General features: G+C 50.6%; 4 protein-coding genes across 8 annotated transcripts in view; 2 read left to right on the top strand and 2 right to left on the bottom strand.

Annotated features, from left to right (window-relative positions):
* Positions 1-43,707, bottom strand: part of LOC127586687 (ephrin type-B receptor 3-like) — a 64,714-nt gene extending 21,007 nt beyond the window's left edge. The window contains exons 1-7 of one of the 3 annotated variants that reach the window (XM_052044820.1): positions 43,511-43,696; positions 21,859-21,923; positions 19,477-20,149; positions 12,275-12,430; positions 8,623-8,955; positions 7,964-8,091; positions 6,932-7,094 (exon numbers count right to left, since the gene is read on the bottom strand). In XM_052044820.1, the coding sequence (XP_051900780.1) occupies positions 6,932-7,094; positions 7,964-8,091; positions 8,623-8,955; positions 12,275-12,430; positions 19,477-20,149; positions 21,859-21,923; positions 43,511-43,562 (1,570 nt within the window). In that variant the 5' untranslated portion in view covers positions 43,563-43,696. Of the gene's footprint in view, positions 1-6,931; positions 7,095-7,963; positions 8,092-8,622; positions 8,956-12,274; positions 12,431-19,476; positions 20,150-21,858; positions 21,924-43,510 lie in introns of all 3 variants that reach the window. The other 2 variants (XM_052044819.1, XM_052044821.1) reach the window with 2 other exon arrangements.
* A 55,213-nt stretch (positions 43,708-98,920) lies between these two features.
* On the top strand, positions 98,921-139,818 carry LOC127586692 (solute carrier family 2, facilitated glucose transporter member 4-like). The gene is made up of 11 exons (XM_052044833.1): positions 98,921-99,043; positions 114,272-114,367; positions 118,394-118,569; positions 121,417-121,541; positions 121,621-121,736; positions 123,077-123,239; positions 124,552-124,739; positions 128,873-128,977; positions 132,706-132,807; positions 135,362-135,565; positions 139,612-139,818. Exons 1-11 carry the CDS (start codon positions 99,005-99,007, stop codon positions 139,816-139,818), a joined length of 1,521 nt encoding a protein of 506 aa, XP_051900793.1. The 5' UTR covers positions 98,921-99,004.
* A 7,748-nt stretch (positions 139,819-147,566) lies between these two features.
* Positions 147,567-175,203, bottom strand: LOC127586693 (Y-box-binding protein 2-A-like). 3 transcript variants are annotated; one of them, XM_052044834.1, is made up of 11 exons: positions 174,967-175,203; positions 167,457-167,520; positions 162,505-162,538; positions 160,632-160,721; positions 158,797-158,916; positions 154,779-154,970; positions 153,800-153,912; positions 152,379-152,550; positions 151,096-151,365; positions 149,089-149,185; positions 147,567-147,970 (listed from the first exon to the last, which is right to left on the bottom strand). In XM_052044834.1, the coding sequence occupies exons 1-10, from the start codon at positions 175,025-175,027 to the stop codon at positions 149,099-149,101; spliced, it is 1,203 nt and encodes a 400-aa protein (XP_051900794.1). In that variant the 5' UTR covers positions 175,028-175,203; the 3' UTR covers positions 147,567-147,970; positions 149,089-149,098. The 3 variants fall into 3 exon arrangements, with proteins under 3 accessions (XP_051900794.1, XP_051900795.1, XP_051900796.1); XM_052044835.1 differs by having other exon boundaries at positions 151,096-151,362; XM_052044836.1 differs by lacking the exon at positions 154,779-154,970 and having other exon boundaries at positions 147,568-147,970; positions 153,800-153,908; positions 158,793-158,916.
* A 17,284-nt stretch (positions 175,204-192,487) lies between these two features.
* LOC127586675 (eukaryotic translation initiation factor 5A-1-like) lies at positions 192,488-209,792 on the top strand. Its single transcript, XM_052044797.1, has 6 exons — positions 192,488-192,600; positions 202,301-202,495; positions 203,365-203,469; positions 206,884-207,015; positions 208,211-208,283; positions 209,126-209,792. The coding sequence occupies exons 1-5, from the start codon at positions 192,598-192,600 to the stop codon at positions 208,271-208,273; spliced, it is 498 nt and encodes a 165-aa protein (XP_051900757.1). The 5' UTR covers positions 192,488-192,597; the 3' UTR covers positions 208,274-208,283; positions 209,126-209,792.
* Positions 209,793-212,121: the final 2,329 nt, after the last annotated feature.

Below are 212,121 nucleotides of genomic sequence, written 5' to 3'. Positions count from 1 at the left end.
CCACCACCCATCTCCAAACAAGACTTCCAACTCCAGAACGGCCACAGTCAGCCACCAGGTTGGATGGATGGCCCTGTTCAACCCAAATCAATTGAGTCCCAACCAGCTCACCCGTAAAAAGGAGTCGAGGGCACCGTTCTCCATGAACTCTGTGATGATCATGACCGGGCAACTGTTGGTGACCACGCCCTCCAGGTGGATGATGTTGGGGTGATCAAACTGTCCCATGATGCTTGCTTCACTCAGGAAGTCCCGCCTCTGCTTGTCCGTGTAGCCTCCTTTCAACGTCTTGATGGCCACGTAGATTTCTCTTTTGCCTGGGACTTTCAGACGCCCCCGGCACACCTCCCCGAACTCGCCTGCAATGACAACATTGGTGAAACTCCAGTGGGCACCTGCCACCGTGACCTACGCTCCACACCGCAAAAGGCCATTTGGCCTGTCACATCCATGCTAGCTCTTTGCACGAGCTCCCCAATTCCTCTCACTCCACTTCTCTCTCTCTGTAACTCTCTCCCCATCTGCCAATATTCACCCAATTAAGAAACAGAGACAGCCCCCTCGAACTTGCCTCAGCATTCCTAAAACAAGACGACTGACTGTATCTTGGGCTCAGCTCCACCGTCCTGCCATCTTCCACTCCCCTACTGTCTAATAGAACAGTACAGCACAATACAGGCCCTTCGGCCCACAATGTTGTGCCGACCTTTAAACCTCGCCTAAGACTATCTAACCCCTTCCTCCCACATACCCCTCTATTTTAAATTCCTCCATGTGCTCATCTAGCAATCTCTTGAATTTGACCAACGTACCTGCCTCCACCACCGCCCCAGGCAGCGCGTTCCATGCCCCAACCACTCTGGGTAAAAAAAACCTTCTTCTGATATCTCCCTTGAACTTCCCACCCATTAATTTAAAGCCATGCCCTCTTGTATTGAGTATTGGTGCCCTGGCTAATTCTCTGCTTCTGGTCAGTATATGTTAGAAGGGCGTGACTAAGCGAGAGACGATGCAGAAAAGATCACAAGGATGTTGCCTGGATTGGAGAGATCAGGAGATTGGGTAGGCTGGGTCTGTTTTCCTTGGAGCAATGGAGGCTGAGAGGTGACATAAGAGAGGTTTATAAAACTATGCCGGGCATATAAGGTAGGTAGTCCTTTTCCAAGCGTAGGCGAGTCTAAAACTAGAGGGCCTAGGTTTATGAGCACAACGGAAAGATTTAATAGGAACCTGAGGGGCAACTTCAGAGGGTGGTCTGTATCTCTGTATCTGGAGCTGAGAGAGGAAGTGGTTGAGGCAGGTACAATAAGAACGCTTAAGAGACATTTGGACAGGTACACGGATGGATATGGAGGGACATGGGCCAAATGCAGGCAAATGGGGCCAGCACAGATGAGAATCTTGGTCGGCATGGACGAGTTGGGCCGAAGGGCCTGTTTCTGTGCTGTATTACTCTATACGACCTGTCCGAATGCCTTTTAAGCACTGTGCTCAATCTGAGGGGCAAATCTTTCCACACAGAGGGTGGCAGTTGTAAGGAACATGTCGCCAGAGGATGTGACAGAGGCATATAATCACGGTGAGAGGAATCGATGGACAGTATTGGTTCGGCGAATGTAAAAACTTGTACTGACTGCATTGCTCTTTTTATGATATAGTATGTTTAGAAAGACAAAATGAACCTCGTCTTGGTTCATCCTGCATAACAGAGCACTCTCTGATGGGCAGGCACGGTAGTGTAGCGGTCAGCGTAACGCTATTACAGCGCCAGCGACCTGGGTTCAATTCCGGCCGCTGTCTGTAAGGAGTTTGTACGTTCTCCCCGTGTCTGCGTGGGTCTCCTCCGGGTGCTCCGGTTTCCTCCCACACTCCAAAGACGTACGGGTTAGGAAGTCGTGGGTGTGCTACGTTGGCGCTGGAAGCGTGGCAACACTTGTGGGCTGCCCCCCAGAACACTCTACGCAAAAAAATGCATGTTGCTGTGTGACTAATAAAAATATCTTATCTTATCTACGGGCTGTTCCCAGGGACACACACACACACACACCGAGACAGCCATCGACTGCCGCTGGAAGATCATCGGCTCGGTGAAAGACCCACATTGGTCTGCCTGGAAGTTGTTGGTCTTTCTGTGTAAGGTGTTGTCCGTCAGGAAATGCTGCCGACCAGGGTGCAGGAGGACATGCTGAGGGGCGCACTGAAGCTCGGCGGGGATGTACCACAGTCTACGGTATTGGTATATTTCTGTCACTTGTACCGAGGTACAGTGAAAAACTTATCTTGCAAACCGATCGTACAGGTCAGTTCATTACACAGTGCAGTTACATTGAGTTAGTACAGAGTGCATTGAGGTAGTACAGGTAAAAACAATAACAGTACAGAGTAAAGTGTCACAGCTACAGAGAAAGTGCAGTGCAATAAGGTGCAAGGTCACAACAGGTAGATCGTGAAGTCAGAGTCTATCTCATTGTATAAGGGAACCGTTCAATAGTCTTATCACAGTGGGGTAGAAGCTGTCCTTAAGTCTGGTGGTACGTGCCCTCAGGCTCCTGTATCTTCTACCTGATGGGAGAGGGGAGAAGAGAGAATGACCAGGGTGCAGCTCCCACTGGACGCTGAGGGGGTGGGTCTTGTCTCTCAAACACCTCATGGATGCGTTGAGGCAGTGACCCATTGTGGAGATAGATGTGTACCGATTATTTATAGAATATATTTTGAAAAATGTAAAATAATAGACAAATGGGTGACGATCCCAATGCACAAACACACACGTAGGCAACAGAGGCTCCCCAAAGACCAATGCTGACCAAGCCACTGGCAGAGTGGATCTTCACTTACCGGCACCAATAACTTCTTCGATTTTCACATAGGACACATCAATCTCCTTGGCAAATTCGCGGACGGCCTCGTTGGGATCCTCGTAGGTGAAGGGGTCGATGTAGACTTTGATGCCTGGAACACCTGCGGAGTAATGAGGAAGAGGTTACCGGGAGACAGGTCGCCGAGCAACACGTCGTTGGTTCTCGGTTCGATTGGTCCCCAATTCCAGCCAATGAGACGAGGCCCTCGTTCGTTGGCTTCCGCTGAGGATGGGAACCCTCGACAACCTACCTTTGGCCCCACTGGCTCACAATGTGGCCAATGATTGCGAGGGGTCTCGCCTCATCTTCCAGACTGAGGGTTTCAGTCTAGACGGGCTCTTCAAGTGGCTGTCTAGACAAGACCCCAGTCCAAGAGCTCTGATCCAAGGACGTCCCCAACACAAAGGCTTTGTTCTAGAACTCCCGTCCCAAATAAGGCCTCGTTTTAGAACTCCCAGCCCAAGCCCCCAACCCAAGAGGACTCGATCTAGAACCCTCCAACCCAAAGATTCTGATCTTCCAGCCCAAGAGCCTTGATTTCAAGCCCCCAACTTAAGTGCCTTGATTTCAAGCCCCCAACTTAAGTGCCTTGATCTAAAATTCCCCAATCCATGGCTTTGAGCTAGAATCCCAACCCAGAGCCCTAATCTAGAACCCCAACCCAGGGCCTCAGTCTAGATTCCCCAACTCAACTGGACCTCGATCTAGAGCTGCCAACCCAAGGGCCTTGATCTAGACCCACCAACCCAATGGGCATCGATCTAGAACCACCAACACAATTACTTCGATCCACAACCCCCAACGCAAGGGCCCAGATCTAGAACCCACAAACCAAGGGCCTCGACCTAGAGCCCCCAACCCAAGTGGCCTTGATCTAGATCCCCGAACATGGACTTCGATCTACGACCCCCAACACAGGGACCCCAATAGAAGGATCTTGATCTAGAACCCCACAACCAGGGGCTTCGATCTAGAACCTCCAGCCCAAGAGGCCTTGATCTTGAGCCCCCAAGATCAAGAACACCAGTCTAGACACACCTCCTGCCAAAGGACTCAGTCTGGGCAGCCTTGCCCAGCTTTCCCACCCCTCACACCCAATGCCGCTCCACTGGGAATGGGTATCAATGGCCAGGCGAATCACGGGAGGTAAACTGTGCCCAATTAAAGAATGGGCCATGATCTCATTGCACGGTGGAATAGAATCCTCACCCCCAGTCAGTTTCCTCCCGCTCCTCTCTCAAGCTCAGAGATCTCAGACGGAGGACCTACCAGCTGTCGGGGGCATCTTCTCGGAATAGTCCGGATCCCGCTTGCGCTGCTTCCTGTCGGGAGAGAGGAGACAATGAGGACTCGGTGCCTTAAGGGAGGTGTGGGGAGGGAAGAATTCCGGAGCTTGGGATACAGACCACTGAAGGAGGTGACTGGGATACCCGCCAGATGATACCAGTGGAGATAGGGGCGATCGTTGGTTAATTGTCGCCAGCGGCATCTTAACCCTGACCCAAAACTAGGGGAATCTTCACATTGCATAGGGCTGCCACCTCATGGCTCCAGAGACCTGGGTTTGATCCCAACCTCCGGCGCTGTGTGTGTGTGTGTGTGTGTGTGTGTGTGTGTGTGTGTGTGTGTGTGTGTGTGGTGTGTACGCGTGCGGAGATTGCACGTTCCCCCTATGACTGCGTGGGTTTCCCCCGGGTGCTCCGGTTCCCTCTCACATCCCAACGACGTGCAGGGTCAGTGGGTTAAATCGGGCCGCTGTAAATTGTGCAGGTTGGTGGCGGGCATAGGTTAGAGGGGAAACGAGCAGGAAGAATGGGATTGGTCTGTGAGCCAGCATAGATTCCATGGGCCAAATGGCCTCCTTCTACGCCATAGGAAAACATGGAAATCCCAGTTTGGACTTTATACACTTCCATTCCCAGCCCCCTTAGGTCTGTTCTCCCTGGGTTAAGAGGGGACACAATTGAGGTATATACAATTCTAGAGGGTATAGACAGAGTAGATGGCGGGAAACTTTCTGCCACATCAGAGGTAGATAAAACTAGATGGATCTAGGAAAAGGGGCAAGAGATTTAGAGGGGACCTCAGGGGAACTTTTCCGTCCTGGAGTGCGGTGAGTACCCGGAACACACTTCCAGAGAGAGTGATGGAAGCAGAGTCACTGACGGCATTTAAGAAGTGTCCGGACAGGCACTTGAATCGCCCAGGGATAGAAGGCTATGGGCTAGGTGGTGGAAGATGGGATTAATTATGGATGGGTGCCCATGGGTCAGAATGGAATTGGTGGGCCGAATGGTCTGTGTCCCTGCTGTGCAACTCGAGGGCCCACTTCTCACCTCTGCTCCGATCACTTGCTCCCGATCCCTCCGTCCTGTCGGACATGGATTAATTGCTGGTTTTTGCCAAAGCCACCCCACATGTTGAACACTCGCAAATTATAATCTGGCCCCGCCCTCTCAGCAATTCCAGTTTCAGCTGCTGTTCCCAGGTCGGAGGGAGGGCCCCATTCTAAGGGATCCCACGTGCCCAGCCGTACCTGAAACAGACCACTGCCACCACGGCCAACACCAGGAGGACGAAGATGAACCGCTGCGAACTGGTGATGAGGAAGAGTTCTTCCCGGCGGCTCGGGTTATCTGCAAACAAGACGAGAGGCTCAGTGCCAGCGGATTCCCAGACGGGATGGATGGTCGATGTTTCCGAGGGGTGGTGGTGGGGGAAGTAGATGTGGTGATGGAGTGAAAGGCAGGCACGGTAGTGTAGCAGTTAGCATAACGCTTTACAGCGCCAGCGACCCGGGATCAATTCTGGCCGCTGTCTGTAAGGAGTTTGTACATTCTCCCCGTGTCTGCGTGGGTTTCCTCCAGGTTGCTCCGGTTTCCTCCCACATTCCAAAAGACGTATGGGTTAGTAAATTGTGGGCATGCTATGTTGGCGCCAGAAGCGTGGTGACACTTGTGGCTGCCCCCCAGAACATTCTACGCAAAAAGATGTATTTCACTGTGTGTTTCAATGTACATGTGACTAATAAAGATATCTTATCTTAAAGAAGCAAATTCAAGACCGAAACTGGACAAACCTCTGTCAGGGGTACACATGGAACCTTGAGATCCCACATCAGCAACCAAACTGACTGAAAATACTCTAACTAAATACTCTAACACTCCCAGCATTAACATCTCAGATGACCTGCCCTGAGCCCAGCACATAGTTACAACCATGAAGAAGGCATACCAGCACCTCTACTCTCTTAGGAAGTTAAAGAGATTCCGCACGTCGCCAAATAAACTTCTATAGATGCACTGCTGGAAGTATCCTGACTGGTTGCATCACGGCCTGGTACGGCAATTCCAACACACGAGGCTGCAGAGAGTAGTGGACACAGCAGCCGGTCCATCACGGGCACAGCCCTCTCCACCGTCAGTGGTATCTACAGGAGGCGCTGCCTGAAGAAGGCAACATCCATCATCAAGGATCCCCCACCATCCGGGCCGTGCCACCTTCTCACAGCTCCCGTCGGGCAGGAGGTACAGAAGCCTGGAGTCCCACACCACCAGGTTCAGGAACAGCTACTTTCCTACAACCATCAGGTTCTTGAACCGACCTGCACAACCCTAACCCTACCTCAGCAACGGAACACTACGGACCACCTCTTGCACTGCCGTGGACTTGACTCTGTTTTTTTGGCACTAATGTCCTGTTTTGCACAGTCTCTCTCTTCATTGTCTTGTATAATTTACGTACGATTTATGCTCTGTGTGTTGTCTGTACCTACGTGCCTGTGATGCTGCTGCAAGCAAGATTTTCACTGTACCTGTACCTCACTGTACATGTGCACATGACAATAAACTCGACAACTTGATTTCTCCCCCCTACCTAACATCTCTGGTGTATTCACAACTGACCAAAGCAATGAAGAAACACACAAAATGTTCTCAACAGTCACTGCGGTTTTGCTTCATTTAAAGATAAATACTTAATTCCAGGAGGCTCCCAGGAAATTCCACAGTGATACCAAAGAGGGGAGAGCTGAGGCCTACACTGGACTAAATCCTGGGACTTTCCTGTACCTGTGCCCAGGGTCCAGAAGTCGTTCTTTCTGCTGAACCTTCCATAACCGGCTTCCGTCCTGGCCCGAACCTGGACCACGTAGACAACCCCGCTCCTCAGCCCGTCTATCGCCAGGGAGTTTGTGGAGCTGTTGACGTGAGAGGCACTGGATTCATTCTTCTCCTGCGGAAGGACAGGGAGCAACGGGGTCAGATTCCCCAGCCGGGATGGCAAACGGCCCTTCGACGTCCTTATCGCCCTCTCTCCATTACCTCCAATGGTGTCCACCGAACATGGAGGCTCTGGTGCATTGTGGGAGAAGACGGCGGCCATTTTGTGCAAGGCAACAGGCCGAACACGGCGGTCAAACGCGTCCATGGGTGACGTCAGTCAGACGACCCAGGATACCATGGAGACATCCCACAAAACAACAACCCTGGGACCGAGTGCAGGAGGGGCTCCGCTTAATGTTTGAACAGCCCCCCAGCCCCGACAGTGCAGCACTCCTTCAGTACCGGAAGTGGGGGCGTCCGACTGGACCACATGTTCCACCTCCGGAGGCCACGGCCTGATCCCAAAAACCCTTGCTGTTCTTGGGAACGCTCTCCCTCCTGGATCCACCTTCCCTCCATTCCCGACCCCCACCTCCCTTAGGCTCTCTCTCATTTTTTCTTTCCCTCCCTCTTCCTCTCATCCCTTGTCCCTTCCCTTATTTCTCTTCCTCTCCACCTTCTTAATCTCCCTTCGTTCCTCTCTGCCTAACCATTATTTTCCTCTCCCTCCCTCCCCTTCCCCCCTCCTCTCACTCACTCTACCCATTTCCACTCCCTCCCTCCCATCCCCCAACCTCCCCCTCCCTCTCCTCTCCACCTCCCTATCCCCATCCCTCCTCTTCCCCTCCCTCTGTTCCCCTCCCACCCCTCAACCACTAACACCCGGAGCCACCTCTGCCCTCACCTCACTCCCTGTCCAGCAGGAAGCAAGGGGCGAGTAGGCGGGGGGGGGGGGAGTGAGGATGTTGAGGGAGGACAGACGAGAGGACAATCCCATACCTTCTCGTAGTACTTGACCTCGTAGTCGAGGACGCGGCCGTGGAGTTCGGAGGGGATGGGCCAGCGGAGGGCGATGCTGGTCTTGGTCCTGGTGGTCTGCTGGATCTCACTGATGGCCAGTGGGTGGTCTGTGGGGGTGGGGAGAAACCGTATCCCAGCATCACAGCCCAGTCCAGGAGCCCAGGTCCCACCCCCACACAAGACCACAGGGAAGTGGAGCATCCGTGCACAGCAAGATCCCACAGGTGAACACAACGAATGGCCCATTGGGAGGGGGGAGAGGAGGGGGGAGATGAGGGGGGATGAGGAGGGGCGATGAGGAGGGGAGATGAGGAGGGGGGATGAGGAGGGGGGATGAGGAGGGCAGAAGAGGAGGGCAGATGAGGAGGGGGGAAGAGGAGGGGGGAAGAGGAGGGGAACGGAAAGAGAAGGGGACCGGGGGGGAACGGAGAGAGAAGGGGAGCAGGGGGGAACCACGCAAGGTCCCATTAATAATGAACACCCCCACCCGCAGCCCATACCAAGCCCCGCCCTTAGACCTACAATGCCCCGCCCCATGTGTACCAGGCCCCGCCCCATGTGTACCAGGCCCCGCCCCAGCTGGTATAAAGCCCCACCCTGTGTGCACCAGACCCCGCCCCCAGCCCCGGCACACTCACCGTCCTGACTGGTGGTGACGTTGATGGCAGTGGAGCGCGGTTGGAAGCCACTCCTGCTGGACACCCCGTTGTGTGCCTGCACCTCAAAGACGTAGCCAGTGTGGGGCTGGAGCCGGCTGATGATGACCCACCGCTGCTTGAGGCCGTGCTGCCGGGGGGAGAACCGGACGTCCTCGGCGCAGGGGGCAGGGGGCCCCCGCTCCTGGAGCCGGCGGCAGGCCACCGTGTAGGTCAGGTCGTCCCTCCCCCCGGCATCCAGCGGTTCGCTCCACTCCAACGTCACCGTGGTGTCGTTGACCGTTGCCCTCACGTCCCGCGGCTTGGTGGGTATGGCTGGGTGACGGGAAAACGGTTCGGTAACCAACAGCAAACCTCACCCCCAACACAGAGTGTCCCAGGAAGGGACATCCTGTCAGCCAAAGTGGCATGCTCCCCCCCTCCCATCCAAGCCGGCTGTCCGCCCCTCTTCCGAGGATACGTCCACGTCTGAGCGCCCCAGGAGAGGGAGCACGTGGTCCCCAAAGAGCAGACATGGCAGGGAAAACAAGCTCAGCCTATCCGATCCCTCCTCCGAGCCCAAACGCTCCAATCCAGGCAACCTCCTGGTGAGGTCCCGCTGCCCGGTCCCCAGCGCAGTTACGCCCTTCCCATCATGTGGTGACAGGAACTGCACACAATTGGTGCACCACAGCTGTGGCCTAACTAATATCTTATAATCAGAATTGGATTTACATGACGTGAAATTTGTTGTTTTGCGGCAGCAGTACAGTGTGAAGACATGAAATTATTATAAATTACAAAAGATAAATAGTGCAAAAAAAATGAATAGCGAGGTAGTATTCAGGGACCATTCAGAAATCTGATGGCGGAGGGGAAGAAGCTGTTCCTGAATCGTTGAGTGATCTGTGATTCTACCAACAACAGTGGGGTCATCGGCAAATTTGTAGATGGCGTTTGAGCTGTGCTTAGCCACACAGTTATGAGTGTAGAGAGAGTAGAGCAGTGGGCACGTGTGGATTGTCCACGACGTCTGTTTTATGCCATGGAAAACGAGGACAATCATTCCGTGCCTTCTTCACCACCTCAGCCATCTGTGCTGCCCCCGTCAGGGATCTGCGGACTTCCACCCCGAGGTTCCTGTGTTCATCAACACTCCCCAAGGCCCTACCATTTACTGTGTCTGCCCTTATCTTTGCTTGACTTCCCAAAATGCATCACCTTGCCACGATTAAATTCCATTTGCCAACTTTCTCTATTCTGCTGTAGCCTTAAACAACCATCCTCGTGATCCACAACACCAAAAATTCAGCAACCCTGAAAAGAGGAACTAAAAACTATAGGGCGTGGGTTTAAGGTGAGAGGACCCACTATTCAATACTATCCATGGCTGATCTGCCCCAGGCCTCATCTCCTCTCCTGCACCAGTTCCCCTCAATTCCCCGATCGTTCAAAAATTTATCCCCCTCCTGTTTGAATCCACGCCCCCCCCCAGTGATCCAGACTCCAGAGTAGAGAATTCTAGAGATTTCCCACCCTCTGTCCCTACACATCTCAGTGCTAAAATGACTGCTCCCAAATCCTGTAACTCTAGGACAATACAGCACAGAACAGGCTCTTTGGCCCACAATGTTGTGCCAACATAGCTAATCCCTTCTATCCGCAGAAATCCCATATCCCTCCATCTTCCTCTCATTCATGTGCCCATCCAAGCCCCTCTTAAAAGCCCCCAATGAATTTGCCTCTACTACCCTATCAGGCAACGCATTCCAGGCATCCACCACTCTCCGAGTAAAAAACTTACCTGATATCTGTTCTGAACCTACCCCGTCTCACCTTAAATGCACGCCCTCTGGTATTGGATCATTCAATAATGGGGAAAAGGAATTGCTTGTCCACCCTATCTATGCCCCTCGGAATTTTATACACTTCCAACAGATCATCCCTCAGCCTCCGCCACTCCAGAGAAAAGAGCCCAAGTTTGTCCAGCCTCTCCTGATAGCACATGCCCTCTAATCCAGGGAGCATCCTAGTAAACCTCCTCTGCACCCTCTCTAAAGCCTCGACATCCTTTCTGTAGTGAGGTGACCACAACTGCACGCAATGGTCTAAATGCAGCTAAACCAGAGTTCTATAGAGATGCATCATAACTTCTTGACTTAATACCTCGGTTAATGAAAGAAGCATTCCATAAACCTTCTTTACCACCCTAGCGACCTGTGTAGCCACTTTCAGTGAGCCATGGATTTGCACCCCAAGGTCCCTCTGCTCTCTGTTCCCTCATTCAAGACTCTCCCACTGGTGGAAACATCTCCCCTGTCACATCCCCTCAGGATTCGAGATGTTTTAAGGCTTCCAGGCAGTGACCCTCTAGAACCCCCAGGATTACCCATAACTCTCCTCTAATCCTTCCCCCAAGGAACTCCGCTCCTGGTCCTGAGTTATCAACCTCTCTGGTATAGGAAACGGATGTTTCTCCTGCACCCTTTCCAGAACCCCTTGTAATTTTACACACCTCAGTTAGAATCGCTTCTCAGCCTACTCTGTTCCAAAGAAAACAACTGCAACATATCCACTCTTGTCTGGTAACTATAGTTGTCCAATCACAGAAACAAAGGGTCAGGATCGAACCGGGGTCGCTGGAGGTTTGAGGCAGCAGCTTTATCTACTGTACCACTGCGCTCTTCAAAGCTTTGACTGACAGAGAGTCTCTTATTTCTTCATTGCTTCCTTATCAAAGTGGGCAAAGAAGTGGCAGATAGAATACAGCACAGGGAAGTGTGGGGTCATGCACTTTGGTAGGAAGGATAAAGGTGTAGACTATTTTCCAAATGGAGAGAGAATTCAGAAATCAGAGAAGTAAAGGGACTTGAGACTCCTAGTTCAGGATTCCCTCAAGGTTAACTTGCAAGTTGAGTTGGTCGAAAAGGCAGCAGATGCAATGTTGGCACTTGTTTTGAGAGAACTGAAATATAAAAGCAAGGATGTAATGCTGAGGCTTTATAAGGCATTGGTCAGGTCACATCTAGAATATCGTGAGCAATTTTGGGCCCCATATCTAAGGAAAGATGTGCTGGCCCTGGAGAGGGTCACAAGAATGATCCCGGAAATGAAAGGGTTAATGAGGTGCGTTTGATGTCTCTGGTCCTGGACTTGGTGTTCAGAAAGATGAGGGGGGATTCTCATTGAAACCTGCCGGATACTGAAAGGCCTGGATAGAGTGGACGTGGAGAGGATGTTTCCATCAGTGGGAGAGTCCAGGATCCAAGGGCACAGCCTCAAAATAAAGGGACATCCCTTTAGAGAGGAAGAGGAATCTTTTCAGCCAGAGGGCAGTGAATCTGTGGAATTCAAGGGCTGTGGAGGCCAAGTCATTGGGGCAGAGATTGACAAGTTCTTGATTGGTAAGAGGGTTAAAGGGAGAAGGTGGGAGAATGGGGTTGAGAGAAAAAAGTCAGTTGCAATTGAATGGTGGGGCAGACGATGGGTTGATGGACTCGATGGGATATATGGACATCCATTCCAAGACCCCTCCATTCTTAATACACCACCATTTATCGAGTGCTCCTCTGCCTCGTAAGCCCTCCCGAAACAAGTTGTGGGAAACCCCAGCTCGGTCTCGAACCCATGGCTCCGAGGATCAAGGTACACTTACTGGTGCAAGGCATCTCGGGCTGGTCGTTGTTGGCTCGGTAGTGCCCCCGCAGGCAAGTGCAGGAGGTGGCGCCCTGGGAGGTGGCCTGGCTATTCCGGGGGCAGGGGATGCAAGGACCCTCGCCTTGGCTGGCTTTGAACTTGCCTGCAGGACAAGCTGGAAGGGGTGGGGGGGGGGGGGGGGTGGTGGAGAGAAAAAAAAAGTAGTTAAATCTTTCGTGTTCCAGAAAGTTCTATTTCGCCGCCTCAATAAGAGGACGACAACTTGCAAGCATCCAGCGCAGTTAATACAGCTACGATATCCCAAGATGTTTCAGTAAAATGTTATCAGACCATAAGATAAAGGAGCAGGATTAGGCTGTTTTTCGCCATTCAATCATGGTTGACTTCCTTCTCAACCCCATTCTCCTGCCTTCTCCTCGTAACCCTTAACCCCCCCTCACCAATCAAGAACCTATCAATCTCTGCCTTAAATACACCCAATGACTTGGCCTCCACAGCCCTTGGTGGCAACCGATTCCACAGATTCACTGCCCTCTGGCTGAAGAAATTCCTCCTCATCTCAGTTCTAAATGGACGTCCCTTTATTCTGAGGCTGTGCCCTCAGATCCTGGACTCTCCCACTGATGGAAACATCCTCTCCACGTCCACTCTATCCAGGCCTTTCAGTATCCGGGAGGTTTCAATGAGATTCCCCCCTCATCCTTCTGAACTCCATCGAGTACAGGCCCAGAGACATCAAACGTTCCTCATACATTAACCCTTTCATTCCCACAAATATTCTTGTGAACCTCCTCTGGACCCTCTCCAGGGCCAGCACATCCTTTCTCAGATATGGGGTCCCAAACTACTCACAATATGATCAGGCAACAATTGTCACTGAAGCCAAGGAAATTGCATTGGAACCTTTCAGTGCTTTGCTTTTCCCTCCTGCATCAGTGTCCAATGATCCTGGGAATGAAAGGGTTAACATATGAGGAGCATTTGACGTCTCTGGGCCTGTACTCAATGGAGTTCAGAAGGATGAGGGGGGAGATCTCATTGAAAACCCACCGAAAACTTGAAAGGCCTAGATAGAGCAGTCGTGGAGAGGATGTTTCCATCAGTAGGAGAATCTAGGATCCGAGGGCACAGCCTCAGAATAAAGGGATATCCCTTCAGAACTGACATGAGGAGGAATTTCTTCAGCCAGAGGGTTGTTAATCTGTGGAATTCGTTGCCTCGGGAGGGCTGTGGAGGCCAAGTCATTGGGTATAGTTAAGGCAGAGATCGATAGGTTCTTGATTGGTAAGGGGGCTAAGGGGAGAATGGGGTTGAAAAAAAAAATCGGCCATTATCGAATGGTGGACCAGATTTGATGGGCTGAATGGTCTAATTCTGCTCCTATACCTTATGATCTTCAGCGAACTGCCGAGGCCTGTCCACAAGGTGAACCCAATCCCTGGGCAACAACTAGGCCTCAGGAGCCAGAGACAAAAGCCTTGCCCAAGGCTCCTGACACCCCCCATTCTCTGACGCCACTGATGATCGGACGGCTAGAGACAGCTGAAATCCATCTAAAATAAATTATAATAAATACCCTTTAAAAGTGTTATAAATTAATCAAAAACATTTTGATTAAAATAATAAAAATGATTAATTTTCTGTGCAAACTTCAGACAGACAGCACCAGAGGTCAGTATCGAACTCAAGTCGCAGGAGCTGTGCAGTCCCTCAGTTTCAACCCTTTCCAGAGTTTAGTTATGCTTGACGAGGACACCTCTTGCCCTTCTGCTCAATTACTCCACATGGATACAGCCCCATATCCCGGGATAATGTGTGCATGTGGATAGTAGGATCCCCATACTCTTCCCACACCCACCCCCGACCCCCCCACCACCGCATCCCCCCCCCCCACCCCTCGTTCTCCCACCCACAGGTCGGGGGATCCCAAGCATCGACAAATGAGCAGGTCCTAGCTTTACAATCTCAGCCAAACGTCAGCTCCTCTGACACTGCAACATTCCTTTGGTGCTGCGGTGGGAGAGGCTGCCGGACTCTGTCAAATGCCCCCCCACCCCCCCCCCCAACCTCTCCTCTCTCTCCCCATCTCTCCTTTCCTCTCCACTCCTTCTCCCCTTCTCACCGCCTCTTCTTCCCCCTCCTCCCTCTCCCCCTCCCTCTCTCCGCCCTCCCCTCCCCACCTTCCCTCCCTTCTCTCCCCACCTTCCCTCTTTCCCCTCCTCCCTCTCCTCTCCCCCAACCCTCCCTCCTCCTCCTCCCCCCCTCCCTCCCTCCTCTCCTCTCCCCCCCCCCGACTCCTCTCTCCCCCCATCTCTCTCTCTCTCTCCCACCTTCATTCTGAGCACTAAAACTATCACCCAACACCCATGACTTCCCGCCACAGACAGCCTTGGACTGAACGCCTTGTCCGCTACACACAGCGCAGAAACACTTTTTCCGTCCCCCCTCCCTTCCAGAACTGAAACCCACGTCACTCCTGACTGCCTCGGGCCTTTTGATCTTTACTTCCAGCTGAAGGAACGCAAACTTCCTTGCAGTGGGAGGGAAAACAAAACTACACACAAGCGTTAGGCCTGCAGAGGCTTCAGTGGAAACCCTCAGCTCCTTGGCACTCCCCACTCCCTCACCACCCCTCCCCCCCACCCCCCCCCCGCCCCGTCGTCTGAGATATTTCTCTTTCATTCTCCAGGCCTCAGTTTGAGCTGGGAGTGAGGAAAACCAACACATAATCAAGAGAAAAGTAGGAATTCAGCCTCAATCATTCCCCAGGCCGATGGGAGGTCTTTGTCTGCCCCTCCCCACCCGCTCTTGCTCCCTCCACAGGGATCCGTCGGAACAGAAGTCTGCAAGACGAATAAATCTCCTTTTTTTTATTGTTTGGCAGTCTGAAGCTCTCTGCGTGAGGCAATTAGACCCAGATCCCCTCGCTCGCTCTCCCCCAACGAGCAGCACTAATTGCTTTGGGCAATGGCCTCGGACTTTTAGTGAGGGAGGGAAGGGGGGGGAATGGGTAAATCAATGAGGACAAATTAGATGTGCATTGCGCCACAGTCACCCAGCAGTGAAAGCTAACGGCAGGAGAAGAAAAATATCTAGAGAATTCAGAAGGAGGTTCCCCATTTTGAATTTTCTTCAGCTGGCACAGTGGGTACAGCCACTGTCTGATGGGTTTGATCCTGACCTCCGATGCTGTGTGTGTGTGTGTGTGTGTGTGTGTGTGTGTGTGTGTGTGTTCAATCCTGACCTCCAGCACTCTGTGTGTGTGTGTGTGTGTGTGTGTGTGTGTGTGTGTGTGTGTGTGTGTGTGTGTGTGTGTGTGTGTGTGTGTGTGTATATACAGTTCTCCTGTGGGTTCCCCCGGATGTTCTTCCTTCAACATTCCAATGACGCCCGGGTCAGTGGGTTAATCAGCTGCCGTAAATTGCCCCCTTAGTGTGTGGGTGGCAGGTAGAATCTGGGAGGAGTTGATGGGAAAGTGGAGGGAATGAAATGGGGGGGGGGGGTGGGGGTGGGGGCAGGCACGGTAGTGTAGCGGTTAGCATGATGCTATTACAGCACCAGCGACCCGGGTTCAATACCCGCCGCTGTCTGTAAGGAGTTTGTACGTTCTCCCCGTGTCTGCGTGGGTTTCCTCCCACATTCCAAAGACGGACGGGTTAGGAAGTTTTGGGCGTGCTATGTTGGCACCAGAAGTGTGGCGACACTTGCGGGCTGCCCCCAGAAGACTCTACGCAAAGATGCATTTCACTGTGTGTTTCGATGTACATGTGACTAATAAAGAAGTCTTATTTTATTAATGTAGGATCAGTGCGGGCGTGTAATCGACAGTCAGCAGAGATTCAGTGGGCCAAAGGGCCCGTTTCTGCCTGGTATCTATCTATGACTATTGTGTACGAAGGGTCTTTGGTTTGCGATTGGTGGCTCAGTGCCAGTGAATGTTCCTGCAGTGTCAGTAACTCCAATGGACATCAGGTCAAGAGATGGGCCAGAGGTGAAGGGTCATGGTGGCTCAAGGAAGATCACCTTGGGCCGAGCAAATTCACCGCAACAATGACCCTCTCCCCTCCAACGTCCCCCAAAGCAGATTACGGATTAAAACAAGGAGGTGATGGTGTCGGTGAGAATCCCTTCACAATCGGTGGCCATGTTGGGTTGACACCAGTCCCCAAGTGCATGGACAGGAGTGGGATCGCCACATTCTCTCTCACCCGAGGGGAGGATGGCTGGAAAAGGAAGAGTCACAGGGGACACCCCCTGCCCATTTTCTGTGAGAGAACTAACCCAAAGGGAAATGGCGAGGCCTAACTATAACATGGGCCTGCAGGGAGAGGTCTCAAACAGCGTTGCCACGGCATCCCCACCTACAACAACGGCTTGCATGTTCTACAGAGTACGTAAACAGACCCTTCGGCCCACGGAGTCCGTGCCGACCATCAATCACCCATTTACGCCGATCCCGTTTTATTCTCCCTACATTCCCACCAACACCCCCAACCCACACCCACTCCGCACTGTGAGGGACAATTAACCCACCGAACCCGCACGTTGTTGGGACGTAGGAGGGAACCGGAGCACCCGGGGGAAACCCATGTGGTCACAGGGAGAACGTGCAAACTCCCCACACACACACACACACAGCGCCGGAGGTCGGGATCGAACCTGGGGCTCTGGAACTGTGAGGCAGCGGCTCTACAAGCTTTATGTATAAGAACTATTTCCACCTGACATCCTTTTACTATTCCCTCTCTCTAGATCATCCAATCTGCTGAACATGTGTTAAGATAACAGAACCACCTCACTAACTAACCACACAACCATGCTACCTTACCCCACCTAACACACTCAGAGAAAGTCTCCACGTTTCACCAAAGTTTTGTTGGTACCCAGAATGTTATTTCCCTCTCTCAGCTCTGAAGATTTTTAAATTTTAAAGTTTATTTACAGCGTGGTAACAGGCCCTTCCGGCCCAACGAGTCCACGCCACCCATTTAAACCCAAATTAACCTACCCGTACATCTTTGCAATGTGGGAGGAAACTGGAGCACCCGGAGGAAACCCACGCAGACACGGGAGAACACGCAAACTCCTTACAGACAGCGACGGGAATCAAACCCCGATCGCTGGCGCCGTAGTGTCACGCTAACCACTACGCTACCGTGCCTCATCTGAAATGTTAAGTGTTTCTCTCTCCACAAATGCTGCCTGACCTGTTGAGTGTTTCCAGCATTCTCTGTTTTTATTTCCTATTGGTTCCACTTAACACCTTGAGACAACTTTAACCAAAGCAAGACACAAGAGACTGCAGATGCTGGGATTTGGAGCCAAAATCAATCTGCCGGAGGAACTCAGCAGGTTGAGCTGCCTGACCTGCTGTGTGCTTCCAGCATTTTGCAATTTTTGATTTCCATTTGCTCCTCTCTGCCCTTCTGTTAATAATACAACATGCTTTTGTTTTTGAAAGATGTCTTTGTCCTGATTGTGCATCACTTGTCAGATTTCTCTCTCTGACTTCCTGCACACATCCCATTTCACTCCCCACCATTGAAAGCATCTACAGGAGGCGCTGTCTCACGAAGGCAACATCCACCAAAGATCCCCACCATCCGGGCCATGCCATCTTCTCGCAGCTCCCATCGGGCAGGAGGTACAGAAGCCTGAAGTCCCACACCACCAGGTTCAGGAACAGCTACTTCCCTTCAACCATTCAGTTCTTAAACCAACCGGCACAACCCTAATCACCATAGCAACACTGTGACCACTTTTCACTACAATGGACTTTGTTTTTGTTCTAATCGTGTTATTTCTTGTATAACTTATGTTTTTCTTGTGAATGTTGTGCCTCTGACGCTCTGTGCCTGTGATGCTGCTGCAAGTAAGTTTTTCATTTCCCCTGTGCACACACGGACTCGTGCATCTGACAATAAACTTGACTTGGACGAGGCTTTTCACACCTTCCCACCAAGATCTGCTACCGGTAGGATCCAGTTACAAACTTGACGGGAAATTCCCTTCTCCACACCTCACCAACTCTCTCCCCTTCCCTCAGTCCCTCATCAAGCCCGTGTCTCGATAGCCATGGAAGACAGAAGGGAGGATTGTCTGCCCATCCTAACGCCTCAGGGTCTGTTCTCTCTCTCCCTCTCTCTCTGTACAGCACTGACTCAGGCTGGGAGTGGCTGCTATCAGCCTCTCGTCTGTTGCCAACCTGGCTAGTCAGTGTCTGCCAACCCAGACAGCGAGAGATGACACCATGCATGCCTTCAGACACGCTGCAAGCCTAATCCTGCTCTCCCTCTGACTCCTTTCATCGTTTTCCCAGAAGTCAGGCGGAGGGTGATGATCATCAGCAGGTGAGGGGAACGGGGCTGAGCTCGTCGAGGCGGCAGGTCGTCAGGGCGACGGATTCAGACTCATGGCCGCCACTCCCGTTCAGCCCTACGCTGGCTCCCAATCCCACTCTTCCCCATCCCATGGACAGCAAATCCCCCCCCCCCCCATCCCATCTCTGGGATCACTGCACTCCGGCACTGGGGGCCAGGACTCGGTCCCCAGGCTTCAGACTGGAAATGCCCTTCTCCACACCTCTCCCTCACCTTCCAACTCCCTCCCCTTCCCTCAGTCCCTCATCAAGTCCCTCAACTCCCTCCCCACATTCCTTCAATCCCTCAAATCAATCCAACTACATCCCCACTTCCTGCATTCCCTCATCACCCCTCAAAGCCCCTCCATACCTTCCCTCCCTACCTTCCCTCCCTCAAACCAGTTCCCTCCCCAACCCGCAAACTAAACCCGACAACTACCTCCCTCAGTCCCTCATCGCATCCCCAGAACTCCCTCCACCTTCCCTCAGTCCCTCGAACCAATCCCTCCAATCTCTCCCCTTCCCTCAGTCCCTCAAACCAATTCCCTCCCCAACTTCCTCCGACTAATCCCTCTCTCAGTCCCTCATCACCCCCTCAACTCCTCCATATCTTCCTTCCCTCAAACCAACTCCCTCCCCAACCTGCACACTCCCATGAAACCTGCTTTTCTCCACGGATGCTGCCTGGCCTGCTGAGTTCCTCCAGCATCACTGTGTTTTTCTCTCCGACCAATCCCTCCAACACCCTACCCGTTCCCCCTCCCGCCACACCCCACCCTCAGCCCCCTCCCCAGCACCAGGAGGTGGGTGGGGTAGGGGTGGGAGCGGGTTGCCCTCACCTCTACAAGCCGTGTCCTTCTCCACAGGCTGGTATCCGGGGGCGCAGGTGCAGGCCCCGACAGCCACGATCCACTCCCCGTCGCCGTTGCAGTGGTACTTGAGCGGGATGGAGACCTCCACCGCGTTGGGGACGCAGGTGCCTGGCGCGATGACCAGCGAGGTGTGCTCGGCGCCTGTCACCGTCTCGGCGAAGGAGGCGAACCGGACGACAGTGGCCCGGCACTTCTTGTAGAAGACGCGGACGGAGAGCAGGGCCATGCAGGCCCCCTGGTCCTGGAAGGCCAGGTAGAAGCCCTTGGCCGTCAGTGGGCCCAGGCTCACTGTCTTGGTGTTGGCGCGGCCACTCTGCTTGTTGGGGAAGGTCGACTCTGCTGCCACCGTGTCAACCTTCACGTAGGGGTTCTCCATCCACGCCGGCCAGCTCTGGGTGGCCGAGTCCGTGTCCGACTCATAGTAGTAGAGGTTGAAGGTCTCCTTGCAGGAGCCGGGGACATTGGGGATGGCGGCGCAGTCCCTCATGGTGAACTTCAGCTCCACGTAGACGCGCTGGGCACTGCGCCGGGGGATGTAGGTGGTGCGCAGCCAGTTGTTCTGGCCCGGCTGGAAGACGTGGCAGATCTCGTAGGTGCGCACGGTGTTCATCTCGTCGTCGCTGCCGCTCACCTCCTCCCACTGCGAGGGAAGCGAGAGGGTGAGAGATAGGACCCAGCGATCCCCCAACCGCGCGCCCCCCCCCCCCCACCCCCAACACACCCTCCACCCGGTCCACATCGTCAATCATAACACCAACACAGGGCAATGAGGAGGGGAGATAGGACCCAGCAACTCCCCCAGATCCCCCACCCCACACCAACGTCCGGTCCATATCCTCAATCACAACACCAACACAGGACAAGCAGGGCAATGGGGAGGGGAGAAAGGACCCAGCGACCACCCCCCAGATCTCCCACTGCAAGGGAAGCAGGAGGGTGAGAGATAGGACCCAGCGACCACCACCCCTCCCCACAACCAACATCTGGTCCATATCCTCAATCATAACACCAATGCAGGTTAATGAGAGGGGAGATAGGACCCAGCGATACAACCCCCCCCCCCCCCCCCCCCAACATCCGGTCCACATCGTCAATCATAACACCAACGCAGGGCAGCAAGCAGGGCGGTGAGGAAGGGAGATATGACCCAGAGAGTCCCCACTGAATCTGCACCATTCCCCATTGAAAGGCGAGCAGGTGGTGTGGTGGTGGTGGGGGGGGGGGGGGGGGGGTGGTTGGTGGTGGAGTCAGGACCCAGATTCCCTGCCCAACATCTGCACCGTACCCCCAACTGCCCAAAATTCCTACGTAACCACCTGCATGACATCCCGATCCCCGCTTACCCCTCATCCCAACACCTGTTCAACACCACACCTGCTGCCCAGCCTTAACACCCAGCCAACATCTGCACGGCAAAACAGCCCCTGCCCAACATCTGCACGGCAAAACAGCCCCCGCCCAACAGCTGCACCACCACACAGCCCGCAGAAACCACAAGCCCCTTTCCACATCTGCACAGCATCCGACCCCTGCCTAGCCTCGCCCAACATCTGCAGCACACCCCTACCCACAACCAATTACAACCCTTGCCCAACATCGGCATGGCACGGCAACCTTGGCTCAGCCCTAACCCCCACCCAATCCAACGTGTGTTCAATACAACTCCTGCCCAACCCTGAATCACAGCCAACATCTGGACGGCAGCACAATCCCGACTGAAGTGGAGCCCGACTTCCCAACATCTACACTGCCAACCCTCCCCCAACATCTGTACATCAACACAACCCCTGGCCAACCCTCACATCCCCCAGCAAACTGCTACCCTGACCCCCTCACCCACAACCCGTGTAACGCTCTTACCCCAACCCCCACACAGGGCAGAGGGGGAGGGAGGTGAACCAATCCCCTCTTTCTCCCCCACCCTTCCCAAATACCTGCACAGCACTGCAATCCTATCTAACCAGAACCCCAGCCCCCATATATCCCCACACAGATCTCCGTGACCACATCCTCTCTGGTCTCTCCAGAGTCACGCAGGACAGAAACAGGGGCCCTTCAGCCCATTGAATCCGTGCGGACCATCAACCAACCCATTTACACTGATCCCGTTTCAATCCCCCCCCACACGAGGGGAGCAATTTACAGTAGCCGATTAACCCACCGACTCCGCACGTCGTTGGGATGTGGGGGGGAACCCACAAGGTCACAGGGAGAACGTGCAAACTCCATACACACAGACAGACACATATGTACACACACACACACACACACGCGCGCGCAGATCCAAGCTCCAAGCCATAGGGGAAGCCTAGGAAGAGGTTGAGGGGTGAAGGGCTCATTGACTCTTACCCCAGATTCTGGATACACCGTCCACTTCAGGTCTGCTGTCTCCAGTCTTGTGTTCATCAACATTTCTGTGGCAACCGGGGGAATAAAAAAAAACAAGATTTTCAGCACCGTTTCGGTTGGCTCTCCCGACACAGACATCGGCGGCAATGCCTGCATTTATTGCCGATCCCCAGCTGCCCCGGGACCAGGCAGACTGCCACGTCTGTGGGGGCGGAGTCACAGAGAGACCGGACGTCTGCTCTGGGCCCCGAAGGCATTAGCGGGACAGAGGCTTTTCACAACCGTCCCATTTCCTCCTGGTTCCCGGCACCGAGACCTCGCTTATTGCGAGTCTGTCCAGATGCTGGAATCCTAAGTGGTGGAGGGAAGTGGCCCGTCACCGCCTCCCCGTGGTTGGTCAAGGTTGGGCGTGTCTGTGATTCAACTGCCTGTGTGTTGGATTTGACCTCACTGGTGGGGGGGGGGGGGGGGGGGTGGGTGGTGGTGGAAGAAAGGGTGAAGGGAAGGAGGGAGAGGGGAGTGGGGGGAGTGAGGAGAGCGGGGAGTGGAGGGAGGGGGGAGAGGGGAAGGGGAGAGGGGAAAGTGAGAGGAAGTGAAGGAAAAGGGGTGGGGGGTGGGGAGTGGGGGTGAGGGAGCAGGAAGTGGGGGGCAGGGGGAGGTCTGTATGACAGGTACCTCAGACAGAACCACGAGGCAGCTTACACGCACTACACCCACTGCCTTTCCTAGGCCGAGTTTCATAGATGCAACATCCTCAGGGCACGGAGGAACATTCCTTCCTCTCCACGCCTCCCGAGCGAGGATTTTAAACCCAACACATTCCAGCAGTGAAGCCCGAGCTGGATGACCCAGGGGATCAGAGCAACCTGCCTGTCCCTCCCATCAGACGGAGTGCATGCTTGCGAGGTGAGACGGTCTCCTGTTACCCACATGGTACATGTTGGAACACGGGTTAGCACAGGCCAGGTGCTGCCCGGCAGGGAGATTTGGGAGATTTCTGCAGGAACTATGAACCTTTGGATTGAATCAGTCCGGTCCCACAGAGAAACAGGCCCTTCAGCCCACCGAGTACGTGCCGACCATCAGCTACCCATTTTACACTGATCCCATCTTATTCTCCACACAGTCTCATCAACTCCCCCCAGATTCTACCCCTCCCCCACACACTAGGGGGGCAATTTACAGCGGCCGATTAGCCCACCGACCCCACACGTCGTTGGGATGTGGGAGGGAACCGAAGCACCCAGGGGAAACCCACGCGGTCACAGGGAGAATGTGCAAACTCCACACACACACACACACACACACAGCGCCAGAACCCAGGTCTCTGGAGCTGGAAGGCAGCAGCTCTACCACCCTAAAGTTGAAGGGAAGCAAGTTCACTTTGATCCCAAGGAACTGTGAAAGACTTGCAAAGTTTCCGGTCGGTAAATTGGTTTACCTTTGTCACATGTACCAAGGTACAGTGCAAAACTTTGTTTTGCATGCCATCCATACAGATCATTTCACCACATCGGTACATCAAGGTAGTACAAGGGAAAACAATAACAGTGTAGCAGTTAGTGTAACGCTATTACAGCGCCAGTGAACTGGGTTCAATTCTAGCCGCTGTCTGTAAGGAGTTTGTACATTCTCCCTGTGTGTCTGCGTGGGTTTCCTCCGGGTGCTCCGGTTTCCTCCCACATTCCAAAGACGTACGGGTTAGGAAGTTGTGGGCATGCTATGTTGGCGCTGGAAGCGCAGTGACACTTGCGGGCTGCCCCCAGAACACCTGACGCAAAAGATGCATTTCACTGTGTGTTTCGATGTACATGTGACTGATAAAGATGTCTTTTATCTTTATCATCTTTAATAAAGTGTTACAGTTACAGAGAAAGTGCAGTGCGAGTAGACAGTAAGGTGCAAGGACCACGACAAGGTAGATTGCAAGGTCAAGAGTCCAGCTTATCGTACTAGGGAACCATTCAATAGTCTTATAACAGCAGGATAGAAGCCATCCTTGAGCCTGGTGGTACGTGCTTTCAGGCTTTTGTATCTTCTGCCCGATGGGGGGTTGGTGGGGGGGGAAGATAGAGAAGAGGGATTAATGGTTGGGGTTTTGATGTCGGAAGAAGGGAACAAGGAGAGACCACGCCAGGTCTCGACCCGAAACGCCGACTGCCTGTTTCCCTGCACAGATGCTGCCTAACCCGCTGAGTTCCTCCAGCATTTTGTGCATTGCCGTGGGAGGAAAATTCGGCGGGAGCGTTTGCTTGTCCAAACTGGAGCACAAAATCTGAGGCAATTACAGTTCAATGGGATGGTGGGCAAGTATATGTTTCTTCGCTGCATGATCATGCTTCTAAGACACTCTGAGGAAGGCGGACAGTAATGAACAAGTGGGAGAACTCCTTTGAGACCATTAAAACTTAGCAACATTCCAGTAAATCGTTACACACTGCCAGGGAGACTATTGTGTCCACATCTTGGCAGCGGAGCACAGGAAGGATGTCAAGGAAAAGGGTGTGGAGGAAACTCGCTGGATCCGTTTAAATGCTGGAGTTTATAAGGAGCAGTTGGGATTGTTCTGCTTGGATCAGAGGTCAAGAGCACCAGGGTTCCGCAAGAGGCCAACATCTCAGGAGCATCAGGGCCAAGAGTACGCAATCTCGCCCCTCAATCCAGTATAGTCATAGCCAGATACAGCATGGGCCCACCAAATACGCGCCGACCATTAACCCAGCCAACTACATCTTATTCTCTACATCTTCTCCCCACGTTCCCCATCAACACCCGTCAGATTCTACCCCTCACCCACACACCAGGGGGGCAACTTACAGCAGCTGATTAACCCACCAACCCCACATGTAGTTGGGATGTGGGAGGGAACCAGAGCACCCGGGGGGGGGGGGGTGCGGAGACACACGCGGTCACAGGGAGAGCGTGCAAACTCCACACACACACAGTGTCGGAGGTCGGGATCGAACCCGGGTCTCCGAGGCAGCGGCTCTACCACTGTGCCACTCTATGGCTGATCTGCTCCAGGCCTCATCTCCTCTTCTGTGCCATTGCCCTCAATTCCCCGACCTTTCAAAAATCTATCCACCTCCCCTATACGTACTTCTAACAACGTGGGCGACTCACCGGCGTGGCGGGTAGAGATGCTGCCTCGCAGCGCCAGAGACCCGGGTTCAATCCCGACCTCCTCTTTAAATCCCCCCAGTGATCCAGCCTCCACAACCCTCACGGGCAGAGAACTCCAGAGATTCCCCATCTCTGTGAGGAGAAGTCCCGACACACCTCAGTGTTAAATGACCGACCCCTTAATCCTGTAACTCCGTCCCCTCGTCCGAGACTCTCCCACCGGTGGAAACATCTCCACACTGACCCTGTCACGTCCCCTCAGGACCCGAGATGTTTCAATAAGATCACCCCTTTTTTTTGTAACGTTTACTAAAAGCACTACAAAAGGACATCCAGTGTCAAAATACTACAACTAATACAGAAAATTGAAGAAAAACTAAGCAAACTACATAACTACAGCAAAATAACGCTAACATCCTCTGAACGCACATGCAACACTTCAGATAAGAATCACATTCACACCGTCCACGACACACATGACCCCGAGGGGCCCACCGAGTGCAGAACTCAACCAGGGTGCCCGCGGATACCGCATGCTCCCTCTCCAAGGACACCCGCAATAAGATCGCCCCTCATTTTTCTAAACTCCAAAGAACTACAGGCCCAACTTCCTTACTCACTGCTGATAGACAACTGTGGGTTCATTCTCACTGACAGATAGATTGACCTTACAAAACCATGAGGGGCATAAATAAGGCAGAGAGTCAGTATCTTATTTTTCAGCCCCCAAGGAGTCTAGAACTAGAGGGCACAGGTTTAAAGTGAGAGGGGAGAAATTTCATGGAGATCTGAGGGGCAATTTTTCCCCACACAGAGGGTGGGGATCTGGAACGAGCTGCCAGAGGACATGGTGGAGACAGATACAATTACGTTTAAAGGCGTTTGGACTGGTACTTGGATGGGAAAGGTGCGGAGGGATACGGGCCAAACGCAGGCAAACAGGATCAGTGTAGATAAGCATCAGAATCAATATGGACGAGGTGGGCAGAAAGGTTTAGTGCTGTATGATTGAATGATTCATAAACCCGCTTATCCTGGGAATTAGCCCAGGGAATCCATTTTAGACTGACTCCAATTCCAGTACATCCTTTCCTTAAAGAAAGGGAACCAAATTAACGCAGAGTACTGCAGGCGTGGACACAACCGTCCCTGGTATAACTGCAACAATACCTCCTCGCTTCAGGTCTCCAAACCTCTTGCAACATGCTGGTTTTTGTTTTAAACGTTTATTCGCTAAAAGCACTACAAAAGGACATCCAGTGTCAAAACTACAATAACTAATACAAGAAAGTAGAAAAAAACGATGCAAGCAGATGCAAACTAGATAACTACAGCAAAGAACTAACAACTGCAAAACACACCCGCAATACTTCCGACGGGAATCGCATTCACACTGTCCACAACACACACGGCCCCGAGGGGCCTACCGATTGCGGAACTCAGCCAGGGTGCCCGCGGATACCGCGCACTCCCTCTCCAAGGACACCCGCACGCAGACGTGTGGCCGGAAGATGGGGCAGGCAGAAGGACCGGCCGGAACCCTCGGCCGCCTGGACCCATGGATGGCCGGTTTGGCCAAGCCTGCAACGTGGCGTTTCCCTTCCAAAGCAAGAAATGTTTTCAGGAGGAGCTGAAAGTTGGAGTGGGGTGGAGTAGGATAAAAGGAGGGAGAGGTGACTCAGTTGATAGAGTGAGATCGGTGGGGGTGTGGGGGTCAGGGGGGAGACAAAGCAGAGAAACAGGAGAGCCGCTGGGCGTTCCAGGTGAACACTGGACTCTGTCCTCTGTGTTCTGCAGAATACTCTGTGGGAAGTAACCGCCAACATCCAAGCGGTTTGCAATCTGCTGGTCAGTCTTTCACTGTGGAGTCATTCTCCTGATCCTGACCTTTGCTGACACGTCTCAGCTAACAGCCCAGGTTAAACTTGCCCCTGGGGCTGGCTAAGGTGGCTATCCGTGGGTCCTGGAAGCAAGGACCAGAAGGAGCTGCCTGGGCGGACTGCCTAGAGGTGTTCCAGGGTTATGTCCGTGCCCGGGTAACTGTGGAGAGGGAATTTGCGGTGTCCAGGGGTATCACGGAGGTGCTCTGGGACCATTGGGCACCGCAGGGGATAAGTGCCATCCTTGGTAGGGATGGGGATATTTTAATTTAATTTAGTTTGTGTTAGTGACTGTGTTTAGTCACTGTTATTGTCTCTGTGTTTGTTGTAGTTTTGTAGTATTGTAGATTGTATTTTGTAATAAAGTATTTTAAAAAAATAGCCCAGGTTATCACACTCCTTCCTTCCAGCTCTGATGATGCCGTTATCTTGCACCTTAGACCTTCACTCATTTTCCCTGCACACCAAGGCCATTCAGACCACAGCAGTCGTGCTAGCTCACTGAGGGAACTTTCCACACTTACTCCCCCGCAAGCCTGCAAATTTTCCTGCTCACGTCAGCAGTGGTTATGTTCCTGGACTATCAGGCAGGGATCTGGACCGTACAACATGGCTTCGAATCCCAACGCGACTAGTGGGAAATTTAAATTCAAGTAATTAAATGAATTGGGAATTATAACGCTTCCCGATGGCAGCAATCAAAAAACTATGGGAATGTCATAAACACCAATCCGGTTCACTTACATCATTCAGGGAAGGAAATACAGCGTCCTTACTTAATCTGGTCTATATGTGACTCCCTGCCCATCAGTATAGTTGACTCCTAAGTGCAGGGGTAATTAGGGATAGGCAATAGGTGCTGGCATTGTCAGCAAGATTCACAGCCCATGAAAAGAAATGTTTGAACCAATCTTCCTTAACAATTTGTGACCTACTTATTGTGTAAGTTAATAAATGATGTCTCCTCCCTCTGGTTTAATTTCACTAGTTTTAAACATAGAGAAGTACTGTTACAGGCCTATGCTATGATTCTATTGGAAGGTGGGGCAGGCTTGAGGGGCTGAGAGGTTTACCCTTGCTCTTAGAGTTACAGAGTCATACAGCAAGGGAACAGGCCCTTCAGCCCAACTCATCCATGCCAACCAAGATCCCCACCTAAGCTAGTCCCATTCGCCTGCATGTTACAGTGAAGGGCATGGGGTGTATCAGTGTTACAGTGAGGGGCGTGGGGTGTATCAGTGTCACAGTGAGGGGCGTGGGGTGTATCAGTGTCACGGTGTATCAGTGTCACAGTGAGGGGTGAGGGGTGTGTCGGTGTTACAGTGAGGGGCGAGGGGTGTGTCGGTGTTACAGTGAGGGGCGCAGGGCGTGTCGGTGTTACAGTGAGGGGTGTGTCGGTGTTACAGTGAGGAGTGCAGGGCATGGTGTTACGTGAGGGGCGCGGGGTGTGTCAGTGTTACAGTGAGGGGTGTGTCGGTGTTACACCGAGGGGCGCGGAGCACATCAGCGTTACACCAAGGGGCACATCAGTGTTACACCAAGGGGCACGGGATGTGTCAGTGTTACACCGAGGGGCGCGTCGGTGTTACAGTGAGGGGCGCGTCAGCGTTACACCGAGCGGCGCGGGGCGTGTCAGCGTTACACCAAGGGGCGCGGAGAGTTGGACATGGAGGAGGAACTTGAAGTGGGAAAGTCAAGCTGAAGATTTGACAGTCTCATGTAGCAGGATACCGGAACAATGGGAGCTCAGGGACCACTAAGAGGCTGGATTGGGAATACGTGAGAACGCTTACAATCCCGAGTGCCTTTTGAGCAACTCTCCATTGACTGGAGGCTGCAGAGGAGGAAACAACATTCCCACCCATTCCGAACAGCGACAGACACTGCTCCCTGTTCAGAGACGTTCCCAATGAACTGTTGCTCTGGCCAAGGCAGGTTTGAACAGGCGGAGTCTACCCTCAGGATCCGCACGGAGACACACCCCTCGTACAGGATGTCCCCTGCGTTTGGAATAAGGCACAGGGTTCCTTCAGCTGACAGCAGTTACCAACCACACACCCCACGAGTGATCACTAGTTGGACAACGTCTGTCACTGTATTAGACTGGGGTACAGTACTGGTGGGGACGGATCTGTCGCTGTATACCACTGGGGTACAGTACCAGTGGGAACGGGTCTGTCACTGTATAACACTGGGGTACAGTACTGATGAGGACGGGTCTGTCACTGTGTAACACCAGGGTGCAGTACTGGTGGGGACAGGTCTGTCGCTGTGTAACAGTGGGGAACAAAGTACCAAGAGTCTAATCATCTTCAGAGACAACGCTCGGATCTAGAAGCAGGTACAATACCCTGGATCTGTATTACTGAAACATTGGGATCCAAGCCCTGGTCTTTGGTGAACAGTCGGTGTTGATGTGACTTTGTGTTTGCTGGTGAACCAGGAACTGCTGGGAGAATCAAACATCTCACCTGCACTTATCAAATCCACCGTTAACGATAGTGTTAATCCATCGATTGTAAACACTGACTCAAACAGCACATTATCAGCCTTGCTTTCAACTGAAAGGCAGTTACTCTAGAGATATTGTAAACATTGCTAGTCCTGACAAGAAAACTGGTCAGTCACCCTATCACTGTATAAACATTGTGTCCCTGGGACTGAGCATATGTACAGTTCACATCCCAGCTTCCCACCATAGGTCAAGAGTGCGATGGAACACACTCTACTTCCCTGGGCGGGAGCAGCTCCAACAGCCCCCAGGAAGCTCGACACAGCCCAGGACAAGGCAGCCCGCTCGATCGGCACCCCATCCACCCACCCCTCTCCCCACCCGCCAAACACCCCCTCCCTCCACCGCTGGCACACAGTGGCTGCACCGTCTACAAAAGGCCTGAATCGAGTGGACGTGGAGAGGATGTTTCCCTCAGTGGGAGAATCCAGGATCCGAGGACACAGCCTCAGAATAAAGGGACGTCCCCTTAGAACTGAGATGAGGAGGAATTTCTTCAGCCAGAGGGCGGTGAATCTGTGGAATTCATTGCCACAGAGGGCTGAGGAGGCCAAGTCATTGGGGGTACTTAAGGCAGAGATCGATAGGTTCCTGATTGGTGAGGGGGTTAAGGGGAGAAGGTGGGAGAAAGAGGGGTTGAGAGAAAAATATATCAGCCGTGATCAAACGGCAGAGGAGACTCGATGGGCCGAATGGCCTAATTCTTAAGACACTCTGCAGTTCCTGGCCCGGGCTACTCCGACAGCAACCCCCCTCCAAACCCGACACCCCTCCCCTCGAGAAGGATCAAGGCAGCACCCGCAGGTTCCCGACCTGGAAATTTATTAACCGTTCCTCCGTCGTCACTGGGTCTAAATCCCCGGAACTCCCTCCCCAAGAGCAGAAGGGCTGCAAGCAGTGCTCAAACCACACCCCCCCCCACCCCCGACTTTCCTCAAGGGGTAATTGGGGATGAGGAATAAATGCCAATGACACCCACATCCTGTGTTTGAACAATGTAAGCATGAAAAAATAAAGCGAACTACACAGCTTAAAGCAGTCACATTTCATTCCCGTATCTGCTGCAGAGCAGTGTGAAGATTAGACGCAGAGCAAACCCACGTCACCAAACCCTTTGAAGTTCATTCCCAAATCCAGTCTCCAGAACAAGAGATAAATTGTAATCCGATGTATGACTTGAGCCCCCCTGCTTAATCATCAGTTCTTATCAGCTCTGAGTAACTGATACTCTTTGATGTTTCTTTTTCTGTGTGCAGAGTTCTGCAGTATTTTGGTGTACTGTTTCACAATAACACCAGCCAGCTCAAACCTCTCCAAACGCATCGCTTAAAATCACACAGGTTGCTTGCGTGCTTGTCCAGCGACCCTCCAAATCAGCTAACGCTACAACGCTGCTCCACGACCTCCCTGGTTGGACATGATGCTCCTCTGACAGTTCCCCTCGACTGTGCGAGAGAGCCCCAACTTCCCAACGTCCTCCCGCGCACAGAGAACCTTTGATCTCCGTGCAACAAGAACAAGAGCGCTGGAAGAACTCAGTCAGTCCGGCAGCATCCGCGGAAGAGGGGGTCTCTTTGTTTGCCTCCTTGAGAGGAGAGGACGTCCTCCTCTCTCTCTCTCACTCTTCCTCTGCGTAGGAAATTCTCCTCACGGAGGGTGGCCGAGTCTCTGGAATTCTCCACCTCAGGAGAGTCGTGGAGGCTGCAGCATGGAGTCACACAGCAGGGAAACAGGCCCTTCAGCCCACCGAGTCTGTGCTGACCATCGATCATCCACATACACCGATTCCATTTCAGCCTCCCCACCAACTCCCTCCTGGATTCTGCCCCTCACCCGCACATGAGGGGGAGGGCCAGTTCACCCACCAACCCCGCACGTCATTGGGATGAGGGAGGAAACCGGAGCACCTGGAGGGGGAACCCCCGCGGTCACAGGGAGAACGTGCAAACTCCATACACACACGCACACACACACACACACACACACAGCACCGGAGGTCAGGATTGAACCCGGGTCTCTGGGGATGTGAGGCAGTGGCTCTACCCAAGCACGTAAAGAGGAGGTGGACAGATTCTTGAACGATCGGGGGGGGATTGACGGTGACGGGGAACTGGGTCAGAAGAGGAGTTGAGGCCTGGGGGAGATCAGCCATGATCATACTGAATGGAAGGGCAGGCTCGATGGGCTGAGTGGCCTCTTACTGCTCCTAGAAACCTGGGACACCCTGCTGCGGTTGGTACCAAACGTGCTGCCTCAATGCATTTCATAACTACATGGCCTGCTGCAAGGATAATGAGACAACAGATGCTGAGGACTTCTCCTCCTCCCACCTGCACACAGGTAACCTTGTGGTCACGGTAGCTCGCCAGCAATTCACCAAGGGAGCAGGTTCAAATCCCACTGTGACCAATTAGTCATCCGAACCCATTCAAAAGCAGTTAACTCCCTGCTGGTCCAAGTAGATCGAAGGCTTTGATGTGGTGACTCCTTGGTAACTAAACAGAAAATTGCAGGGAAAACCTGTTTCAAGTGGTGGGTAGGGGGGAGGGAAAGGGAGGCCAGAATTAACCTTTGACCTGGGAAATCGGAAGAGGACTATCTCTCTCTCTCTCTCTCACATTCCCTGCCTCCAGAGAGGCTCTACAACCTCATTCCAGGCACACTCCAGTAGATCTCATGCTTGTCTCCACGGATGCTGCCTGGCCTGCTGAGTTCCTCCAGCATCGTTGTGTTTTTCATCTAGATTCCAGCATCTACAGTCCTTTGTTTCTCTAGATCACACGACCAGGTCAGGAAGTCAGAATTTTTTTTTCCAGCTCACTTCCAATCCATTGGGAACTAAAAGTTTCCCAGACGGGGATACAAGAAATGTTGGAGTGACCCCTCCCCCCGAAAATCACAGCTCCACCAACACTGATTAACTCTTAGGCTCCCGTGTGATCGGGGAAGCCCTCATGTTCCCAAGCCAGAATACCCCGGATAGGGTAGAAAGGTCAGTCTGCATGTCTGGGAATTTTGCCGGGTTGACATTGGAGGCCTGTTTGTTCGGGAAAGGTTCCACCCCCGATCCTGGACACCACCTCCCAAACCCTGGCCTTCGGGACACAGACTCCAGTTGCCATGGATTGGCCAATCAGAGCCCGCGACTTTTTCCAGGAGTCAGGGACGCTCCCAGATCATATTCATGATACAGGAGGCCATTTGGCCCATCAGGTCTATACTGGATCCCAGCAGAGCAATCCCATCAGTCCCAACCCTCCTCCTTAGTTCTCCAACTCTTCCCATGTTCCCATCAACTCTCCCCCACCCAACAAGATTCTACTCCTCACCCACACACTGGGGGCCAATTAACCCGCCGACCCCGCACGTCGTTAGGATGCGGGAGGGAATCGGAGCACCCGGGGGAAACCACAGGGAAAACGTGCAAACTCCACACACACAGACAGTGCCGGAGGTCAGGATCGAACCTGGGTCCCTGCTGCAACACACTGCCAGCCAACGAGAAGCAGTGACGGGAGTTGGATCAAAGGCGCCACCCAACTCTGGGATCTTCGAGCCTTCCGGACAGCTTCCGTGCACATTCCCAATTCCCCCGACCAGTGTTGCTTGCGACTCACTGCCAGCCTGGTCTCGGCGTACGCATGGTTTCAACATACGAGCTTGTGGTCAAGTCTGAACCACTTGTGGTGTCCAGAGAGAGGGCTGTGCAGCCTCATGCACAGTCATCTGAGCTATGCACTGCTCAGGCCTGATAAGGCATTGGTCAGACCGCTATTGGAATATCACGAGCAATTTTGGGCCCCTTATCTAAGGAGGGATGTGCTGGTCCTGGAGAGAGTCCAGAGAAGGGTCACAAGAATGATCCCAGGAAGAAAGACTTAATGTATGAGGAGCATTTGACATCTCTGGGCCCAATAGAGTTAAAGGATGAGGGAGAGATCTCATTGAAACCAACCGGATACCGAAAGGCCTGGATAGAGTGGACGCGGGGAGGAAGTTTCCATCAGTGGGAGAGTCGAGGATCTGAGGGCACAGCCTCAGAATAAAGGGACGTCCCTTTAGAACTGAGATGAGGAGGAATTTCTTCAGCCAGAGGGCGGTGAATCTGTGGAATTCGTTGCCACAGAGGGTGTATTTAAAGTAGAGATTGATAGGTTCTTGATTGGTGGGGGGGGGTTAAGGATTATGGGGAGAAGGCGGGAGAATGGGGTTGAAAATAAAATCTGCCATAATTGAGCAGACTCGATGGGCCGAATGGGTGGACACAAAAGCCACCATCAAGGTCATCACAGTGATCGGGGCAACATTTCCCCCTTGATCAACACCTTAAGAACTAATTCAGTTGTGACCACTTTTGTTGCCCTGTTGGGACCTTGCTGTGCAGGCCACCCACTTTACAACATGGCTTGAGTTTCAAATGTGTTCCTTGAACCACACAGCAGTCCCAAACACCTTCCCCCCCCGACAAAGGGTTTTCGATCTGAGACGCTAACTCTGTATCTCTCTCCACAGATGCTCCCTGACCTACTGAACCTTTCCCAAAGTATTTCCTCCGTGTTTGTGTGTGTTTTTCCCCCCCGATTATTGCAGGACATCCCAGAATTGGGAGTGATGCTATCGAAATGCAAGTCTCAGTGACAATCAACGTAGCTTCTGAAGATCACAGAGCGGGAAATGGAACAATCCGATCAACCAGACTGAATCACCTGATGTTCCCCACCCTCAGTATTTTTCAATAGGCTTGGCTTGTATCCACTAGGGTTACATAGAACTTAGGATGGTACAGCAAAGGAACAGGCCCTTCGGCCCACAATGTCTGTGTCAGCCACTTTACACCAATCCCATCTGCCTGCACGTGATCCATACTCCTCCATTCCCTGCCTGTTCGTGTGCCTGTCTAAATGCCTCTTAAACATTATTATTGTATCTGCTTCCAACAACTCCCCTTGCAGTGCATTCCAGGCACCCATCACTCTGGTTTAAAAAAAAATTTGCCCCGCACATCTCCTTTAAACCTTACCCCGCTCACCTTAAAGCTATGCCCTCTAGTATTTGACGTTTCCACCCTGGGAAAAAGACTGACTGTCTACGCTGTCTCTGCCTGTCAGGTTAGAGAGGACAATAACGTGTCAGATCCTGAGGAGACGATAGGGTGGGTGTGGAGAGGGTGTTTCCTCCTGAGGTAGGGTCACTGTTTAAAAATAAGAGGCTGCCCATTTAAGGCAGATGAAGTAGAATTCTCTCTTCGAGGTCAGTAAGTCCTTGGAACTCTGTTCCACAAAGAGCAGTAGAAACAGTCTTTCAATATTCTTTAAGGCCGAGGTATTGGTATATTATTGTCATGCATACGGAGATACAGTGAAAAGCTTTTGTCTGCGTGCCATCTAGGCAGATCATTCCATATATCAGTACATAGTTTTTTTTTAATAATTCTAAATGCAGAATATAGTGTTACAGTTATAGAGAAAGTGCAGTGCAGGCAGACAAATAAAGAGCAAGGGTCTTGATGAGGTAGATTGAGAGATCTTCACCCTTTAGCGTATAAGAGATCTATTCAAGCGTCTGGTAACAGCGAGATAGAAGCTGTCCTAGAGTCTGGTGGTACACGCTTTCAAACTTTTGTATCTTCTGCCTGAGGGGAGAAGAGAGAATGTCCGGGGTGGGAGGGGTCTTTGATTATGTTGGCTGCTTTCTCAAGGCAGCAGAAAGTGTAGACGGAGTCCACGGAAGGGGAGGCTGGTTTCTGTGATGTGCTGAGCTGTGTCCACGACTCTCTGCAGTTTCTTGCAGTCAAGTTGCTGTACCAGAGCAGTTTCTGTACCAAGCTGCGATGCATCTGGATAGGATGCTTTCTCTGGTGCCTCTGTGACAATCAAGAGTCATGCCAAATTTCCTTAGCCTTCTGAGGGTGATGGTGGTAGAGTAAGAGGGTGTGACTGGAGTGGGTTAGGTCTGAACTTAATGAATGTCACAGCAAGCTTGAAGTGTGGACTGCACGAATCCTGCTCCTAATCTGTAAGCACATCCATTCCACAAATCCCAATTTGAACCCCTTCCATTTCCTGTCTCGACATCCTTTCCCCACCAAATGTATGGCTCCGGTGGCCTAGTGGTTAGGTCACAAGCCCTGCAGCCAGAACCAGAGACACAAGTTCGAATCCCACTGGGCAATTTAAAATTCAGGAATGACGGATGATCTTATAGAGGTGTATATAATCAGGAGGGGCATAGAGAGGGTGAATGTACTCAGTCTTCTTCCCAGGGTTGGGGAATCAAGAACTAGAGGGCACAGGTTTAAGGTGAGAGGGGAGAAATTTAATAGGAACCTGAGGGGCAACTTTTTCATAAAGGGTGGTCAGTATATGGAACGAGCTGCCTGAGGAAGTGGTTGAGGCAGGCACATTAACATCATCTAAAAGACACTTGGACAGGTACATGGATAGGAAAGGTTTAGAGGGATAGGGGCCAAATGCGGGCAAATGGGAATCTTGGCTGGCTTGGACTAGTTGGGCCGAAGGGCCTGTTTCTGTACCCGATGAATTAAAATCCATCTCAGAGACCACCGGAGTGTTGTAAAAATACTCCTGGTAAATCTCCTGTCTATCCAGTCTGGTTCGTACGTGACTCCAGACCCACCAAACGTGGTTGACACTCGACTACGTACCTCCTCTGCCTGGGGGTAATCAGGGATGGACAATAAATGCTGATGTGTTCAACATCCTGTGCTTAAATGAACATATCGAATAGGGGAGCACAATGAAGCCATCAAGCTTGTCCTGCCATTCAATAGCACGATAAGATGGACTCTTGATCTCACAATCTACCTCACTGCAACCATGCACCTTATTGTCTGACTGCACTGCACTTTCTCTGTAACTGTAACACTTTATTCTGCGTTCTGTTATCGTTTTGCCTTGTACTACCTCAATGCACTGTGTAATGAATTGACCTGTATGATTGGTTTGCAAGACAAAGTTTTTCACTGTATCTCAGTACAAGTGACAATAATAAACCAATTAATTTACCAATACGACCATGGTTGATCCTCCTCCATATCCCCATAGCTCTCAATTCCCTGGTCTTCCAAAACAAAATGTATGCACTCCCTCGTTAAATACCCCCAATGATCTCCCCTTCATAACCCTCCAGGGTAGAGGATTCCAGTGTCACTCTCCTCAAACCCTTTGGTTTGCTTAATATCCAAACATCTGTTCTCTCTGCTTGGCTCCACTCAACATCTGTAGCACAGCTGGCAAAATGACTTGGCCTTTCAGTAGATCAAAATGGTGCCCACAGTGACCAATCAGCAACTGAGATTTACAGGTCAGAAGGTCACAGGGTTGAGGAATGGCCAATAAGGATGGTAGAAGTGCCATTAGAATGGTCACTCGGTGCTTTAGACAAGTGTCACCGAGTAAATGTCCAACCTGAGGAGATTTTGGGATAGAGTCAAGGGGAGAGGCACAGAGGTTCCAGGAGGGAATTCTGGAGTTCGGCACCCATGTCGGTGACTGTGGAGTGGTTAAACTTGGGGAGTTGGAATTGGAGGAGGCCGTAGGTTCTGGGATGGAGGAGGTTACAGAGATAATGCTGCAGAGGGGCTTGGAGATTAGTAGAATGATCTAGAGGGCGACTAAGGGATGGGAAGTCCGAGATTGGTGTGACACACCAACCAGGAGGCTACAGACTCTGTCACCCCTCTATGGACCGAGTAATGGACACAAACAAGGGGTCCTCTTATCACCCGCTTTGTAAACACCAAGGTGTCACAGGGGTAGGGGCAAGGAGGGAGAAAGAGATGGAAAACAGGCTCCGAAACATCTTCACTCCCAGCACAGCTGCCTCTTGACAGCCAGATAGCCTGTGGGTTTGGCGATGTCAGTGGTGACATGGGGTGGGGGAAGGGTTCCCCAGCTCCCGGAATGCCACAGGGACCCTTTCAGGTCCAACCACGGGGCCACCTGTCAAGATGTTTGACAGCGCAGCACTCCCTCAGAGATGGTGTGGGGGGGGGGGGGGGGGGGGGGGGGGTGGTGGTGGTTGTGGTTGGAGTGGCTCCCTAGTGTCTCCGGAACTGGTCTTCGAATCAACAATCTTCTGGCTCAGAGAGCGTCCCAGAGTGGCATCTACACATGCATGAAACTCAAAGCAGAGGTCTTAATGCATGCTGGACATTCCCTTGTGACAACTTCAACCAACCAAACTAAGGCCGAGACCTTTCCTTGGTATCAGGTACGGATTAGGAGTTGGAGCAGGTCATTCAACCCCTCAAACCTGTTCTGCCAGTTAACAAGATCCCACACGTGATTGCAACCCCCCTCTGCATTCCCATCTATTGCCGACAACCATTCCTTGCTCTATAGAGGAATCAATCTCCCTGCCTTAAAAACATTCACATTCTCTGCATCCACCACCCTTTGAGGAAGAAAGTTCCAAAGACTCAACACCCTCCGGAAGAAAAAAATTTCACCCCATCTCAGTCTTAAAACTTATTTTAAAAACAGTGACCTCCTAATTCTAGATTCTCCCACTGGAGGAAACATCCTCTCCACACCCACCATTTCAGGATCCTGGATGTATAGGGAGAGGTTGGGCAGGCTAGGACTTTAGTCGCTTGGAGTGTAGAAGACTGATGGGTGACCTTACAGAGGTGTACGAAATCATGAGGGGCAGAGATAGGGTGAATGCACACAGTCTTTTTCCCAGGGTTGGGGAATCAAGAACTAGAGGGCACAGGTTTAAGGTGAGAGAGGAGAGGTTTAATAGGAACCCGAGGGGGAACTTCTTCACGCCTCTGGATCGAGCTGCCAGAGGAAGTGGTTAAGGCGGATACAATAACATTGAAAAGACGTTCGGATATGTACATGGGACAGAGAAGGTTTATAAAGGATATGGGACTGTCTTTGGTCAGCATGAATGAGTTGGGCCAAAAGGCCTGATTCCGTGATGACTAAATAACTCTTCCAAACTCCAATGGATACAAGCCTAGTCCAACCATTCCTCTTCAGACAATTTGCCCAGTATCAATCCAGTAAACCTTCTCTGAACTGTTTCAATGCAGTAACATCTCCCTTTAATTACAGTGAGTAATACTGTACACAGTACTCCAGATGTGGTCTCAACATGCCCTTCATAACTGCAGCATGACCTTCCTACTTTTGGATTTAATTCCCGTCACAATGAACAACATTCTGTTAAGACTTCTTAATTACTCACTGTTCCTCCAGACAAGCCTTTTGCGATGCTACGTTAGGACACCCAGATCCCTCTGCATCTCACAGCTCTGCAATCTCTCACCACTCAGATAACAAACTTCTTTTGCTTATTTTTCCTTGCAAAATGGACCACTTCACACTTTCCCCACATTACACTTCACCTGCCAATATTTACCCACTCACTTAACCTATCTATATCCCCCCTGTCACCACCTTACTGCCTTGTCACTTTATTTTCCCACACACCTGTCGACAGGCGATGTTTTCTCATTGAAGTATAGAAAATTTGTAAGAGCTCGATAAGAGTAGATGTAGGAAGGTTTCCTCTGGCTGAATAGGATAAAACCAGGGGGTCAGGGTCTCAGAATAAGGGGTCAAACATTGAGGACAGAAATGGGAAGAAATTTCTTCACCCAGAGAGAACAAATCTTTGGAATTCTCTCTCCAAGCTCGATCACTTTCCGCAAGACAGGTCAATAAATTTTTGAGATATTTAGAGAACGGAGGAATTATAGGGATAGTGCAGAAAGTAGACAGGGTAGTGAAGAAGGCGTTTGGTCTTCATCACTCAGGGCACTGAGTACAGGAGTTGGGAGGTTATGTTGCAGTTGTAAAGGACGTCATTGAGGCTGTTGTTGGAATATTGTGCTCAGTTTTGGTCACTCGGATATAGAAAACACACCATTAAGCTGGAAAGTGTGCAGAAAAGATTTTGGCAGGACTCGAGGACATGAGTTATAGGGAGAGGTTGAGCAGATTGGGACTTCAATCTGGCGATTCCAAGGAATAGAGTGTAGGATACTGAGAGATGACCTTATAGAGGTGTATAAAATCATGAGGGGCTTAGATAGGGTGAATGCACACAGTCTTTTTCCCAGGGTTGGGGAATCAAGAACTAGAGGGCACAGGTTTAAGGTGAGAGGGGAGAGATTTAATAGGATGGTCAGTAAATGGAACGGGCTGCCAGAGAAAGTAGCTAAGGAAGGTACATTAACCACATTTAAAAGGCACTTGGACAGGAACATGGATAGGAAAGGTTTAGAGGGATATGGGCCAAATGGGACTAGCTTAGATGGGCATCTTGGTCAGCATGGACCAGTTGGGCCAAAAGGCCTGCTTCCGTGCTGTATGACTGAGGTAAAAAGACCAACTGGGGTCTCATTGGACGGTGGAGCAAGGTCGAGGGGCTGGTCACTTCCTCTGTTCCTCTGATCCCCTCAAAAGGAGCAACTAAAAAATAAAATGTTGCCACCAAACCAGAGGCAATACTACAACAGGGGGGAAGAGGAGAGACCACCAGAGGCAATACTACAACAGGGGGGAAGAGGAGAGACCTGACGGAGTTAACCAACATTATGAAGGTAAAAGTCAGGCTGGATTTTAGGAAACTCTTCCCTATGACAGTGGTCTCTATAACCAGAGAGCATGGGTTTTGGTTAAGGAGAAAGAAGAAGAGGAGATGAGGGGGTATTTGTTCCCCAGGATGGTGGCTGGAATCTGGAACGCACTGCCTGAGGGGGTGGTGCAGGGGGAGACGCACAACGTTTAACAAGTATTAGGATAAGCCCGTGAATCACTGAGGTCACAGACCAAGTGCTGGTAAATGGGATTAGCCCTGACTGTTGGCATGGACATGATGGGCCGAAGGGCCTGTTTCTGTGCCAGGCGACTGTACGTTGTGTTGTCATGGGACTGAGCAAGAGAGAGCGAGAGACAGAGAGAGCGAGAGACAGAGACATGTGGGTGAGGTGAAGGAGGAGGAAGGTTTGCTGGCACAAGGAAAGAGACCTTAACATCTCCGAGAATATGAAAACTCCCGGGATTCCCCGCAGCAACTCCGGGGGCCCAATCGGACCTGAACTGGGACTGCGTGCCGGTGAAGCCAAAACATCTTGTGCTCAGGACCGTCCTGGTCAGGATGGTTTGCTTGACCCTTATCTCTTGATCTCCAATTGAAGATCCAACCTTCAAAAGATCCAAGATCCTGACACTCCCTGTACTGTGTGTGGGAATACTGATATCCCAGGGCTCGGATTGGCCAGGGTCGGATGGGATCAGGTTTAAGTAACTGGAACCCACCCCTCAGCCCTCCCGCCGCTTGTTGGTGAGATCTTCCTGAGTATCAAGCAGCCAGCAGGCTTCCTACATTCCAACCTCAAAAAGTGGATCCGTGGCGGTTTTGGAAATTCCAGAGGTTGGGAAAAAGTCACCGTGAGAACACCCAGGCCATCAGTCTCTGGTTCTTAAGGAGCAGACAAACCATCTCTGGCCTTTGCATCCCCACTAACGAAGGCTTTTCCCAAATCCCAGGAATTCCTCATTGCTCTGGAAATTCTCTACCCGTCCCATCGCAACCTCACGGGCCCGGTCCGTCAGGATTCCAAAGAAGTCTCCCCATCACGGACTCCGTCTACATTTCCCACTGCCTCAGTAGAGCAGCCGACATAATCACAGACCCCTGGACATCCTCTCTTCTCCCGTCAGGCAGAAGATACAAAAGCCTGAAAGCACGTACCACCAAGCTTAAGAACCGCTTCTATCCCGCTGTTATACGACTATTGAATGGTCCCCTAGCATGATAAGACCTAATCTACCTCATTGTGGCCCTTGCACCTTATTGTCTGCCTGCACTGCACTTTCTCTGTAACTGTAACACTTTATTCTGCATTCTGTTATTGTTTTCCCTTGTACTACCTCAATGCACTGATGTGATGAAATGATCTGTATGGACGGTATGCAAAACAAAGTTTTTCACTGTACCTCGGTACAGGTGACAATAATAAACCAACTCACCACTCAAGGTATTCTACAATTACAACAGCCCTCTCTCCAACCAGTATTTCCCGTTGTAATGTCCCAAACCACCCCAAGCAACAACCCCGCCATCTATTTATTTCAAGAAAAGCAGTTAGCCCCTTGTTTTCCCCACCAGCTCTTCCGAAGACCTCTCCGATTACTCCTAGTCCCCCTCCCCGTGTGCCTACACATCGTTCCTTTGTGAGGGTTAATCCCAACATCTGCCTTGAGAAATTCCTATTAAATCTCCTCTCACGGCCCCTTTCAAGGAACGCATCACAACTACTTGCCGTGCACAGAACAGAATGTAGAAATTCTCTTCCTTTCCCCCCTCTGGACATTTGGCTAATTATCTTAAAACTGCGCTGTGGGTTTAACGGAACGGTTCCCCTACACTGCAAGCAATTTCTCCTGATTTAATCTGTACAAATTCCCCATCAGAAGTCCGCCCCTGTTAAATACATTTTTCTCTCCGTACACAACAAAAAAATTTTACATCTATAGGGAAGGAAGCAAGGAAAACAATAGGTTAGGTTTTTTTTTGCTTTCCTTGAGGTGGGGGAGAGGATACACTACCCCGGAGAAGCAAAGTAGAGCTGGTTGACTCATTGAGAGAAGTATTTTACGAGCTCGGATTACAATGGGATCAGAGTGCTTAAGGAGCCAGATCTAATGCACAATGATCTCTCTGCACACCGTCCAGAGTTAATGGAAACCAGTTTGAATAGCTCTGTGCTCCTGGGGAAAGGGACTCCTTGCACATTTCCCCCCGTGATATACCAATGGGCTGCATTCTCTCTCTAGTCCCCTGCTTCCCAACAGCACCTCAGCTTTCCTTAGCGCCAGACTTTTCCCCTACCAGTCAGACTTTAACCTGTCAATCTCTCACCACCTTTAAACACCACATCTCCCCGCTGCCCAAGCCTCTCTCTCCTTTCACTCCTCTGACCACCACCCCCCCTCCCCAGCACAGAACCATCCAACACCTGGTGATGGAACCATCCACTCAGACACCAACCTTGGTAGGACAACCCCAACTGGCCCATTCCCCCGCTCTGTCCCCAGGAGTCGTTCTCTGTCCCATTCCCCCCCATCCCCCCCGGGAAGGTTGATCAACCCAGGGATTCCAGACCAGAACTGCTCTCCAGACCTCAAACCTTCACCTTTCTCCCCCCACTCGGGTCTTCTTCTCAGAACCGTTGTCTCCCCTTCTCCACCCTCCCCAAACACCCCTGTCTCTTTCCCCCTCATTCTGGTCTCCTCTGGAAATTCCCCGCCTCCTTCTGCCCCCCAGTACAATCCCGTCCCCTCTGATCCCCTTGGAACCCCTCTAACCCCACCATCACTGTCCCTCCTCACCCTCGACAATCCCCTTTCCTGTAACCCCTCCAACTCCCCTCCACGATCTGCTTCATCTTCCTTCTGCCTCTCTACAATGCTGGACCTTCGAAACACGCGGACAATCCCTTCGCCTCTCGACCCTCACCTCCTCCTCTGTATCTTCTCTCCTGTACTCTCTACTCCCCTTCTCCTGACCCTCTACTCCCTTCTCCCGTACCCTCTACTCCCTTCTCCCGTACCCGCTACTCCCCTTCTCCCGTACCCGCTACTCCCCTTCTCCCGTACCCGCTACTCCCCTTCTCCCGTACCCGCTACTCCCCTTCTCCTGACCCTCTACTCCCTTCTCCCGTACCCTCTACTCCCTTCTCCCGTACCCTCTACTCCCCTTCTCCTGACCCTCTACTCCCCTTCTCCTGTACCCTCTACTCCCCTTCTCCTGTACCCTCTACTCTCCTTCTCCTGTACCCTCTACTCTCCTTCTCCTGTACCCTCCACTCCCCTCTCCCTTGTACTGCCCTCCAGTACCCTCTACCCTCTCTCCTCTACCTCCCTCTCCTGTACCCTCTACTCCCCTCTCCTGTGCCCTCGTACTGCCCTCCTATACCCTCTACCCCCTCCCCTCTGTACCCTCCACTGTCCAACTCTCCTCCACGCCCCACCTCTCCCGATTCGAACCCCCTCCGCGCCGGGACCCTGCGACCCGCCCGCACCCCCGCGGTAAGCGGCAGCCGGAGTTACGCCGCGGATCCCGGCACCGGCCGACGGGAGGAATTTTCCGCGCTTACCTTCCACCGCCAGCGCGGCGGACAACCAGCAGCACAGCAGCCAGGGACCCATTGCGGCCGGTGCGCCGCTCCCGGGGTCAGCGCATAGCCAAAATCCGGCGCAAACCTCGGCCGCCCGCACTCCGCACAAACTTTACCCCTTTCCGCGCAAAACTTCGCCAGCGTCTGGGACTGGAAGCGGCTCCAGCCGCCCCCCTGCCCCGGCACCGCCCCCTTCGCCCTCCTATTGGCCGTCCCGTTCAAACCCTTGGAGAGCCCCGCTCTCTCATTGGTCCGACGCGCCGCCCATCAACTCAGATTGGCAGCCCTCCAGATCTTTAACCCTGTGGAAACTTGTCAACTTTTTCACGCAAGAAAATTCTTGCAAATGTGAATTAAAGCAAGGATTTTCAATCATTAAACAGATCCCTAGGTTGGTGATACATTATAGTAACAGAACTGACGGCTTTTTAGTCAATAATTTATTGCAAATTGATTGCATTTTTTGCAATAATTAAACATCCAAATTTGTTTTGTTCTAATTTTTCAAACAACTTTTTTTGTGTGACCGTGTCCGGCAGAATCACGGGGGAGGGGAGCACTGGTGCATTGCAGATCTCTCTCTCTCTCTCCCTCTGCACAATCCCAGTTTGATTGCCCGCAGATCTGTTTTAAACTGTTCCCCAATTCCTTCCGCGCACCTAATCCGCGCTTTTGTTCTCTTGCACATGGCGAATCCGCCTCTAATCTGCACACAGACAGACACCCACACACACACACACACACACACAAAAAGGATCTTTTTACAGCTTTCACACCTCCAGCTGCAAGCAACGGAATCTGGGCAACAATGCCCCAATCCGTGCAGCGCCATCGCCCTCTGGCGGCTCGGGCGGCATTGCAGGGAGTGCAGGGGAGCTGGGCTAAAGTAGCAATGAAATGCATTTCTTTCATTTCGCCCTACAGCATTAGTGACTCGTATCTAAGGAAAGATATGTCCTGATGAAGGGTCTCGAACCGAAATGTCGCCTGCCCATTTCCCTCCATAGATGCTGCCTGTCCTGCTGAGCCCCCCCCCCCCCAGATTCCAGCATCTGCAGTCTCTTCTGTCTCGACTTGGAAAGGGTCCAGAGGAGGTTCACAGGAAGGATCCCAGAAATGAAAGGGTTAACGTACGAGGAGCGTTAGATGTCTCTGGGCCTGTACTCGATGGAGTTCAGAAGGATGAGGGGGGAATCTCATTGAGACCTCCCGGATACTGAAAGGGCCGGATCGAGTGGACATGGAGTGGATGTTTCCATCAGTGGGAGAGCCCAGGATCCGAGGGCACAGCCTCAGAATAAAGGGACGTTCCTCTAGAACTGAGATGAGGAGGAATTTCTTCAGCCAGAGGGTGGTGAATCTGTGGAATCCGTTGCCACAGAGGGCTGTGGAGGCCAAGTCATTGGGGGTATTTAAGGCAGAGATCGATAGCTTCTTGATTGGTGAGGGGGTTACGGGGAGAAGGCGGGAGATTGGGGTTGAAAAAAAATCCGCCCTGACTGAATGACAGAGCAGACTCAATGGGCCGAATGGCCAAATTCTGCTCCTGTAGTGTAGCAGACACAGTAGTGTAGCAGTTAGCATAACACTATTACAGCGCCAGCGACCCGGGTTCAATTCCAGCCGCTGTCTGTAAGGAGTTTGTACGTTCTCCCTGTGTCTGGGTGGGTTTCCTCCGGGTGCTCCGGTTTCCTCCCACATTCCAAAGACGTACGGGTTAGGAAGTTGTGGGCATGCTATGTTGGCGCTGGAAGCGAGGCAACACTTGCGGGCTGCCCCCAGAACACTCCATGCAAAAGATGCATTTCACTGTGTGTTTCGATGTACATGTAACTAATAAAGATATCTCATCTTCAGAGCAAAACTGGGTGTGTGGAACTCTACTTTCAGTCCGTGAGGGGAGCTGCCCCTTTAGTTCATTGCCTGGCTCCCACTGAACTCTCTCTCTTCAATCCCCTCTGCAAGCAAGTTGCAGAAAATACACCTCACCTTCTGACTGGGAACATTGCAGCCTTCCCGACTCAACCCTGAATCCGACTAACTGCGACATAGAGCTGCTGCCTCCCAGCTCCAGAGACCCAGGTTTATCCCGACCTCCAGCGCTGTGTGTGTGTGTGTGTAAATTTCATATAATCTACAGAGAATGAGGCCATTTGACCCATCGAGTTGATGCCAGCTCATAGAGCAATCCCACTAATCCCATTCTCCCCACATTCCCATCAACTTCCCCCAGATTCTACCCCGCACTCTCACACCAGGGGGGCAATTTACAGCGGCCAATTAACCCACCGACCCTGCACGTTGTTGGGATGTGGGAGGGAACCGGAGCACCCGGGGGAAACCCACACGGTCACAGGGAGAACGTGCAAACTTCACACACACACACACACACACACACACACACACACACACACACACACACACACACACACACACACACACACGCACAGCACCGGAGGTCGGGATCGAACCCGGGTCCCTGGAGCCACGAGGCAGCGTCTCTACCTGCTGCGCCACTGTGCCATCCTCGGGAGTGATGCCCCTCCCAGTCGAATGGCCAGCCAAAAAACACGAGCCTGCGGAGATTGGCAGAGAGAAGCCACACGCAGCAGCGGACTTCAACTCAGTGAAAGACACGGGGATGCCCGGGATTTGACCGCCCCAACCCCGTCCAGCACCCCGATCCCTGCACTGCCTCTGCAGCAGCCAGATGTGCATCGGCCTCACTGTCAACTGCTGTGAGCCAGCTCAATCCTATTGTGCAGGTCCAGGGTAATCTTTGTTCTGTCCTTTCCTGTCTCGGCTCTGGGTGGGAATCCCGAGGGATTCTGGACGGGAAGCCAGATCTCAGCAGCAAGACCCCTGTACATTGTGTCGGCGATGGCTTTGTTGAGTGCTGCAGTGACCCAGCACCACCTCCCGGCTCTCTGAGTCATTATCGGGGAGGTACTGCTGTTGTTTCTGTGTGACCACCAACCTGTTTTGCTTGGCGCTCCGTCCTCAACCCACTGTTTGATTTCAACTTCCCGCGCTAGATTCGCTGGGTCTCAGAACAATATTGACTAAACCTCCCTGTCTGTGCTAGTCAAAGAGACACACGGCGCAGAAACAGGCCCTTCAGCCCAACTGGTCCGTGCCGAACAAGATTCCCATCTGAGCGAGTCCCATTTGCCTGCCCTTATCCCTCTAACCCTTTCCTATCCACGTACCTGTCCCAATGTCTTGTAAATGTTGTTTTTGTGGCTGCCTCAACATAATAAGCTGATTCTGATTCAACCACTTCCTCTGGCAGCTCGTTCCATATACGGACCACCCTCTGGGTGAAGAAGTTGCCCCTCAGGTTCCGGTTAAATCTCTCCCCTCTCATCTTAAACCTGTGCCCTCTAGTTCTTGATTCCCCAACCCTGGGAAATAACTGAGTGCATTCACCCTATCTACGCCCCTCATGATTTTACACATCTCTACAAGATCACCCCTCAGTCTCCTACGCTCTAAGGAATAAAGTCCCAACCTGCCTGACCATAACTCAGACCCTCGAGTCCTGGGAACATCCTTGTAAACCTTCTCTGCACTCTTTCCAGCTTAATGACTTCTTTCCTACAACAGGGTGAACAAAATACTCCAAGTGTGGCCTCACCAACATCCTGTACAACTGCACCGTGACCTCCCAACTCCTGTACTCAGTGCCCTGACCCAGCATGCCAAGTGGCTTCTTCACCACCCTGTCTACCTGTGACTCCACTTTCAGGGAATCTTGTACTTGTATTCCAAGGTCCCAGCCCAGCGCATCACGGACACCAGCCTCCCCTCCATGGACTCTTGTCTTTACCTCTCGCTGCCTTGGTGTAGCAGCCAGCATAATCAAAGACCCCACCCACCCGGGACATTCTCTCTTCTCTCTTCTTCCATCAGGTAGAAGATACAGGAGCCTGAGGGCACGTACCACCAGACTTAAGGACAGCTTCTACCCCACTGTGATAAGACTATTGAACGATGAGATGGACTCTGACCTCACGATCTACCTTGTTGTGGCCTTGCACCTTATTGCACTGCACTTTCTCTGTAGCTGTGACACTTTACTCTGTACTGTTATTGTTTTTACCTGTACTACCTCAATGTAACTGCACTGTGTAATGAATTGACCTGTACGATCGGTTTGTAAGACAAGCTTCTCACTGGACCTCAGTACAAGTGACAATAATAAACCAATACCAATACCAATACCCTCTGTTCCATGACACTCCCCAGGGCCCTGCCGTTCACTGTGAAAGTCCTGCCCTGGTTTGACTTCCCAAAATACGATAAGATCAGTTTCAACACCTTCTGTAGATTTTTTTAGTTCTGCACTCGAGGGAAGTCAACACAGGAACCCGTGACTGCTCTTGTAATTTAATCATCTCAGCGAGTTTCGATCTGTTGGCGGAAGGGAACGCCAATAAAGGCAGAAGTAGGCCACCCGGCCCCTCGAACCTACCCCGCCATTCCGTGCCTAATCTGCCTCTGGCCTCTTCTGTGCCAGTTCGCCATCGCCCCAGACCCCTCGATTTTTCAAACATTTATCCATCTCCACCCTGAACGTATCCAGTGATTGGGTCTCCACCACCCTTGGGGGAAGAGAATTCCAGAGATTCACCTCCCTCGACGAGAAGAAATTTCTGCGCACCTCAGTTTTAAATGATTGGCTTCTTATCAAACCAGCCTCCCCTCCATGGACACTGTCTACACTTCCCACTGCCTCGGGAGAGCAGCCAACATAATCAAAGACCCCCACCCACCCCGGACATTCTCTCTTCTCCCCCCCCTCCCATCAGAAGATACAAAAGCCTGAAAGCACGTACCACCAGGCTCAAGGACAGCTTCTATGCTGCTGTTATAAGACTATTGAATGGTCCCCTTGTACAATAAGATGGACTCTTGACCTCACAATCTACCTCGTCATGGCCCTTGCACCTTATTGTCTGCCTGCACTGCACTTTCTCTGTAACTGTAACACTATATGGGCAGGCACGGCAGTGTAGATGACCAGGCGCTGTAGTGCAGCGGTTAGCGTAACGTTATTACAGCGCCAGCGACCCAGGTTCAATTCTGGCTGCTGTCTGTAAGGAGTTCATACGTTCTCCCCGTGTCTGCGTGGGTTTCCTCTGGGTGCTCTGGTTTCCTCCCACATTCCGAAGACGTACAGGTTAGGAAGTTGTGGGCATGCTACGTTGGTGCCGGAAGCGTGGCGACACTTGTGGGGCTGCCCCTAGAACACTCTACGCAAAAGATGCATTTCACTGTGTGTTTCGATGTACATGTGACTGATAAAGAGATCTGATCACATCTTATCCTGCATTCTGTTTTCCTTTTTACTACCTCGATGTACTGATGTACGGAACAATCCGTCTGGATGGCAGGCAGACAGAAGCTCTCACTGTGTCTCGGTACCTGTGACAAATAAACCAGGCACCAACAACTTACCCCGTCCCCTCGCTAGAGACTCTGGCACTGGTGGGAAGGTCCCACACCGACCCCGTCACGTCCCCTCAGGACTTGAGTTGGGACAAGTGGGTGTGGAGGCTTGGAGAGATGGGCTGGCTCATTGCCCCAGCAGATGAGGTGGGATGAGGTGGGACAAGGTGGGACGAGGTGTGATGAGGTGGGACGAGAAGGGATGAGGTGGGACGAGGTGGGACGAGGTGGGACGAGGTGGGACGAGAAGGGATGAGGTGGGACGAGGGGGTGTGGAGGCTCGGAGGGATGGCTGGCTCAGTGACCCAGCAGACGAGGTGGGACGAGGTGGGATGAGGTGGGACGAGGTGGGACGAGAAGGGACGAGGTGGGACGAGAAGGGACGAGGTGGGACGAGGTGGGACGAGGTGGGACGAGGTGGGACGAGGAGGGATGAGGTGGGACGAGGTGGGACGAGGTGGGACGAGGAGGGACGAGGTGGGACGAGGAGGGACGAGGTGGGACGAGGTGGGACGAGGTGGGACGAGTTGGGACGAGGTGGGACGAGGAGGGACGAGGTGGGACGAGGAGGGACGAGGTGGGACGAGGTGGGACGAGGTGGGACGAGGAGGGACGAGGTGGGACGAGGGGGTGTGGAGGCTCGGAGGGATGGCTGGCTCAGTGCCCCAGCAGACGAGGGAAGGCTGACACCTCAGAGTGAGGTGACAAGAGCTCCCACACCCCCTCCAGAAGCCAAGCCGGCCGCTGCCTCTGCCTTTGTGTTGGGATGTTTCCTGTATCGTCAGCACGGATCCGGGATAAACAAAGGAGAGCTTGGGACAGGTCCAACACAACGTCACCCGCAGAACGGGGTGTTACACTCGCTGGGGCAGTGTGGGAGGTCCAGGCACACACACACTGACACACACTGACACACACTGACACACACAGACAGACAGACACACACATACTGACACACACACTGACACAAAAACACAGACGGACACACAAACACTGACACACACACACACACGGACTCACACTGACACACACAGACATGTGTGTCTGTGTATGTCAGTGTGTGAGTCTCTGTGTGTGTGTGTGTGTGTGGGTGTGTGTGTCTATGTGTTTGTCAGTGTGTGTGTCAGCATGTGTGTGTGTGTGTGCGCGTGATCTTCCCGTGCACCCCGCCCGGCTGCAGTGTTCACTGCCTCACACAGACCACCCATGTCGAGCTGAGTGCCGGTTCAGTCCTGTGGAGCAGGTGTCCTCCAACTGCTACCGGAACCTCTCACTTGCCAACACTTCCAGAGTCAGGTACACCTCATGTGTTTGTTTTATTCCTAAAAATACTCCAGTCAGCCTCACCTATTTCCTTGATAACTTCCTCACAGTTTGCCTGCCTTGTTCCGACGTGGGAGCGGTTGCAGTCTCTGGTATTTTAATGCACCATCACTGAGCCTTGTGCCTTGAGGGTCTGACATCCCCAATGTACGTCTCCCCTCGATGGACAGCAGGGCAGTGAAGTCCCTCGCAGGAGGGTGGGAAACACGTTCAACACCAAGTCATGTCAGGGAGGCTTTAGAACTGGTGGTGGGAAACTCAGTGAATAATCTGCCCTTGGTATTGGTATTGTTATTGGTATTGGTTTATTATTGTCACCTGTACTGAGGTACAGTGAAAAACTTGTCTTACAAACCGATCGTACAGATCAATTCATTACACAGTGCAGTTACATTGTGTTAGTACAGAGTGCATTGATGTAGTACAGGTAAAAACAATAACAGTACAGAGTAAAGTGTCACAGCTACAGAGAAAGTGCAGTGCAATAAGGTGCAAGGTCACAACAAGGTAGATCGTGAGGTCAGAGTCCATCTCATTGTATAAGGGAACCGTTCAATAGTCTTATCACCGTGGGGTAGAAGCTGTCCTTGAGCCTGGTGGTACGTGCCCTCAGCTTCCGGTATCTCCTACCCGATGGAAGAGGAGAGGAGACTGTCCCAGGTGGGTGGGGTCTTTGATTATGCTGGCTGCTTCACCAAGACAGCGAGAGTCCAAGGAGGGGAGGCTGGTTTCCGTGACGTGCTGGGCTGTGTCCACAACTCTCTGCAGTGTCTTGCGGTCCTGGGCAGAGCAGTTGCCGTACCAAGCCGTGATACATCCAGATAGGATTTTCTATGGTGCCTCGATAAAAGTTGGTGAGAGTCAGGAGGACAATCACGGAACACACACCGGGGGGTGATTAAAGCCCCCTATCATCTCCGCACCACTCTCCAGACCCCCACATGTCTCCTAGATCTGAACCCCTCTGATGTAATGTCCTGAATACCAGAACGTTGTGGTTCCTGAGCTTTACCTGCTCACCACAGTTCAGCAAAACTTTGCACTAAAATGGACATCGTTTTTTTGTTCTAATTGTGTTCTTGTAAAATTGTGTTTAATTTATGTTTTTCTTGTGATGTGCCCGTGATGCGGCTGCAGTAAGGTACACACAGGGACTTGCACATAGGACAAAAAGTTCGATGTTACCACTCCAGCAGATCCTTCACCTGGAGGGATCTCTCTACCCAGGGCAGCTGTAGAGGATCAATCGGATTCAATCGATAGATCTCTGGTTGTAACGGGGTCCAAAGAGATGGTGAAGCGGTTTTGAAACCAGGTGTGTGTGTGTGTGTGTGTGTGTGTGTCTGTGTGTGTGTGTGTGTGTGTGTGTGTGTGTGTGTGTGTGTGAGACAGAGAGAGAGAGAGAGATAGCATGTAAGTGTGTGAATACGCGTGGTTATGTGTGTGTGTGAGTCTGTGTGTTTGAAGGTGTGTGTGTGAGTCTCTGTGTGTGTGTGTGTGTGTGTGTGTGTGTGTGTGTGTGTATGTGTGTGTGTGTGTGTGTGTGTGTGTATGTGTGTGTGTGTGTGTGTGTGAACGCCTCTGACCTCTCACAAACTTTGCCTGTCTTCTGACCATGAAACCTGCCCCTACTTGATTCAAGAATGTGCTCCCCACAAGCCCTCCCCACAGAGAGGGGTCCCTTCCCCCTGAAGTCTGAACTCTCTCCCTCTGTCTGCCCGCTGTTGGTTGGAAGGTGGAGCTCTGCTGCTCTCCGCTGGCCCCGGCTGGTACTGCAGCCGTGTTCCAGCTGGGGCCTCGAACCCTGGGGATTCACAAGGGGAAGGGAGTTTGCATTTGTGTTCAGAGAGGGCTGGCAGGGAGTTTCACACAACTGCTTTGGGTCAATCTTCCACCCAGTAAAACGGTTCTACTTATGTTAGAGTTACATCACCTTCTGCGTCATCTTGCACAGACGTCAGGGAGGCATTCGGCCCATTGAGTTCACCCTGCCCTTCATCCTACCTCAGGTCCCCAGGGGACGTGACGGGATCGGTGTGGAGACGTTCCCACCAGTGCCAGAGTCTCCACCGAGGGGACAGACTTACAGAACAAGTCGTTGGTAACTGGGTTATTATTGTCTCATGTGTCCATTGATCTATCTCTCTGTGTGTCTGTCACCTCTCTGTCTCTTTCTCTTAGAGGTAGGACTCTGTGTGTGTGTGTGTGTCTGTGTGTGTGTCTGTGTGTGTGTGTGTGTGTGTGTGTGTGATAGCATGTGAGTGTGTGTAATTGTGGTTATGTGTGTGTGTGGGTCTGTGTGGGTGTCTGTGTTATTGTGTGTGTGTGTGTGTGTATGTCTGTGTGTATGGCTGCGTGTGTATCTGTGTGTCTGTGTCTGTCTGAGTGTGTGTTCAACACACACACTCAATGCCTGAAATGAACACATAAAATTGAACAAACACAGAATGTGTTTCCCACAAACAAAACCATTGATTCCGACAGATTTCCCCGGAGCTGCTCCTGTTGTGTCGTGAAGTCAGTAGGTTCATTGGCGTTTGTGTTCAGCTTCTTCCCGGAGCAGGAATCGAACCCGGGCTGCAGGAGTGCGAGGGACGATCCCTGACCACTGGGGCCGGCGTGTGCACGGTGTCAGGTCCCGGCCCCACTGCTGGGGGGTTTCAGAAAAGAAAAACCATCAGGCAGCGCCCGTGGGGAACAGGGTCGAACTTGGATCAAGTTGGTGCTGCGAAGTACCCACTGAGCTAAAGCTGACGGCGCCGGGAGCAGGAAAACTTCGGGATACAAGGATGAGTCAGCCGGCGTTGCTGTTACCGTAGTGTTCAGGGGATAAGCTGCACTGGTCTATAAGCGACTGCAGTTTCAGGAAAACACTTGTATTGCGTTTAAATTACGCCTAGCTTCTCCACTTGGGTTTTTTTTGTGGCGGGCAGCTTTGTGTTGCTGCTTCTCACTCCAGAGATCCCGGTTCGATCCCGACCTCCGGTGCTGTCTATGTGGAGTTTGCACGTTCTCCCTGTGCAGTGTGTGTCGGTGGGTTCATTCATTATCGGGGTCTCTCACTCACTCACACTCCCTCCGTCTCACTCACACTCCCTCCCGCTCACTCACGCTCCCTCCCCCTCACTCACACTCTCTCCCTCTAACTCACTTTCTCTCTTGCACACTCTGCCTCTCCCAATCACTCTCCCTCTGTACTGCACACTCTCTTCCTGTCTCTCTCTCTCTCTCTGAACACACGTGGCCCACATTAACCTGGGATCACCAACAGTGATCCATTGGTTCTGGACGCCGTTTGGATTCAGTTTGAAGACCAATGCTGGGTCCGAGCTGTGGGCCCCATCACGGAACGCCCCAGGGCAGTGTGACTGCCTCCAAGGAACAGGTGTGCGGACATCAGTCAAACTGCTGACTGGAGCCTTCAGGATTAACCCCACAGACAGTGGAATCCCACCCAATATATGACCTCTGAGCACCAACCCCCCCCCCCCCCCCCCGCCCCGATGATCCTCACGCGAGCTCCCTCCTATCACTGAGGTAACACAGGCTGCATCAATGATGGGGTGGCTTTGTAGAAGGTCGGATGGTACAGCACGGGAACAGGCCCTTCGGCCCAGCAGGTCCGTGTTGACCATAAACTAATCCCATCTGCCTGCACATGGTCGATATCCCTCCATCCCTGCCTGTTCATGTGCCTGTTTAAATGCCTGTTAAACCTTGCCATTGTAACTGCCTCCACCACCATCCTTGGTGGCCCGTTTTAGGCACCCACCGCTCTCTGGGTGATAATCTGGCCCCGCCCGTCTCCTTTAAACTTTCCCCCTGAAGTCTGAACTCTCTCCCTCTGTCTGCCCGCTGTTGGTTGGAAGGTGGAGCTCTGCTGCTCTCCGCTGGCCCCGGCTGGTACTGCAGCCGTGTTCCAGCTGGGGCCTCGAACCCTGGGGATTCACAAGGGGAAGGGAGTTTGCATTTGTGTTCAGAGAGGGCTGGCAGGGAGTTTCACACAACTGCTTTGGGTCAATCTTCCACCCAGTAAAACGTTTCTACTTATGTTAGAGTTACATCACCTTCTGCGTCATCTTGCACAGACGTCAGGGAGGCATTCGGCCCATCGAGTTCACCCTGCCGGATCGGTATGGAGACGTTCCCACCAGTGCCAGAGTCTCCAACGAGGGGACAGACTTACAGAACAAGTCGTTGGTAACTAGTTTATTATTGTCACGTATCCATTGATCTATCTATCTGTGTGTCTGTCACCTTCTCTCTGTCTCCTTCTCTTAGAGGTAGGACTCTGTGTGTGTGTGTGTGTGTGTGTGTGTGATAGCATGTGAGTGTGTGTAATTGTGGTTATGTGTGTCTGTGTGTGTATGTCTGTGTGTATGGCTGTGTGTGCATCTGTGTGTGTGTGTGTGTGTGTGTGTATGTGTGTGTTTAACACACACACTCAATGCCTGAAATGAACACATAAAATTGAACAAACACAGAATGTGTTTCCCACAAAAAACATTGATTCCGACGGATTTCCCCGGAGCTGCTCCTTTTGTGTCGTGAAGTCAGTAGGTTCATTGGCGTTTGTGTTCAGCTTCTTCCCGGAGCAGGAATCGAACCCGGGCTGCAGGAGTGCGAGGGACGATCCCTGACCACTGGGGCCGGCGTGTGCACGGTGTCAGGTCCCGGCCCCACTGCTGGGGGGTTTCAGAAAAGAAAAACCATCAGGCAGCGCCCGTGGGGAACAGGGTCGAACTTGGAACAAGTTGGTGCTGCGAAGTACCCACTGAGCTAAAGCTGACGGCGCCGGGAGCAGGAAAACTTCGGGATTCAAGGATGAGTCAGCCGGCGTTGCTGTTACCGTAATGTTCAGGGGATAAGCTGCACTGGTGTATATGCGACTGCAATTTCATGAAAACACTTGTCTTGCCTTTAAATTACGCCTAGCTTCTCCACTTGGGGCTACAGGGTTTTTTCTGTGGCGGGCAGCTTTGTGTTGCTGCTTCTCGCTCCAGAGATCCCGGTTCGATCCCAATCTCCGGTGCTGTCTGTGTGGAGTTTGCACGTTCTCCCTGTGCCGTGTGGGTCGGTGGGTTCATTCATTATCAGTGTCTCTCACTCACTCACACTCCCTCCCTCTCACTCACCCTCCCTCCCCTCAAACTCCCTCCACCTCACTCACACTCCCTCCCTCTCACTCACACTCCCTCCATCTCACTCTCACTCCCTCCCTCTCACTCACACGCTCTCGCTTTCACTCCCTCCCTCTCCCTCCCTCCCTCCCTCCCTCCCTCACTGTCCCCCCCTCCCTCTCCCCCTCTCCCCCCCTCCCTCTCCCCCCTCTCCCCCCCCTCCCTCTCCCCCCTCTCCCCCCCTCCCTCTCCCCCCTCCCTCTCCCCCCTCTCCCCCCCTCCCTCTCCCCCCTCTCCCCCCCTCTCTCTCCCCCCCCTCCCCCCCTCTCCCTCCCCCCCTCTCCCCCCCCTCTCCCTCCCCCCCTCTCCCCCCCTCTCCCTCCCCCCCTCTCCCTCCCCCCCTCTCCCCCCTCTCCCCCCTCTCCCTCTCCCCCCCTCTCCCTCTCTCTCATTGAACACACGTGGCCCACATTAACCTGGGATCACCGACAGTGATCCATTGGTTCTGGACGCCGTCTGGATTCAGTTTTGTGACCAATGCTGGGTCCGAGCTGTGGGTCACTTATCACCTCAGGGTTGGTCCCGTCACCCAATGCCCCAGGGCAGTTTGACTGCCTCCAAGGAACAGGTGTGAGCACATCAGTCAAACTGCTGACTGGAGCCTTCAGGATTAACCCCAACCTGATCCTCAAGCGAGCACCCTCTTCTCACTGAGATAACAGAGGCTGCATCAATGATGGGGTGGCTTTGTAGAAGGTCGGATGGTACAGCACGGGAACAGGCCCTTCGGCCCAGCAGGCCCGTGTTGACCATAAACTAATCCCATCTGCCTGCACATGGTCGATATCCCTCCATCCCTGCCTGTTCATGTGCCTGTTTAAATGCCTGTTAAACCTTGCCATTGTAACTGCCTCCACCACCATCCTTGGTGGCCCGTTTTAGGCACCCACCGCTCTCTGGGTGATAATCTGGCCCCGCCCGTCTCCTTTAAACTTTCCCCCTGAAGTCTGAACTCTCTCCCTCTGTCTGCCCGCTGTTGGTTGGAAGGTGGAGCTCTGCTGCTCTCCGCTGTCCCCGGCTGGTACTGCAGCCGTGTTCCAGCTGATGCCTCGAACCCTGGGGATTCACAAGGGGAAGGGAGTTTGCATTTGTGTTCAGAGAGGGCTGGCAGGGAGTTTCACACAACTGCTTTGGGTCAATCTTCCACCCAGTAAAGCGTTTCTACTTATGTTAGAGTTACATCACCTTCTGCGTCATCTTGCACAGACGTCAGGGAGGCATTCGGCCCATCGAGTTCACCCTGCCCTTTATCCTACCTCAGGTCCCCAGGGGACGTGACGGGATCGGTGTGGAGACGTTCCCACCGGTGCCAGAGTCTCCACCGAGGGGACAGACTTACAGAACAAGTCGTTGGTAACTGGGTTATTATTGTCACATGTATCCATTGATCTATCTCTCTGTGTGTCTGTCACCTCTCTGTCTCTTTCTCTTAGAGGTAGGACTCTGTGTGTGTGTGTGTCTGTGTGTGTGTGTGCGTATGTCTGTGTGTGCATCTGTGTGTGTGTGTGTGTGTCTGTGTTTAACACACACACTCAATGCCTGAAATGAAAACATAAAATTGAACAAACACAGAATGTGTTTCCCACAAAGTAAAACATTGGTTCCGACAGATTTCCTCGGAGCTGCTCTTGTTGTGTCGTGAAGTCAGTAGGTTCATTGGCGTTTGTGTTCAGCTTCTTCCCGGAGCAGGAATCGAACCCGGGCTGCAGGAGTGCGAGGGACGACCCCTGACCACTGGGGCCGGTGTGTGCACGGTGTCAGGTCCCGGCCCCACTGCTGGGGGGTTTCAGAAAAGAAAAACCATCAGGCAGCGCCCGTGGGGAACAGGGTCGAACTTGGATCAAGTTGGTGCTGCGAAGTACCCACTGAGCTAAAGCTGACGGCGCCGGGAGCAGGAAAACTTCGGGATACAAGGATAAGTCAGCCGGCGTTGCTGTTACCGTAATGTTCAGGGGATAAGCTGCACTGGCGTATAAGCGACTGCAGTTTCAGGAAAACACTTGTATTGCGTTTAAATTACGCCTAGCTTCTCCACTTGGGAGTACAGGGGTTTTTTTTTGTGGCGGGCAGCTTTGTGTTGCTGCTTCTCACTCCAGAGACCCCGGTTTGATCCCGACCTCCGGTGCTGTCTGTGTGGAGTTTGCACGTTCTCCCTGTGCCGTGTGGGTCGGTGGGTTCATTCATTATCAGTGTCTCTCACTCACACACTCCCTCCCTCTCACTCACCCTCCCTCACCTCAAACTCCCTCCACCTCACTCACACTCCCTCCCTCTCACTCACACTCCCTCCATCTCACTCTCACTCCCTCCCTCTCACTCACACGCTCTCTCTCTCTCTCTCTCTCATTGAACACACGTGGCCCACATTAACCTGGGATCACCGACAGTGATCCATTGGTTCTGGACGCCGTCTGGATTCAGTTTTGTGACCAATGCTGGGTCCGAACTGTGGGTCACTTATCACCTCAGGGTTGGTCCCGTCACCCAATGCCCCAGGGCAGTGTGACTGCCTCCAAGGAACAAGTGTGAGGACATCAGTCAAACTGCTGACTGGAGCCTTCAGGATTAAGCCCACAGACAGTGGAATCCCACCCAATATATGACCTCTGATCACCCCCCGCCCCCCCCCCCCCCAAGCTGATCCTCAAGCGAGCACCCTCTTCTCACTGAGATAACAGAGGCTGCATCAATGATGGGGTGGCTTTGTAGAAGGTCGGATGGTACAGCACGGGAACAGGCCCTTCGGCCCAGCAGGTCCGTGTTGACCATAAACTAATCCCATCTGCCTGCACATGGTCGATATCCCTCCATCCCTGCCTGTTCATGTGCCTGTTTAAATGCCTGTTAAACCTTGCCTTTGTAACTGCCTCCACCACCATCCTTGGTGGCCCGTTTTAGGCACCCACCGCTCTCTGGGTGATAATCTGGCCCCGCCCGTCTCCTTTAAACTTTCCCCCTGAAGTCTGAACTCTCTCCCTCTGTCTGCCCGCTGTTGGTTGGAAGGTGGAGCTCTGCTGCTCTCCGCTGGCCCCGGCTGGTACTGCAGCCGTGTTCCAGCTGGGGCCTCGAACCCTGGGGATTCACAAGGGGAAGGGAGTTTGCATTTGTGTTCAGAGAGGGCTGGCAGGGAGTTTCACACAACTGCTTTGGGTCAATCTTCCACCCAGTAAAACGTTTCTACTTATGTTAGAGTTACATCACCTTCTGCGTCATCTTGCACAGACGTCAGGGAGGCATTCGGCCCATCGAGTTCACCCTGCCGGATCGGTATGGAGACGTTCCCACCAGTGCCAGAGTCTCCAACGAGGGGACAGACTTACAGAACAAGTCGTTGGTAACTAGTTTATTATTGTCACGTATCCATTGATCTATCTATCTGTGTGTCTGTCACCTTCTCTCTGTCTCCTTCTCTTAGAGGTAGGACTCTGTGTGTGTGTCTGTGTGTGTGTGTGTGTGATAGCATGTGAGTGTGTGTAATTGTGGTTATGTGTGTCTGTGTGTGTATGTCTGTGTGTATGGCTGTGTGTGCATCTGTGTGTGTGTGTGTGTGTGTGTATGTGTGTGTTTAACACACACACTAAATGCCTGAAATGAACACATAAAATTGAACAAACACAGAATGTGTTTCCCACAAAAAACATTGATTCCGACGGATTTCCCCGGAGCTGCTCCTTTTGTGTCGTGAAGTCAGTAGGTTCATTGGCGTTTGTGTTCAGCTTCTTCCCGGAGCAGGAATCGAACCCGGGCTGCAGGAGTGCGAGGGACGATCCCTGACCACTGGGGCCGGCGTGTGCACGGTGTCAGGTCCCGTCCCCACTGCTGGGGGGTTTCGGAAAAGAAAAACCATCAGGCAGCGCCCGTGGGGAACAGGGTCGAACTTGGATCAAGTTGGTGCTGCGAAGTACCCACTGAGCTAAAGCTGACGGCGCCGGGAGCAGGAAAACTTCGGGATACAAGGATGAGTCAGCCGGCGTTGCTGTTACCGTAATGTTCAGGGGATAAGGTGCACTGGTGTATAAGCGACTGCAGTTTCAGGAAAACACTTGTATTGCGTTTAAATTACGCCTAGCTTCTCCACTTGGGACTACAGGGTTTTTTCTGTGGCGGGCAGCTTTGTGTTGCTGCTTCTCGCTCCAGAGATCCCGGTTCGATCCCAATCTCCGGTGCTGTCTGTGTGGAGTTTGCACGTTCTCCCTGTGCCGTGTGGGTCGGTGGGTTCATTCATTATCAGTGTCTCTCACTCACTCACACTCCCTCCCTCTCACTCACCCTCCCTCCCCTCAAACTCTCTCCACCTCACTCACACTCCCTCCCTCTCACTCACACTCCCTCCATCTCACTCTCCCTCCCTCACTCTCACACACGCTCTCGCTTTCACTCCCTCCCTCTCCCTCCCTCCCTCTCCCTCCCTCCCTCACTGTCCCCCCCTCCCTCTCCCCCCACTCTCTCTCCCCCCCCCTCTCTCTCCCCCCTTCTCTCTCTCTCTCATTGAACACACGTGGCCCACATTAACCTGGGATCACCGACAGTGATCCATTGGTTCTGGACGCCGTCTGGATTCAGTTTTGTGACCAATGCTGGGTCCGAGCTGTGGGTCACTTATCACCTCAGGGTTGGTCCCGTCACCCAATGCCCCAGGGCAGTTTGACTGCCTCCAAGGAACAGGTGTGAGGACATCAGTCAAACTGCTGACTGGAGCCTTCAGGATTAAGCCCACAGACAGTGGAATCCCACCCAATATATGACCTCTGATCACCCCCCCCCCCCAAGCTGATCCTCAAGCGAGCACCCTCTTCTCACTGAGATAACAGAGGCTGCATCAATGATGGGGTGGCTTTGTAGAAGGTCGGATGGTACAGCACGGGAACAGGCCCTTCGGCCCAGCAGGTCCGTGTTGACCATAAACTAATCCCATCTGCCTGCACATGGTCGATATCCCTCCATCCCTGCCTGTTCATGTGCCTGTTTAAATGCCTGTTAAACCTTGCCATTGTAACTGCCTCCACCACCATCCTTGGTGGCCCGTTTTAGGCACCCACCGCTCTCTGGGTGATAATCTGGCCCCGCCCGTCTCCTTTAAACTTTCCCCCTGAAGTCTGAACTCTCTCCCTCTGTCTGCCCGCCGTTGGTTGGAAGGTGGAGCTCTGCTGCTCTCCGCTGGCCCCGGCTGGCAGGGAGTTTCACACAACTGCTTTGGGTCAATCTTCCACCCAGTAAAACGTTTCTACTTATGTTAGAGTTACATCACCTTCTGCGTCATCTTGCACAGACGTCAGGGAGGCATTCGGCCCATCGAGTTCACCCTGCCGGATCGGTATGGAGACGTTCCCACCAGTGCCAGAGTCTCCAACGAGGGGACAGAGTTACAGAACAAGTCGTTGGTAACTAGTTTATTATTGTCACGTATCCATTGATCTATCTATCTGTGTGTCTGTCACCTTCTCTCTGTCTCCTTCTCTTAGAGGTAGGACTCTGTGTGTGTGTCTGTGTGTGTGTGTGTGTGATAGCATGTGAGTGTGTGTAATTGTGGTTATGTGTGTCTGTGTGTGTATGTCTGTGTGTGTCTGTGCGTATGTCTGTGTGTATGGCTGCGTGTGTATCTGTGTGTCTGTGTCTGTCTGAGTGTGTGTTTAACACACACACACTCAATGCCTGAAATGAACACATAAAATTGAACAAACACAGAATGTGTTTCCCACAAAAAACATTGATTCCGACGGATTTCCCCGGAGCTGCTCCTGTTGTGTCGTGAAGTCAGTAGGTTCATTGGCGTTTGTGTTCAGCTTCTTCCCGGAGCAGGAATCGAACCCGGGCTGCAGGAGTGCGAGGGACGACCCCTGACCACTGGGGCCGGCGTGTGCACGGTGTCAGGTCCCGGCCCCACTGCTGGGGGGTTTCAGAAAAGAAAAACCATCAGGCAGCGCCCGTGGGGAACAGGGTCGAACTTGGAACAAGTTGGTGCTGCGAAGTACCCACTGAGCTAAAGCTGACGGCGCCGGGAGCAGGAAAACTTCGGGATTCAAGGATGAGTCAGCCGGCGTTGCTGTTACCGTAATGTTCAGGGGATAAGGTGCACGGGTGTATAAGCGACTGCAGTTTCAGGAAAACACTTGTATTGCGTTTAAATTACGCCTAGCTTCTCCACTTGGGACTACAGGGTTTTTTCTGTGGCGGGCAGCTTTGTGTTGCTGCTTCTCGCTCCAGAGATCCCGGTTCGATCCCAATCTCCGGTGCTGTCTGTGTGGAGTTTGCACGTTCTCCCTGTGCCGTGTGGGTCGGTGGGTTCATTCATTATCAGTGTCTCTCACTCACTCACACTCCCTCCCTCTCACTCACCCTCCCTCCCCTCAAACTGTCTCCACCTCACTCACACTCCCTCCCTCTCACTCACACTCCCTCCATCTCACTCTCCCTCCCTCACTCTCACACACGCTCTCGCTTTCACTCCCTCCCTCTCCCTCCCTCTCCCTCCCTCCCTCCCTCACTGTCCCCCCCTCCCTCTCCCCCCCCCCTCTCTCCCCCCCCCTCTCTCTCCCCCCCTCTCTCTCTCTCTCATTGAACACACGTGGCCCACATTAACCTGGGATCACCGACAGTGATCCATTGGTTCTGGACGCCGTCTGGATTCAGTTTTGTGACCAATGCTGGGTCCGAGCTGTGGGTCACTTATCACCTCAGGGTTGGTCCCGTCACCCAATGCCCCAGGGCAGTTTGACTGCCTCCAAGGAACAGGTGTGAGGACATCAGTCAAACTGCTGACTGGAGCCTTCAGGATTAAGCCCACAGACAGTGGAATCCCACCCAATATATGACCTCTGATCACCCCCCCCCCCCCAAGCTGATCCTCAAGCGAGCACCCTCTTCTCACTGAGATAACAGAGGCTGCATCAATGATGGGGTGGCTTTGTAGAAGGTCGGATGGTACAGCACGGGAACAGGCCCTTCGGCCCAGCAGGTCCGTGTTGACCATAAACTAATCCCATCTGCCTGCACATGGTCGATATCCCTCCATCCCTGCCTGTTCATGTGCCTGTTTAAATGCCTGTTAAACCTTGCCTTTGTAACTGCCTCCACCACCATCCTTGGTGGCCCGTTTTAGGCACCCACCGCTCTCTGGGTGATAATCTGGCCCCGCCCGTCTCCTTTAAACTTTCCCCCTGAAGTCTGAACTCTCTCCCTCTGTCTGCCCGCTGTTGGTTGGAAGGTGGAGCTCTGCTGCTCTCCGCTGGCCCCGGCTGGTACTGCAGCCGTGTTCCAGCTGGGGCCTCGAACCCTGGGGATTCACAAGGGGAAGGGAGTTTGCATTTGTGTTCAGAGAGGGCTGGCAGGGAGTTTCACACAACTGCTTTGGGTCAATCTTCCACCCAGTAAAACGGTTCTACTTATGTTAGAGTTACATCACCCTCTGCGTCATCTTGCACAGACGGCAGGGAGGCATTTGGCCCATCGAGTTCACCCTGCCCTTCATCCTACCTCAGGTCCCCAGGGGACGTGACGGGATCGGTGTGGAGACGTTCCCACCAGTGCCAGAGTCTCCACCGAGGGGACAGACTTACAGAACAAGTCGTTGGTAACTAGTTTATTATTGTCACGTATCCATTGATCTATCTCTCTGTGTGTCTGTCACCTTCTCTCTGTCTCCTTCTCTTAGAGGTAGGACTCTGTGTGTGTGTGTGTGTCTGTGTGTGTGTGTGTGTGTGTGTGTGTGTGTGTGATAGCATGTGAGTGTGTGTAATTGTGGTTATGTGTGTGTGTGGGTCTGTGTGGGTGTCTGTGTTATTGTGTGTGTGTGTGTGTATGTCTGTGTGTATGGCTGCGTGTGTATCTGTGTGTCTGTGTCTGTCTGAGTGTGTGTTTAACACACACACACTCAATGCCTGAAATGAACACATAAAATTGAACAAACACAGAATGTGTTTCCCACAAACAAAAACATTGATTCCGACAGATTTCCCCGGAGCTGCTCCTGTTGTGTCGTGAAGTCAGTAGGTTCATTGGCGTTTGTGTTCAGCTTCTTCCCGGAGCAGGAATCGAACCCGGGCTGCAGGAGTGCGAGGGACGACCCCTGACCACTGGGGCCGGCGTGTGCACGGTGTCAGGTCCCGGCCCCACTGCTGGGGGGTTTCAGAAAAGAAAAACCATCAGGCAGCGCCCGTGGGGAACAGGGTCGAACTTGGATCAAGTTGGTGCTGCGAAGTACCCACTGAGCTAAAGCTGACGGCGCCGGGAGCAGGAAAACTTCGGGATACAAGGATGAGTCAGCCGGCGTTGCTGTTACCGTACTGTTCAGGGGATAAGCTGCACTGGTCTATAAGCGACTGCAGTTTCAGGAAAACACTTGTATTGCGTTTAAATTACGCCTAGCTTCTCCACTTGGGTTTTTTTTGTGGCGGGCAGCTTTGTGTTGCTGCTTCTCACTCCAGAAATCCCGGTTCGATCCCGACCTCCGGTGCTGTCTATGTGGAGTTTGCACGTTCTCCCTGTGCAGTGTGTGTCGGTGGGTTCATTCATTATCGGTGTCTCTCACTCACTCACACTCCCTCCGTCTCACTCACACTCCCTCCCCCTCACTCACACTCTTTCCCTCTCTTTCGCACCCTCTAACTCACTTTCTCTCTTGCACACTCTGCCTCTCCCACTCTCCCTCTGTACTGCACACTCTCTTCCTGTCTCTCTCTCTCTCACTGAACACACGTGGCCCACATTAACCTGGGATCACCGACAGTGATCCATTGGTTCTGGACGCCGTTTGGATTCAGTTTCGTGACCAATGCTGGGTCCGAGCTGTGGGCCCCATCACGGAACGCCCCAGGGCAGTGTGACTGCCTCCAAGGAACAGGTGTGCGGACATCAGTCAAACTGCTGACTGGAGCCTTCAGGATTAACCCCACAGACAGTGGAATCCCACCCAATATATGACCTCTGAGCACCAACCCCCCCCCCCCCCCCCCCGCCCCGATGATCCTCACGCGAGCTCCCTCCTATCACTGAGGTAACACAGGCTGCATCAATGATGGGGTGGCTTTGTAGAAGGTCGGATGGTACAGCACGGGAACAGGCCCTTCGGCCCAGCAGGTCCGTGTTGACCATAAACTAATCCCATCTACCTGCACATGGTCGATATCCCTCCATCCCTGCCTGTTCATGTGCCTGTTTAAATGCCTGTTAAACCTTGCCATTGTAACTGCCTCCACCACCATCCTTGGTGGCCCGTTTTAGGCACCCACCGCTCTCTGGGTGATAATCTGGCCCCGCCCGTCTCCTTTAAACTTTCCCCCTGAAGTCGGAACTCTCTCCCTCTGTCTGCCCGCTGTTGGTTGGAAGGTGGAGCTCTGCTGCTCTCCGCTGGCCCCGGCTGGTACTGCAGCCGTGTTCCAGCTGGGGCCTCGAACCCTGGGGATTCACAAGGGGAAGGGAGTTTGCATTTGTGTTCAGAGAGGGCTGGCAGGGAGTTTCACACAACTGCTTTGGGTCAATCTTCCACCCAGTAAAACGTTTCTACTTATGTTAGAGTTACATCACCTTCTGCGTCATCTTGCACAGACGGCAGGGAGGCATTTGGCCCATCGAGTTCACCCTGCCCTTCATCCTACCTCAGGTCCCCAGGGGACGTGACGGGATCGGTGTGGAGACGTTCCCACCAGTGCCAGAGTCTCCACCGAGGGGACAGACTTACAGAACAAGTCGTTGGTAACTAGTTTATTATTGTCACGTATCCATTGATCTATCTCTCTGTGTGTCTGTCACCTTCTCTCTGTCTCCTTCTCTTAGAGGTAGGACTCTGTGTGTGTGTGTGTGTCTGTGTGTGTGTGTGTGTGTGTGTGTGTGTGTGATAGCATGTGAGTGTGTGTAATTGTGGTTATGTGTGTGTGTGGGTCTGTGTGGGTGTCTGTGTTATTGTGTGTGTGTGTGTGTATGTCTGTGTGTATGGATGCGTGTGTATCTGTGTGTCTGTGTCTGTGTGTGTGTGTTTAACACACACACTCAATGCCTGAAATGAACACATAAAATTGAACAAACACAGAATGTGTTTCCCACAAACAAAAACATTGGTTCCGACGGATTTCCCCGGAGCTGCTCCTGTTGTGTCGTGAAGTCAGTAGGTTCATTGGCGTTTGTGTTCAGCTTCTTCCCGGAGCAGGAATCGAACCCGGGCTGCAGGAGTGCGAGGGACGACCCCTGACCACTGGGGCCGGCGTGTGCACGGTGTCAGGTCCCGGCCCCACTGCTGGGGGGTTTCAGAAAAGAAAAACCATCAGGCAGCGCCCGTGGGGAACAGGGTCGAACTTGGATCAAGTTGGTGCTGCGAAGTACCCACTGAGCTAAAGCTGACGGCGCCGGGAGCAGGAAAACTTCGGGATTCAAGGATGAGTCAGCCGGCGTTGCTGTTACCGTAATGTTCAGGGGATAAGGTGCACTGGTGTATAAGCGACTGCAGTTTCAGGAAAACACTTGTATTGCGTTTAAATTACGCCTAGCTTCTCCACTTGGGACTACAGGGTTTTTTCTGTGGCGGGCAGCTTTGTGTTGCTGCTTCTCGCTCCAGAGATCCCGGTTCGATCCCAATCTCCGGTGCTGTCTGTGTGGAGTTTGCACGTTCTCCCTGTGCCGTGTGGGTCGGTGGGTTCATTCATTATCAGTGTCTCTCACTCACTCACACTCCCTCCCTCTCACTCACCCTCCCTCCCCTCAAACTCTCTCCACCTCACTCACACTCCCTCCCTCTCACTCACACTCCCTCCATCTCACTCTCCCTCCCTCCCTCTCACACACGCTCTCGCTTTCACTCCCTCCCTCTCCCTCCCTCCCTCTCCCTCCCTCCCTCACTGTCCCCCCCTCCCTCTCCCCCCCCCCTCTCTCTCCCCCCCCTCTCTCTCTCTCTCATTGAACACACGTGGCCCACATTAACCTGGGATCACCGACAGTGATCCATTGGTTCTGGACGCCGTCTGGATTCAGTTTTGTGACCAATGCTGGGTCCGAGCTGTGGGTCACTTATCACCTCAGGGTTGGTCCCGTCACCCAATGCCCCAGGGCAGTTTGACTGCCTCCAAGGAACAGGTGTGAGGACATCAGTCAAACTGCTGACTGGAGCCTTCAGGATTAACCCCACAGACAGTGGAATCCCACCCAATATATGACCTCTGATCACCCCCCGCCCCCCCCCCCCCCAAGCTGATCCTCAAGCGAGCACCCTCTTCTCACTGAGATAACAGAGGCTGCATCAATGATGGGGTGGCTTTGTAGAAGGTCGGATGGTACAGCACGGGAACAGGCCCTTCGGCCCAGCAGGTCCGTGTTGACCATAAACTAATCCCATCTGCCTGCACATGGTCGATATCCCTCCATCCCTGCCTGTTCATGTGCCTGTTTAAATGCCTGTTAAACCTTGCCTTTGTAACTGCCTCCACCACCATCCTTGGTGGCCCGTTTTAGGCACCCACCGCTCTCTGGGTGATAATCTGGCCCCGCCCGTCTCCTTTAAACTTTCCCCCTGAAGTCTGAACTCTCTCCCTCTGTCTGCCCGCTGTTGGTTGGAAGGTGGAGCTCTGCTGCTCTCCGCTGGCCCCGGCTGGTACTGCAGCCGTGTTCCAGCTGGGGCCTCGAACCCTGGGGATTCACAAGGGGAAGGGAGTTTGCATTTGTGTTCAGAGAGGGCTGGCAGGGAGTTTCACACAACTGCTTTGGGTCAATCTTCCACCCAGTAAAACGGTTCTACTTATGTTAGAGTTACATCACCTTCTGCGTCATCTTGCACAGACGGCAGGGAGGCATTTGGCCCATCGAGTTCACCCTGCCCTTCATCCTACCTCAGGTCCCCAGGGGACGTGACGGGATCGGTGTGGAGACGTTCCCACCAGTGCCAGAGTCTCCACCGAGGGGACAGACTTACAGAACAAGTCGTTGGTAACTAGTTTATTATTGTCACGTATCCATTGATCTATCTCTCTGTGTGTCTGTCACCTTCTCTCTGTCTCCTTCTCTTAGAGGTAGGACTCTGTGTGTGTGTGTGTGTGTCTGTGTGTGTGTGTGTGTGTGTGTGTGTGTGTGTGTGATAGCATGTGAGTGTGTGTAATTGTGGTTATGTGTGTGTGTGGGTCTGTGTGGGTGTCTGTGTTATTGTGTGTGTGTGTGTGTGTATGTCTGTGTGTATGGATGCGTGTGTATCTGTGTGTCTGTGTCTGTCTGTGTGTTTAACACACACACTCAATGCCTGAAATGAACACATAAAATTGAACAAACACAGAATGTGTTTCCCACAAACAAAAACATTGGTTCCGACGGATTTCCCCGGAGCTGCTCCTGTTGTGTCGTGAAGTCAGTAGGTTCATTGGCGTTTGTGTTCAGCTTCTTCCCGGAGCAGGAATCGAACCCGGGCTGCAGGAGTGCGAGGGACGACCCCTGACCACTGGGGCCGGTGTGTGCACGGTGTCAGGTCCCGGCCCCACTGCTGGGGGGTTTCAGAAAAGAAAAACCATCAGGCAGCGCCCGTGGGGAACAGGGTCGAACTTGGATCAAGTTGGTGCTGCGAAGTACCCACTGAGCTAAAGCTGACGGCGCCGGGAGCAGGAAAACTTCGGGATTCAAGGATGAGTCAGCCGGCGTTGCTGTTACCGTAATGTTCAGGGGATAAGGTGCACTGGTGTATAAGCGACTGCAGTTTCAGGAAAACACTTGTATTGCGTTTAAATTACGCCTAGCTTCTCCACTTGGGACTACAGGGTTTTTTCTGTGGCGGGCAGCTTTGTGTTGCTGCTTCTCGCTCCAGAGATCCCGGTTTGATCCCAATCTCCGGTGCTGTCTGTGTGGAGTTTGCACGTTCTCCCTGTGCCGTGTGGGTCGGTGGGTTCATTCATTATCAGTGTCTCTCACTCACTCACACTCCCTCCCTCTCACTCACCCTCCCTCCCCTCAAACTCTCTCCACCTCACTCACACTCCCTCCCTCTCACTCACACTCCCTCCATCTCACTCTCCCTCCCTCCCTCTCACACACGCTCTCGCTTTCACTCCCTCCCTCTCCCTCCCTCTCCCTCCCTCCCTCCCTCACTGTCCCCCCTCTCTCTCCCCCCCCTCTCTCTCCCCCCCTCTCTCTCTCTCTCATTGAACACACGTGGCCCACATTAACCTGGGATCACCGACAGTGATCCATTGGTTCTGGACGCCGTCTGGATTCAGTTTTGTGACCAATGCTGGGTCCGAGCTGTGGGTCACTTATCACCTCAGGGTTGGTCCCGTCACCCAATGCCCCAGGGCAGTTTGACTGCCTCCAAGGAACAGGTGTGAGGACATCAGTCAAACTGCTGACTGGAGCCTTCAGGATTAAGCCCACAGACAGTGGAATCCCACCCAATATATGACCTCTGATCACCCCCCGCCCCCCCCCCCAAGCTGATCCTCAAGCGAGCACCCTCTTCTCACTGAGATAACAGAGGCTGCATCAATGATGGGGTGGCTTTGTAGAAGGTCGGATGGTACAGCACGGGAACAGGCCCTTCGGCCCAGCAGGTCCGTGTTGACCATAAACTAATCCCATCTGCCTGCACATGGTCGATATCCCTCCATCCCTGCCTGTTCATGTGCCTGTTTAAATGCCTGTTAAACCTTGCCTTTGTAACTGCCTCCACCACCATCCTTGGTGGCCCGTTTTAGGCACCCACCGCTCTCTGGGTGATAATCTGGCCCCGCCCGTCTCCTTTAAACTTTCCCCCTGAAGTCTGAACTCTCTCCCTCTGTCTGCCCGCTGTTGGTTGGAAGGTGGAGCTCTGCTGCTCTCCGCTGGCCCCGGCTGGTACTGCAGCCGTGTTCCAGCTGGGGCCTCGAACCCTGGGGATTCACAAGGGGAAGGGAGTTTGCATTTGTGTTCAGAGAGGGCTGGCAGGGAGTTTCACACAACTGCTTTGGGTCAATCTTCCACCCAGTAAAACGGTTCTACTTATGTTAGAGTTACATCACCTTCTGCGTCATCTTGCACAGACGGCAGGGAGGCATTTGGCCCATCGAGTTCACCCTGCCCTTCATCCTACCTCAGGTCCCCAGGGGACGTGACGGGATCGGTGTGGAGACGTTCCCACCAGTGCCAGAGTCTCCACCGAGGGGACAGACTTACAGAACAAGTCGTTGGTAACTAGTTTATTATTGTCACATGTATCCATTGATCTATCTCTCTGTGTGTCTGTCACCTTCTCTCTGTCTCCTTCTCTTAGAGGTAGGACTCTGTGTGTGTGTGTGTGTCTGTGTGTGTGTGTGTGTGTGTGTGTGTGTGATAGCATGTGAGTGTGTGTAATTGTGGTTATGTGTGTGTGTGGGTCTGTGTGGGTGTCTGTGTTATTGTGTGTGTGTGTGTGTATGTCTGTGTGTATGGATGCGTGTGTATCTGTGTGTCTGTGTCTGTCTGTGTGTTTAACACACACACTCAATGCCTGAAATGAACACATAAAATTGAACAAACACAGAATGTGTTTCCCACAAACAAAAACATTGGTTCCGACGGATTTCCCCGGAGCTGCTCCTGTTGTGTCGTGAAGTCAGTAGGTTCATTGGCGTTTGTGTTCAGCTTCTTCCCGGAGCAGGAATCGAACCCGGGCTGCAGGAGTGCGAGGGACGACCCCTGACCACTGGGGCCGGCGTGTGCACGGTGTCAGGTCCCGGCCCCACTGCTGGGGGGTTTCAGAAAAGAAAAACCATCAGGCAGCGCCCGTGGGGAACAGGGTCGAACTTGGATCAAGTTGGTGCTGCGAAGTACCCACTGAGCTAAAGCTGACGGCGCCGGGAGCAGGAAAACTTCGGGATACAAGGATGAGTCAGCCGGCGTTGCTGTTACCGTAATGTTCAGGGGATAAGCTGCACTGGTGTATAAGCGACTGCAGTTTCAGGAAAAAACTTGTATTGCGTTTAAATTACGCCTAGTTTCTCCACTTGGGACCGCAGGGTTTTTTCTGTGGCGGGCAGCTTTGTGTTGCTGCTTCTCGCTCCAGAGACCCCGGTTCGATCCCGACCTCCGGTGCTGTCTATGTGCAGTTTGCACGTTCTCCCTGTGCCGTGTGGGTCGGTGGGTTCATTCATTATCAGTGTCTCTCACTCACTCACACTCCCTCCCTCTCACTCACACTCCCTCCATCTCACTCTCACTCCCTCCCCTCAAACTCCCTCCACCTCACTCACACTCCCTCCATCTCCCTCCCTCCCCTCAAACTCCCTCCACCTCACTCACACTCCCTCCATCTCACTCCCTCCCTCTCTCTCGCATTCCCTTCCCCTCAGTCACTCACCCTCCCTCTCACTCACAATTTCTTGCTCTCACTCGCACTCCCTCCCTCTCACTGTCCCCTCCCTCTCTCTCTCTGTCTCTCACTGAACACACGTGGCCCACATTAACCTGGGATCACCGACAGTGATCCATTGGTTCTGGACGCCGTTTGGATTCAGTTTTGTGACCAATGCTGGGTCCGAGCTGTGGGTCATTTATCACCCCAGGGTTGGTCCCGTCACCCAACGCCCCAGGGCAGTGTGACTGCCTCCAAGGAACACGTGTGAGGACATCAGTCAAACTGCTGACTGGAGCCTTCAGGATTAACCCCACAGACAGTGGAATCCCACCCAATATATGACCTCTGATCACCCCCCCCCCACAAGCTGATCCTCAAGCGAGCACCCCCCAAGCTGATCCTCAAACAGAGGCTGCATCAATGATGGGGTGGCTTTGTAGAAGGTCGGATGGTACAGCACGGGAACAGGCCCTTCGGCCCAGCAGGTCCGTGTTGATCATAAACTAATCCCATCTGCCTGCACATGGTCGATATCCCTCCATCCCTGCCTGTTCATGTGCCTGTTTAAATGCCTGTTAAACCTTGCCATTGTAACTGCCTCCACCACCATCCTTGGTGGCCCGTTTTAGGCACCCACCGCTCTCTGGGTGATAATCTGGCCCCGCCCGTCTCCTTTAAACTTTCCCCCTGAAGTCGGAACTCTCTCCCTCTGTCTGCCCGCCGTTGGTTGGAAGGTGGAGCTCTGCTGCTCTCCGCTGGCCCCGGCTGGTACTGCAGCCGTGTTCCAGCTGGGGCCTCGAACCCTGGGGATTCACAAGGGGAAGGGAGTTTGCATTTGTGTTCAGAGAGGGCTGGCAGGGAGTTTCACACAACTGCTTTGGGTCAATCTTCCACCCAGTAAAACGTTTCTACTTATGTTAGAGTTACATCACCCTCTGCGTCATCTTACACAGACGTCAGGGAGGCATTCGGCCCATCGAGTTCACCCTGCCCTTCATCCTACCTCAGGTCCCCAGGGGACGTGACGGGGTCGGTGTGGAGACGTTCCCACCAGTGCCAGAGTCTCCAACGAGGGGACAGACTTACAGAACAAGTCGTTGGTAACTAGTTTATTATTGTCACGTATCCATTGATCTATCTATCTGTGTGTCTGTCACCTTCTCTCTGTCTCCTTCTCTTAGAGGTAGGACTCTGTGTGTGTGTCTGTGTGTGTGTGTGATAGCATGTGAGTGTGTGTAATTGTGGTTATGTGTGTCTGTGTCTGTGTGTGTATGTGCGTATGTCTGTGTGTATGGCTGTGTGTGCATCTGTGTGTGTGTGTGTGTGTGTGTGTGTGTGTGTTTAACACACACTCAATGCCTGAAATGAACACATAAAATTGAACAAACACAGAATGTGTTTCCCACAAAGTAAAACATTGATTCCGACAGATTTCCCCGGAGCTGCTCCTGTTGTGTCGTGAAGTCAGTAGGTTCATTGGCGTTTGTGCTCAGCTTCTTCCCGGAGCAGGAATCGAACCCGGGCTGCAGGAGTGCGAGGGACGATCCCTGACCACTGGGGCCGGTGTGTGCACGGTGTCAGGTCCCGGCCCCACTGCTGGGGGGTTTCAGAAAAGAAAAACCATCAGGCAGCGCCCGTGGGGAACAGGGTCGAACTTGGAACAAGTTTGTGCTGCGAAGTACCCACTGAGCTAAAGCTGACGGCGCCGGGAGCAGGAAAACTTCGGGATACAAGGATGAGTCAGCCGGCGTTGCTGTTACCGTAATGTTCAGGGGATAAGCTGCACTGGTGTAAGTGACTGCAATTTCATGAAAACACTTGTCTTGCCTTTAAATTACGCCTAGCTTCTCCACTTGGGGCTACAGGGTTTTTTTTTGTGGCGGGCAGCTTTGTGTTGCTGCTTCTCACTCCAGAGACCCCGGTTCGATCCCAATCTCCGGTGCTGTCTGTGTGGAGTTTGCACGTTCTCCCTGTGCCGTGTGGGTCGGTGGGTTCATTCATTATCAGTGTCTCTCACTCACTCACACTCCCTCCCTCTCACTCACCCTCCCTCCCCTCAAACTCCCTCCACCTCACTCACACTCCCTCCCTCTCACTCACACTCCCTCCATCTCACTCTCCCTCCCTCCCTCTCACTCACACGCTCTCGCTTTCACTCCCTCCCTCTCCCTCCCTCTCCCTCCCTCCCTCACTGTCCCCCCCTCCCTCTCCCCCCCCTCTCTCTCTCTCTCATTGAACACACGTGGCCCACATTAACCTGGGATCACCGACAGTGATCCATTGGTTCTGGACGCCGTCTGGATTCAGTTTTGTGACCAATGCTGGGTCCGAGCTGTGGGTCACTTATCACCTCAGGGTTGGTCCCGTCACCCAATGCCCCAGGGCAGTTTGACTGCCTCCAAGGAACAGGTGTGAGGACATCAGTCAAACTGCTGACTGGAGCCTTCAGGATTAAGCCCACAGACAGTGGAATCCCACCCAATATATGACCTCTGATCACCCCCCGCCCCCCCCCCCCAAGCTGATCCTCAAGCGAGCACCCTCTTCTCACTGAGATAACAGAGGCTGCATCAATGATGGGGTGGCTTTGTAGAAGGTCGGATGGTACAGCACGGGAACAGGCCCTTCGGCCCAGCAGGTCCGTGTTGACCATAAACTAATCCCATCTGCCTGCACATGGTCGATATCCCTCCATCCCTGCCTGTTCATGTGCCTGTTTAAATGCCTGTTAAACCTTGCCTTTGTAACTGCCTCCACCACCATCCTTGGTGGCCCGTTTTAGGCACCCACCGCTCTCTGGGTGATAATCTGGCCCCGCCCGTCTCCTTTAAACTTTCCCCCTGAAGTCTGAACTCTCTCCCTCTGTCTGCCCGCTGTTGGTTGGAAGGTGGAGCTCTGCTGCTCTCCGCTGGCCCCGGCTGGTACTGCAGCCGTGTTCCAGCTGGGGCCTCGAACCCTGGGGATTCACAAGGGGAAGGGAGTTTGCATTTGTGTTCAGAGAGGGCTGGCAGGGAGTTTCACACAACTGCTTTGGGTCAATCTTCCACCCAGTAAAACGGTTCTACTTATGTTAGAGTTACATCACCTTCTGCGTCATCTTGCACAGACGTCAGAGAGGCATTCGGCCCATCGAGTTCACCCTGCCCTTCATCCTACCTCAGGTCCCCAGGGGACGTGACGGGATCGGTGTGGAGACGTTCCCACCAGTGCCAGAGTCTCCACCGAGGGGACAGACTTACAGAACAAGTCGTTGGTAACTAGTTTATTATTGTCACATGTATCCATTGATCTATCTCTCTGTGTGTCTGTCATCTCTCTGTCTCTTTCTCTTAGAGGTAGGACTCTGTGTGTGTGTGTCTGTGTGTGTGTGTGTCTGTGTGTGAGTGTGTGATAGCATGTGAGTGTGTGTAATTGTGGTTATGTGTGTGTGTGTGTGTGTGTGTGTATGTCTGTGTGTGTCTGTGCGTATGTCTGTGTGTATGGCTGTGTGTGCATCTGTGTGTGTGTGTGTGTGTGTGTGTATGTGTGTATGTGTCTGTGTTTAACACACACACTCAATGCCTGAAATGAACACATAAAATTGAACAAACACAGAATGTGTTTCCCACAAAGTAAAACATTGGTTCCGACAGATTTCCCCGGAGCTGCTCCTGTTGTGTCGTGAAGTCAGTAGGTTCATTGGCGTTTGTGTTCAGCTTCTTCCCGGAGCAGGAATCGAACCCGGGCTGCAGGAGTGCGAGGGACGATCCCTGACCACTGGGGCCGGCGTGTGCACGGTGTCAGGTCCCGGCCCCACTGCTGGGGGGTTTCAGAAAAGAAAAACCATCAGGCAGCGCCCGTGGGGAACAGGGTCGAACTTGGATCAAGTTGGTGCTGCGAAGTACCCACTGAGCTAAAGCTGACGGCGCCGGGAGCAGGAAAACTTCGGGATACAAGGATGAGTCAGCCGGCGTTGCTGTTACCGTAATGTTCAGGGGATAAGCTGCACTGGTCTATAAGCGACTGCAGTTTCAGGAAAACACTTGTATTGCGTTTAAATTACGCCTAGCTTCTCCACTTGGGTTTTTTTTTGTGGCGGGCAGCTTTGTGTTGCTGCTTCTCACTCCAGAGATCCCGGTTCGATCCCGACCTCCGGTGCTGTCTATGTGGAGTTTGCACGTTCTCCCTGTGCAGTGTGTGTCGGTGGGTTCATTCATTATCGGGGTCTCTCACTCACTCACGCTCCCTCCCCCTCACTCACACTCTCTCCCTCTCTTTCGCACCCTCTAACTCACTTTCTCTCTTGCACACTCTGCCTCTCCCAATCACTCTCCCTCTGTACTGCACACTCTCTTCCTGTCTCTCTCTCTCTCTCTCTGAACACACGTGGCCCACATTAACCTGGGATCACCGACAGTGATCCATTGGTTCTGGACGCCGTTTGGATTCAGTTTCGTGACCAATGCTGGGTCCGAGCTGTGGGCCCCATCACGGAACGCCCCAGGGCAGTGTGACTGCCTCCAAGGAACAGGTGTGAGGACATCAGTCAAACTGCTGACTGGAGCCTTCAGGATTAACCCCACAGACAGTGGAATCCCACCCAATATATGACCTCCTAGAACCAACCCCCCCCCCCCCCCCCGATGATCCTCACGCGAGCTCCCTCCTATCACTGAGGTAACACAGGCTGCATCAATGATGGGGTGGCTTTGTAGAAGGTCGGATGGTACAGCACGGGAACAGGCCCTTCGGCCCAGCAGGTCCGTGTTGACCATAAACTAATCCCATCTGCCTGCACATGGTCGATATCCCTCCATCCCTGCCTGTTCATGTGCCTGTTTAAATGCCTGTTAAACCTTGCCTTTGTAACTGCCTCCACCACCATCCTTGGTGGCCCGTTTTAGGCACCCACCGCTCTCTGGGTGATAATCTGGCCCCGCCCGTCTCCTTTAAACTTTCCCCCTGAAGTCTGAACTCTCTCCCTCTGTCTGCCCGCCGTTGGTTGGAAGGTGGAGCTCTGCTGCTCTCCGCTGGCCCCGGCTGGTACTGCAGCCGTGTTCCAGCTGATGCCTCGAACCCTGGGGATTCACAAGGGGAAGGGAGTTTGCATTTGTGTTCAGAGAGGGCTGGCAGGGAGTTTCACACAACTGCTTTGGGTCAATCTTCCACCCAGTAAAGCGTTTCTCCTTATGTTAGAGTTACATCACCTTCTGCGTCATCTTGCACAGACGACAGGGAGGCATTCGGCCCATCGAGTTAAATCTGCTCTTCAACAATATCAGGACCCATCATTTCCTTCCAGTCTCCCGCAGGTCCCTCAGTATACGGAGAATCGACCGAACTCAGAGACTGGTTCACCAAACAACCCTGCACCGATCGCATTTCATTCTCCCCACATTCCCATCAACTACCCCCAGATACTACACACTCACCCACACACTGTGGGGGGGGGGGCAATTTACAGCGGCCGATTAACCCACCGACCCCGCACGTCGTTGGGATGCGGTAGGAAACCGGAGCACCCGGGGGAAACCCACGCTTTCACTGGGGGAACGTGCAAACTCCACACACACACACACACAGAGCGCCGGCGGTTGGGATCGAACACCCCTTTATCCCACCTCAGGTCCTCAGGGGACGTGATGGGGTCGGTGTGGAGACGTTCCCACCAGTGCCAGAGTCTCCACCGAGGGGACAGACTTACAGAACAAGTCGTTGGTAACTAGTTTATTGTCACATGTATCCATTGATCTATCTGTGTGTCTGTCACCTTCTCTCTGTCTCCTCTTAGAGGTAGGACTCTGTGTGTGTGTGTCTGTGTGTGTATCTGTGTGTATGTGTGTGTGTGTTAGTGATAACATGTGAGTGTATGTAATTGTGTTTATGTGTGTGTGTGGGGGGGCTGTGTGGGTTTCTATGTTTGTGTGTGTATGTGTGTGTCTGTGTCTGTCTGAGTGTGTGGGTCTGTGTGTCTGTGTGTATATCTGTGTGTATGTGTGTGTGTGTGTGTTAGTGATAGCATGTGAGTGTATGTAATTGTGTTTATGTGTGTGTGGGGGGCTGTGTGGGTTTCTGTGTTTGTGTGTGTATCTGTGTGTCTGTGTCTGTCTGAGTGTGTGTGTCTGTGTGTGTGTTTAACACACACTCAATGCCTGAAATGAACACATAAAATTGAACAAACACAGAATGTGTTTCCCACAAACAAAAACATTGGTTCCGACAGATTTCCCCGGAGCTGCTCCTGTTGTGTCGTGAAGTCAGTAGGTTCATTGGCGTTTGTGCTCAGCTTCTTCCCGGAGCAGGAATCGAACCCGGGCTGCAGGAGTGCGAGGGACGACCCCTGACCACTGGGGCCGGCGTGTGCACGGTGTCAGGTCCCGGCCCCACTGCTGGGGGGTTTCAGAAAAGAAAAACCATCAGGCAGCGCCCGTGGGGAACAGGGTCGAACTTGGATCAAGTTGGTGCTGCGAAGTACCCACTGAGCTAAAGCTGACGGCGCCGGGAGCAGGAAAACTTCGGGATACAAGGATGAGTCAGCCGGCGTTGCTGTTACCGTAATGTTCAGGGGATAAGCTGCACTGGTGCATAAGTGACTGCAGTTTCAGGAGAACACTTGTATTGCCTTTAAATAACACCTAGCTTCTCCACTTGGGACCACATGGTTTTTTTTGTGGCGGGCAGCTTTGTGTTGCTGCTTCTCACTCCAGAGACCCCAGTTCGATCCCGATCTCCGGTGCTGTCTGTGTGGAGTTTGCACGTTCTCCCTGTGCCGTGTGGGTCAGTGGATTCATTCATTATCAGTGTCTCTCACTCACTCACACTCCCTCCCCCTCACTCACACTCCCTCCCCCTCACTCACACTCCCTCTGCCTCACTCACACTCCCTCCCCCTCACTCACACTCCCTCTGCCTCACTCACACTCCCTCCCCCTCACTCACACTCCCTCCCTGTTTCACACCCTCCAACTCACTTCCTCTCTTGCACACTCTGCCTCTCCCAATCACTCTCCCTCTGTTCCATACACTCCCTCCCTCTCTCTCCCTCACTGTCCCCCCCTCTCTCTCTCTCTCTCTCACTGAACACACGTGACCCACATTAACCTGAGATCACCGACAGTGATCCATTGGTCCTGGACGTGGTTTGGATTCAGCTCTGCCGCCAAAGTTTGTTCCGAGTTTTGGGTCACTCAGCACCTCAGGGTTGGTCCCGTCACCCAACGCCCCAGGGCAGTGTGACTGCCTCCAAGGAACAGGTGTGAGGACATCTGTCAAACTGCTGACCAGAGCATTCAGGATTAACCCCGCAGACAGCGGTATCCCACCCAATATATGACCTCTGATCACCACCCCCCCCCCAGCTGATCCTCATGCAAGCACTCTCCTCTCACTGAGGTAACACAGGCCGCACCAATGATGGGGTGGCTTTGTAGAAGGTCGGATGGTACAGCACGGGAACAGGCCCTTCGGCCCACCATGTCTGTGCCAAACATGATGCCAAATTAAACTAAATCTCTTCTGCCTGCACATGGCCCATCTCCCTCAAATATGTGTCCAACGGCCTCTTAAATGCCACTATCGTATCTGTTTCCACCATTACACCTGGCAGCACGTTCCAGGCACCCACCACTCTCTGTGTAAAAAACTTGCCTCGCACATCTCCTTTGAACTTTCCCCCCTCACCCTAAACCTATGCCCTCTAGTATTTGACATTTCCACTCTGGGAAAAAGAATCAGACCACCTCCCCCCATCTATGCTTCTCGTTCCTCTTTTAGCCTCTCTTAAAGTCAAAGTCAGGTTTATTGTCATCTGCACAAGTCCATGTGCGCACGGGAGCAATGAAAAACTTACTTGCAGCAGCATCACAGGCACAGAGCATCAGATAAGCAGCATTCACTAGAAAAACATAAATTATGCACAACTTTTGTAAGAAAGAACACAATTAGAACAAAAAAAGCAAAGTCCATTGTAGTGCAGTGGTCAAAATATTCCTCCACTGAGGCAGTGATCAGGGTTGTGCCGGATGGTTTAAGAACCAAATGGTTGAAGGGAAGTAGCTGTTCCTGAACCTGGTGGTGTGGGGACTTCAGGCTTCTGTACCTCCTGCCCGATGGGAGCTGCGAGAAGATGGCACGGCCCAGATGGTGGGGATCTTTGATGATGGATGTTGCCTTCTTGAGGCGGCAGCACCTGTAGATACTCCCGATGGTGGGGAGGGATGTGCCCGTGATGTATTGGGCTGAGTCCACTACTCTCTGCAGCTTCCTACATTCCTGCGCATTCGAATTGCCGTCCCAGACCAGTCAGGACACTTTCAACAGCACATGAAGTTTGTCAGAGTGTTCAGTGACAAGCCAAATCTCCTTAAATCTTCTTGATGGAATAATCAAGAGAGGGCCCACCTGGGTCTCAGTGGTAGATGTGTGCACATGAGATTGCCCCTTTGAAGGGCAAGTTTAAGGCCCATGCGACCAGTTTATTATCCAGATGTTCTCTGCAAGCCCCTCCCCTTAGGGTCTCACAGTGATTGGAGGTTCTGTTTGATCAGGAGCCAATCAGGAGGCAGAAGCTGTCTGGTGGAGGGGAGCAGTTTGCAGGATTGTGGGGGGAACTGGGATGGGCTAGGATCCGGAGGGGGAAAGATTGGTGAGTCATAGAGTCATGCAGCACGAAAACAGGCCCTTCAGCCCAACTGGTCCATGCTGACTGCCTGAGCTAGTCCCATTTGCCCATGTATGGCCCATATCCCTCTGAACCTTTCCTGTCCATGTCCCTGTCCAGGACAGTATGGGATAGTTTTCTTTGGAAGAGGGAGAAGGGAGAGTTAATTGAGGTGCATAAAATTATGACAGGTCTGTAGAGAGTAAATTGGAAGCTAATATGGGGTGCATAGTGCTGCCTCAGAGCTCCAGAGTCCCAGGTTCGATCCCAACCTCCAGCGCTCTGTGTGTGTGTGTGTGTGTGTGTGTTTGTGAGAGAAATCAGTGGTTGATGGCCGGCATGGACTCAGTGGACCGAATGGCCTATTTCCCAGCTGTGTGAATCTCTGGTAATGTGAGCAGCGACCCAGTCAAACCCACCTGGATCCCGTTCAGCTCCACCGAGGCCTGAGGAGGGCATCTGTCACTCTCACTGCATCTAATAGAGTCATTGACCCGTGTAGCACGGAAACAGACCCTTCAGCCCATCCGGTCCATGCCGACCAAGATTCCCATCTAAACTGGTCCCATTTGCCCACTTCAGCTACTTGAGGGACATGGATAAGGTGAACACACACAGTCTGTTCCCCAGGGTTGGGGAATCAAGAACTAGAGGGCACAGGTTTAAGATGAGAGGGGGGAGATTTAATAGGAACCTGAGGGGCAACTTTTTCACCCAGAGGGTGGTGGGTATATGGAACGAGCTGCCAGAGGAAGTGGTCGAGGCAGGTACATTAACAACATTTAAAAAGTACTTGGACAGGTACATGGGTAGGAAAGGTTTAGAGGGATATGGGCCAAACACGGGCAGATGGGACTAGATTAGGTGGGAAACTTGGTCAGCATGGACCAGTTGGGCCAAAGGGCCTGCTTCTGTGCCTTATGACTCTCTGATCTTTCTCCCTCACTGGGACGTTGCCTGAGGAGGGATTAGATAAGCTGGGCTTGTTTTCCCTGGAGGGAAGGATAGGGGGAAGATAGTGATAGGTGGATCCAGGTGAGGCTTGCCAGCTCTTGCCTCACCACTCCCCCACACCTCTTTATACCAGCTATCTCCCCTCTACTCTTTCCGATGAAGTGTCTCTTCCCAGAACATCGACTGTCCATTTCCCTCCACCGACACTGCCCGACCCGCTGAGTTCCCCCAGTGTTGTGTATGTTGCTGGCGGACCAGCTGGTGGTCGGCACGGACTCTTGTGGGCTGAAGGGTCTCTTTCCATGCTGCGGGTCTAATGGTCCACCACTGACAGTTCCTCTGCTCCCCTGCAGGGGTCAAGCTTGGTGCGAGGCGCCAGGTCCGCGCTTCACTGGAACCAAGCACTGAACAAAGCTCGCACGGACTTGCCTGACTTCACAGAACAAGGACAGGCCAACTCATGGGGACAGAAGGAAGGCGGAAAAGGCCGGCACTGGTACAAAGGGAAGCAGCAGGTAGTGCCGCTGCCTCACAGCTCCAGAGACTGGGGTTCGATCCCGACCTCCGGCACTCTGTGTGTGTGTGTGTGGAGATTGCACGTTCTCCCTGTGACCTCATGGGTTTCCCCCGGGTGCTCCAGTTCCTTCCCACATCCCAACGACGTGCGGGGTCGGTGGGTTAATCGGCCGCTGTGAACATTCCCAAGTGTATAAGTCTGTGGGAGTTGGTGGGAATATGGAGGGGGGGGGGGGGAATAAAATACAATAGTGTAGCGACTCACCGCACCAGCATCAAACCGGCTCCCGACATGGCGAATGTCGTCGGAGGCCCTGATCCAAGGTGGCGCGGGGCCCTCCCTCTTCCCCATCGTCGGGCTAGGAAAACCCGCACGCGGGAAGGTCAGGTGACCCGCGCGTGACGTCAGCGCAGGAAGTTTTGGGATATTAAAGGCGCACTGCGCCCCTGTCGTTCATTCGACTTCGGATTTCGAACCAGCGGCTCTGTGTCTTCATTTTGTAATGTGTAGCTAGCCGCTACACTAGGATCGGTGTAAATGGAATTGGTTTATTATTGTCACATGTACCGAGATGCAGTAGAAAGCTTCTATCTGCCTGCCATCCACACGGATCATTCCGTACGTAAGTACATCGTGGTAGTAAAAGGGAAAACAGAATGCAGAATATAGTGTTACAGTTACAGAGAAAGTGCAGTGCAGGCAGACAATAAGGTGCAAGGGACATGATGAGGTAGATTGTGAGGTCAAGACTTCGCCTTTTATCTGGGACACTCCGATGACCCTCACGACTGTTTTGCCCCACTGCTTAGCCACTGTGACTTGATCCCAGGGAACGGGAGAAGGGCCGTGGCTTCAAACAGGCCCTTGGATCCATGCTGACTATCAATGGCCCACTTACAACGGCACTCAGAGGGAACGATGGCATCATTAGTTCACACGACGATGGATCAGTGAGCCTGGGGTTAAGTTGTCTCGGAGAGATACAGCACAGGAACAGACCCTTCGGCCCATCGAATCCGTGCTGACCATTTTCTGTGGGCGAGTTAACCCAACAGTTGATGGCGAGCCCTGACTAAAACAGGGGCCTAGAGGGAGAGGCCTCAAGAGGTGTTGCCATGGTAACTGCGGCAACAACAACAACTTGCAGTCTTACAGAGTCACACAGCACCAAAAAGGCCCCTCGGCCCATCGAGTCTGTGCCAACCCTCAACCACCCATTTACACCGATCCCATTTCATTCTCCCCACATCCTCAGCTCCCCCCCACCCAGATTCTACAGCGGCCCATTAACCCACCCTCCCGCCTTCCCGTTCAGAGACACAAGAGAGGCTGCAGATGCTGAAATCTGGAGCAACAGACAAAACGCTGGGGGAACTCAGCAGGTCTGTGGAGGGAAATGGACGGTTGACGTTTCAGGTCGAAGCCCTTCATCTGGACTCAGTTATAGAGATAGAAACGGGCTGTGTGGAGTCAATTCAGTCCAGTTCAGTTGGTCTCGACTGTCCCCCTCCCTCCATAGATGCTGCCTGACCCGCAGAGTTCCTTGGGCATTTTGTGTGTGGCTGCCTCCACCCTTTGTTGGTTACGTTCTGGAGAGAGGCAGGTGAGGGGGGGGAGAGGTGGAGGTGGTAGGGTGGTGCTACCTCCTGCAGAATAAAACTGGCACACATCTTCATCTGTGTTTGCCAAGCTGCTGATTTTATTTGAGTACTTCTTGTTCATCGCTGGCTGTGAATTTGAGGTCAGCCAAGTGTCCACTGGCAAATTGCTAAATGCTTTATTTAGCAACCTAATTGAGGACAGGATATTCTTTCCAGGAGTCACTCGGTTCAAGCACACCTTCCTGACTGCTCTTTCGGAAGATGAGTTGTATGGGCATAGCTCATTGTTCTGAACCAACGAGTTTCCAGAATATAGGGCAGGGAGGTGATGGTACAACTTTATGAAGCATTGGTGAGGTATTGTCTGGAATATCATGTGTAGTGCTGGAGGCCACACTAGAGGAAGGACGCGTTGCACTGCGGAGGGAGCAGAGAAGTTTCACCAGGATGTCACACACAATCTGCTGGAGGAACACAGCGGGTCAAGCAGCATCTGTGAGGAGGGATAGAATTTGTCGACATTTCGGGTTCAAACCCTGCATCAGGACCGTCTCTCCCCCTCCCAAACCACCCCCCCCCCCAACACAAATGCTGCCTGACCCACCGAATTCCTCCAGCAGATTGTCTAATGCTCCAGGTTCCAGTATCTGCTGTCTCTTCGAGTCTCCACTTCACCAGGATGTTGGTATTGGAATTGGTTTATTATTGTCACTTGTACCGAGGTGCAGTGAAAAACTTGTCTTGCATACCGTTCGTACAGATCAATTCATTACACAGTGCATGGAGGTAGTACAGGGTAAAAACAATAACAGAATACAGAGTAAAGTGTCACATCTACAGGGAAGTGCATTGCAGGTAGACACTAAGGTGCAAGGTCACAACAAGGTAGATTGTGAGGTCAAGAGTCCATCTCAACGTATAAGGGAACTGTTCAATATTCTTATCACAGTGGGGTAGAAGCTGTCCTTAAGTCTGGTGGTACGTGCCCTCAGGCTCCTGTATCTTCTGCCTGATGGGAAAGGAGAGAAGAGAGAATGACCTGGGTGGGTGGGGTCTTTGATTATGCCGGCTGCTTCACCAAGGCAGCGAGAGGTGTAGACAGAGACCATGGAGGGGAGGCTGGTTTCCGTGATGTGCTGGGCTGTGTCATCAAGGTAGGGGAAGGGAGCCGTAGGAATAAGGGAAGAAAAAGAAGGAGTGAAGTTATCAGAAGTCAATGCTGAAGCCGTCAGGTTGGAGACTCCCAAGATGGAATATTTGGTGTTGTTCCTCCAGCCTGCGTCTGGCCTCAACGTGGCAGTAGAGGAGGCCGTGGACAGACATGTCAGTGTGGGAGTGGGATGTGGAATTGAAGTGGGTGGCCACCAGGAGGTCCTGGCTGCTGTGGCGGACGGAGTGAAGGTGCTCGACGAAGCGGTCACCCCCAGTCTGCGCCGGGTCTCACCGATGTACAGGAGGCCACAGAGGGCATAGGTTTAAGGTGAGGGGTAAGAGGTTTAGATGGGATCTGAGGGGATTTTTTTTTCAGATAGACCACACTGTACGTAAACACGTCGAGGCAGTTACAGATAAAGTGCAGTGCAGGCAGACAAATAAGGTGCAAGGGCCACAACGAGGTACATCGGGAGATTAAGGTGGGGTTGGACTCTGGAACACACTGCCTGAGGAGGTGGTGGAAGCAGAGACTCTCACAGCATTCACCAAGTATCTGGACGAGCACTTGAGTCACCAAGGTAAGAAAGGCTACAGATCAAGCGCTGGTAAATGGAATTAGCATAGACAAGGTGGGCTGAAGGGACTGTTTCTGTGCTGTAAGACTCTGTGGCCCATTTACAGGCACACAACTGGACAGGTTAAATAAGTTTTACTCGCTAGACTATTTTTGGATTGACATACACCCTGTTGCACTTATCCAGGGCATGGACAACACAGGGTAGATTCAGAGTAAAGTTCAGCAAATGAAAATCAAAAAAACTGCAGATGCCGTAAATCTGAAATAAAAATAGAAAATGCTGGAAACGCTCAGGAGGCCAGGCAGCATCTGTGGAGAGAGAAACAGAGTGAACGCCTCAGGCACAAGGCCCTTCATCAGAACGAACGTGTTTTCTCTCATTCCCAGTTCTCTTGAAGGACCTTCGACCTGAAACTTTAATTGATAATTGGCTTATTATTGTCACATGTACCAAGATATAAGTGGAAGACTTTGTTTTGCATGCCATCCAGACAGATATTTCCAAACATCAGTACATCGAGGTAGTACATAGGGAAAAGCAATAACAGACTGCAGAACTGCAGAATATAGTGTTAACCATTTCTCCCTCTACAGATACTGCCTGACCTGTTGAGAGTTCCAGCATTTTATAAATTTTTATTACAGAGTTAAGCTCCCTCTACCCTGTCCCATCACACACTCTCAGGGCAGAGATGACATGGGTTAGACACAGAGTAAAGCTCCCTCTACACTGTCCCATCACACACTCCCAGGGCAGGGACAGTAGAGGTTAGGGAAGATAAAATAAGATATCTTTATTAGTCACATGTACATCAAAACACACAGTGAAATGCATCTTTTGCGTAGAGTGTTCTGGGGGCAGCCCGCAAGTGTCGCCACGCTTCCAGCGCCAACATAGCGTGCCCACAACTTCCTAACCCGTACGTCTTTGGAACGTGGGAGGAAACCGGAGCACCCGGAGGAAACCCACGCAGACACACGGGGAGAACGTACAAACTCCTTACAGATAGTGGCCGGAATCAAACCCGGGTCACTCTACACTGTCCCATCACACACTCCCAGGGCAGTGACAGATGTCTCTGTGTTTGTTGTAGTTTTGTAGAATTGTAGATAGTATTTTGTAATAAAGGAATTTTCATTAAAAAAAGGGCAGGGACAGCACGGGTTAGACACAGACTGAAGCTCCCTCCACACTGTCCTGTCACACACTCCCAGGGCAGGGACAACATGGGTTAGACACAGACTGAAGCTCCCTCCACACTGTCCTGTCACACACTCCCAGGGCAGGGACAACATGGGTTAGACACAGACTGAAGCTCCCTCCACACTGTCCTGTCACACACTCCCAGGGTCAGACACAGAGTGAAGCTCCCTCCACACTGTCCTGTCACACACTCCCAGGGCAGGGACAACATGGGTTAGACACAGATTGAAGCTCCCTCCACACTGTCCCGTCACACACTCCCAGGGCAGGGACAGTACAGGTTAGATACAAAGTAAAGCGCCCTCTACCCTGTCCCATCACACAGGGTAACCTACAGGTGACCATTCACAGACCACTGAATGGTCCACTCGCACCAAATGCCTGCCCCTCTGTCGAAGATACGTCTGTGCCTGGGCTGTCCCTGGAGAAGGACAACTGGGTATCTGCTGACTTGCAGGCAGGCTTTCTGGAACTGGAGTTCTCCACAGCCGCTGGGGTACAGCCCAGAGAGAACAACAATTTTGTTAATGCTTTAAAAAAATTACTTTAAATTTAAAAATAAAACAAGCTGGGGATGAAGGCCAAATTGGACAGGTTCGATGGGACAACAAAGTTACACCTCTAATCTCTCACATAGCTGACCTGATGATGAATGACCTGTCTTGCTAACTCTCAACCTCATGACAAAATCTTTTCCTATTTCACCATGTTTCGCCATTTTCAAAATTTCAGTCTTTTGTGTGTCTTTGGAAAGAGTCCTGATATCCCAACTCTCTCCTCGTAACTATCTCTTCCCTGTGAATCCACGCTGTTTCCTCTCGATTAAGAGGTCCGCTGAGACTTTCCTGCTCTTGAGACTGTATCCCGACCAAGGGCAGTCACCCACTCTCCCCCACTCCCAAGTGCGGCCTCACCAACGTCTTATACAATCACAACATAATGTCCCAACTCCTGTACTCAGTGCCCTGACTGATGAAGGCCAGTGTGCCAGACACCTTCTTCACCAACCTGTCTACCTGTGACACCGCTTTCAGGGAAAGTGTCTCCCAACTCAGGAGAACAAGGTGAAACGTGAGACATTAGGAATCCTGATCTGTTGTGATGTTCCTCGACAGTCAATGGATTGCCCAAGCTTTTTCCCAAATAAACATGGAGTCATACAGCGCAGAAACAGGCCCTTCGGCCCAACTTGTCTATGCTGACCAAGATGCCCATCTAAGCTAGTCCCATTTGCCTGCATGTGGCCCATATCCCTCCAAACCTCTCCTATCCATGTACTTGTCCAGTGTCTTTAAAATTTTGTTATTGTACCGGCCTCAACCACTTCCTCTGGCAGCTTGTTCAATATACGGACCACCCTCTGTGTGAAGAAGTTGCCCCTCAGGTCCCTTTTAAATCTCTCCGCTCTCACCTTAAACCTGTGCCCTCTGGTTGTTGATTCTCCAACCCGGGGAAAGAGACCGTGTGCATTCACCCTATCCATGCCCCTCGTGATTTTACACACCTCTATAAGGTCACCCCTCAGTCTCCTACACTCCAAGGAATAAAGTCCTATCCTACTGAACCTTTCCCTATTAAGACCCTTGAGTCCTGGCAATATTCTTGTAAATCTTCTCTGCACTCTTTCCAGCTTAATGACATCCTTCCTATAGCAGGGTGACCGAAACTGCACACGGCACTCCAAGTGCGGCCTCACCAACGTCCTATACAACCACAACGTAATGTCCCAACTCCTGTACTCAATGCCCTGACTGATGAAGGCCAGCGTGCCAGACACCTTCTTCACCAACCTGTCTACCTGTGACGCTGCTTTTGGGGAAAGTATCTCCGTTGATAAACCAGCACCGAGGTTTCTTCAACAATTGCTCCCGCCAAGCATCTGGGAACTTTTTAAGCAGATTGACGGTGCTACATCAATGCAGTTTGTGTTTGTTGTGGCTTTTGTCCCCAGGATTGAACATATTTCTCTATCTGAGATCAAACAAGCATTTGATAAAGTCTGCCCTGTCATATGATTAATTAATGTAGCTGGCAAAGCTGAAAGCTGTACGTAGATACCAACCCCAGGTCTCTCTGTTCTTGAGCTCACTGAGAGGTCCCGTCTGTCAATGACCCTTTTTTCATATATAAACGTTTATTAACTAAAAGCTCTACAAAAGACAACCAGTGTCAAAACACTACAACTAATACAGAAGAGAAGAAACTAAGTGGCAAAATAATGCAAACTAGACACCCGCTAAACGCAACACGTCACAGAAGAATCGCATTCTCACTGTCCACGACACACGCCTGAGGGGCCCACCGAGCGCGGAACTCAACCAGGGTGCCCACGGAGACCGCATGCTCCCTCTCCAAGGACACCCGCGCACACACGTAAGCATGGAAGACAGGCAGGCACGCCGACTGGCCAGAACCCCCAGCTGCCTGCTGCTGCTGTCAATGACCCTACCCCAGTAAAACATTGTAGAACGAGAGGATTGTAGAGAGATACAGCAGCCAATTAACTCACCGACCCCGCACGTCATTGGGACGTGGGAGGGAACTGGAGCAGCCGGGGGGAAACCCACGCAGTCACAGGGAGAATGTGTCAACTCCATACACACACACACACACACACACACACACACACACACACACAGAGCGTCGGAGGTCGGGATTGAACCCGGGTCTCTAGAGCTGGAGGCAGCGGGTCTACCCGCTGCGCCACTCTCTCATCTCCGACGGTTTTATGCACCAGAAGTCAAAATAAGATTAAGCTAACAGGAGCAGCAGTAGCCCTCTAGCCCACCCTGCCATCCAATCAAAGTCAAAGTCAAAGTCAAAGTCAAGTTTATTGTCATATGCACAAGTACATGGGTGCAATGAAAAACTTACTTGCAGTAGCATCACAGGCACACAGCATCAGATACACAGCATACACAAGTAAAACATAAATTATACAAAATTATACAAGAAAGAACACTACTAGAACAAAAATAATCAAAGTCCAACGTAGTGCAAAGTGGTCATAGGGTAGTGATTGGGGTTGTGCAGGTTGGTTCAAGAACTGAATAGTTGAAGGGAAGTAGCTGTTCCTGAACCTGGTGGTGTGGGACTTCAGGCTTCTGTACCTTCTGCCCGATGGGAGTTGCGAGAAGATGGCATGATCTTTCATGACAGATGCTAACAGAGAGTTTGCCTTGTTCCTTCCTCCTGTCTCAATTCTCATCCCTCTTAATTCCCTCGATACCCCAAAAAAAGTACACCGATCTCAACCCCAGATATTCCCAAGGAGTATGCTCTCTGGGCAAGAGCGTTCTGGAGATTCTAGCTCTTTGCGTCAAAGAATCTCCTCATCCAACTCAATCCTAAATGGTGACCTCTTGTCCGGAGAAGGTTACCCAGACTCTCTCAGCCAAACCCTCTCACCACCACGGTCTACTCTCCCTTCCTTTGTTAGATGTTCACAGGATACAACCCCAGTCATTTGTAGCCTGACCCTGACCCGTTGACCGCACAGGAAGATCCCAGTGTCCTTGGTAAATCACTCCGGGAAATTGTTCTATTCTGGAAGAGGTTTTCTTTTTCCTCTTGGCTCAGGGAGGAGGTCACCGAGTGCAGGTCCTGCCAAACTTTGTCTGTCAGCTGCCCAGCAGAGCGTGCTGAGAGGGGAATGGAAAACCACTGCCTTATCTGCCAAAACCTGTGCTGGAAATATACAGCCCTGTCAATGCTCACAGCAGGAGCCGCAGCCAGGCCCTGTTCCCTTCTCGGATTCAGTGGGCCCGGTTTCAGTCGGTCCACTGGGTCAGATTCAATGAATCCAGTGGGTCAGTTTCAATGGGCCTGATCGGTCAGTTTCAATAGGCCCAATGGGTCAGTTTCAATGGGCCCAATGGGTGAGTTTCAATGGGCCCAATGGGTGAGTTTCAATGGGCCTGATCGGTCAGTTTCAATAGGCCCAATGGGTGAGTTTCAATGGGCCCAATGGGTGAGTTTCAATGGGCCTGATCGGTCAGTTTCAATAGGCCCAATGGGTCAGTTTCAATGGGCCCAATGGGTGAGTTTCAATGGGCCTGATCGGTCAGTTTCAATAGGCCCAATGGGTCAGTTTCAATAGGCCCAATGGGTGAGTTTCAATGGGCCTGATGGGTCAGTTTCAATAGGCCCAATGGGTCAGTTTCAATGGGCCCAATGGGTGAGTTTCAATGGGCCTGATCGGTCAGTTTCAATAGGCCCAATGGGTCAGTTTCAATGGGCCCAATGGGTGAGTTACAATGGGCCCATTGGGTGAGTTTCAATGGGCCCAATAGATGAGTTTCAATGGGCCCAGTGGGTGAGTTTCAATGGGCCCAATGGGTGAGTTTCAATGGAACCAATGGGCCAGTTTCAATTGACCCAATGAATGAGTTTCAATGGGCCCAGTGGGTGAGTGAGTTTTTGTGGTACAATAGTTGATAAGATGGCATCAGAAGAAGTCTCCATGTTTGATTGGTGTAATTAACCGGTTCCTCCAAGGAAACCTTATGCTGGTGAAATTTAATTCCAGTCCCAAGTCATGTGTCCTCTGAATCACTGACCCACTCTTACATCGCATGTGTACCTGGGATGTCCCCAGCACCAACTTCTCAGTGCAGTCAATCCCAGCCTTGACAGCAGCCCCCACATCCTGGAAATTCACTTATTTAAATAGCAGTCCGGAATTTCTGGTTGGCCTTCTGGGAAAACAGCCTCAGGAATGGCCACAGTGGAGCTGGGAGGAGCACCAGTTTGTGATGGAGGTGTGACTTCCCCGGCAATGCACTGCTCCAGTGAGAGCCCTCTATTGAATTGACAGACCACCTCCATTCCTTCATAGGTAGCAGCTCCCTCTGCCCCAATATTGGAGATGGAGATGTTCTCCTCGCTCCAGAGAAGGTTAAGGGGAGATTCAGTAGAGGTGCTGAACATTATTGAGGAGTTTTGCAATGTAAAATGAGAAACTCTTTCCACCAATGGGAGAAATGAAGGCTAGTGCACACGGATTTAAGATCAATCAAGGGAGCTGGGAAGGAGGATAACTTTTCCTCAAGAAGGTCTGGAAAGAAATGGAAGCAGATTTTTTGATTTATCTATTAATTTTTTCAGGATGTCCCCAACACCAATTTTTCAGTGCAGTCAATCCCAGCCTTGGGCCCATTGAAACTCACCCACTGGGCCCATTGAAACTCGCTCATTGAAACTCATTCATCAGGCCCATTAAAACTCACCCATTGGGCCCATTGAAACTCACCCACTGGGCCCATTGAAACTCACCCACTGGGCCCATTGAAACTCATTCATTGGGCCCATTGAAACCCATTCATTGGGCCCATTGAAACTCACTCATTGGGCCCATTGAAACTTGCCCATTGAAACTCATTCATCAGGTCCATAAAACTCACCCAATGGGCTCATTGAAACCCACCCATTGGGCCCATTGAAACTCATTCATTGGGCCCATTGAAACTCATTCATTGGGCCCATTGAAACCCACCCATTGGGCCCATTGAAACTCATTCATTGGGCCCATTGAAGCTCACCCATTGGGCCCATTGAAACTCGCCCATTGGGCCCATTGAAACTCGCCCATTGGGCCCATTGAAACTCGCCCATTGAAACTCAATCATCAGGCCCATTAAAACTCACCCATTGGGCCCATTGAAACACCCACTGGGCCCATTGAAACATCCATTGGGCCCATTGAAACTGGGGGGGGGGGGGTGAGCCAACTTCTTGCAATCCGTCTGGTGAGATCGCTCCCACGGTGCTGTTGGGGAGGGACTTCCAGGATTTAGACCCAGTGACGGTGATACATTTCCAAGTGGGGACGGTGCACTACTTGGAGCTTGGAAGGGAACCTGCACCTTCTGTCCTCGTCCTTCTCTGTGGGAGATGTCACGGGGGTTGGGAGGTGCTGTCGAAGTGGCCTGGTTGAGTAACCGCAGTGTGCCCTGTAGATCATGCAGACACCGTGCGCCGGTGTTGGAGGGAGGGAGCATGGATGGGGCGTCAATCAAGCGGTCTGCTTTGTCCTGGGTGGCATCGAGCTTCTCAAGAGTTGTCGGAGACACGCTCACCCAGGCAAGCGGAGAGCGTCCCGTCACGCTCCTGACCTGTGCCTTGTAGATGGGGGAAAGGCCTTGGAGTGTCACGAGGTGATACACTCACCGCAGGATATTGAATTGTGGCCGAACGGCCTCTATTAGCTCTGGTTTTCCAACCCTTCAGTAATAAGGATGAGACAGACCAAATTTTTCTCTCAGCCTGTGGTCTCCTTCCCACAGCCCTTCCCTGCTCAGTCAAGTTCAAGTTTCTTGTCATGGGCATACATACCCTGGTTATAAATACCATGAAAATTATCTTGCCTAATAATAAAGTATGATCACCTTGTTGTTTGTGGGATCTTGCTGTGCACACATGGGCCACTGTGTTTCCAACATTATGCCCTTCAACGGTAGCCCATTGGGACAGAAGCACTTTCAGATATCCTGATGTCTTGATGCAGTGGAATTTGACAAGGAGATTGTGGACTTGGCTCCCACGGAGACTGAATGGATTTGAGTTGACGTCAGATAATCCCTTGAGAGAAAGTAAGAGGATACATGAGAGGAAGTATCTGTGAACCATAGACATCGGCAGGGTAGCTATTTGCCCATTGACCCTTTGGGGGAGGACACAGTAGATTTTATAGAAGGCTGTCACAGCCCCTGAGAATCCTGGGATATTTCCACCACCATTGTTCTCTGCCATTAACACTGCTCTCCAGGTGCGGAAGACTGGGAGACAAGTATTAATTGGTAACTATTATTGTCACAGGTACTGAGATACAGTGAAAACCTTTTGTTTTGTGTGCCATTCAGACAGATCATTCCATACCTGAGTACATCGAGGCAGTACAAAAGGAAAACAGAATGCAGAATAGAGTGTTACAGTTACAGAGAAAGGGCAGTGCAGGCAGACAATAAGGCGCAAGGGCCACTAAGAGGCAGATTGAGAGATCTTTACTGAGGGAGTGCTGCAGTGTCAGAGGTTCCAGATTGAGAGACTGAGGCAAGTCATTGATGGAAGGATAAGGGGAGTGCCCTGTGGTCCCTTTCGAACAGCACTGCCCCTCTCAGTCGAGTTTATTGTCATGGGCACATATACCCAGGCTATAAATACCAATGAAAATTAGATTTTCGTTTCAGCAGCACAGTACATTACAAACATGACAAACACAAGTTTACATAAATTAACATAAATTATACATAACTCACATTACAAAATAAACATATAACAACATTAGTGCAAGTTGAGGGAAATATAGTCCGAGGTAGAATTAGGGTGTTTCAGGTGGGTTCAAGAACCTGACGGCAGTGGGGAAGAAGCTGTTGTTGGTCTTCAGGCTCCTGTACCTCCTGCCTGATGGCAGCATCGAGAAGAAGGCACGGCCCGGACGGTGGGAGTCCCTGATGATGAACGTCACCTTCCTGAGGCGTCGCCTCCTGTAGACGTCCTCGACGGTGGGGAGAGCTGTACCCGCGATGGAACTGGCTGAGTCCCAACCGCTCTCTGCAGCCTCTTGCGTTCCTGTGCATTGGAGGTCCCACACCAGGCCGTGATGCAACCAGTCAGAATGCTTTCCGCTGTACATCTGTAGAAGGTTGTCAGAGTCTTCGATGACATGCTGAATCCCCTTATACTTCTAATAAAGTAGAGCCGCTGGCGGGCCTTCTTCATGGTTGCATCTATGTGCTGGGTCCAGGATAGACCCTCTGAGATGTTGACGCCCAAGGACTTGAAGCTGCTCACCCTTTCCACCACTGACCCCTCAGTGAGGACTGGTGTGTGTTCTCCCGACTTCCCCTTCCCAAAGTCCACAATCAGTTCCTTGGTCTTGCTGGCGTTGAGGGCGAGGTTGCTGTTACGAAACCACTCGACCAGCCGACCTATCTCACTCCTGTACGCCTCCTCGTCACCATCCGTGATTCTGCCAACAGTGGAGTTATTGTGGAATTTGTAGACGGTGTTGGAGTGTTAGAGAGAGTAGAGCTGGGGAGGGGGGCGGGGGTTAAGCATGGAACTATGTCTCCTTCAAATCTCTTCACGTTCTGGGACTGTGTGCCATGACATCCAGGGAAGGGTTAGAACATAGAACAGTACAGCACAATACAGGCCCTTCAGCCCACAATGTTGTGCTGACCTTTAAACCTCGCTTAAGACTAGCTAACCCCTTCCTCCCACATATCCCTCTATTTTAAATTCCCCCATATGCTTATCTAGTAATCTCTTGAATTTGACCAATGTACCTGCCTCCACCACCACCCCAGGCAGCGCATTCCATGCCCCAACTACTCTCCGGGTAAAAAATCTTCCTCCGATATCTCCCTTGAACTACCCACCCATTAAAGCCATGCCCTCTTGTATTGCGCATTGGTGCCCTGGGAAAGAGGCGCTGGCTGTCCACTCTATCTATTCCTCTTAATATTTTGTACACCTCTATCATGTCTCCCCTCATCCTCCTCCTCTCCAAAGAGTAAAGCCCTAGCTCTCCTCATAATGCATACTCTCTAAACCAGGCAGCATCCTGGTAAATCTCCTCTGCACCCTTTCCAACACTTCCTTCCTATAATGAGGCGACCAGAACTGGACACAGTACTCTAAGTGTGGTCTAACCAGAGTTTTATAGAGCTGCATCATTACCTCGTGGCTCTTAAAGTCGAGCTCTCGACTTATGAAAGCTAACACCCCATAAGCTTTCTTAACTACCCAATCCACCTGTGAGGCAAATTTCTGGGATCTGGGTTGGGGTTGGTCTGGATTGGTCTCTGGGTGGGTGGAGTGGGGTTGGTGTCGGGGGGTGGGGTGTGGAAGTGTTGTGGGCAGGTCCTGGGGAGGGAAGATTCACTCACCAGTCAGTGTTAGTCCTTCAGAGATGGGATCCGTCCCTCTCACATAGTAAAATTACTTCTGGCTTGTTGGAACTGGTTTACATTGAGGATAAGATCAGCAAATGTCACTTGTAAACCCGTCACTGCTCCTGGGCTGATGACACAAAACCTAACCTACGCCTGGCTGAGGTAGAGTTACAAAGCGAGTGGAAACAGTGGCTTCACAGCTCCAGAGACCCTGTTCAATCCCAACCCCCGACGCTGTGTGTGTGTGTGTGTGTGTGTGTGTGTGTGTGTGTGTGTGTGTGTGTGTGTGTGTGTGTGTGTGTGTGTGTGGAGTCTCCCCGGGTGCTCCAGTTTCCAAGAGACATGCAGGGTCAGTGGGTTAACTGGCCGCTGTAAATTGCCCCCAGTGTGTGGGTGAGGGGTAGAATCTGGGAGGGGGGGACAGTGAGAGTTGATGGGAATGTTGGAATTAGTGTAGTATGAGTGTAAATGGGTGGTCCCTTCCTGAGATGCCCGTGGTCAGGCCCGGTGACCGTTGCGGACTGAGTAGGCCAAAGGGCCTGTTAAGATAAAGATCTTTAAGATCTCTTTATTAGTCACACGTACATCGAAACACACAGTGAGATGCATCTTTTGCATAGTGTTCTGGGGGCAGCCCGCAAGTGTCGCCATGCTTCCGGCGCCAACGTAGCATGCCCACGACTTCCTGACCCCTACGTCTTTGGAATGTGGGAGGAAACCGGAGCACCCGGAGGAAACCCACGCAGGCACACGGGGAGAACGTACAAACTCCTTACAGACAGCGGCAGGAACTGAACCTGGGTCACCAGCGCAGCAACAGCGTCACGCCAACCGTTCCCGTGCTGCGTGCGCTCTGCGTCTGAAGCGCCTGCCTCACACCGGGAACCGTGTCAGGTATCATGAGGGGCTGCGGTGTGCAGTGATGGGTGACACAGCTTGAGCCCTGGGCCTCTTGAGGCGGGGAGGGGAGGGGAGGGGAGGGGAGGGGAGGCAGGCACCTGTGGTGGCGAGCACGCGACTCGGCACCAGTCACCGGACCTGGTCACAGGCAGCTTGGGGAAGGGCGTACACATCTCAGGAACATGGACACTGGCCAGAAGGCCAGAGCAAACCTTCCCCCTTTGTGAAGCATAGAACGCTATATTTAGTCTGCATGTAACCGATACAGCTCACACACCCACAGCTCCCCACCAATCAACGAACCCGTCTACGCAGCGACCTTTGCCTCGGGGAGAGTCGGAAGTCACTCCAGTGGAGTCGCTGGGGGCAAGTTTCAAGGCCTCTGGCTTGCCCTCTCCCACCTCTGAGTGGTCATGGGGAGAACATGCAAAGTCCACACACACACACACACACACACACACACACAGAGCCGCCGGGGGTTGGGATCAAACCAGGGTCTCTGGAACTGTGAGCCACTCCATGGTCAAGGCTAGCCACACGGGGGGGGGGGGGGGGGGGGGTGGGAGTGTGGGAGTGCCACACAGTCGGAGGGCCCTGTGTCCCAGGAGAGGGGTGAACCAAGGCCGCCTCCAAGTGGACGTAAACTAATCCACAACACTCCTGGACCAAGTCCAAGGATTGCCGAAGGTGGCAGAACAAGGAGGTATGGTGGTGAAGAAGGTGTACAGGATACTTGCCTTCATTAACCAGGGCACAGAATATACGAATCCTAGCAATTCAGCACAGAAACAGGCCATTTGGCCCACTATGTCCTTGCCAGCCATTGTACTCGTCCGTACTAGTCCAATTTACTCGCATTTACTCCATAACTTTCCATGCCTTTGCAATTCAAGTACTTGTCTTGGTTCTTCTTAAATCTGAGGGTCTTTGCCTCCACTACCCCCACAGGCAGTGCGTTCCAGATTCCAATCCCCCTCTGGGTGATAAAACTCCCCCTCAGATCCCTTCTGAAACTCGTCCTCTCACCTTAAACGTATGCAGCCAAAGACCCCACCTACACCGGACATTCTCTCTTCTCCCCCAACTCCCATCAGGCAGGAGATACAAAAGCCTGAGAGCACATACCACCAGGCTCAAGGACAGCTTCTATCCCGCTGTTATAAGACTATCGAACGTTCCCCTAGTACGATAAGACGGACTCTTGACCTCACAATCTACCTCGTTATGGGCTTGCACCTTATTGTCTGCCTCCACTGCACTTTCTCTGTAACTGTAACACTTTATTCTGCATTCTGTTATTGTTTTCCCTTGTACTACCTCGATGTACCCATGCGATGAAATGATCTGTATGGATGGCATGCAAAACAAAGTTTTTCACTGTGCCTCGGTACTTGTGACCATAATAAACCAATTTACCTTCTTGTTTTAGACAACCCCACTGTGATTTTTTTTACTGCCTACCCTATTTATCCACCTCTTTTGGGTCACCCCTCGACCTTCTCTATCCCAGGGAAAAGAGTCCCAGTCTGTTAAATCTCTCATTACTGAGTTACTCTAATCTAGGCAACAATGGTCACCTGGGCTCACCTTGTTGAAGGTGAGTAGGTCCTGTTGGAGCCATTTCCAGGCAACAACCTGGCTCCGAGAGGGAGGTGCGGATTCCCTCCTCCTGCCCCTTCCTCCCTCCACCCCTATCTCCCCCTCCCTTCTGGGAGGCTGAAGGATTTACGCCGGTCTTTCGCAGCTCAAGAATGCACCACCCCTCCTCTTCCCCCAGTCCTTTGCGATGGGAGTTTCAGGAATGTTGAGATAACGGAGTTAGTCACTGCTTTCTCGAGAGGGCTGTGTAGCTCGCTCAGCAGAGGTCACCTCGTTGACTTTCAAGATCACACACGGCAGACCTTGTTCCTTCTGCACTCTCCCATCTAACCGCAGACAACTTCACTCTGAAACAGAGATTGACACAGAGATGGACTGTGCTGCTGCTGCAAAAGGCTAATTTTCATGGCATTTATACCGTGTATGTACAATAAACTTGAACCATCTCTCTGTGCAGACACAAGACACACAGAGCTGGAGAAACTCAGCAGGTCAGGCAGCCACCTGTGGAGGGAAATGGACATTTGATGCTTTGGGCGAGACCCTTCATTCAGATGAAGGTACATATGGAGGGTCTGAACCCAAAACGTCACCTGTCCCATGTCCCTCCATAGATCACTGTGCACCCCCTCTCTCTCTCCCTTCATCTCTTGAGCTCTGCATCCTTTGCAATCCTCCACCTTTGACTATATCTCTCTGACTCGCCCTCTCTTCCTCCCCGCACTTCTCTCTGCTCTGAACCATTCCAGTCCTCCTCCTTGAGGGTGAATCAGAGGCACAGCGGAATAGAGCCGCTGCCTCAGAGCCCCAGGTTCGATCCCGACCTCTGGTGCTGTCAGAGTGTGTGTGTGTGTGTGTGTGTGTGTGTGTGTGTGTGTGTGTGTGTGTGTGTGTGTGTGTGTGTGTGTGTGTGTGTGTGTGTGTGTGTGGAGTTTGCACGTTCTCCCCGTGACCGCGTGGGTTTCCCCCGGGTGCTCCAGTTTCCTCCCACGTCCCAACGGTGTGCAGGGTCGGTGGGTTAATTGGCCGCTGTGTGTGGTGAGGGGTAGAATCCGGGGGGAGTTGAGGCAAGTGCAAGGAGAATAAAATGGGCTCGGCATTTTCTCTCTCTCTCCATTCCTTATCCCTCCCACAGTACCTCTAACCCTATTCCTTTCTCTCTCTATCCCTCTCCCTCCGTCTCTCTCACCCCCATCCCCTCCTGATCCCTCCCTCTCTCCCCTCTCCCCCTCATTATCCCTTCCCTCCTTCTCTCCACCCCTCCCCATCTCCCTCCATTCCCCCCCACTTTCCTCTCGTTCTACACCCCTCCCCTCCATATACTTCCCACTCTCTCCCCCATCCCTTTCATATTATCCCCCCTTCCCGTCACTCCCATCCCTAACCCCTCTCTCCTCTTCCTACCTCCCTCCACCCCTCCCTACCCTTATCCCTCCCCTCCCCTTCCCACCCAACCACCTTCCTACTCTCCCTACTTCCCACCCCCTCCTCCGCTGCTCAGCCCCCCTCCCCACACCCCTTCCCCCTCCCCTCCCCTCCCACACCCCTTCCCCATCCCCTTCCACACCCCTCCCCTCACCTCCCCCCTCTCCCCTCCCACTCCCCTCACCCCCCCTCTCCCCTCCCACTCCCCTCTCCTCCTCCTCCCCTCTCCTCTCCCCACTCCCCCCCTCCTCTCCCCTCCCCCCCTCTCTCCCCTCCCCTCCCCCCCTCTCTCCCCTCCCCTCAGCCCCCCACTCCCCCCTCCTCCCCTCCCCCTCCCCTCTCCCCTCCCCTCTCCCCTCCCTTCTCCCCTCCCCTCCCTTCTCCCCTCCCCTCTCCCCTCCCCTCTCCCCTCCCCTCCCTTCTCCCCTCCCCTCCCTTCTCCCCTCCCTTCCCTTCTCCCCTCCCTTCTCCCCTCCCTTCTCCCCTCCCTTCTCCCCTCCCCTCCCCTCCCTTCTCCCCTCCCCTCCCTTCTCCCCTCCCCTCCCTTCTCCCCTCCCTTCTCCCCTCTCCCCGCCCCTCTCCACACTCCTCCCTCTCGAGCCCCTCCTCCCCCGGAGCCAATGACCGAGCCTGAAGTCAGTGGCTGTGGGACTGAGAGCCCCTCCCAGCCCAGCTTCGGGCGCCTGTCACCGGCAGAGAGTCGCCGGCAGCGGGATAGAAAGGACGCGTGGGCTCGGTTCGGCTCCCCAGTGAGGGCAGCGGCGGGCGAAGGGGCACCGCGGCGATGGTGTTTCATGGCTTCCAGCAACTTGGTGGACCAGAGGTAGGGAACTGAGCGAAAGGACAACTCTAGCACCGTGCATAATATACCATGCATTAGCCAAACAATGTGTGTACAGTCAGTACAGTGCAATATACAACCCCATGGCTGTAATTAATATACCTTGCAATATATAATGTAATAATGAAGCATAAAGTTTGTAAAACAGTATTATATACCCGGAGTATAAATGCCATGAAAATTAGCTTTTGCAGCAGCATCGCAGTACATTACAGACATGAGCTAACATTGATATAAATTATACAGGCTGTTCGTGTACATTGTTTTACATGTGTATACAATTATTGCAATGCAATAGAACAGATTATACAACAGAGTACTTACTAAAATGTTGCAAAGTAATATATTTTCTAATAATGCTGTTTAGTTGAGTTGTATTTTCTAGCCAAATGTCTAGTTAAACAGTTTATATAACGGAATCCTTACTGAAGTATTGCAATGTAATGTATATTCCGATAATGTTCAGTTGAGTTGTACTTTTCAGCCAGGTAGCTAGTTAAATAGTTTATACAATGGAATATTTATTAAAATATTGCACTGTAATACATATTCCAATAGTAAGGTTCAGTTGAGTTGTACTTTTTAGCCAGATAATAAAGTGAGGGGGATTTCTTCACAACAACAGAAGAGGGCAAGGTGTTGGGTGAAGTATTTTGGAAGGCCACACAGCAAGATCCCAGAAGCAAGAGGAAAATAGGGCTGGGGTAGTTGGGTATACTCGAGACTTAGATGCAAATGAGTTTTGGATCTTAAGGAAATCGATGGATATGGGGTTGGTGCTGAGCCGAACATTTGTCACATTCTGACTGCATGCTGGAGCAGGGCTGAGTTTTTTTGTACACAACCAGTTAATTTGTTCTTTTTTTTTAATGATATAGGTTGATAAAGACTGGGAGATCCACGAGACCCCTTCTGTCAGAGGGTCTAGCTTTAGTACTTACCCGGAATTTAAATTCAGGGTACAATACAGGTCAATATGAATCATTATAAGTTGTAATAAAATATAACACTGCATCAAAATTTAAAACACCTTAAAACATAATACATCATATTATAACAGAGGATCAAATATAATGAATTAAAATGAAATACAATTAGGCTTCTGCTTTTTTTGGAGCTTTTATTTTTGGTTAGTTCAGGTATATTTCTTTAGTTATTTCTTTGGGTTTTTTCGTTTAATGACGACTCCAGGTAAATGTGTCAGCTTTTGGTTTCTGCAACTAAATTGATAAAAAGGATCTGGAGATGTTTAAAGTTATCCGTTGTCACTGGTGACCTTGGGGCGTAATTAGGGTTTGCATCGGTAAGTTATCCACTGGCATTATGTCCACAAAAGTTTGTGCTTAATTTACCCATGGTTCAGGATCTGGATATCACTGCCATTTATTGGCCTTCCCTAATTGTCCTTGAATTTGTTGGGTCACTGTATACTCAAGCTGCATATTAAACCTTTTATATTATCATGTTGCATATGAGGATACAAATTGCGAGCAGGAGCAGGGCACTCAGCCCTTCAAACCTGTGCCACCATTCGATATCATCAAAGGTGACCTGTCATCTCACCTCCCCATTACTGTATCCCCAATAATCTTGCTTGTCAAGAATCTGTCTGCCTTCAAAATATTCGAAGTCCCTGCTTCTGGCACCATTTCAGGAAGAAAGTTCCACTGACTCACTACCCTCTGAGAGGGAAACAAGACTTTGCCCCATCTTTGTTTTAACCCATTATTTTTAAACAGTGGCCCCTTGGTTAGAAACATAGAAAACCTACAGCACAATACAAGCCCTTCGGCCCACAAAGTTGTGCCGAACATGTCCCTGCCTTAGAAATTACTAGGCTTACCCACAGCCCTCTATTTTTCTCAGCTCCATGTACCTATCCAACAGTCTCTTAAAAGAACCTATCGTATCCGCCTCCACCACCGTTGCCAGCAGCCCGTTCCACACACTCACCACTCTCTGAATAAAAAACTTACCCCTGACATCTCCTCTCTGTACCTACTCCCCAGCACCTTAAACCTGTGTCCTCTTGTGGCAACTATTTCAGCCCTTGGAAAAAGCCTCTGACTATCCACGCAATCAATGCCTCTCATCACCTTATACACGTCTATCAGGTCACCCCCTCATCCTCCGTCGCTCCAAGGAGAAAAGGCCGAGTTCACTCAACCTGTGTTCATAGTTGTAGAGGAAAAATCATTTCCACACTCACACTACCAAGACCTCCTATGTTGGATGTTTCAATCAAGTCTTCTCTCTGCTGCAGTGGACTCTGTCCACCTTCTACCCCTCTTCCCCCCACCCCCAGAATGGCCTCGGGGCTCTCCGTTTCTTCCTGGAACACAGACCCAACCAGTTGGCCTATACCAACACTGTCCTCCGTCTGGCAGAACTTGTGCTCACTCTTAATGACTTCTCTTTGGCTCCTCCCACTTTCTCCAAACCTAAGGTGTAGCCATGGGTACTCGTGTAGGCCCCAGCGATGCCTGCCTCTTCATCGGCTACTTGGAACAATCCATATTCCAAACCTACACAGGTAACGCCCACCCAACTCTTTCCCTGCTACATCGCCAGCTGCATTGGGGCTGCTTCCTGCACCCATGCGGAGCTCGTCAGTTTTATCAACTTCCCCTCCCGACTTCCACCCCGCCCTCAAATTAACTTGGTCCATCTCTCGATGAAGGGTCTCGACCCGAAACGTCGACTGTTTATTTCCCTCCATGGGTGCTGCCTGACCTGTTGAGTTCCTCCAGCACTTGGTGCGTGTTGCTCCAGATTCCAGCATCTGCAGAGTCTCTAGTGTCTTTCTTGATCTCTCCGTCCTCATCTTAGGAGGCAGATTATCCACCTATCACCTCCCAGCTTCTGACATCATTCCTACCCTTTCCACTCCCCCCCCCCCCCCCACCATCTGCCTATTACCCTCCTCACCTGGATCCGTCTATCACCCGCCAGCTCTTGATCCACCCCTTCCCCCCCCCCCCCCCACCTTTTATACTGGCTATCTCCCCTCTTTTAGTCCAGATGAAGGGTCTTGACCCAAAACGTCAACTGTCCACTTCCCTCCATGGATGCTGCCTGACCCGCTGGGTTCCTCCAGCAGCTTGCGTGTTGCTCAAGTGGATTCAAGCCTAATCTGTCTAAACTTTCCTAGAACATAAAACACTACAGCACAGTACAGGCCCTTCGGCCCACGATGTTGTGCCGACATTTTATCCTGCTCTAAGATCTATCTAACCCTTCCCTCCCACATAGCCCCCTATTTTTCTATCATTCATGTGTCTATCTAAGGGTCTCTTAAATGTCCCTAATGTATCTGCCCCCACAACCTCTGCCGGCAGTGCGTTCCACACACTCACCACTCTCTGTAAATAAAAAAAAAACTTACCCCTGACATCCCCCTTATACCTTCCTCCAATCACTTTAAAATTATGTCCCCTCGTGTTAGCCATTGTCACCCTGGGAAAAAGTCTCTGACTGTCCACTCGATCTTATGCCTCTTAACATCTTGTACACCTCTATCAAGTCACCTCTCATCCTCCTCCTCTCCAAAGAGAAAAGCCCTAGCTCGCTCAACCTATCCTCATAAAATATGCTCTCCAATCCAGGCAGCATCCTGGTAAATCTCCTCTGCACCCTCTCTAAAGCTTCCACATCCTTCTTGTAATAACAATCCAGTCACTTTGCATCTTAACTGCAGGTTATTAACTGAGTTCTCCTTGTATCAGAGTGGGATTTGAACTCGTGACTACTTCATTCCTAGTCTGCTAACCTCACCACTGCTCCAACCCTGCTCTCCTTGAACCCTGAGAACAATATCCACAAGCTAACTCTTTAAAGCAAAATACATGGTTGGAAATATAAAGATACATTGCCACAGAGAACACAAGAAAATAAGAGCAGGAGTAGGCCACTCGGCCCCTCAAATCTGCCCTACCGTTCAATTCGATCATGGCTGATCTATGCCAGCCGCAACCCGTCTTTTGTGCCAGTTCCCCATCACACTCAATCCCTCGATCTTTCAAATTTTTATCTATCTCTATACCTATATACCTAATGATCCACCTTCTACCACCCTTGGGGGCAGAGAACTCCAGAGATTCACCACCCTCTTGAGGGAAGAAATTTCTGCACACCTCGGTTTTAAATGACCTACCCCTTATTTTGTAACCATGTTCCCCCGTTCGTGACTCTCCCACTCGTGGAAACATCTCAACATCTCCCCTGTCGCCCCTTGGGATCTTGTATATTTGAATAAAGTCACCCCTTATTCTTCTAAGCTCCAAGGAACAAAGACCCAAACCATCTAGCCTCTCTTTGAGACAAGCCTCTCATCCGGAGAATTAATCTTTGGACTGCATCAAAGATTTGTATTGGCATAGGAATTGCTTTTTCTAATTAGTTCCTCAGTAAAAACAGGTAACTAAATTAACACGGTATAATAGATCTGTCCATTTTATATTCTAGATTTGAAATGGTAAATTAACACAGAATATAGCATATGAAATTACTTCACATTGACTCTCAATCCAGGCTGGTACAGCTGTGTAGTACTATGGCAGTGCTACACTGTCAGGGGTGAGTTCTGTTGGGTCTTGTGTGAATGTGAGAGAAAATTGGTTAAACTGGAAAGGGTGCAGAGAGGATTTGCGAGGATGTTGCCAGGACTCGAGGGCCTGAGTTATAGGGAGAGGTTGGCCAGACTAGGTCTTTATTCCTTGGAACGTGGGAGGATGAGGGGCGACCTTGTAGAAATGTTTAAAACTATGATACTGTCCACCATAGATGAGGTGGACATTTAACAGTCTTTTCCCCAGGGTAGGGGAGTCCAAAACTAGGCGGCGTAGGTTTAGGGTGAGAGGGGAAAGATTTAAAAGGGACCCGAGGGGCTACTTTTTCAGACAGAGGGTGGTGAGTGTGTGGAACGAGCTGCCAGAGGAAATGGGTGAGGCAGGTACAATAGAAGCACTTGGATAGGTACATGGAGGGGTGGGGCTTGGAGGGATATGGGCCGAATGCAGGAAATTGGGATGAGAGAAACAGAGGACTGCAGATGCTGGAACCTGGATGAAAAACACGATGATGCTGGAGGAACTCAGCAGGCCAGGCAGCATCCGTGGAGAAAAGCAGGCGGTCAATGTTTCGGGTCAGGACGTTTCTTCAGGACTGAAGATAGGAGAAGGGGAAGCCCGATATATAGGAGGGGAAAGCAGAGCAGTGATAGGTGGACAAAAGAGGGGAGGCGGGGTGGGCACAGGGAGGTGATAAGTAGATGCAGGTAAGAGATAGTGATGGGCAGGTGCGGGGGAGGAGGGGAGAGCAGATCCACCGGGGGACGGGTCAAAGGTAAGGAGAGAGAGAAAAAAGAGAGGCTAGGAAAGGGAAGAGAAGAAGCATGGTGGGGGGGGGGGGTTTGTGGGGAAGGGGGCTGGGGATTACCTGAAGTGGGAGAATTCAATGTTCATGCCGTCAGGCTGCAAGGTTCCAAGACAGAAAATGAGGTGCTCTTCCTCCAGTTTGCGCTTGGAATTCTCCTGGCAGTGGAGGAAGCCGAGGACTGACATATCAGTGACAGTGTGGGAGGGGGAGTTGAAGTGACTGGCAACAGGGAGATGCAGACCGCGGTTATGAACGGAGCGCAGGTGTTCTGCGAAACGCGGTCACCCAGTCTGCGTTTGGCCTCGCCAGTGTAGGGGAGGCCGCACTTGGAGCAACGAATGCAGTAGGTGATATTAAGGGAGGTGCAGGTAAATCTCAGCCTCAGATTGGGACTAGCTGGGTGGGCACCATGGTCGGCATGGACTGGTTGGGCCGAAGGGCCTGTATCCATGTTGCATTGCTCTATGACTCTATAAACAACAGCCATGAGTTTGAAAGAGAGCAGGGGAGTTTATACTGGTGTCCCAGAGCTGATACTTCTCTGCGTGACCTCCATGTCAGGTATATACAATAGTACAGAGTGTTGTTGAGATCAACAGTTGGAATAATGCCCATAGTATTGGTTCTCCCATTCAAAAAATCGATGTACTGGGATTGGGGGCGTAGTCCGAAACAGATGCATCTGGCTAATTCCAGGGATGAGAGGGTTGTCGGATCACAAGTGGATGAAGAAATTAGATCTACATTAGAGTAACACAGCACGGAAACAGGACCTTCGGCCCAACTCGTCTACGCCAACCATCTAAGCTCGTCCCATTTGCCCGTGTTTGGCCCGTGTCCCTCTAAACCTTTCCTACCCACGTACCTGTCCAAATATCGTTTAAATGTTGTTATTGTACCTGCCTCAACCACTTCCTCTGGCAGCTCGTACCGTAAGGAGACACGAGACTTCAGATGGAATCTGGACCAACGAACAAGATGCTGGAGGAACTCAGCGGGTCAGGCAGCATCTGTGGAGGGAAATGGACAGTCGACATTTCGGGTCAAGAGATGTCACCTGTCCATCTCCCTCCCTGCCTGACCCCCTGAGTTCCTCCAGCATCTTGTTTGTAGCTTGTTCCATAGACCCACCATCCTCGGTGTGAAGAAGTTACCCCTCAGGTCCCTTTTAAATCTCTCTGCTCTCACCTTCAACCTGTGCCCTCTAGTTTTTGATTCCCTTTCCCTGGGAAAAAGACTGTGTGCATTCACCCTATCTCTGCTCCTCATGATTTTAAACACCTCTGTAATGTCACCCCTCAGTCTCCTACATTCCCAAGGAATAAAGTCCTAGCCTGCCCAACCTCTCCCTTTGGAGTTTAGAAGAATGAGGGGCAATCATATAAATATCTCAGATCCTGAGGGGACGTGACAGGGTCGGTGTGGAGATGTTTCCATCAGTGGGAGAGTCTCGAACGAGGGGACAGAGTTACAGGATTAGGGGGCGGTCATTTAACACCGAGGTTTGTAGGGACTTCTCGCAGAGGGTGGGCAATCTTTGGAATTCTCTGCTCCACAGTCCCAGGTTCGATCCCGACCTCCAGCGCTGTGTGTGTGTGTGTGTGTGTGTGTCTATATATATATCTATATATATATATATATATATCTATATATATATATATAATAGAGTCTGCACATTCTCCCTGTGACCGCGTGGGTTTCCCCCGGGTGCTCTGGTGCCCTCCCACATCCCAACGACATGCGGGGTCGGTGGGTTAATCGGCCACTGTGAATTGCCCCCTTAGTGTGTGGGTGAGGGGTAGAATCTGAGGAGCAGTTGACAGGAATGTGGGGGGAATAGACAACAGGGGAAAAAGTAGCGGGAGAATGGGATTGTCGGAATAGACTCATTGGGCTGAAATGTAAGGAAATATGGATGGGAGAGAGATCGAGAGAGCTATGGTTTAATGTCTCATTCAGAAGTGTTGGACTGTGCAGCACTCTCTCTCAGCTGACCTTGGGATACTTGCCTTGGATTACTAGCTAGTTCTGAGTCAGGATTCCACAGATAACTTGCAGGAGGAACTCCGTGGGTCGAGCAGCATCTGTGGAGGCGGAGAGATGGTCGACATTTCGGGTCGGGACCCTGCATCAAGACTGAGAGTGAGGAGAGGTGATAACAGGTAGATGGAGGTGAGAGGGAGCGGTGAGATGGGCTTGTAGGTGATAGGAGGAGCCAGGTGAGGGAGGAGGATGATGGGCAGGTGGGAGAGAGTGACATAGGAGCAGAATTAGGCCATTCGGCCCATCAAGTCTACTACACCATTCAGTCTGACTTTTTTCCTTCTCAGCCCCATTCTCCCGCCTTCTCCCCGTAACCCTTAAACCCCCCCCCCCTTACAAGAACCTATCGATCTCTGCCTTAAATACACCCAATGACTTGGCCTCCACTGCCCTCTGTGGCAACGAATTCCACAGATTCACCGCCCTCTGGCTGGAGAAATTCCTCCTCATCTCAGTTCTAAAGGGACGTCCCTTTATTCTGAGGCTGTGCCCTCGGATCCTGGACTCTCCCACTGATGGAAACATTCTCTCCACGTCCGCTCTATCTGGGCCTTTCAGTATCCAGGAGGTTTCAATGAGACTCCCACCATCTCATGGGGTAGTTAGGGATGGGCAAGGAATGCTGGCATTGCCAGCGATACCAAGATCCCCCCAAAAAAATGAATAAATGTTTTTGGGGGTTTGAAGATTTTCCACTAAAAGAGAGAGAGTATCTCATTCAGAAATCAAACAAACCCCCCTACGAGAGAGCTCAGGAAGGGGTGAGGGCTCGGTGAAGGGTGAGGGCTTAGGGTTCAGTGGAGGGCAAACAGGTCATGGGAGGGTGAGGGGGTCAGCGGAGGGTCTGGGTTCAGTGAACAGATCTGTTGCTCTGATCGGCATGGATGAGTTGGGCTGAAGGGTCCCTCTCCTTCTCCCTCCTCCCTCTCCCTCTCCCTCTCTCTGTCAACACCCAGGATACCAGCTCTGACTGTGCTGTGCGTTAACTGAACACGATACGTGATATCTCCTAATATGACTCAGCGACCTTCTGATAACACCTCACTGGGACGGTTCGGGAACCACAGCAGAAAAAGACTTTGTCACGGAGTCACACAGCACAGCAACAGGTCCATGCCGACCAAAGTTCCTATCTGAGCTAATCAGAGTGGTGGGTGCCTGCATCGGGCTGCTAGGGGTGGTGGTGGAGGCAGATATGATAGAGGGGTTTAAGAGGCATTTAGATAGACTCATGAACAGGCAGGGAATGGAGGGGTATGGACCATGTGCAGGCAGATGGGGTTAGTTTAATTTGTCACCATGGTCGGCACAGACATTGTGGGCCGAAGGGCCTGTTCCTGTGCTGTATTGTTCTGTGTTCTAAGCATGTCGTGCTGTTATTACAACTTCCTACCAGTAGACTAAATACTCAGTTGGAAAAGTAGGAAGGTTGTACGTAAGCTGTCTCAGGAGTTGGTGAGGCCACATCTGCAGTACTGAGTACAGTCGTGGGTTCCTTTAAGGAAGGACGTTCGTGCATTGAATGTGGTTCGCTGAAAGTTGACTTGACTGATACCTCGAATGGGCAGGTTGTCTTTTGAGGAAAGGTCGAAGAGGTTCGGTTTGTATCCACTGGAGTTTAGAAGAGGTGATTTGATTGAAATGTCATTGTGACCTTGCACCTTATTGTCTGCCTGCATTGCACTTTCTCTGTAACTGTGACACTTTATTCTGCATTCTGTTATTGTTTTACCTTGTACTACCTCAATGCACTGTTGTAATGAATTGACCTGTATGGACGGTATGCAAAACAAAGTTTTTCACTGTACCTCGGTTCATGTGACAATAATAAACCAACTCACCAAATTTAAATTTACCAATTTGGTATTGGTATTGGTTTATTATTGTCACGTACCGAGGTACAGTGAAAAACTTGTCTTGCATACCGTCCATACAGGTCAATTCATTACACAGTGCAGTTACATTGAGTCAGTACAGAGTGCATTGAGGTAGTACAGGTAAAAACAATAATAGTACAGAGTAAAGTGTCACAGCTACAGAGAAAGTGCAGTGCAATAAGGTGCAAGGTCACAACAAGGTAGATTGTGAGGTCAGAGTCCATCTTATCGTATAAGGGAACTGTTCAATAGTCTTATCACATTGGGATAGAAGCTGTCCTTAAGCCTGTGGTACGTGCCCTCAGATACGTTCCATCTTCTACCTGATGGAAGAGGAGAGAAGAGAGAATGACCCGGGTGGGTAGGGTCTTTGATTATGCAAATTTACCACTTTACAGATTCCCAAAGATATGTGAGTTGGGAGGTTTATATCGGTCACTGTAAAGTGCTCCTAGTGTGTGGGTGGTAGGAAGAATCTGTGGGGGGTGGGGGGAGTTGATGGGAATGTGGGGGGAATAAAACAGGATTGGTGTAAATGGGTGGTTGTTGGTCGGCACGGATTCGAAGGGCCGAAGGGCCTGTTTCTCTGCTGTGTCTCTCTCTGTGCCTCCGCGACTTGAGGATATTTCACCTCGTGGGAGAACCTAGAGCACGGGGTCCCCGTGTGTGTAAAAAAAAAATACAGGTCACCTATTTAAGAGAGGGCAGGTGAAATTCTTCTTCTCAGAGGGCGGTGAGTCGTTGGGACTCTCTTCCTCGAAGGGCAGGGCAAGCAGAGTCTGTGAACATTGTTGAGGCGGAGGGAGACCGATTCTTGACGAGTAAGGGGAGGGGGGGCCGGTGAGAAGTTACAGAGGTATGCGGGAATGTGAAATTAATGTTAGTCAGATGAGCCATGATCACAGGAACAGGCCATTCAGTGCACAATGTTCTCGCTGACCGTGATGCCAAATGAATCTAATTCCACCTGCCTGCACATGATCCATATCCCTCCAATCCCTGCATATTAATGTGTCTGTCTGACTGCCTCGTAAATGCCACTATTGTATCTGCTTCTAACACCACTCTTTGGCTGCAGGTTTCAAGCACCCACCACTCTCTGTGTAAAAAAAACAAAAACTTTCCCCACACATTAAACAAAGGTTAACCACAAGGTTGGATCAGCAGTAAGGAAAGCAAATGCTGTGTTGGCATTCATTTTGAGAGGAATAACGTATAACAGTAAGGAGGTGTTGATGAGGCTCTATGGGGCACTGGTGAGACCTGATTTGGAATGCAGTTTTGGGCTCCTTATCTTAGAAAGGATGTGCTGATGTTGGAGGGGGTTTGGAGAAGATTTACGAGGATGATTCCCGGAATGAAAGGGCTTACATACGATGAGCGATTGTCGGCTCTTGGACTACAGAAGAATGAGAGGGGACCACATGGAAACATTTTGAATGCTGAAAGGACTTATCAGAGTAGATGTGGCTAAGTTGTTTCCCTTGGTGGGTGAGTCCAGGACAAGAGGGCGCAGTCTTAGAATTTGATGGTACCCATTTAGAACAGAAATGAGGAGAAATTTCTCTAGCCAGAGGGTCATGGATTTATGGAATTTGTTGCTATGTACAGGTGCGGAGGCCCGATCATTGGGGGTGTTTGAGGAGGAGATTGATAGGTATCTAATTAGTCAACGTATCAAGGGATATGGGGAAAAGGGCAGGAATTGGGGCTGGATGGGAGAATAGTTTAGCTCATGGTGAGGCAGCGGAGCAGACTCGATGGGCCGCATGGCCTACTTCCGCTCCTTTATCTTGTGATTTCCCTTAAACTTCCCCCGCCCCTCACCTTTAAGCTGCGCCTTCTAGTATTTGACATTCCTACCCTGGGAAAGAAGTTGTCTAATAATTTTATAATGTTCGTAACCCAGGGTGGTATGTAGTGGTGCGGGGGAAAGTGAGGGAAGAGGTGTGACGGGAAAGGGCAGAAGATATAAGCAACGATGTGTAACAGAAAGTCAAAAGTTTAAAAAGTCAAAGCTTAAAGTTCTTTATCTGAATCCATGTGACATTTGGAACAAGAGTTGACAACACAAATAGCAACATATGAATGTGATCTCATTGCTATTACAGTGATGTGTTGCAATGGGACCAGCAATGATGCAAAACAAATACAGGCTGCTGGAGGAACTCAGCGGCTTGAGCAGCATCTGTGGAGGCAGAGGGATGGTCGACGTTTCGGGTCAGGACCCTTCATTAGGACTGAGAGTGTAGAGGGGAGTTGGCCGGTACAAAGAGTTGAACATACCCGGGGACAGGCTATTTTAGATTTGGACGAAAAGTCAAAAAAAAAAAGTCGTGTTTATTGTCACCTGCACGAGGGTGCAGAGATTTACCAGGAAGCTTCGCGGATTGGAGAGCATGTCTTATGAGGATAGGTTGAGCGAGCTAGGGCTTTTCTCTTTGGAGAGAAGGAGGATGAGAAGCGACTTGATAGAGGTGTACAAGATGATAAGAGGCATAGATCGAGTGGACAGTCAGAGACTTTTCCCCAGGGCGACAATGACTAACATGAGGGGACATAATTTTAAGGTGATTGGAGGAAGGTATAAGGGGGATGTCAGGGGGTAAGTTTTTTACACAGAGAGTGGTGGGTGTGTGGAACGCACTGCCGTCAAAGGTTGTGGGGGCAGATACATTAGGGACATTTAAGGTACTCTTAGATAGACACGTGAATGATAGAAAAATAAGGGGCTATGTGGGAGGGAAGGGTTAGATAGATCTTAGAGCAGGATAAAATGTCGGCACAACATTGCAGGCTGAAGGGCCTGTACTGTGCTGTAATGTTCTATGTTCTATGTAAGTCTAGGTCTGCACAGGTACAATGAAAAACTTACTTGCAGCAGCATCACAGGCACAGAGCATCAGAGGCACAACATTCACAAGAAAAACATAGATTAAACATAAATTATGCACAATTTTTTTTAACACAATTAGAACAAAAAAAGTCCAATTTAGTGCAAAGTGGTCATAGTGTTGCTATACTGACGTAGTGATTAAGGTTGTGCTGGTTGGTTCAAGAACCAAATGGTTGAAGGGAAGTAGCTGTTCCTGAACCTGGTGGTGTGGGACTTCAGGCTTCTGTACCTCCTGCCTGAGAAGATGGCATGGCCCAGATGGTGGGGATCTTTGATGATGGATGTTGCCTTCTTGAGGCAGCACCTCCTGTAGATACTCCTGATGGTGGGGAGAGATGTCCCTGTGATGTATTGGGCTGAGTCCACTACTCTCCGCAGCTTCTTGCATTCCTGCGCATTCAAATTGGCGTACCAGACCGTGATGCAACCAGTCAGGACACCTTCAACAGTACATCTGTAGACGTTTGTTAGAATGTTCGGTACAAGCTGAACCTCCTTCACCTCCTAAGACGGTAAAGATGCTGGCATGCCTTCTTTGTGATTGCATTAAATTTTATTTGCCAGTTTATTTAACCAACCTCTATCCTTTTCTGTCCTTCTTAAATCCTCTTCACTTCCCTACCCATCTTGAGTCATCAGCAAGTTCAGCATTCATATCCCTGGCTCCTTCACCCACCTCACTCCTAAGTCCAAGGTTATGGGGCGTTGAGATATGGGAAATGGGTCCTACATGGAAATGTAAGGTAAGGCACCACCTCCAGCTTTGGGACTGAGGTTCCATCCTGGGATGGGGTCAGTCTAAAACCTGTCTCCATCATGCAGATCCCATGGACTGGCCAGCAATATTTGTGCACCCCCTTCTCCTCTCTTTACTTGCTCCTGCCTCTCTCCAGAGGCAATGGAGTCAGGGTTATCCCATAGTTCCTAGCAGCAGTGAAAGCCACCTATTTGAAACAATGGGCAGTGATGCTTCACTCAGAGACTGGGAGATTCCACTGGAGGTGGGAGCAGGGGGTGTGGGTTACGGGGCAAAGGTGAAGACTGCCCCTTGTTGAAATGCTTATAGACCAGGTATCATTGTGATAGGGTAACCTGTTCCTGGCCTGTCTCTCAGTCTTACTCAGACCCATAACTTCTGTCTAATATCAGAATCAGGTTTATTGTCACTGACGTATGTTGTGAAATGTGTTGTTTTGCGGCAGCAGTACAGTGCAAAGACATAAAAATTACTATAAGTTACAAAAATAAATAAATAGTGCAAAAGAGGAATAACAAGGTGGTGTTGATGGGCTCATCGACCGTTCAGAAATCTGACGGCAGAGGGGAAGAAGCTGTTCCTGAATCGTTGAGTGTGAGTCTTCAGGCTCCTGTACCTCCTCCCTGATGGTAGTAACGAGAAGAGGGCATGTCCCAGGTGGTGAGGGTCCTTAGTGATGGATGCCACCTTCTTGAGGCACCGCCTCTTGAAGATGTCCTCGATGGCGGGGAGGGTTGTGCCCGTGATGGAGCTGGCTGAGTCTACAACCCTCTGCAGCCTCTTGCGATCCTGTGCATTGGAGCCTCCATACCAGGCGGTGATGCAACCAGTCAGAATGCTCTCCACTGTACATCTGTAGAAATTTGCAAGAGTCTTTGGTGACTTACCAAATCTTCTCAAACTCCTAACGAAGTAGAGCTGCTGGCGTGCCTTCTTCATGATCGGATCAATGTGTTGGGCCCAGGATAGATCCTCTGAGATGTTGACGCCCAGGAACTTGAAGCTGCTCACCCTTTCCACCGCTGAGCCCTTAATGAGGACTGGTGTGTGTTGTCCTGACTTCCCCTTCCTGAAGTCCACAATCAGTTCCTTGGTCTTGCTGACGTTGAGGGCGAGGTTGTTGTTGCAATACCACTCAACCAGCCGATCTACCTCACTCCTGTACGCCTCCTCATTGCCACTGGAGACTGGATCAAGGAGATGTTTGGAATCTGCTCCATCCCTCCTGGATTTCCTTTGGAATTGGCTGGTGATCCCTTCATAAAAACACTCGCCATGTACAAACTCACCTGGTGGACAGCCCACCCATCGAACCAGATGTGTGGTGCACAGTTCCGGTCAGCACAGCGTAGGGAGGATGTGATTGCGATGGAGAGGGTGCAGACGGGGTTCAGCAGGACGTTGCCTGGGATGGAACATTTCCATTATGAGGAGAGATTAGACAGGCTGGGTCCGTTTTCCCTGGGGTGTAGGAGGCTGAGGGGTGACCTGATACAACATTATCAGGTGTAGAACATAGAACATGGAACAGTACAGCACAGGAACAGGCCCTTCGGCCCACCATGTTGTGCTGAATTAATTAAGCTAACAATACCTAATTACACTAATCCCTTCTGCCTGCACACGGTCCATATCACTCCATTCTCTGCACATTCACGTGCCTGTCTAAGAGCCTCTTAAACCCCTCTATTGTATCTGCCTCCACCCCCACCCCTGGCAGCACATTCCAGGCACCCACCACTCTCCGCGTAAAAAAAAAACTTGCCCCACACATCTCCTTTGAACTTCCCCCCCTCACCTTCAATGCTTACCCTCTGGTATCAGACTTTTCAACCCTGGGAGAAAGATACCGGCTGTCTACTCTATCTATGCCTCTCTTAATATTATAAACCTCTATCAGGTCTCCCCTCAGCCTCCACTGCTCCAGAGAAAACAACCCGAGTTTGTCCAACCTCTCACGGATAGGGTAGATGATAAGAATCTTTTTCCCATGGAGGAGGTGTCCAAAACAAAAGGGCATCAGTATAAGGTGAGAGGTTTAGAGGGGATCTGAGGGGGAATTTTTTCACCAGACAGTGGTTGGAAGCTGGAACCCATGGCCTGTGGTGTTGCTGAGTGATTGGCCGCATCCCAGTTCAAAATATTTGGCAACAGATGGGCCGTTCTTGGGTGGCGCCTCTGTGGACGGTGAGTGGGAGTGAGGGACGGTGGGAGGACTCTTCTGTCACCCTAACGTGTCCTCGTCTTTTCCCGTGTTGCAGAGAATCACAGGGTCCCTGATCCTGGCGGTGTTCACGGCCGTACTGGGATCTCTGCAGTTCGGGTACAACCTTGGCGTCATCAATGCTCCACAGAAGGTGAGAAGGAGTGAGTGACGGAGGGAGAGTGGGAGAGAGAGTGTTTGAGAGAGAGAGAAAAAGTGAGTGTGTCACAGTGAGAGAGAGTAAGAAGAGAGTGTGCGAGGGAGAGAGGGCGTGTGTGGCGAGGGGTAAAGGGAGGGAGCGGAGCGCGCGTGCGGGGAGGGGCGGAGGGAGGGATGGCGCGTGCGGGGAGGGGCGGAGGGAGGGACCGCACGTGCGGGGAAGGGTAGAGGGAGTGTGTGCGGGGGGGGCGTAGAGGGAGGGGGGGAGAGAGAGTCTTGGCAAATGAGGGACAGAGCGATTAAAAGAGGGTGAACCTAAGAGAGAGAGACAGAGTCGGCACAAGAGGGACAGAGGGAAGCTAGAGGCAAAGAGTTAAGTCAAGAGAGGTGAGAAGAGAGAGAGAACCAGAACAAGGTGGTGATTGTGAGCAGGATATGAAGTAACAATGAGTGAAGGAGAGAGGAAAGAAAGTATAGAAAAGGAAGTCAGTGGCGCAGCGGGTAGAGCTGCTGCCTCACAGCTCCAGAGACGCGGGTTCAATACCGACCTCTGGCGCTGTGTGTGTGTGGAGTTTGCACCTTCTCCCTGTGACCGTGTGGGCTTCCCCCGGGGGCTCTTGGTTCCATGGGTTAATCGGCTGCTGTGAATCACACCCCCCCCCCCCCCCAGTGTGTGGGTGAGGGGTGAAATCTGGGGTGAGTTGATGGGAATGTGGGGAGAACGAAATGGCATCGGTGTAAACGGGTGGTTGATGGACGGCACGGACTCGGTGGGCCGAAGGGCCTGTTTCCTTGCTGGACGAGTCCACGATTCCATAAAAGCGAGAGTGTGACAGAGAGGGAGAGTTAGGGGGGATATCTTCGCCATGGGCAGGAGCGGTGTTAGAGGCAGTGGGCTATTCCTGGGCTGAAATGTGGGGAGGTTACACAGGCCTGAACTGTATTCCCAGGAGCTTCGATGGCTTAGGAGAGATTTGATTAATGTTTTCAGGAATTAGGTGGAACTGATTGGAGGACAGGGAGTCTATTCCAGTTGAAAAAGATCTGGGGATTGGAATTAAGATTCCATAAGTGAATTCCAGCTGGAAATTTTGAGCTCTCCTGCAAAAACTTGCTTATTACAACACAGGAGGCTATTTGCTCCATCAGGTCCATCCTAGCTCCGGGGAGAGCAATTCCAAGTGTCTCCTCTCCCCTCATTCCTCTGTAGCCATGGCAACTGACGGTGGCCCAGTGCTGAGGTTGATGGACGGGCAGATCTGAGGTGCTCGGGACATGAGGATCGGTGGAGGTGCAGTTAGATCCACAAATCCTCCGGGATTTTTATGGAATGGTTGAACGTTAGGCTCGAGGGTTGGAGGGGCCCTATGAGGTGGGTAAAGGGGAGAGGGGGAGAGGCAGTGAAAGAGAGAGAGAGGGGGGAGAGGTAGGGAGGGTGCGAGGGGGGGAGGTGGGGAAGGTGAGGGAGGGGGGAGATGGGGAAGGTGTGAGGGGAAGGTGCAAGGGAGAGGGAGAGGTGGGGAAGGTGTGGGGGGGGGAGGTAGGGAAGGTGCGGGTGCGAGGGAGGGGTGGGGAAGGTGCGAGGGAGGGGGGAAGGTGCGAGGGAGGGGGAGGTGGGGAAGATGGGGGGAGGTAGGGAAGGTGCGGGTGCGAGGGAGGGGTGGGGAAGGTGCGAGGGAGGGGTGGGGAAGGTGCGAGGGAGGGGGGAAGGTGCGAGGGAGGGGTGGGGGTGCGAGGGAGGGGGGAAGGTGCGAGGGAGGGGGGAAGGTGCGAGGGAGGGGTGGGGGTGCGAGGGAGGGGGAAGGTGCGAGGGAGGGGGGGGAGGGGGGAAGGTGCGAGGGAGGGGGGGGAGGGGGGAAGGTGCGAGGGAGGGGTGGGGAAGGTGCGAGGGAGGGGGGAAGGTGCGAGGGAGGGGGAGGTGGGGAAGATGGGAGGTAGGGAAGGTGCGGGTGCGAGGGAGGGGTGGGGAAGGTGCGAGGGAGGGGTGGGGAAGGTGCGAGGGAGGGGGGAGGGGGGAAGGTGCGAGGGAGGGGTGGGGAAGGTGCGAGGGAGGGGGGAAGGTGAGAGGGAGGGGTGGGGAAGGTGCGAGGGAGGGGGAGGTGGGGAAGATGGGGGTAGGGAAGGTGCGGGTGAGAGGGAGGGGTGGGGAAGGTGCGGCGGGGAGATAGAGAGCTTGAGAGAGTGAAGGAAAGTGAGGGAGGGAAGGTGAGCAAAAAGCAAGGTAGTGGTGAGCTGGAGTGAGTGAAAGATGGGGGAGAGGTAGTGGAGGGAGGTAGGGAAGGTGAGAGGCGTCGGGAAAGGGTTAACGTTGGCTCAGTGCTGACGGGTGTGGGCAGGACTGGCAGTCAGTCAGCTGTGGGGCACGTGTGCAGGCTGCGTCTGTGGGACGGACCCTGGTGACCGGCCGCAGGGGGGAGCACGTGGGCACAGACGGACAGGTGGCCAAGGTCTGCCGGTCTGGGCCAGGGGTGTCCCTGCGGCCTTGGCAAGGGCCCAGACCCTCACGGGGTTAAGTCTCCTGGCCTTGTGGGTGGCTTTCTAAGGGAGGGGGCGGTGAGGTACAGCCCTCTCTCGGGTGGGGTGTCATCGCCGGGCCGATGATTGTGCACACATGCCTGCAAAAAAGTGTGGGTATGCAACCTTACACTCGTAATGTGGAGAGACACAGGCACACACACTCAAACGCAGGCTCGTGTCCACAAATACATGTGCACAGAAACACTGGGATACACGCACTCCCTCACTCAAACAGAGAAACATTCTCTCACACACAACGGACACACACCCACACACAGACACACACTCAGGCATACACACTCACACACCCACTCACACACAGATGCACAAAGTCATGGCCATACATTTGGTTACACACTTATACACACACACTTATACACTCTCTCTCTCTCTCTCTCTCTCTCTCTCTCTCTCATGCACATGCTCATATGTCAATTTACTCACACACATGTACCAATGATTGTACATTCATTTGCACACAGACTTGCATGCAAACAGCAAAACATACTGATTGTTTTGTGAAGTTCAGTATTGTACCCGTAACGGTGAATTAGTAGCCCTGGTTATTGCGAGCTGTTCTCCCATTCTGTGTGAACAGATAGGTGCAGGCAGTGACACAGTGGCTCGCCTCTTCTCTCCTCCCTCAGATAGCCATGGGTTGAATTCCCTGAGGGACTGCTGTGGTGTTTGGGTGACGTTAGACAGTGTCCTGCCCACACAGTGAGGATGTCTTGTAAAGTATCCGAGCCTGCTCTTGAAAAAAGGTTCCTTGGTCTAATGTTCAACCCACAGGCAGTGTCACTTCCGAAAGGTGGTCTGTAATCACAGCGTCGCTGGTGGGATCTTGCTGTTCACTGCTTTTCAGGTCCCATATCCCACACAACAACAGACTTTAAAATCATTGGCTACAAGGGTTGGGGTTTTGTGTGTGTTAGTGTGTCTGTTAGCACATCTGTATGTGTCTGTTAGCGTGTCTGTGTGTTAGTGTGTGTGTGTGTGTCTGTTGCGGGTGTGTGTGACTGTGTGTTAGCATGTTCATGTGTCTGTGTTAGTATTTCTGTGTGTGTGTTAGCATGTCTGTCTGTGTGTGACCGTGTGTCTGCCTGTGTGGTTCATGTATGTGAGTGTGTGTGTTTGTGTGTGTCTCTCTCTATGTGAGTATATATTTATGTGAGTGTGTATGACTGTGTCTATGTGTGTGTGTGTTTGTGTGTATGGGTGTGTCACAGTGCAGAGACTGCTCTGTGAACAGCACTGTGAAATGGATTGAGCTGGTGGGGTGGCCAGTGGGATTGGAAGTTGTGATGGTCACTGCAGTCGAATATCCCACCAACCCTCGCCCTGTGCCAGTGTCTGGGACCCTTGGCTGTGAGACAAGACTGCAGGGTGGTGAAGCCGTGACTGGAAACTAACTTAACCTCCTCCACTCCATCCCCCTCTTTCCACCACCTCCGCTCCCCCCCCCCCCCCCCCCCCCCCCCGGGACACCCTCCCTCCACTGCAGATAATCGAGCGAAGCTACAATGAGACCTGGATGAGGCGGCAAACGGGCGTGGATCACCCGCGGCCAATCGACCAATCGGTGCTCACCACCCTCTGGAGCCTGTCGGTCGCCATTTTCTCTGTCGGGGGGATGGTGTCCTCGCTACTGGTGGGCACACTCGCCGAGTGGCTGGGCAGGTAAAATCGGCCGGGGTGGGAGCGGGAGAGGGAGCTCGGGGAGGCCAGTGCCATGTCGGAGTTGGTTCCAATGCCCCGTCCCCACCCCCTCAACGTCAACCATTAACCATATTGTGGTTAAGGCACCACGGTTGACCTCGGCACCCTTGGGTCTTGTGGTGGTGGTGGTGGGATGAGTAGGGGGACAAGGCATTGGAGGGGGTGTTGCCCTGTCCCATTGCTGCCCGTTCACCCCCCTCCCCCCACACTAGTAGGAAGAGGGCGGATGTGTAGAGGGAGATACTCGGCTGTGAAGATACAGGGCTGATTCCGCTCCCCCCCCCCCCTCCGTTCCCCACTCCCCAGGCAGGTGAAGGTAAAAGGAGGGGATGGGTCAAGTTGGCCACGTGGTAGGACCGCTGCCTCGCGGCTCCAACAGCCCAGGTTCGATCCCGACCTCCACCGCAGAGATCGGGATTTAGCCTGGGCCACTGGAGTTGTCTTTTCAAAGGTGCGACATACAATCTGTGCTGCTCGACCCGCTGAGTTCCTCTGGCAGATTGTTTGTTGCTCCAGATTCCAGCATCTGCAGTCTTCTTGTCTCCTTTTGTTCAAAGGTACCTCGGTATCCTTATACACAACATGCCAAAGTGGTACGTTGGCCTCTAATGCAAGAGGATTTGAGTGCAGGAGATGTCCCAGTACAGTTTTCGAAGGCCTCGATGATATCACACCCGGAGTATTGTGTCTGGTCTTGCTGTCCATCACCATTGTGGGCAAGATCTCAAACTCCGATGAGGCGGAGTACAGGAAGGAGATCGAGAGCTAAGTGACGTGGTGTCAGGTCAACAACCTCTCCCTCAATGTCAGCAAAACAAAGGTGCTGGTCATTGACTTCAGGAAGCGGGGTGGAGTACACGCCCCTGTCTGCATCAGTGGTGCTGAGGGGGAGGTGGTTGAGAGCTTCAAGTTCCAAGGTGTAAACACCACTAACAATTTGTCCTGGTCCAGCCACATGGACACTATGGCCAAGAAAGGACACCAGCACCTCTACTTCCTCAGAACCATAGAACACTACAGCACAGAAAACAGGCCATTCGGCCATTCTAGTCTGTGCTGAAACTTTATTCCACTAGTCCCATTGACCTGCACCCAGTCCATAACCCTCCAGACCTCTCCTGTCCATGTATCTATCCAAGTTATTCTTAAGAGTGAGCTGGCAGTTACCACGTCAGACGGCAGCCCGTTCTACACTCCCACCACTCTCTGAGTGAAGATGTTCCCCCTAAACCTTTCCCCTTTCACCCTAAAGCCATGTCCTCTCATACTTATCTCTCCTAATCTAGGTGGAAAGAGACTGCTCCCATTTACTCTGTCTATACCCCTCATAATTTTGTAAACCTCTATCAAATCTCCCCTCATTCTTCTACACTCCAAGGAATAAAGTCCTAACCTGTTCAATCTTTCCCTGTAACTCAATTCCTGAAGACCCAGCAACATTCTAGTAAATCTTCTCTGCACTCTTTCAATCTTACTGATATTCTTCCTATAGTTAGGTGACCAGAACTGCGCACAAGGTTCCCTGGAAGGCTGAGGAAATTCGGCATGTCCCCATTGACACTCACCAATTTTTGTCGATGCACCATAGAAAGCATCCTATCCGGATGCATCACGGCTTGGTATGGCGGCTGCTCTGCCCAGAACCACAAGAAACTGCGAGAGTTCGGCACAGCTTTGTGGGCCGAAGGGCCTGAATTGTGCTGTAATTGTTCTATGAGTTGTGGACACAGCCCAGTCCATCACGGAAACCAGCCTCCCCTCCATTGATTCCGTCGACACTTCCCGCTGCCTCGGGGAAAGCAGCCGACTTAATCAAGGACCCCTCCCACCCCGTCATTCCCTCTTTCCCCCCCCCCCTCCCATCAGGCAGAAGATACAAAGCCTGAGAACATATACCACCAGGCTAAGGGACAGTTTCTATCCCGCAGTTATCAGACCCTTGAACGGACCTCTCATATGCTAACGATGAACTCTTGATCTCCCAATCTACCTCATCACGGCCCTTGCACTTTACCTGTCTTTATTTGAATCTACACTCCAAGGAATAAAGTCCTGGCCTGCCCCAACTCCTCCCTATAACCCAGGCCCTCAAGTCCTGGCAACTTCATAAATCCCCTTTGCACTCTTTCCAGTTTAATGACGTCTTTCCTATAACCGAGTGACCAAAACTGTCCACGATACTCCCAAGTGCGGCCTCACCGACGTCCTGTACAACTGCAGCATAAGTCTTGGTTAGGAGACTAGAGATGAGCTCATTGCAAAGTGCGACATTCCCGCAGGGCCTGACGGCAGGAGGTAGGGATGGTGTTTCTTCCGACTGAGGAGTCTAAGACCAGGGGTTACAGTTTCACAATAACGGGAAGGACGTTTAGCTGGGAGATGAGATTTCTTCATGCGGAGGGTGGTGAATCTTTGGAATATTCTATCCTGAAAGGCCAAGAGATTTCCGGATAATCAACTAATCCAGGGATATGGCAGAAAAGTGGTGCGGAGATCGAATATCATGACCTTGATGAACGTTGGAGGAAGCTCAGAGGTTGATAACGTTCTCTGGGTTCTGATGACCTCTCCCACCTCAGAGGGTTAGTGAGGCTCCATCCTTGGTTGGATTCATTATGGGGATCAACAGATCTCCAGGTATTAAAGGAATCGAGAGATACGGAGATGGGGCAGGGAAATGGTGTTGAGCTAGAAGATCGGCTGTGGTTTCGTTGAATGGCGGAGTAGATTTGAGGGGCCGAATGTCCTCGTGCTGCTATTTTGTGTGCTCTTTTGATTGGCTCACCAACACGTAACCTTGTCCAACAGGAAGAAAGCCATGCTGGTCAACAATAGCCTTGCTATGATTGGAGGAATACTGATGGGGCTGTCTAAGTACTGCCAATCCTACGAGATGCTAATCCTCGGCCGCTTTGTCATTGGTGCATACTCTGGTGAGTTGCCTAGCAATTTCTGAGCCCAGTCTTGTGATTGGTGGATGCCGTGAGCTAATGGTGCCCTGTGCTCCGGCAGGCATCTCATCCGGCTTGGTCCCGATTTACATCGGAGAGATTTCTCCCACCAGTTTACGAGGGATGTTGGGAACGTTGCACCAACTTGGCATTGTATCCGGGATCCTCATTGCTCAGGTACGTTACGGAATATCCGGATACGGGATGGGGCGGAAGAGGGTTCTGCAATCTCGGGTGCAGGACAGTGCAGTCGGGAATCTGGAAAATTCGGATGCAGGACACTGGGGAAAGGAATCTGGGAAAGAGTGTCAAGGAATCTTGGACACAGGACACTGAATCTGGGAATCTCAGATACAGGGAAGGGAGTCCAGGAATCTGGAATGCGGAACACTGCGGCAGGGAGTCTTGGAACCTTAGGTTGGGGACATTGCACTCGGGAGTGCTGGAATCCAGTAACCTTGGCTAATAGATATTGGGAAAGAACTTTCAGGACTCTGGGATATGGGACGCTGTGATAAGGATTCTGGGAATCCTGTTCAGGGGGCATTGAGATTGGGAGTCCTGTAATTTTGGACATCAGACCCTGGAATCTTCCATGCAGGACACCTGGGATAGAAGGTTTGGGAATCCTGGATCCAGGACACAGGGACAGAGGGTTTGGGATAAGGGCAGAGTTTCCGGAAATCCTGGATACAGGATGTTGGGGCCAAGAGTTGTGGCATTTTGGGTGTAGGACTCTGGGGGTAGAGAATCCGGTAACCTTGGACACGGGACAAATTTCCTCTAGGATACAGGTACGAGTGTGGTTGGGAATGGCCAGGCACAGCAGGGTAAATTGGTAAATTTGTCATTGGTTTATTATTGTCACCTGTACCGAGGTACAGTGGAAAAACTTTGTTCTGCATGCCATCCAGACAGATCATTTCATCACATCACTACATCGAGGTAGTACAAAGGGAAAACAATAACAGAATGCAGAATAAAGTGTTACAGTTACAGAGAAAGTGCAGTGCAGGCAGACAATAAGGTGCAAAGGCCATGATGAGGTAGATTGTGAGGTCAAGAGTCCACCTTTATTGTACTAGGGGACCGTTTAATAGTCTTATAACAGCGGGATAGAAGCTGTCCTTGAGCCTGTTGGTACATGTTTTCAGGCTTTTGTATCTTCTGCCCGATGGGAGGAGGGAGAAGAGAGAATGTCCAGGGTGGGAGGCATCTTTGATTAAGTTGGCTGCTTTCCTGAGGCAGCGGAAAGTGTAGACAGAGTCCATGGAGGGGAGGCTGGTTTCTGTGATGTGCTGAGCTGTGTCCACAGCCCTCTGCAGTTTCTTGCAGTCGCAGGCAGAGCAGTTGCCGTACCAAGCCGTGGTGCATCGGGATAGGATGCTTTCTAGGGTGCATCTGTAAAGATTGGGAGGGTAAGCTAGAAGTGACAGCCAATGGCATCACAGTGGAGACGGGCAGGCTGAGGCCTAGATGGGGCCTAATGGAGAGGCTTTCTTTGTGTCTCTTGACAGATCTTTGGCCTGGATGTCATCCTGGGGACAGATGAACTCTGGCCGTTCCTCCTGGCAATCACTGTGTTGCCGGCCATCCTTCAGGCTGCCCTGCTTCCCCTCTGCCCGGAGAGCCCCCGCTTCCTCTACATCATGCGCAACGAGGAGAGCAAGGCCAAGATATGTGAGTGGGCATCTTCTCCCTGCTGACCTCCAGAGACTCCGGTTCGATCCTGACCTCCGGCGCTCTCTCTGTATGTGTGCGTGCGTGTGGAGTTTGCACGCTTTCCCTGTGACTGTGTTGGGTTTCCCCCCCCGGGTGTTCCCTCCCACATCCCAACAATGTGTGGGGTCGGTGGGTTAATCGGTCACTGTAAATTGCCCCCCAAGTGTGTGGGTGAGGGGTAGAATCTGGGGGGGACGATGGGAACGGGGGGAGAATAAAATGGGATTGGTGTAAATGGAGGGTTGATGGTTGTCAGAGACAGCAGGCCGTAAGTGGTTGTCACGGACAGTAGGCCGCAGGGCCTGTTTCCGTCCCGTGCGACTCTATAAACCCTGAGTCTCCTGTGGCCCAAGATGGGAGCAGGGCACAGCGCAGAAGGAAACTGATACTGGCTGTGTGTCAAACAAAGCAGCACGTTCCACTGAACTGCGCTGAGATCTCACTCAGATCCAGATCCTCCTCGAACACTCCCACTGGGTCTGCCTCCCCTTCAATCCCCAGCCGGGAATTCCAGAATTCCAGGCTTGTATCAAGGAATTTTTCTTCAGATCACTTTCAGCTCTGCTGTCAGTCACCTTCATTCTGTGACTGGCTCCACCACCACCACACCCCCACCCCCCCACTCCCCCTTGATCCCTGCCCCAATGTCTCCCCTACTGTACGCATCCTAAACCACCTCCAGATCTCCCAACCTGCACTCTTCCCGGCAGAATGAGCCCCGGCTCCTCCAGTCAGCTGGAACTTCGATAGTCAGAACTTGGACTTTGGAGGTGGAGGCCTGGTAGGTCTTCCGAACTATCGGAGGTTCTTCCTATTAGGTCCCCATCATGCTTTTAATTCACTTTTTTTTTTAGGTGCTTGCACACTAGCATAATCTGTTTTCCAATGAACCCGGTGGGTTTAAAAGGGAGTGGGAAACGGGGTCCCGGTGGGTTTAAAGGGAGCGGGAAACGGGGTCCCGGTGGGTTTAAAGGGAGCGGGAAACGGGGTCCCGGTGGGTTTAAAGGGAGCGGGAAACGGGGTCCCGGTGGGTTTAAAGGGAGCGGGAAACGGGGTCCCGGTGGGTTTAAAGGGAGCGGGAAACGGGGTCCCGGTGGGTTTAAAGGGAGCGGGAACCAGTGCACTGCAGAGTCAGATGCCAAACCACAAGGATTAGATGGATAGCGGATTATCGGACTTCCACTAACAGTTCCGGAGTCCTTTCCGTGCCTCTCTCCATGTGGGGTAATTGCCGTCCAGTTGTAACCTGCCCCTCTGGTGTCCCACACAGGTCTGAGGGCACTCACAGGGCAACAGGACGTCACTCCGTCCCTCTCAGAGATGAAGGACGAGAAGCAGAGGATGGACATGGAGCGCAAGGTGACCGTGGCTCAGCTCTTCAGGAGCCCCATGTACCGGCAGCCCATCTTCATCGCCATCATGCTGCAACTCTCTCAGCAACTATCGGGCATCAACGCCGTGAGTATCCGTGGCCTCCAGCTCTGGCCCCATCCCGGTTACCCCTCACCCTTCCCCCGACTCCTCACACCCATTCCCACAAGCTCCTACACTGGGGAGTGCTTCATGCCTTCGATCTTCAGGATCTGGGCAATGCCCCCATTTTTTGCCCATCCCTAGTTGCCCCCCCTGAGTAGCTGGCTTGGTCCATTCCGGGGGACACTTATTGGAGTCACAATCACAAACCGTTAGCTTGTCTTTATCCAGTCTGTGGCAACTAAAATATATTGTAAAATATTTATATTCAGTAAACTGGAGTCATAGACCATCAGGAGCCTCTGCCCTGAACGATGTGTTGGACTTTGAACAGCGACCTGGTACTTTTTGGGGAATTATTACTTAAGACCAGCGGTTGTTCAAGATTGTTATCCCATGAATCCCGCTCCTCTTGAATCCCACTCCAAGTTTATTATTGTTTTATAGGCCTTCCTGAGGTTTGTTGCCCAGAGCTGTTCAAGTGTATTGCCACGGGCATAATACACACGGTATAAATGCCATGAAAATTAGTGGGTTTTTTTGCAGTAGTGCAGTACGTTACAAACATGACAAACGTAAGTCAAAGTGGAGTTTACTGTCACAAGCACAAGTTCATGTGTGCACAGGTGCAATGAAAAACTTACTTGCAGCAGCATCACAGGCACACAGCATCAGAGACACAACATTCACAAGAAAAACATAAATTAAACATAAATTATACGCAATTTTTACAAGAAAGAACACAATTAGAACAAAAAAATCCATTTTAGTGCAAAGTGGTCACAGTGTCGCTATACTGAGGCAGTGATTAGGGTTGTGCAGGTTGGTTCAAGAACCGAATGGTTGAAGGGAAGTAGCTGTTCCTGAACCTGGTGGTGTGGGACTTCAGGCTTCTGTACCTCCTGCCTGATGGGAGCTGCGAGAAGATGGCATGGACCTGATGATGGGGATCTTTGATGATGGATGTTGCCTTCTTGAGGCAGCACCTCCTGTAGATACTCCCGATGGTGGGGAGGGAGGTGCCCATGAGGTGTTGGGCTGAGTCCACTACTCTCTGTAGCTTCTTACGTTCCTGAGCATGCGAATTTAACATGAACTTAAATGAACATAGATTATACATAACTTACACGACAAAATAAACATAACGACACTGGTGCAAGTTGAGAGACAGAAAAAGAAGTATAGTCCGAGGTAGTGTTGGGGTTTTTCAGGTGGGTTCAAGAACCTGACGGCAGTGGGGAAGAAGCTGTTGTTGAACCTTGAGGTGTGGGTCTTTGGGCTTCTGTACCTCCTGCCTGATGGCAGCATCAAGAAGAGGGCTCGTCCCGGATGGTGGGGGTCCCTGATGGTGGATGTTGCCTTCCTGAGACATCTCCCGTAGATGCCCTCGACTGTGGGGAGAGCTGTCCCCATGATGGTACTGGCTGAGTCCCACCACTCTCTGTAGCCTCTTGCGTTCCTGTGAGTTGAAGTTCCCACACCAGGCCGCGATGCACCCAGTCAGAACGCTCTCCACTGTACATCTGTAGAAGTTTGTCAGAGTCTTCGATGACATGCCGAGTCTCCATAACCTTCTAAGAAAGTAGAGACACTGGCGAGCCTTTTAGAATCTCACTTCCCCTTGAATCCCACTCTCCCACTCTCTTCCTGAAGTTCTTAAGGAGTGCATCGTATCAGGAGTTCCAGCATTTAGACCCAGCAACATCGAAGGAATGGAGACTTCTTTCCCAATGGGAATGGCATGCAGCATGAAGGGGAACCTGTGGGCGGTGGTGTTCCCCTCTGCCTGCTGCCCTGGTCCTTGCTGGTTTGGGAGGTTCTGTTGGGGTACCCTGTGGTGCGCCTCAACATGGTTCTACAGTACACTCTCATTGCTAGGGCTCTCCCAGCTCACCGAACAACTGCAGTGAATGTAAACCAGTTCTCCCTTTGGGGATTGTTCAGTATTATTCAAAGATCGACATCGACGTGCTAGGTGCCCAAGAAGAGCAGGGTGAGCTGCCTCAATGACTATCGCCCGGAAGCGCTCACATCTACCGTAATGAAGTGCTTCGAGAGGTTGGTCATGGTTAGAATTAACCCTGCCTGAGCAAAGACCTGGACCCGCTGCAATTCGCCTACCGCCACAACAGGTGGACACAATCTCACTGGCTCACCTCTCGGCTTTGGAGCAGCTAGACAACAGCAAAACGTACATCAGGCTGCTGTTTATGGATTACAGCTCAGCGTTCAACACCATCATCCCCTCAGTACTAGTCAACAAGCTTCAAAACCTGGGCATCTGTATCTCCCTCTGCAACTGGATCCTCGACTTCCTCGTCGGGAGACCACAGTCAGTGCGGATCGGTAGTAACATCTCCTCCTTGCTGACAATCAACACAGGTGCACCTCAAGGATGCGTGCTTAGCCCACTGCTCTATTCTCTCTACACTCATGACTATGTGGCTAGGCACAGCTCAAACGCCATCTATAAATTCGCCGATGACACCACTGTTATTGGTAAAATCTCAGACGGCGACGAGGAGGCGTACAGGAGTGAGATAGATCAGCTGATTGAGTGGTGTCACAACAACAACTTCTCACTCAACATCAGCAAGACCAAGGAACTGATTGTGGACTTCAGGAAGGGGAAGCCAGGAGAACACACACCAGTCCTCACTGAGGGGTCAGCGGTGGACAGCTTCAAGTTCCTGGGTGTCTTTGTCTCAGAGGGTCTATCCTGGGCCCAACACATTGATGCAATCACGAAGAAGGCACGCCAGCAGCTCTACTTCATTAGGAGTTTGAAGAGATTCGGTACATCACCAAAAGACTCTTGCAAATTTCTACAGATGTACGGTGGAGAGCATTCTGACTGGTTGCATCACCGCCTGGTATGGAGGCTCCAATGTGCAGGATCGCAAGAGGCTGCAGAGGTTTGTAGACTCAGCCAGCTCCATCGCGGGCACAACCCTCCCCACCATCGAGGACATCTTCAAGAGGCGGTGCCTCAAGAAGGCGGCATCCGTCACTAAGGAACCTCACCACCCGGGACATGCCCTCTTCTCATTACTACCATCAGGGAGGAGATACAGGAGCCTGAAGACCCACACACAACGATTCAGGAGCTTCTTCCCCTCCGCCATCAGATTTCTGAACGGTCCATGAGCCCATGAACACTACCTCTTATTCCCTTTTTTGGCACTATGTATTTATTTGTAATTTATAGTAATTTTATGTCTTTGTACCGTACTGCTGCCGCAAAACAACAAATTTCACACCATATAGGTCAGTGATAATAAACCTGACTCTGATTCTGAAACTGTGTGAAGTGAGGCAAGAGGGCTCCCTTCTAAATTTATGAGCTGGGCTTTAGTTACGGAGCAGAATTGGGCCTTCTATGATGCCCTGGCAGTCAAATAGCCATTGAATGTTTGCCACAGGAGTTCACTCTACTTGATGGAGGGCTGTTCCTTAACTTATCAGGGTAGAGTGGGGAGAGGCCTCGTTGAGTGGTCTGTCTCTCAGGAGGGTCTTCGAATGGCTGGGTGGCAGTAAAGGAGGAGTTTCATCGATGCAGCACAGAAAGCATCCACTCCACCCGTCTGCCCGGGACCGTAAGAAACCACAGAGTTTTGGACACAGCCCAGTCCGTTACAGAAACCAGCCTCCCCTCCACTGACTTCATTTAAACTTCCCGCTGCCTTGGGAAAACAGCCAACATAATCATGGACCCCTCCCACCCCGGTCATTGTCTCTTCTCCCCTCTCTCGCTGGGCAGAAGATACAAAAGCCTGAGAACACGTACCACCAGACTCAAGGACAGCTTCTATCCCGCTGTTATCAGACTCTTGAACGGACTTCTCACACGCTAAAAGGTGAACTCATGATCTCCCAATCTACCTTATTGTCTTGCCTGCACTGCACTTTCTCTGTAACTGTAACACTATATCTGCATTCTGTTTTCCTTTTACTGCCTTGATGTATACGGAATGATCTGTCTGGATGGCACACGGACAGAAGCTTTTCACTGTATTTTGGTACATGTGACAAATAAAACAGTACAAATACAAAGTTAATCTTTCTTACTCTCCCCCTCTCCCCCCTTCCCTTCCCTCTCCCCCCCTCTCTCCCCCCAGGTGTTTTATTACTCCACCAGCATCTTCATCGGTATGGGCATCAAGCAGCCAGTGTACATCACCATTGGTGTTGGGATCATTAACACAGTGTTCACTGTGCTGTCTGTGAGTATTACACACGGAGTCCGCCGCACTCTCCAACCTGCCCTGGTGGGGGAGACAGAGAGCCACCTGCCCAAGGAAACTGCAGATGCTGGAGGGACTCAGTGGGTTGAGCAGTGTGTGTTGGGGGGTGGAGGGGGGGGGGGAGATGGACAGTCAACATTTCGGGACATGATGCAGGGTTTCAACCCAAAGCTTCGACAGTTCCTTCCCTCCCGACAGATGCTGCTGAACCCGCTGAGTTCCTCCAGCAGACTATTGATCCTGAGGAACTCCAGACTCCGATAATCTGGGATGTTGATGGTGCCTGATCAGCAGATTTTCTGATGTTATTTTATCAAAATTCCTAACCCATTTTCAATTTATTTGTTAATCAAAAATAAGTAGGCATCAAAGATTATGAGGTGCATAGATAGGGTACATAGCCAGTGTCTGTTTCCCAGGGTAGGGGTGTCTAAAACAAGAGGGCACAGGTTTAAGATGAGAGAGGAGGTTTAATGGGGATCTGAGGGGTAAATCTGTGCGTAGTTGGTACCTGGAATGAGTTGCCAGAGGAGATATTGGTATTGGTTTATTATTGTCACTTGTACCGAGGTACAGTGGAAAAACTTGTCTAGCATACCGATCGTACAGATCAATTCATTACACAGTGCATTGAGGTAGCATAGTGTAAAAACGATAACAGAATGCAGAGTAAAGTGTTACAGCTACAGGGAAGTGCATTGCAGGTAGACAATAAGGTGCAAGGTCAAACAAGGTAGATTGTGAGGTCAAATAAGGTAGATTGTGAGGTCAAGAGTCCATCTCATTGTATAAGGGAACAATTCAATAGTCTTATCACAGTGGGATAGAAGCTGTCCTTGAGCCTGGTGGTACATGCCCTTGGGCTCCTGTATCTTCTGCCTGATGGGAGAGGGGAGAAGAGAGAATGACCTGGGTGGGTGGGGTCTTTGATTATGCTGGCTGCTTCACCAAGGCAGCGAGAGGTATAGCCTGAGTCCATGGAGGGGAGGCTGGTTTCCGTGACGCGCTGGGCTGTGTCCACAATTCTCTGCAGTTTCTTGCAGTCCTGGGCAGAGCAGTTGCCGTACCAAGCCGTGATGCATCCGGATAGGATGCTTTCTACAGTGCATCGATTAAAAATTGGTGAGTGTCAAAGGGGACATGCCAAATTTCTATAGCCTTCTGAGGAATTAGAGGCACTGGTGAGCTTTCTTGGCCATGGTGTCTGCATGGTTGGACCAAGACAGGCTATTGGTGATGTTCACTCCCAGGAACTTGAAGCTCTCAACCCTTTCGACCTCAGCACCGTTGAGGTAAACAGGTGTATGTACGCCACCCCCTTTCCTGAAGTCAATGACCAGCTCTTTTGTTTTGCTGACATCGAGGGAAAGATTGTTGTCATGACACCATGTCACTAAGCTCTCTATCTGCTTCCTGTACTCCGACTCATCGTTATTTAAGATACGCCCCACTACGGTGGTATCATCTGCAAACTTGTAGGTGGAGTTAGAGCAGAATCTGACCATGAGTGTATAGGGAGTAGAGTAGAGGGCTGAGGATGCAGCCCTCTACTCACGCTTGTGGGGCACCAGTGTTGAGACTAATCGTGCTGGAGGTGTTGCTGCCTGTCCTCACTGACTGCAGTCTGTTAGTCTTATAGAAGTGTTTAAAATTATGAGGCATAGATGAGGTGGACGGTAACAGTCTTTTCCCCAGGGTAGGGGAGTCCAAAACTAGGGGGCGTAAGTTTAGGGTGAGAGGGGAAAGATTTAAAAGGGACCCGAGGGGCAACTTTTTCCACACAGAGGGTGGTGAGTATGTGGAACGAGCTGCCAGAGGAAGTGGGTGAGGCAGGTATAATAGTATCCTTTAAGAAGCACTTGGATAGGTACGTGGAGGGACGGGGCCTGGAGCGATATGGGCCGAATGCAGGAAATTGGGACTAGCTGGGTGGGCACCATGGTTGGCATGGACTGGTTGGGCCGAAGGGCCTGTATCCCTGTTGTATTGCTCTGTGACTCTCTCAAGCAGAACGATCACCACTTGAGTCATTAGGTGGGGCAGCAAATTACAATAAGGATGATTAGACTCTGTAATGGGATATGGATCGGTTGAATGAGTGGGCAAAACCTTGGCAAATGGATTTTTATCGTTGGGAAATGCGAGGTCATGCACTTCGGTAGAAAGAGTCAAAAGACAGTTTATGGCGTCAATGAGGGATCACAGGTGACTGATGTACAGAGGGATCAAGGTGTTCTCAAGAACGTATCACAAAAAGGTGAGCAGGCAGGTGAAGCAAGCGGCTCGGAGGCAAATAGAGATGGACAGTTATTCCAAGGAAGTATGGTTCCAGTTGTATGTGGTACAGGTGAGACCACACCTGGAGTAGATGTATCTTTGTTAGTCACCATGTACATCGAAACGCACAGTGAAATGCATCTTCTGCGTAGAGTGTTCTGGGGGCAGCCCACAAGTGTCGCCATGTTTCCGGCGCCAACGTAGCATGCCCACAACTTCCTAACCCGTATGTCTTTGGAATGTGGGAGGAAACCAGAGCACCCGAAGAAACCCACGCAGACACGGGGAGAACGTACAAACTCCTTACAGACAGTGGCGGGAATTGAACCTGGGTCGCTGGCGCTGTAATAGCGTCACGCTAACCGCTACACTACCGTGCCTGCCCTGTACTGAGCATCGTTTCCATCCCCTTATTAAAGAAGGAAGGCAGCCCAGCAGAGATTCACCAGACTTGTCCCATCACAAGCAGCTAAAGAAACTAGATCTGTATTCTTTAGAGTTTAGAGGAATGAGGGGCGCGACCTTACTGAAACATCTCAGGTTCCGAGGGGACGGGACAGGGTCCAGTGTGGAGATGTTCCCACCATTGGGAGAGTCTCGAACGAGGGGATAGAGTTACGGGGCATTTAACACTGAGGTGTGTAGGGACTTAGACCATAAGATACAGGAGCAGAATTAGGCCTTTCAGCCCATCGAGTCTGCTCGGCCATTCAATCATTGCTGATTTTTTTTCTTTCAACCCCATTCTCCCTCCTCCCCATAACCCTTAACCCCTGACCAATCAAGAACCTATCGATCTCTGCCTTAAATACCCCCAATGACTTGGCCTCCACCGCCCTCTGTGGCAACAAATTCCACAGATTCACCGCCCTCTGGCTGAAGAAATTCCTCCTCATCTCAGTTCTAAAGGGACGTCCCTTTATTCTGAGGCTGTGCCCTCGGATCCTGGACTCTCCCACTGATGGAAACATCCCCTCCATGTCCACTCGATCCAGGCCTTTCAGTATCCGGGAGGTTTCAATGAGATCTCCCCTCATCTGAACTCCATCAAGTACAGGCCCAGAGACATCAAACGATCCTCGTACATTAACCCTTTCATTCCTGGGATCGTTCCTGTGGACCGTCTCCAGGGCTAGCACATCTTTCCTTAGATACGGGGCCCAAATGTGCTCTGACCAACGCCTTGTAAAGCCTCAGTGATAGGTTCTTGCTTTTATCTTCTACTCTGGCAGTGAATGGTAAACTTCTCAGCGTGGTGAGTCTCTGGAATTGACCCTGGAAGGATTAGTGGAGGTTGGACCATCCACGATGTTTAAGGAGGAGGTGATCAGGGGACTGAGGGCGATAGGGGAGCTGGTGCAGTGGAGTTGAGGATTGAGGCAGGTCAGCCATGATGGTATTGAGTGACAGCCCTTCCTTCTGCTCTACAGTTATTCCTCGTGGAGAGGATGGGACGCCGGGCTCTTCACCTCCTGGGATTGGCCGGGATGTGCCTCTGCGCCGTAGTGATGACCGTTTCCTTGGCACTGCTGGTGAGTAAAAGCTCGCCTGATTGGCGGATTTTTCACCTGCCGCCACTTTCGTTTGCTCAGGGCCGAATTAATTAGCACCGGCCAGGAGCCTTTTCAAGCTTTTAAAGCCTATTCAGCCCTTTGTATCTGTGCAAGCCCCTTGGAGGGGAAAAACACCTCTTCAATGAATGCACGCCCCCTGTTCTTTTCTCCAAGGATGAAAAGTTTATTTCTTTCAGCTATTAAACAATTCCCTTTCTGAAGTTTTGAGTCTGAACCAAGTCTCACAGCTAAATGATAGTAATTCGCAAAGTTGAAAAGTCAAATTCAAGTTTATTGTCAGATGCACAAGTCCATGTGTGCACAGGTGCAATGAAAAACTTACTTACAGCGGCATCACAGGCACAGAGCATCAGAGACACAACACTCACAAGAAAAACCTAAATTAAATGTAAATTATACACAATTTTTTTTACAAAAGAACACCATTACAACAAAATAAAAAGTCCATTGTACTTTTGTTATACTGAGGTGGTGATTAGGGATGTGCAGGTTGGTTCGAGAACCAAATGGTTGAAGGGAAGTAGCTGTTCCCGTACCTGGTGGGTGTGGGACCTCAGGCTTTTGTACCTCCTGCCCAGTGGGAGCTGCGAGAAGATGGCACGGCCCGGATGGTGGGGATCTTTCCCTGCATCATTTACCAATCATCATTCAGAGGATTCTCGGATATGAACTCTCACCATTGGTAATGGTTTCTCTTGATTTACTCCCTACCATGAGTTTAAGAGCTGCGAGGTAATGATGCAGCTCTACAACACTCTGGTTAGGCCACACTTAGAGTACTGTGTCCAGTTCTGGTCGCCTCATTATAGGAAGGATGCGGAAACATTGGAAAGGGTGCAGAGGAGATTTACCAGGATGCTGCCTGGTTTGGAGAGTATGCATTGTGAGGAGAGACTAAGGGAGCTAGGGCTTTACTCTTTGGAGAGGAGGAGGATGAGAGGAGACATGATAAAGCTGTACAAAATATTAAGAGGAATAGATAAGAGTGGACAGCCAGTGCCTCTTTCCCAGGGCACCAATGCTCAATACCAGAGGGCATGGCTTTAAAGTAATGGGTGGGAAGTTCAAGGGAGATATCAGAGGGAGGTCTTTTAGCCAGAGAGTGGTTGGGGCGTGGAATGTGCTGCCTGGGGCGGTGGTGGAGGCAGGTACATTGGTCAAATTCAAGAGATTGCTAGATAAAATAGAGGGATATGTGGGAGGAAGGGGTTAGATAGTCTTAGGTGAGGTTTAAAGGTCAGCACAACATTGTGGGCCGAAGGGCCTGTATTGTGCTGTACTGTTCTATGTTCTATAACACATGAGAGCAGGAGTACGCCACCCGGCCCTTCAACCCTGCCCTACCATTCCATTGCTGATCTGCCCCAAGCCTCATCTCCTTTTCTGTACCAGTTCCCCACAGTCCTCAATTCCCCGATCGTTCGAACATTTATCAACCTCCTCTTTAAATTCCCCCTCCCCCAGTGACCCAGTCTCCTCCGGGGCAGATTCCCCACCCTCTGTGAAGGAGAAGTCCTGACATACCTCAGTGTTAAACAACCGACCCCCTAATCCTGTAACTCTGTTACCTTGTCCGAGACTCTCCCACTGGTGGGAACATCTCCACCCCGACCCTGTCACATCCCCTCAGGATCTGAGATGTCTCAGTAAGATTGCCGTTCATTCTTCTAAACTCCCAAGAACACAGACACAACAACTGTAGCTTCTTGTGAGGGGACAACCATCTCATCCCAAGAGTTAGCCGACAATAGAGCAAAGTCGCCATTTAATGACCATCCCTAATTACCCCTGAACAGAGAGCTGGGGGAGCTTGGAGTTGCCTGTAAGCCATGCTAGGGTAACAGGACACCACCCAACTGTAACAGGAGAGAAGGGCTTTTAAGATAAGACATAAGATATCTTTATTAGTCACGTGTACATCGAAACACAGTGAAATGCATCTTTTGCGTAGAGTGTTCTGGGGGCAGCCCGCAAGTGTCGCCACGCTTCCAGCGCCAACATAGCACGCCCACAACTTGCTAACCCGTACGTCTTTGGAATGTGGGAGGAAACCGGAGCACCCGGAGGAAACCCACGCAGACACGGGGAGAACGTACAAACTCCTTACAGACAGCGGCCGGAATTGAACCCGGGTCACTGGCGCTGTAAAGCATTACGCAAACCGTGCCTGCCCCTGTAGTGTAGTGACCAGAACTGTACACGGTACACCAAGTGTGGTCTAACCAATGTTTAGTACAGCAGCAACATAACGTCCCAACCCTTATATTCAATGCCTCGGCCCCGTGCCAAATGTCGCCTTCACTGCGCCATCCACCTGTGTGGCCATTTTCAGGGAGCTACGGACTTGGACCCCAAGGTCCCTCTGTACATCAGCGCTCCTAAGATCCCTGCCGTTCACTGTATATGTCCTGCCAGCATCAGTATCAAAATGTTTTAGCTTAACCACAACGGTATTGTTCCCCTTTGGTCTCGCCTGTCCGGAGTGTGACGGTACCCTGCCCTCTCTCCGCAGGACAAGCTGCCCTGGATGAGTTACGTCAGCACCGTGGGGATCTTTGGCTTCGTGGCTTTCTTCGAGGTGGGGCCTGGCCCCATCCCCTGGTTCATTGTGGGCGAGCTCTTCAGCCAGGGACCACGGGCAGCGGCCGTCACTGTCGCCGGGCTCACCAACTGGTCCTCTAACTTCATCGTGGGAATGTCGTTCCAGTACATTGTGGTATGTCCAGCAGGGAGGGAGGGGGGGGAGACAGACAGACGGGGGTGGGGGGTGGGGGAAGAGAGAGAGGGGTGGGGGAAGAGAGAGAGGTGGGGAGGGGGAAGAGAGAGAGGTGGGGAGGGGAGAGAGAGAGAGAGAGAGGCGGGGAGGGGAGAGAGAGAGAGAGAGGCGGGGAGGGGAGAGAGAGAGAGAGAGGCGGGGAGGGGAGAGAGAGAGAGAGGCGGGGAGGGGAGAGAGAGAGAGAGAGGCGGGGAGGGGAGAGAGAGAGAGAGGCGGGGAGGGGAGAGAGAGAGAGAGGCGGGGAGGGGAGAGGGAGAGAGAGAGAGAGGCGGGGAGGGGAGAGAGAGAGAGAGAGAGGGGCGGGGAGGGGAGAGAGAGAGGGGAGGGGAGAGAGAGAGGGGCGGGGAGGGGAGAGAGAGGGGCGGGGAGGGGAGAGAGAGGGGCGGGGAGGGGAGAGAGAGGGGCGGGGAGGGGAGGGGAGAGAGAGGGGCGGGGAGGGGAGGGGAGAGAGAGGGGCGGGGAGGGGAGGGGAGAGAGAGGGGCGGGGAGGGGAGGGGAGAGAGAGGGGCGGGGAGGGGAGGGGAGAGAGAGAGGGGCGGGGAGGGGAGAGAGAGAGGGGCGGGGAGGGGAGAGAGAGAGGGGCGGGGAGGGGAGGGGAGAGAGAGAGGGGCGGGGAGGGGAGAGGGGCAGGGAGGGGAGAGAGAGAGAGAGGCGGGGAGGGGAGAGAGAGAGGTGGAGGGAGAGGGAGGGGGGAAGGAGGGAGAGGGGGGAGGAGGGAAGGAGGGGGGGGAAGGGGAAAGATAGGAGGGAGGGAGAGAGTGCAAGGAAGCCAGAGAGAGGACAAATGGAGAGAGTGAAGGAGAAAGAATGCAGAGAGAGAGCAGATGGAGGGAGTGCGAGAAAGAGAGAGAGAAGGAGGGACAAAGAGTTAGAGAGAGAATAAGGGAGGGAGAGAGCGCGAGGAGTGGAGAGAGGGCAGGAGGGAGGGAGTGAGAAAGAGAAGGAGGGAGAAAGAAAGTGTGGATGAAGGGAAAGAGTGAGAAAGTGAAAGGAAGGGTGAGGGAGGGAGGGAGGGGAGGGAGAGAGGGGATGTGTGGTGGGGGGTGTAGGAGAGCACCAGACGAGAGAACGTTGGTGAGGTAGAGCAGGTGACCTGGTGAAGAGAGTGTGCATCTTTTGCACAGGTTTCACTTTATCCATTAACGTAATCTGGGCATCAAGGCAGGACTGGCATTTATTGCCCTTCCTTAACTGCCCCTCCAGAGGGTGGGGTTGAGCTGCCTTCTTGACCCTCTGCGGTCCTTCTGGTGGAGGTGCTCCCACGGTGCTGTCAGGGAGTGCGTTCCAGGATTTAGACCCAGAGGTCAAAGTCGAGTTTATTGTCCTATGCACGAGTCCGTGTGCGCACGGGTGCAATGAAAAACTTACTTGCAGCAGCATCACAGGCACACAGCATCAGATAAGCGGCATTCACAGGAAAAACATAAGTTATACACAACTTTTCCAAGAAAGAACACAATTAGAACAAAAAAAAAACAAAGTCCATTGTAGTGCAAGGTGGTCATACTCACTGAGGTAGTGATTAGGGTTGTGCCGGTTGGTTCAAGAACCGAATGGTTGAAGGGAAGTAGCTGTTCCTGAACCTGGTGATGTGGGGACTTCAGGCTTCTGTACCTCCTGCCCGATGGGAGCTGTGAGAAGATGGCACGGCACGGATGGTGGGGATCTTTGATGATGGACGTTGCCTTCTTGAGGCAGCGCCTCCTGTAGATACTCCCGATGGTGGGGAGGGATGTGCCCGTGATGTATTGGGCAGAGTCCACTACTCTCTGCGCATTCAAATTGCCGTAACAGACTGTGATGCAACCAGGCGATACATTTCCAAGTCGGGATGGTGTGTGACTCGGAGGGGAACCTGCCGGTGGTGGTGTTCCCCTCCGCCCTCGCCTTTGTCCTCGGTGGGAAGGTCACTGGCTAAGGAACTGTTCCCACCTCCTTATGAAGGTGGGTGGGAGGAGTGAGGTGGATCGGCTGGTTGAGTGGTGCCTCAACTACAACCTCGTACTCAATGTCAGCAAGACCAAGGAACTGACTGTGGACTTCAGGAAGGGGAAGTCGGGAGAAAACACAGCGGCGGAAGGGGTGAGCGGCTTCAAGTCCCTGGGCGTCAACATCTCGGAGGATCTATCCTGGGCCCAACACATTGATGCAATCACGAAGAAGGCACGCCAGCAGCTCTACTTCATTTGGAGATTCGATACGTCACCGAAGACTCTTACAAATTTCTACAGATGTACAGTGGAGACCATTCTGACTGGTTGCATCACCGCCTGGTACGGAGGCTCCAATGCACAGGATCGCAAGAGGCTGCAGAGAGTTGTAGACTCAGCCAGCTCCATCACAGGCACAACCCTCCCCACCATTGAGGACATCTTCAAGAGGCGGTGCCTCAAGAAGGCAGCATCCGTCACTAAAGACTCTCACCACCCAGGACATGCCCTCTTCTCGTTACTACCATCAGGGAGGAGGTACAGGAGCCTGAAGACTCAACGATTCAGGAACAGCTTTTTCCCCTCCGCCATCAGATTTCTGAACGGTCCATTGAACATTCTGAACAGGAACACTACCTCGTTATTCCTTTTGCACTGTTTATTTATTTTTGTAATTTTATGTCTTGCACTGTACTGCTACTGCAGAACAACAAAGTTCATGTCATACATCAGTGATAATAAGTCTGATTCTGATGTGTGGTGCACACAGCAGTTCTTGTGCTGTAGACTTAGAACATAGAACACTACAGCACAGTACAGGCCCTTCGGCCCACAATGTTGTGCCGACATTTTATCCTGCTCTAAGATCTATCTAACCCTTCCCTCCCACATCGCCCCCTATTTTTCTATCATTCATGTGTCTATCTAAGAGTCTCTTAAAAGTCCCTAATGTATCTGCCCCCACAACCTCTGCCGGCAGTGCGTTCCACGCACCCACCACTCTCTGTGTAAAAAAAAACTTACCCCTGACGTCCCCCTTATACCTTCCTTCAATCACCTTAAAATTATGTCCCCTCGTGTTAGACATTGTCGCCCTGGGGAAAAGTCTCTGACTGTCCACTCGATCTGTGCCTCTTATCATCTTGTACACCTCTATCAAGCCACCTCTCATCCTCCTCCTCTCCGAAGAGAAAAGCCCCAGCTCACTCAACCTATAAGACACGCTCTCCAATCCAGACAACATCCTGATAAGTCTCCTCTACGCCCTCTCTAAAGCTTCCACATCCTTCCTATAATGAGGTGACCAGAACTGAACACAATACTCCAAGTGTGGTCTGAACAGAGTTCTTTCGAGCTGCAACATCACCTCGCGGCTCTTGAACTCCATACCCCGACTAATGAAGGCCAACCCGCCATACGCCTTCTTAACAAAAACTCTTGATGATAGGAAGCTGGCCTCTTGCAACTGCTTCAGCCGGTCGTGGGTTCAAATCCCACTCATGACGGCAGAGGTCTGAGCCTCCAGTACTAGTCTGTTCTCCTGGGTTCAGTGTGAAAGATCCCATGAGGATGCCGGGGAGAGTAGTGTGGAGAGTCTTCGCTGATATTCCGGAGGGTCAGGAATTAATCCACTTCCCCACAGCCAAACACTTCAGAGTCTTTCTGGGATATAGGCTGTGTACAGGTCAGCTCCCACACCACAGATCCTGAGGGGTCTTGACAGGGCAAGAGTGGGAGAATCAAGAATTATAGGCCACGGTTTAAAAAATAAGGGGCACCCTCCCATTTAAGACAATTTATTTTCTCGTGAGACTCCGGAACTCGAAGGGCGGAGGACGCAGAATCTGCAAATGTTTTTAAGATCGATTGGTGACAAGTCAGGGGGTGAAAGGTCAGTGGGATCGAGGATATTGGAGAGAACAGCCATGACATATTGAACGATGGGGCAGGTTGGACGGTCCAAATGGCCTTTTTCTGGCCCAGTCCGACGGATGGTGGTTTGGTTGTGCTGGGCTGGGGGTTGAAGTGTCTCTCTCTCTCTCTCTCTCCTGCCAGGAATTGTGTGGCCCTTTTGTGTTCCTCATCTTTGCTCTGTTGCTTCTGGGGTTCTTCACCTTCACCTACTTCAGGGTGCCCGAGACACGGGGCAAGACCTTTGACCAGATCGCCTCTGCCTTCCGCCGCAACCCCTCCCTCCTCGACCACGAGTTCAAGCAGCACGGAACAGAGCTGGACTACCTGGATGATGACTCCAGTGTGTGAGAGAGAGAGACCGAGAGGGTGGGAGGGAGGGAGGGAGGGAGAGAGTGTGTGGGAGGGAGGGAGAGAGTGTGAGGGAGGGAGGGAGAGAGTGTGAGCAAGCAAGAGAAAATTGTGTGTGTGTGTGTCAGAGACTGTGCGTGAGAGAGAGAAAGGGTGTGTGTCAGAGAATGTGAGTGTGAGAGAGCACACAAGACCAAAGGAGAATCTGAGGGAGGGGGAGAATGTGAGAGAGAGGAGGGAGGGAACGAGGGAGACTGCAAAAGTGGAAAGAAGAAAGTGAGTGTGAGGGAGGGGGTTGAATGTGGTGGCTGAGAGAGTACGAGGGCGAGTGAGTGTGAAACCACGTGTGATTTGAGGGAGAGAGGGAGCACAGCTCGAGTGGAGGAACAGAACTCATCGACACCTCGACCTCCTTGTCTCCCTCTCACACGTGAGCGTGTACACACACACACACACACACACACACACACACACTGTTTCAAGTCCCTGCTGGATTTCTGCAGTTTTATTAAAGTGTTTGTGTTTTTTAAATTCTGCTGTTGCATTAAATGTTTTATTTTACATGTTGTATTTTAGCCTTCGATTCTGTGTGGATATTCCCAGGTAATCTGGCCATCCCACCCAATTCTCCTGCCTTTCCCATTTGCTGCATTCCGTGGAATCGGAGAAAACGTGCAACGCGCGAGGCCATTCAGTCCATCGATGAAGCGTCGGTCCCCGGCCCAAGCCCACCCTCCATCACTGGGTCCGTACCCCTGCAGCTCACAGCTTGTTTAAGTACACACCTAGGTACTGTTTCAACGTGGGGAGGGTTCTCTGCCTCCCCCCCCCCCACTCCGCCCCAACCGGACAGTGAGCTCCAAACCCCCCAGCACCCCCCACACCCCTCTGGGGCAAACTCAACTCTCTAATCCTTTCACCTAAAATCTGTAGCTCCTTGATTTGGCTGCTGAAGGACACGAGTTGTCCCTGACAAACCCTGCCTCGATCTCTGATTAAATCTCCCGTGCCTGGACCCAAGGAAACAACTGCAGCTTCAGCGACCCCCTCCTACAATACTCCTGCCCTGGTAATGTCGAGACTCTATCACACCCTTCAATGGTCCGGCCAGGACACCACTCCTGTCTTCTAATGACAACCGTACAGCAGGGAAACAGACCCTTCCCACTGTTGGTGTCTGCCGACCATCAGCCAGGGATGGAGGGATATAGGATAAGATGGGATCTCTTTATTAGTCAAATGTACATCGAAACACAGTGAAATGCAGAGTGTTCTGGGGGCAGCCCGCAAGTGTCGCCACGCTTCCGGCACCAAAGTAGCGTGCCCACAACTTCCTAACCCATACGTCCTTGGAATGTGGGAGGAAACCGGAGCACCCGGAGGAAACCCACGCAGACATACGGGGAGAACGGTATAGACCATGTATACGCAGATGGGTTCAGTGTGAATTGGCATCATGGTTGGTAAATTGGTTTATTATTGTCACAGTGAAAATCTTATCTTGCGTACCATTCATACAGATCAATTCATTACGTTGAGTTAGTACAAGGTAAAACAGTACAGAATATAGAGTTAGAGTTACAGAGAAAGTGCAGTGCAGGCAGACAATAAGGTGCAAGGGCCACGACGAGGATGTGTTGTGGTTAATAGGTATTGGTATTGGTTTATTATTGTCACTTGTACTGAGGTACAGTGAAAAACTTGTCTTGCGTGCCGATCGTACAGGTCAATTCATTACACAGTGCATTGAGGTAGTACAGGGTAAAAACAATAACAGAATACAGAGTAAAGTGTCACAGCTACAGGGAAGTGCATTGCAGGCAGACAATAAGGTGCAAGGTCATAACAAGGTAGATTGTGAGGTCAAGAGTCCATCTCATCGTATAAGGGAACCGTAATAGGGATGGACGATGGCCATCTTAAAGCAGGCGGGAACCTCAGATTGAAGCGGGAGAGGTTAAAAATGTCTGCAAATGCTCCCGCCAGCTGATCCGTGCAGGATCTAAGGACATGGCCAGGGACACCATCCGGGCCAGATGCTTTCCGCGGCTTTGGTCTCCGGAAGACTAGTCTTGCGTGCGCTACGGTGACTGTGGGTTCAGGGACATTCAGGCACAGACATTGTGGGCCGAAGGGCCTGTTCCTGTGCGGTTCTCTTCTCTGTTCTATAACCACCCACTTACAGTTTTATTCTCCCCCCCAGATTCTACCCCCTCACCCACACACCGGGGTGGGGGGGGGAAGGAACAATCTACAGCGGCCGATCAACCCACCGACCCCATTGGGATGTGCGAGGAAACCAGAGCACCCGGGGGAAACCCACAGGGAGAACGTGCCAACTTCTCTCTCTCTCTCTCTCACACACACACACACACACACACACACACAGTGCCAGAGATCGGGATTGAACCTGGGTCCCTGGAGCTGTGAGGTAGCAGCTCTGCCTGCTGCGCCACTGGGCATCACTCACTCCCTCGGGTGAGAAGTGCACTAATATAGTCATGGAGCCATACAGTACAGAAACAGGCCCTTCAGCCCAACTGGTCCGTGCCAACCATGGTGCCTACCTGAGCTCACCCCGAGAGCTGATCCTCTGCCAAAGCCAACAATGATTAACGATTTCTCCTGCGGGATGTGACCTGTCCGTCAAACTGAGGTAATCAGTGCCAACCCAGAGGCTTGGCTACACTTCAGGGAATATCCAGTTTAAAGGTAGTTTTTTTTCCGGCCTGAATCAAAGGCCTTTCCGACACAGACTACTTCACCACCCTAGACCAAAGGCACACCACTGATCTGCCTTGGAGAGGGTGTTGGGGGGCAGGAGATCATTTCCGAGGAACAGGAGGTGACTTAAAGAGTGGCTTGTCCAAGGTGAGCGGGACACAGCGACGAGGCAGGCGGGGTCCTGACACACGTCACTCCTTCCCGACACCATGAAGTCGCTGCTTCTGCTCCTGGGTCTCCTGCTTCTGCCCTCTGCCCCGCCGTCTGTGGGTTAGTCGGTCGCCCACCTCTTCGCGGGCTGTGGGTTTGCGAGGAGGGTTTGGCGAAAGGTGCAGGGTCCTTGTCACGTTTCATCCCCAGCAGCTGCGTGACAGAGGATTCTCTGATCTACGGGCTGCTCCCGGGGACACTCACACAGACGGACATCAACTGCTGCTGGAAGGTCATCAACTCGGTGAAAGACGCCCTTTGGTCTGCCCGAAACTTGTTGGTCTCCCAGCGCTGGGAGATGTCCGTAGGGGAATGCTGCCGACTGACACATTCCAGGCTGCAGGAGTACGTGCTGAGGGACGCACTGAAGCTGGGTGTAGCCAAGGTGAGGGCTCAGTGGGGAAGGACAACAGTTTAGGGTTCTTCTGCCCCTGGAGAGGGAGGGGTGGGCTCAGGTGAGAAAGACCCTTAAATATTGTAAATACGGGATTGGGGTAGCCCCCCAGGGAGCCACGAGTGGCATCGGTGCTGTGGTTTTTATATAAGAAGGTAACACTTTTGATGGATCCGTACACGAATGTAAAGGTTTGCACTGTTTTATTGTATATAGTTTGGGTTTTTTTTGTATAAAGTTTAATTTGGAATTAAACAAAAGGTGGCTCCTGCACCCCCCCCCCCCACCCCAGCTTGTGGTGGGAGAGGAGGGAGCTCGCACAGGTGATAATCTGGGCGCCGGGATCCAGAGCGACGCGCACAACACAGGGGCAGCTCAGCGGGTCAAGCCGCACCTGTGGAGAGAGATGGACAGTTGGCGTTTGGGGTCGAGACCCTTCACAGCAGTCCACGTGAAGGGTCTTGACCTGAAACTGTCCACTTCCCTGCACAGATGCCGTCTGTGCTACAGGCTTTCCTGGGGGGGTTGGGAAGAGAGAGAGTAGGGGTAGAGAAAGAGGGAGGGAGAGAGAGGGAGCGGTTAGGGGAGTTGGGCCGACCTTGGAATGAAGGGCCAGCCTTGTAGAAGTGTTTGAAGCTATGAGAGGCATAGATAAGGTGGACAGTAAGTCTTTATAATATGTGATATAATTAGTATTGTGATCAGGGCCCAGCACATAGATATAATCAGGAAAAGGCACACTAGCATCTCTACTTTCTTAGAAGCTTCAGGAGATCTGGCATGTCACCAAATACTCCAACGAACTTCTACAGATGCACTGTAGAAAGTATCCTGACTGGTTGCATCAGAACCTGGTATGCACAGGAATGCAAGAGGCTGCACAGAGTAGTGGACACAGGCCGGTCCATACCAGGCACAGCCCTCCCCACCACCGACAGCATCTAGAGGAGGCACTGCCTCAAGGTAGCGGCATCCGTCATCAAAGATCCCCGCCATCCGGGCCGTGCCCTCTTCTTGCAGCTACCGTCGGGCAGGAGGTACAGAAGCCTGAAGTCCCACATCACCGGGTTCAGGAACAGCTACTTCCCTTCAACCATTCGGTTCTCGAATTGACCGGCACAACCCTAATCACTACCTCAGCAAGGGAACACTACAGACCACCTCTCACACTGCCACGTTTGTGTTTTAGTTTGCAGTCTTTTTCTCCACTGTCTTGTACAATTGATGTATAATTCATGTCCTGTGTGGTGTCTGACCCTTTGTGCCTGTGATGCTGCTGCAAATAAGTTTTGCATTGTACCTGTATCTCACTGTACTTGTGCCCATGCATTTCCCTCCATAGATGCTGCCTGACCCACTGAGTTCCTCCAGGTTCCAGCAGCTGCCGTCACCCATGCACGGTAGCGTAGCGGTTAGCCTAACGCTATTACAGTACCAGCGACCTGGGTTCAATTTGCACTGCCGTCTGTAAGGAGTCTGTACGTTCTCCCCATGGCTGCGTGGGTTTGCTCCCACATTTCAAAGATGTTAGGAAGTTGTGGGCAGGCTACATTAGCACCAGAAGCGTGGCTACATTTGCAGGCTGCCCCCAGAACACTACACAAAACATGTATTTCACTGTTTTGATGTACATATGACTAATCAATAAATTTCTGTTGACTACAAACTTGACATGTGGACTGTGTGCAACACCACCACCTGGTGCCAAGAGTTCTATACTGCAAGCAAAACCGACAGACCAACACATGCAACCTGGCTGCTTTGCTTTGAAGGCTATATTCTCCATTTATCATTCTCATGATATAGGAGGCCATTCAGCCCAAGTCTATGCCAATGCTTGGAGCAATCCAATTTCCCCCTTTAACCTCCCTGTAATCTATTTGCCCCCACATTCTTATCAACTCCCCCTAGATTCTAGCTGAAAGACACTGATGCTGGAGGAACTCAGCAGGCCAGGCAGCATCCGTGGAGAAAAGCAGGTCAACTTTTTGGGTCAGGACCCTGCTTTCAGGACTGAAGGTAGGAAAAGGGGGAGCCCAATATATAAGAGGGAAAAGCAGAGCAGTGATAGGTGGACAAGAGGGGGGGGATGAAATGTGGAGGATTAGGGGGACCCTATCCCTGTTGGGTCTAGGAGGGGTGGGGGTTAGAGCAGAGGTGCAGGAAGTGACAGAGATACAGGTGTGAGCTCTCTCAATCACAGTCTGGGGGAGGAGTGGAGTGGATGGGAAGGACCTGGTTAGAAGTGAAATTGGACATCTCGGCTGGAGTGGAAAGCCTCATCACAGGAGCAGATGCACCAGAGAAATTGGAACAAAAGGAATAGCGTCCTTGCAAGAGACAGGGTGGGATGAGCTGGAATTGAGGCAGCTGTGGGCACCAGTGGGTCTGCAGACAAGGAATTGCCTGAGATGGAAAGATTAGAGAGAGCGCGAGAGCGAGAGAGAGAGAGATATATATGTCAGGGCATAGTCCAAGTAAATTGGAGAACTGGGTGAAAATCAGTGGTGAAATTTATGAAGCTGTCGAGCTCTGCACGGCTACAAGAGGTGGCAACAATGCGGTCATTGATATAGCGGAGAAAGGGTCAAGGAATGGGGCCAGAGTAGGCTTGGAACAGAGACTGTTCAATGTAGGCCCCTAGATTCTACCCCACACATACAGGATCAATTAACCCACCAACCCACATCATTGGGATGTGGGAGGAAACCCAAGCACTCAGGAAGACTCTACGCAGTCACAGGGAGAACATGCAAACTCCACACACACACGCAGCGCCAGAGGTCAGGATCGAACCCAGGTCTCTGGAGCTGCCAGGCAGTGGCTCTACCCACTGTGCCACAAACCCTATGGGCTTGGCATCAAAACAAATCTAGACTAACATCTTAAAGTACTGAGAGAGTGTTGCATCACAGGGAGAACGTGCAAACTCCACACACACACACAGAGACTGGAGGTCAGGATCGAACCTGGGTTACTGACAGCAGCTCTACTTCACTCCAGCTGAAAGATTCCTCGTTCCGTTTTTGACCACCTTTCAGCTTTACACTGCTGTCCAGTGGGTCAATCACACCTTGCAACACACGACTCTGAATCCCACTTCAGAGATTTGGGTACAAAAGTTCATTCTCCACTCCTCTCCCAGGGCTGGTCCTGACGGAGTGCTATATTGCCACAGCACCACCTTTGTTTTGAGGGGTTTGACATTAAACCAAGATAGGACATGGTGGGCTGAAGGGCCTGTTTCTGTGACCAGTGGTTCTGCAGGGACCCCTGGTTAATGATTTATATAAATGACTTGGATGAAACAGTAGTGGTCTGATTAGCAAGTCTGCAGGTGACACAAAGATTGGTGGACTTGTGGACAGAAGGTTGTCAAAGGATACAGCAGGATAGAGATGATTTACAGATAAGGGCAGAGGAGTGGCAGATGGAGTTTAATGCAGACAAGTGTGAGGTGTTGTACTTTGGGAGGACACATGCAAGGGGAGAGTATAGAGCATGGATGTGGTGTGCAGGTCCATAGCTCCCTGAAAGTGGCAACACAAGTATACAAGGTGGTAAAGATGGCACAGCACACTTGCCTTCATCAGTCAGGGCATTGAATATAGAGTTAGGAAGTCATGTTACAGCTGTACAAAAACTTTGGTCAGACCACACTTGGAGTATTGTGCACAGTTCTGGCCACCCCAATTACAGGAAGGATGTGGCAGCTTTAGTGAGGGTGCAGAAGAGGTTTAACAGGGTGCTGCCTGGATTAGAGGGAATGAGTTTAAGGAGAGGTTGGACAAACTTGGGTTGGTTTCCTCTGGAGAGGAAGAAGGTGCAGGGAGATCTGAGGGGTTATGAACTGAGGCAGTGATAAACAGTCCTCTCTCCCCCCCCCCCCCCCCCCAGGATAGAAATGTCTAATGATGGAGGGCATCGCTTCAAGGTGAGAGGGGAAATTTAAAGATGTACAGAGCAAGTTTGTTTCTACAGGGATTGGTGGGTGCCTGGAACAGGCTGCTAGGGGAGGTGGTGAAGGCAGATATGATAGTGGGGTTTAAGAGTCTGTTAGATAGACACATGAATGTACAGGGAATGGAAGGATATAGAACATGTGCAGGCAGAAGGGACACAATTTAATTTGGCATCATGGTCAGCACAGACACTGTGGGCCGAAGGGCCTGTTCCTGCACTGCACAGCTGACTAATTGCCTCAGAAACCAAGAGGTGAGATAATGGAATTAATTCTAAACAAGTACCTGGAACAAGTTGTTAGATGTTGGGGGGGAAGAGAAAAAGTGGATGAATGCTTGTAGGAAGCAGTTTGAGATGGAAGCAGAAGTGAGAGAGCAAGCGAGACAAACTGAAAACTTTCAAGAGCTAGCAGGGAATCAATGAATGGCTCCCCACCGATAGAAAAACAGAGACACACAGGACTTGGGGTGACTGCTGGCTGTTTTCCATTTTTATTATTGCACATGATCCCAAAAAAAAAAATCAGCACTTTGGTAAAATAAAAAGCAGGAAGATGTGTAAACTCAGCACCCAGCACAGACACACTCTGGGCTAGGGGCAGCACACAAAACATACAAAAACACCTTTATGGGGGAGGACAGGAGGCAAAAACAAAACAAAATGCTCAGACCCCACCTCAGGGGAAGATAAAAATAAAAGATTTCAGAATAGTCCAAGAGCTTGCTGTCTTCAAACAGAATTCCAATTCCTCTTTCTTTAGTATTAAGCTTAAGGGTCACACAATATATAGGGGCTGTTCTAATTTGCTCTGCTCTTTCCCCACAAGTCCGAGACTTCATGTGCAATTAGCAAAGAGACTTCCTGCAGTAGAAACCAAAAAGAAAAAAAGTTAGAATCCATTTGTAGGCAGGTCAACTCCCAAAATTTCAAAGTCAAAATCGTCAACTAGTAACCAAGAGGTTTAAGGGAGGGTAGAACTGTTGACCAGAGGCAGGAAGGGGTTATTGGAATGGACAACTTTAAGAGATGGAGAGGTTTAGGGGAGGCAAATGGGATGAAGAGGGAGGTCAGATTGGAACGAGCACACAGATGTTAGCAGGTGCAAGGGCCCAGGTTGAGAGGAACATCCCGAGAATCCCAAAAATTGGAGCTGTTGATGGGGAGGGTGGGGGCCAATAGGGAGCAAGCACTGAAGATGACGGGTGAATGGGATAGGTCCAGTTGGGGTATGGGTTTGCAGACACAAAGGAGACTTGATAGGAAGTTCAAGGTCAGCATTGCTGATGATTTGACCTTGGGTAGCAGTAGAGGGATGGAACTGCTGACCAGGGAACAGATGGCAAGGTCAAGAGCATGAAGGAGTTGGGACATCGTACTACAACTGTAGAAGACATTAGCAAGACTGCACTTGGGGTACTGTGTGCAGTTCTGATCACCAAGCTATAGGGTGCAGAAACGGTTCACAAGGATGGATGGCTTGCAATTGGATAGTTTGGGGCTCTCCCCTGCCCCCAGAGCAGGGGAGGCTGAGGGGTGACCCTTAAGAGGTTTATAAAAACGTGAGGGATGCAGATAGGGGGAAACACTGACCATTCCCCGAGGGTTGGGGAGTCTAAAAAGGAGAGAGGGGAAGACTTAAAGAGGGACATGCTACACACACAGGACAGTCAGTATATGGAACGAGCTGCCAGAGGAAGTGGTAGAGGTGGGTACAATTACATGGATAAGAAAGGTTTAAGAGGGATATGGGCCAAATGGGACTGGCTCAGGTAGGCACCTTGGTCAGCAGGGATGAGTTGGGCTGAAGGGCCCATTTCTGTGCTGGATAACTATGACCAAGTTCCAAAGACTGCTCCAGTCTACACTGCTGATTATGGGATATTCTTCTCAGAATCACCGAGAACAACGCCCCAAAAATCCAGCTAGTCGGTAGTTTGGAAAAAAAAAGCACCTTTCCCACCACCACTGGGGACACTTACCATTTTAAACCTAGTGTTCAGTTCCAGCATTACTCTCTCCTTTCCCCAGTTGACTGGTGGAGACCATGACTGGCAGCTCCTCAAGATGTGCCACCTTCTGCGTGGTTAACGAAAAAAGACGAACTCAGCCAGGTATCAAAAACATCACCCAAAAGTTCAGGACATGGAAGAAAGTTGAGGCAAATTGTAACAGACACAAATGCATCATGTTAACTTGGGCATTGAGTTGGGACATCAGGTTACAGTTGTGCAAGACATCAGTGAGACCGCACATGGAGTATTGCGTGCAGTTCTGGTCACCATGTGATTGAGTTGGAGAGGGTGCAGAAACGATTTACAAGGAGGTTGCTGGAACTGGAGGGCTTGGGTTGCAAGGGGAGACTACGACAGTTTTCCCCAGAGCAAAGGAAGTGGAGGGGTGACCTTGTAGAGGTCTTTAATCATGAGGGGCATTGATATGGTGGTTAGTCAGGTCTTTTACTGCCCTCCCCAGGGTACTCCAAAAACTAGAGGGTACCAGATTACAAGGGGGGGTGGGGGGGGGCAAGAAATCCTCACACAGGTGGTGGGTATATAGAATGAGCTGCCAGTGGTTGAGGCAGGTACTATTACACTATTTAAAAGACACTTGGACAGGCACATGGATACGAAAAGTTTAGAGGCATATTGGTATTGGTTTATTATTGTCACTTGTACCAAGGTACAGTGAAAAACTTGTCTTGCAAACCGATCGTACAGGTCAATTCATTACACAGTTCAGTTACATTGAGTTAGTATAGAGTGCATTGAGGTAACACAGGTAAAAACAATAACAGTGAAGTGCTGACATAGAATTTAAGTTTAAAAGTTTGGATGTGGGCCAAACAGGCAATTGGGACCAGCTCAGGTCAGCACCTTGGTCATCGTGGACAAGTTGGGCCAAAGGGCCCGTTTCCTGTGCTGTATCTCCGACTTGGGGGGGTGGGGAGACTCAGAGCAGCTGGAAACCGACTCCGGCTACAACAGGCCAAGTGACCTCCTGAGCTACACTGTCCTACAATTCCATGAAAGGATCTCGTCTTTTAGGAACCCAACGCAGCATCAGGAAGAGTTGAAGGGATTGGATAGAAGCAAGTCAGGGACAGAACCTTAGTACCGTCAAACCCAACAACACAGAAGAGTGCTGAGTGTGGAAGTCTGTACTGCAAGGAGTGGTTGGGGGAAGTGACTGGGATTGAGGGGGTGGGGTTAAGGTTAGCCAGTCAATGAAAGATGATACTAGTTCTACAAGGGTACTGCAGTCCATCCAGCTTGTTATTTTTTTTGAGTTCTGGTGAAGGGGAGGCAGGGTTTGGACAAGTACGTACACAGATCTTTGAGAAAATGGACTCAAACCCAAAACATTGACTGTTCATTTCCCTCTGTAGACGCTGCCTGACCTGCCGAGTTCCTCCGGTGTTGTGTGGATTGCTCCGCATTCCAGCATCTGCAGAATTTCTTGCGTCTCAAATTCAAGGTGGCAGCTTTGGAGAGGGTGCGGAGGAGGTCTACCAGGAGGTTGCCTGGTTTGGAAGACGCGCTAATGAGGAGAGGTTGGACAAACTGGCATTTTCTCCGGAGCAGCAGAGGGGAGATCGGATAGAAGTTTATAAAATTATGAGAGGTGCAGATAGAGCAGACAGCCAGTGTCGTTCTCCCAGGATTGAAATGTTTAATACTGGAGGGCAATATATTTAAGGCAAGAGATGGAGAAGAACAAAAGGAGATGTGTGGGGCAAGTCTTTGCCCCCTAAACTATACAGAGCAGTGGGTGTCTGGAATGCACTACCAGGGGTGGTGGTGGAGGCAGATAGCATAGGAATGTTTAAGAGACTGTTAGATAGCCATGTGAAGATGCAGAGAAGGGAGGGATATGGTGAACGAGCAGGGAAGAGGGATTAGATTAATTAGGAGTCATTGGTTTAATTAGTTCAGCACAACATCATGGGCCGAAGGGTCTGTCCTGTGTTACATTCCAGTTGTACTCACCAGGTGAGTTTCCAGGGACTCTGGGGCAGAAACAACCGGCGTTTCCCTGGCTGTTGCCATGGGGACAGTCCCTTCCGGAGTCCGTGGCTGTTCTTTAGTCGCCTGCCTCTCTTCTGGTGTGGTGGCTGGGCTGGTCACAGGAGCAGGGACCGGGACGGGGGCAGACACAGGGACTGGGACGGGGGCAGGGGTGGGGGCAGTTTCTGTTGTTCCGCCAGCAGGGGAGGCAGGCGTTGTGTCAGCAACAGCAGGCTGGGTTTTCTGCTCCTGCTGGGGAAGGAAAAAAAAGTTTTAAAAAGTTGAAGGCAGGATGAGGTAGTGACCCGCACACCACACCCTCCCCGGCATCTCTGGAGAGCCCCTCCCTACTCCAGACACTGACCGACCAACAAAAAACCTGCAACCCTGGGGTGGATGCTTCAAAGTGGAGTCGTCCATTTTGTAGCCTGCCCCCCACCTCTTCTGGGATCTTGTGTGCACAGGAAGATCCCACTAGCAGCACCCACAGACTAAAAGGTTTCTGAGGGAAGGGGAGGGATGGACAGCCTGAGGGAAGACTGGCACCATTTTTCAGATGCTCCAGCCAGGCCATTCCGTCCATCTTTATGCTGTGCGAGACAGGTTGTGTAGGATATTGGCTCATATCCCACCCCCCCCCCCCCCCACCCCCCCACCCTCTATCCACACTGTGGGCTTCACACCATCTCCCTCCACTCTCTCCGGTAGCCAGATCCCAGCTCCCACTCACATTCCTGGCTGGATTTCAGTGACCCAGTACTGACATCTCAACCCCCCCAAAGTCCTGGTTCCTCCCCCCTTCCCGAAATGAATCCCTGCCCACACTCAAATCTCAATTCAAGATCCCAACCAGAACACACCTAACAGTTATCTTCCAGAGAATTGAAACTCAGACAGTTTAACCTTCCCCAGAGGGGAAAAAGAAAAGATGTTCCGGAAGAGGTTTCAGTTTTGTACTTTCTGCGCACCAGCCACACCTAATCTTCCCCACCAGCTAACTACCCAATTCTCCTCAAGATTTAGTGTTGAATCTGCTGAGAGAGAGAAGGAAAAGAGAGAAATAGAGAGGAAAACACAAGGAAAAGAGGAGAGAGGGGGAGAGCTAGACAGGAATAAAGAGAGAAATGAGACAGTTGGGGGGGGGGGGGGTGGAGAAGAGGAAGATGATTGGGGGAGGGGAGAGAAGACCCGAGTTTTGCAGAGGAGGGGGTTGAGTAAGAGGAGGGAAGGCGAGGGTAACGCAGCCACCCCGAGGAAGCTCTCACCTGGGAGTCAGCAGGCTCCTGAGCCGTGGGCTCCTGTCTCTGCTCGGCTGTCCTGCGGCGGAAGAACGGGCGGCGGTAACGGCGGCGCTCCGGCAGCGGCTGTTCCGCCTTTGGATCCTTGTTCTCATCGGCTGGGGCCTCTTGCTGCTGAGGCCGGGGGCGGAAGGGGCGCCTGGGGTGGGGTGTTGGGGGAGAGGGAGAGGGTCCCAGAGATTAGAGACCGCAGCAGTGTCTACTGGCACAAACTGTACCAGTCACCCATGCAGTCCAGTCCATACCTCCCCATCCTTCCTGACCGCCAGCAAATCCCTCAGACCCCGGTTCGATCCCGACCTCTGGCACTGTGTGTGGAGTTCGCATGTTCTCCCCGTGACCACTTGGGTTTCCCACTGGGTGCTCCGCTTACCTCGTCCCAACGAGGTGTGGGGGTCAGTGGGTTAATCATCTACTGTAAATTGCACCCCCTCCCCCCCCCCATGTGTAGGTGAGGGGTGGAATCTGCGGGGGAGATTTGATGGGAATGTGCCAGGGATGAGTTGCAGAGGTAGAGGGATAGTTAGACCAATGGGATTGCTCCTCTGGGAACTAGCACAGAAGCAAAGGGCCAAATAGTCTCAACCCATCCCACGGCTAGGGACTAGATGGGGTTGGACGCGGTCTGATTGAAGTTCTGCATTACATCCCCAGAATTCTATCACCCACCATCCTGTCTGCTCCCAACCCAGGAATCCACATTCTAGGAACCCAGCTGTGCTTCCATGGTGTAACAGTGAGCACTCTGGACTGAATCCAGTGATCCAAATTCAAATCTCAGTGGAACCCATTTGCTGTCAAGTGCTGTGCTGCCCTTGCAGAAGCATGCAGAGGTTGTGCCTCTGAACTTTTGTGGTGGCACTGTGTAGCGGTTAGTGTAACACTATTACAGCGCCAATGACTCGGGTTCAATTCCTGCTACTGTCTGTAAGGAGTTTGTATGTTCTCCCCGTGTGTCTGTGTAGGTTTCCTCCGGGTGCTCTGGTTTCCTCCCACATTCCAAAGACATAAAGGTTAGGAAGTTGTGGGCATGCTATGTTGGCACTGGAAGCATGGTGACACTTGCAGGCTGCCCCCAACACATTCTCAACAACAAAAAGATACATCAAAACACAGTGAAATGTATGTGACTAATAAATATCTATCTATCTATCCTCCCCAAACTCATGCCTGTCAGTCCCAGTACCTCCTGACAAGAACAGACAGATTTATTTTGGCTGGTGTCTCAGTGATCAGAACCCAGTAGCCGATCTCCTGCACTAAAGGGAGCAGTGATTCACAGTGAGGACGTGAACCCGACACCAGGTTGCAGGAGACCACGTTACGACAGCCTGGTTAAACGATTAAAGTTCGACAAAGGAAAGGACTCCCGCAATCCAGCACTTTACCTGCGGAACTGCGGCCTGAAGCGAGCTCCTCCCACACCGCGCTGAACAGGCTGCTGTGGTTGAACTTGTCCGGATGGTGGTACAGTCCCTCTGTTCTCCGATACCTCCTCTCCCTGGGGTGGGGGTCAGGGTTTACAGGAAGGAAAACAGACATCACTCAAATGTTACCCTCAAATCCGCCACCCGCCACCCCCCCCCCCCCCCCCCCAAACAACCAACTCCAGGACAAAGCCCCCGATCTCCGTGAACTCCCACACATCCTCGTTACGCACGTGGATCGATGTGTTCAGAAACTAATCTCACAACACTGTCCAGAATCTAACTGGCCTGCCAAACAAAATAAGTTCTACAGAGAGAGAGACTCGAGGGGTGAGGGGGGGGGGGGGGGTGCAGAAGACATGAACCAGGATGAGGGACCCTTGTTAGGTTGAGAGAACGGTGTAGTAGCCAGAAAGACAAGAGACAGATGATTCACCAAAACGTTACTACTTTCATTTAATGAAGTTAGAAATAAAACTGAGACCCAAAATAAAAAGCAGAAAACATCCAAAGATCTGAGAGACAAAAGAGTCACCGTTTCAGGTCAAAGACTTCACCTGAATGAACTCGTTTTGCCCACTCAGATATTCAACCTGAGATATTAATCCACCGATAGCCTGCTCTGAGTGTTCTGCACGTTTTTAATCCAAGTGTTACTTCAGAGACATACACACCCACGCCAGCCCAGCACACCCATGCTGACCTTTTAAAAACTAGTCTGTACTAATCTTCTGAACATAGGTGACCAAGATAGAAACAGCCATGCAGAGATGGAACCAAGGTGAACATAAAAGGCATCCCTTCCCGTGGGTGTAGTCAGTAGCCAGAAGGGTGCACTTAGGATATCATCACAACTCCCCTCAGGTTAACACAATCTGTGGAGCATAAAGGGTTCTATCTGGATCAAGGATTTGCCAGTGACATCCACCAATCGACTCACGTTGGCCACTGTTCCCGCCCCATCTGACGGAGCCTGGGGCCTACGCTGGCGGCGAAACCGGTTTCGGAAGAAGGGAGGGGGGAGACGGCGACGCTGGTCGGGGGGCCGCTGCTGGGCAGCGCCCGGTTCCGTCGAGTCCTCCTGCTGCTCGCCGGAACCTTCTGCCGCCTCTCCTGTTGCGGACTGGTTGCCCTGTGGGGAGCAGATGGTGAAAGGTGGCAGAGGAATTAGTCCGGACACAGGGACCAGTGGCCCATGGTCCCTCCTCCATCACTGCTCCAGTCATTGTGGGGAGCATTGGGAATGAGAGGGTTTGGTACCAGACTCTCTCAGGGCAGGGAAAGCACAGGTTAGATACAGAGTGAAGCTCCCTCTACACTGTCCCATTACACACTCCCAGGGCAGGGACAACATGGGTTAGATAGAGTGAAACTCTCTAGTGTCCTGTCACACACTCCCAGGACACAGGTTAGATACAGAATGAAGCTCCCTCTGCACTGTCTTGTCACACACACTCAGGGCAGAGGCAACAGTTCACAAAGTAAGCTTTCCCGGTACTTTTATAACCTGCTGCTGGACAGTGGGGTCAGGCTTCATAGAACTTTTTCCCCCAACTAGTAGACTGAACAGCAGTCTCCTGAAGTAAACTTTTCCCCAGTTTGATGAATCCAGAATGCAAAAGGAAGGGGTGTACTGTAATGTTTCTCTGAACCACTTCCTGAGCATCAACCTTAAAGTAGACCAATAGTGTAAAGAGTGTAGACATGGCCTCACCAACACCATATAGAACTGAAGCAAACCTCCCTACTTTTGCATTCAATTCCCCAAGTTAACTTATCCTTTCCTTGCTCTACCTGCTTACTGGGATCTTGCTACTCAGATGTTCAGATCTTGCCACAGATAAAAAGTTTTTCATATTTTTCTACAGGTGGACAATTTCACATTTACCCACTTTATACTAAATGCCAGATCCTGATCCATTCACTCAGCTTCTTTGCAGCTAAGAACAAAAATGCAGACGTTAGGAATTAAATCAGGAAATGCCAGAAACATTCACTAGGTCAGGCCACACTTGTGGAGAGAGAAAAACAGTCTGTTTCTGATTTGCCACTTCTCTCTCCACAAAGATGCTGCCTGACCTGCTGAGCATCCCCACCCCCGAGTATTTTCTCTACTTTCAGGACCTGGTCACCACTAGCAACATCCCCCCAGCTCAATGCCACAGACCTTGAACCAGTAGCACTGAACCCTGTACAACCACCATAGTCTGACCCTCAGTCACCACTCTTCTGAAATAAAACATTGAGATATTGTTATCGATGGAACTTGAGTGAAACAAAGACGCGCCAGATTAATTCCTAGCACTCAAATTTAAGAGATTGAGAGGCGACCTCTTTGAAAATGAAGAGATTTCTTATACAGCGTGGAGTGAGTGTTTCTCACAGCAGGAGAGCCCAGAATCAGGGTTACAGTCTCAGAATAAGGGGGTTGCTGCTTAAGACACCTTCAGAAGCCACCCCCTCATTTAAAAAGGGCACTGGAGAAATTTTCTCCATGGCGAGGGGTGGCAGAGTTTGGACATGGAAAGATCTGAACATGCGAGTGAAACTGTGCATGCAGCTCCTCGGAGGTTCGTCAAATTGCACTGTACTGCAAAACAAATTTCACAACACAAGTCAATGATAATGTCCAATTTTGAAGACAGGGACTTAAGAAACTTCCAAAAAAATAATTTTAAGAAAGGCAGCAAATCTTTGGAACACTACCCAATAGGAGGCTCAGATGCTGATTGTACAAGAGAAACTTTTGGCTGTTAAAGGAAGGAGTAATATAGCATAGAAACCAATCCTGCCCCGTGCTACCCCCTCCCACCCACCCCCAAAATCAGGCAGAAGATACAAAAGCCTGAAAGCATGGACCACCAGGCTCAAGGACAGCTTCTATCCCACTGTTATAAGGCTATTGAACAGTCCCCTAGTATGATAATAGGGACTCTTGACCTCACAATCTACCTCATCATGGCCTTGCACCTTATTGTCTGCCTGCACTGCGCTCTCTCTGCAACTGTAACACTACATTCTGCATTGTTATTGTTTTTCCTTTGTACTACCTCAATGTATTGAAATGATCTGTACGGATGGCACAGGTTTTCCACTGTACCTCTGTACATGTGACAAAAAACAATTTCAGCCAAACTCATCCATCCCAACCAAAGTGCCCACCATGCTAGTCCCATTTGCCTGTGTTTGGCCCATATTCCTCCAAAACCTTTCCTGTCCATGTACTTATCCACATGTCCTTTAATTGTTAAGGTACCTGCCTCAACCACTCTGACAACTCATTCCATATAGTGACCACCCTCAGGTCCCTTTTAAATCTTTCCCCTCTCACTTTAAACCTATGCCCTCTGGTTTTTAAGCTCACCTTCCCTGAGAAAAAAAACTGTTCACCCCATCTATAGCCCCTCATGATTTTATACGGCTGTACAATGTCACCCCTCATTTTCCTACACTCCAAGGAATAAAGTCCTAGCCTCCCCAACTTAGAGCCCCAGCAACATCCTCAAATCTTCAGTGCACTTTCCAATTTAATGACGTCTTTCCTACAGCATGGTGACCAAAACTGTACACAATACTTCACGTGTGGTCTCAATGTCCTGTACAACTGCAACATAATGTCCCTGATTCTATACTCAATGCCCTGACCAATGAAAGCCAGTGTGCCAAACACTTGTAGCAGTGTGGAGGAACAGAGGGATCTTGGGGTCCACGTTCATAGATCCCTCAAGGTTACCACGCAGGTCAATAGGCTTGTTAAGATAGTGTATGGAGTGTTGGTCTTCATTAGTTGGGGTATTGAGAGCCACGAGGTGATGTTGCAGCTCTGTAGAGCTCTGGTCAGACCACACTTGTGTGGAGTATTGTGCGCGGTTCTGGTCACCTCATTATAGGAAGTGGAAGCTGTAGAGAGGGTGCAGAGGAGATTTACCAGGATGTTGCCTGGATTGGAGAGCATGTCTTATTAGGATAGGTTGAGCGAGCTAGGGCTTTTCTCTTTGGAGAGGAGGATGAGAGGGGACTTGATAGAGGTGTACAAGAGGCATAGATCAAGTGGACAATCAAAGACTTTTTCCCAGGGTGACAATGGCTAACATGAGGGGGCATAATTTTATGATTGGAGGAAGACAAGGGTGATGTCAGGGGTGATTTTTTTTTTTGAAAAACAGTGGGTACATGGAACGCACTGCCTGCAGAGGTGGTGGGGGCAGATACATTAGGGACATTTAAGAGACTCTTAGATAGACACATGAATGATAGAGAAATGGAGGGCTATGTGGGAGGGAAGGATTAGATAGATCTTAGAGCAGGATAAAATGTCAGCACAACATTGTGGGCCAAAGAGCCTGTACTGTTCTATGTTCTAACACCTTTCTCACCACCCCGTGACACTGCTTTCTGTGAACTAGGTACTTAGTTTCTGTCCCACAACAATCCTAATGCCCCAACCATTCACTGTAGAAGTCCTACCCTGGTTTGACTTCAAAGAAAAAAATGCAACACATCACCCTTATCCAAATTGAATGCCATTTGCCAAGCCTCTGCCTACTTACCCAGCTGATCAAGATCCTCCTCCCCCTCTAATTTTTGATAACCTTCTACAATACTGCCTATTTTAGCATCATCCACAAACTTACTAACCACGCCACATACATTTAAATAGTTTATACAAGTAACAAACACCAACCCTGTGGAACACCACTAGTTTCAGGCCTCCAATCCAGGAAGCAGCCTCTGACCACCACTCTCCGCTTCCTACATTTGAGCTAATTATGAATCCAATTAGCTTTCTCCTGGAGTTGGTGGCAACAATCTCATGAAGAACAGTGAACACAAAAGGGCCAAATGACCTGCTTCTATTTCTTATGACATCAGGGATGGTTACTTTCCTCAGCCATTGCAGTGTTCAATGACCCACCACCTCATCTGGGTGGGAACCTCCTGGAAGGTCTTCTACTTGCCTGATTCACGGGACCCCGGCGCCTGACGAAACCTCTCCGGAAACGGCGACGGTTTGGAGCGTACCGGCTCCCCTTCACCGGTACGCCACCGGGACCACTGACGTTGGCGGCCTCTGCTCCCTGTGTACGGCACAGAAAACATTGGGAAGGGTGGAGAGCGAGAGCGGACACCGTTGAACCCTCACACCCCTTCTCACAACTCCTCTGTGGAAGGGCAATGAGGGGTTAATTGGCTAAAGTTACTCCTGGTGTCAGCAAGTAGCACAGGTTGATGGGGGCGAGAATGAATCGGGCCCAGAGGGGTTATGGGTTTAGAAAAAGCAGCACAGTATAACACAGGAACGGGCCCTTTGACCCACAATGTGGGCCTATCCAAACTAATCCCATTCGCCCACGTGGCCCAAATACCACCATTCCCACCTGTCTAACTGCCTCTTAAACATTGCTACCATGTCTGGTCCCACCATCTTCCCTGACAGCCCATTCCAGGGACCCACCACTCCATGTTTGAAAAAACTCCTGAAATTTCCTGAAACTTTTTTCCCCTCCCCCCCCTCAAGCTGTGCCCTACCAAATAGTGAAAGGCCTGGATGGAGTGGCCACGGAGAGGATGTCTCCATCAGTGGGAGAGTGCAGGATCCGAGGGCACAGCCTCAGAATAAAGGGACGTCCCTTTAGAACGGAGATGAGGAGGAATTTCTTCAGCCAGAGGGAATTTGTTACCAGAGGGCTGTGGAGGCCAAGTCATTGGGTATATTTAAAGCAGAGATTGATAGGTTCTTGATTAGTAAGGGTGTCAAAGGTTATGGGGGGAAGGCAGGAGAATGGGGTTGGGGGGGGAAGTCTGCCATGATTGAATAGTGGAGCAGACTCGATGGGCCAAATGGCCCAATTCTGCTATAATCTTATGGTATTTGACATTTCCACTTTGCTTTACTTGGCTGGGCCAAATGGCCTCCTCATGCAGATTAGGAGCAGGTCACTCTCCTCACTGAGACAGTGAGATGCGTCAGAGTAGCAACAGAGAAACAGGCCCTTTGGCCCACTGAGTCCGTGCTGACCATCGACCACCCACTTACACCAACCCTATTTCATTTTCCCCACAATCCTGTCAACCGCCCCCCCCCCCCCCCCCCAACCCCCAGATTCACCCTCACACTAGGTGGGTGAACTCACAGCAGCCAATTAACCCACCGAGCCCGCACGTCGCTGGGATGTGGGAGGGAACTTGAGCACCCGGGGGGGAAACCCATGCGGTCACAGGGAGTACGTGCAAATCCCACACAGGGAGAGGTCGGGATTGAACTGTGGTTTCTGGAGCTGTAAGGCAGCAGCTCTACTGGCTACACAACACCTTGCCCAACCTCAGGATTTCCCCCAATGTGTCCTGCAAACCGTAAGTTTCTGAAAAAGGCTGATTAAAATAGGGAAAAGCAGCTCACACAGTGTGCCAAAGTAACAGACAAGAGTACTGGCTGAGTGGATGACCAGCCACGGTGGTGTTCAATGGTGGAGCCAAATAGTCTCTTCAACCTGGGTTTCCAATATTAATCCCAAACTAGAACGAAAGGCCTTCAATCGAGGCTATTTCTGCAGGGATAGCGGAGGATAAAAATTAAAAAGGCAAATTCTGACCTGGTTCTGCTGCCTGCCTGTGCAGGAATTAGACACGATGCCTCACCAAGTTGCAGATCCAGTAACGATTCAGGTGCCAACAACTTCCCGTAAATCCTCAGCACCTTCCAGACCCCACCAAGCCCTTGGCACCCCCCTGGCCTCACCCAGAAAACCCTCCGCAACACCACCCACCCCAATCTCCCAGAAAACGGCCGTACCTTCTCCCCCTCGACCACGTCAAACTCCACGGTCTCTCCATCACCGACACTCCGCAGGTACTTGCGAGGGTTGTTCTTCTTGATGGCAGTCTGGGGGGAGGGGGGAGGAAGAGAAGACGGGGGAGGTAGAGATCCGATAAAGGAAGGAGACACATCAGCATTGTCCAGCATCCAAGCACTTGCCCATCTCAGCTGGCATGGGCTCACCCACCCCCACCTCCCTCACCCCACACTTTGCCCCCAGAACCAACACCCTACATTTATATAGCACCTTTGAGGCAACAATCTGGCTTGAGACACTTCAAACAATAAATTGGACAGAATTTCACACCCAATCACCTCAGAAGTTTGAGGGCTCGCTATAGTGGAAAGATGCAGTCATATACAGCAGAACCGAGGCAACAGGGCTCGAAGATTATGGAGAGAGACCTTGGATGCCAAATTCCCTACAGATCGTAGCAGTAGTGTTTTAGTCAGAGGTTCAGATCAGCAGCCACAGAACTTCAAGGAGTCCAGTTGCTGGGATTAGTGTCCAAGTTCTCTTCAGCTCAAAAAGGCCAAACACATGGGTCAACACACCCACATCCCATTTCCTCCTTGCACCACACACACATTTCCTCTCCGTGACCCCTCTCCCCTCCACATCAGCAACTCTGGGATCACACTGGAGCAAGTGCTATATTGCCAGAGGCAACGGAAGCCCATAAACGGTTTGGCAGGGAGGGAAGGGGGAGGAGTTCAAACTCACAACCTCCGCCCACTGAGGGTCAAAGTCAAATCTCCAGATGTCCCGACCAACACAACTAGAACACCCAAAAGGGGAAACCATACCACTGGTTTGGGTAAATGGTATTATGTACTGAGTGACTATCTGCACTTGAGGCCAAGTCAACAGGCAGGAACACAAGACCCAAAATAAAGTGACCCCCTCAGCTGGCACCTACTGAAGTAGGGAGAGTTATTTTGTTGTGTTGGGGAAGTAGGCTTTAGGATTTGGGATCAGGTGGAGCAGAAGCGGAGTAAGGGAAAGAGATCCAAAGGAATTTTATTTTTCCATAAGGTTACCAAATGTGTATTTAAAAGAAATGCTAGTAATGAACAGAATTTGTCCAACCTCTCCTTATAGCTCATGCCCTCTAATCCAGGCAGCATCCTGGTGAACCTCTTCTGCACCCTCTCCAAAGCCTCCGCATCCTTCCCGTAATGGGGCGACCAGAATCGCACACAGTACTCCAGGAGCGGCTGAACCAAAGTTTCATACAGCTGCAACATGACTTCCTGACTCTTCTACTCAATGCCCCAACTGATGAAGGCAAGTGTGCTGTACATTGCCTTTACCACCCCATCTACTTGTGCAGCCACTTCCAGTGAGCTATAGACTTGGACCCCAAGATCCCTCTATACTTCACTGCTCCCCAGGTCCTGCCATTAACTATGCTTTCTGTTTACATCCGACCTCCCAAAGTGCAACACCTCACGCTTGCCCAGATTAAACTCCACCTGCCATTTCTCTGCCCATATCTGACACCTTGGCACTGCAGTGATACTAATTCCATTGAGTATCAAGTATTGTTGGTTAGACTCTCTCCTGCAGGAGTCTATGTATGGCACAGGCATTACTTGCCCCTGTGAAGTGTCACATTCCTTTCTTGCAAAACCCAATCCAAATGAAATTTGCCCATAAAGCAGTAGACAGCCAGGAACTCCTGCGACATTTCGTCCCGTCTTCCGACCAGGGAGTGGATGGAGGTTTCCCCGAAAGATCTTTTAACCCAGAGAACCCTTTCTACAAGGGTCCTCCCCTCGAAGACCACCCCCTTCACTACAGTACACTTGAGGGAAGAGAAAGGCTAGAAGAACTACAGCAACATACCTGGTGAACAAAAACATCTTCTTTCGTGTCATTCCTTGGAGGGGGGAAAATAGAAGAGAAAAAACACAAATTAAGTGGAGACACAAACTTTGCAGTACCTTCCATTCGCTGAAGATTTCCAGCAAAGGAGACTTCCAACTAAATACCTCAATCATCTTTGTAAATATAGGAGATGCTGTGGGATCTTGCTGTGCAAATCAAGACACGATGACTGTGCTTTTGTGGCATTGGTTGAAGGATAAATATTGGCTACAATGCATGAGGATATCAACACTGGAAAGGGATTTGGGCAGGTGTGTGGATGGGAAAGGTGTAAGGAGGGACGTGGGCTAGCTCAGGTAGGTACCTGGGCTGGCACGGACAAGTTAGGCCAAAGGGCCTGTTTCTGTGCTGTATCAAGATAGCATTCACTGGTGGGGTGTGGGGTACACCCAGGTCTGACAGCACTAGCAATTTGGGCTCAATGGAGCAAGACCCAATCCTTTCTGACTCAAGCAAGAGAGACCAGGATTCTGGGCAATGACTCGTATGCAACTAGTAGTGGCTGAGGTACAAGTTGGAGCCTGTCCCGTCTGGCTTAATGCGTGGGGACAGAGGCACAAGAGAAAATGGTGAAGACACAATGGCAGGGACAGGGAATGCTCCTGTTTGGTCCAACACCCTGATCTCAGCATCGAGAAACAGACCAAGTGAATGACCATGTTGGTCACATAACCAGTATAGTCACGAGTCAGAGGGTATACACGTGGTACAAGGGTTTGTAGCTCATTAAACACTTTTGCTTTCTACCTATTTGTCAGGTAAAAGAGCACATCAACAGGTGGAAATTCTAATCTCTGTCACCGTGGTGGGGCTCAACATGCATTCCTCTGGCCAAAACAAAGCCAAACCTATTGAGCCACAGAGGGGTTCTGAACCAGAACATTATAAAAACCTTGCTGCAACAGCAGAGGTGCAAAACATTTACAGCAATGAACATCAAATTGGCAAAGTTTATTGCTTATGGTTTTGGGGGGGGGGGGGGGGGGGGGGGGGGGGGGGGGGGGGGGGGGGGGGGGGGGGGGGGGGGGGGGGGGGGGGGGGGGGGGGGGGGGGGTGGGGGGGGGGGTATGATTCACTCTGGAGGTCACGTGCTGGACGTCAATTGGGAGACCACACATCAACTAGGGGCAGCCCTGGTGGAGCAGGTAGATAGCTCCAGAGAACACTGTTTCGAACCCAACCTCTGGCACTGCCCATGTGTGGAGTTGGCACATTCTCCGTGACTGAGTTTCCCCCTGGATGCTCCAGTTTCCTCCCACATCTCGGTGAGGTACAGGTTGGTGGGTTAATTGGCTGCTGTAAATTGGGCTCCCTCCACCACCAACCACCCCCCCCCCCCTCCCCAGTATGTGGATGGGGTGGGGGAGTTGATGGGAACGTGGGGAGCGTAAAATGCATTAGCAAAGGATTAGTGTAAATGAGTATTAGTGTTGGTCATCAGCACAGACACGATGGGCTGAAGGGCCTGTTTCTGTACTTTGTATCTCTGGGGCTCTAAAGATTCCCACAAGGGGGAGATAAGTAGGACTGAAATTAGACAAAGATCATTTTTCAAAAATAAGGCATCAGTGATTTAGAAGGGAGGCCAGTTATTTTCTTTTCAAGTATAAAGGGAGTTTGCTTCCATTGGTCAAGGGAGAGTTCCATAATCTTTGCATATTTATTAAGACAAGTAGATAGATTCCTGGTTTACCCCTTGCTCAGAGCTGAGAATTACAGTTAGACCCTCTCCCCATCTCATCTGATGACAGAGCAGCTTCAGGAAACAATCTACCCCAGCTCCCAATGTGTATGCCTGCATGAATCCATTGGGACATTCTGAAGAAACAACTTTACCAGGAGTGAGCAGAGTTAACCCATCGGCACAGGGAAAGATAGAGGCAGATGGGTCTTCAAAGGGAAGCCAGATAAACACTGGGCAGAAACATCTAGGATAGGCCACTGGGCTTAATGGCCACTTTGTACAGTCAGACTTTAATCAGGACAACCCTATACCAAAATGTCAACCATCTTAGCTGTAGGGACTTAAGACCCTCCAAGGAGAAAGGGGGGGATTTTGTGTCTGAGTGAGTGGGGAATTGGAAGATGTGGAACCTAGAGATACCATGCTCAGATATCCACCAGCCTGTGCCAAGTTATACAGCCCATTTTATATTGTACAACTCTTTAGCTTGCTACATCTGCACCAACCATTTCTTGCAATTTTTTATTGAATTTCAAATTAATATACCCAACATTAATGATTATACACATGGTGTGAAGGGATCAGGATAATGATAACAGTTTATATATATTCAAGGAGTAAAAAAATAATCTAGACTTCCCACTCTTGCTGAGCATGATACAAAAAATTGAAAAGAGATTCAATTATAAGAAGAGAACCCCCAAATCAAAAACAAACAAAAGCAAACCAAAGAACTGGACTGATATTTCTTTGGTTAAAAAACCTATGTCGTTAGCTCTGCTCCTCTGTATTCAAAGGTTATTGAAAGGGAAGCACCAACCATCAAGCACCCATCAAAACCAATCCTACATTAATCCCACTTTCTCCTCATTTCCATTACCTCCCCCAAATTCTACCCCTCACCCCCGCACTGGGGGGGACAACTTACAGCAGCCAATTAATCCACCAACCCTGCACATCGTTGGGATGTGGGAGGAAACAGTCAGGGGGACCCATGCAGTCACGGGGAGAACGTGCAAACTCCACAGACAGCACCAGAGGTCGGGATCGAACCAGGGTCTCTGGAGCTTTGAAGCAGCAATACTAACCTTGACCCAAGTGAGCAGATCTCAACCGGGAACCAGGGCACCCAAACAGCCTTGGTGCTTGTATAAGGGAATTAACAAATGAAGAACAACCTCTCTACTAACCACCCGTCAATTGAGGCTGGTGCTATTACTGGAAGGTCTGTCTGCTTGGAGTAAAAAAAACTGGTTTAAGGACAAAACAAGAGACACTTGGTTATCGAACTGGAGACAGCCATGTGCTGGGAATGCTGGCTGGAGTACAAAATAAAATTTTCCAATGATACCAATCACTGGAATAATCCAATGGTTAGTCACACTGCACAAAACAGGCCCTTCAGCCCATCATGTCTATGACAACCAAGTACCCACCTATACTAACCCAATTTATCAATACTGTCTATAGCCTTCTATACCATGTGCTCATCAGATACTTGAATATTGTAAGAGCCTCTGCCTCCAGCACCCTCTCTGGTGGAGAGTTCCAGATTCCAACCACTCTGGGTGAAAATAAATTCTCCCTTGTATCCCTCCAAACCTCTTGCTCCTCACCTTGAACCAGTGCCCTGGGGAAGTTTATTGCTATCTATTCCTCCCTATTGGAAGTCATCCTGTGTGCCTTTTCCAAAGGTAGCAAGGTACATAGGATTAGTTGGAAAGGTGATTGGATCTTGGGCTTCACAAGTAGGGATACAAGGAGGAAAAAGTAAGAGGAATGTTGTGATGATTATCTACAAAGTTCAGGTTAGGTCACAACTGCAGCTTGCATCCAATTCTCACTGAGATCCTTTCAGAAGGATGTTAAAACCCTCGAACCATTCCAGCGATTAGGGACTTCAGCAAGGTTTAGTTGTAAGCCATTCCCCTTGGAGTACAGGGGTGCAAGGGGACTTTTGGGGAGCAGATAAGATTACAACAGATTTAGATAAGGAACAGCTGTTCCCATCAGTTTGTGGTCGAGAACTAAGAGGGTAGGAGTGTCACAGCGAGCAGAGCTGCTGCCTCTCAGCTCCGGAGAACCAGGTTCGATCCCATCCTCTGGCACTGTGTGGAGTTTCTTTGTGACTGCATGGGTTTCCCCCGGGTGCTCCGGTTCCCTCCTACATCCCAACGATGTGCAGGGTCAGTGGGTTAATTGGGCTTTGTAAATCAGCCCCTGGTGTCTGATGGGAATGTTGGGGGGGGGGGGGGGGTGGAGGAAAAGAATAAAGTGAGATTTGTGCAAATGGGTAGTTGATGGTCAGTGTGGTCTTGTTGGGCTGAAGGGCCTGTTTCTGTTGTATCACTGACTAAAAATGAAGAATTTATTTTTCTTCTTTTAAAAATGGATGAAGATGTGGGGAGCAGGCCCCCCTCAACTTCCAAAAGAAACTGGATAAGGAGTAAGTCTTGAGGACTTCCAGGGATACAGTATGGGGAAGATGTAGTTGTTCTACAGCGAGACAGCACAAGCTTGATGGGCCAATTGGCCTCCTCCCATGCCAGGATGGCAAGCAGGACCATCAAGCCAAAAGACAGGACTAGAGACATCTACCCCTTTGACCTGATGCCCTCACCCCCCTTCCCTGCCAACATCCATTATGTATTTGGGGCAAGTAATTGCACTGCTCTCTCTGTAGCTGTGACACTTTACTCTGTACTGTTACTGTTTTTACCTGCACTACCTCAATGCACTCTGTACTAACCCAATGTAACTGCACTGTGTAATGAATTGATCTGTACCATCAGTATGCAAGACAAATTTTTCACTGCGCCTTGGTACAAGTGACAATAATAAACTAATACCAAGTACATGCCAATTCCAGGAATAAACAGGTTTTTTTTATTTTACAGACAGCCACCAGAAAATACACAAAAAAAAAACCACAATATGTTAACTGCATCTCCACAGTATTGTAGTGAATCAAGAAACACAAGCTGATAAGAAATTACTGAAAGTGGTGGGAGGGAGGGAGGAAGGAAATTAATTTTGTTTGTAGGAGGCACATCAGACTTCTGAATTTAATATTATGGGAGCTTGCTTGTATGCAAGGGTGTCCACATGTCGTGTGTTTGTGCCCCAGGGATGGTCTGCAATGAAACAATGAATTAAGTCTTTGCAGCTCATGGTGAATGGAGAGTGGGTAGTGGATATAGGGCTGAGAACACACGGAATTAATTACCTGTTGATGAATCCGTAACCATTTCGAACATTGAACCACTTCACAGTGCCAAGAACACTAGTGGCTGCAATTTGAGAAGAGAAAATAATATTACAACTTTCCCATTGATTACCCACGCAAGGGGCTTTGCATTTATTCCCCCACCATCTCCATAAACACCCCTTCTCATACTTTTACCAGCAACACAAGACAGTACAGAGGCTCCAACTGAAACAGGCTGCTAAACAGAGCAACTACAAAGTGCAGATCCTCTCAGAACAGCACAGAACAGGCCCTTCAGCCCACAATGTTGTGCCGACATAGCTATTCCCCCCCCTACCTACAGAATGCCCAAATCCCTCCATTCATGTGCCCATCCAAGCCCCTCTCAAAAGCCCCCAACGAATTTGCCTCCACCACCTTATCAGACAAAATTCCAGGCATCCACCACCGAATAAAAAAACTCTCCCCTCACGCCTGTTCTGAACCTGCCCCCTCACCAGAAGAGTGGTGACACTTGTGGGCTGCCCCCAGAACACCACACAAAAGATGCACTTCACTGTGTTTCGATGTACATGTGACTAATAAAGCTATCTTGTCTTGTCTAAGTGCATGCTCTCTGGTATTGGATCACTCAATAATGGGAAAAAGATATTGCTTGCCCACCCTATCTATGCCCCTCAATTTTATACACTTCCAACAGATCACCCCTCAGCTTCTGCTACTCCAGAGAAAAAGCCCAAGTTTGTCCAGTCTCTCCTGATAGCACATGCCCTCTAATCCAGGCAGCATCCTAGTAAACCTCCTCTGCACCCTCTCCAAAGCCTTGACATCCTTCCTATAGTGAGGTGACCAGAACTGCATGCAATATTCTAAATGCAGCCTAACCAGAGTTCTGTAGAGATGTATCATCCCAGTGAAAGGGCAACTTTCTACATTAATACATGGAAGCAAATCATAGAAAATTAGAGTAGACCATTTGACCCCTCAAGCCTGTTTCACCATTCAATAATGATCACAGTCCATCAAGTTCAGTTCCCTGTTCCAACTCAGTCCATATCCCTCAAAACCATATCCAATTCTTTCTTGAATACGTTTCATGATATGGCTTCAACTGCTGGTCAGTTCCTCACTCGAGGCTGCCTGATCTGCTGACTATTTCCAGCATTTTCTAATTTCAGTCCCCACAGTAGTTCTGTCGAAGTACTGACCTTTCTCCAAAGAACAAAGGCCTTAAAAAAAAAAAATGGGAAGCAAAGACCTCAGCTTCATACAGCACCTTCAAGTGCATGCCAAAACATTTGTCAGCCAATTGACTAATCCTGGAGTCCAGTCACTGCCACAAGAGATGTACAACACCATTGGCGTGCACCTGTCTTCATTAATGGTGCTGAGGTAGAGAGGGTTAAGAGCTTTAAGTTCCTTGGAGTGATCACCACCAGTAGCCTGCCTTGGTCCAACCACAGATGCCACAGACAAGCTCACCAGCATCTCTGCTTCCTCAGGAGGCTAAAGAAATTTGGCATTTCCCCTTTGACACACACCAACTTTTAATCAATGCACCACAAGTATCCTGTCCGGGATGTATTGTGGCTTGGTACGGCAACTGCTCTGCCCGGGACCGCAAGAAACTGCAACGAGTTGTGGACACAGCCCAGCACATCACAGAAACCAGCCTCCCCTCCATGGACTCTGGCTGTACCTCTTGCTGCCTTGAAGCAGCCAGCATAATCAAAGACCCCACCCACCCGGGTCATTCTCTCTTCTCCCCTCTCCCATCAGGCAGAAGATACAGGAGCCTGAGGGCACGGACCACCATGCTCAAGGATAGCTTCTACCCCACTGTGATGAGGCTATTGAACGGTTCCCTTATACAATGAGATTGACCTCACAATCTACCTTGTTTGACCTTGCACCTTATGGTCTACCTGCAATGAACTTCCCTGTAGCTGTGACACTTTATTCTGTTATGGTTTTTACCCTGTACTACCTCTATGCACTGTATAATGAATTGACCTGTACGATTGGTATGCAAGACAAGTTTTTCCACTGTACCTCGGTACAACTGACAATAATAAACCAAATCCAAAACTTCTCAGCTGTCAACTAAATGACTGGTACAATACCCCACTTTAGTGACTGGGATCAAATTAGAGCTAGGTAGAACCACTGCCTCTCAGCATCAGAGACCTGTGTTCAATCAGAATCAGGTTAATTATCACTGATATACGTCATGAAATTTGTTGTTTTGTGGCCACAGTACAGTACATAAAAATTACAAGTTACCAACAAAATAGTGCAGAAAAAGGAACAACGAGGTAGTGTCCATGGACGGTTCAGAAATCTGATGGCGGAAGGGAAGAAGCTGTTCCTAAATCACCGAGTGTGGGTCTTCAGGCGCCTGTACCTCCTCCCTGATGGTAATAATGAAAAGAGGGCATGTCCTGGATGGTGAGGGACCTTAATGATGGATGCTGCCTTCCTAAGGCACAGCATCTTGAAGATGTCCTCGATGGTGGGGATGGTTGTGCCCACGATGGAGTTGGCTGAGTCTACAACCCTCTGCAGCCTCTTGCAATCCTGTGCATTGGAGCCTCCGTACCAGGATGTGATGCAACCAGAATTATCTTCACTGTACATCTATAGAAATTCATAAGTCTTCAGAGATATACCTTCATAATTGCATCAATGTGTTGGGCCCAAGGTAGATCCTCTGAGCTGTTGACACATCACCCATGACCACATGGGGGTTCCCCCCAGGTGCTCTGGTTTCCTCCCACATCCCAAACAATGTGACAGTTGGTGGGTTAATTGGTAGCTATAATTTGCCCCCCCCCCCCCCCCCCCCCCGTGTGTGGGTGAGGGGGTAGAACCTGTGGGGAAGTTGATGGGAATGTGGTGAGAATAAAATGAGATTGGTGGAAATTGAGGGTTGGTGGTCTGTGGGCTAAAGGGCCTGTTTCTGTGATGTATCTTCCTATGATTAACAGTCCAGAAGCGGTTTTTTTGGTTGTGGTGGTAATTCAGACAAGTCAGAGCAATAAATATTTTAAAAATTAAAATTAGCAGGATTGAAGCCAGTCAGTCCCTTGTTTGCGCTCCAACCTACATTAACATCACATCTGATTTTTTTTTAATCTTAACAACTGCACCAGCCCTATATCCCTCGAACATCCAAACATTGATCTGTCTGCGTTCTCTGGAGGGAGATAGCCCCCAAGATTCTCAACCCTTTGTGTGTGGGGGGGGGGGGGGGGGGGGGGGGTGGGGGGGTGAAGGTTGTGAGTGCCAAATTCTCATTTCTCCTGATTGGTTCACACCTTGCTGTTGAGACTAACCTCTAGTTCTAAACTCCCCAGCCAGGAGGAAACACCACTACTGCATCCACTGTCAAAACCCATACAAATTATACATGAGATCACCTCTCAGTCTCTCAAAATACTGAGTGCAGGTCCACTCTGCTCAAAGGAGAACGACTCTTCACTCTCACAAATTAGTGAATCCTTGTTGCACTTCATCACACAAATAATCTTTGTAGGGAGATCAGAACAGTATAGAAATTTCTGCAAATTGGTCCAAACTCACTGCATTTAATATCCCAAACACATCTATTGTTGCAAGAAGATCGATGAGGAAAGAACAAACTTCAGTTTGCCTTCCTAATAGCTTGCTGAACCTGCATGTTAATTTTCATTTATTCATGTACAATTTTTTTTAAAAAAAGCAACATTTTAAAGACACTTGGACAGGTACATGGCTAGGGAAGGTTTAGAGGGACATGGGCAAATGGGACCAGCTTAGATAAGGTCTATTAGTCACATGTACATCAAAATATACAGTGAAATACATCTTTTTGTGTAGTGTTCTAGGGGCAGTGCACGAGTGTCACCACGCTTCGGGTGCCAACGTAGCATGCCCACAACTTCCTAACCCATACATCTTTGGAATGTGGGAGGAAACCGGAGCACCCAGAGGAAACCCACGCAGACACGGGGAGAATGTACAAACTCCTTTCATACAGCAGCAGGAATTGAACCTGGGTCACTGGTGTTGTAGAGCATTACGCTAACTGCTGTGCTACTGTCCATCTGGATGGGTATCTGGGTCAGTATGGATGAGTTGGGCCAAAGGACTCCTTCCTGTGCTGTATGACTGACTATAGCCTTTCAATCCTCACCCACTGTTAACCAATTGTCTCGCAATTCCTTACAAGTACACAAAGTTGTGGAGAGCAAAATGAAAGTCGATCAGAAACAGTCTTCACTTCTCCACTTGTAATGAAGAGTCTTCAATCCATGACGTTACGTCATTTCTCTCCCATGAATCCCAAAGGTTTACAACATGTCGAATATGCCTTTGATCAATTTAATACCATTGTTAATTCCTCATTAGCCACAGCTGAATCACTTTCCCTGTTGGAATTTTGTGCCTTAAAAAGGGATATACATTTGAGGTAAATTATGTACCAATTCTGCAGCTTGTTAACCACTGCTTGGTCACTGTCAAAACTTTTAATATAGTTTCCCCAATCATGTGCCTTTACGAATAGCTTCAAGACCTTTGTTTCAGATCAAACCAAATCACAAGATAAAATTCTATTGTACTATGATGCCCGAGTCTCTTAACACTGGGTTAAGAATTAATGTGGTCTCATTGAGGAATGCGCTCATTAGTGCAATCTAATGATCTAGAAACCCATCTCTTATACACTACACAAATTCACTCTCCATGCTTTTACTAGTCTAGACACTGATGATCAAGTCATCGGCAGGATAAAGTAAACCCCAGAACATTAAGGAAAAAGGAGCTCATTGTCCTTGTGTCTTGAAGCCACGTCAGAGTTTTAGCAACAACACCCTTCCTTCAGCGAAAAGCAGGGCTGTACAGACGCTGAAAATCCGAAACAAAACACTCAGCAGGTCAGGCAGCATCTATGGAGGGAGAAACAGTTAACGTTTCAGGTCAGAGACTTTGATACGAAACTATTGCTCTTTCCAGGAATGCTAACCTGATGCACTTCTCCAGCAAGCTGTGGGTTTTTAAACCAGATTTCCTTTGGAGAATTAGTTTCAAATACAGTGGGGATGGGTCTAGAGTGGAACAGATTAACATCAGTCATGGTCTTATTGAGAATTGTGCTCAGCACATCACAGAAAACAGGCTCCTCTCCGTGGACTCTGTCCACACTTCTCACTGCCTCCGCAAAGCAGTCAACATAATCAAACAGCCCACCCACCCCGGACATTCTCTCTTTTCCCCCTCGCCCATCAGGCAGAAGATACAAAAGCCTGAAAGCACGTACCACCAGGCTCAAGGACAGCTTCTATCCTGCTGTTATAAGTCTATTGAACAGACCTCTTGTATGATAAGATGGACTCTTGATATCAGAATCTACCTCATCATAGCCCTTACAGCTTGTCTACCTGCACTTTCTCTAAGTGTAACACTATTCGGCATTCTGTTATTGCTTTTCCTTTATACTACCTTGATGCACTGATAAAATTCAGTGTGGATGGCATGCAACACCGTTTTTCATTGTACCTTAATACATGTGACAATAGGATTCAGAGGCTGTGGTAGAGTCAGAAACATCCGCACCAATGAAGCAACCAGCTACATGAATCCACTTTTTCCCCAGTATTTAAATCTGCCAATCACCTACACACCAGGGGCAATAAATATTGGCCAATTAACCCATCTTTGGAATGAGGGAGGGAACTGGAGCAGCTGGGGAGAACGTGCAAACTCAACGGAGACAGCACCAGAGGTCAGGATTGAACCCGAGTCGCTGCAGCTGCGAAGCGGCATTGCTAACCAGGAGACACGAGACAACAGATGCTGGAATCTGGAGCAACGCACAAGATACCGGAGGAACTCAGCGGGTCAGGCAGCATCTGTGGAGAGAAGTGGACAGTCGACGTTTGGGGGGTCAAGACCCTTCATCAGTGCTGACCACTTTCTTTAACGTGCACAATTAGAGTCAGAGCATAAAACACTGCAAAATCTCTGTTATAAGACTATTGAACAGCTCCCTAGTACAAGATGGACTCTTGACCTTGCAATCTTCCTCATTGTGGCCCTTGCACCTTATTGTCTGCCAGTACTGCACTCTCTATAACTGTAACACTTCATTCTGTATTGTTTTTCCCTTGTACTACCTCAATGCACTGTTGTAATGAAACGATCAGCATAGATGGCATGCAAAACAAAGTTTTTCGCTGCACCTCAGTACGTGACAATAATAAACCAATTTACATTATACAAGTTGAAGTTGATGCAACTGGCTCCTGAGGTACGAGCATTGTCTGGCTCGCTGCCATTAATGGGGCAGCACTGACGCCCAGGAAAGGCCATGAAGGAGAACACATCCACATGGCCAATGGGCGCTGCGCAGAATTACAGAACCCTGCCAGTACATACAGTTGCCATGTTTCAAATCAAAGCAAACACTGCAAGGATCCTCAGCTCCACCCACATTAATTAGCAGTGGCTCTGAACAGGCAGGGACTTGTTCTTCTATCAGCAGCACCAAAGGAAGCCAACATCAAAGAGGCCAGCAGCCATCTTGGGGAAAAAGTGGCCACCCACCCAATCATCTTGCTGTGTTGCAGTCATGTGACTGACTGATTTAGCGAGGCAGGCAGCCATTGGCCATGACTGTGCCCATTGCTCAACATTCTTGCAGCACCAAGAAAAATTAAGGAATTAGTCAGCTAGATAGAACTGTAGACACAACATTAGATTGAAATCCAAAATGCTTCAAAAGTTAAAATATTGTGCACCAATTGAATGCAACTTTTTCCTCATGTCCATATTGGATTGGTTGCAAAGCAATTTGGGAAACTCCAAAGACATTACATGTCAATGGCTGAGATAGTTTCACCAAAATTGGCCTCCACACTGCCACAACCCTACAAGAGTCATTGGTCAACACCCCCACAGCAACATACCCCTCTTCCCCCCCCCCCCCACTTCACTAATGTGCCCACAGGTACAGGCCCAGTCACCAAAGGCCCCTGCATTGTACACCACCCCTCCTCCCCACTATTAAGTAAAGGGACCGTGCGGGGTCACTTTAAGTAAGATCACCAGCCAGTAACAAATCAAAGTTCATATTAAAACGTAGTCGGCAATCAAAAAGATAATGAGATAACATTCTTTTAATTCATTGTTAGGGGCAAATTAAGATTTAATAAAAGTTAAACAAGTTTTCATAACCCCCTCCAACCGTAGTGTTTAAGCTTAACATTTAAAGCTCTATATTGCTTAGAGTTTAGTACATCATGAATTATTGAAAGACATCAAAAACTTTAATAAAGTGTCCAATAAGTTTTAAAAGTGCCAAAAAAACTTTAAATAAAGCGTGGAAGAGTGGCTAAGACTTCTCCAAGGAACCGAATCGCCCCAGAGCTCAGTTAAGCAACGTGAACTCCTTCTGTGCCCTGCCCCCCCCCCCTCCTCCTCCTCCTCCTCCTCCTCCTCCTCCCTCCCTCCTTCCTTCCTCCTGGTTTCCTCCCCCCCCCCTCATAACCGAGTACTTTCTTCTCTACTGTATTGGAACTTCTCTCGGGCTGATTCTCCGCCTCACTCATTGCCCTGTCTCGGCTGCAGAGTGATTCTCCTGTGAAGCTGAAGTATTTCACCCAACAAGGAAAAGGATATCTATACAGGCTTAAGAAGCGAGCCTTATTTCGACTGACGGGGCCTCTCTCCCCAGGCTCCTGAAACCCGACTCCAAACTCCTGCCAAACTTTCAGCAAGTTTTCTAAAGTCCGCGGCCAGTGGGCGGGGCCGGCCTGTCGCTCCGTGCGCTGATTGGCCGGGCTGTAATTAACATCCTCGCTGCCATTGGCTCAGACCGCGCCCGAGCCAAAACTTGCCTTTTCAAAATGAGAAAATAACACGATTTTTCAAATCCCAAATTGGCTCTGTATTATTTCACCTCTTTTTTTTTCTGTGCTAATTTGATAGTGGTTTTTATTAAATAAAGTCTGTTGCCAATTATTGCAGTTGGTGCAATGGGTAGAGCTAGCGACAGCCGACTCCCTTGGTCAATATCACTGCATGCATTGGAGTGAGTTTGTGCCAGTCTTTCAAGAGGTAGTACAGTTTATCAGTGCTGCCCGTATTTGTGGCTTGGTCCACCTCACTCCTTCGCCATTATAGGGTCATATTTCATGCAATAGCATTGCATCTATGCCAGCCTTCAAATATCACAGAAGATACAACACAGAACTGTCCTGTACAGCACAGGAACAGGCCCTTCAGCCCACCACGTCTGTGCGGTACTTTATGCCAAATTAAACTAATCCCTTCTGCCTGAACGTGATCCACATCCCTCCACTCCCTGCATGCTCATGTACCTGTCTTCAACACCACTGTCGTATCTGCCTCCACCCCCACCCTGGCAGCCAGTTCCAGGCACCCCACTGCTCTCCGTGTAAAAGAAACTTTCCCCACATATCTCCTTTAAACTTTTGCCCCCTCGTCTTAAATCTATGACTTCCAGTATTTGACATTTCTACTCTATCTCTGCCTCTCGTAATCTTATAAACTTCTACCAGGTCTCCCCTCAGCCTCCGACACTCCAGAGAAAACAACCCAAGTTTGTCCAACCTCTCCTTATACCTCATGCTCTCTAATCCAGGCAGCATCCTGGTGAACCTCTTCTGCGCCGTCTCCAAAGCCTCCACATCTTTCCTATAATGGGGCGACCAGAACTGCACACAGTACTCTAACTGCGGCCCAACCAAAGTTTTATACAGCTGCAACGTGACTTCCTGACTCTCATGCTCAGTGCCCCGACCAATGAAGGCAAGCGTGCCGTACGCCTTCCTTACCACCCGATCTACTTGCGTTTCCACTGTTAGGGAACTATGGACTTGGACCCCAAGTATCCATCCAAACTGATCCCATTTTCCAACATAATCCATAACCTTCAATACCCTGACATTGCTTATCTTCTTAAATGTTGTGAGATTTTCTACCTCCACCCCCACCTCCCACACTGTGTTCCAGATTCCAGTCGCCAACTGGGTGAAAAAAATGCACCTTCAACTCCCTTCTAAATCTACTGTTTCTCAACTTAAACCTACGTTCTTGGTTATAGACACCTCTGATAAGGGATAGAGTCATAGAGACATGCAGAATGCAAATACGTCTTTCAGCCTACTGAATTGGAAATGGTATTGGTATTGGTTTATTATTGTCACTTGTACTGAGGTACAATGAAAAACTTGTCTTGCATACTGTTCGTACAGATCAATTCATTACACAGGAATTGGTTTATTATTGTCACATGTACCGAGATACAGTGAAAAGCTTTTGTCTGCCTGCCATCCAGACAGATCATGCCATACATAATTACATCAAGGTGATAAAAAGAAAACAGAATGCAGAATATGATGTTGCAGCTACGGAGAAAGTGCATGGCAGGTAGACTTAAGTGCAAGGGCCACGATGAGGTAGATGGGGAGATCAGGAATTCGTCTTTAGCACATGAGGGGTCTGTTCACCATTAACCATGCATTGACACTAATCCTACAGTAACCTTGACCAATAAAGAACTGATCTCTCAATCTACCTTGTCATGGCCCTTTGACTAACTGCACTTTCTCTGTAACTGTAACACTTTATTCTGCATTCTGTTATTGCATTTCCTTTTGTACTACCTCGATGTACTGATGTATGGAATGATCTCTCTGGATGGCACGCAGAGGCTTTTCATTGTACTCAGTACGTGACAACAGTAATTACCAATTATCTCATTATTCCATTCTTCCCATAATGTAGCCTATTTTGCCTCACATAATTTATGTACCCCAGTCAGGCTGCTCTTCAGCCTCCACCGCTCCAAGAGCAACAAACAAACCTAGCTTCTTTACTTTTTGTATGCCTCATTGTGGGTACCTGGCGGTGCACCATGTAGTGAACCTGGTTCAATCCTGACCTTGGGTGTAATCTGTGCGGAGTTAGAGTCATAGAGTCATAGAGCAATGCAGCATGGATACAGGCCCTTCGGCCCAACCAGTCCATGCCGACCACGTTGTCCACCCAGCTAGTCCCAATTTCCTGCCTTCGGCCCATACCCCTCCAAGCCCCACCCCTCCATGTTCCTATCCAAGTGCTTCTTCAATGATCCTGTTGTGTACCTGCCTCACCCACTTCCCCTGGCAGCTCGTTCCATATCCTCACCACCCTCTGCATATTGGGTTTCCTCTCAGTCCTGAAGAAGGGTCCTGACCCGAAACGTTGACCACCTGCTTTTCTCCACGGATGCTGCCTGGCCTGCTGAGTTCCTCCAGCGTCATCGTGTTTCTCACCCTCTGCCCCTCAGGCCCCTTTTAAATCTTTCCCCTCTCACCCTAAATCTAAGGCCCCTAGTTTTGAACTCCCCTACCCTGGGGAGTGGACTCCCCGTCCACCTTATCCATGCCTCTCATAACTTCAAACGTTTCTATAACGTCACCTCTCATTCTCCTATGTTCCAAGGAATAAAGACCTCGCCTGGCCGACCTCTCCCGAAAACTCAGGCCCTCCAGTCCTGGCGACATCCTCGTAAATCTTCTCTGCACTCTTTCCAGTTTAACCACATCTTTCCTATAACAGGATCACCAAAACTATACAAAGTACATCAAGTGCAGCCTCACCAATGACTTGTCTGTACATTCTCCCTGTGACCTGGGAACTCCAGTTCCCTCCCACATCCCAAAGATGGTCGGTAGGTTTATTGTAACTTGTCTCCACTGGGTATCAGAATCAGAATCAGATTTATTATCAATGATGTATGTCGTGAAACTTGTTGTTTTGCGGCAGCAGTACAGTGCACGACATAAAAATTACTCTACATTACAAAAATAAATAAATAGTGCAAAAGAGGACTAACGAGGTAGTGTTCATGGACTGTTCAGAAATCTGATGGCGGAGGGGAAGAAGCTGTTCCTGGATCGTTGAGTGTGGGTCTTCAGGCTCCTGTACCTCCTCCCCGATGGTAGTAACGAGAAGAGGGCATGTCCCGAATGGTGAGGGCCCTTAGTGATGGACGCCGCCTTCTTGAGGCACCGCCTCTTGAAGATGTCCTCAATGGCGGGGAGGGTTGTGCCCGTGATGCTGGCTGAGTCTACAACCCTCTGCAGCCTCTTGCGATCCTGCGCATTGGAGCTTCCACACCAAGCTGTGATGCAACCAGTCAGGATGCTCTCCACCGCACATCTGTAGAAATTTGCAAGAGTTTTTGGTGACATACCAAATTTCCTCAAACTCCTAATGAAGTAGAGCCATTGGCGTGCCTTCTTCATGATTGCATCATGATTGCATCAATGTGTTGGGCCCAAGATAGATCCTCTGAGATGTTGACGCCCAGGAACTTGAAGCGGCTCACCCTTTCCCGACTTCCCCTTCCAGAAGTCCACAATCAGTTCCTTGGTCTTGCTGACACTGAGTGCGAGGTTGTAGTTGTGATACCACTCAACCAGCCGATCTATCTCACTCCTGTACACTTTCTCATCGCCATTTGAGATTCTACCAAGAACAACGGTGTCATCGGCAAATTTATAGATGCCATTTGAGCTGTGCCCAGCCACAGAGTTGTCAGTGTAGAGAGAGTAGAGCAGTGGGCCAAGCACGCATCCTTGAGGTGCACCTGTGTCGATTGTCAGCGAGGAGGAGATGTTACTACCGATCCGCACTGACTGTGGTCTCCCGATGAGGAAGTCGAGGATCCAGTTGCAGAGGGAGGTACAGAGGCCCAGGTTTTGAAGCTTGTTGATTAGTACTGAGGGGATGATGGTGTTGATGGGTATTTGTCTAGCGGAAGAATGGGAGGGGTGAGAGAGAGAGAGTAGGCGACAGGGAAATAAGAGGATGAAAAGGAATTGATGGGAATGTTCTGAGAGCAGGTATAGACTTGATGGGCCAAATGGCTTCCATGTTGTATGAAAACATGAATGTTAATGATATTGTACCCAGAGACACAAAGTTGATCCACACACAGTAATGTCAGCGATGGTACCCATGACTCTTTGTGCTCCAGAAACCACCCTATGGATTTCCCTTAGGTGTATTTCAGCCCATCGCGATCAAGGATGACTTGCTTCCAGTTCCGTTCGGTGACTGATGACAGAGACAGGTTCTGCCACAGAGGGAGCTGCTTGACAAGGTGGGTGGATGGACAGGGAGGTGGTGTTTCTCCTTCTGTAAGGATTTCCAATGAACGAGACCTGAGCAGGCACAGTAGTGCAGCGGTTAGCGTAACACTTTACTGCGCCAGCGACCCGGGTTCGATTCCCGCCGCTGTCCTGTAAGGAGTTTGTACGTTCTCCCCGTGTCTGCGTGGTTTTATCCGGGTGCTCCGGTTTCCTCCCACATTCCAAAGACCGTACGGGTTAGGAAGTTGTGGGCGTGCTGTGTTGGCGCCGGAAGCGTGGCGACACTTGCGGGCTGCCCCAGAACACTCTACACAAAGATGCATTTCACTGTGTGTTTCGATGTACTGTACATGTGACTAATAAAGATATCTTATCTTATCTTATCTTGAGGTTTGGAATTGGTATTGGTATTGGTTTATTATTGTCACTTGAACTGAGGCACAGTGAAAAACTTGTCTTGCATTTCGTTTATACAGATCAATTCACTACACGGAGCATTGAGGCAGCACAAGGTAAAACAATAACAGAATGCAAAGTGTCACAGCTACAGAGAAAGCGCAGTGCAGGCAGACAATAAGATGCAAGGCCATGACAAGGTAGATCATGAGGTCAAGAGTCCATCTTATTGTACTAGGGGACCGTTCAATAGTCTTATAACAGCAGGATAGAAGCTGTCCTTCAGCCTGGTGGTACGTGCTCTCAGGCTTTTGTATCTTCTGCCCGATGGGAGGGGGGAGAAGAGCTTAAAGGGACCCTGCGTGCTCCTTCACCATTTTGTCAGGTCACAGAGAAACAGGCCCTTCGGCCCACTGAGTCCGTGCCGTCCATCAACCACCCATTTACACCGATCCCGTTTCATTCTCCCCACATTCTCATCAACTCCCCCTCCCCCCCAGATTCTACACCCTCACCCACACACTAGGCAGACAATTCACAGCGGACGATTAACCCACCGACCCCGCACATCGTTGGGATGTGGGAGGAAACCGGAGCACCTGGTGGGTGGGGGGGGAGCCCACGCGGTCACAGGGAGAACGTGCAAACTCCACACACAGAGGCAGCGCCAGAGGTCAGGATCGAACCCAGGTCTCTGGCGCTGTAAGGCAGTTGCTCTACCCGCTATGTTGCCCAGGTTTCGATGGAGATGTTAGGCTTCGAAACATCCTTGAATCATTGCTTCCGTCCTTCGGTATATGCTTACTACAACAGAACATGGAATAGTGTCCGATGCAGGATGTACAAGCGATGTGGCCCACTCATCACTGCTTCTTCACCATCCCAACTGCTTCTTGCTGGTGCTCCCTGGTTAATGGTTCAGGACATTTCCCATCTATTCCATATTTCCATAGAAAGAGGATATTGATCTCATTGAGTCTCAGAGCAATCCCAACCCCTCACTAATTTTTCCCTGTAACCTATTCTCCCCACATTCCCGCCAACTCCCCCAGATTCTACCCCTCACCTGTACATTGGGGGCAATGGCAAATTAACCCACCAACCCCGCAGGTCTTTGGGATGTGGGAGGGAACCGAGGGCACCCGGGGGAAACTCAACGCGGTTACAGGGAGAATGTGCAAACTCCACACACACACACACACACACGCACGCACGCACGCACGCACGCACGCACGCATGCACACACACACAGAGGAGCCTGAGGGCACGTACCACCAGACTTAAGGACAGCTTCTGCCCCACTGTGATAAGACTATTGAACGGTTCCCTTATACGATGAGATGGACTCTGACCTCATGATCTACCTTGTTGTGACCTTGCACCTTATTGCACTGCACTTTCTCTGTAGCTGTGACACTTTACTCTGTACTGTTATTGTTTTTACCTGTACTACATCAATGCACTCTGTACTAACCCAATGTAACTGCACTGTGTAATGAATTGACCTGTACGATCGGTATGCAAGACAAGTTTTTCACTGTACCTCGGTACAAGTGACAATAATAAACCAATGCCAACACACACACACACACACACACACACACACACACACGTGCTCGCGCGCACACACACACGCACACACGTACACGCACACACACACACACACACACACGCGCACACACACACACACACACACGCGCGCGCACACACACACACACACAGAGCACCGGAGGTCAGGATCAAACCCAGGTCTCTGGAGCTCTGAGGTAGCGGCTCTGCCCGCTGTGCCACCTGTCACAGCAAGGAAACAGAATCTGTCCCCATCATCAGTCACCAGACTGAACTGGGAGCCACTCAACCTTGTCCCCACTGGGCTGAGATGCACCTAAAGGAAATCTATAGGGTGGTTTCTGGAGCACAAAGAATCATGGGTACCATCGCTGTCATGTGAAATCGACATCAGTGGTGAAAATCTGGACACTGTTACCAGGGCTGACAGAAGGTTTGATGTGAAAATTGGTAGAACCTTGATTATCTTGGGAAACCTGCCTCATTTCGGAGGAATAGGCTGAAGAGACAGGCAGGAAAACAAAGTGCTCCAGCATCTCTACTTTCTTGGAAGTTTATGGAAATTTGGCACATCATTGAAGACTCTGACAAACCTCTACAGATGTACAGTGAAAAGCATTCTGACCGGTTGCATCGTGGCCTGGCATGGGGACTCCAACGCGCAGGAACGCAAGAGGCTGCAGAGACCGGCAGGACTCAGCCAGTTCCATCGCGGGTACGGCTCTCCCCACCGTTGAGGACACCTACAAAAGGCGACGGCTCCGGAAGGCGACATCCATCATCAGGGACCTCCACCATCAGGGCCGTGCCGGCTTCTCGATGCTGCCATCAGGCAGGAGGTACAGGAGCCTGAAGACCCCACACCTCAAGGTTCAACAACAGCTTTTTCCCCACTGCCGTCAGGTTCTTGAACCCACCTGAGAAACCCCAACACTGCCTCGAACTGTATTTGCTTCTCTCTCTCTCTCTCTCTCTCTCGTGCGCTAATGTCGTTATGTTTATTTTGTTTTTTTTTGCATGTTATGCATAATTTATCTTGTTATCTTATGTTTGTCCTCGTCTTGTAATGTTCATTTTCAAAGCTAGTTTTCATTGGCATTTATACCCAGTGTATGTGTGCCCATGACAACAAGAAACTTGAACTTGGACTGCAATTGTTTGAAATCTGAATTAAAAACAGACGCTGCTCAAAGTTCTCTGCAGCTTTTGCGAAGGGGGAAGCGAAGATAATCTTTGCACCCTCCAATTGAACTTTTCCCGCACAGGTGCTGCTCGATCTGCTGTTTCCAGAATTTAGACTCATGACTCTGACCTCACGATCTACCTTGTTGTGACCTTGCACCTTATTGCACTGCACTTTCTCTGTAGCTGTGACACTTTACTCTGTACTGTTATTGTTTTTACCTGTAATACCTCAATGCACTCTGTACTAAACCAATGTAACTGCACTGTGTAATGAATTGATCTGTACGATCGGTATGCAAGACAAGTTTTTCACTGTACCTCAGTACAAGTGACAATAATAAACCAATACCGATACCAGAAGCAGATCCTTTGGCCCACCTTGTGCTGACCCTCAAGCATCCACCTGCAGTAATCCTACACTAATCCCATTTTGTCCCCCACATTCCCATCAACACCTCCCAGATTTTACCCCTCACCCACATACGAGGGGGGCAATTTACAGTGGCCAATTAACATACCAGCCCGTACGTTGTTGCGATGTGGGAGGAAACCGGAGCACCCGGGTTGGGGGGGGGGGGAAACCCACCCGGTCACAGGGAGAACGTGCAAACTCCACACACAGATGGCGACGGAGGTCAGAGTCGAACCTGGGTCAATGGAGCTGTGAGGCAGCAACACTACCCGCTGCGCCACAGAGACCACCCTGTTTAGTTCTGAAAGCAGGGAAGTCAAGTCGAGGACCCGGATGGTGGGGATCCTGGTCATGTGCTTGTCGTGTGCACAAATACGGTGAGGTACAGGAACAATGAAAAACTTGCTTGCAGCAGCATCACGGCACGTAGACAACACGCAAAACATAAGTTAGAGATAAATTATACAAGACAGTGAAGAAAAAATGATATTAATGCAAAAACGCAATCAGAGACGAGTCCATGGCAGTGTAAGAGGTGGTCCATATGTCCCGTTGCTGAGGGAGGGTTAGGGTTGTGCAGGTCGGTTCAAGAACCTGATGGTTGAAGGGAAGTAGCTGTTCCTGAACCTGGTGGTGTGGGGATTCAGGCTTCTGTACCTCCTGTCTGATGGGAGCTGCGAGAAGATGGCACGGCCCGGATGATGGGGATCCTTGGTGACAGATGCCGCCTTCTTGAGGCAGCGCCTCCTGTAGATGCCGTCAGTGGTGGGGAGGGCTGTCTCTGCCTCCAGCAACACCTCAGGACGTGGGTTCCAGATTCCAACCACCATCTGGGTGAAAGAGCTCCCCCTCAGATCCCTCCTAAACCTCCCACCTCTCACCTTATACCAATGCTCTCTTGTTTTGGACACCTCCACCATGGGAAAAAAATGATTCTTACAATCTACCCTATCCATGAGAGGTTGGACAAACTCAGGTTGTTTTCTCTGGAGCAGTGGAGGCTGAGGGGAAACCTGATAGAGGTTTATCAAATTATGAGAGGCATAGATAGAGTAGAAAGCCAGTATCTTTCTCCCAGGGTCGAAATGTCTAATACCAGAGGGCGTGCATTTAAGGTGAGAGGGGGTAAGTTCGAAGGAGATGTGCGGGGCAAGTTTTTTTACACCGACAGTGGTGGGTGCCTGGAATGCGCAGCCAGGGGTGGGGGTGGAGGCAGATACGATAGAGGGGTTTAAGAGGCTCTTAGACAGGCACGTGAATGTGCAGAGAATGGAGGGAGATGGACCGTGTGCAGGCAGAAGGGATTAGTGTAATTAGGTATCGTTAGCTTAATTAATTCAGCACAACATGGTGGGCCGAAGGGCCTGTTTCTGTGCTGTACTGTTCCATGTTCTATGTTCTACACCTGATAATGTTGTATCAGGTCACCCCTGAAGCCTCCTACACCCCAGGGAAAACAGACCCAGCCTGTCCAATCTCTCCTCATAATGGAAATGTTCCATCCCAGGCAACGTCCTGCTGAACCTCGTCTGCACCCTCTCCATCGCAATCACATCCCCTCTACGGTGTGCTGACCGGAACTGTGCACCATACATCTGGTTCAGTGGGTGGGCTGTCCACCAGGTGAGTTTGTACATTGTGAGTGTTTTTATAAGGGATCACCAGGAAACTAGCCTTCCCCCCCTTACCTCTTGTCTTTACCTCTCGTTGTCTTGGTGAAGCAGCCAGCATAATCAAAGACCCCACCCACCCGGATCATTCTCTCTTCTCTCCTCTTCCATCAGGTAGAAAATACAGGATCCTGAGGGCACGTACCACCAGCTGCTACCCCACTGTGATAAGCCTATTGAACGGTTCCCTTATACGACGAGATGGACTCTGACCTCACGACCTTGTGACCTTGCACCTTATTGTCTACTTGCACTGAACTTTCTCTGTAGCTGTGAGACTTTACTCTGTACTGTTATTGTTTTTACCTGTACTACCTCAATGCACTCTGTACTAACTCAATGTAGTACAGTGATTGACCTGTACGACCAGTATATAAGACAAGTTTTTCAATGTACCTCAGTACAAGTGACAATAATAAACCAATACTAATACCAAATCCAGGAGGGACGGAGCAGATTCCAAACATCTCCTTGACCCAGTCTCCAATATTGGACATAAGTTGCAGATCTAAGACAAGGCTGAGAGACAGCACAAGAACATGGTACCCAATCACAATGATACCTCGTCTATAAGTGTTCCAACAAGGATGTCACCTTCTTGAGGCAGCGCCTCGTGTAGACGCTGTCAGTGGTGGGGAGGGCTGTGCCCGTGGTGGGGAGGGCTGTGCCCGTGATGGACCGGGCTGTGTCCACTACTCTCTGCAGCTTCTTGTGTTCCTATGCATTGAAATTCCTGTATGATAAAAATCAGTCTCCCAGACCTGTGTCTTTTCCCCATGGTTATGAAAACTGGTTCATATAATCCAAGTAGAAGCTGAAAAGAACCGTCTTTAATGTCACTAAAAAATCCTTGGAGTTACCTGGGATCACCATCAATTAAAGAACGAGATTACGCCGGATGTTTTCACCTGCTGGCTTGGACGCACCTTGTCTGCCAATGTCTGCACCCTTTTGCCTCTGACCAGGTCAAGCAACGTCTAAGCAAATCCAGCATTCTTACTTCCTCAGGAGGCTAAGGACATCGGGCATGTCCCCGATGACTCTTACCAATTTTTAACAGATGCACCATAGAAAGCATCCTATCCGGATGCATCACGGCTTGGTACGGCAACTGCTCTGAAAGAGACCACAAGAAATTGCAGAGAGTTGCGGACACAGCCCAGTTCATCACAGAAACCAGCCTCCCCTCCACTGACTCTGTCTACACTTACTGCTGCCTCGGGAAAGCAGCCGACATATTCGAGGGCCCTCCCACCCCGGTCATTCTCTCTTCCATGGGGCGGAAGATGCAAAAGCTTGAGAACACGTACCACCAGGCTCAAGGACGGCTTCTATCCCGCTGTTATCAGACTCTTGAACTGACCTCTCACACGCTGAAAGATGAACTCTTGATCTCCCAATCTACCTCACACCTTATTGTCTGCCTGCACTGCACTTTCTCTGTAACTGCAACACTATATTCTGCATTCTGTTTTCTTTTTACTACCTCGATGTAATTATGTGTGGAATGATCTGCCTGGATGGCATGAAAACAGAAGCTTTCGGTATCGCTGTATCTCGGTAAGTGTGACAATAATAAACCAATACCAAATGCCAATTCTGATTGACCATTGGAAGAACCCTATCCGTTATCGATCCAGTTAAAGCCAATGCAGACATGGCAGAGAATCACCAGAAAGTCCAGATTGAGGCCAGCAGCAGGAGGACCAGTTGCTCCATCTGTCTAGTGGAATAGTAGCCTTTATGCGAAGGTTTGACCCTCGAATGCTGGGATTACCTCTCCCATCTCCAGTGTGATTACACACTCATTCACCTTTCAACCTTTGAAACCTCTAGTTTTGGACCTATAGAAGCAGAAACATTTCCTTCCCCTTTTGTTACATCTCCTATGACACAGAAAGAGGCCGTTTAGCCCATTGAGTCCCGGTAGTGTAGCGGTTAGCGTAACGCTTTACGGCGCCAGAGACCCGGGTTCAATTCTGGTCGCCCCCAATACAGGAAGGATGTGGAGACTTTGGAGAGGGTGCAGAAGAGGTTCACCAGGATGCTGCCTGGATTAGAGGGCATGAACTATAAGGAGAGGTTGAACAGACTTGGGTTGTTTTCTCTGGCACGTCGGAGGCTGAGGGAAGACCTGATGGAAGTTTATAAAATTATGAGAGGCATAGATAGGGTAGGCAGTCAGAAAGTTTTCCCCAGGGTAGATATGTCAAGTACTAGAGGGCATGCATTTAAGGTGAGGGGGGAATGTCCGGGGCAAGGTTTTTTACACAGAGTGCGGTGGGTGCCTGGAACGGGCTGCCAGGGGAGGTGGTGGAGGCAGATGTGGTAGTGGCGTCTAAGAGGCTGTTAGACAGACACATGAATGTGCAGGGGGTGGAGGGATATGGATCACGTGCAGGCAGAAGAGATTTAGTTTAATTCAACATTGTGTCTGGCACAGACGTTGTGGGCCGAAGGGCCTGTTCCTGTGCTATGCTGTCTGATATTCTATGAGTCACATCGCATCCTTCTCCCAGTCGCGGTTCATCCTGGGCAGCTGCGTAACAGAGGACTCTGATTTACGGGCTGTTTCCGGGGACACGCACAGAGGCAGACATCAAGTGTGGCTGGAAGATCATCAACTTGGTGTAAGACGTACTGTGGTTTGCCTGAAACCTGCTGGTCTCCCAGTGTCAGGGAACGCTGCCGACCAGCACATTCCAGGATGCAGGAGTACATGCTGAGGGACGCACTGGAGCTCGGTGCAGCCCCCACAAAAGCTTTGTGGGGAAGGAGTGCCGTCCAGGGACCTTCTGCCCCTTGACATTGAGGGGCTGATTCCAGGGCAGAAGCCTCTCAAACACTTGAAGTTTGTATCGCCCCAGGACGCTGCATCAGTGACGATGGTGCTCTGTACATAGACTCAGAATCAGGTTTATTATCACTGATATACGTCGTGAAATTTGTTGTTTTTGCGACAGCAGTCCAGTGCACAACATAAAAATTATTAGGTGTTACAAAAAAAATACGTAGTGCAAAAGAGAAATAACGAGGTAGTGTTCATGGGTTCATGGACCGTTCAGAAATCTGATGGCGGAGGGGAAGAAGCTGTTCCTGAATCGTTCAGTGCGGGTCTTCAGGCTCCTGTACCTCCTCCCCGATGGTAGTAACGAGAAGAGGGCATGTCCCGGATGGTGAGGGTCCTCAGTGATGGATGCCGCCTTCTTGAGGCACCGTCTCTTGAAGACGTCCTCAATGGCGGGGGATGGTTGTGCCTGTGATGGAGCTGGCTGAGTCTACAACCCTCTGCAGCCTGTTGCGACCCTGCGCATTGGAGCCTCTGTACCAAGCGGTGATAAAACCAGAATGTGCTAACAATGCATTAACACTATTGATGTATAATAACACAAGGTATGTTAGTAGAGCCATGCACTTTGTTTTTTGGAGTTGTACATTTTTGTATTAATGAAGTTTATTTCTGAAATAAGAGAAAGTAATTCCTATAAGTCAATGTCATTGATTCAAAGATTCGTACAGCATAGACCCTTCAGCCCACCGTGACTATGCTAAAGAAATGAAGAACAGCAGATACCAGAATCTAGATGAAAGTCTCGATGATGCTGGAGGAACCCAGCAGGCCAGGCGGCACCCATGGAGAAAAGCAGGCGGTCAACGTGAGACCAAACGCGGACTAGGTGACCGTTTCGCAGAACACCTGCGCTCTGTCCGTAACCGCGATCTGCGTCTCCCCGTTGCTGGTCACTTCAACTCCCCCTCCCACTCCATCACAGATATGTCTGTCCTCGGCCCCCTCCACTGCCAGGAGAGTTCCAAGTGCAAAATGGAGGAACAGCACCTCACTTTCTGTCTTGGAACTTTGGTATTGGTATTGGTTTATTATTGTCACTTGTACCGAGGTACAGTGAAAAACTTGTCTTGCATACCGATCGTACAGGTCAATTCATTACACAGTGCAGTTACATTGAGTTAGTACAGAGTGCATTGAGGTAGTACAGGTAAAAACAATAACAGTACAGAGTAAAGTGTCACAGCTACAGAGAAAGTGCAGTGCAATAAGGTGCAAGGTCACAACAAGGTAGATCGTGAGATCATTGTCCATATACAATGAGATGGACTATACAATAAGGGTTCAATAGTCTTATCACTGTGGGGTAGAAGCTGTCAAGTCTGGTGGTACGTGCCCTCAGGCTCCTGTATCTTCTACCCGATGGAAGAGGAGATAAGAGAGAATGTCCCGGGTGGGTGGGGTCTTTGATTATGCTGACTGCTACACCAAGACAACGAGAGGTAAAGACAGAGACCAAGGAGGGGAGGCTGGTGTCCGTGATGCGCTGGGCGTGTCCACAACTCTCTTCAGCTTCTTGGGGTCTTGGGCAAAGCAGTTGCCGTACCAAGCCGTGATACATCCAGATAGGATGCTTTCTATGGTGCATCGGTAAAAGTTGGTGAGAGTCAAAGGGGACAAACCAAATTTCTTTAGCCTCCTGAGGAAGTAGAGGTACTGGTGAGCTTTCTTGGCCGTGGCATCTACATGATTTGACCAGGACAGGTTGTTGGTGATGTTCACTCCCAGGAACTTAAAGCTCTCAACCCTCTCGACCTCAGCACCATTGATGTAGACAGGTGCGTGTACACCGCCCCCTTTCCTGAAGTCAATGACCAGCTCTTTTGTTGACATTGAGGGAAAGATTGTTCTCATGACACCATTCCACTAAGCCCTCTATCTCCTTCCTGTACTCCGACTCATCGCTGTTTGAGATACAGCCTACAACGGTGGTATCATCTGCAAACTTGTAGATGGAGTTAGAGCAGAATCTGGCCACACAGTCGTGAGTGTATAGGGAGTGGAGTAGAGGGCTGAGGACGCAGCCTTGTGGGGCACCAGTGTTGAGAATAATCGTGCTGGAGGTATTGCTGCCTATCCTCACTGATTGCGGTCTGTTTGTCAGAAAGTCAAGGATCCAGTTGCAGAGGGAGGTGTTGAGTCCTAGGTCTCGGAGTTTGGTGACAAGCTTGCTTGGAATTATTGTATTGAAGGCAGAGCTGTAGTCAATAAACAATAGTCTAACGTATGTGTCTTTACTGTCCAGATGCTCCAGAGCTGAGTGTAGGGCTATCCTATATATTGGGCTTCCCCTTTTCCTATCTTCAGTCCTAAAGAAGGGTCCTGACCCGAAACGTTGACGACGGACGCTGCCTGGCCTGCTGAGTTCCTCCAGAGTCGGGTTTGTCGTGCCTATGCTATTACACCCATCTATACTAATCCTATTTACTTGCATTCGGTCCAACACCTGTATAATTGAAGTGGCTGCCTTGCCACTTATTAAATGTTGTGAGACTCACTGTGGGCCGAAGGGCCTGTTCCTGTGCTGTACTGTTCCATGTTCTATGTTCTACACCTGCTAATGTTGTATCAGGTCACCACTCAGCCTCCTACACCCCAGGGAAAACAGACCCAGCCTGTCCAATCTCTCCTCATAATGGAAATGTTCCATCCCAGGCAACGTCCTGCCGAACCTTGTCTGCACCCTCTCCATCGCAATCACATCCTCCCTATGGTGTGCTGACCGGAACTGTGCACCATACATCTGGTTCGGTGGGTGGGCTGTCCACCAGGTGAGTTGGTACATTGTGAGTGTTTTTATAAGGGATCACCAGGAAACCAGCCTCCCCTTCTTGGACTGTCTTTACCTCTCGCTGCCTTGGTGAAGCAGCCAGCATAATCAAAGACCCCACACACCCGGGTCATTCTCTCTTCTCTCCTCTTCCATCAGGTAGAAGATACAGGAGCCTGAGGGCACGTACCGCCAGGCTTAAGGACAGCTTCTACTCCATTGTGATGACTATTGAACGGTTCCCTTATGCAACGAGAAGGACTATGACCTCATGATCTACCTTGTTGTGACCTTGCACCTTATTGCACTGCACTTTCTCTGTAGTTGTGACACTTTACTCTGTACTGTTATTGTTTTTACCTGTACTACCTCAATGCACTCTGTACTGACTCAACGTAACTGCACTGTGTAATGAATTGACCTGTACGATTGGTATGCAAGACAAGTTTTTCACTGTACCTTGGTACAAGTGGTAATAATAAACCAATACCAATACCAATATATGAAAATAAGTGAATTTTATCTAATGTAAAATCCTGCATCAGGATTTTACATTAGGTGAAATTGTCAACAATTCCTTCCCCCCTCTGCCCCAACAGATGCTGCTCGACCTGCTGAGTGCCTCCAAGCATACTGTTCATTACTTGTTTTGGGAGCCTGGTATAGTGTACACAGAGGAGATTGTTGGCATTCTTGGAGCCTCGATGCTGGGAACATTCGCCTGGGACAGGACACTGACAATTGCATCTCCTTTTCTGCAAGGCAGGTTTGCAGGACTTTGAGCAAGATGCCTTTCTGGTATCAGTTTGCACAATTTATGTTTAATTTTTTTATTCCAAAATAAACTTTATTCATCATAAAAAACAATAAAACAGTGCAAACCTTTACATTCGTGTACTGATCCATCATTAGTGTTACCTTTTTATACGAAAAACACAGCACCGATGCCACTTGTGTGGCTCCCTGGGGGGCTACCCCAATCCCATATTTACAATATTTATGGGGCTTTCTCCCCTGACCCTGCCCCTCTCTCTCCAGTGGCAGAAGAACCCTAAACTGTAGTCCTTCCCCACCGAGCCCTTGCGTTGGCTGCACCCAGCTTCAGTGCGTCCGTCAGCACGTACTCCTGCAGCCTGGAATGTGCCAGTCGGTAGCATTCCCCTACGGACATCTCGCAGCGCTGGGAGACCAACAAGTTTCGGGCAGCCCAAAGGGCGTCTTTCACCGAGTTGATGACCCTCCAGCAGCAGTTGATGTCCGTCTCAGTGTGTGTCCCCAGGAACAGCCTGTAGATCAAAGAATCCTCTGTCACGCAGCTGCCGGGGATGAAACGTGACAAGGACCCTTGCATCTTTCGCCACACCCTCCTCGCAAACCCACAGCCCGCAAAGAGGTGGGCGACCGTCCCGTCCCCAGCGCAGTCCACCCTGGGGCAGCGCGCGCTGGGACTGAGGCTCCGACCATGCAGGAAGGATCTGAGTTGGGAGGGCCCCTCTCACCGCCAGCCAAGCGAGGTCTTGGTGCTTGCTGGTGAATCGTGAATGTTGTGCATCAGATGCAATTTGCATGTGGTGCTGCTGCAAGTCAGTAGTTTATTCCATGGCACCTGTGCATGCACGTACTTGTGCATATGAGCATGAACTGGACTTTGACAGGGTTGGGAATTGAAGACCAATCATGTGGGTGCTGCCCCTTTAAGCCACAGCCCAACCTCCCCTCCCCCTTCCCCCAGCCCCAGAGTCAGCACAATCCTGCGCAGGCGCAGTGCCGCGCAGGCCGGGCGCAGTGCGCAATAGTTTTTTTTAAAACGCCAGCCCCGCCCCCCCACCACCGCCCCTCCCCCCAGAGCGGGGCCCGTGCGCAGGCGCGGCAGGGCCGGGCTCCCGGGTGGGGCGCGGGTGCGCATGCGCGGCGGGGAGGGAAGGGAGCCGGGCCCGGGCTTGGCGCAGATGCACGTGCGCGGAGGGGAGGGAAGGGAGCCGGGCCCGGGCTTGGCGTGGGGGCGCATGCGCAGTGTGGCGGGAAGGGAGCCGGGCCCGGGCCTGGCGCAGGCGCGGAGGGGGAGTGCCGGCCACCGCGCAGGCGCTCTTGCCGCCTCCCTCCCCCCCCCTCCCATCCAAGAGGGACGGGGCTTGTGCGCAGGTCGCTTTCTGCTCGGATCCGGGGATGGTGAGTGGCGTCCATGTGGCTGGGCGACCGGCCGGCGGGGTGGCGAGGGAAGCCTGAGGACGGGACGGGGATGGGAGCCCCACCGTCCCCGGCGACGGCGGACCCCGGCATCTCTCGCCGCCTGCCCGGCCTGTGGCGGGGCCGCCCGGCTGTGGGGACGGAGTGGGACGGGACGGGGCAGGCCGCGGCCGCCATTGGGCGGTGAGGGGGACGGGGTTTTTTTGGGGGGGGAAGTGGGAATAAAATTAATTTCTGCCTGAGGTTGGATGTGAAGGGGGGAGGGGAGTGAGGGAGGGGGGTGAGTGAAGGGGGGAGGGGAGTGAGGGAGGGGGGTGAGTGAAGGGGGGAGGGGAGTGAGGGAGGGGGGTGATTGGGAGGGGGAGTGAAGGAGGGGGGAGTGAAGGAGGGGAGGGGAGGGGGGAGTGAAGGAGGGGAGGGAGGGGGGAGTGAAGGAGGGGAGGGAGGGGGGGAGTGGAGGAGGGGGGTATTCATATGGGACGGTGGGTTATTTTTTTGAGGGGGGTGCAATGACAATTTTAATTCCTCTGAAGGGGGGTTAACAGGAGTTAAATATTTTATTCTCCTTGGTGTGAGGGTTGTAGTGAGTTTGCTGGGATTTTACATTGGGGGTGAGGGTCAGGATGGGAGGGGGAAGGAATTTTTATTGGGGTGGGGGGGCTTGTTTTAAGAGGTGGCTCTGGGAGAGAGGAGAAGGAGAATTTAATCCTGGGGAAGGGGAATTTTGAGGGGGAGGTAGTATTTGGGGGGGGGTTTAATTGTGGGATGGAGTGATTTTTTTGAGGTAGGGGTGTGTGTGGGGGGGGTTAGTGCTGGGAGGGGTAGTGTTTTCTTTTGAGGGGAGGAGGTGTGTTGGGGGTTTAAATCCTGGTGAGGGATGATTTGAGGGGGAGGTGTGGGGTTTTTAATGATGTGGGAAGGGTGATTTGAAGGGGAGGTGTGGGGGGTTTTAATTTTGTGGGGAGGGATGATTTGAGGGTTGTGTGGGGGGGGGGTGGGCTTAATTGTGTGGGCAGGGATGAGAATTTGATGTGAGGTGGGTTGGTGGAGCAAGGGTGTGTCCTGAGTTTAACTCTTGGGTGAGGAGTGATCTTAAACTGGGTATAGAATGGGTTTAATATGGAGGGGCAAAGATGAGTAGGGGGAGGAATTTAATTTGTGGGGTGCAAGGTGATTTGATCTGAAGTTAAAACGTTGTATCTGGGCAGAGGGAATTTGATCTGGGTGAAAGACTGGAAATTTTGGGAGTGAATTTTAATAGTGGGCTTTAAGGTTAAGATGTAAGGTGATGGTTTGGGGTATTTTAACTTTGGGAAGTTAGTGAATGGTAATGGGGAAAAGGGGAATGAATGGGAGGGATTTTAAAATGGGGAAAACAATAGTGGAGTGTGGGAATGTAATGTCTGAACGGGTGCAGGAAAGGATTCGAGTGGGTTAAATTTAACCCATTGGTGGGAGAGATGGAATTTTGAGTGGGTGAAGTTTGTGAGCTGGGGATAGAGTAGGTGTTGGGGGGAGTAAATGGAAGGTAATGGCTGAATCTCTTTGTGGGTGCTTAGGGAAAGAGTTGAATCCTGTGGCGGAGGATGGGGACATGTCCTGTGCTCCGGGGGAGAAGATAAATGTCTTCGGGCGAGGGTTTTGGTGCAGTGAAGCAGCAGCAGCTGCTGATATATTTAGATGAGGTAGTGATGCCTACAATATTTGTGGTGTTTAGAAGTCCTTCAGTGAAATCTATAGATTTTGAACAGGCAGATGTAAATGAAGAATGTGCCATGTGGTCTGAATGCTTCATGCATGTTCTGTATGTGTCAGGTAGACTGGGTGATTGGTACATTTATTCTTGTACAGCGGTTAAAAAGGGAGTTCCTGTGGTACGGTTCAAATCCGATCGTAAGCAGAATTGTTAATGAAGTAGCAAGGATGCTGCAGCGACTGGGACTGTAACCTATTCCACTGGCCGTGTTGCATAAGATGCATTTCCCCTCAGCAAAGGGAGTAGAAACGCTTGGGGATGTGGTTAATAATGGCTCGGCTGCATGTGCTCATCGACCTGAGCTGCCCTGTTGCAGTGACTCACTGGCCCACTTCAGAGAGCATCGAGTCGAGCACTTGGCCATGCTGGGTGAGGGGATTTCCCCCTCCCAGAAGGCACCGGTTAACATTGGGAGTTTAAGATGGTCTACATTTTTGATAATCAAAAATGATTAGATGCATGGAATTTAGCTGTGTGTAGTTGTGTTGTTTGCCTTCTGGGTTTCTGACATGACATTTGTCCTGATGCAACAACAGGCCCTTCAGTCCACCATGTCTGTGCTAACCATCAAGTATCTATTGACATTAAGTCCATTTACCAGCAATCGGTCCATAGCCTTCTCGGCCTTAACAATTCAAATGCTTGTCTAGATACTAAAATGTTGAGTACCTGCCTCCTCCCTTTATTGGTTCCCCCTTCTCTACTCCAAGGAAAACGAGTGCGTTCCATCCCGGGCAATGTCCTGGTGAAACCCTCCCAAGTGCAATCTTGTCCTTTCTATAGAGTACTGACCAGAATTGTACATGATACTTTAGCTGTGGCCTATCTAATGTTTTATAAAGTTGTACCATAACCTCTTATTGTATTCCTGGCTGATGAAGGCAAGTATCCCTTAGCTGCCTTCACCACCTTATCTGTGTGCTGTCACTCCGAGGGATCAATTGAGTTCGTGGTGTACATTATGTCCTGGCCTTGTTAGCTCTCGCCTTGCACTTGTCAGGATTAAATTCCATCTGCTGTCTTCTGCCCATTTTACCAACTAATCAATATTATCCGGCATCTTAAGAGGATCTTCCTTGCTATCAGTCATCTGCAAACTGACTAATCGTACTCCCTACATTCCTATCCAAATTATTAATGTATACAACAGTAAGGATCCCAGCACCGTTTCTAGTGGTATTCCACTGGTCAGACTTCCGATCACCCTCTGCCCCCTATTACCAAGCCAATTTTGGATCCAATTTGCCAACTTGCCCTGGATCCTCTGGGCTTTAACTTTTAGGGCCAGCCTCACATCTGGAGCCATGTCAAAGGACTTAATGAAGTCCATGTAGACTACATCAGCCATACTGCTCTCATCAATACACTGTTACCTGTTCAAAAAGCAAACTCGCATAAATTGGTATCTGAAACTGGAGGGCATGGGCCCATAGTAAAGGATGAGGTCTAGAGGGAATCGGAAGAATTGACTATCGCCCAGAGGATGGTCAACATTTGGAACACAGTGCTTGAGGGGTCAGTGGAGGCAGAGGCTCTCGGAACATTTAAGTATCGTGATGAGCACTTGAATCACCGAGGTATAGAAAGCTAAGGACCAATTGCTGGTAAATGGGATTTGTGTAGATGGACATATTGGGTTGAAGACGGTATGACTCAGTTGATGGGCAGACGGAGACAAAACTATGCCGAGCATCTTTGATTAATCAAATTTATTGTCATGGACATACATACCCAGGGTATAAATGCCGTAGAACATTACAGAACAGGCCATTCGGCCCACAATGTTGTGCCGACATTTTATCCTGCTCTAAGATCTATCTAACCCTTCCCTCCCACATAGTCCCCCATTTCTCTATCATTCATGTGTCCGAGTCTCTTAAATATCCCTAATGTATCTACCCCACGACCTCTGCTGGCAGTGCGTTCCATGCACCCATCACTGTGTCAAAAAAAAACACTTGACCCTGACATTCCCCTTGTATCTTCCTCCAAATCACCTTAAATTATGTCCCCTCATGTTAGCCACTGTTGCCCTGGGGAAAAAAGTCTCTGACTGTCCACTCGATCTATGCCTCTTGTACACCTCTATCAAGTCACCTCTCATCCTTCTCCTCTCCAAAGAGAAAAGCCCTAGCTCGCTCAACCTATCCTCATAAGACATGCTCTCCAATCCAGGTAACATCCTGGTAAATCTCCTCTGCACCTTTTCTAAAGCTTCCACATCCTTCCTATAATGAGGCGACCAGAACTGAACACAATACTCCTAGTGTGGTCTGACCAGAGTTCTATAGAGCTGCAATGTTACCTCGTGGCTCTTGAACTCAATATCCCGACTAATGAAGGTCAACACTCCATATGCCTTCTTAACAACCCTATCGACCTGCGTAGCAACCTTGAGGGATCTGTAGACGTGGATCCCAAGATCCCTCTGTTCCTCCACACTGCTAAGAGTCCTGTCATTAACCTTGTATTCTGCCTTCAAATTCGATCTCCCAAAGTGTATCACTTCACACTTATCCGGGTTGAACTCCATCTGCCACTTCTCAGCCCAGCTCTGCATTCTATCAATATCCTGTTGTAATCTACAGCAACCTTCTACACTATCCACAATACCACCAACTTTTGTATCATCAGCAAACTTACTAACCTACCCTTCCACATCCTCATCCAAATCATTTTATAAAAATTACAAAGAGCAGGGGTCCCAGAACAGATTAGTGCAGAACACCACTGGTCACCAACCTCCAGGCAGGATACGCTCCATCTACCACTGTCTTCTATGGGTGAGCCAATTCTGAAATCACACAGCCAAGTCCCTGGATCCCATGCCTCCTGACTTTCTGAATAAGCCTTCCATGAGGAACCTTATCAAACGTCTTACTAAAATCCACGTAAACCATATCCGCTGCTTTGTCACATCCTGAAAGAATTCAATCAGGCTCGTGAGGCATGACCTGCCCCTCTCAAAGCCATGCTGACTGTCCCTAATCAGCCTATGCTTCTCTAAATGCCCATAAATCCTGTCTCTAAGAATCTTCTCCAGTAATTTGCCCACCACTGAAGTAAGACTCACTGGTCTGTAATTCCCAGGGTTATCCCTACTCCCTTTCTTAAAGGAACAACATTTGCCACCCTCCAATCATCTGGTACTACTCCTGTGACCAGTGAGGATGCAAAGATCATTGCCAAAGGCGCAGCAATCTCTTCCCTTCTCGTAATAACCTTGGATATATCCTGTCTGGCCCCGGTGACTTATCTATCCTAATGAAATTACCTTTTTGTTGCAGCAGTACAGTACATTACACATGACAGACAAATTACAGACTGAAAGTAACATAAATTATACATAATTTGCACAACAAAGTATGAAAATGAACATAATATTAGTGCAAGTTGAGGGAAATATAGTCTGAGTTTTAATTAGGAATTTTTCAGGTGGGTTCAAGAACCTGACGGCAGTGGGGAAGAAGCTGTTGTTGAACCTTGAGGTGTGGGTCTTCAGGCTCCTATGGCTCCTGCCTGATGGCGGTGTCGAGAAGAGGGCACGGCCCGGATGGTGGGGGGGTCCCCGATGATGCATGTCGCCTTCCTGCGACATTGTCTCTTTGTAAGATGTCCTCGGTGGAGGGGTACCCATGAATGAACTGGCTTTTCCAACCGTGGGGTATCCTGTTCCTCAAATCCTTCCCTATATTAAATTCACAGGCCTATAATTACCCAGTTCCTCGCTGCTACCCTTGAATAAGGGTGCCACATTTGTGTCCTTCAGTCATCTGGCACCTCACCTGTGGCCAGCAAAGACATGCTTAGACATCTAAGAACCTTTTCAAGAATATATTCTAGATTTTCAAACCCCACTGCACCAACCCCCCCCCCCCCCCCCCAACCTTAAAAGAGAAGTGTTAATTTATGATCTTTCTTGTGTCTTGGCTGCTGCTTTGGTCCATAATTGGTCTCTTGCTCTTTCCCATATTACCCTTTTGCCCTTAATGTATGCATAAAATGTTTTGGGATTTTCCTTAAATTTTCTTAGAAGTCTCGTACCTCCATTTTAATGGTCATGTGCTCTAGACCTCTCACCCTTGCCATACTCTCAATACTTTGGGATTTTTCTTAATCTTGTCCACCAGTGATATTTTCCCCTCCTAATTTTAAGTACCCCTCTGCACTTTCTGTATGGCCAAAGGGCCTCCCCTTGGTTTCTAGTTCTCTATACTTGCCCTGTGCTGTTTTTTTAATCCAGCCTTTGACATCCAGGCTTCCTGGGACCTGCTGTCTGCACTGTTCACCTTATGGGACCATATTGGCCCTGAACCTGCATCTTCTAATGCAGGCTTGCCTAAAGGAACTGCTCCCACTCTACTTTTGACAGATTGGCATTCAAATTGGTCTTCTCTCCTTCCCACCCCCATTTCCTCTTGCTGTTCAGGGTTTTAATTTCATATCCTTTTTCATAACTACCTTGAAACATGGTTATGGTCACTGTCTCCTGACATTTCCCCCCACCCTCAGATGTAGACAACTACTTTGGATTTAAATGCTGTTGGCTGTAGCAGAGTGAGAAATCATGCCCAAGTTGGCACATTGCAGGTTTGAGCCACACATGAAGTAACATCCAGACTAATACTTCATTACCAGTTTTGAGAAAGCAATGCACTGTTCTGGGTGAGAAGTTAAACTGAAGCACCTTTGGGATGAATAGCATTTGAAGAGCAGGAAAGTCCTCCCGGGTGTCCTTCTGGATTTCATACATTGACACAGATGTGCCTTAAAGTTTGGTAAAATGATTTGAGACTGAGAGAACTGCAAGTGAAACCAAACCCGTTTGTCTTTCAGTGATCAGTTCAATAGATGTAGTGATGCAAAATGTCATGTGGATTTCGGCACTTGACTGAAATCCTGCTGCTGCCCTGTGGGGACAATTCTGAATACTGGTTCTTGCCCTTATTGCTCTGTTACTTGTAATGGTTCTACTTGCAGGTGGGAAATTAAACTGTATAAGGCATGGAAATACAAGAAACTTCACCTATCACCTCCTAGCTTCTGACATCATTCCCACTCTTCCTTCCTCCTCCCCCCCCCCCCCCCCCCCACCCCCACAAACCTGGATCCACCTATCACCTGCCAGCTTTTACTTCACCCCTCCCCTCCACCTTTTTATACTGGCTATCTCCCCTTTTCCAATTCAGATGAAGGTCCTCGATCTGAAACATCGACTGTCCAGTTCCCTCCGTAGATGCTGCCTGACCCGCTGAGTTCCTGCAGCGCATTTGTATAACATGTTTGGTGACGTTGGGGAGAGTATAACGACTGTTCAGAGGTTATACCCTTCGGGGTGGACTGAAGAAGCTGAACCCTTTCTCTAGAAAAATTTGAATAGATCATTGAAGGGGTTTGACTGGACTCTTTATCGTTCCTGGGGAGGTCAAGATGATACAGCACTTTTGTTTCTAGCAGGATGCGTTGATAATTAATCCGGAGAGGAACTTGGGGGAACATTGGTGAGATCCCTCCACCTCAAGTGTCTACAATATATTTTGGGGGAGGCAAAAGTATATTACATAAAAATGAAATAGTGGCGAAGGGGAGGTTTGGAGTATATGGACTGACCTGTGTGATCCAACAAATACAAATATTTTAGTGAGGCTAATGTGGCGGACTGTTGTATTAGACTCTTTAGGATTTTTGTTTTCAAACAATGCAGAGGAGAGACCTTGGATGTCTGGTTGTTTGGAAATTTTAATGAGAAATGTGGAGGACATGGTAAAAATGCTATAAAAATGTTTCTTCCTGGGGCAGGAGTATAGAAAGTGCCATGTAATAATTCTCTATCTTAGACAGCAGCAGATGCTGGGTTGAGTTGCAAGCACCAGATAGGAAAAGAATTGATGCCAACAATTTTATCAGCCACAGTCTGAATGGTGGAGCACACTGAAGGGCACCTACTCCTCCTGCTTGTTCTTTGGACCCAGTTTGGTTTGCGTGGTTTGTTCATGATGCAATTTGGTATTTAAATCAGAATGAAGGGTCCATGCAGGCCCTACAGACAGCGCTGAGAGAATGACCAGTCCATTTAGGAGCCAGTGATACTTCCAAATGTGTAGTGTACTCTTGGCCTGGGTTGGGTACTAGGGGTCCCTGATGTACAGCTTTGATGTCCCACCCAGAATGTTTGGGATTCCAAGTTGCCAGAGTAGAGTAGAATATTGCTTCTGAGTAACTAGTTGGTGGATGATGTCATGTGAACTCTGGCACAATCCTACCATTAAACAGTCCAATTTAAGCTTTTATTTCAAAACACAAATAGAAACAGTAGCTGCTTTGCTCTGCTGTATTTTTACCTCTGCGTCACTTTCCAGTCTCCCTTGATCGTTCCATAATACCCAAAAACTTGTTGGTCTTCAGCGTACGTAGCTTGCGTGCCTGCAGCCATCTTGGAGCATCATCCAAATGAAATTGTCTGTTGAGAATGGCTAGGCCTTAAGACCATGACCCCTGGACACCCCATCCAGGGTACTGGTCAAACCGGCATCTATCCTGTCAAGCCCCATCAGGGTAGCTTATTGCTCTAACTATCGGAGTAGGGTTCCAGTTTCCTAAATATCTCGGATTATTTCTTCCCCCTGCCCACCCTGGCAAAATTGCCAGGTGGGCTTTTGTTACATTCCCTCAATTGCAAGTGTATTTTTATGTGGGTAGGGAGACCAGACCTGTACAGTTCCAAGTGCAAAGCTCTATGATTATAGGATGTGTTTACTCTCGTGCTTAAGTGCTCTTGTAATACTGTTTGTCTTACTAATCAATTGCTGTACCTGAGTGTTATGTGGTTCATGTACAAGGACACCCTGGTACCTCTGGTTGACGACCTCTTGTCATTTTTAAAATATTGTATTTTCCATTGTTTTTCTGCCAAGGTGCGCTACTGCTCATTTACTCGCACCTCTCACAGTTACACAGCTTTGCATCACAGCAAACTTGGATATATTAAACTTGATCACCAGGAGAAATGAGGCCATTTGGCCCCTCGTGCCTGCTGCACCATTCAATAAGATCACGGCTGATCTGTTAACCATAATGTCACTTTCCTGCACTAACTGCATTGATCCATCTTGAATATACTGAGCCTCTGCAGCCAGCTTCACTCCCTCCCAAATGAAGAAATTTCCTGCCCATCCTGAATAGCTGACCCCTTTGGGAGAAACTCCTTGCTTCTGGATGCCCAGACTAGGAAGACATGATCTGCGCGTTTACTGTTAAGCCCCTTAATTTTTGCACGTTTCAATGTGATCATCTCTCATTCTTTGGTGTCCAGGCAAGTTAATGTCCAGACAAACTGTTTTGGTGAACCACTGCATTCACTCTTTCCTGTGGCAAGGAGAGCACACGTTGACATGGTATTCCAGCTGTGGTCTGGCATAAATCACTGATTTGAATTGTGAACAGCTAGCATCTTGCTACCAGCAATTGGTTCCCCACTAGTCAGTGTACTGGCCTGTTTATTCCTACTGTTTTCTTTCAGAACCATTTCTTAATCTCTACCAGCATGTTACCCTAAATACACATGCTTTGATTTTGTTTAATAATCTGTGTTGCAACTTGGAAATCCTTCTGAAATTCTATATGCTCTCTAGTCCCAGTTTGCCCTTGACTATTTCCATTCTCTCTCAAATAATGAGATGGGGTTAGAGTGGGCCTGGAATTATGAGAGAGAAGTCATATCTGACGTGGGCTTTTAAGTGCTCTGTTACCGATTTGTTAATACATTCTAATGTTTTCCCAGGTACTGACGTCAGTGTAAAGTTTTTGACAAAGTTTCATTGGCGTGTGTCTGTTGGGAATGCAGTGCAGATTCCATCAGGGGAGCAGCTTAGCCGGGTTGTAGGTTGATGGGCACCAAGGGCTCACCGGTCTTGTCTCTCTCTGCAGCATCGTACGACCGGAAACTCAAAGATGGCAGACCCTGCTGATATAGATTTCACAACCGCTCACTCCGGGGCTTCCACCACCTTCCCTATGCAGTGCTCCGCTCTGCGCAAAAATGGCTTCGTCGTGCTGAAGGGGCGCCCGTGCAAGATCGTGGACATGTCGACCTCCAAGACAGGCAAGCATGGCCACGCCAAGGTAAGGATGAGGAAGCTGCCTGCTGGGGTGAAGTTGTCTTCCCCCGTGACCATCTTAACCAATACACAGTCACAATCCCATGCCGGCCCTTCAATCCCCGCTGACCTATAATGGCTCCCAGTATGACAGCACGTTCTTTGTGAAACCCTGTGTATCCTTGGGTGTGGTGAGGCTCCCTGGCTTCCATCTCCAGTTCTGCGACCCTTGACATCTGTTCTTTCAAGTCTGGCTCAAGCATTTGATTTCCATTGCCCTAGTCACCCCAGCCCCCACTATCTCCTTAGGTGATCATAACTTGAGCTGTTGAGATCCTAAACTCTGGGACTTTTCCTGATACTTTTTATTTTGGTCCTTAAGTCTTAAGTGGCTGAAAGCCTGACTTCATGGACATGAAGGAAATGTGCTGCTGTGAGACAGCGCAGTCAAAATAATCCCCACTAATTTTTCCCATAACTTTATCTCCCCATATTCCCAACAAGTTTTGCTGCGTTGTTCAATGAAAAACACGATGCTGCTGGAGGAACTCAGCAGGCCAGGCAGCATCCGTGAAAAAGAGCAGGCAGTCAACATTTCAGGTCAGGACCCTTTTTCAGGACTGACTGCAGGCTTTTCTCCACGGATGCTGCCTGGCCTGCTGAGTTCCTCCAGCATCGTCGTGTTTTTCATCTAGATTCCAGCATCTACAGTCCTTTGTTTCTCTTGCTACTTTGTTCCATGTTTTTTCCCACTAGATTCCAGCTAGTGTCTAAAACAAAAAAAACCACAATGTATTGGAAAACAAGATGCGTTGAATTTATGACCACACATTGCCCACGTAAATCTCATCACGTGCTTGCCCGTTCTTACCTTGCCTGTTCTGTTGCTCCTAGGTTCACTTGGTGGGCATTGATATATTCACCTCAAAAAAGTACGAGGATATCTGTCCTTCCACCCATAATATGGACGTGCCCAACATCAGAAGATGTGACTATCAGGTAAGGTCATTGAGAGCCAGAGTTCTGGAGATTGTGCTAAGAACTATGGCTAGACTTAAGTTTGACTGCAGTGTTGTCACTCCCCCTGCCACCACCACCTCCTCCACCAACCCCCCCCCTCCCCCCCCATGACATTCTCCACCTTTCTGCCTTTTTACCCCTTCCCCACCCACCCCTTCAGTTCCGGGCTGACTTTGTGCAGAGTAAAACTCTGAATCTGCCATCCAGTCATTTGGAAATGGAAATTCCTGATGGTTTGGCATCTCTGATTCACAGGGGTCCTGTTTCCTGCTCTACCTTCAAACTCACTGGGTTTGCTGGAAATGTTGTTATCCTGCTGCGTAGGCATCTTTAATAATTAGAAGTGTGGGTGATACGAGCACCAGCCCAATAGCCTGGAAAATCCAGTCTGTCACTAACTTCCAAGGATGCTGGGTTGTCGGTTTTGTTGTACCATGTTTGCCCTCATCCCTTAACAGGTAACAATCTTGGGTCATACATTAACAGGATGCCTTGGCATCAATGGCCACATGCAGGACTTCAGAACAACACTTGAAGTGTTTTCCATCTTCATTCCCAATGGGCTGGCTCTCATTGACTCTGCTTCCTTGACCTATATCTGTGATCCAAACACAGTGATGTTTCTCCTGGTTCCTTTGTTCCTCAATAGAATTGCATCTTAATGTCCAGAGTCACAGTCTTGGCATGGATATGGAGCCCTTCAGCCTATGTCCACACTGACCATCCCCCTTCCATTTGAATCTTCTTGGTGATTCAAGTGCTCATCCAGATGCTTAAATGTTGAGTTGCAGATTGCAACCACACTGGGTAGGAGGTGGTGGGGAGAATTCTGATCTTTAACCCTCCTGCTTGTACCCTTTAGGCATTCCCATTAATGGGGGAGGGGGAAATTTTCTCACCATCCATTGTATCCACCACACCCCACTGCCTGCAAGACTGCTGGGACGAGAATTAATTGGTCCTTGTGTCCTTCTTGTAGTCTGGTGACTCCAGACTCCAGCCTTTGGTCGAGTTGTACTGTAACCTCCCTGCACTTGAATTCTGCACCCTGACAGAAGGTTAGGATCCTGTACAACTTCACCTTGCCTGCACTGCCACCTTCAGAGGTCTTTGAACTTGTACTCCTCAGTACTCCTTGGCCCCTACATTTGTGCGTGTCCTATGCTTAGTTTCCAAATCACATCCCAGTTAGTGGGATTAAATTCCATTTGCCATTACTCTGCCCAATTTCACCAGCTGGTAATTATTACGTAAGCTAAGACTCTCCTTGCTATCATGCCATCTACCCTACCCAATTATGCTTGGAATTTACTCAACTCGGAACATGACCTACTACAATCTGGTGTCTCTACCTCAAGAATTAAAGCAGCAAAGTTAAAATACCCAGCTGCAACTTGCCAACTACACTCGCCACAAGCCTCCCAGGGGCTTTTGCTTGAGTTCATTATAAGCCTTGAGTCCAAATCTCTGCTTTGATTCCAGCCAAGGTCCATGCATCCATTCTGGTGTAGTGCCCTGATGTGTTCACAGTGCTCCACGTGTGATCTAACCTGGGCCTTGTATATCTGCACATCTGGTCCCCTATGCCATAGATGGAAAGACGGTTTTCAGCAGGCATGGGATTTTAATCTATGTGCAAAGACCATCAAAACTTTGAGTGGGAAGAATTTGGTAGGTCAAATATGATGGCAGAGTATAGTATTAATGGTAAGACTCTTGGCAGTGTGGAGGATCAGAGGGATTTTGGGATCTGAGTCCATAGGATGCTCAAAGCAGCTGCACAGGTTGACTCTGTGGTTAAGAAGGCGTACGGTGTGTTGTCCTTCAACAATCGTGGAATTGAATTTAGGAGCCGAGAGGTAGTGTTGCAGCTATTACAGGATCCTGGTCAGACCCCACTTGGAGTACTGTGCTCAGTTCTGGTCACCTCACTATAGGAAGGATTTGGAAACCATAGAAAGGGTGCAGAGGAGATTTACAAGGATGCTGCCAGGACCAGGATTGGGGAGCATGCCTTATAAAAACAGGTTGAGGGAACTCGGCCTTTTCTCCTTGGAGCGATGGAGGATGAGAGGGGGGGACCTGATAGAGGTGTATAAGGTGATGAGAGGCATTGATCATATGGATGGTCAGAGGCCTTTTCACCAGGGCTGAAATGGTTGCCACAAGAGGTCACAGGTTTAAGGTGCTGGGGAGTAGATATAGAGGAGATGTCAGGGGTAAGTTTTTTTACTCAGAGTGGTTAGTGCGTGGAATGGGCTGCTGGTAACGGTGGTGGAGGCGGATACGATAGAGTCGTTTAAGAGACTTTTGGATAGGTACATGGAGCTTAGAAAAATAGAGGGCTATGGGTAAGCCTAGTAATTTCTAAGGTGGGGACATGTTCGGCACAGCTTTGTGGGCTGAAGGGCCTGAATTGTGCTGTAGGTTTTCTATGTTTCTAAGAATAATTATCTCGTCAGTCAAGCTTGGTAATCAAACTAGCAATTTAAAAAATGTTGGAAACACTCGGATCAGGCAGCATCTGTGGAGGGAGAAACAGTTAATGCTTCAAGCTGGAAACCCTCTTGTTCAAAGTGGGAAGTAAACTGGTTTTCAGTAGCAAGAGAAGATGGGGGAAACCTTTCTTTCAATGAGTAACAACACTGCAGCTAATGGCAGCTTGATTTCATTCACATTTTCTGCAGGCATCTTCTTTTTAGCATTGTAGGAGGAGCTGCTCTGCTTTTAATGGGAAATGTTCTGCAGTTGTTTGTTCTTGAGCATATTGACGTTACTTGCCCTAACCCAGGCGGCCCCCTCTGCCTGTAACTCATCGCTTCACAACATCAATTGAACATGAACACAATAAGAGTAAGCTCCTCTAGCCTGTCCTGCCTTTTGGGGTGGTCGACTTCAGACCTCAATTCCTCCTGTTGGGCCAGTTCCCCATAGTTCTCAAGTCTCCGTTCTTTCAGATGCATTTACCTTGACTTTAAATCTAATGATCTAGCCTCTACAACTATCTGCCATGGAATTCCAGAGAGTTGGTGCCCTCAAAGAAATTTCTACATACCTTGGTTTGTAGATCACCCCTTGAAACCGTCCCCCATTGTCTGAGGCTCCCCCACTCATGAAAACATCTCAACATCGACCCTGCCATGCCCCATCGCGTTCTTGTATGTCTCAATAAGATTGTGCTTTTTGTAACTCCGAAGAATACAAACCCAGCCCCTCTCGATGGGGCAGCCCACTTGCCCTGGGGATTAGCCTGTTCACTCTTCATTGGGTTGCCTGCACTGCTACCACATCCTTGGGTAAGAGGACCAAATTGTTATTGTGGGGGGGGGAGAGTCAATCTGAGCTCTTGTTTCTGGGTGGAGAGGTTTCACACGCAGTCTCTCTTTACTTTAGCTGGTCGAGATTCAAGATGGCTACCTTTCTCTCCTGAGTGACAGCGGGGAGCTGCGTGAGGATTTGAAACTTCCTGATAATGACCTAGGAAAGGAGATTGAGCAACGTTACAACCAAGGGGACGAGACACTGGTGAGTATCAGCTTGTCTGTCTGTAGTTTGTTTTTTTTTTTGGCTGATGGCTTGGTGCTAACACCAAGCTCCATTTTGTAGCTTGGTGTCATTGGGTGGTGGATTGGATTGGCTGCAGGTGATGGTCAAATGCAAGAAACTACTTTGGGTGTGGCACTTCACTTCCTGTTCAATGTGGCCTTTCAAGCAACCAGCATACTGCTCCCCCACTGTCTCCCCTTCCTTACTTGACTCCCACCTTCCTCTCCTATCAGATTCCACCAGCTTGCAGTCCTTTATTGCCTCCACCCGTCACCTCCCAGTCACTATTTTCACTCTCCCCCTCCTCACTTGGATCCACTTGCCAGCTCTTGTTCTACCCCTTCCCCCTCACTCTATACTGGCTATCTCCCCTCTACTCTCTGTCCAGATGAAGGGTCTCGACCCGAATCGTCGACGGTCCACTTCCCTCCACAGATGCTGCCCGACCCGTTGAGTTCCTCCAGTGTCTGCAGTCTCTCGTCTCGCAACGGCATGTCCTCGCTGTATGTGGGATGGGTGACCTTGGTAGCTGCGGTGTTGCTGGCTCTTCAATGGGGTCACTGTGGGGAGGAGACTGGTTCTTGAGCAGCAATTGAGTTGAGCTTGTATGACTGAAGAAACTGGGGCCGATTGGCACTTGAGGCCAGCATCAACTGGATGGGCCAAATGGCAGCCACCTACTCTGCTCGATGCTTTGGGTTTACTGATGCACTCAATGACTGAATAGGGCTGTTAAACCTGTCAACCACGTACTTAGGAAAGCCACAGTCACACGAAGAGCACGTCAGCTCCACACAGACAGCACCAGAGGTTGGGACTGAGCACTGACTGCTGCTCAGATGAGGCTACAAATAAGCTTTAAGCCGTTGCATAGGAGTGCAGTGTGTATGATGGTGGCTTCATTACATGGGTGCAGCTATACTTGTCAGCTGACATCATTTGCCTCTCCACCTCCCCCCTCTTCATCCCCTTTTGCCCCAAACCTAAAAATCCCCACATTGCCTGCACTCCACAATGTTTCAAGGTGGTTGTCTGGGTCCTGTTCAAATGCCAGATACAGAAGACCTGAAGTATATGGGGCTGCTCCATGCTGTTTAGTCTGTTGGTCTCTCGAGCAGCCTGAATTGTCAAATGCTGCCTTATTTTGTGCTAAACACCACTGTCTATTCCCCAGATCACTGTCATCAGCGCCATGAATGAAGAATGTGCTATTGGTGTCAAGATGATGAGCAAGTAACTGCACATAGGTTGGTACCTGGGGGATGGTCGTTGCCAGATAGTGTTTGGAAATAGTGGAGATGCCTCCCTCTCAAAAAGCCATGTAGCCACCAGATATTCCCAGAAAGAGGTGAATTTAACCCTGGTGTTGTGGCCGGATGATGATTATTACCTTAATGTGACTTGCTGTTCGCATATCTGTTTTCTGCAGAAGCCAGGGCTGTAATAAGCAATTTGGAGCTCCTGGAAGGCACTTTATGCCTCTCATGTAGTCACTTGTATGACCTGTTCCTGCATTAAATGACCAACCAGTGATCTCGATTCTATCACTGACCCACACCCTCAGGATAACTTGCAGCAGCCAATTAACCCCCCCCCCCCCCCCCCCCCGCCCGTTGTTGGGATGTGGGAGGGAGCACCCGTGGGGGAGGAGAACCCATGTGGTCACAGGGAGAAGATGCAAACTCCACACACTGCCAGAGGTTGGGGTCGAACCTGGGTCTCTGGTGCTGTGAGGCAGTGACTCCACCTGCTGATTTTATTACTTAATAGAATTTGCATAAGCACTGAGCAAGAAACACTCCAATAAAGGTATTTAAGATGCTAAACTTGGGTCCCTGTTGTGCTGTGTGGATGCACAAGGTCCTGCAGTCATTGCTTAAGAAGCACACAAGTATTATCCTGCTCAATATTTCACCTTCCGATCTAAAGTAGACCCTGGAGTCATTATCAAATGACTTGACAGTCCCTATTCCCGCTTTACAACAGCAGCTCGGCAATAAAGATATCTTTAAAATGTCTTTTTTTTTAATGGGATGTGAAAGGTGCTATGGAAATGCACACCCTCATCACTTTTCCTCCTTTTCTGCAGGATACAGCTTCTGGTGAAGCCACCCAGGCCTGAGCTATGGGATTGGAAAACCTTTTATTTCATCAAGAATGCAACAAAAGTATAATTTAAAAAGGAAAAAAAAACACAAAAAAAATGCAAGCGAACACTAACTTTATTTCGGAACCCCTGGGTCGCCACCATCCCTTCAGCAAACCCCACCCCACCACACCCCCACCCCACTCTCAAATCTCCAACCAGTCAAACATTTTGTTTTGGACCCTGGACTGAATATTCGCTGCTTCATGGAGGCTCGGCAAGGTCAGTGGGTGTCTTCCCCTCTCCGGACAAGGCGACAGCGTCAGTGATGCTCTCCCTCTTCCTCCTCCCCATGACATGGTAACCATTCCCCACCACACCTGAAGAACGGAGGAAGGCCTTACTGGCTTCCTATCACGGGCTCTGTCATCATCCTTTTACTCTGTGCAGGTTGAACTATTCTCTCTGGCCGCACAAGAGTGTCTGGCTGCTTTGTGTGGTGGTTGTGCTGTTTCTGTGAGGGGAGGCGTGTGGGACGATGTCTTTTTTTTGTTTATTCTGCCACTTTTTGAATAGAAGACCTATCTTTGATTCTTTCTCGAGCCCTGTAAGGTTATTGGATCTGAACTGCAGACAGCAAGTGCAGTTGAAATAAAGTCCATTTAAAGTGCGTCACTCCTGCACAGTCAATGTTTGTCTGCATTAACCTGTTTGAAGCGGTCGGAGATAGTGAGGCAGAGTGTTTGGGGGAAGTCTATATTAATAAGCTGCAGGGAGGAAGAATTTTGATTTAACAGTAATTTCTTAAAAGGGCAATGCCACTGTGTCCAGGCACGTGTAAGATGCACTTGAGAGGTATTGATTGTACCACTTCAAAGGGGCAATTAGTCTTTCATTTTGCTCTCCCTTGCCTGATGCTGAGACTTGAGTGCCGCACAAGAGTTTTGAGGGGAAGTGGGCTTCTTCCTGGGACCACCCCTCCCAAATCTCTTTCACTGCTCTTATTTTCTGTTTGCAAACGGCTTGAATTGCTCTCAGACCACCGTGGGGCTGCTCCTCTGAGTTGCCTGCGTGGTTCTATAGATGAGAACGCGGTGCTCCCTCCGTTCTGCCCTGCCCCAGGTCCACAGGCAGAGTCATTGCCTTAGCCGCATCCACCACACCCCCTGCCCCTTCGCAACCACTTGGAGAAGAGGGGTTGGTACAATGGATTGTGTGATATATTATTTGTTGTAAGATGTTTAATCAAAGTCAAGGAAAATAGAGCCACCTGACATGGTGTTGCAATTGTCTTAAATCATGTTGCCTCTAAACAAATGGCACCGCTTTCTTTTTCCCCTGGTGACAATCCCCATTTTAATGGTTTCAAGAATTTTAAATTTCAGAAACTTTAGTTCTGTACATGCGTAAACACAGCTTGATTCTACTGCGTTAAAGGAAAAAAAAAAGCACCAGTTGTTTTGTGCCCTGGAATTTTTTGAGGTTTGTGTGGTTTTACGTGTGTCAGAGGTTTGTGAAGATGACTGCGAAGCTTTTTCAGGTGCCTGTGTGGCTAGCTTCCACTACACTGTGGCTACCCAGAAACCTGGACTCGGTGGCCACAGTCGGCCGCCGCTTGTAACCTTTCACCTTATTACTCGCAATGCCTGACTCCAGCAGTAAAGGGGGATGCAGAGGATCTAACCTTACTCTGAATAACATGCAAACCAGTTTAAATAAAGTTAACTTACAAAAAGTAACTTGTTTTTTTTATTGCACATAATACAAAAGATGGTCTCCAGAGGTGCCACAATTTACATCCTCGTTGGTTTAAAATCTGGTGCATGTCCACCCCAGCTCCCTATTTGCTTGGTCCTATTAACAATCAATTTGCTGAATGTCTTTTCAAAACAGCAGGTGGTAGTGCTGCTGTAGCAATGCTCCAGAGAGGTGGGTTCAATCTTGTTCATGTGGGGTTGGTGTTCTCACTATAGCAGTGTGGGTTTCCTCTTGTGTCGCGGAGCTGTGCAGGTTAATGGACCTGTAAACTGTCCCCTTCTGTGGTCCAGTTATAGAATGTGGGGAGAGTGGGTTACAGGGAGAGGATTTCTCTGTGAGCCAGCAGAACATGCTGGTTGAAATGACTTTTCCTGTCAGTACAGTCTGAAAGAGATTTACTAGCCTAGTCCCAAGCACGAGAGGCTCGTCCAGTCACAAACAGCTGAAGAAATTAGATCTGTATTCTTTGGCAGTGGGAAGAATGGGGGGTAACTATTGAAACAAAGTCCTGAAATAGGTGGGACGGGGTAGATGAGATGGTTTCCCTGGTGGGACAGTCTAGAATGAGAGGATAGTTTTAAATAACCACCCTGGTACCTCAAAGCTGAGGTGTTTTGGAACTTCTCCCCAGAAGGATTTGGAGACCAGATCTCTGGGGGTATTTGAAGAGGAAGTAGATACATTTTTGAAGTGAGGGAGGCCTGTGGGGAACTAGCACAGAAGAGATGAGGCTTGGGGTAGGCCAGGGTTGAGGGGCTGAGTAGCCACCCTCTGCTCCTATCTTCTATCAGCCATTAAGATTGGGGGAAATTACCCAGTCAGCCTCCCCCCAGTTGGGAAGTAGATTGTTGCAGTTAGCAGGCCGCAATGGAATTCCAGTGCTGTCTGCATCCCCCTCCTCTAGGACTTTGCCTGCCTTTGAATCCCACCTGTTGCCTCTGGATTTGCCTTTGACTACAAACAAGGCGGAAGTGGACACTTCAGCCCACCTGGTCCTTGCTGCCAGAGTTCTTAGCTGTCCCAGTGTTACTCGTGAGCACTCGGTCCATAGCCTTCCAGGCCTTGGTTAAATGCTTATGAAATGCGCGAGTACCTGACCCTACCGTGTCCTTGGGCAGTGCAATCCAGAATCCAACCACGCTGGGTGAAAAAATTCCCACCAAGATCTCTATGATCTAAATATTCCTGTCAAGACCCTAGCAATCTCTTCTATCTGTGATCCATCTCACCAGGTCCAGGGC

Source organism: Pristis pectinata, chromosome 37, assembly GCF_009764475.1.
Source record: "Pristis pectinata isolate sPriPec2 chromosome 37, sPriPec2.1.pri, whole genome shotgun sequence".
NCBI classification, from domain to species: Eukaryota; Metazoa; Chordata; class Chondrichthyes; order Rhinopristiformes; family Pristidae; genus Pristis; species Pristis pectinata.
This window is presented reverse-complemented; position numbering and strand designations above follow the sequence as displayed.

Coding starts and splice junctions, on each gene's coding strand:
- LOC127586692 (XM_052044833.1), top strand. CDS start 99,005: ATGGTGTTTCATGGCTTCCAGCAACTTGGTGGACCAGAG. Junction 118,570..121,416: donor CTCGCCGAGTGGCTGGGCAG/GTAAAATCGGCC, acceptor CTTGTCCAACAG/GAAGAAAGCCATGCTGGTCA. Junction 135,566..139,611: donor TGTCGTTCCAGTACATTGTG/GTATGTCCAGCA, acceptor CTCTCCTGCCAG/GAATTGTGTGGCCCTTTTGT.
- LOC127586693 (XM_052044834.1), bottom strand. CDS start 175,027: ATGAGTGAGGCGGAGAATCAGCCCGAGAGAAGTTCCAATACAGTAGAG. Junction 167,521..174,966: donor AGTAGAGAAGAAAGTACTCG/GTTATGAGGGGG, acceptor CTCAAATTGCAG/CCACTAGTGTTCTTGGCACT. Junction 153,913..154,778: donor GGGCGGGAACAGTGGCCAAC/GTGAGTCGATTG, acceptor CCCCCACCCCAG/GGAGAGGAGGTATCGGAGAA.
- LOC127586675 (XM_052044797.1), top strand. Junction 202,496..203,364: donor GCAAGCATGGCCACGCCAAG/GTAAGGATGAGG, acceptor TGTTGCTCCTAG/GTTCACTTGGTGGGCATTGA. Junction 207,016..208,210: donor ACCAAGGGGACGAGACACTG/GTGAGTATCAGC, acceptor TCTATTCCCCAG/ATCACTGTCATCAGCGCCAT.